The sequence below is a fragment of the Pagrus major genome, chromosome 17, assembly GCF_040436345.1.
Source record: "Pagrus major chromosome 17, Pma_NU_1.0".
NCBI lineage: Eukaryota > Metazoa > Chordata > Actinopteri > Spariformes > Sparidae > Pagrus > Pagrus major.
Genome location: NC_133231.1, coordinates 2,205,209 through 2,459,686, shown reverse-complemented (window position 1 = coordinate 2,459,686; position 254,478 = coordinate 2,205,209). Strand labels below are relative to the sequence as shown.

At 42.2% G+C, this 254,478-nt stretch overlaps 6 protein-coding genes across 10 annotated transcripts in view; 2 read left to right on the top strand and 4 right to left on the bottom strand.

Annotated features, from left to right (window-relative positions):
* Positions 1-6,263, bottom strand: part of kpna5 (karyopherin alpha 5 (importin alpha 6)) — a 12,568-nt gene extending 6,305 nt beyond the window's left edge. Inside the window, exons 1-5 of the mRNA XM_073485397.1 lie at positions 6,247-6,263; positions 4,617-4,750; positions 2,151-2,252; positions 1,136-1,235; positions 513-607 (exon numbers count right to left, since the gene is read on the bottom strand). Of these exons, the coding sequence (XP_073341498.1) occupies positions 513-607; positions 1,136-1,235; positions 2,151-2,252; positions 4,617-4,745 (426 nt within the window). The 5' untranslated portion in view covers positions 4,746-4,750; positions 6,247-6,263. The remainder of the gene's footprint in view (positions 1-512; positions 608-1,135; positions 1,236-2,150; positions 2,253-4,616; positions 4,751-6,246) is intronic.
* Positions 6,264-11,743: 5,480 nt separating this feature from the next.
* On the bottom strand, positions 11,744-84,128 carry zufsp (zinc finger containing ubiquitin peptidase 1). Of its 3 annotated transcripts, none has more exons than XM_073485879.1 (11): positions 83,893-84,127; positions 52,901-53,452; positions 45,899-46,000; positions 42,337-42,447; positions 42,001-42,110; positions 39,537-39,705; positions 29,034-29,222; positions 24,263-24,428; positions 21,985-22,145; positions 13,713-13,933; positions 11,744-11,871 (listed from the first exon to the last, which is right to left on the bottom strand). In XM_073485879.1, exons 1-11 carry the CDS (start codon positions 83,984-83,986, stop codon positions 11,824-11,826), a joined length of 1,923 nt encoding a protein of 640 aa, XP_073341980.1. In that variant the 5' UTR covers positions 83,987-84,127; the 3' UTR covers positions 11,744-11,823. The 3 variants fall into 3 exon arrangements, with proteins under 3 accessions (XP_073341980.1, XP_073341981.1, XP_073341982.1); XM_073485880.1 differs by having other exon boundaries at positions 52,901-53,483; positions 83,893-83,932; XM_073485881.1 differs by lacking the exon at positions 42,337-42,447 and having other exon boundaries at positions 83,893-84,128.
* A 9,903-nt stretch (positions 84,129-94,031) lies between these two features.
* LOC141012104 (amine sulfotransferase-like) lies at positions 94,032-99,784 on the top strand. Its single transcript, XM_073485500.1, has 7 exons — positions 94,032-94,328; positions 94,799-94,960; positions 95,269-95,486; positions 96,292-96,418; positions 96,533-96,627; positions 96,755-96,935; positions 98,063-99,784. Exons 1-7 carry the CDS (start codon positions 94,259-94,261, stop codon positions 98,212-98,214), a joined length of 1,005 nt encoding a protein of 334 aa, XP_073341601.1. The 5' UTR covers positions 94,032-94,258; the 3' UTR covers positions 98,215-99,784.
* A 1,192-nt stretch (positions 99,785-100,976) lies between these two features.
* Positions 100,977-106,990, bottom strand: rwdd1 (RWD domain containing 1). The gene is made up of 7 exons (XM_073485501.1): positions 106,685-106,990; positions 105,795-105,860; positions 105,416-105,546; positions 102,521-102,664; positions 102,032-102,164; positions 101,409-101,471; positions 100,977-101,310 (listed from the first exon to the last, which is right to left on the bottom strand). The coding sequence occupies exons 1-7, from the start codon at positions 106,755-106,757 to the stop codon at positions 101,198-101,200; spliced, it is 723 nt and encodes a 240-aa protein (XP_073341602.1). The 5' UTR covers positions 106,758-106,990; the 3' UTR covers positions 100,977-101,197.
* A 2,099-nt stretch (positions 106,991-109,089) lies between these two features.
* cnot10 (CCR4-NOT transcription complex, subunit 10) lies at positions 109,090-139,671 on the top strand. Of its 2 annotated transcripts, none has more exons than XM_073484790.1 (19): positions 109,090-109,286; positions 112,501-112,592; positions 116,435-116,596; positions 116,684-116,834; positions 117,658-117,797; positions 117,894-117,977; positions 118,060-118,143; positions 129,442-129,559; positions 129,762-129,911; positions 131,264-131,466; positions 131,589-131,710; positions 132,123-132,302; positions 134,052-134,132; positions 135,380-135,493; positions 135,614-135,744; positions 135,826-135,858; positions 136,126-136,253; positions 138,548-138,623; positions 139,179-139,671. In XM_073484790.1, the coding sequence occupies exons 1-19, from the start codon at positions 109,271-109,273 to the stop codon at positions 139,337-139,339; spliced, it is 2,226 nt and encodes a 741-aa protein (XP_073340891.1). In that variant the 5' UTR covers positions 109,090-109,270; the 3' UTR covers positions 139,340-139,671. The 2 variants fall into 2 exon arrangements, with proteins under 2 accessions (XP_073340891.1, XP_073340892.1); XM_073484791.1 differs by having other exon boundaries at positions 109,112-109,286; positions 117,661-117,797; positions 139,179-139,370.
* Positions 139,672-141,497: 1,826 nt separating this feature from the next.
* Positions 141,498-171,408, bottom strand: tcaim (T cell activation inhibitor, mitochondrial). 2 transcript variants are annotated; one of them, XM_073484793.1, is made up of 11 exons: positions 171,241-171,408; positions 170,691-170,773; positions 169,304-169,436; positions 168,911-169,061; positions 168,577-168,832; positions 165,084-165,206; positions 164,665-164,762; positions 145,849-145,940; positions 145,530-145,762; positions 144,949-145,080; positions 141,498-144,144 (listed from the first exon to the last, which is right to left on the bottom strand). In XM_073484793.1, the coding sequence occupies exons 2-11, from the start codon at positions 170,744-170,746 to the stop codon at positions 143,919-143,921; spliced, it is 1,500 nt and encodes a 499-aa protein (XP_073340894.1). In that variant the 5' UTR covers positions 170,747-170,773; positions 171,241-171,408; the 3' UTR covers positions 141,498-143,918. The 2 variants fall into 2 exon arrangements, with proteins under 2 accessions (XP_073340894.1, XP_073340893.1); XM_073484792.1 differs by lacking the exon at positions 171,241-171,408 and adding an exon at positions 171,076-171,234.
* Positions 171,409-254,478: the final 83,070 nt, after the last annotated feature.

Genomic DNA, 254,478 nt, shown 5'->3' with positions numbered 1-254,478 from the left:
TCAGCACCGACTGAACAATGTTCAAGACCTGCTTGAAAAGAGACGAATGGAAAGATATTAATGAACCAGCAGCATGGGAGAGTAAATGAGAGCGTTCACCCGGGAGTTGACATCAGACCTGTCAGGAGCTGGAGGCGATAAATACCCGTGACCCGCGAGTAAGAGCCCATTGAACACATTCACATTGAAGACCAAAGCCACATGTTGGCGGGTGTAGATAAAAAACCTTCTATGAAATAAAAACACTGAATGTAACATTACAGCCAGTAAAAAGCACAATTAAAAAAAAGATATTTTCAAAATGTTATAAATGATGGAGTAATATAACATCTTTTTTTAGATGTCTGCAATAAATATCTACAATTTCACGTCAAAAAGGTTTTAAGGAAATTAAAATAATCCTTATGAAAATCTGAAGTCAACCCTACGTTTAGCAGGATCTGTGTGACTCCACCATTTGTCCAGGACCAGATAACTTGTAGATGTGACAGACACTAGTAGAAATCTCTCACCTGCAGTGTGCAGTTTTCACTTCGCTTCAGGAACTCCACAAAACGATTCACAACACCAGGAGTGGAAATAACCTCATCTATGGGCGGGTTCGGCTCTGTGCAGAAGAACAGAGCATAACTCATCTCTCTTTGAATGTAACCTGGTTCAAAGCATGACAGAGATCTAAAGGTTCTGATCAACTAATAAGCACACTGACATCAGGAGCCAGTTTACCTTTGTGTTCATTAGATAGTGTAATAAAACTAACTTGTAACTGACTCAAACTGTTACAGTAAAGTGATTCCACCTGCTCATCCAGGTGAACCTTCCTTAACAGTGTCCAATCAAATGCACCCAAACTGTGTGTGTTCCTCAAATCAAGCAATCCTGTTTTTATTTTGTTTTTTATGACTTTAATGAACAGTTCAATCTTGAGTGGTGTTTTTATAGAAACCATTTGTCTAGCGGTCTACAGATGTGACGTAGTACAAGTTTCAGAAGTTGGTTAAATTGCTATCGGGTCATTTCATGCCAGCTTTTATGCATTTTCTTGGATATAAATCATAAAAAGAGCGAAATTAATTCTTAAGTTCTGATCCAATAACTCATGTAAATATTTGAATTCCCAGGATGCAACACAAACCTTTGGAGAGTAATTTCCTAAACTTCTGTGTAGCAATGAGCTGCTGGTCTGGGTCTTCAGAGAAGATCATCTGAATCATGTCTGGGGTTATGACCCCATCCTGCACAAATGTCAACATTAGAAAAAATATGTAAAATTATAATAATCATGTTCAGATCCTAGCCAGTCATATTCATAGAAAACATGTGACCTTAGACAGATATGTGAGCAGTACCAGAGGGGTGTACTACAAAGTGAGATTAGTGTATCAGGGAGGTGTTTTGAGTCTAAAGACAGAGTTTTCTGTGTCATAAACGCGGATCCCTTTTGCTGCTGTTGATGTTGCAGTAGTCAAGTTAGAAATAAGCGGTTTGTACTGAGAGTGCACCGAGTGGTAAAATAACCTAAATATATTAACTATACACAATTAGTTATTTTCTGGGGGCATTCCTCCCTTATTTGCAGCGATAGTGTTGCTTTTTGATGCACCAAACACTCCTTTTAATGGGAGCGCACACAGTCTGAAGAAGAAAGTCTCGGTTAACAAAGCAGGGTGATAACCACTATCGTGGTGCTCGTTATCTCTGTCTGGGGTTTTAGGTTTGGTTGAGCCAACTCGCACAAAGAGAGTCTGGCTGTGTCGAACTCACTTTATAGTACAGAGCTCTAGCCAGATAAGTACATCGAAAGTGACAGTTCATCCTCTTACCTAAAGGTTGATATCAATGAAATCAAACAATGAAATGGCTTTGACATTGCTTGCAGTCAAAATAAAAATAAAAATATTTCTGAAAAAAAACATTGCTGTTGAGTTTTTCAGAAGTATTTTCTGATGCTTTGAGCACCACAAGACAAGTCCCATCTCGTTCCATTATTTTTTATCTCTACAGCTGATCTCTCTAGAAATTGGCAACCTATACTAAAACAATCTAGATGGATAAATAGCACTAGAGGTAAGAGGAAAAAGTTTTAATGTTTTGATTCTGGGATGAAATGTCCCTTTAATGAATGAGCAAAAGAGTAAACCAACACTTACACCTGCAACAGGTACTGTGGAGCTGATGTCTGGATCCTGGATTGGACATTCCAGCATTGATTCATCGCTTGAAGGTACACACACGTTTCTCCTCTTGAACAGCTGTGGGCACAGAGGTCACGTGATTTACCTGTTCTTTATATTTTTAACACTGAACTGATTATGGAAGCCAACATACCAGCACATGTGACAAAAACACAGGTTTTACAGTAACTGAGAGCATTTAAAGGAACTTGGTGCAGGATTTTTGAAAAGATAAACATGCATTTTAAGTTTTTTAATGCTAATGGGTGATGAAGCCTTCAAAACCAAAAAGAATGAGCCCACCCACGTATCTCTCCATTGCCTTGAACAGGCTGTGTGCTGCATAATGTACTGCAACTTGTGGTCCGAATTTCCCGCGCAGTCCTGCGGACATGACGTCCGATGATGCTGAATGCGCGTCCTTGGATACGGGAAGAAGATAAGCGCAGTGGACCCAAGCTAATGTTTGGGTAGTAATGGATTCTGCTACGGCCAGCAAACGACCCACCACCACACAAAGTCCACTAAGAAGTCATACTAAGAAGAAAACAAAGGTTTTATCAGTGGCATGTCGTGAGTCGAAACGAAATTACGACCAAAGCCGGGCTGGCACCCGAATACACATCGGATATGGGTTCGACTCATGGAGGCAGCTTCAACTTAAATTGGGACTGAAAACAGATGCTAACATGGCTCATTTCCTAGTAACCAGGTAAGAAAACATTACAGGTCATGTTTAGAGCTTGATTTGAAAATCATATGAGATCACGAGGAGTCGGAGTGACCTAACGTGCAAAGTAGCATTAGCTGCAAACATGTAACTAAGTCCACCGCTGTGTAACACTGAATAGTTACAGACTTCGCATTTTCCACGGTCCTTTAGTCTGACACTGAATAGTTAGAAATATGTCCCTTTATATACGGGATCGAAAGCCCAACCTGTTATCCGGGAGGTGACGTTAGCAGCTGGCTGTAGCCACAGGCTAACGGTTTGTTTGTGTCTGTGTAGCAACATTAGCCGCTTACACACAGCAATCCCGTATCCGAGACGATATGTCTGTGCCCCAATATGCTATCTTTGCTTTCGCCTGTACCTTTCAGACCGTAATGGTAAATCGTGTGCTTGTGTGTCGCTACACACAGCGAGCCGGCTTCCCAGCTGCTTCGTGTGTGTAGGGGATAAGGCATCAGCTGCACTGCTGTGAAGGGTTCATGCGCGCTCTTGCAACGGCTTGGCTGATGGCTGCAGTTACCCTAACGGCCGTAGTATCACTATTGAGTCTTATTTCTTGATACTGGAAACAGCAGATACTTAAGATTTACTCCTAATATAGAGGGAAGAGACAGTCCTAAGGTTTTTTAATGGTTCTTCGGTTGCCTCAAAGTGCCTCAAATAAGGTCTGTGGTAATACACAAGCTAAAGAAGTGTTCATTTCCTTTTTTTAACTTAAAATACTGTACCGTCAGTAAATACCCCACGTTTGAATTACAATGCCCTTACATGTGTTAAAAACGGTGGTTGCTAACAAGTGTTAGTCCTTCTTTACAGGCCCACTTTAGTTACAAACTATTCTAATTCTGACTTTACAATTTGTACATTGATCAGTTTATAGAAAACCTTTATAGTAATTGTGTAGTAAGACGCTTAGTGGTGGTGACATTTAAGTCATGTGACCATGATGTCATCTGTTTGTAGGATAACATTAGCTTTTTACTGCTACACATTTAATTTACGCTTCAAACATCACAAAGTTGAGTTCATCTGTGAAGATTATCTGGATGAACAGAACCTGGAAGGATCATAAACTTGTGTTTGATACACAGATTATTTTCTGTAATAATCCAGAATGTAGTTCAATAATCCCACAGAGGAACCAGAGCCATGCTAACCACAGGGTTAGCTACTGTCTTACAAATCTTCCTTACACCACTCTATTGCAGGAACCCAAATGTTCCAACTCTGAAATGTCCCACTGTTGATGTTGTGAGACACTTGTGTAAATGGTGTCAAGTTTCTAAACACCAACAGTAAACTGGGGGGAAAATAGAAAGCTGAAGTTACGCCCCTCCTGGTTTGGAAGAAGTCTGTATGGTAGTGAACGGAGTGAGACAAATAAACGTTTGATCCTGTTTGAGTTGTGTCATGAATCTCACATATTATGCTCGTTTTTAAAAGATAATTTCCAAGTCAATAAAGTGTCAGTTTGTTGTAATTAAAGTAAAATGTCATGTAGTTTTGTGTTAAAGCGCTCAGTGAACTACATCGTCTCAGTCAACACACAGGGGGGGGGGGGGGGGGGGGGGGGGAATTTCAGCTCTCTATATGGGTGTTTTATGGATTCAATAACAAAAGCAGAAATTTTATCTGACATGGTAACCACTGTTTTATCTTTATTCATTTCATTTAATATAAAAGGATTTTAATCCAGAGAAAGTGTTTACCTGCTCCTCTCTCTTCTGTTTGCGGAGCTGAATTCCTTCCTCCTCTCTCCTTCGACGCATCTCCTGAGGATTCAACGCTTTGTTCTTATAGCTCTTCATCCTGTAGTTGTCTTTCCCCGGACTCGCCATCGTGTCTGAAAAGTCCAAGTGAAGGACGGGCAGTGCAAACATCATTAACTGTTGAGGATCTGTGACTATGACCCAGCACAGTACTGTTTACCACTGCACCAACAATAAACTGTGCAACAAGCACACAGAGAACAGTGAACAGGGAACACACCGGGCTGCATTCAGGTATGTGGCAATTATTGAAAATAGTCTCAACAGGGATATAAATGTTGGGACTTGTAAGTGCAGATCATTTGATTTTTATCATCAAAATATTATTATTATATTTGTTTGTCAGGAACCAATTACGACAATCTCAGACAGGAGAATCTCATCTGCAGTCTTTGAGTAGCACATCACAATCACCACAAAATATACTGAAAACAAATAGAAACTACGAAACCAACTGTGATGTACAACAAGTCACATATCATCACACCTAACGACATTACATGCAGCCATTAAAAGCCATATTCTCTACAGCACGGCTAAACAGGGTCTGTCAAACATCAGCCAATCATTGGACCCAGTCTACAGGACAATCAGATCTGTAGAGAGGCAAAGATGGCGACTTGTGACAACTGACTTGTAGGTGAACAGCACATTTGTGTGTCAGATCATACACAGACTGGGATGGTGGATAATAAGAGATATTGCATTGTGACAGTACGACACCATCAGTGTTTTTACTAAATGATGTGCAAACTAACGATGCTGTTCTTATTAATATTTTATTTCTAACAAAATCACATTACAATCAGAACAGAATAGAGCACAATAGGGTGTATTATCTAATTAAATGAACAACAGGACTGGGCTCAGGATGGACCCCTGTGGCACTCCTTTAGTCCCGGGCCCATTTTTGGGACCAGTTAAAGCTTACTGATGATCATCAAGAACCACACAAGGACTTTAATCAATCTCACAGTAAGGAGTGTTTTATATTCTCTAAATCAGCAAATAATCCACTAAAACAGAGCTAAGAGCAGATGTAATCCACTGCTCGATTCTGTCCGCACTAACGTCAGTATGGCGGGTTCTGGTTCTGACCACCAGCACAGCTTGAGACTGTCCGACAGATAATGAAGTCAATCCCTCTGTGCTGTGAGCAGTTGTTCGGGTTGTAGATGACGACAGACAGCTAAATGTGTGGACTGTGTGGAGCAGCCTGACAGCAGCCGTCTCTGTGTTCACGGCTCAAACTAACCCGAGCTAACCCTCTCTGTTCCGGCTAACACTGAGCTCATCATCAACAACACATACACCAGGATCACAGCCCGCCTGCTCAGCTCACACGTTCAAACACAGCCTCGGGCTTAACTCTCCAGATGAAGACTGAACGCACTCAGCTGACAGATAATCCACCAACAGCTCGAGTTTAAACAGAACCTCTGAATGTGTTCGAGCTATTCCTGCTCACTAGCTTCACGGCTAGCTCCGTCCTAACGCGGGGACATGTCGGGTATCTGAGCTGTATTCGGTTACAAAGACAACATCCTCCGTCCAAATGAATCATCCTCACATCACTGACTGTCCCCACCGAGGCTCAGCCGGGTCGTACCTCAAAATGCGCACGGCTGCAACCTTTGCTGCTGTCCCTCTTTCAGTCAAAATGGCGTCCTATAGAAACTTTCTCCCAAGCCGGAAACCCTTCACGTCAACATCTGACGTCACTTCCTTCGACTGTGTCCTCCTCCTCCTCCTCCTCCTGCTCCTTCTCCGCCTCCACCCATGGATGTATTAGATCCATGCCTCCACCACATGGATCTATTTGCTCCACCACCTCCTTCTGTACCCGCTTCATCCACTTCTTCTTCCCTTCACGATTTACTGGCGGATCGTAAACATCTGTATGGTGCATACCGCCCCCTAGTGTCCAACAGTGTGTATCAACCTGTCACTTTAGCCCACCCATCACCTCGTGTCTTTCAAAGGTGTCCCGTGTAGTTTGGGAAAATAAATTCAAATTCAGAGAGGGAATGTTTACAATATTAATAACTTAATAATACAAACTTTTAAGTGTTTATTTATTTCCATAACTTAATAAACAAGAATCCTTGGGAGAATAAGGAGGCCAGAACATTGTAAGAAAGATCCTGCAACTGCAAACAAAGTCAAATTATGAAAACATTGTGTTGTCCTTTGAGGACAGTTTGTTTATTCAGACATTAACTGCATCAATGAAGATTTTCCTTCAGATAAAAATTCCATCCTGAAAACAGATCACTTTTATTTATACAGCCCAAAATCACAATCACAGCCTCAATGAGCTTTACAATCTGTACAGTGAGCAACATCTTCTGTCCTCAAACCCTCGATTCAAGTGAGGAAAAACTTCACATATTGAGAAAAAAAACCTTCTAACAGGGAGAGAAAAGAAAAGATGGAAGAAACCTGAGGAAGAGCACCTTTAAGAGAGTAAATGTTTCCTTCTTGATCTTCTCTCCTTCTGTCTCCAGTGTCCCTGTTAGAGTCCACTTATGTCTCGCCTCATGCAACCTTTTCTTTCCACTTCATACATGCTGCAATTTATATATGTTTGTTTCTTTAACTTCACAGTTCCCACACCCGTCACTGCTGATTGGATCACACAGTGTCATTTAGTCCTGTGTGATCTGATCTGAGTCATGTCATGACAACTTCTTCACTTCTCTTCTTTATAGTTCATGACACCCTCTTTATTTCTAATCTTCCTCCCACCTTTTCTGCCACATCTCCATCCCTTGCTTCTTAACTGCTCTTCCTCCTTCTTCGTAATTTGATTGTTTATTAATATTAATATTCGAATATATTCGAATATTTGACGGGCATAGGGAAGGCCTTGTGAAGGAGATAGCATGGAGTCGATTCTGGTCTGCCTCGCGAGTCGCCCCCGATCCCCCCTCCTCCTCTTCCAGCTTGCCGGGATGTAGTGTTGACAGGTGGACTCTCAAGTTGCTGGTTGTCGCGTGGTATGTGAGTTTGGTCTTACACATTTTACATATCACTTTTTCCTTACTCATTATTTTTCCTTGTTTCTTTGGGAACCCAAAGTAGCGCCACACGTTGCTTTTCAAATTCTCAGGAGTAAAGATTTCGAAGTCCTCGTCAGGCGTGGTTGTTGTAGGCGTTGGCGGGGCCATTGTTTTGGTAAATACTAAAGGCACGCACCAGGACGCTAACATCACCTACAGGAGCCCAGATGACCAATAATACCCTTGCTAATGAGCTCGCGATTCACAACTTCACCAGGCGTGAAAAAGCCTCGGAATCTGAATTGAAAACAACGTTTACAAGCAAACACATTTACAAAAAATAATGCCCATAACAGGTTCGAATATTAAGGGCTGCCTAATATTCGTTCGAATATCATTGATTTTTTAGATATTCGAATTATATTCGAATAACGAAGTTCGGAGTTAAAGCCCTAGTGGTCAGACATTTTAAACTACTCACACACTACACACACACACACTCCTACCTGTTCTCTTCTGAGATAACAGAGATCATCATTCCTCAGGTAAACACTTGTTTTAATCCCACTTCATTGATTTGTCTTTGTTGCTCATGACTGAACAGCTCCTACACACACACACAAACACAAACACACACACACACACATTCACTTATAGTCTATTGTGACCTCATGATCACCCTGTAAATGTCAGTGAAAGAGTGTTTATCAGCTCAAAACACATTTTGTTTGCAGGTGTTTGATGAACTTTGTATGTACTGTGTGTATGATGCTGTGTGTATGTACTGTGTGTATGATGCTGTGTGTATGTACTGTGTATGATGCTGTGTGTATGTACTGTGTGTATGATGCTGTGTGTATGTACAGTGTGTATGATGCTGTGTGTATGTACTGTGTGTACGTACAGTGTGTATGATGCTGTGTGTATGTACTGTGTATGATGCTGTATGTACTGTGTGTATGTACTGTGTATGATGCTGTATGTACTGTGTGTATGATGTTGTGTGTTGTATCCACTTCCACCATCTGCACACAGAGCTGACCTGATGCCATTCATCATAATAATGAACAATATTGCGTTGACTGCACTCACCTGGGGAAAACCCTTTTACTATTTCACAATCCTTCAATCCGTCTGCTCCCACCTTGACTTTAAATGTCATGACTGTTAAAGGAGTATTATGTAGTTCTGGTGAAGAAATGTTAATGAGAAGAAAAATCTTCATATGCTGATTTTTTTCTGCCTAAACAAACTAAATAAACAAAAAAACAATACACATTTCTGAGTGTAGGAGATACACTAATAATAAATGTAATTTATTAATCACTGGCGATTAATAAAGCACTCATAAATGGGGCACCACCTCAATTGTTTTATCTATTTGAATAATCCGGAGGTAATTAATCAAATTCGACTGGACAAGGTTAACTTGTAACAATTCTTATCAATTTCAGATCAATTTATTCAATCTCATAGCTGAAGTAGTGATTTCTACACAGTTTCCATCGGTTCTCCACATTAAAAACAAACCTGCACAGACAACGACATACGGTTAAATATGTTTAATAACTAGATAAATCAGGGTAAATAAATGAAACGGTAATTTAAACAAACAACAAAAGATAACAGAAAAATTGGAGACTGAAATGATTAAGGTAATAGGATTATATGAACATGTGCGATGAAAAAATTGCGGGTCGGGTGAAACATTCAAATATCACAAGAGTAATTTTAATACTGTCGAGACCCTAACCAAATTTCTCTTAAGCTAAAAAGATATGTATCAGAGCCATAGACCCCAACTCTTGTTTCATGTGTGAATCCAGCTGTTATGAGTGATGGAGAGCCTACTTTCTTAGCAGAGTTGTGGAGTCAGCGGCGGCGGGTTTCTCTCCAGTAATTTGCGACTCTAGCTGGCAGTCCTGATCCAATGGCCGAGTGTCGCTGCTCGTCCGGTATCCACCGGTTGGCAACCTCGGTCCGATGTCGTAGGAAGACCGCAGCTCGTCCAGTACCGAGCCGGTGACGATCTTGGCTCAATGCCCAGCGCTAGCGAGCGTTGGGGGCAGAGCCGGTCTGGCTTGTCAAAGAGTCTGTCTTTCGTTGGAAACCGCTTGCACATGATTTTAATAAAGATGTTCTTCTCGAAGCGTGTTTCAAAGTAAAAGTAAAGAGCGGAAAAATTAAAAGAAGAGAGTAAGTTTTAAGAGTTTTCGAGAGAGAGCGTTAAGAGTAAGAGTAGAGAGAAGTGATGTCTCTGTTTTTTTTGTCTCCAAATGGCGGGCGTGCCTGGGGGCAGGGCTGCGGGCTTTTTGTCTCCAAGTAGATAGTAGAAAGTGAAAATTCACAGGAATTCATTAAACTAAACTATAGTTTTAAACGCTTCAAAACCGTGCTTCACCTTCCCCAGAATGTCACCATGGCCTAATATGTGGACTTTGTCTAACACAAAATCATGTCATTATTAAAACCACTTTATCATTCAAAAAGGAATTAAAACTGGATCAAAACATCTAAACACTCTTGATTATACAGTAGAACTAACCATTCATGTATTTCTTTTATTTCTAGCCTAATACTTATTAAACAGGGCATATCAAAGACATTCACTGGTAATAATCCAAAAACGTATTAACAAGATGATTGAAAAGTTATTCCCAATCGTACCAGGAATCATCCTTAGAGGGTACTGTGGTTCCACGGAACACAGGACATTTTACATGTTACATTTTATCTCAGTCAATCTTAATCGTAGAGAAATGTAAGAAAAATCAGATTTAATAACTTTTCTTTCTGTTTAATGATCTGTTAGAATTAAGAAGGTGAAGTTCTGGCTTACTAGCTATTTAGAACCTTGTTGAAATCTGGAGAAGTGTAGGGAACTTCACAGTGGAATGCAATCGATGAGAAAAACAAGATTGTAAATTTCTGAGCTGTCGACCCAGATCAGTAACGAAGAGGGGGGGTTTTACCAGACCTTCACTCTGGGAATGTGTGTGTGTATGTTAGATCCCGTTTTACGGCCCCCTAGAGATGGGTGTAGATACCAGGGAGGATCTCTGAGAATCGTCTATTTGACGGTTTTATTGTAAACAAAACAAGTCCTCCTTGTCAGGTGAAGAGGTGAGAGGCTCCAAGGGCCTCTTTCCTGACAACAGTCAGCTTGCAGATGAAAGGATTAATTAATGCAAGAAACAGAACCTCAAATGAAATGCAGAGACGATGGACATGTGTTCCTACACTGAGTTTGTATTATTACCTCATCAATACTGTAATTATCAAAATTCTGACTGTGAATTTCTTCTCAAAAACTACCATCAAGTCTTCATTTCCACCTCGTCACTTACTCTAACTGGAGTATCTACTGCGGCTCATCCTTTTCTGAATCCACTCTGGATGTTGCTCAGTGACCCTCTCAGTTCCAGAACATGCAGCAGCCTACAAACTGTTATCATCTCCATCCATTTGCAAAGGTGAGACATCAGTGCTACGGGCCTTAAGTTACCAGGATTAGCTGGGTCCTCCCCTGGCCTGTTGAATGGTCCATCAAGTCCATCCCTCCAGATTCTATCAACAAGTCTTAGCACCAACACTCAATGATTCTTATGGTCTGATCTGTCCGAGGAAGTGAAATACTGATACTTCTGATCTGAAAACAAACTGCACACAGTGCTTTGCACGACACATGGCCAGAATCATGGAAAAGGTGATGACTTCAGTCCGAGGGAAGGTGATACTGGACAGTATTTTGGACAACAGATGAACATCAGCCGCTGCCATTTGTAAATCCTTTTTGCCAATAGGCTGATGCAGAGACTATCTGTCAATAACCATGTTAAGGCCAACAAATCAGTGCATCCCTATAGATTCATTATGCAATCAAATATTTGATGGCTTGCATTTTGAATTACTTGAAGTCAAATTAACGATGTGGTTCCTGTGGACATGGCATTTTTCCAGGTAAATGGCGTGTTCCTCTGACACCCCGCTCCACTTCTCCTCTCACACATTAGAACTTCTACCTGCTAAGTGTAAGTAACTGGACACCATGGAGAGCAGTACTGGTCGTTTTTTGAACAAAAACTTTATTAAATAGCTCCTGATGTGAGTTCACAGTAAAAACAAGCAGAGGGAAACAGAAGTGTTCATGGGATCCTTTCAGCACGTAATGTCCTGGAGTTCATGATGCTGTTCTGTAAAAATCAAATGACAAAGTCAGCTGGTCACAGATGGAGAGCAGTTTGTTCACAGTCTGCACGCTTCACACTTCAAACAATGTCTTCAGTCAATAAGCCAGCAGGGTGTTTGTCTGGTTAGTGGGATAGTTTCACAGTGAGGAACACATTCAGTCAAAATTAACTTAAACTGGAAGACCTCTGTCTCCTCTGTTTCACTATCTCCTTATACAGTGGCAAGAAAAAGTATGTGAACCTTTTGGAATTTCATGGTTTTCTGAACAAATTTGTCATAACATGTGATCTGATCTTCATCTAAGTCAAGGGTATTGACAAATATAATGTGTCTAAAATAATAACACAACATTTTTTTGATCTTTCATGTCTTTATTGAGAACAACCAAAAAAAACCTCATAGTGCTTGTGGAAAAAGTATGTGAACCCTTGAGTTAATGACCTCAAAAAAGCTAATTGGAGTCAGGTATTAGCACACCTGGAGTCTCGTTAAGATAATAAGTTTGGAGGTGTGGACTACAGCTACTTTGTCTGATAAAAACCCCTCAAACTTTTGGAGTTTGCTCTGCACAAGAAGAACACGCTTATGTGAGCCATGCCTCGCCAAAAAGAGCTTTCAGAGGATCTACGATCAAGAATTGTTGATTTACATAAAGCTGGCAAGGGTTACAAAGTTATTTCAAAGACTTGAGAAATTCACCAGTCTACAGTTAGGCAAACAGTCTACAAATGGAGACACTTTGGGACTATTGCTACTCTACCAAGAAGTGGGCACCCAGTCAAAATGACAGCAAGAGCACAACAAAGACTCATCAATGAGGTAAAGAAACAACCCCAAATGACAGCCAAAGATTTGAAGGCATCATTGGAGAGGGCCATACACATGAGACGTCCAAAGAACATGACAGAGCTAAAGCAGTTCTGCCAGGAAGAATGGGCTAAAATTCCTCCTCAACGATGTGCAGGTCTGATCCACAGCTACAAGAAGTGCATGGTTGAGGGTATTGCTGCCGAGGGGGGGTGTCAACCCGTTATTAATTCTAAGGGTTCACTTACTTTTTCCACTGCCATTTTGAATGTTGAATGAGTGTGTTCAATAAAGACATGAAAGATCAGAATTTTTTTGTTTTATTATTTTAGACACATTATGTTTGTCAATACCCTTGACTTAGATGGAGATCAGATCACATTTTATGACAATTTATTCAGAAAACAATGAAATTCCAAAAGGTTCACATACTTTTTCTTGCCACTGTATCTGTACTTCTGTCAAATGTGATGCCTCTTTACTCTGATCTTTTCTGTTTTACTGTTAATTATCTTGTGTGTCCTCTTCCAGGTCACCACAGTGACAGGAGGTCTTGTGGCTCAGGCTCCATTTGGTGATGTCTTGTCCTGCTCAGTCGTCTCCTTGATCCACACACTTTACATATATTATATAATATTGTATCAGATATTCTGTCAATGCAACTTGTAAATTGTGATTTTGTTGTTCTTTTCTGTACATGTGACATCTATTACATGTCTGTCCGTCCTGGGAGAGGATCCTCCTCTGTGGCTCTTCATGAGGTTTTTAACATCTTTTTTTTTTTTGTCCCTGTTAAAAGGGTTTTTTTCTCAATATGTGAAGTTTTTCCTCACTCAGTTTGAGGGTCTAAGAACAGAGGACGTTGTTCACTGTACAGATTGTAAAACCCACTGAGGCGATGTGATTGTGCTTTTGGGCTGTATTAATAAAATTGATTTGATCTGACCTCAAAGGCTGGAGCTGACTCTTGATCAGTCCACAGAGTAAAGCAAAGAATCTGTTCAGGCCACACACGTCTGTGTTCAGGCCGGCTCACCTGTTTCTCCTGGGCAGACAGCACACCATGTACCACCACCACCTGGTACTGTTTGTGCTTCAGGCTGCCAGGGAACTTCCTGATGTGGCGGACGGCTGTGGAGACGGTGTCCCTGCTCAGCAGCTTCCTGGTGTCTGACACTGAAGAGCCAGGGTCCAGAAGCAGGAGACACAGGCTCCCGTTCTTCTTCTGCTCTAAGCCCACTATAGAGCTGCTGTGACCTGCAGGAGCACACAGAGCAAGCAGCACTGGACAATAATGCTCCAACAGAACGCTTCAAGGTGGGATAACAAAATTATGGAAGAGTATTAGGGCCAGGGGTGAGAAAAAAATGAGAGGAGGAGGTTTTTCTTTCATCATGCACTCCGAGATAACAGTTGAAGTGTCGGTTCTTGAGAAGTCGACATTTCAAGGTTAAAGTCGACCTTTTGAGACGACATCAAACAGCTGCCTCAACAAAATGCCTTGTGTAGAAGAACAGGTGAAACTGTTCTTCAGAACCAGCTTTAGTAGCAAAGACATGTTTTCTGTTTTAGCTCATTAACACAGTGTAGCTGTCAGTATGAGGACTTTGTTACAGCACACACACAACATTACACTCCAACGATGTAGTAATGGCAGAGACCTGGGGCTCAAGCAGCTCGCACAGCTGTCGGTTGCTCCCCTCACTGGACCTGATGGACCAGAAGAGTTTACTTTCTTCTTATTCTCCACATTTGGACTTTATTCACGAAACTGGACAATTCAGCTTATTTTTTTCTGTAAGTACACAATGAAAAAAAAAACTTCCTCCTCTCATTTTTTCCCTCACCCCTGGCCCTCACACTTGTCCATACAAAATGGCAGTCAAAGAGAGGGGGAGGCTGTGATATTGTTGGTTGCATCCTCATCTTCTGTCATAAATACACCACATTCCTCACTAAGTTGGTTCCTCTCTCCTTCTTCTCCTTCTAGTCACCTCAAGGGTTAGAGTCTGGTTCGGTCAGAACGGGCTACTTGAATTTGTCAATATATCTATCTTGTGTTTCAGAACATGTAATCATTTTGATATTTTCAAACTCAAACTCTGCTCGAAAATCTGCTAATTTACAGGATTCCACTCTGCTATCTGATGACTTTTAATAATAACTTTTAACACAATGATATAAAGAAATGCTCCTCAAACATGCTGAGTCTGACTGGCTACAGGAGCATCAGGCAGATTGAACACAGATTTGGCTCTCTAGACAATCAGAGGAGAAATCTGGGCGGAGAGCTGGGTCGGTCCTGAAAGTCGGCCCAGATTATCTGTTAATGTGAGGGGTGTACTGATCCAACCTTTAACCTCCTGAACTGATCTGGACTCATCTGGGCCACTACGATAAATATTAAATGTGTGTTTGATGTCCAGGATTCAAAATCTGGACAGCCGCAATTGTCATTATGTCTTTCACAACAGCCAATGAGAGAGATAACACGGAGAAGCTGTGGTGGTAAACAACCTGAGCCCTTGAGCCTAATGTTAGCTAGCATACTACTGTTGACAGGTCATAAAATCTCATTGAAGAATAGACAGCCAGACATTTTATCATGAGACTTATGTCTTCTGTTTACATCTGACACCACATGAGCTGCTGCCTTGCTCCCTCTGGACCATAATCTGATAATACCCTGATGTGTGGACGTGTGGACTTGTGGACGTGTAGACATGTAGTCGTGTAGTGTACATGTGTAGACGTGTAGTGTAGATGTGTAGACGTATACTGAAGATGTGTAGATGTGTTGTGTAGATGTGTAGACGTGTAGTGTAGATGTGTAGACCTGTAGTGTAGATGTGTAGTGTGGATGTGTAGACGTGTACTGTAGATGTGTAGACGTGTAGTGTACATGTGTAGATGTGTAGACATGTTGTGTAGACGTTTAGATGTGTAGATGTGTAGACGTGTAGTGTGGATGTGTAGTGTAGATGTGTAGACGTGTGGTGTAGACATGTAGTGTAGATGTGTAGACGTATAGTGTAGATGTGTAGACGTGTAGTGTAGATGTGTAGCGTAGATGTGTAGACATGTAGTGTAGATGTGTAGACGTATAGTGTAGATGTGTAGACGTGTAGTGTAGATGTGTAGCGTAGATGTGTAGACATGTAGACGTGTAGTGTAGATGTGTAGACATGTAGACGTGTAGTGTAGATGTGTAGACATGTAGACGTGTAGTGTAGATGTGTAGACGTGTAGTGTAGACGTGTAGTGTAGATGTGTAGACATGTAGACGTGTAGTGTAGATGTGTAGACGTGAAGTGTAGATGTGTAGACGTAGACATGTAGACGTATGGACATGTAGTGTAGTGTAGACGTATAGCGAATAGATGTGTAGTGTAGTGTAGACGTGTAGTGTAGACGTGTAGACGTGTAGTGTAGATGTGTAGATGTGTAGACATGTAGACGTGTAGTGTAGATGTGTAGACGTGAAGTGTAGATGTGTAGACGTAGACATGTAGACGTATGGACATGTAGTGTAGTGTAGACGTATAGCGAATAGATGTGTAGTGTAGTGTAGACGTGTAGTGTAGATGTGTAGATGTGTAGTGCAGACGTGTAGACATGTAGTGTAGATGTGTAGACGTGTAGTGTAGACGTGTAGACGTGTAGTGTAGATGTGTAGATGTGTAGTGCAGACGTGTAGACATGTAGTGTAGATGTGTAGACGTGTAGTGTAGATGTGTAGTGTAGATGTGTAGACATGTAGACGTGTAGTGTAGATGTGTAGACGTGCAGTATAGACGTGTAGTGTAGATGTGTAGACATGTAGACGCGAGTGTAGATGTGCAGATGTGTAGTGTAGATGTGTAGATGTGTAGCAGTGTAGTGTAGATGTGTAGATGTGCAGATGTGTAGTGTAGATGTGTAGACGTGTAGACGTGTAGTGTAGATGTGTAGATGTGCAGATGTGTAGTGTAGATGTGTAGACGTGTAGTGTAGACATGTAGACGTGTAGTGTAGATGTGTAGACGTGTAGTGTAGACATGTAGACGTGTAGTGTAGATGTGTAGATGTGCAGATGTGTAGTGTAGATGTGTAGACGTGTAGTGTAGACATGTAGACGCGTAGTGTAGATGTGTAGACATGTAGACGTGTAGTGTAGATGTGTAGACGTGTAGTGTAGATGTGTAGACATGTAGTGTAGATATGTAGTGTAGATGTGTAGACATGTAGTGTAGATGTGTAGACTTGCAGTGTAGACGTGTAGTGTAGATGTGTAGACATGTAGACGTGTAGTGTAGATGTGCAGATGTGTAGTGTAGATGTGTAGATGTGTAGACGTGTAGTGAAGATGTGTAGATGTGCAGATGTGTAGTGTAGATGTGTAGACGTGTAGTGTAGACATGTAGACGTGTAGTGTAGATGTGTAGACGTGTAGTGTAGATGTGTAGACGTGTAGATGTGTAGACGTGTAGTGTAGATGTGTAGACGTGTAGTCATGTAGTGTAGATGTGTAGACGTGTAGTGTAGATGTGTAGACGTGTAGTGTAGACGTGTAATGTAAATGTGTAGATGTGAAGTGTAGATGTGTAGACATAGACATGTAGACGTATAGACATGTAGTGTAGTGTAGACGTATAGCGAATAGACGTGTAGTGTAGATGTATAGATGTGTAAACGTGTAGTGTAGATGTATAGACGTGTAGTGTAGATGTGTAGATGTGTAGTGTAGATGTGTAGATGTGTAGACGTGTAGTGTAGATGTGTAGACGTGAAGTGTAGATGTGTAGACGTATAGACATGTAGTCTAGACGTGTAGTGTAGATGTATAGATGTGTAGATTTGTAGACATGTAGATGTGTAGTGTACAGTAGATGTGTAGATGTGTAGACGTGTAGTGTAGATGTGTAGACATGTAGTCATGTAGTGTAGATGTATAGTGTAGACGTGTAGACATGTAGTGTAGATGTATAGTGTAGATGTGTAGATGTGTAGACGTGTAGTGTAGACGTGTAGTGTAGATGTGTAGACATGTAGTGTAGATGTGTAGTGTAGATGTGTAGACGTGTAGTGTAGATGTGTAGATGTGTAGTGTAGATGTGTAGACGTGTAGTCATGTAGTGTAGATGTATAGTGTAGATGTGTAGACATGTAGTGTAGATGTATAGTGTAGATGTGTAGACGTGTAGTGTACACAGTGTAGATGTGTAGACGTGTAGTGTAGACGTGTAGTGTAGATGTGTAGATGTATAGTGTAGATGTGTAGTGTAGATGTGTAGTGTAGATGTGTAGACATGTAGATGTGTAGTGTAGACGTGTTGTGTAGATGTGTAGACGTGTAGTGTAGATGCGTAGACATGTAGTGTAGACGTGTAGATGTGTAGTGTAGACGTGCAGATGTGTTGACGTGAAGTGTAGACGTGCAGTGTAGATGGTATGGGGTTCCATTTTATGGGGTTCCATTTGTGCCAAAAATATGTCGCCATGCGCACTGTCTATGTGTACTGAACATGTGAGAAGACATTTGTCTATGTCTATTAAACGTTGAACTGTCCTTGTGTCACTTAACTTTGTCAGTACACTGTGTCGTTATGATGTGTCATTTGACAAAGTGTCATTTTGATGTGTGTCATGGTGTGTTGTCTTGATGTGTAGTTTGGCAATGTCGTTATAACGTGTTGTTTGACAGTGTCTTTACATTGTTACTACGTGTCGTTACTACGTGTCGTTACTACGTGTCGTTACTACGTGTCGTTACTACGTGTCGTCTTGATGTGTCGTTGCTATGCATCATTACTACGTGTCATTACTACGTGTCGTTACTACGTGTCGTTACTACGTGTCTTTACTACGTGTTGTTACTACGTGTCGTTACTACGCGTCTTTACTACGCGTCGTTACTACGCGTCGTTACTACGCGTCGTTACTACGCGTCGTTACTACGCGTCGTTACTACGTGTCGTTACTACGTGTCGTTACTACGTGTCGTTTAACAACGTTGTTGCTATGCGTCGTCTGACAACGTCGTTATGCCTGGCTATCGCGGTGGCACCGGGCGCCCCTTTCCCGGCTTACCTTTTGCAGTCGGCGGAGGGAACCTCCCAGCAGAGCTGTACCACTTCAGTATTGTCCCCTAACACTAATTTATTTTTCATGCATCATAGCCTACTTAACAAGAACAATCTGAATAAAAGTCAAAATATATAGTATATACTTTATATAAAAGTATTATATAAACAATAATAACAATAAAGATTAGTCAGAGTGATCAGAATTTATTTAAATGTTACAATACAGTAATGCAGTAAAATAGTAATCAAGGGGCATAATTGTTAAAGTCTGTGTAAAGCAAATTCAGCCATTTTCTTCTAAACACATTAAATAGGTCATAAATGTATTTCCTTAAAACATGTAAAAAGCCATTCAACCATTTAGAATTTAATTGTGGAGCTAGGCTTCCAAACTGTGTTTCAAAATTTCTGTGTTCAGGATTTAATGGGCAGGTCAGAAATCATAGCCGTGTTAATTAGCATAAACCCCGCCCTGCTGCAGAAGCGGTATAAATACGTTCAGTGCATTAGCATCGCTTACGATAGTTTGCAGCTAGCTAACCAGTCAACCAGTCAGCTAACCAGTCATGTCTCCTCCACGTCGCTCGTGCATCTTTCCTGGATGCCACAGTGTGCAGTGTAACGGCTCAGTTGGCTTATTTAAGTTTTCTACCGACGACAACGTAAGGAAACGGTGGTTCAATTTGTCAAGAGGAGCTACTGTGGAGAGTTCACAATCACCACCAACACCCGTCTCTGCAGTGTCCACTTTACCCCCGGTAGTTACAGTAACTATCACCAGGTAAAGTCTGGATTTCTGAAGAGTCCGTTGATGCTGGTCAGTGGGGCCGAACCGATCCTTTCCGTCCCCGGCTTGCATCCTCCCGTCCCGCCGACAGCAAGTGCCACCATGACGGCCACCGGCATTATGTGCCCGCCACCGACCCTCTCCATCCCGCCGACAGCGGCTGCCACCATCACAGCCGCCGGCATTATGTGGCCGCCACCGACCCTCTCCGTCCCGCCGACAGCGGCTGCCACCATCACAGCTAGCTTAGGCGAAGTCAATATTTGTGAGTTATCATTTTCTGTGCGCATGCAGCATACATGATTCAGTTATTTCAAAACTAAAGCTACTCCACCGCTGGTATTATCCCTCACAACTGATGAAAATAACTATCAGAAATGTAACTGTATGAAAGAAGTATGGAAAGTAAGAGTACTCATTGCTGTAAAATGTTAGCGTTTCAATATTATATAGATGGTGTTTTGGATTACTATCACTGTTGCATGAATCTGCCCATTTTTAACAACAACATGCTTTTGTATAGTTAAATCAATAGTAATGCATCGTATTCTAGAAGATGATATATGTTTGGCACCTTTCTGTTCTGTGAGAACCACGTATCTATAAAAGGTCTACTCGTGATGTCAGCTCAGTAGGCTACGTCCTTGTGCAGTACACAGAGGTGGCTCCCCTCCCGCGTGTGGGCGTGGTTCCAGCGCCTCTAACTGACACGCCTCCAGCGTTTCACCGCAGAGAGAAGTGCTTGTTTTTCCATGATTTTGAGACCTAATTTTATATACTTAGCGATTTTTTTAATCTTTCAAATTTGGCTCAGTGGTCAATGATATATGTTACTGTGGTGTGACAAACTCGTAACACAAATTTTTTGCTGCTTTACACGCACTTTAATCACTGCTTTCACACAAAATTACACAGGGCCAAACTTTCACCAGTGTCCATTGCAACAATGCCCTCCAAGAAAAGTCCCAATTCTGGCAATAAACACAGTTTGTGGCTTGTTGCATTAAGGAGTGTCCACTGAACTTCAAAGTTTACTGAGCACCTAAATGTAGTTGGGTTTAAAGATACCATTTCATTTCAAAAGTAATACAAATAACAAAAATATTGATTAGACTGAAAGCAGTGATTAACAATTATGCCCCTTGATTATTATTTTACTGCATTACTGTATTGTAACATTTAAATAAATTCTGATCACTCAGACTAATCTTTATTGGTATTATTGTTTATATAATACTTTTATATAAAGTATATACTTCTATATTTTGACTTTTATTCAGATTGTTCTTGTTAGTAGGCTATGATGCATGAAAAATAAATTAGTGTTAGGGGACAATACTGAAGTGGTACAGCTCTGCTGGGAGGTTCCCTCCGCCGACCGCAAAGGGTAAGCCGGGAAAGGGGCGCCCGGTGCTACCGCGGTAGCCAGGCATAACGACGTTGTTAGACGACGCATAGCAACGACGTTGTCAAACGACACATCAAGACGACACGTAGTAACGACACATAGTAAAGACGCATAGCAACGATGTTGTCAAACGACACATAGTAACGACACATCAAGACGAAACATAGCAACGACACATCAAGACGACACGTAGTAGCGACACGTAGTAACGACACGTAGTAACGACACGTAGTAACGACACGTAGTAACGACACGTAGTAACGACACGTAATAACGACACGTAGTAACGACACGTAGTAACGACGTAAAGACACTGTCAAACAATACGTTATAACGACATTGCCAAACTACACATCAAGACAACACACCATGACACACATCATAATGACACTGTCAAACAACACATCATAACACACATCATAACAACACTTTGTCAAATGACACATCATGACGACACGATGTAATGACAAAGTCAAATGACACAAGGACAGTTCAACGTTTAATAGACATAGACGAATGTCTTCTCACACGTTCAGTAGACATAGACAGTGCACATGGCGACATATTTTTGGCACAAATGGAACCCCATAGTGGGATTCTCCTGATGTGTGTGATTCAACACACAGTCACAGAGTCAGTCAGGATTTCAAAAGGTCCTGTAGTGTGAGCGTAGCCTTATATCATTAATGACATAAGAGTGTGAAGTGGCAGCATTACTCAGTCATGTAATAACATTCCCTGTATTTAGACTTCAAAAGTCTTTAATAGTTCGGTAATGAGAGGACTGGGCTGTCTTCTGAGCTTCATGTTAGTCTGCAGGGACGGCTTGTTCCAGTCTCCACACTGTTGTACAAAACGAAACTACACTGAGATGACCAGGCCTGTGAAAGAGGCTGCAGATCTGTTCCTATCCAATTAGATGTGTGAACAGTTCAGCTCAGGCCTGAAGCAGTCCTCCAGTAAAAGAAACTCCTGGCTCATTGGTTCTGTACAGCAGCAGCTACATCATGTGTATTGAAGTAACACGGCAGGTGGTGTTGCTATGTACCTTGGTGCTGCAGGTACAGCGGGGGCAGTTGGGTGTGGATCAGTCTGGGGGGCACCCTGCTACTCCTGTTGGACTGACAGAAGTACTGCTTCACCCAGTCAAAGAGCCGCGGGTGGGTGTCACCTGGGCCCGTCGGCTGGTGGAAGTCAATGATGCGGGCGCTGAAAACACAAACAGGACGAGCCTTACTCAGTGTGACCACTAAGATGAGACCAGCATGAGATGAATATCCATAAAGAAAAGTGGCCCCCATTTCTCTTGAGTTGAGTTTAAAGATCTCAGACTTTCTTTGTGCGCATAAAACAATATTTCTCTCAGATTTTAAGCACAAATGTTTTCTGATCAAGATGCTGACTGAACAGCAGGATTAGTGCACAGATGTGTGTTGATAAAAGGCTGTTTGAACACACAACACAATGACACAGGTGTAGACTGAGTTCATTTTATTTAATAGGGACTTTGCAGTTAAACACAGTTACAGATAATGCAACCAGTGTGCTGCACAGAGACTTTATAGTTGTTGTTTATTTTCCATGAACAGCCTGATTAAAACTTGCAGCTTTTGAGGGAGCGTGCAGTGGTCATGATGGCTGCAGGACACTTTCACCTCTGTAAACCATCTCCAGTGTTGTTTGGGGGACCGACATCCAACTGGCCTCACAGAGACCACATGTGGAACTGCACACAAGATAAGTGCTCACTGACAGAGTTCAACTGAAGGATAACCTTTGTGTACAGAGAAAGTCTCAGATAATCTACTTGGAGCCAAAACAAAAATGTTTTAACATTAATAATTTTGTTGAGTCTATACTGAAAAAGAATGACCGACTATGTTTTGTACTTATTTTTGCATTTCCAATATTTCATTGCTCTTTAGCTCTCCATATTCAAAATATTTTGTACTTTTTCCAACAGAGTCTCATTTATTCATTTTATTTCCAGTGGCAGAAAAAAGTATTGCATTGAAACTGATCCAGGCTCCAAAGACTAAAAAAACTCAACTAAAGAGAAATACAGTAAATACTCACGATTGAGAGGCTGTAAATACGAAATATTTGAAAAACGACTGCAAAGATATGACAATATGATATCAAAATAGTTGCAAATAAATTGAACCGACTGGGCTGTAAGCAATTCATATTAAGACTTAGAAAGGACACTTGTTATCAGCAGTGTAACAGTGTTGATTGTGACCTGTGCTGCCCCACCATTCAGTACAAATGTGAAATGCAGATAAGTTGCGAAATACAGTCTGTTATTGTTTAAAGTCATAATTCAATCTAAAACTACATGTGGCTGCAGAGTTGCAGGGAAGAAACAGACAGATGACTGAATGAAAGCCCATTGGCTGTGGCTTCGAGCATTTTTAATGGTGTCACTGGGAACCTGAGTATGCTTGTCATCAGAGAGGTACATCATGAGGTTAATGTGATCCATATCTGCTGCCTTCCCTTAAACACAGTTCAACACACAGTTCAATACACAGCTCCACTCCCAGCTGCAGTGTCTCTGTGCTCAGTGGCTGTCAGTGCAGTTTGACTCAAATGTGTGACATGTAATCAGAAGCGCTGTGGGTGGGACGTTGAGCCAGACATTACATTAAATATAAACACTTCTAATACATCTCTGGCAGTGAGTACAGACAGGCAGAGAGAAACAGCTTTATCAGAGCCAAAGAAGCACATTGTAAAATTAATTTAACCTTTTTTTCTTTTTGCTGCTCAGAAAAATGATCTGATCCATGACCCAAAACTGTGAGCGTGTGTGATCTGTTTCAGCCTGATCCGTCACAAACGAATAATCGATCAGTTAAAGAAAACCTGTGGTTCTTTGAACACTAGTGGCACAATGGTGCAATATCCTAAAGTGGCTCCCTCTACAAAACACATCCCTGCAGCTGGTTTCACACTGGAGCTAGTGCGATAAATGTAGCAATGTGCGAACAAAAGGTAAAGAAGAGGGAGACTGCTAACACTGCAGGGCTCAAACTAATAAAAAATGGCTTTGCAAATGCACAAAAACACTGAGAACACTTATCAAGTCTGAAAATAGACGTTGGCTGCAGCCCTCATTCAGAGGTGCTTTAGAAAATGCTTTGGTAAACTTTGATTGTTGAATGTTGGATGACAGATAAATAAGACAGAAAACAAGTCTGAAACTGAGTGAACCCCTCGTATGATGAGTCATGTCAATGATTCTTATTGTTTGACTCATCATGTTACATGAAGCCCGACACTGTGTGCTGTGGCACCGGAATAAAACAAAGTACAGCGCTCACCTGATTCCCAGAGAGGTGAGGAGGGTGAAGATCTCTGTGGCTCCGATCCAGGCCCGTGTTCCTTGTAGCCGCTGGTTGAAGTGAGATGCACCTTGCGGATCCAGTCCTTCTTTCCAAGCCCCCTCGATCATACTCTGCATCTGAGTGATGTTAGGCACTGCCTTCTCTGGAGGAGATGGAGAGCGTCAAGTCAATGGAACTAAGTGAATTATGCACATGTGCAGGTCATTCTGTGTCAAATCAGACTTTGGTTTGTGTTTACATTTTACGCTATGTATATCCTCTTTGACTTAAATAAAAAGAGGTTAAAAAATCTACTCATTGTTTTTATTGGCTGCTGCTGTCAGTATTGGAACTGATGTATTGATGTATCTAATCCATGTCTCATGAGCCTGTTGTCTGTCGGCAGGGCTCCTCTCTCAGAGACCCTGCTCTGATCATGGTGTGGTCAAAGGTCTGGAGTCTAAACTTCTCTAGAGTCAGTGCAGACACGGTCTCTGCCACAAGTCCAACAGGTTTTTAAGACGTATGAGCAGAAACATATAGTGAGAGTGCATCACATTCATACACAGAGAGCCAGGCTCATCTCTCATTTCCTCAGGCTGGCCGATGACATGTATGCTAGCAGCTCACACACAGTTAACTATACAGACATGGGTTAATGATTAAAAGTGGCCATTGTATGGATATTAGTATGGTGCTTTCATAAATTCAGTCAGTACCGGTGGCTCAGTCAGAGCACTCAGAACATCCTCTGTATGGAAGAAGTCCAATAAGAAGATTAAAAGAGATACAATTTAAAAGATTCTTATTTTATGACACTACTACAAATAATCAGGCTGCAATTAAACTTAAAGAAAGGAACATTTAAATGTTTAAATTTAAATGTTAATATGAAGTTACTGCTAATGGCTGATGGCTTCACTGTTCTATATTCATGACATTGTGCATTTAAATTGGTTCCTTATAAACCTCGATATCACTGTAAAATGATCAGATCTCCAATGTGTCCTCAATGCATCTTAGAGGTGTTCACTTGTGATCATTTCAGTCAGGACGGATGTTAATATCAGGTCTGAACAACCTCTTGGCAAGGGATACAGACCATCACGGGCTATAAACCACCACCACAGACCTCTGACAGCTCCAATCTCTCTGCTGAACGAGCTGAATGACTTCTTCGCTCATTTTGAGACATACAGCAGCACTCCTGCACAGAAGACCCCACCCCCTCCCGGCGACCAGGTGCTGACACTGTCCCCGGTCAGCGTGAGGATATCCCTCAGCTGGATCAATGCACGCAAAGCTCCGGGTCCAGACAACATCCCTAGTCGCGTGCTGAGAGACTGCGGAGGAACTCACAGATGTCTGCACAGACATCTTCAACACCTCACTGAGTCAGGCTGTTGTCCCCACGTGCCTCAAAGCCGCCACCATCATTCCAGTCCCGAAGAAGTCGACTCCCTCCTGCTTCAATGACTACAGTCCGGTCACACTCACTCCCATCCTCATGAAGTGCTTCGAATGGCTAGTCATGCAGCATATCAAGTCTGCTCTTCCCCCTTCCTTGGACCCGTTCCAGTTTGCACATCAGTCAAATCGCTCGACCGATGATGCCACCTCAACTGCCCTCCACCCATCCCTCACTCATCTGGAGACTAGGAACGCATATGTCAGAATGCTGTTCATAGTCTTCAGCTCAGCATTCAATACAATCATCCCCCAGCAGCTGATTTACAAACTGGACCAGCTGGGGATTAACACCTCGCTGTGCAACTGGTTGCTGGACTTCCTGACAGGAAGGCCTCAGGCAGTACGAGCTGGCAGCAACATCTCCAGCACCATCACTCTAAACACAGGGGCCCCCCAAGGATGTGTGCTGAGCCCCCTTCTCTTCACTCTGCTAACCCACGACTGCACTCCATCACACAGCTCCAACCTCTTCATCAAGTTTGCGGACGACACGACTGTAGTGGGTCTCATCAGCAATGATGATGAGACAACCTACAGGAGCGAGGTGAGCCGCCTGGCCATGTGGTGCAAGGACAACAATCTCTCTCTGAATGTGGAGAAGACAAAGGAGATTGTTGTGGACTTCAGGAGAGCGCACACCCAGCACACTCCGCTGACCATCAACCGGGCTGCTGTGGAGAGGGTGAGCAGCACCGGGTTCCTGGGTGTGCACATCTCAGAAGACCTCTCTTGGACCAATAACACCGCATCACTGGCCAGTAAAGCCCAACAGTGCCTCTACTTCCTCCGCAAGCTGAGAAGAGCCAGAGCCCCAGCCCCCATCCTGTGCACATTCTACAGAGGCACCATTGAGAGCATTCTGACAAGCTGCATCACTGTGTGGTACGGCACCTGCACCGTGTCCCACCGCGAGAAACTACAGCTTGTAGTGTGAGCAGCTGAGAGGATTGTTGGTGTCTCTCTCCCCTCCCTCCAGGATATCTACAACACCCGCCTCAGCCGCAAAGCCCTCCGTATTGTAGGCGATCCCACCCACCCGTCTCACAGCCTCTTCAGTCTGCTGCCATCTGGAAGGAGACTGCGGAGCCTCCAGGCCAGGACCAGCTGACTGAAAGACAGCTTCATCCATCAGGCTGTCAGGAAGCTGAACTCTCTCCCTGCACTGCCCCCCCTCCTCCTCCCCCCCCCCGCACACACGAACTCTGGTCTCTGACCTCCTCCATCTCCCCCTCAAACATCTTGAACCCACCCCCTGACGCCACTCACACACATACACACCGAACCCTGTCATTCCCAGGAACTGTCAAACAACACACACTACCAACTCAGGGCCGCACTAGCCACGTTGTAGAAAGCCCTCTGCATTGTAGGTGATCCCACCCACCTGTCTCACAGCCTCTTCAGTCTGCTGCCATTCGGAAGGAGACTGTGGAGCCTCCAGGCCAGGACCAGCAGACTGAAAGACAGCTTCATCCATCAGGCTGTCAGGAAGCTGAACTCTCTCCCTGCACTGCCCCCCCTCCTCCTCCCACCCCCCGCACACACGAACTCTGGTCTCTGACCTCCTCCATCTCCCCCTCAAACATCTTGAACCCACACCCTGAAGCCACTCACACACATACACACCGAACCCTGTTATTCCCAGGAACTGTCAAACAACACACACTACCAACTCAGGGCCGCACTAGCCACCTTGTAGAACTGGACTCTTGCACTTGCACTTTTACCTTTTTACCATTTACCACCACAACCAGCCTGCAGCTATTGTACTGACATTGTATTGTATTGTTTTGTATAGTATTGTCCATTGTACTATATACAAAAATCAGCATTTTTAATTATTTATTCCCCTTTTTTTCTTTTTATTATTATTATATTAATGTTACACCATGGGCCTTAGAGAGCACTGCAATTTCAACTCCTGTGTACTGTACATATGGTTTTGACAATTAAGCTGACGCTGACTTTGACGTTGAATTTGATACATATTAGATTTTGATGAGTAATATCATCCAGACATATAATATAATAAATATATCAGCCCACCAGAGGTCCATTCAACCTGCTGCCGTCTGACAACAGACACAGAAGTATCCGCTGTCGTAGCACCAGACTACAGAGCAACTTCACTCCTCAGGCTGAGAGACTGAGAGGCTGTTTTGTATGTGTTTCTCTTCTGGAGCTTAAAAAGGACTTCAGCTCAGTTTATTTTTGCAACTTTGTCTTTAACCTTTGACCTTTTATGATTCAACAGGACCAACTCATCTTTAAAGTAAATTCAGTAACTGGCCCAGTGTTGATGTAGCGAGGACACTCCTGTGTGCCTGTGTTGACCAACATAGAGGATATTAGATGAAAATGAAATTTAAAATGGGTAAAAATCAACAGCTCTTCCTGCTTCCCAGCTCTACATACTGCTCCGTCCACAATCATCAACAATGGCATTTTACCAAAAATCAAAAACATTACAGCAAAACCACAAAAGAACCTCCGCTGCACAGAAAACCAGCAGTTTATATGAAAGAAGCTCATATTAGAGAGCAGAGATGGGGACTCGAGTTTGCGACTCGGACACGAGTCGCACTTAAGTTGCACACACAGAGACTTGAGACTTGACTTGGACTCGTGACCAAAGACTTGAGACTTGACCAAGTCTCACCCCACAAAGACTTGAAACTTGACTTGGACTCGTGACCAAAGACTTCAGACTTGACTTGGACTTGCAAAAAAAGACGTGTGAACATCTCTGTTAGAGAGAGAGCTTTTCATTTCTAGTATACTTCAGCAACACTTCAGTAAGAAGCTTCACTTTTTGAGATCTGTTACATCCACCAAGAGGTCATGTTTTCTCTGTGTCCGTTTGTAGTTGATTAGTTGGTTGTTTTGTTGGTTTTTCTGCAGGATTACACAAAAACTACTGAACAGATTTCTGCCAAACCTAAATAGAGGACGGATCTCAGCCAAGAATAAACCACATTCATTTTTGGAGCAATAACATTTTTTTTTTCACTTTCTACAACATTGTTTTTTGACATTATTGTAAATTTCTCAGGGACTAATGCATGGATCATATTTAGGTGTCTAGAATCTTTGAGAGAGAACAATTTAATGTTTTTGATTTGATGCAACAATTTGTAGCAATTTCCATGATCATGATAAAAATACTAATACAAAATTATGAATCCTGATAAACAATACAATTATTTTCTCTCAATTACCACTTTCAACGTTCACAAAATGACTTCAGACTTATAAAACAAAGAGTGCTGATCACATGTTATGTAGTGTGAACGCACACCTTGCAGGATGGGAGCATATGTGTCTGTTCTGTGCAGGGATGAGAGGAGCATCTGGATGTTCCTGTATCCACAGCCCCAGCCTTTATCCCCCGCTGACGAACAGTAGTGGTCAGTATCAGCACTCAGCCACACATGGACACAGTCTCTGCGCTCGGTCTGGTAGTACTCGTACAAGGCTCTGACCACACCTACAAACAGAGGGGAACAGAGTGAGTCCAACAAGATGAGCAGCTCAGCAGTGTCACTCAGCTGAACACAGTTCAACCAGAACACATCACATTGGACCAGTTCTACTACCAACAGAGCAGGTAGCCATCAGGAAGGGGACAGGTCTCTGTTCTTTACACTGTCTCAGTGTCCCAACATGTCCGTCTTTCATTTGATTTGAATCTTCAATTTATTTTATTACATCCTCATCTCATGATCAGAAGAAACAGATCTAATATTTATGAGATGCTACACCGTAATTACAAAACACAAAAGTCATAATTAGCAGGCAATGCAGTGTGTCAGTGTAGTGTATACACAGTGGACAGAGATACTGAGGACACAGATCAAGACCACTGAGTGTAACTACCAGCTCAGATATTTATGCATCAATGAGCCATTTTGAAATACTTCTAAATATAATACTATCACTAGTATGAAAAAAATGGCAAGTGTATTTGACTACACTAAAATAAAAAAGACATAATAAAAGCGACCGAACTAAAAGGCTTTTGCCAGACCATGTTTTAAATCCTCATGTCCTGCCAGCTACATTAAAACTATCGTCCAGCCCGGTCCAGCACTAGTTCTGATTCAGCTGTATGTGTGGGAAACACTACTCAGTTCTGAGTCAATTCTGATATTGTGGTGGGCTGTCAAACATAAATTCATCTATGGGAAACTTGTCTACATACAGCAAACAAACAAACAAACAAACAAACAAACAAACAAACAAACAAACAGTCGGACAAACAAACAAACACAGAATACCACTCCAATGAACCAACAGTGCAATATTCAGGTCCAGTCCTAAAATATTATAAACTTTAGACACAATCACATATTCTTCCTTGACTCAGGCAGGCAGCTGAATAAAGCACACATACACACAGTGTGCTTTGGCAGCCTATCCCCACAACCAGACAATGATAATAGATTAACCAAAGAACATATTGTAAAAGTTGAGGGAATGTTGCAGAACTGGTTCAGGATAAAGACACGGACTGAAAATGAAGATTGACAAATGCTGAGAATCTGAGAGATGTGCAGGAACATGACTCTTCTATCTGTGAAATAACTCTGTGTCCTCAAGAGGACGATAATCAGTAATACACAGCAATACTTAAGAGTACTCATCATTGTCAGAGGCTGCAGAGTAGCTGAACATGATGCTTACTTAAAGAGAGCTCTTTAACTGGTGAGCGAGGTCTACCTCAAGTTAAATCTAAACATGTGCAGTTTTCCCCTGTAGGCCTCAACTTTACTAGCTCCTACAGGCTGACACCTTCACTGACATGCCAGACCCCACAGACTTCATGTTTGCCTGCACATAATTCAAGCGCTACATATACAGAAAGCCCAGAATTGTGTGGACTGACCACCAACCTCTGGTAACTATTCACACCGCCCTGCCCGACCACACGGTGATGGTGCAGAGCTACAACATCAGCTTGTTGTACAAAGAGGTTCAAACACAGCAGCCCCAATGAGCCCTGCCAGAACACTGAAGTCATGACAGTGAGCTCCATCTCTACAGTGAGCTCCATCTCTACAGTGAGCTCCATCTCTACAGAGAGCTCCATCTCTACAGAGAGCTCCATCTCTACAGAGAGCTCCATCTCTACAGTGAGCTACCTGTGAAGCGTGGGATAAGGCAGGGTTGTCCCATCTCGGGCCAGCTGTACAGCCTAGCTATCGAGCCTCTACTGTGCAGGCTGAGAGATCGACTCAGTGGTCTCTCACTGACCAGTACTTTCAAGCCTGAGCGTGGTTTTCCTGCCCTTTCTGCCTATGCAGACGATCTTAATATATTTGTCTCCAACCAGGGTGATGTTCAGGTTTTGAACGACACCCTGTCACTATATGAAAACGCATCGTCTGCACAGGTGAATTGGGCAAAAAGCAAAGCTTTGTTGGTCGGTCACGGTGACCATCAGGCAGTGCCAGGTCTGCCTGGAGGACTCGAATGGGGGAAAGAGGGATTGAAGGTGTTGGGAGTCTTTTTGGGCACAGAGGGCTTCCAGAAAAAGAATTGTGAGGGAGTGAAGGAGAAAGTGTGTGCTTGGTTGTCTAAATGGAAATGGTTGCTACCCCAGTTGTCATATAGGAGAAGAGTTCTGGTTGCCAATAACTTGGTTGCCTCGACCCTCTGGCATAAATTAAAAGCACTGACACCACCTAGAGGCCTGATAGAGGACATCCAAAGAGCCATCCTGGACTTTTTTTGGTCTGGGAAACACTGGATCTGTGCTTCGGCCCTCTACCTACCTGTGGCTGAAGGGGGACAGGGACTGATCAGCGTCCAGTCTAAGATCGCCTCTTTTCGACTCAGAGCAGCACAAAAACTTCTTTTTTTTTTGTCATTAAAGTTTTTATTTATTCATACACATACAAACATACAATCAAACTTGAAAACAAGCACTAATACCAGCATCAACAGACAGTATATCCATCATACAACCATATGTACAAAGGCCTGCAAATCGATATTTTCTTTTTGAAACAACCAAAATATACATTCAGCACCATGTCCGCAAATTTTTCCATATGTCCTACCTACAAAAAATACGTTCCCAGGCTCTCCTAAAATCTTCCTCTTCATTGTTTATTCTAGCCAACATGCGTTCATATGATGCAACTTCTGACATCATTTCCATCCATTTTTTAACATCTGGGGCAACTGTACTCTTCCATACTCTGAGAATTGTTCGAGCAGCTGTGACCATCCCAACTTTTAAAACTCCCCGTTCATATTTAGATATATTTGGAATTTCTGTTTGATCCCCTAACAAACACAGTCTTGGTGATACAGGTACCGGCACACCTAGCCATTTACTCAGATGTTCCATTACTTTCTCCCAAAATGGGTTCACTCATTTACATCCCCATATTACATGTAAAAATGTCCCTATATCACTCTGACATTTCCAACATAAATTATTTCCTATTAAGCCCATTCTATGTAGTTTTGAAGGGGTGAAATAAAATCTATGGATTATCTTATACTGAATAAACTTCCCCTTCGCCTCTCTCAAGTGTTTCCCTGTATTTGATAAAATATTTAACCAGTCTTCCTCACTCAAATCACACCCTAGGTCTTTCTGCCAAATGATCCTCAGATTTTTACACTTGTCTTCTCGTATACCATTAAATGTCTTGTAAAACAAGGCTGCTCTGTGTGTTATACTGGGTAGTTCCAGAACTTCCATCAATGCATTCTTGTTGGGACTAAATTTACCCTTTGTGATACAGTCTCTTATTTGTAAATATTTCCAAAAATTGCCTTTATATTCCAGATCATATTTTTGCATAATGTCAGCAAACGACATGAACACTCCGTCCACATACAGGTCACTTATATTGTGTATCCCTCCTACAAGCCATTGATTCCAATAAACAGATTTCTTCCCAATTCGTATGGCTGGGTTGTGCCATAGAGAGGCATAAGGTTGTCTTAAGTGCGATATACCATACATCTTATGAATCTCCCTCCAGACTGCTTTAGAATAAGACAGCACTGGGTTTGAAAAATAATCATGTTCAGAAGTTGTTACACCATGTGAGAGAACATCAAGAGGTTCAAATGGGCTAGTTAAGTCCCGCTCAATTTTGATCCAGCCCAGCTCATGATCTATCCCCTTCCAATGTTTTATCAGTCTAGACATTTCAAATGATAGATTATATAATCTTACATTAGGTAGACCCATACCTCCTGTTTCCCTCGATGACCACATCTTCTTTATATTAATCCTTGGTCTCTTTTTATCCCATAAAAAATCTTAAATAATTCTTTCATAATGTTTAAACAGCTGTGGTGCTATATTAACTGGCAACATCATGGAAACATAATTGAATTGTGGTGCAACCACCATTTTAATTACATTAACTTTTCCCCATAGTGTGAGCTTCAATTTTCCCCATTTATCCAGGTTCATTTTTATTTTCTGGAGGAGTGGTTCCATATTTGAGAGCATTATTTCATCCAGATTTGAATTCAGTTGAATACCTAGATATTTCATACCAGATGGTAGGAAGCCATATGAAGTGATAGCCCCAGAGTGACATGTATGCGATATTGGCATACATTCAGATTTATGCCAGTTTATTTTATAACCTGATAGTCTCGAATATGACTCAATACAATCAAGTAACACTGGCAGGGAGTCCCCAGGATCCGCTAACACTGCTAGGATATCATCGGCATACATAAATAGCTGGTGCTCTCTACCCCCTGCCTGCACACCTTTAATCCTCACATCAGCTCTAATTGCTACAGCTAACGGTTCAAGAACCATAGTAAACAGCAATGGGGAGAGAGCACATCCCTGTCTTGTCCCCCTGGAGAGACAGAAAAGATCAGATATCAGCCCATTTGTTAACACAGCTGCTCTTGGGTTAGAGTAGAGTATCTTCACCCAGTTACAAAAACCAGGACTCAACCCAAATTTCGAGAGAGTCGACATGAGGAACTCCCACTCCACCCGGTCAAAAGCCTTTTCAGAATCAAGTGAAAAAGCTGCCACTGGTACCGGATTAGAGCGATTCATATGCATCAGATGTATGAGCCTTCGCATGTTATCAACTGAGGACCTTTTTTTTAATAAAACCTACTTGATCTCCATGTATAATGTCTGGCAGTATCTTCTCTAAACGTGACGCCAAAGTCTTTGTCAAAATCTTACAGTCCACCCCAAGAAGGCTCACAGGTCTGAAATTAGACGGGTCTGAGGTATCTCTGTCCTTTTTAGGTATAAGAGAGATTAAAGCATCATTAAACGTGCCAGGCAGGGAGCCCTTCTCAAATGCCTCCATGTACACCTTATGCAATATGGGGGCCAAGATATCAATATATTTCTTGTAATATTCAATCGGGAAGCCATCCAAACCAGGTGACTTCCCGGTTTTCATGGATGAGATAGTAGCCCTAATCTCTTCCTCTGTTATTGGGGCATCCAGCATGTCTTTTTGGTCATTAGATACAGTAGGTAGATGAAGACCTGAGAAAAATGACTCTGTGTCTTCTTGATTAGATGTGCAGGAGGATAAAGATTTTTATAAAAAATTTTATAAACCTGATTAATTTCTTTTGAAGAGGTTACTACCCCATTATCCTTCTTAATCATTGGAATGTTGTTGGAATTATCCTGTTGCCTCAATTGTCTCGCTAACAGTCTGCCATTCTTTTCACCCCCTTCATAGAAATTAGTTTTTAGCCTAAATAAGGCATACTCAGCCTTTTTATTATATATATCATGTAGTTGATATTTCATCTTACAAATTGTTTTATATAAATTATCTGAATAGTGATTTGCCAATTCTTTCTCTAATTTACGGATCTCTTTGTCTAATATATTTTCTTTCTTCACATTCGCCTTCTTCATTTTTGAGTTATGGGCAATAATTTTCCCCCTTATATAAGCCTTAGATGCTTCCCAAACCGAGGAGATTGTTTCTGTAGAGCCAATATTAATTTAAAAAAAAGATTTAAGATCCTCTGATAACATATTACTAAATGACACATCCTGTAGCCACACAGTGTTAAGCCTCCAACGTCCTCTTTTCACATTATCTGTGTTGAGGTCAACTTTTAACTTCACCGTGGCGTGATCACTAAGGGCAATAGCTCCTATCTCACAGTCCACTACTGAGTCTATTAATGAGTTTGATATCAGAAAAAAATCAATCCTTGAATGAGATTTGTGACAGTGGGAGTAAAAGGTGTATTCCCTCTCACGTGGGCTCACCAATCTCCATATGTCTACCAAGCTCAAGTCCTCTGTCAGCATATGAATTGCAGCTCTGTCCCTGGGTGAAGATTTAGCACTGGGCTTACTCCTATCAATTATCCCGTCCATTACCTGGTTGAAATCCCCCGCCAGTATCACCTGGCCCTGCATGTTTCCTATCACTCTGTTAACCTCATGAAAGAAGTCAAGTTCCTCCTTGTTTGGGGTGTATATATTACATAGTACTGTCTGGATTCCATTGATCAAGGCTTCAATACAAATAATTCTGCCATCCTTATCATGGTGTTTTATCATAACAAAACTCAGATTTTTATTAATAAGTATCATCACCCCATTCTGTTTACTAGAGTATGAGCTATGGAAAACCTACCCTACCCAGCCTCTTTTAAATTTCCCTGCCTCTTCATCCCCCATCATATGAGACTCCTGAATAAATGCTATGTCTGCATTCTTGGATTTCAAATATGTCAGAACCTTCCTCCTTTTAATGGGGTTCCCACATCCATTTATGTTCCATGATATTATATTAATATACCTGTTAGCCATCATTTCTAGACCTGTAAATACTCTTTGACCTCAGTTCTCTCACCATGGTTTCAATAATAACTAAACACATATTCAATAGGTTGTTCAAAACGTTAGGCCTTCTCAGATCTACTGTCTTAGTGCAAAGATAAAACATGAAAAACACAAACATAACCCCAGTTAAAGCAACCCAGAACTCGGTGCTTCTAACTAACCCCCCTCCCGCCCCCCGATTAACCTGAACTAAATTAACCGTGTCCGTGAGGCACATCCTGTCAGCTCGCGACAGCACAGCTCTTCTTGCCTCCCACAAACCATCATCAAAGTTACCTCATTCACATACACTTCGTCTGGTTTCCATAAAGTCCCGCGGTCCTCTATTCAGCATCTCGCACAAACTTCTCCGCTTCTTTGCTGTCTCGAAAAGTTTTCTTCTGTCCTTTCCATGTGAAGATGAGCGTTGCAGGATAGACCAGCCTGTGTCTCACATTCAGCTCATGCAGACGTCTCTTCACTGGAGTAAATGCCTTCCTTTTCTCCGCCAGCTCTCTGGTCACATCCTCATAGAAGGACAGCTTACCGTCCTCCCAGTCGATCCCACGTCTCTCCTTCGCCACCTGCAGCACCTTGTCTCGGGCCGATGAGCGTAGGAAGCGTATCAGTATGGTCCTGGGTGGCTGATTCGGGCCCGGTACGGGCACCAAAGAGCGGTGGGCACAACAGTTCAACTTCAAACTAGCTGCCGGAGAGCCCGAGCCCCTGAGAGAGGATCTTTTTCCACATACTGAATAACTTTGCCCGTCTCCTCCTTGCCCTCTTTCAGTCCCACCACTCTTACATTATTTCTCCTGCTGCGGTTTTCCAGATCTTCCACGCGCATCCACAGTGTTTCCAGCCACTTGTCACACTTCTCCATGTTTTCCTCTGAAAACGAAGTGTATGTCTCCAAATTTACATAATTAACTGATGGTCATGAGGAGCTCTCCTACTGTGCTGCCATCTTCCCTGCGGTCCCACGTGACCCCCGCACAAAAACTTCTTTATGACTGTGTCCCAAGCTGGTGCGACACGGCTTGCTGGCTGCTGAGAAGAGCTGGACGACTGGACTATGATAAACACCTGTTCCTCTTAAAACCTGAAGAAATGGACCTAAGTGGATTGGCTCCTTTTTACACCTCGGTTCTGCAGGTTTGGCAGATGTTTAAGATCAGGCGTGACACTGAGGAGACTCTGGGGCTGTGGCTGTTTGAGGAACCTCTGTTCTTCAACAGCTTTATCAGCACTAGGACTCTGCAGTCTGCCAGCCTGCGAACCAATCTGAGAGGAGCTGGCTGCACCAAACTGGGCCATTTAATGAGGATGACGGTGACATCTGTGGACAATCTGAGGAACAACAGCAACATCACCTCTATCAGGCTGATCAAAAAAGTAGTGGAGGAGGTCTGTGTTGCCCTGCCTCAACACCTGAGAGAGACTGCAGAAGACCGCACGCTGCGTGATCAGTGGGGTGAGGCGTGCAAATACAGCTTCCCCTGTCTGTTCATCACCACAGCTCTGGGGGAGTGGGAGGAGGGAGGAGGTCAGCTGCTGTCGTTCGAAACCCCTCACCTGGACAAGTTTCAGGCTGTGGGAAAGAAGGCACTGTGTCACATCAGCGTCAAGACCCTAAACGTGCAGTCTCTGGCAGGGATGGAGGAGTGGAGGTGGACTCGGTTTTTTGGCCCAGATGTTTCCCCAAAAGGCAGCTGGCGGTCCCTGTACAAGCCGCCCGTTGAAAAACGGACAGCAGACCTCCAGTGGAGGATTGTGCATGGTGCAATAGCTACAAACAGATACAGAGCGCACCTTGATCCTGAGCTGGGGGAGGGGTGTGGTTTCTGCACACAAACAGAAACGCTTGGGCATTTGTTTGTTGAGTGTCCTCGACTTACTGGAATGTTCCAGTGTTTCAAAAGGTGGATTGAGGGACTGGGGGAGGTTTTCAGTTTTGTTTTGTTTATCTTTGACCCAAAGTATTTTGCAAAAAGAAAGACTGTGCACACCCTGGTGAACTTTCTGAGTGCATCTGCTAAGTTAGCCATCTGGCTGACTCGCAGGAACCTCGCTCGGGGCATCGGCAGTGTGGAGCTGCTGCCGGTCTTGAAGGGATTGGTGAAGACCCGACTGCATGTCGAACATGCTTATTTTAAAATGGTGGACAATACTCTGGCTTTCAGTCAGACCTGGGCTGTGGGCGGAGTTCTCTGCTCTGTGGGGCTCTGTTGTAGCCTCAAATGATGAGGTGACAGTGATATGTTTCTCCTGAAAACTGTAAATAAAGGCACACCGAAAACCTCAAACCTCTCTACAGTGAGCTCCATCTCTACAGAGAGCTCCATCTCTACAAAGAGCTCCATCTCTACAGAGAACTCCATCTCTACAAAGAGCTCCATCTCTACAGTGAGCTCCATCTCTACAGTGAGCTCCATCTCTACAGAGCCCATCTCTACAAAGAGCTCCATCGCTACAGAGAGCCCCATCGCTACAGAGCCCCATCTCTACAGTGAGCTCCATCTCTACAGTGAGCTCCATCTCTACAGAGAGCTCCATCTCTACAGTGAGCTGCATCTCTACAGTGAGCTGCATCTCTACAGAGCTCCATCTCTACAGTGAGCTCCATCTCTACAAAGAGCTCTATCTCTACAGTGAGCTCCATCTCTACAGTGAGCTCTATCTCTACAGAGAGCTCCATCTCTACAGAGAGCTCCATCTCTACAGTGAGCGCCATCTCTACAGTGAGCTCCATCTCTACAAAGAGCTCTATCTCTACAGAGAGCTCCATCTCGACAGAGAGCTCCATCTCTACAGTGAGCGCCATCTCTACAGTGAGCTCCATCTCTACAAAGAGCTCCATCTCTACAGTCAGCTCCATCTCTACAGTGAGCTCCATCTCTACAGTGAGCGCCATCTCTACAGTGAGCGCCATCTCTACAGAGCTCCATCTCTACAGAGAGCTCCATCTCTACAGTGAGCTCCATCTCTACAGTGAGCTCCATCTCTACAGTGAGCAGGGCTGGACCCAGTACTCCACTGTCTGGATCTTTGTTTGTTGAGTAGGTATTCAATTTTCAATTCTGGGATTCAGATATTCATTCAGTTTGCTTAATTTTGATTTGTACTAAATGTGGGCCATCTATAAAAGGCAACTGCAAACAACAGCTGTTATCATGTCACATAAAGCACAGATCAACAGATACAACAGGGTTTCCTATACATTCTTCTGAAGCAGCCACCACATACTGATTCTCTGCTTATGGAGCTGCACGTGTCTCTTTCTGTCTCTCTCTGTCTCTGTTTCTTTCTGTCTGTCTCTCTGTCTCTTTCTGTTTCTTTCTGTCTCTCTCTGTCTCTCTCTGTCTCTCTCTCCATCTCTTTCTGTCTCTGTCTGTCTCTCTCTCTGTCCGTCTCTTTCTGTCTCTGTCTGTCTCTGTCTGTCTCTGTCTCCATCTGTCTCTGTCTGTCTCTGTCTCCCTCTGTCTCACTGCTGATGAAAGCAGAACCCGTTGGTGACAGAGAGAAAACAAAAAGCAGAGGACAATCAAAGCATCACTATGTAGAGTGAGAGTAAATGAGCGTGGTCACTCAGGTGTTCACATCACAGCTGATCTGAGGTGAAGGTGAAGGGTTAGTAAACACCGGTGAGTGACTACTGCAGGGTTAATTGAGCCGGGAGTAATTCCTGACTGTACACATTCACACCGAAGATGAAAGCCAGATGTGAGCAGATGTTAGTGTGTTTGTTGGTCAGTGTGAAAGAGGTGTTAGTCTTAATCAGCTGCAGAGTGGCAGGTGTGGTCCCTTACACTGACACCTGGATAGCAGAAGGTTTGGCCACTGCACACACAGTGCAGGACCAGAGAGGTGGCAACAACAAGCATGGGGGGGGGGGCAAGAGGAAGACGGGGCTGAGATGGATCACTGTGTAGACTAAACCTACAGACTCTTTCTTGTACGTGTTGCAGTGTAGGACATGCACAAACATACCCTGAGTTCTGGTTCTGCCATCATCAACTCCTGAGGCCACAGACTCCATCATCTCAGCCCTCCTGCTATGAAACTCTGCGGGGGCCATGAGGCCCCGGGCCACAGCTTTCTCCATAGTCCTCTCCATCTGTCTGCAGTAGCCTCCACCACCATCCAGACCAAACTGCCTCTGCACAGACCACAGACCACACAGGTCAGCTGAGATGTGCTGCTGCATCACATACACACAGACACAAACCCAAGACTTCAAACAGCACAGACACAAACCACAGACTCCACACAGTAAAGACAAACCCCAGACTTCACACAGTACAGACACAAACCCCAGACTTCACACAGTACAGACACAAACCCCAGACTTCACACAGTACAGACACAAACCACAGACTTCACACAGTACAGACACACAAACCACAGACTTCATTCACACAGTTCACACACAACAGGAAAAGAATCATCAGAACATACAGTTTGACTCTGACTACATCTACTTTTAGTTTGACATGGTGACCTCAGCTCCACTGCGTCTGTGTTGTAGACAGACTTACTCAACATGTTTCCTACAGTGAGCTGACTCAGACTGTCCTTCATGCTCCGACACTGCGTCTCTAGGATGAATGATCCAGGATGCACACTAGTGTAGGAGTAGAGATGAACTCAGTGTCCCATGACAACAAAAGGACAAACAAAAAGAGAAGTTCCCCATTTGAATTATCTCTCTTATGCCTCAGTCTATCCATATCCACTCTGTGGGGATCAATTCAGGTCAGTTGGCTGGCCAACCTCCACACTGTATGGGAGATGGTGGTTTCCTTTTCCAGCAGGACTAGTAACTGGTGTACTGACCATGGCATTACCATGCTTGACTGGCCAGACAACTGGCCCGACCTGAACCCCATAGAGAGACTATGTGGTATTGTCAAGAGGAAGATGAGAGACACCAGACCAACAATACAGACGAGCTGAAGGTAGCTGTCAAAGCAACCTGGACTTCCATCACACCTCAACAGTGCCACAGCTGATCACCTCCATGCCACGCCGCATTGATGCAGTCATTCATGCAAAAGGAGCCTTGACCAAGTGTTGAGTGCATAAATAAACACACTTTTCAGAAGGTCGACTTTTTGATTGGTCTTATGTAATATTCTTATATTTTAAGGTTCTGGGATTTTGATTTTCATGAGCTGTAAGATGTAATCATCAAAAATTAAACAAAAAAAGGCTTGAAATATTTCATTTTATGTGTAATGAATCTAGAACATATGAAAGTTTCACTTTTTGAATTAAATAACAGAAAAAAATGACTTTTTCATGATATTCTAATTCTTTGAGATGCAGCTGTATATGTTCTTTACAAGTGGATGTAAACTTTTGATCACGACTGTGTTTCACACTGAACCTACTGGATCTGCAGAAGCCTTTGAATTGTCGCCCACTTCAGGTCGAATCCAGTCCTAGTCTTTTTCTCTCACTCTTTGTTATATTTTTTCCCCATATTTTGCCCACTATTAATATTAACTGAGGTAATGGCGCCATTAACTTCTGTGAACTATCACCTGTGTTCATGTTGTGTATGGGGAAGGGGAGGGGTGGAGGGAACCAGGCTGTAGATGGATCCTACAATATGACCAGAAAGGCATGTTCACTTCATCGGATGGGAGACTGGAGATATGGGAACAAGCCCAAAGAAGCAACTACACTTTAGAAACAAAGCCCAAAAAAACCTTTCAGCCTGCGATTACCAATATTCAATAGCCACTTCAAAGAAAAACAAGCCCAACATTGCTTATAATAAGCAGACATGGCTTCCTGACAGCGACCTCAAAGGGTCAAACTCAAAACTCCCAGTGCGTTTAAAAACAGGGCTAACTGGAGACACTATGCCAGGAGAGGGCAGCACAAATCCAGAATACAACTGATGTTTCTATTTGGTTTATTCTCATATTGGACAGTGTTGGTCCGTCGGTCTGCTTGTGTCGGACCAACACACCATTTTACTGCAATAAACATGAATGAAGTGAGATGAATAGACTGAAAACTTTATCAGGTGTTCAGAGCTCTGATGGCGTGGAGGATGAAACTGTTTGCACTGCAACCTTTTCCCTGATGAAAGCAGGGAGAAGAGGCTGTAGGGAGGGCTGGGAAGATATATCACTGGAGGCTGGAGGCTTTCTTTACCAAACCAGACCGTGATGCACGGTCATCTCGATGGTTCCCTGTGTAGAAGGTGGACATGCTGGGTGGGGAACACTTGCTTTCTTCAGCCTCCGTAGGAAATACAGGTGTTGTTAGGAACAAAGACATGCTGGTGACACACACAGAAGCAGCTGCTTGTACTCACCAGATACAAAGACACTGTTGGCAGTTTACCTTTATAGTCACTGATTTATATCAAACCAACAACATGTAACTATATATTCACTATGGTTTGTCCAGTAGGTGTTGTGCAGTGTAAAATCCAGACCTGCAGCTTCTTGAACTCCTCTCTCTCCTGCTGGGCCTCCTCCTGCCACCTCCTCTGCTCCTCCTCCGTCTGAAGTCGTTTGGCTAGCTTCAGGTCTGCTCCAGGGCTACCTGTACCAGTAAACCAGAGGCTCAGGAAGGTGTACATGTACAGTCACGGTCAAAAGTTTCCACCCACTCATAAAGAACATGTATATCATGTCAGTCTTCAGTTCGAATGATATTAGATATAAACTTTTGAGCATGACTGTAGGTGTACATTACATCAGACAGATACAGAAGGAAACCTCTGGATGTGTGGTAGAGGTCACTGAGTGAATTATGAATATATGCCCACCTGCAGAACTCACAGCTGCTCCATGATCTAAATGCACTTCCACATGTTCCTGCAGAGAAAAGCTGTTGCTGCACACCACAGAGCACAGAGGACACTCAAACCTCAGCTCTCCTACAAAACACAGGAAACTCCATTCAGGTCCAGTTGTTACAAACTGATTTCATATGAGGGTTATCTGAGACTAATGGGATTTTCTCTGGTCCACTTGGTGCCAACCACTGAGAGCTCGGTTTGATTGTGTTAGCAAAAAGTATTTAATCCTCAGAGGATATTCCACTGACAGCCCACATGAAACATCCAGTTTTCATGCAGTTTACATGCACTTGTAAAGAGGTTTGTATAATGGTTAATAGAACACATGCTGTTGTGTACAGTTAACACTGAAGAACATGCTGATTTCTTTTTTCATAGACTCTGACCAAAATTATCTGTTGATTCTACCATCAGGGTCATTCATGTGACTCATTTTCTGTTCTGTCTAATTCCTGTTTTTATCCATCCAGATGAAGTGGAAAAACTGAGAGGCTCAGTAATCCACCACGCAAACAACAGACTGTCCTGTTCAACTAAGCACTGCCCACTAGCACTCAGTTAGCATGTACTGTATGTCAGTGAACAAAGGTCTGCACCTTGTGCTTAAAAAAGCAGGACACTACAATCACGGTGAAAAGTTTGTATCCACTCATAAATAGTTTATATCCCCTGCTCCCTCTCCGTCTGAAGCCTCAGGTCTAAAGAACATGTTCATCATGTCAGTCTTCAGCTCCAATGATTTCTAAAGCTCTCATGTTTCTGTGATGAATGAGTGGAACACAAACTACTTTGTCACAAAAACATTCATCAAGTTTGGTTCAATAATGAATTTAATTGAAGCTTGTGGATGTTATCAGAAAACACCTCACTGAAGTGAAAATGGCAGAGAGACATTTAACCAAATGGATGGAAACTTTTGATCACGACTGTTCATACTAAAAAAAAATCCTGATTGATGTCTTCCAATCAGGATTTCGACCACATCACAGCACTGAGACTGCTCTAGTCAAGGTCAATGACATTCATTTAAACACAGACAGTGGCAATAAATTCAGTCTTAGTGTTACTCGATCTCAGTGCTGCGTTTGACACCACAAACCACAATATACTACTGGACCGACTGGAAAACTGGGTGGGACTCTCTGGTACAGCACTAAACTGGTTTAAATCCTATCTAAATGATAGAGACTACTTTGTGTCTATTGGTAATTATGCAAGTGGAGTACCCCAGGGCTCCATTCTGGGGCCTCTACTATTCAACATTTACGTGCTTTCTCTAGCTCAGATAATGGAAAACAACAAAATATGTTACCATAGTTATGCAGATGACACACAAGTTTACATAACCATATCACCAGGGGACTATAATCCCATACAAATGCTGAGTAGATGTGTTGAACAAATCAGTGATTGGATGTGTCAGAGTTTTCTTCAGTTAAACAAAGATAGGACTGAAATAATTGTTTTTGGAGCCAAGGAAGAACGTCTCTGCTCAGCTTCAATCTGTAATGTTGAAAACTACAAACCAAGCCAAAAACCTCGGTGTAATCATGGACTCAGACCTGAATTTCAGGAGCCACACTAAGACAATTACAAAGTCAGCCTACTATCACCATAAGAATATATCAAGGATTAAAGGACTTATGTCTCGGCAGGATTTGGAAAAACTTGTCCATGCATTTATCTTCAGCAGACTCGACTACTGTAACGGTGTCTTTACAGGACTCTCTAAAAAGTCCATCAGACAGCTGCAGCTGATTCAGAATGCTGCTGCTCAAGTCCTAACAAGAACCAAAAAAGTAGATCACATCACTCCAGTTCTTAGATCTTTACACTGGCTTCCTGTCAGTCAAAGAATAGGTTTCAAAATCCTGCTGTTGATTTATAAAGCACTGAATGGTTTCCGATCCATCCAGACCTCTGAGGTCGTCAGGTACAGGTCTGCTTTCAGTCCCTAGTGTCAAAACTAAACATGGAGAAGCAGCGTTCAGTTATTATGCTTCACATATCTGGAACAAACTCTCAGAAAACTGCAGGTCTGCTCCAACTCTCGCCTCTTTTAAATCAAGGCTGAAGACCTTTCTGTTTGCCACTGCCTTTCACTGAAGCAATTTTAAGGCTTTGAACTGCACTGTGACTTTTATTTTCTAGTCTTGTCTCTTTTAAACTTATTCTATTTTAGCCTACTTTCCTATTTCTTAACTTGTTTTAATGTTTTGTTTCTTGATGTCTTCCTACTTGTTTTTAATGTATTTTAAATGCAATTTTTAATTTCTTTTAATGTCATTTTTATGCCCCTGTAAAGCACTTTGAGTTGCCTTGTGTCTGAATTGTGCTATACAAATAAACTTGCCTTGCCTTAAAAATACCCAGACTGGTTTGTAGGGTTGAGTTTACAACAATATGCTAAATTTTAAGATTCTTGCCAAACTAAGATGAACAGTTAGGATTACATACAGCCAGCTTTTCTTATAGCTTGTTTGTAAAAATATCAAGAGAATGCTGTACTGCCGAGAAAGCTGACAAAACCATCACCTTGCTACTTTTTACTTGAGCTGTCATCAACAAGTAAAACATTCCCTTCACATCACCGGGTTCACTCTCTCCACTGCAGCCTCTCTGCTCACCACGGTCTGTTCTATTCATGTGGCTCAGGCATTGAAAAAAAACACTGAGGCGCTGCGCGGAAGTGTTATAATGGAAGGAATGGTGTGTTCACAGAATAACTTCCTAACGTTAGCTGCTGTGGAAGATTTAGAAAATAGACTGTAGGACTTGTTAGAAAGATTTGACCCTCAGTCAAACTCCAAACTCTTCCCCTAACAGGTGAAGACCCTGCTGAGGATGACGAGCACACAGGTGAGCTTCTCTGAGAAGTTCTCTGACAATAATACCCCAACTGTTCCATCAGCTGTGTGAATGTTTGCTCTCAGACCATCTAAAGGGGTTAAGAGGAGGACTGTTGAGGTCCTGGGCTGACGTGGTTACACCTGGTCTGCACAGGTCAGATGAACATTCAGTTAACAGCTCTGGATGTGTCAGACTGGCATCACCTCCCAGAGAGCCACACAGCTAGCACGACTAAAATGTATATACAGAAAAGCACTGCATCATCAGTGAGCTGATGAGAGTTTTCTGCAGTTTCATGTTGTGTCTTTCTGTACAAAGTAAGAAACAAAAAACATGTTGTTGTTCTACATACTCCACAGCTGAACCACTGCTCCATGTGAGCTGAACGTCCTGTCAGGGGAGACCAGCAGACACACTGACAGACTGCTGGCTGATGCTGATGTCATCGCTGGTAAACACACCTCCACCAAGTACTTCAGTAAGGATACATCATGTACATGTGGGTGAGAGTGTCCTAGTTTTAAGAGGTAATAAACTCTTCCATCTCTTTAAACTCAGATGACTGAGTTGGTATTTGTGGAACTTGTTTGTGCCACTGGAGAGATGATTAGATGCTACAGATTAACTGTGTGCTGACAACAGTGGCTGAGTGACTAAACACAGTGTTCTGACGTGTTACCTTCAGCTGAGGGCTCATCCTGCAGGTGCAACTCAACATGCTCCTGCAAGACGAAGCTGCTGCTGCAGACCAGGGCACACATGGGGCAGGAGAAGAGCTTCTCTGTGAAAAGTAAAGGACAATTCAACTCAATGGTGATGTTACAGTTTGAAATAAATAGAGATGCATGATATACACTCCCCAGACAAGAAAAAAAAAAGTCAGACACTCTGAACCTGGACCTGACCAACTGAATCAACCCCAGATCATAACACTGCCCCCACAGGCTTGTACTTTAGGCACTAGGCATGATGGGTACATCATTTCATCTGCCTCTCTTCTTACCCAGATGGGCCCATCACTCTGGAACAGGGTAAATCTGGACTCATCAGAACCACATGACCTTTTTCCATTGATCCAGAGTCCAATCTTTATGCTCCCTAACAAACTGAAGCCTTTTTTTCTCCAATCAGCCTCACTGATAAGTGGTTTTCTTAAGGCTACACAGCTGTTTAGTCCCAATCCCTTGAGTTTCCTTCACATTTTGAGACTGGAAATGCTCTTTCACTATTAAACAGCTGTGATAGTCTTTCTTTAACTATTAAACATAGCCGTGAGTTCTACTGGTGATTTTTTACGATTTGATTTCACCAAACATTTAAATGATCTACGATCACGATCATTCTAGATTTTTCTATGGCCACATTTCTTCCTGGAAGATGATGGTTCACTTCTGTCCTTCCAGGTTTTAATAATGCGTTTGACAGTTCTTAACGCAATTTCAGTAGTTTCTATTATCCTGATATTAAATGATTCAGAATATTGGGGGGAGGTCACGTGACCCGACGAAGATGGCAGCTTAGAAGAGAGGCTCTGATCAACCCTGCACAAAAATCTTTTTATTCCCCGGACAGTGGCTTGGAATTCAGATTTTCCACTCAGCGTCAACTATGTCGACATCTCATGCGAGTAAGGAATGTGACATTTTTACCAGAGCTCGAAAACCGACCGCTCAAAACAAGAAAGGGGCCTCACCCGAGCAAGCAGATGCTAGTAGCATGGCCGACATAGCAGATGTGCTAAGAGAGCTAAAGTCGCTCCGATCCGAGTTCGGACTAAAACTAGATGGCATTAATAACCGCCTCGGAGAGGTGACCAGTGCTATAACTGCATTAGAAGGCAAAGTGGCTGAAGTTAAACAGGACGTGTCGGAGCACACTAAACGCATCGGAGAAGCGGAGAACCGAGTGATGGCGGCAGAGGAGGAACTTGAGGGTGTACGCGTGGAGTTGGCTTCAACTGTAAAACGGCTAACACATTTGGAGATGAAGACCGACGACTTGGAGAACCGAAGCAGGAGGAAGAACCTGCGTATGTTTGGTCTCAAAGAAGGCGCCGAAGGTGCGCGACCTTTGCTGGATTTTATCCGAGAAATGCTGCCGCGGTGGCTGGGGCTGAGCGCGGATCAGACCCCGGTGTTGGAGCGGGTACATCGCACCTTAGCGCCGGCAAAGCCTAACCAACACAGAGCCGTTCTTATACGCTTCTGGAAATTTCAGGATAGAGAGACTGTTTATCGTCTTTCATCACAGAAAAATATCCTACACGATGGAGCTAAGATCACTTTGGTGCAGGACTTTTCAGCAGAAACGATGCGGAAGCGTCGGGAATTCAACACGGCCAGAAAGCTGTTTGGTGAGATGGGGAAATTTCGGGGATTCCAGCTAAATCCCTGCAAGATGAGAGTGGTCCATGACGGGAAGGTGGTCCTCTTCTCTTCACCGCGTGAAGCAGAGGAATTTCACCGTAAAATTCAACCTAAAGATTAACTCTTCTCATCACAGTCAGCCTCTGATGACAGGTAACCGCTGTAAAAGGTACAGTAACAGTGAGGTGGACTGATGGGACTGGCAATACTAATGTTATAAATGACCCGGCACACTTACGTTTTGTTTTTTGTTTTTTGTTTGTTTTTGGTTTACTAAGAAGATATAAGTTTATTGCATACTGTTTATAATGAACAATCCGAACGGAGTGTGAACCGGAAATGGTCTATTTGAGCTCCCTACCCCTGTTTTTTTTTTGTTTTTTTTAGCTTAAAATTGAAAGTCATTAACATTATGACAAAGTACTTTTTTTTCTCTTACTTTATTATTGAAGCTCATTTACGCAAAGTGATGACTGGAAACGGGGTGGGTTAGGGAGTAAATTTAATTTCAATTTATTATAATTTCATTTTTTTATAGACAAATCCGTCCCATTTTGAATATCTAGGGAAAAACTATGTTGATTGTTGTAAGTGTAGTGCACGGTTGGTGATGGGTTCAAGACTCACGTTGACTAATTAACTGCTCCTCATGTAAATGTGGATCAGTGCTCCTCATTCATTTAGCGAAAGATGGGGAACGACGGGAGCAATGTTCAGTGTTCAGGTCGTAAAACACTTCAGTTGGGGAAGTGTGGGGGGTGGGAAGGGGGCTATCTGGCAGTTTGTTTGTTTTTTGTTTTTTTTGTTTGTTTGTTTTTTCTCTTACATGTCATCAAGGCTTCTATCAGCAGTGTCTTTGTTTACTTATATGGTCTATCTGGCAGGACAGAGCTGCATCTTGCTCACAAGACTAAAACACCAATATGTCTAAAATAAAAATCACTAGTTGGAATGTTAGGGGGCTGAGAGAAATAGCCAAATTAAAGCAAGTTTTAAACAGAATCAAACAACTTAAGTCCCAAATAGTTTTCTTGCAGGAGATACATTTAAGACCAACAGAAATTGACAGATTGCAAAAGAGATGGCCAGGTCAGGTCTTGTGTGCTCCATACAGCAATCATGCTAGGGGTGTGCTTATATTTATACATAAATCTTTACCGTTCCAAACCACTAATGTTATTTGTGATCAATATGGTAGGTACATCATTATTCAAGGTAACATATCCACATGTCGACTAAATCTGGTTTGCATCTATGGTCCAAATGATGATAATCCAACATTTTTTCAGAATCTCTTCCTCACTCTGTCCACCTTGCAAGGTATGTACATTATCGGTGGTGATTTTAATTGCGCTTTAGTCCCCACAAAAGACCGTTCTACTAACCTTGATTCTACTCCTATACAAACAAGGAAAATACTATTGCAGTCCTGTAAAGATTTGAATTTGGTTGAAGTATGGAGGGAACTACACCCAGATAAAGTTGAATACTCCTGTTATTCGAGTACACATGGCACCCACTCGCGAATTGACTATTTTTTGATCTCATTTGGACTTCTTTCAAAAATTAAAGAATGCTGGTATGATAGCATTGTCATTAGTGATCATGTGGCTGTATCATTAAATTTACATATAGATACATTTATTCATAACCCTAAGAGATGGAGATTTCCTGTTGAGTTACTGCAGGATGCAAAGTTTATAAAATTTGCTGAAGAACGCATTGACAATTACTTTGAAATCAATCGTGACCAGACTGATGCTTGTGTTAGATGGGAGGCATTCAAAGCATATATCAGGGGGGAAATTATTAGCTTTACGAAATCTAAAGCGAAACAACAACGTATGGAAATGGAGACAATTGAAAACCAAATTAGAATGTTGGAACATGAATTGTATGATAATTACAGTCCACAAAGAGCAAAGAATTTACAAATTATGAGAGCCAAATATAACAAATTATCTATAGAAAAAGTCGCAAAAAATTTAATGTGGCTAAAACAGTCCTACTTTGATCAAGGAGAAAAATGTGGTAAACTGCTGGCTTGGCGACTTAAGAAAAAGCAATTAGACAGAGCAATCAACAGCATTAAGACACCTGCAGGCAATATGACTTCAGAACCAGTGGAGATCAATAACGTTTTTAGTGATTTCTATGAGGCCTTGTATACGTCAGAGCGTTTAGATGATTTACACAGTCAAAATTCTTTTCTAGATCAATTGAGGTTTCAGACTTTGTCAGAAAATGAGCGAAAGGAATTGGATTGCAGTCTAACAACGAAGGAATTAGCAGAAGCCATTCAAAGTATGCAGAGCGGAAAAGCACCAGGGCCGGACAGCTTTCCAATTGAATTTTACAAGAGATTTGGGGAGAAACTTTTGGTCCCATTATTGGACATGTATAAGGAATCCTATATAAAGGGAATACTCCCTCCATCCTTGAGACTTGCGATAATAACTTTAATCCTGAAACCAAACAAACCACCAAACGAATGCTCCTCTTTCAGGCCTATTAGTCTGATGGGGTGTGACATTAAAATACTCTGCAAGGCCTTGGCCAGAAGACTGGAGTCGTATCTTCCCCATCTTGTTGACAAGGATCAAAATGGCTTTGTCAAAAATAGACATGGATTTCATAATATTCGGCGTGTTCTGAACATATTGTATGAAAAACACAACTCTAGAGATACAGCTGTGTTATCCTTAGACGCGCGTCAAGCTTTTGACAGGATCGAGTGGGGTTTCCTTTTTAACGTACTCCCGCGGTTTGGAATTGGTGCAAATTTTTTAAGATGGATAAAGCTCTTGTATACAAACCCAACTGCTGAAATATTGACCAATAATAATGTCTCTAAACCATTTACTCTCCACCGATCAACGAGACAAGGGTGTCCGCTATCGCCTTTGCTATTTGTGTTGGCTATTGAGCCCTTGGCCATGGCCACAAGAGCTCATAAAGACATCACGGGTATAACTATTGGAGGATATGAGCATCGCATAGCTTTATACGCGGATGACATAATTATTTTTTTAACAAACTTAAAAGATAGTATTCCCCAATTAACGAATTTAATAGACACATTTGGAAACATATCAGGGTATGAAATAAATAATTCCAAATCTGCACTAATGTTTTTGGATGAAAATGAAAGACTGCAGCCTATTGTAGATACACCATTCACAGCCACTAAAGAAGGCTTTACATATTTGGGGGTTAAAATCAGTCCTGATGTGAAACAAATAGCTTCTTTAAATTATGACCCTCTGGTGGACGGGGTGAGGGAGATGCTAAATCGATGGACCAGGATGCCTATATCTATGATTGGTCGCATAAACATAATTAAAATGTTGGTCTTACCAAAGTTTCTATATCTATTTCAATCACTTCCGCTTCCTTTACCTGAAATCTTTTTTCATAACATTAATAATATATTGAACCAATTCATCTGGAATGACAAAAAGGCCAGGCTACAACTAAAATTATTATATTTACCATATGAAAGAGGAGGGCTTCAGCTCCCCAATCTAAAACTGTATTACTGGGCCGCCCAGCTAAGGACAGCAATGTATTACTTTCCAGTAACTTCTCCTCCTGCTTGGGTGACTATAGAGGAGACGTCAACACTAGGGCTTCCTCTCAAGCTTTATTTATATTCAGCAAGTGTCAAGAGACTGGTTAAACAAACAAAAAATCCCTTTCTTCGAAATACCATTTCAGTGTGGTACTCTGCACACCAACAGGTCGGAGACACACCAGCATTATCACAGTTTACCCCTATATGGGGCAATAATTGTTTTATACCGGGGAGAGCAGATGGTGGATTTAGGATGTGGTTTAACAAAGGTGCTGCAAAAATTTTGGATTTATATGCAGAAGGTAGCTTGATGTCATATAATCAACTGTGTGAGAAATATGATATTCCAAGAAGACACTTCTTTAAATACCTCCAACTGAAACATTTTATTTTGTCCACGCATAAACAACTGTCTGTACCTCCACTATCTAAAATTGAAAAATTGACTCTATCCCACATGGATGGCAGAGGACAATTTTCACTGTTCTATTATTTACTGTTACAACATTCAAAAGAGTCATCTTCCAAAAAGATGGAGGCATGGATAACTGATTTAAGGGAGGATATCCAGGAAGCTGACTGGGAAAGGGCTTGTTTTAAGGCTCAGACCCAGTCGGTTAATACCAAATATAAGCTGCTACAATATAAGTGGTTAATGCGCACTTATCTTACACCTTGCAGATTGAATCACATATACCCCAATGTACCTGATATTTGTGTGAAATGTAGAGAAGAAAAGGGTACATTAATTCATTGTTTATGGGAATGTTTAAAGATACACCAATTCTGGAAAAGTGTATTACATTGTATCGGGCTCATAGTTGGAATGGAAGTTCCATTGAAAGCCAAAATATGTTTACTAGGAATATATCCAGAAAACTTTGTTGTATCTCAGCAGCATTCACTGCTCATTGACTTTGGACTCTTACAAGCCAGGAGGATAATCGCACTATTGTGGAAAAATATGGACGCACCTTCTATTGGAATGTGGACAAAAGAACTGATGTCCTGTCTCGCTTTGGAGAGACTAACATATATTGTAAAAAAGAAAAAGAATTTTGCTAGTTTATGGAGACCTTATATAGACTTTCTGGAAACTCACAACCTTGAATTGTGATTAATTGTACAAGTTCTGTAACTTATGCACTGCTGTGATCCTATTGGAATTTATTATTGTTTTATTTAATTATTATTCATCTACATTATTATTACCATTATTATTATTATTGTTATTATTATTTATTTTTATTTATTTATTTATTTATTTTGCCAGACCGGGGTATAATGTGTTAAAATGTCCATGTTTGAATGTCAATGTTTAAATCAATGAGAAAATCACAATAAAAAAATGTGTTAAAAAAAAAAAAATGATTCAGAATATTTGCTATTTATGGTATCTGTGAAGTTCTAGCTGATAAATAGAGCTGATGTTATGAAGCCAGGTTGCTTTCATTTACAAACTGTGATACTGCTGCTTGGCAGCCCCACAGTGTAGACCATAGAGACAAACGTGTTGTCGCTGATGTCAACGTTTCTTGTCTTACATGTTTCGTGTCTTTCTCACCCTCAGGTGAGCACAAACCACAGGTTAGGAACTTCTTTTTAAAGTGCAAAAATGTGAAATGAGCAGTTATCTTATCGCTGTGGCTATGAGAAGCAGGTAATTTTTAGCTATTGCTATCGGCTGAAAAAAATCTATGTCGTGCATTCCTAGAAAAAAAGTTTGAAAAAGTTGAATCACCTTTTCTTGGAGAAGAGAGACGCTTCTGTTTGGCTTTGCTATGCTCAGATTTCATCCCATTATTGTCCTGATCACAGAGCCGGACTGACTCCAGTCTTGTTTTAGCGCTCTGTGTTATCAGTGTTGAAGTGGTGGGTAATGTCTCTCCAGGTGATGAACCTCCACTCTCAGGTGTTCTACTCAGTGTATCTGGCACTGCGTCTGTGGTGACACCAGAGGCAGCGGTGGGTGTTACTGCACCAGCTCCATCACAGGTGTCCCCAGCTGTGCAGGACTGAGTTAACAGTAGCTGTGGGGCTGTACGGCCCTCCTCACTCTCCATTACAGCGCTGTGTGTTTCAGCAGAGCAGCCTGACGCCGATGTCAGGCAAGCCTGATCCTGTTCGTCTGGATGTGCAGAGCTGATGTGGAAGCAGAGTTCATCGTAGGACACTCCAGACAGTGAACAGAGCGGACAATGCATGTCATTTTCCAGGTGGCTCAGAAGGAGATGTGTCTTCATGTCCTCCTCAAACATGATGTCCTCACCACAGATGTCACAGGTCAACATGGCTGCAGGCACAGAGACAGTCACTTTACTTTCCTGCATATCAACAGAACAGTGGCAGAGGAACAAAGTACAGAAAAGTGTCAGGGACAGAAAGTTGTCACCAAATGTTTCTTCAGCCTTTGCCTCATGACAATGAGTCACACATGACCAGTTTAAATCAGTACTTCAGTTCATTGTGTCATGTACTTTACACAATCAAGGCAGCTGAGGCGCTGCATTTGAGTTTGTGTGCAATCAATCAGCTCTCTGTGGGTTCACAGCTGGGAATCATTAGAAGCACAGAAGAATATGAGAAGCTGTCAGGTGTGTGTGTCCTCACCAGTGGTGCATGTTACTGCGTCTCTGTGGGATCGTGAAGTGAGGGTGGAGTTTCCATTTTTCCCCTCATAAATGCTACGTTTGCAGTAACCAGGGTATATGCTTCAAATGCAAATGTTTCTGAGGAAATGTGTTAATAATGGCAGATTACTGACAGTGTGAGGAGGGTCATGTGTTTACTTAAAATGAATTCTTATCAGCATATAAGATTCCTGCACTCCGACAGCTGCTACAGTCTTTGGTTCCGTCAGGTATTAAAACTCCGCTGTCATCTGCAAGCAGGGACATTATTAACACTAACCCTAACTACACAATCAGACATTATTCAGAACCTTTCATTGGTACAAAAACTGATCATAAACATAGAAGGGAAATGGTCCAAAGGGGCACAATAAGTAAACCTTCTTCATTTGCTTTTGGAATCATTTATATAGTGATATAGATGTTGGGGGACACACTGAATTCATTTGGCCTTTTTGCTGGTAAAATGTTGGTCAAGTAAATGTATGTTATTGATCTTATTTCTTTTTACAGTCTTCAAATCCTTCTTGAAGTCCGACCTGGACACACGAAAATACACTGAACAAAGCCTCAGGCTGTGAACACTAGAGCCTTATGTGATGGACGTAATCCGTAATTATATCATCTTTTGTTTTTATGTATTATGATCTCTGAACTGCCTGCAGCACACCTGGCTCCTGTCCAATGATACCTGATGTAAGATGCATTGTGTAGAGCTGGACCGATGTGATGATGATTTTTGAAACTGAGACTAAAGAAGGGAAAAATCCAACGACTGCTGATATACAGAGTGTTTAAGCTAAAATGAAAAAAGACCTTTTCTATGTGGATGTGCACTGATCTGAAAAGTAACCAGAAGCTGAGAAATAAATGCAGGAGTAAAAAGTACAATATTTCCCTCTGAAGTGTAGTAGAGTGGCAAGAGTAGCAGAAAATTCCACTGAAATACTCAAGTAATGTACAAGTACCTGCACATTGTACTAAAGTACAGTAGTTGAGTAAATGTACTTAGTTACATTCCACCACTGCTCTCTACTAACCCATTAATTCTCTAACAAGCTGGCTGTAAGTATCATGCTGCAGCTTTATTCAACTTTTGAACCGTTTCAATGAATTTAGCTCCAATCAGAAAAGATCTTTTTTTTTTGTGATCAAATGTTTTATTAGAATTTGAAAAGCATCTTTATACATTCAACAGCACAGTAGCAGTCAAAAATGTTAGAACACTAAACAACACAAAAGGTCAGCAGAATATAGGAAGGATAACCAGCCTCTAAAAAGAGTGCACATGAAGTAAATTAAAAATATATTCAACATTTACCAGAAGGAGTATGTACATACTTTCCCACATAACTTAGGCGACACATATAATAATACACACAGACATATATAGGCCTACATACAAACAAGTAGTTACAGTAAGGGATATTGAATGAGGCGACAAATAAAATATAAATGGAAAAAATAAAAATAAAAATATATATATATATATATATTATATATATATAGTAATAATAATAATATAAAATAATAATAATAAATAAAAATATAAAATAAGAATAAAATAATTATATAATTAATTAAACATAAAAATGAACATTAAAATAAATACAAGTAAAAGGGAAATAAATCAGGCAAAATTCTACGTAAGCAAAGAGATAAAGTGCTACTGATGTTGAAAGTCTTACAACCTAGCTAAATTTACCAAACTGTTAGATGCCATTAATAATTTGTAAAGGACATCATACGAAACCCAACAGGGAACATTAACCAAAGAAAACAGGACCAGAGGGGGAGGGGGATGAAGAGGGGCCTCATATCAAAAGGCCTTTGAGATCCTCCACTGTCTGAGCACAGCACATTATCACTTCCTCCTTTGCCCCATGGATGCGTGCTGTAGATAGTTCCAGATGCGCAACATCTATGAAAATAGGCAGCCACTGACGCCGAGTTAGTGTATGAGGAGGTTTCCACCTGGTTGCAACCATCTTTTTAGCTGCTGTCAGGCCAGCCAGAAACACACGCTTTTGGGATTTTTGTAGTTTCAGCTGAGAGAGATCATTTAAAAAGTAAAACTGCAAGCAGTGATGAACGGGCGCTCGCAGTCCACACCTGTCGGGGCATGCTGCTGTCGGGGCTTGTCGCTTATCCGGCACCATTAGCCGATTGTTGTGTATGCGTGTCTTAACTGTCCGTGTGTTAATCAGACTGTATTTTGTCAAGATATGCAAGACTGTCTGTTTGACCACAATGTGCAGGAAATTGTTATTTTATATTTTCGGCATTTTTTGGACTATCAAAATTGTTTTGATAACTTTTTGTCAGGAGCATCCACAGATGCTGTGTGCAAAATTTCGTGAAAATCGGAGAAATTGCCTGGGAGGAGTTTGAAAAAGTAGGTTTGCAACATTTCGTGAATTTGCGAATGGAAATTTAGCGCAAAAGTGGGCGTGGCCTACATCACACAATTCAGCTTTATGCAGGGAACACGTAGATCTAAGGTTTAAAACTGTGCTCCATATTATGTGGGAGTTATAAGCCAAAAGCGGTTTTGTGTTGATAATAGCGCCACCTGCTGGTCATTTTTGGTGTGTGAGTTACAGGGGCCAGTCTATACTCACCCTATCAATTTCATATCCATAAGTGTTATGGTGTGGGCACAGTGGCAAATATTAAATAACACTGCCACCAGACCGCCACCTAGTGGCGGATCGGTAAAACCTTGAACAGATATCCTCAGGAGGGCATTGACAATAATTCTACCAAGTTTTGTGTTAATCCGACCAACCGATGTGGAGATATAAAATACTTCAATTTAAAGAGCACCACCTAGTGGTCATTGCCCAAAATTTTACACAGAGCCTTAGGGGCACATGGGGAAGTAATAACCTGAGTTTCATGTCATTCAGACAAACCAATGTGCAGATATGCATCACTTCCTGTTTTGATGCAAATCTACAGGAAGTTGCTATTCAATAACTTGAGTATTCTTTGGAATATGAAAATTCTTTTAATAACTTTTTGTCAGGAGGGTTCACAGATGCTGTGTGCCAGTTTGGTGCAAATTGGTGAAATTGCCTGGGAGGAGTTCTAAAAGTAGGTTTGCCACATTTTTGCGATTTGCAAAAAAAAAAAACAGTACACGGAAATGGGCGTGGCCTGTATTGGGAGATTCAGCAGACTTCACTGAATGCGTGGATATAAGGTTTTTGAATGTGCGACAAAGTATATGGGAGTTATTAGCCAAAACGCACTTTCCTTGATTATAGCGCCACAACAAAATTCACAACGACAACAGATTTTAAAAATTTTTGCCAGGTGTGACGTATATTCCAAGGTTTGTGAGTTTTGTGGTATGTTGCAGCCGCCAAAGAGCCACCGAAAGTCGCGGAAGAAAAAGAATTCCGCCTACAGATACAATAGGGCCTCGCACTCTCAGTGCTCGGGCCCTAATAATCATTCGAAAAACAATAGGGACCTCGCAGGTTTCCTGCTCGGGCCCTAATAAAATGGGGACAGTGGGACAGGGATGGACATCAACGAGGACAGTCCTCCCTGTACCATTTTCAAAAAATTAGCAAAACCTGGGCATTCCCAAATCATGTGGAAAAAGGTACCTACTGTGCTCGGAAAACATAGTGTAAAGTTTGGGTTATCTTTAAGTTTCATACTGTAAAGTTTACAAGGCGTCATGTATGTTCGGTGAATGAAATTTAAATGGATCTGTTGGTGGTTGGGATTTCTGGATGACTGTTTAACTGTATCCCAGACACCATCCCAGCTGAAGTAAGGGTTCAGGTCAGGGATATCTGCCCGCCAAGACGCATCCACTGGCAGAGCAACATATGAATTTTCCAGGAAATAGCGATACAATTTAGACACAGTTTTTCTTGATTCCCGGGCCTGACGTAAAACCTTGATCAAAGAGTGCTCCTCCAGTGGACCTTGCCATGGTACCCCATATGTTTTCATGGCTGTTCTTAGCTGCAGGTAGAAATAAAAAGTGGAATGTTGTAAATTAAACCGGAATGTGAGTTCTTCAAAGGAGTATAGGCCCCTGTCTCCAAATATGTCACCAAGGGAATGAATCCCCTTGTCATACCACTGGCGACATTAACCAAACTTAACTGGGGATTTACCAATCAACAAACGATCATTATAAAGGATAGGTAAATAAGGGTTCCAATTAGATGAAATGCCACACATTTTTTCTGCCGCCCTCCAGACTGCTAATAAGTGAGACACAAAGGGCCCAAAGCGGACTTGAGATTTTCTTATGGGAATATAAGGGAATAAGATTTCATTCAGTTTCAATGGAAGAACCATATTCTCTTCCAGTGCACGCCATGAAGACTCCATTCTCTTGTCGAAGCAGCTGATCAAAGGGCGCAGAGTGAAGGCCCAGTGATATAGCTTAGGGTTAGGCAGTGACAGTCCCCCGTCAGCTCCATTTCTCTGTGCTGTGGATAATCCGAGACGAGGGCACTTACCGTTCCAGACAAAGTTAGACATTATCTGCTGGACCTTGTCCCAAAAACGCGGGGGAGGTGGTAAAGGCAGCATTGCACTCACAAAGTTAATCCGGGGAAGCACATTCATTTTAATAATAGATATACGAGACCTAAGAGAGTTTGGCAGCGCAGACCATTTATCAAGATCACGGGTAATGTTGGGCAAGATTTCTTCATAGTTGGTTTTGACAATGGTCTGTAATGATGAGCCAATCTTAATGCCCAGATACTTAAACTGGTTGACTACTGGTATATTCGCAGGTAAAGCTATGTTTCTCATTTTGTCATTCAGAGGTAAGAAAGCTGACTTCGTCCAATTTATTCTATACCCAGATATATCACTGACACATTGGAAAATATACAGAACATTTGGTAGGGACTGCTAAGCATTCCCTAAAAACAAGAGGATATCATCCGCATACAAAGATATGTAATGTTTGGTCCCACACATAGTGATTGATACCTTTAGCCATTCGAATTGTCTGAGCCAGAGGCTCCAGAGAGAGAGCAAACAGAAGTGGACTCAAAGGGCATCCCTATCTGGAACCTAGGGCTGGGCGATATCTCGGTATTTTAATATATATCGATATTTTTCTAAATGAGATATAACACGGGACAATATCGCTTGTATCGATATAGTTCATTTTGCGTTAAAATGACAATACATGGGCCGCAAGTTCGCACCTATTTCTCCTCTCCCTCTCCCTGTGTCCCAACACACACACACACACAACATTTCTGCTCCGCCTCCCTCACTCTGTGACCACAAGCCCTCCCCCCCTCCACTCTCACCTACACTCAGCGACAACATGGAGACAGAGTGCGCCACACAAGAGGAGTTGGTCAGTAAACGAAAGAACAATGGCTCGATAATTTGGAGATGGTTTGGTTTTAAAGTGTCAGATGACCAGCAGCAAAATGTTTTCTGTAAAGAATGTTGAAAACCTGTTGCAACTAAAGGTTCAAGCTCAAAACTCTTCCACCACTTACAACAGCGCCATAAAGTGCAGTACGAGGAGTGTGTCAAAATACGTGCTGCGACTCAGGCCACAAAGCCTCCCCAGCCTTCTGCCCCAAAACAAACCCTGATGCAAGCTTCATTCACCCTTGGTGTGCCTTACGAAAGAACAAGTGACAAGTGTCTCACCACACGCTGACCACCGACATGTGGTACAGCAGGACCTGCGAACCTTTCATGAGTGTGACGGTGTACTTCATGGAGGACTGGGAGATGAAAAGTGCATGTCTTCAGACCAGCTACTTTTCGCAAGATCATACAGGGGGGCATATTGCCGAAGCCCTGCAGGAGGCCCTAAAAAGCGGGAATCTCAACCCAACGGGACTAGTTGCTGTGACGACGGACAACGGGAGTAATGTTGTCAAAGCGCTGCAACTGACAAAGTGGCCAAGGATGCAATGTTTTGGTCACAGACTTCATCTGGCCATTGGTAAGTGCAATATTGAATTAAATGATTGAAATACGAAAATATATGACAGGCAAAATGCTCAGTAAAACACTGTGTGTGTGTGTGTGTGTGTGTGTGTGTGTGTATGTGTGTCAATTATAGTCATGGTAACAGTGTTGTTTATGTATTCTGTATGTCACTTTGGATAATAGTATCTAATAAATTCCATCACTGTGTAATCATACACAAATAATTCATAATTAATGATAATAATTAATAACTGTACAGCACTTTGGTTGGTTTGGTTGACTGTTTTTAAGATGTGCTTTACAACTAAACTTTGACTTGACTTATAAATAAATAATTATTGATTTTAAAAGGTGTTTTTCAATTGTGTGTGTTATTTAGGACACAGTATGGATGATGCCCTCGTCACACGAGTCATTTCTCTCTGTAAGAGAGTTGTCAGCAGCTTCTCTTACAGCTGGAAGAAGAACTTTGTGTTGTATTATTTACAGAACTGAATTAATTACTGTATATTTTTGTCATGCAGGAAAGGGATTTGTTTTATTTTATTCAAGGAGCATTTTTACTTCATATATGAGACAGTTTTTTTGTTCAATTTGTTTTATACATTTTGATATTGTGCAGAGTGACCTCTGTTAATAAAGGTGCCTGTGTGACATCTGGCATGTGGCTTAAACTTATAACTGACTGTTTGTTTGTTTTTTGAAGGGTTTGCCTCTGGAAAAAAATGAATCTAATATGCTATAATCCTTTGGGGGAAACCCCAATTACATCACAGAAAAAATATCGATATCGAGTATCGCCATTCAGCTAAAAAATATCGAGATATGACTTTTAGTCCATATCACCCAGCCCTACTGGAACCCCTTGCAATGTTAAACAAGGAGGAACAAGTTCTACCTGTCAGTACCATAGCTGTTGGATTGGTATATAAAACTCTTATCATATGTATGAAATGAGGCCCCAACTCAAAAACCTCCAGTACTGAACAGAGATACTGCCACTCCAAACGGTCAAATGCTTTCATAGCATCTAATGAGAAGACAGCTGAAGGTAGTGGTAATGAGGAGGCCCTGTGTATGATATGTATTAATCTCCTCACATTATCTGATGGCTGCCCGGATCTAATGAATCCTGTTTGGTCACAATTAATAAGTTTTGTCATAAAAGGTTGGAGCCTACGTGCAAGGAGCTTAGCAAAAAAATTTATATCAGCATTTAAAAAGGGATAAAGGTCTATAATTGGCACATTCAGAAGGGTCTTTACCTTTTTTTAGCAACAGTGAAATGACAGCTATATTCACATCTCTGGAAACGGAGCCTTTCTCCAAGGAGGCCTGTATCATATCAAGAAGTAAGGGGCCCAGACTATGCCAGAAAGTTGTGTAAAATTCTTGGGGGATCCCATCCAGACCAGGTGATTTAACCCTGTGCATATCATCAACTGTTGCCTTAAGCTCCATTAAAGTAATAGGGGCGTTTAAACTTTGGGAACCATCGTCTGTCATTCTGGGTAATTGGATGAACTCAAGAATTTGTTGCATGCATCTTTATTTTGAGAAACCTCTGAGCTATATAAGTCAGCATAGAAACTACGGAAAGAAGCATTAATTTCGGAGGGTTCTGTTAACATATGACCGTCATCTGCTCTAATGGAGGTGATGTCAGAGAAATGTTCATTAGCCTTCAGCCTTAGTGAGAGTAAATGACTGGGTCTGGCTCCATTAAAATAATATGTTTGGCGTGTTCTATGTATGAAGAACTCGGCGCGGCGTTTGAGAATAGCGTTAATGTCTTTTTTCACCTAGTCATACTGTAATGCAACCTGATCATCAAAATTTTGTTGTAATAAGTTATCCAATGTTGAGAGTTTGCGCTCCAGCTCAGACAATCTGGATGAACGGGCCTTCCTTAGATTAGATGCATACAGTGTAGCATTATTTCAAATAAAACCTTTTACAGCGTCCCAGAGTATTCTTGGGTCAGTAACTGAGCCCTTGTTTATATTAATGAATTCACTAAGTTGGGCCATAAACTGAGTTCTAAATGACTCGTCACGGAGTAAGGTAGTATTAAAACGCCATTTAGGCGCCCGCAATGGGGTGGAGCGGATCAAGGCAAGAGCAACCACTGCCTTATGATCAGAAAGAGTAACTGGCAAAAAAGTAACCTCCATAATTTTCTGAAACACACCTCTAGAGGCAAAAATAAAATCAATTTGCGAAAAGGACTTGTGCCTTGCTGATAGATGAGTAAAATCTCTGGAGGTAGGATTTACCATACGCCACAAATCCACCACACCAATGTTATTTGACCAAGAGCGTAAGACTTCAGAGCTCTGTTTTTGTTCTTTGTTTTCAGATTGTCCAGATCTATCAAGAGAGTGGTCCACTACAGCGTTGAAATCAGCACCTATGTTGAACTTAAAGTCTGAGAGATCTAACAGAATTTTAGTTATCTGTTCATAGAAATGTGAGTCAAAGGTATTAGGAGCATAGAGCGATACAAGTGCAATGTCTGTATTTTCTATATGAATTTTGGCGATAGCTATTCTGCCTTTATTGTCAGACCACGTATCCAGCAATTTAAAGCGCAAATTACACCGGCAAATAATTGCTACTCCTTTGGTTTTATTAGTGGCAGAAGAATGAGCAAGTATCCGGAAAAATCTGTTAGATAAACGATTCACATCACGTCTGACAATATGAGTTTCTTGTAGCATAGCAATATGGGCTCCTTGTTTACGAAGGAAGTCTAAAATAGCAACTCTTTTCACTGGATTATTTAAACCCCTTGCATTGAGACTCGGGACTTTCAACTGGAGACGATCAGCCATTACAATATAAAAATTGAGGCAAAAGGAGGGCAGAGGAATTGAAGGCTATGGAGATAAATCTCGGACTGGGGAAGGGGAGGGGGAAAGGAAAGCCTCTGGACCTGCAACAACTAAGGAACAACACAAATAGAAACACAAAACAAGGAGAAGACAAGAACACCCATGTCTGTAACTCCCATAGAGAGGAAAATAAACTAGCTTTAACTATCACTTCTAAAACACAAGGAGGTGGCAAAAAACACTTCTTAAAACTAGCTTGAAAAAGAAAAGACTTACTTAATTAATCAAATAATCACCAAAAGGTGGCCATCTCCGCCCGCTCAGAAGGCTAACTAAAGTGCAGTCTTAAGTCATGGAAAACAATAAACCAGAATCAATAATAAATAATAAAAATAACAGCAAATGAACAAAGGTACCTGAAAATATGTGCAAATGTAAAATAAATGAATAAATAAATAAACGTGGTGTGTGGGGAGCAGGGCACTACAGTTAAATGTCTGACTCACCAGCTGCCAGCAGTTCAAAGATAAGCAGATAACAGGACAAATCACATGTCACTATCCATAAATGTCTTTGCGTCCTCTGGGTCTTTGAATGACTTCTGTACACCGTTTACGTTGAATGACAGCACCGCAGGAAAGTTCATCTGGAAAACGAATGTTTCGCTTAATAAGCTCGGTGCAGACAGGGTTGAAAGCTCTACGAGCAGACCGGACCAACGGAGGGATGTCAGGAGCTAAGCGGATAGACTGGCCGTCATGCTAGATGGTCCCTTTGCGTCTTGCTGCAGACATTATCATGGTGACATCTCTGGAACGATGGATCCTGACAATGACAGGGCGAGGACGACCCTCCAAAGGTGGCCCGAGACTTCGATGTGCGCGGTCAATAGAGATGGATTGGACCGGTAGCTCCAGCACCCTGGGAATGAATCCTTCATAGAAACCAACCGGATCACTTCCTTCGATCGACTCCTTGATATTCAAGATTCTAATATTGTCTCGCCTGGAGCGACCCTCCAAATCTGTAACTTTGGCTGTCAGTTCGGCATTTACTTTCTCCATCGCAGTCAGTTTCCTCTTCAGCGCAGTAACGTCGTCTTCCAAGGCGGAGACACGGGACTCATATTCGGTCTGACGTGCAGCGAGGGAGTCGGTAGACGCCGCAATCTCGTCAATGTGCTTCACCATACCGTCAACTTTTTCCTGCAGTCTGGATTCAAAGCTGGTGAAGACTTGCTGGAGCATTGTTTGTGTCCGTCTGTCTTCTTCGGCAACGACGGTGGCAATGTGTTTAAGCAGCGCTTCAGATGAAAGTTCAGGTGACACGCTTTTAGCGTTAGCAGCATGCCCGACGATAGCGTTAGCTTCACTCAAGTCAACAGGATCTTCTGCCATATCCCGAGGCTGGTCAAGTTTGTGCTGTTTTGCAGGCTTCGGCATTGCGAAGTGAAGTTAAGAAAACAATTTGAGAGGACTTCCGGGAACATGGCGGAGAGTGTAGATGCCGAGTTAACAAGCTCACCCAAGGCGGTTAAAAAAATCCACAAATAAATGTAACTCGACAGACGAAAGCAAGGCATGAGTGGAGGAAGCACACGAAGAAGCCGAAGAAACATTGAAAAGTCAAACAAAGCTGAAAAACAACTCGTAATGGAAGAAATCTCCGAGCGCGTAGCTAGTGCTGCTAGAGCTAGCGAACATGAGGAAGGTGCAGCGGAGAAAACTGACGGTCAAGACCAGGCAGAGACGCTCCGGACTGGACTCGCCACAATCAGTAAGGACATAAGAGAGCTTAAACAAGAGTTACGACAAGAGCTAACTACACTTAAAGTCAAACTGAAACAAGAGGTGAAGGAAGAAATCCGTAGCCTCCGACAGGAAATTGACAGCAAGCTAAACGAGACCAGCAGCGAACTACAGGCACAAAAGACTGACATCGCCGAGGCCCAGACGCGCATTGCGGAGCTGGAAGAGTGGAAGGCGGACGCGAAGGATGTACTCGCGGAGATGTGGGAGCAGACAGACCGGTTGAGAGAGAAAGTGACGGATCTTGAAGGGAGATTAAGGAGAAACAATATCCAAGTTTTCGGCATACCAGAGGGCAGGGAAGGGAGCTCCGCTGCCAAATACCTGGACCAACTGCTAAACACCGAACTCCAGCCATCTTCAGATTCAAAGAGCACACAGAGCCCTCGCCCCAAAACTGTGACCGGTATGGGAGCGCCAGAGAAGCCGCATGAGACATGGAGGAAAGAGGCTACATCGTGGATATGCCAGGCAAGGACACCGAACCTGCAGCGGGCGGGAGGGTGCGAGGAGTGCCGGAGTGGCAGCAAGTAACGAGGCAAGGACGGAGCCGGGATACAGCACACCGAGTGAGACAAAAACTAGAAGATTTTCAATGGAGATCTTAAAGAGGCTTTGCTGGGGAAAGGAAAATGAATAAATAAGAGGTAATACCGAGGACTTGAGACAATACAGGTATGGACAATGACAAACAACACGATTATGGGACTTTGTCCACATCTTGGATTAAAATGACTGATTCAGAGAAATGGATCCACAGTGGGAATATCTGATCAGGCTTATTTATTTATTTTTATTTAAAGCTATTAAGAACCGACTGGGAGTGGTCAGGTTATTTGAGTTGGACTTCTAGACACTATGGAACACCGTGAGCCGGGTTTAGTTCTAGGTCTAGGAAGGGGCCCTTTCTTAGAGATGAGGACTTCCCATTCGCCCACCAACGGGGACTAGGGGAGGAAGGAGCGATTTCTTCAAATCCTTATTTGACATCATAGCTGTTGAAGCAGAGGGAATCTTAATATGTGGGGAAGATTTTAATGTTGTTATGAATCATAATATGGACACGACGAGTCTAAAAGGAATAAAGGGCAGTTAACGAGATTTATAAACATATCACTGGAAGAGATGGGGATGGCAGACATATGGAGATACCTACATCCTCTGGATAAGGACTTCACACACTACTCAGCTGCACATAAAGTTCATTCACGGATAGATTATTTCCTTGTGAATCAGAAGGACAGCTTCAGAATGAAGGAATGTGAGATCGGGGGGGCAGATGTGTCAGACCATAACCCTCTCTACCTGAAAATTAACATAAACAACAGGAAAAGACACACAGTATGGAGACTCAATTTAGGAATATTGAATAATGAACAAAGAAAAGAGAAAGTAAAAGCAGAAATAAAAAGATATATTGAGGAAAATAACAATGGAGAGGTGGACCCGACAATATTATGGGATGCCATGAAGGCTGTCATTAGGGGAAAACTGATGGCTGAAACAGCACATGTAAAAGAGTTCAATTAGAGGCCTACAAAAAATAGACAGATAATCTGAGGGAATCGGAACAGGAATATCAGAATACAAATGATACAAAAACCTATCAACAGATCAAGACATTGAAAACAAAGATAAATGACTTGCTATTGGAAAAAGTTGAAAAAAAGAATACGTTTCTGAAACAGAACTACTATGAAGCAGGCTCGAAGGCTACTAAATTGCTGGCGAAACGAATACGAAAACAACAAGTGCTAAGCAACATATGTAAAGTTAGAGATCCAAATACAAGTGAGTTAACCCACAACCCAGAGGAGATAGAGAAAATCTTTCAGAGATACTAAAAGCAGTAGGTGATTTGAGGGGGGATGAGGGGGGATGCTGTCCCCCTTGTTAGCAAAATTACCTAAAAGCATCCCCCTTGTTAACCTGCCATCACTCTCCATCCCCTAGTAGCAGAAAGCGTATTACAAATCACAAGCGGCCGCGATTGACGGCGCACAGTGGAGTCCAGCCAAGCACAGCTGCTTTGCGTTCCGGCTGCCTGGTCGATTTTTGATGGAAGCCGCAACAAGCTGCACAGAGCATTTCTCAGGAAATGAGAGTGTTTCTAAATTCATTAGACCTGCCATCGAACGGTAATATTCAAAATGATAGGCTAACGGCTGATATTACAAAGGAAGAGGTAAATGATGCAATAAGTGCATTAAAAAACAGTAAATCTCCGGGCTGTGATGGCTACCCCGCAGAGTGGTATAAAATGTTCAAAGATGAGCTCATACCACTGCTCTTGGCTTCTTTTAATTGGACACTTCAAAACAATAGAATACCACCATCTTGGACTAAAGCAATTATTACAATCATCCACAACAAGGAAGAGACAAAGAGCACTGTGGGAATTACAGACCAATCTCGTTGCTAAACGTGGATTATAAAATATACACAACAATAATTTCAAAACGATTGAATACTTTCATAACAGAAATTATAGAGGAAATTCAAACAGGATTTATAAGCGGACGGCAAACGCAGGACAATATCAAAAGAACTTAGCATATCGCAGATGAAGCACAACAGGAAAAACAAAGCACTGTATTAGTAAGCATCAACATGGAGAAAGCATTTGATTGTGTAAATTGGAGATTTTTGTATCAAGTGTTAGAACGATCAATAAATCAGTACAATGCATAAAGACTCTATATCAACAGCCCACCGCCAGAATTAAAATAAATGGAAGTCTGACTGATAAAATTAATTTACAGAGGTCTATTAGACAGGGTTGTTGCCTATCACCCACCTTGTTCGCTCTTTTTGTAGAACCATTGGCACAAGCAGTTGAAGAACTGGAGGGAGTAATGGTGAACGGAACAGAACATAAAATAGGACTTTTTGCTGATGACATCATAGCCTTCTTAGAACAACCGAACAAATCACTCCCTGTACTGATGAAACTTTTAGAAATGTTCAGACACCTCTCAGGATATAAAATCAATATTTCGAAAACACAGATACTACCACTTAACTACACCCCATCAAAAGAGATTCAAGATTCATATCATCTTAATTGGAACCTCATCTCATCTCATTTTCTTAACTGCTTTGTCCGTGAGGGTCGCGGGGATGTTACTGCTTTATCCCCCCCTTTCAGGGGGTTGCGGGGGTTACTGGAGTCAATCCCAGTTTTCATATGGGCAGAGGCCAGGGTATATCCCTGGACGAGTCGCCAGCTCGTCGCAGGGCCCTTTCTGATGGCAGAGGCTGCCACACAAGGTGCCAACTGCGCGTCAGGAGCAATTTCGGGGTTCAGTATCTTGCTCAAGGATACTTCGGCATGTAGCTCAGTTCCGCCCAGGGGAGCCGGGGTTCGAGTCACCTGCTCTACCCACTGAGCTACAGCCGCCCCCTAATTGGAACCTAAAGAAAATAAAATATCTGGGGGTCTCCATCACTAAAGAATTATCTAAACTATATAAAGAAAACTACGACAAAATAAGCCAAGAGATACAAAAAGACATTGGAAGATGGGCCACTCTGCCGCTAGATTTTAACTTGAGAATTGAAATAATCAAAATTAATGTGCTACCTAGGCTCCTCTATTTATTTAATTCTCTACCAGTGGAGGTCCCTCAAACCCAGTTTGTGAATTGGAACAGAACAATATCAAGGTTTATTTGGGCAGGTAAAAAACCTAGAATTAGGTTTGAAACTCTCCAGCTGCCAAAAGACAGAGGGGGAATGGGTCTGCCAAGACTGAAAGAATACTACTTTGCAGCCCAGCTGAGATATTTACTCTGCTTGTGTAAGACGAGCCAGACTACACAGCAAAGTGGAAAGAAATGGAGAAAGAGTTTGGAGGATGCCCAATTCAGAATGTGATCGGAGACAAAGAAACATACAATAAAATTAAAATTAAAATTGACTCAATTACACTGTTCACTCTGGAATTATGGTATAGAATTATTAAAAAATATGGGATAAATAAGGACATTCATTTGTTAAAGTGAGTTGCATCTGACAGTAATTTCAAGCCTGCCAGGTATGACAAGGGATTCAAACAGTGGGAAATTAAGGGAATTACAGCATGGTGCACTCTAGAGAACGATGGGGTGCTGGAGAGTTTTCAGAACAGGAGAGACAAATATGATCTGGGTGAACACAAATTCTACAGGTACTTACAACTAAGAGATTATTACAGGAAAGAAATCAAGATGGTTCCTTTCATGGAAGTGAATGGTGTGATACAAACAATAATTAGCATTTACAAGGACACCAAAATTAGAATAATATCAGCACTGTACCAAAAATTGAAAATAAACAAGAATACAACTAATTATATAAAAGAAAAGTGGGAGTCAGAGCTCAACATAAAAATTTTGGACAATGATTGGCTAAATATGTGGAAAATACATCAAACATCCACCAATTCGCGGATATGGAGGGAGTTCTCTTGGAAAAATTTGATCAAATTCTTTATCACGCCCAAGGTCAAGAGTAAATATCTGAATGAGAATCTATCATGCTGGAGAGATTGTGGAGCATTAAGCTCAGATCATGCACATGTATTTTGGAAATGTGATAAGGTGCAACTGTTTTGGAAGACGGTACATAAAACTCTGCAAGAGGTGTTGAGATATGAGATCCCTATGTGCTGTAAGGTACTCTACTTATGTAATCTCACAGAGGAAAATGTACATGCAGGGGATAGGTACCTGGTAAAAATACTGTTAATAGCTGACAAAAAAGCTATCACAAGGAAATGGGGTAGAGTGGATCCTCTGACTCGGGAACAATGGATGGAGATATTAGAGGAAATCTATGTAATGGAAAAATTGACACATCGCTTAAGATTGCAAGAAACACAGCTGGAGGACAAATGGCTGAAATGGACATTTTTCAGGACCTTGAACAGCGACAAAGACTATTGAAAGAACATTAGTCACAGAGGACAAAATTGAGAGAACTAATGAATGAACAAGAAGGAATACAACTCCAGACAGGACTGATTCTTGCTTTTGTTTTTTGTTTTCTAGTGTGGTTTTGTTTGGTTTCTGTATTGTCTGATGTGGTGTGTATGTGTGTCGGTGGATGCACATACAAAATGTGAAAAATTAATAAAAACTAAAGTGGAAAAAAAAGAATAAGAAAACAATTTGATAGGTTTTTATGCTGGTTCAGCTGGTGAAGGACAAGTTAAATTGCTCCGAGCAGAGGAGAGACCACGCCACGCAGCTTCACGCTACCACGCCATACCTCAGAAAAGATATTTTATTGATTATCAATACATGTCCTCTCTAGCAATATTTCAACGTTTAGCATTAACGAGTATGATCAGTTCGTTGTCATGCAGAGTAAAAGAGGGGCACATTGCTTACTTCATTTCCAGCATGGCCTCTCACAAATGGGCTAATGAACGGAGCATGAAGTGAACACTTAACAGAACCAAACCTTCACCACAGCGTCTGCTGCTCAGCTCAATGTTCAATGTGCTCCGTTACTGACTGACCTGAAGGGTATAGCTGGCTAGCTACTGTAGCTACCTCGCTAACATTAGCCAGCAGATGTCATATAGACCACGACAGGACGGTTGTCAGGAACAGGGTTAATGTTATATTAGTGATATTGAAAAGGAGTTATTGTTTATTACCTTATTACAGTATGTGTTTCACTCACACACCAGTTAGCAGCTTAAAAAACATACATGTCTGTAACAGGCCTGTCTACAGCCATAAATCAGTCAGCCAATCAGAATACTGTATTGCTCATCACTGTTCAGGACACAGATTAATCAATGACCGTTATTACTAATTGTAGATGTCAGTGATTTCACAGGGGGCATCACAGTCACAGAACACAAAAGCCAAGCCTGCTGATCCAGTGGAACCGTGCTTGATGAGTCTTTCTTGCAAAAATAAAGAAGTAAATAAAATGAGCTTTTTTGCCCCTACAAAAAACAACATTGATTTTCTCTTGGTATAATCACTTAATCTCCTATAATTAATAAATACAAGAAGTATAAACATTCATCATGCATGTGAACCAGCAGCCGCTAGTACAGAGTCCAAAGTCCAACTCTCTGTAATTGAATATAGGAAGATAGATGACATCCCTTCAGTACCAACTACTTCTACTGAACCATGTTGATCTGTGGTTTGGACCTCAGCTGTGCACTCTTTGATTCCTGCAGCTTTGAACTGGCTTGCCTGAGCTGTGCTGGGTAACATGATGGATGGATGGATGGATCTTTCTTGGTGAGAAAGCTCCTTTTCTTTTGGGGCTCTTGGTGTAAAGTTCCATCTTAGCAGCATTACCGTGACAGTCAGTTCCTGCATCGCAGCGGGTTGTTGCAACATGATTAAAAAAAAAAAAAAAAACTTCACCAAAATATTCCTACGCCGGATTTCCGGCACCGTGCTAGAGGTCTTCAAGCCCTGTGTGACCGTGATGTTGTCTGTTTGTAGCCAAACATTAGCTTTTTACTGCTACACATTTAAATCTAAGCTTCAAACATGGCTTCTGGATGTGACTGGGATCAAGATGGCGGCGTAGCCTGAAAGCTCCACACAGCCGAACACAAACTTTAGAAAAACCCCACAAATGCACCGATCATTTTCGAGCAAACAGAGCGGCTCTGGATGTGTCAGAACCATCCGAATCGAAACACTACGAAATTCTCACCAGAGCACGCAAGGCAAGTATCGTTGAGACAACTTCTCCGGCGACGATGGTGGCTAATGAAGCTAGCAGCATGGCTAATATAGCTGACGTGCTAGCAGAGTTGAAGTCCCTCCGCTTGGACTTTGGATCAAAACTGGACAACATTGATAACCGTTTGTCGGATGTGGCAAACTCAATTGTGGCGATTGAAAGCAAACTTTCAGACGTGGAACAAGACGTGGTTGCAAATACAACACGTATCGGAGAGGCAGAAACACGTATAGCAACAACAGAAGACAAGCTGCAGCACACTCAAGAGGCACTAGCATCAGCCACTAAACGAATTGCCTATCTTGAATCAAGAACAGAAGATTTGGAAAATTGAGGCAGAGAAAAGAATCTGCGGCTTTTTGGTCTACGTGAACGAGCTGAAGGAAATAAGCCACTCTTCGACTTTGTAAACGACATGCTACCGCAATGGCTCGACTGTCCTGATAAAACTTTCACTCTGGAGCGAGTTCATCGCACACTGGCACCGCCCAAACCTAACCAGAACCGAGCAGTTCTTGTCCGCTTTTTGAAGTTTCAGGAGAAGGAATTTGTGTATCGCGAAGCAAGGAAGCGAGAAATCATGCACGACGACGGCAAGCTTTCTTTCTCTCAGGATCTGTCTGCAGAAACGGTCCGTATTCGGCGAGAATTTGTCCCAGTTGTGAAGCAGTTTGTGGCCATGGGAAACTTTCAAGGATTTCAACATAATCCTTGTAAATTGAGAGTGCTTCACAATGGAAGAATTCATCTCTTTTCAACACTGCAAGAAGCCAAGAGGTTCCACCAAGGCATAACACGACCTGCATAAAGACTGTACAGGCCATACGGACGTGTTACACAGTTCCTGAAGTTATGACAGACATTGAACGCACCAAGAAGAAAAACAACAGTTGAGTCAGGTATCATAAACAATATACAGCGACTAAGAAAGACTGTTTCTTTGTGATAGTGTTGCTAAATGTTATACTGAAAAGATAAGGAATGGTTCAAACTTTTAGATGGGGTAAGAAATTCAAATAAGGGAACATGATAAAAATCAGGATCATTTTGCTAAATTATTTTATTGTATTATTTATACCAACGTTATTTCTGGTACAGCATTGTTTAATGCAATCTCTTTTTTTTTCACGAACAGAGTTGGCTTTAACTGAGAACAGAGAAAGGAGTTAATGTTAAAATAGGAGACATTGAGTCTTTGTTTAAAAAGAGGGTGGGGGGACTTCCGGGTCACTGATGGAGTAGACGTGCTTTCCTCGAGCTCCCGCTTAACCTTGCATATAAATCGGTTCCAGAACCTCATTCGCTCACCCAATCGATCTGAACCAAACAATTAATGCACAGAGAACATATTTTTTCTAAAAAACACAAAAATGGCTGCGAAATCCAACAAAAAATCTGCCCCGGTCCCGGCCTCGCCAGCTCCGACTCCCACCCAAGACATCATGGCCAACATGACGAGGGTCCTCAAGCAACATAAAGACGACCTCTCGCTTGAATTTAAATCGGCTATAACACCACTGGAACAGAAACTGGACTTTGTTCAAGCCACGGTCACCGACCACGAGCATCGCCTGTCCTCACTCGAGGAGAACGCTAACCAACTTAGCGACCAAGTCGGGATGCTACAGGCTAAGTACGAGACTATGGAAGAGAGCTACGCTAAGCTAAAGGCTAAAACCATCGATCTTGAGTCCCGTTGCCGCCGCAATAATATAAGAATAGTCGGCCTACCGGAATCTATTGAAGGCACGCAGCCCACTACCTTTTTCTCCAAGTTGCTGGTGGATATTCTCGGTGAAGGGATCCTCCACGCTCCCCCAGAGCTCGATTGTGCCCACAGAGCCCTCACAGCAAAACCAGCCCCGGGATCCAGGCCCAGAGCGGTAATCGCCCGCGTCCACCATTACAAAACCAAGGAAGCGATCATCCAGGAGGCCAGACGAAGACGAGGTGAGCTGTCTTATAAGGGAAAACCGGTGGCGATATTTGAGGACTACTGCCCCGAGGTCGTCGAGCAGCGCGCGGCGTACCGGGGGGTGATGTCGAAGCTGTACCAACAAGGTCTGAAGCCATCACTGTTGTACCCAGCTAGGCTCCGGATCACAACTAAAGACGGGAGGAAAAAAATGTTCACATCGGTGGAGGATGCCGAGGCTTTCGTGACATGCAGCAATGATGTACCACACTCACCAACCGGGGAAAAGCGGTAACTCACTCAGGGTGGCCGATGCTATAGCAATGCTGCTATCTATATATTAGCATGACAAGCTAATGTTTACAACGAACGTTGGGTTCGCTTTCTCTGTTTACACCTAGTAGGCCTTTTTATAGCACTTTGAATACAACCTAAACGTATGTTCCACGTTGGACTGTCTTTATAATGATGCTTTTGGACATTCGGCTGCCCTGCGGGAGGTCAACTACCTTCTTGTTTTGTTTTTTTTTCTCTTCTCTCTCTCTCTCTCGCAACAAGCTGCGACAATAACATTTCCACATGGCTACTACGGGGGCCGCCATATTGTTATTCATACGGAGACTGTTTCACACTGTTGCGTAGCAACAGAGACATGTGCCTGTGAACTCAGCCACCATACACTGCTCTTGGCTGAGGCTCCCCACAACTCCAGAAAGGAAGCTTCTATTTACTTGTGGCACCTCAAATCTTTTCTTCTGCTTACTTATTATTTTGACTATTATAATTGGTGCTACTTTTAATTTATTTTACTTTACCACTATTACTACAGTATCTGTATCGCTTCATCCACCTTAGTTGGTGGCATTTGACAGCCGAGTGTACGACAGCTTTTATTTATTTACATTATTTGGCCTACTACCACTGTGACTATTATCATCGGTTCTATTTCTTTGTTTATTCTTCTATTGTTTTAGTTCTGTATCTGTTCCTGTTCATCCACCACAGTGTCATTTGATGGAAGAGTATTCAAAAGATCTGAGGTTTCTCTGAGGTTCCTGTTGTCATATGGGATTGAGGTAATTCCACAGGAAGTATATGTGTAGTTCTGTAAAAGTTAGGAAGAGCTTGCAACTAGCTGTTGCAGTTGCTGTCTGGGATTTACATGGCATTCTTATTTTGTTTTTGTTTCTGGGTTTTTTGGGGATTTTTTGTAGTCTCTCTGGGACAGAGACTGAGGGATGTGTTACTGTGCTCCAAACTAGGCACACTACAGTGTTTTCTCAGGGAGGCTGCGGTGGTGCTACCTCACGGAGGCTGCTTCATTTGGAAACTTCTCACTTACATTTTGTACAAGACTCATGGGTAGCCCCCTTAATTTTGTGAGTTGGAATGTCAAGGGCCTGAACCACCCAGTAAAAAGGAAAAAAATATTCACTCATCTCAAACAACTTAAAACAGATATTGTCTTCCTACAGGAAACACATGTGCGCTCCTCTGATAACTCCAGACTTATGGCGTGCTGGGCGGGGCAGCATTTTCACTCCACCTTCCAGGCAAAGGCAAGGGGGGTCTCCATCCTGGTAGCCAATCACATATTATTCGAACCAAACAGCATCACAGCAGATAAAAATGGAAGATTTGTAATTGTCTCTGGGAAGCTATTTAACACAAAAGTTATCCTTGCCAATGTAAACGCTCCAAATGTAGATGATGTCAGCTTTCTTGACCGTGTCTTCTCTCTCCTTCATGACCTCGACTCGCATTTCCTAATACTCGGAGGAGACTTCAACTGTTGGTTGGACCCAACTTTAGATCGCTCTTCTAGCAGACCGGGGGCAGTGAGTAAATCGGCTTTGTGTATTCAGTCTTTTCTCTCAGAGTTCGGGGTATCAGATATATGGCGGTTTCTCCACCCTAGATAGACAATACTCCTTTTTCTCCAGCGTCCATCACTCGTACTCAAGAATAGATTACATCTTTATTGACAATAGATTGATCCCCCAAGTTCACTCTTGTACATACCACAGTATTGTCATATCTGACCACGCCCCTGTAGCAATGGCACTGTCTCTTCCTAATGCACCACAACCCATGAGGCAGTGGCGCTTTAATTCAAGCCTACTCTCTGATACAGAGTTTGTCAAATTTATTGAACAAAAAATTATCTTCTTTTTTGAAACTAACATCACTTCTGATGTGTCTGCTCTCGTGATCTGGGATACACTTAAGGCCTACTTAAGAGGGGAAATCATAGCATTCACCGCAAATAAGAAAAGACTCTCTCAAAAAGACCAACTAGACTTGATATCCAAAATTAGAGAGGTTGATCAACAATATGCGCATACTCAGACCCCCGAACTATACAACAAACGTTTGGAACTAAAAACTAAGTTTGACCTTCTTACCACCTACCAAACACAGAACATACTGTTAAAAAACAAGAGTAACTACTATGAACACGGCGAGAAATGCGGAAAGCTCTTGGCTAGCCAACTAAAAGGGCAAAGGGCTCATAAAAAATATTAACACTAAAAGTGGAGAGGTCACTGTAGATCACACTAAAATAAATGACACCTTCAAGGATTTCTACTCTGAACTGTACACCTCCCAATGCGATGATGCTGCTGCACCAATTAAGGCATTTCTTGACCCACTGCCCATACCAACAATTTCCCCTGAGGTGGCGGGGGGATTGGAGGCGCCTCTTACCCAAACAGAAATAGCTCAAGCAATAGCGTCAATGCAATCTGGGAAATCGCCAGGCCCGGACGGCTTTCCGGCCGAATTTTTCAAGAAGTTCTCAACACTTCTATCTCCATTCTTGACAACGGTCCTAACTGAATCACTTGAGCAGGGATCACTTCCCCCATCAATGAACGAGGCTCGTATAGTTCTTATAGCAAAGAAAGGAAAGGACCCTGCTCACTGCGCCTCATACAGGCCGATTTCTCTCCTGAACACGGACGCGAAAATCTTTGCTAAGGCGTTAGCACATAGACTGGATGACGTGACCCGCTCAATAATAACACAAGATCAGACGGGTTTTATTAAGAACCGCCATTCATTCTTTAATGTCCGACGTTTATTTAACATTCTGTACCCCACCTCAAACAACACACCTGAGTGTGTTGTATCCTTAGATGCCGAAAAGGCTTTCGATCGGGTGGAGTGGGTGTACTTATTCAAGGTTTTGGAGAAGTTTGGATTTGGACAATCATTTATAGCCTATATCAAGTTACTTTATACCTCTCCCATTGCTAAAGTTCAGACAAACAGTATAATATCTCAATCTTTCACCCTAAGTCGTGGAACCCGTCAGGGCTGCCCACTGAGCCCGATCCTTTTCGACCTAGCAATCGAACCACTCGCTGTGGCCCTCCGAAATAATTTGAATATCCCTGGCATCTTGAGAGCAGACACCGAACATAAAGTATCGCTATATGCAGATGATCTCTTATTATATTTGTCAGATCCGATTGCATCTTTACCCACAGTGCTCGCCTTGCTTAAACAGTTTGGATCCATATCTGGATATAAGGTTAACATGCATAAGAGTCAGCTATTTCCAATCAACAATGAGGCACTTGGCCTTGATTATAGCAATATACCATTTCAAATTGAAAGGAAACAATTTATTTATCTGGGAGTAGTAGTCACAAGACAATTCAAAAACCTTCTGAGAGAAAACTTTCTTGCCTTGCTAAATCAGGTAAAGACTTTGCTCACACAGTGGTCCCCCCTCCATCTATCACTTGCCGGACGAATAAACTCCATAAAAATGAATGTCCTCCCGAAATTCACATATCTATTCCAGTGCATCCCAATATTTATTCCCAATTCATTTTTTATGTCACTCAATTCAATAATCTCTTCATATATATGGCAGGGTAAGAGGCCTAGGCTTAACAAAACCTTGCTTCAAAGGCCAAGGAGGGATGGAGGTATGGGGCTCCCTGACTTCCGCCACTACTATTGGGCTGCTAACATTCGCTGCATAGCCTTCTGGACCCACCCTCATCTGCGGTCTAAGGGTCCAGATTGGACCCTTTTGGAGATCAACTCATGCAAAGATGTCTCTCTCGAGGCACTCTTAGGTTCACCCCTTGATGGCTCTTCCCCAAAACCTCTAGACAATCCCGTGGTGCGCCACACCTTTAAGATATGGGCCCAGTTTCGAAAGTTCTTTGGCTTAAAACGCCTTTCCCTCCTGAGCCCAATTGCCTCTAACCACCTTTTCATTCCCTCGTGCTCCGACCCAACTTTTAAGACATGGCACAGGAATGGTATCAAACGTTTTGCAGACCTGTTTATGGGCGGATATTTTGCCTCCTTCAACCAATTGTCTGTGAAATACAACCTGCAAAAAAACGACTTTTTCCGATACTTACAGATTAGACAGTACATTCGCTCCCACCTACCTAGCTTTCCCTCAAAACCAGACATTAACCCGATAGATTCCTGGCATTGCCACTGGTGGCAACCCCCAACTGACACTTAGCGAGCAACATATGGTCGGTTTTGCCCTGCTTCTGGCCAGACGCGCAATTCTGCTTAGGTGGAGGGATGCTGCCTCGCCCACGCTGAGCCAATGGCTCCAAGACATAATGACCTGTCTCAAGTTGGAAATGCTGCGATTCTCTATCGGCGGCTCAGAGAAAAAGTTCTATAAAACATGGGATCCTTTTTTAGTATACTTTCATAATACCCAAACAACATAAATATGCTCAGCTTTGGCCCTTGACATAAACATTCGCAGCCTGCCCCCCGTGAGGGGGATACACCACAAGCTAATGTTTGTAACTGTGCCTTAAAAATGCTCTCAATACTGTAAAGGGAGGGGGAGGGGGGTTGTTACGTGCGGGATTGTTGATTGTACTTGTTAAACCCTGCACTTGTTGTTTGTTAAAATAAGGATCTACTGTCTTCTCTGTGTTCAACTTGAATATGTGTCTGAAAAATCCAAATAAAAATATTTGAAATTAAAATAGGAGACATTATGGTTGTTTGGACTTATGGCTGTTCTGTCCAGGGTCAAGGGCACGCGGACTAGCTGCTCCTCAGCATTAGTGGATCAGCATCCTCCAGAGCTGGTTTATTAAAGGGGGTGTGGGAAAGCATTTCAGTGGAAATGCCAGGGGGTGGGATTGGATTTTTTCTCGTTTTGGTTATCACTGTTCTAGCTGTTCTTGCGGTTTTTCTTTTCCCCTCCAGTGTGTGTTATATTTTTGTGTATGGTTTTGGCAGAATCAGCAACATTTATAACCTCATCAGGATATCAGAAGATGTTATCGATGGCAAAAAACTATGTCTGTGAATAATTCCGAGATTAAGATCACTAGTTGGAATGTTAGGGGGCTTAGAAAATTGACTAAATTGAAACAAGTTATAAATAGGTTGAAACATCTCAGGTCTAAAATTGTTTTCTTACAAGAAACCCATTTGATGGCCTCTGACATACCTTGTCTGAAAAAAAGATGGTCAGGCCAAGTGATTTATTCTTCTTATAATAATTATGCTTGAGGTGTTGCTATCCTCATACACAAGTCAGTTCCATTCCAAATTACTCAAACTATTCAAGATCCAACTGGTAGATATGTGATTGCACAAGGAAACATTATGTCACGTAAAGTTAACCTAATTAATATTTATGGTCCTAACGAGGACATTCCGTCTTTCTTTGAAAAATTACTGTTGACTGTGTCCACCTTAGAAGGTCTCTATATTTTTGGGGGGGACTTTAATTGTACGTTAGACCCAGTAATGGATCGACTTACTGGAACTGATACCTCGCACCTACAGACAAGGAAAAAGCTGACTGAATTCATAAAAGATCTAAGACTAGTCGATGTATGGAGGGAAAAAAATCCAAACAAAAAAGAATTTTCCTGTCACTCTTCTACTTATAAAACGTATTCACGTATTGATTATTTCCTAATATCTGTTGAGGTTCCAGGTATATTGGTTACAAGATCCATCCTTTCTTAAATTCATAGGAGCCTGCATAGATAACCATTTCCTACTAAACACGGATGAAACAACCGCCAATGTAAGGTGGGAAGCATTCAAAGCATATATAAGGGGAGAAATAATTAAATATACAAGCTCAAAGACTAAACAGTACAAAAAGGAAAAACAAACATTGGAAAGACAGATTAAAACACTAGAATTAGATCTTTATGAGAATAATGATGAGGACAAACAGCAACAATTAACAGTAATGAGAGCTGAATACAATAAACTAACAACTGACAAAGTTGCTAAAAACCTCTTATGGACCAAGCAAGCATACTATGATCAGGGTGAAAAGCCAAGCAAATTACTGGCTTGGCGGGTTAAGAAAATGCAAGCCGAAAGAACAATTAATAGTATAAAGACAATGTCAGGTGATATAACAACAGACCCAATTGAAATTAATGCTACCTTCAGAAACTTTTATGAACTATTATACAAATCAAAATATGCAGGAGCTACACAACAACAAGCATTTCTCGATCAGCTACAGTTCCAGAGCTTATCTGAAGATGAAAAGGAAGCACTGGACGGGGTATTAACAGTTGAGGATCTTTATGACGCCATGAGCAGTATGAACAGTGGGAAAGCACCTGGTTCCGACGGGATACCTATAGAATTTTATAAGAAGTTTAAAAAGGAACTTGCGCAACCTTTATTAGATATGTTTAACGAATCATATAAAACAGGAACTCTTCCACCATCGTTAAGATTAGCTAAGATAACTGTGATATTAAAACCTGACAAATCGCCAACCAGTTGTTCATCTTTCAGGCCCATTAGTTTAATGGGATGCGATACAAGAATATTATGCAAAGCTCTCTCTAAAAGATTAGAACAATATCTTCCTCAATTGGTCAGCAATGATCAGAATGGTTTTGTATTACAACAGCAAGGCTTCCATAACATCAGGAGAGTTTTAAATGTACTGTTTGAGAAAAATAATGCCAAAGACACTGCAATGTTGTCAGTTGATGCTAGCCAAGCATTCGATAGAATAGAATGGAAATACCTTTTTTATCTGCTGCCTAGATATGGTCTAGGAGAAAAATTTCTCAAATGGATTAAATTACTGTACACAAACCCAACAGCAGAAATATTGACTAATAATATCATTTCTAAACCTTTCAGTTTACAACGCTCAACCAGGCAAGGCTGCCCTTTGTCTCCTCTGCTTTTCACTTTAGCAATAGAACCTCTCGCGATCGCAGTAAGGACACGTAGGAATATATCCAGCATCAGGATTTGGGACATAGAGCATCATATAGCATTATATGCTGATGATATAATTTTTTTCTTAACAAACCTGAGGAATAGTATTCCAAATTTGATTACTTTACTCGAAAACTTTGGCGAGTTTTCTGGATACAGAATAAACAAATCTAAGTCAGTATTGTTATTTCTAAATGAAGAAGAAAGATGCAATCCCAAAATAAATACACCATTTATGGCCACGCAAGATGGATTTAAATATCTTGGTATTAAGATTGCCCCAAAACTTGGCGACATTGTCCCTATAAACTATAACCCTCTGGTAGACGAAGTGACAGAAAAGTTGGACCGGTGGTCTAAATTGCCGATATCAATGATTGGTCGTATAAATCTTATTAAAATGTCTATTATACCCAAATTTATATATCTTTTCCAAGCACTCCCGCTTCCATTACCAAGTAACTTCTATAAAAAAATGATAGTATATTTAGCCAGTTCATTTGGAACAATAGAAAGGGTAGACTCCGGCTCAAGTTATTATTTTTACCCTATGAAAGGGGAGGACTTCGGGTCCCAAACCTGAAATGGTATTATTGGGCTACCCAATTAAGTTCTGCAATGTACTATTTTTCTTCATCCACACCACCTGCTTGGGTAAATATTGAACAAAAATCAGTGTCAGATCTGCCCATAAAGCAGTATTTATATTCCTCAGATATCAAGACACTGAAAAAACAGACAAGAAACCCTTTTGTAAAAAATACAATATCAGTATGGTATGCAGCACATAACTTTGTTGATGAAACAATAACTTTGTCACAATTTACTCCTATCTGGGGCAACAGACAATTCAAACCTGGTAGATTGGATGGGGGATTCAAATTATGGGCAGAGAAAGGAATTGGGACAGTTTCGGACCTTTATTGTGAAGGTACCCTTCTCAGATTTGAACAAATTTGTCATAAGTACGGCGTTCCTCAAAAACATTTTTTCAAATATTGGCAATTAAGAAGTTTTATAGCATCAAAACACCCCCGCTATCGATTATTGAGGAAACAGTGATTAATAATTTGAATGGTAAAAAACACATCAAATCAAATCAAATCAACTTTATTTATATGGCACTTTTCATACAGCTTTGTAGCACAAAGTGCCTCACAGAGGGTAAAAACAAACAAACAGAGCAAGACAAAACATCATAAAAACCCCAAGCCTCCCACACCCATAAACATACACACAGATACACAGTTACATACACACTCACGTACATACATAGACATACTGACATACATACACCCCCACACACACAAACATACACACACCCACACACATACACTGGTTATTGCTAAGGAGACATGGCTCGGCACAAAGATCAGAGGTGAGGAACAGCTACCTTTGGGGGCCGTGCACACCGAGAGGAATCAAGGTCCACGACTGCAGGGGCGCCACCAAAAGGACCGTCCCAGCCCAGGTAGGCAGGAGGCTCCACACCAAGGTGTAAAGCTCTCCCGCCACTCCGGCCAGGGCCGTCCTCGGGACAGCACCCCCAACGGTGGACCAGAAGCAACTCCCGGTGTGGTAGGCCCCCAGGAGGACACTGGAGAATCGAGGGGCTAAAACAGTAAAATAGGATAAAAGGTATAGAAGCTAAAACTGAGGGAATAGAACAATGTAATGTATAAAATAGACCATAAATAACGACTAAAACATTGAAATAAAACATTGAGATAAAACAAGTAAGTAATAAAGCAGGATAGGCTTAACTAAGAATTAATATAAAATAGAATAATAATAATAATAAATAAATAAATAAATAAATAAATAATAAAAAATGTCGGTAATTAGAAAGAGTTAAATGAGCTCAATTAAATGCCTGATTAAAAAGATGGGTCTTGAGCCTCTTTTTAAAAACATCAACATTCTCTATCTAGATTCTATAACCTTTTAGCGGAGTACTCAACAGAATCAGCATCAGATCAATTAGATGCTTGGAGAATAGACACACAAGAAGATATTAGTGAAGAAGATTGGGGAAGAGCATGTTTAAAAGCGCAAAAGAATTCAATTAACACAAGATTAAAATTGATTCAGTATAAGTGGTTAATGAGGGTTTATATAACCCCTGTAAAACTTCACCATATCTCCCCTAACATCCCTGATGTTTGTGTTAAATGTCTGACTGAAAAGGGAACTTTGATTCACTGCCTATGGGAATGCTCTAAGATTTTGGTATTTTGGGAAAATGTAGTTAAATGTTTATCACGGATGGTTAAGTGTAACATTCCTTTGACATCAACAATCTGTATACTTGGAATATACCCCAAGGACTCCATCAGAACAACAAAGCAATCGAAAATGATTGACTTTGGACTTCTCCATGCAAGGAGAGTGATTGCACTATATTGGAAAAATGCAGAACCACCATCACTGGCAATATGGAAGAAGGAGTTGTCTTGGACTGGAGAGATTGACATACATTGTTAAAGGTAAACAAGAGGAGTTTGCTTGTATTTGGGAATCATTTATTTCATTCCTGACCAATGAAAAGGATAACACTGACTGAATAACAGGTTATGAAATGATCCTGCCTTTTATTTTATTTTATTTTATTTATTTTGTTCCATCTTATTCTTATTTATTTATTTTACTCCATTAGTTTGATGTCTGTTGTCACTGTCCATTTTATTTATTCTTTTTCTTTGTCTGTGTGAATGAGTGGCTGTTTGAGGGGATATAAATGAAAATGTTTGTACATTCGACATAAAGTTTGATATGCACTTGAAACTTCAATAAAAAATATTGTTAAAAAAAAAAAAGCTTCAAACATCACAAAGTGGAGTTCATCTGTGAAGATTATCTGGATGAACAGAACCTGGAAGGATCATAAACTTGTGTTTGACACACAGATTATTTTCTGTCATAATCCAGAATACAGTTCAATAATCTCACAGAGGAACCAGAGCCATGCCAACTTCAGGGTTAGCCTCAAGGACCCTTAAAAAGAAGTAAAAGGTCGTGAGGTCAGTGAATCTCACTCTGGTGCCAGACTGTGGTGTCAGCTGTATTGAAGTCAATGGGAGACAGAGGTGTGTCCTTTCATATTGTAGAGGCATTTCTTCATCAGAAGTCATACGATGTAGATATGTTGGTTTTACTGTGTTTCTCCATCATCTCCCATAGACTTCAATACAGCTGACAGCACAGTCTGGCACCAGAGTGAGATTCACTGACGTCATGACCCTTGTTTTAAGGATCCTTGGGAAGCTTTCTACCTACCAGAGAGTCCAGAGAGTCTCCAGTGCTGCGCTCTGATTGGATGAAGTTGTTGTTGACTGATAAACAGGATCATCATGTTATCATGAAGCATCTTAATTAACTTAAGCAGCTTAATATGACCGTAACCAGGACACATCCAAACGTGTTGGACGAGCAGGCGGAGCACCGTTAGCAGATCTTCAGGACGAACATGATGGAGACATATTTTCACCTGGCTCAAAGTCAGGCAGCATGTTTCACAAAAACTTTGTTTTAGAGAGCTGGACTTCTTTCAGACCTGTTCAAACAATGGAGTCACACACCCACCCACAAACACACACACACACACACACACACACACACACACACACACACACACACACACACACACACACACACACACACAGTGTGCAGCTCACCTGGGCTCGTTGTCCACTCTCTGTTGCTCGGTGTCCACTCTCTGCTGCTCGGTGTCCACTCTGCTGGGTGTCCACTCTGCTTTCGTTTCTTCATGAATCAGTCTCGTGGCGGATGACTGTGGCACTTCCGCTCCGAACTTTCACAATAAAATAATCGTCAATCATAAAAACATTCATGGGGAATATGTGGCGGACCCTGCCACCTTTCTGGCTTCAAACAGTGTTCCGGGCAGATGCGGATTAATGCACAGGCTTCCCTAGGCTGCAGCCTAGGGGCTCCACGTGTGGAGGGGCAGTGGCGTCACAGCCGTGGGGGACTGTTAAAACAAGGCGATTTCATCCCCCCGACCTTCTCCTAAGGTATTAAACCGTTTGCCCGCCCTCGCGGTGTACCAGCGTACTAAAATGGAGCGCACCTCAGTCCGATACATGAAAACCCATTGGCCAAGTTAGATTGATTGACAGCCATCAAGCCAATCACAGCCATTTGACCAAACCCACTAGTCCCGGCCCCCCGGCAAAGTAAACACGCACATGCTAACACGGAACTGCCGTCACTCGCTGCCGCAGACAGCGAACAGAGCAGAGGTATGAAACGGTTATTTAACTAGTTAATAATGTAGAATTTTGTCTGTAAATAACTAAACTATGTCTTGCTTTGTGGCATGTCCGCTAATATTAAGCAAGCCAGGTGGCAAACAAAGTTAATGCAAGCCAGGTAAAGTTAATGGTAACTGACAGATAGTTTTCTAGAGACATCCACTGATTTTGATATTATTCAACATTATCATTATTCTTTTTGTTAGGAATGACAAACAGGAAGAGGCAGCAGAAGACTGACTTCTTTTTCAAGTCAAGTTGTCATTTAATTGGAGTTATGTGACAGGAGGGAAACAGAAAGCTAGCTTTCAATCCATAAATGCACTAATTCAATTTTATGGAAGTACATTCATATTCTTGCATTAATGCCATGTAGGTGTTCATTTACGGAACTTAAAGCTATTTGTTGGAGCTTAAAACCTTCTTTTCAATGAAGAAAATCTCCTACATCAACTCATCCCTGTTACTGCTCTCAGAAACTAGAAAAGAATAGAAATGAAGACAATGAAATGCAATAAAACTATTAAAATCTTAAATAATAAGAGGAATAAAATAATATAGAGTACAATAAAGGCTAGGATGAAAGATCAGTTAAAACAGATTAGAACAACAAAATATATGTAAAATAATTAATAAAAAGCAGATAAAAGAACAACAAAAGAATTGAATGTTTCCTAATCAAAATCAAGACTGTTTGTTCTAAGTTTACATAAAATATTTCAACACTTCCATGTTCAGGAATATTAACATTGAGTTCTTTATGTAGGATGTTTCTGAGAAAGGGAAGTTCAGGAGTCAGGACAAAGGAGAGCATGGAGAAGATGAGGGAGAGAACAGGAGAGAAGTTGGAGAGAAGACAAGAGGGGGAGAACACAGGAGAAGAGAGGGAGAACACAAAAGAAGGAGAAGGGGAGAACATGAGAGAAGGAGAGGGAGATAACACAAGAGAAGAGGGAGGAACACAGTGTTCTTGCCAATTTCACTCACTCACACTTGTTCTTTAATAAGACATATACATTAATTTCTTAATACCATGGTATGTGATTGCTTGTGAATATATAATATCTTAGGTTAAAGAGCGTTGTGCTATAATGTACATTTTGAATGCAATATTATTGGCATATCCTAGTGAAGAAAATCTAGAAATGCATCACATTAGTTTTGGAGACTGAAACAGGGGCCAAAGGTGGTTGCGGTGCTCATGTGCTACCCCAGAACCCCCCCACATTTAAAATTGCTGCTCCACCCCTGTGGAGAGGTTCTTGAATTGGTCAGATTATTTTTTAGAAATTTAAATACACTTGTATGATTATGGTACTTGTACAATAATGGAAAAAATCATTGGCCTCTATTGGTCCATGGGGTAATAAACAAACAAAACAGCACTGATTGGGCAGACACGGGTCACCTCATCCAATCAAGCTCATCGATTCGATTTGACCTACCTGTGTGCTAACTGGAGTGTGTGTGGATCATGTTTGCCAAATATTCTCCTGCACTGTTACACATGGTGCAAAATTAATTTTTTTCTGGGAGAGCATGATGCATAAGGGGGGCCCACATAAAAAATAGCATAGGGGCCCATGACTACCTTAATCCTCCTCTGGTTCCGGGACCTTATTTTCCTCTGAGAACAGCTTGTTTATTCACTCATGGAAACCGTTTGTATTATTACCTCATTAATATTGTACACAGAGCTCCCTGACGCGACAGTATCAGTGATGTGATGTCCTCCAGGGTGCTGAACCTGACCAAACCTCAGAGACTCAGCTGATAATCATGAGGCTCACTGCAGATGAGCTGCACCTCTCCTGGAGAGCAGACAGGTCAGATGGGTCAGCAGGCAGAGACAGGAAGCTGCACAGGAAGTCACAGAAACATTCTCATCCTGTTACAACTGATTCTGATTATTAAAATATTGTCTGCCTTTTAATGATCTGGTGATCTGTGATTTCTGTTCCTGGTTCAACCTCCATTTTACATGAATTCTCCTGTATGAATGAATGAATTAATATTTTGTTTTTCGTTTGGTCATATACATGAGCCATTCTTCATGGCATCATTCAAACACACCAACTAACAACAAATCAAACACTCCAGCATGCACCCGTAAATCTGTTGTACAGGCCTATGAATCAGACACGTCCATCTGAGAGTACATACATACATTACAAACATTTATAGTCAAACACAGAAACACCAGCTGTCATAATTTATCTGTCAGATATTTAGACTGTCAAGACTTCACATCTGGACAGATGTGTTTAAGAATCCTCACATCCCACTAACCACAAGTGTTTGTGTTGCTAAATTAGCTTATGTTCTGTAATATGTATATAATATAGTCTTAAGTGTCTCTAAATGTCACCATCAGCCACACAACATGTTTTCTGTTAACAGAATAAAGCTTCAGAATCTGAGAAATAAAATCAAAATCTCTCCAATTCAACAAAAATTAAAAGTTTCTATAAAACATAATTTTGTTGAGTCAACATCTAAATCAATCAGCTGTTAGAACAGAGGAGAGCCAGGTGTTTCCCATCATTCTATGACTCAGGGCTGAACCGTGAACAGGTATCACAGACTGCCTGTAAAGTATTTTAATAGGTCTTAATGAAAACGTGTGCAGACTGTGTACAGACTGATGGGTGGTGATCTATGATCTATGACCCCATCTTTTCTGACTCAAAACAGAGTTGAACCCAGGCTGGTACTGCCTGTTCCAGTACCATAACTATACTTTGTTCACAAGACCGATAACACAGCATTCAGCAGTTTTAAGGCACTGCCAGTGCCTGAGAGCTCAGTGACTGGACCCTGGCAGCACCTTTCTTCTCCTCTTCCTCAGACCGCTGCTGCAAAACCCCATCATATTCTGTACTGTGACATCCCAGATGTTAACATGGTCTGTGGTGTGGTCACAGTCCCTCACAGTCCTCCCACAAACATCACATACAGCTGTGCTGAAAACGCAGTGGTGGTCAGAGAAGCCAGCTTGTGATTGGAGGGTTGCCGATTCAAATCCCCAGACCGGCAGGTTAGATCTGGGTGGGGAAAGTGAAAGGCAGCACTTGCTCCTCCCTCATAACCACCACTGAGGTGCTCTTGACCAAGGCCCTTAACCCTAACTGCTTCACTGGAGACACTCAGTGGTCCCATAGCTACCAGGTGTGAATGTGATCACAGAGAGCAGTGCTCAGGGTGAAGCCTCCCTGAATAAAAAACGGTTAAAATAAACTGTGTTTGTGGTTCGCCATCATCAATGACAACTCTGTGATGTGTAGAGCCATAGTTCACGTGACTATGACAGGCAGAAGAAGTAGTTCTTATCAACCTGGTATCATTTAGACTAGATCCTGGTGGTAATCTGACTACCTTCTGTGTCACTGTTAATGATGAAATACACATTTATCACTTTTGATATGAGAATCGATCCTAGAACAGAAACGTTTGGGATCACCACCACAACTGATCCATCTGATAACATTTTAATAAATCAGAAGACAAGAGTACAAGAGTGTTTCTGTGTCTTCCTGTACAGACTGAAGGCCATGGATGTTATATCAAACCTGGACAAAGTGTTCATTCCTATGAAAGCTGCTCAGTGGCGTTTTGAAGCCAAAACAGCTCCAGGTATGAAAATACCGAGCTGCATTAGAGACTTCCATCCACCGAGCCGGCTAACTTCCTGTTTAGCGCCCTGCTAACTTGAATATGTATGAAATAATTTCATCGTGTGAGCCACTAAACTTTCCAAATGTTATTGGACCGAATGGCTCAAATTCTGACAGTGAGACAAGTCATTTGTTGTTGGGTTGTGACGCTCAAAATTGTTTTCTTCTTCCGCAATGTAAGCTTATGGGAAAAAGTCTTTAGGGGTCGCAGTGCAACATGTAATGTAAATACACAGTTTGGCCAAAACTGGCTTCAAAGCCTGGCGCTCTTCCAGGGCTACTGGAAATCTATCCAACTTGACAGCAGCATTTTGTCTGTGCCCCTTGCTGCTGCTGCCTGATCCCATCAAGCAAGGCACAGTTAATCTCCAATGAGCCCAAAACAAGCCGCTGACAGACAGGCCTAACCACTACAATAACAACATGCCACTATAGCCTACATCTCTACATGTTTCTGTGTCTTGATATTAGTTCTAACCCATGTGATTCAAGTCATTTTTAAATTAAGTCATTGTTTTCAATAGTCATGTTAAGTTATTTTTGTTTTTTGTTTTTTTCTTCTGAACTGAATGAAATATGAGTGTAAACCTACAGTGATGTCACACATTGGTTTGTGGACTTGTGGAACTTGGAAACACATGCATCGCTATACCTCTATCCTGTGTCCCCTACTGCCCCCCTACTGGCCATTAGATGGGATTCAGGTCTAAGGCACCTCCTTGTTGGCTTCACTTTCCCCTACCTGATACCCCCACCAAAATTCTGGCCAACTCATGAAATCAAAAGATGAAGAGGAGGTATCTATCATACTTGCCGCTGTCACCAACCTCTTAGTTATGTGTGCCACAAGAGATTCATGTGCAGATGAAGATCAACTCTGCCATAATTGCAGAAGTGGCGAAAAGTGCTCTTGAGCTCAACACTCAAGAAATGGAAGACTGTAAATCCATAACGAGAGAGTACAAAAATCAGACAGAGAAATGCCAATCTGAGAGAGACACGGTCCTGGGAAGAAAATGAAAACACCAGAAAGGTGTGACAGATCTGGTCATGATCATTCCACAAGAGATTGACATGATCGACAGCATTGATGACTCTGTAGATTGGCTGCACATCACCATGATGAGGCGCTTCAGAGATCTGGCATCTGACCAAAGGCTCTGCAGTGTACAAGGAGCTGAGTGTTTGAAGTAAGGCCACATATCAAGCAGGCCAGAGAAGCAGGTCAGTGAGTGCAGAGGTCTGGCTGGATACATATAATTAATAAAGAATAGTGGTTCCCTCATTAGGTCACCTGTGTTCATATTCTAAAGCAGTCTGTTTCTTTTTTTTCGTTTTTAAGGTTTGCAGTTCCCTTACAGAAAAAACACATGCATTTCACATGTGCAGAATCACATGTGGTCACATGTGGATTATGTATGATTTAGCTTTGCACATGTGAAACATGTACTTTTCACATGGGAAATGTGTGGTTTTGGAACATTTTTGTGGCATAATATGTAAAGCCCATTTTAATTCCCATGTGAAACCTATGACACCACATGTGAAAGTGTGAAAGTATGGATTACATGGGAAGTCTGTGGATTACATGTGAAACCTATGAGATTACATATGAAGTCTATTGATTACATGTGAAGTCTATGGGATTGCATGTGAAATCTATGGATTACATGTGAAGTCTATGGGATAACATGTGAAGTCTATGGATTACATGTGAAGTCTGGATTACATGTGAAATCTATGGATTACATGTGAAGTCTATGGGATTACATGTGAAGTCTATGGGATAACATGTGAAATCCATGCGAAACACATCAAAACACGTCAACCAGGTTTCACTGATACTGTACAAAAACACAAACGTATAACTTTATTCACTGATATGGGTGAGACAGGATCATATTTTAAGGATAAATGTTTTCTGGTTTTCCCTCTTATGTCCTCTGGCTACTCCAAGACCCAAGACCAAATGCAGCCAGTTTGACTGCAGGGAATCCAGTAAGGAGGTGGTTTACAGAGTAAAGCTGCTGTTAGACAGTGTTACAACATGGCTCGGAAGCTCATACAAACATCACCTTGATGAGCTTTTATTTTGCTCAAACTACAAATGAAGAAAATGTAGATATCAGTGGTGTCAGGAGTGTACTGTATGTGTGAGTGCATCATGAAGTGCGTGTAAAGTAAGAATTAGCAGATAATATACATGTGTAAAGCTGAATGTCCATGGGTCTGACATGATGAAGGAGACAGAAGCAGAGCATGGTCTGTAGCCAGCTTTAATACAGGTCAGCCAGGAGGTACAGGTGTAACGAGCCTGACAAGTCCCTCCCTACCCAACGATCTTTGCAGGAAATATCCGCCCTTCATTTGATGGGGATTTAAAAGTATAATATGTAAGAATGCTGCATTAAAATGTTGACCATTGTTCTTTATGTTGTTGAGTTGTGTTCTTACATTATCCCATTTTTTTTCCAACAATGTTCAAACCAGAGAAATCCACAAGTTTACTCAAAGTAACAGTGTGTTTCATTTGTTCACTGTTGCTGCTTCCAGCATAGAGAAGTCAGCGAGCAAGAGTGAATTTAAGGTGAATCAAACTTTAAAACATGATCTGTGAACATCTGAGCATGATTCACATCAGATAGACTTTTGTCAGCAGTGGTGGTTGTTTAAAGGTGTGTACATCAAGAGTGAAGCCAGTTTGACAGCAGGAACACAACATTGTGTTTGTGTCTGCCCGAACAGCCACATTACTTTACTGTACACTGTGTGTGTGTGTGTGTGTGTGTGTGTGTCTGTGTGGTTAAACTCAGATAGTAGCCTTCTCATCAGAGGCTCTGCTCCTCTCTCTTTAACCCTCTCCTCTCTGTAACGTTATGTTGTTAGTATGTTAGATTAACATGTGGGTGTACACCAAAGGTCTTAGTACTGACATTGTCTATGAAACATTTTAACCAATTAGACACAAATCTAAACCAGGACTGCCAGCAGCCATGGTAGATGGTTCAATGTTTTACATTTCACATGTAATCCCACAGATTCTACATGGGACCTTTGTATGGGTTCAATGGGTGGTTACATGGTGCTACCACATGTTGTGACTCGTGGTACCATAATTTCCACATGTACTCCATATGACACAACATATGATCAAATATTTTATACATTCCCACATGTTGCATCATGTGGTAACGTGTAAAACATGTGTAGCACATTTTCTTTTCCACAAAAGCAAGAAACCACACTGTGTTTTATTACAAGAGGCCTGTTTTATTGAAACTGATGTGATGTTCTGGGCCAAGTACTGGGGTGATAAGATTTTATTCTGTCATGGAAACAATTGCTCTGCAGGTACCGCAAGTCCAGATGGACACGAGATGTCTTTTTTCAATTGAGCGCTTCTTTATTGTTTTGGGGAATAGTTATGGACACAATAATATACACCAGAAAGAGAGTTTACTATCTGAAATCGATCATTTAATCTTTAAAAAGATAATTAGGGATCTGAAAATACCTAAGGATGGGACAATATTCTTGTGTAGGGCTTTTGTACAGTATTGTGGCGTAGGGCAATATTTTGGATATAGGGTGTCTGTGTAATCTTATCTAATCACTCATCGCCCATTAGGTTTTTTCCTCACCATCAATATAATCCTCATTTAGTCACTCTTTGTTGAAGTTACAGTCTGACTGACCCAAGGCTCAGTGTACAGAACTCTGTTGTCTTCAGCCAGGAGGTTCAGTTAGGTCTGGATTGATTTGGGCTTGATTTCTTTATACATGAACGTATTGCTGACTGTTGCACTGTTCCCTTATCCAAGCACTATTTTATGAGTTTTACTTTTAACTGTACTGATGCTTACAAACTATGATGCTAGAACAGTGATGGTAAACCCTCACTTTGAAAATAACTGTGTCACTGAAACAAAACCTGAAGTGAAACAGGAAACTTTGGCATTGAAACATCTGGATTTGAAAAAGTTGCACTGGCACTGACACAAATATTTTGCACTGAAAATAAGTTCTGCTGAAAAATAAAACACAGACATTAAAGAAGATTAAAAGATTTCTTCTTCAGATTTTTTTCATGAGTATGCAGATATATATCAATATATCATCTTTGCCCTCTGAGTCAAAATGGTGATAGAAAGTTGGAACTAAAAACCAGTGACACTGAATAAATAGTGCCAGCTGCTCTGTGGCCCGGTGCTCTACTGCACAGCCTCAGACACCATGAAACACTAACAGCCCCCCTTACAAAACACAAGTCTACTCCAAGTTAATTTTATTTTTAGAATCTGGTGATTATTCTGTACGTTGTTTGGCACCTTTTAACTCCTGCATGCCTCCAGCTTTAACTGCAAGTAATCTTGCTGGACTTGACTCCATACGTGAGCCGCATGCTCTACCAAGTGAGCTGTCAGGGGGGCACCTTCATACACATACGTTTTATTTTGTACTGCAACTCTACTGTGAACTCCACTACAGGTGAACAGTCATGGCTGTAACATCAAGTAAACCTTCAGTGAACTTCCTGTACTACTCAAGTTTTTTGCTTCGACGCACCACGATGAAGTAAATGTTGATTGCACAATGTAGCGGTCACCTGAGAGAAGGGAGGTGGACCTGGTCATCCCATCCTGTCATAGACTAAATGATTGAATACACTCATGTTTGGTCTGTTTGTGTTGTTATTTGTGACTCTGAGGAAAATGGAAACGAGCCAGTTGCCTTTGCAACAGCGGGGCCAACAATAATACCACCTGGAAATACTAAGGGTGCATGCAGTGCGGCGAAATGCACAGAGTTGTGTGGCGATGTGGGAGTGTCACTCCATGGTCCATGTGTGTGACGTGATGTGAACTTTATCCGCCACTGATCAGTTATGCTGAAGCTATGTTGTTATGCTTCTAGCATGCTGGTCCTACCTGTGATCATTTGTCCTCATCCACAGATTAAAGATACAGCTGACAACCAGGATGGGGCAGATCATTACTGTGTTTTAAACTGGAGCACAAGACCAAACCGACTGATCACAAGTGAAACATACTGTAGCTCTGCACAAAGAAATGTGTGTGTGTGAATGGGACAACCTGCGTTTCTGCCACAGCGCCTGATTCGGTGTGAATCCAGCCTCAGGGGAAAAGTTGTATGTTGCCACTTAAAGACTTACAGTCAACTTACTTACTATATATTATGTTTGTATTTTAAAGTATACTATTAGGAAACTATTGAGGTATCATTTTTATATTTGGAATGTACCTTTAAGTGTACTTAAGGTGGACTTGATGTTAACTCATATATACATTCACATGACATTGTCAGGATTAAGGACATATTTGTTTTCTTTTTAAACTAATATTGTATTGGATACCAAACTATAAGAACGGAACAAGGACAAGTCAAACTGACGTCCCAGTTCAAAACACAAACTAACAAATACCCAGTATGAACATAGTCTTCAGGCTGGGAAACGCTCTGTAAGGAAACTATACTTAATTATACTTGAGTCTTAAGTCTGAAGTATATCTGGAGTACAAGATAAATATACTTAGACTTCTCTCTGTATTTGTCAGTATACACCTTAATTATAACTTTGTTACAGGATTACTGTGTAGGTCTGGAGAAGAGAAATTCAGTTTATTCAGTCATGAAAACAGAGTTTGTTTAGTTTGTTTAGGCAGAAAAAAAAATCAGCCAATGAATCTTTCTCTGCTCATTAACATTTCTAACACAGAACTGCAGACTGCTCCTTTAATGAGAAGTTTATTTATCTCAGACGTGTGTTGGTCGGGCTCTTCTGGATGCTGCAGTCCAGTCTGTGTGTCGTCCGGACTTCATTACGCAGCCTCACGTGTTGCAGCGCCTCGCTCTGGTGGTGACATCGCAGAGGCAGTTTGTCTGTTTCCTGTAGTGTATCAGTGTAAGACCGAAGGGACAACTCACCTGCTGACTCACCTGCTGAAGGTCCTCCCTCCTCACCTCCTCCAGCGGTCAAAGCGCACTAAGATGTCAGGAATGAGGAGGTGAGGAGGTGGGTCCTCTGAAACGTATTTATAGCGATAAACTGGATTCACTCCAAGTGTTTCGTGATGGTGGAGCGAGCGGATCATCCAGCGCACTGTGTCTCTATTCTTCTGTTCAGCGCGCACAGAGCGACAGGTTGGTGTGTGTGTGTGTGTGTGTTCAGTGTACAGGCTGGTGTGTGTGTGTCCAGTGTACAGGCTGGTATGTGTGTGTGTGTGTGTGTGTGTGTGTTCAGTGTACAGGCTGGTGTGTGTGTGTCCAGTGTACAGGCTGGTGTGTGTGTGTGTGTGTGTGTGTGTGTGTGTGTGTGTGTGTGTGTGTGTGTGTGTCCAGTGTACAGGCTTGGTGTGTGTGTGTGTGTGAGAGAGAGACAGAGCCTCACACTATCTGTGTGTTGATTTCTGTCCTTTGGTCATTCAGCTGCTGGTTCTACCTGAGTCCTGTGACTCTGGATTGTTTCCTGGTGATATAGGTAATTAAGCGATAACATGTTCAAGGTTCAGTTCTGTGTGGGTTTAAATGAAACCCAACAGCCTGCCGCTCTCTCTCAACCCTGTGAATGAACAGGTGGAGCACTGTGTGAACTCAGTGTCATCTTCCTCCAGCCGTCATGGATGTTAATGATGTGGAGCCTCAGCAGCATGAACTGGTGACACACAGAGGCTTCAAGCTGATCCACGGGACTCATGATCCAGAGGATGTGGACCAGATTTATAACCTGGAGATCAGAGACTCGGACGTGTTTGTTGTCACATACCCAAAATCAGGTGAGAGCAAGGTAAAGATGGCATCTGGAGGCCTGCTGCTGGTGTCATGCAGGCTGCTGTGTGTCCTGTTCTGTGCTGGACTCAGCACAGAGGAAGGAACAGGGCTAATTAGTGTGAACAGCAGTTCCAGATGAATGTCCCAGTCTTTTGTGATTTGAGTGGAGAGAATGGTGTCAAATGATCTGCTGCAGTGTGTATTGTAAAAACAGTCAAAGAGAAATGAGGACAAAGGTGGCAGAGAGAGGAGGAGACATGTCCTCATTGTACAGTGTGGGACACAGACCTGAGGCCTGTGCTCTGCTCCACAGGAACCATCTGGATGCAGCAGATACTGCTGCTCTTTGAGGCGAAAGGAGACGTGACGGCCGTCAGTGAGCTCAACAACCAATGCAACGCTGACCTCATCCCCTGGATTGAGTTGAAAGGCAGCAGGCAGGCATTCATCATGGCCCCCTCACCCAGGCTGAGGGTCACCCATCTGCAGTACCAGTTCATGCCTGCTGCTCTGAGCCAGAGGATGGGAAAGGTGAGCTCTCTAACCCCGCGTCTCCTCTGTGCTCTGACAGTAACACTGTACTAACAATCAGTCACAGCATACAAACACTGAAGAACTGATTTATAACACAGTCATGTTGTGTGCAGCTATAAGGACATCTTAATGTGTTTATTGATGAGCAATAGTTGTCAACAATACAAAGCTCCCCTCGAGGACACGTTATATTATAGCAGCTGTGTGATTCTGTATTGCCTCCTGTCCACTGCAGCAGCAGGAGTTGAAAACTAAAGTCGGCCTTAAATCAGTAATACTAAAACTGACTGTGACTCTGACTGTGTCCAGATGTGGCACATTAACATCAGCAGCTGAATTAAGGAAATCCCTCCAGTAGTTGTGTTGTTACTGTTGTGGCAGCGCTGCACGGTGTTTGACAGAGTGCCATTCACAGGCCTCGCTGCTACAGTGACCACACAAAGAAACTGTGCTGTGCGTCTGGTGGAGGTTGTGTTCTCGCTCTCTTCACCCTGCATTCCTCTGTTGTTTGTTGCAGTTGGCCATGTGACTTCCTCCCTGTAGCTGTGGGAAATGGCACACAGCCAAATCATCCCATTAACACTCAGAGGTCAATTTTAGGCCGCAGAAGGAATTTGGCATGAACATTACAATTACAGACTGACACACTGATAAAGCAGGACTTACTGTGTGTATTGTGATGAGCTATTGTAGCTTTAAAATCTAATAAGGCAATTATAAAGTCAGTCCGTCCCCAGCAGAGTTAGGATAGAGTGCAGGATGAAGTGGTATGTTGTTGATACACAGACCTTAACTTTTTTAGGTGATCTACGTGGCGAGAAATCCCAAAGATGTCCTTGTGTCTTACTTCTACTTCCATAAGCTCGCAAACATGTTGGAAACTCCAAAGGATTTTGATGATTTCTTTGAGAAGTTCATGAGAGGAGAAGGTAAGAGCAGCTCTCTCCTGTCACTCACAATGATGTCTGCACAGAGAACGTTGCTTGTAGCTCATGATGATTGTCGACATTTGTGGTGGTGATATTGTGCATTGTTCGTTGCAGTGTTTGGCAGCAGCTGGTTTGAGCACATTAAGACTTGGTACTCACACAAGGATGATATGAACATGCTGTTCATCACTTATGAAGAAATGATTCAAGTAGGGTCTCAAAACATTTGAATCTGTAAATGCATACTGTGTTGTAGGCTCTTGTTGGGGTATCAGAGGGTAAAATGGTTTTAAGAAGAGATCTTTAGTACATTTATGCTGCTGTACTTTGGTTCAGGACCTGCAGTCAGCAGTGGAGAGGATCTCCTCGTTCCTGGGAAAAGAGCTGACTGGTGATCAGCTGGCAAATGTGGTGAGACACAGCACCTTCAACAACATGAAGAAGATCCCTCAGGCCAACTATGAGCAGGTGTCAGGTGACCTGCTCAACCACCACCAGGGAACATTCATGAGGAAAGGTGAGAGTATTTACTGCTTCAGTTTAACAAAGGGACTCAACACTTTGCTTAAAAACCTCTTAAGTACTCAACAATCGACCCAAAGAATGGTTTTGGTTCACTATACTGAAAGACAGCATAGTGAAACGTTTGAACTAATAACAGACCGGCACAGGACGGCTGAGCTGAGGGTCTGTGGATACACTGGAAAGCTGGGTTTAGACAGAAGTTGTAAGATTCCAGGAGATGAAAGTGACACATTTAGTGGGTCTAATAATGTAATATTTAAGCACCTATGTATAGAATTTAAATGGTATCTTGTGGCCACATGGAGGCAGCAGAAAGGAGCTGTAAACACTGACATGTCAGTGTTGAAGTTAAAGCTCGTCAGCACACAGCTGCCTCCTCATTCATCCAGCAGACCCAGAGCAACAGCAGCATTCGTTAGGAGTCCTGTTTGTGTCCACATGATGGATGTGAGTCCATCATTCACTGTCTGCTAGCTGCTTTTGGTCTGCACCAACTCCTGAGCAAAATAAGTTGCTCTTTAGCTCGTAAATGCTCCAATGTGTTCACCAGCTGGTCTCAGACCGCGTTCACCAGCTGGTCTCAGACTGTGTTCACCAGCTGGACTGTGTCTGTCTGCTGGTTGTTGTGATGTGTCCAGTTGATTTCTAGAGCTCTTTCACTGACCAAAACAATAAGCCGAAAGATACGAACAAGCTCTAGTGAGTTGATGATCGAGTTCATCCCGACATCATTCACATGCAACACTGTGTGCTCACTGTTAATATGAAAATATGGATCAGCTGTGAGGTGATGGTTTGGGTACACATGAGTGAGCAGGACTCTATAAGACTTGTGGGTGTCTACAAACATCTGTGTTCCTTTTTATTTGATTGTTTTTTGTGACTACTGGTAACAAGATAAATTTATGATGTCCCAACTATAGGCAGTTATACTTAACAACATTCTAGGACTTACAGGAAATCACTAAATCGAACAGATGTAGTCGTGATTGGTTGAAGTGAAACAGTCAGGCACTAAAATGAAAAGAAAATAAATCATTGAAAATCTAATGATCTGTGTCAGAGTGAGGATGGATGACCACAACCTTTCCTTCTCCTTTCATGCCCCATGGACATCAGGCACCATTGGCGACTGGAAGAATCACTTCACTGTGGCCCAAAACGAGCGCTTTGACGAAGTCTTCCACAGAGAGATGGAGGACCTGGCTCTGACTTTCATCTGGGACATCAGAGACATTGAGTTCAGCCAAAGTCACAGTGCAGCTTCATGAACACCATCTATATCTATTTTCTATACAGAAGTAACATTATTCATTCCAGCCTCTACTGCCTCCTGCCCCACAGTGTCTGTGATACTTCCACACTGTAGTTCTTCCTTCCGTCCATCTTCCTTTGGTTTCCATTCATTTTAATATACTTTGAAAATCTATGCAAAGCTATGTTACAGATGAGCTACTGCAGGCGAGCAGACTTCAGCAGTGTACTAACACTTGTTTTCTGGTGCTCATTGAAAACACAACTCCAACAGACGTCTGACTGTTAGCTTCTACCTGGAGAGAATGAACAGCTGCTTGAGTCACTCTCTCATGTCTGTTTCTGTCACAGCTACATTATTGTTGTTGAGTAATGCAGTGCACACACTTTCAATCAGTCTTCACCTGCAGCAGTGTTAACACAGAACTGGTATGGGGCTATGAAGACTATCCTGTTTAGTTTCATGCTGTAGTGAAAAGTAAGACTTAGTAAAGTTGATGTGATTTGTAGTAAAACAGTTGAGATTTTCTATGAATGCTGAATCTACTATAGTCTATATTGATAGTCACATAAATCAGGTGTGAAACATGACAATAATGGTGGAAGCATGTCTGAGTGTGTGCCAGGGAGAAGTTCTGTATTTATGTCAACTTCCATAGAAACAGCTACTAAACTGCTGAGGAGGGGACTCAAGTCACATGACTTCAGACCTCATTCACCAATGGACTCATAATCAATTTCAATCTTCAGTATGACTTCAGGAAACACATGTATAAGTAGCGTAGTTATTTTAAAACCTTAGTTGACGCCAAAATGATCTTATCTCGAAGCAAAGTCTACCCTGCTCTTTATGTGCTGGTATTGAACTTCATGAACTCTGTGCAGCACCGACACGCTCAAACTTCTTGTTTGTTTTGTTTATTTAATGGTAGATTAGAGATTTATAGATCACAGGTGCTGAAGATACTGACGGGAACAAGGTTTTTAATGCTTGGCATCTTATATGAATCCACCTTAAATGATGTTGAGACTTAGTTCAAGTATTAATCTAAGCACATTTTCATAATTGAGGCCTGAGGAGTGTTTGTCAGTGCAGACAGCAGACAGACAGACAGACAGCTCAGACAGACAAATTAGTGAAGGGAGCATGATGACTTGTTTATAATTAGAAACACAAAGATTTACCGGATCGACTTGAACGTACTGGACTTTATCCCCTGCTGCAACTTCTTTTAACTGTATAACTCTTAAGAAACATTCATTAACACTGCGTATTCATGTATACTGAACATAGTAATGATTGCTTTAATATACTCACAGAATACATTGAACTGAATCTGTTGTGGTGCAGCAGCATCACATGGGGATGATACTGTATGCCAGGTGTAAGATGAAGGCTTGGAATGAAAAGGAAAATTCTGTGTAGGTAGTTACTGAAACCGTCACGCACTGAGCCCTACGTACTTATTCTATGCTCATGTTTCCAGAGGTAAATTATATATTTTTTTATATGACACTGTGTTTGATTCAGGCGAACTTCTTGTTTTGTTACTGCTTGACATTAAACACTGATGCATTACAGAAATTAGTCTAATTTTGTTTCGTCTGTGAGCTCATTCATCCTTGTTTGTACTGATTCTTCCATGTGACAACCCTCCACAGTTTACTTTAAATGCATACATTTTATAATTAACTTTGTGTTGACAGTAACTGGTTTAGACACAGGTTTTACAGGCTCTGTTGACACACTGTATGTTATGTTGTATGTAAGAACACTAGTATTTGTAGCCATACAGCCCAAACAGTTGAGTGAAAACACTTACTCAACATCACTGGTACCCATCTACAGAACATCTGTGACATCAGTGGCAACAGGAAGTGCTCAACCTGTATGTGCTCCTCCTCGACCTGATCCATCTGAAATGTGTAAGGCTGTGATGATGGCGTATGGTGAGTATTGTGACTTGTCATTGGATGCTGTTGCTGTGGCAATGCGTTAGTTGCCATGAAACAGGAAGTTGTTGTCACCTGAGTGTACATTGACCAATCCCACAACGCAGTGTGGCTCCCAGCACCAGCGGTGGTGGGAACCATATTGAAATTGCTCCGGCTTTTTTGGACCCGAGCTGCCCACCATACATCGAGGCTCTGCAGAGTTTCAAGTGCCGCAGCCACTAGGGAACGGCAACAATACTTTCATCTCCTAATACCACATGGATCCATTGGAAATTCAGTGTGCACGATTTAGGGTCATGTCTCAGTGGATTCTTAGATTTAGTTAGGATTGATTAAAGTGGATGTGGCTTATAACAGCCCCCCCCCCCCTTTCTTACAGGGATACAGGCTAAGAAGAGGATTTACTTGTTCTTTTTGTCTGTTTATTATCATATTTATAAGTCCATTAATAGATATCTCGTGTTTGATCATAGTGCCGGCCAGAACACTAATACATGCAAATTAGGAGGTATACTCATTGTGCCACCTACTGGCAACAGGAAGTAAGCCTTTTGTGACAATCATCATTTGATTTACATAAAATGTATAAGGTGTGGTCGACACTTTCTATACTTGAACCTAACATTTGTTCTCTCGTGACACAGTTTCGATCGGTCCAAGTCAACATGACTGAGCTGTGGCTGCACTGCACCCCGACGTGCACGGCTACTGTAGCTACACCTTCTATTCTCTAGTCATTTTTGATATTTTACGGCCCTCTTCTGGCCAAACACAAGCCTGTTGTTGGGACACTATGCATGTCAAACAGCACCAGAGCCAAGTCCAACATTTATCTGGGAAATTTAATTGTTCAGGCATAAAAATCAGATCTGATGGGTGTATATGTTTATACTGTATTCATGAAGTGTGAAATGCTATGAGAGTCTTTAAAAAATAAATGCAGATGCTGATCTTCTCAATGTGTCAGATGATCATATTCCAGTGAGGAGCAGGTCTGGTCCTGTCGGTCCTCAGCAGGGTCCAGTACTCTGTACTACTCTTGTCTTAATCCTCATCACTGCCCATCTCTAAAGGGTCAAAGTCTGGGTCGTCCTCATCCAAGTCCAAGTCCTCAATCTCCTGGAACAGTGACTCGTCCACTTCAACGTTGTTTCCAGCTGCAGAAGAAAAAAGACAGGTGTTAGTCAGAATAAAAGTTCTCCAACAGATCCACTCTGATCTAAATATGGACAAAACACTGAAAATCGCTTGTTACCGTCTTCCAGGAACTGAATATCAGATGTGTCCAAGTTGTGGTCCGTCTCAAACAGCTGTTTACCTGGTGATGGAGAGGTTACATTCTTATACTTCATATAATTAATTACAGTATTCAGGTTCAGAAGTGTACAAATACTATTACCTCATTGTTAAAGTAAAGGTCCATCTGTGTTTATTTGTTTTTTTTGTAAATCTAAAAATGTCTCAGCAAACTGTTCACAGAATCACCATCAGTAAACAGCAGACCCTGTCTGGCTCTCACTCTCGGAGAGGGAGGCCGTTTACCGGTCAGAAGGGTTAGCTGACCATCACAGTGACTTTTCCTCATTCAATTTGGTGATTTCTTTCCCCGTATTAGTTGCCAGAGACAGTAACACAACGCTGCCAGCTTACCCTTACACACAGACACCGTTGCGGCTCTGTTACGGTTCTGTTACGGCTCTGTTACGGCTCTGTTACTACCTCAACTGGAGGATCAGAGGTAGAAGAAAACTGTCTACCCATTGCACCCTTGTAACTTTCAAACAGACGGCGAGATGGAATAAGAGAGCAATATTCCCGCCTTGAACAGGCAGTGTGAGAGAGGCTTGTGAGAGGGGCTTGTGTGGCAGCAGAGTTTACCAGTGAGTTTGGGTTTTCCTGCCTGCTCCTCCTCCTTCTGTTTTCTCCTCCTCAGCTCAGCCACCTCCAGCTCAAACTTGGCTTTCCACAGCAGGAAATTTTCAATGGTTACCACTGTGCCCTGGAACGCTACCTGTCCAACACACACACACACACACACACACACACACACACACACACATTCTTATATTACCATCCTGAGACTGAAACATTTATTCTTTAAAGGAAGAGGCCAGGAGAGAGGTCACAGCGGAAATAAAGAGGGCCAAGTTCCAATATGAAAATAAGCTCGAGGAAAATCTAGAAAGTAACAATTTGAGGGCAGTGTGGGATAGAATGAAGACTGCCTTTAACATACTGTATAGTAGCATTACATCCTGAAACTAAAGCTGAGAAATATGACTGAAGTTAATGATATACTGTTTAATCACATTTTTTATCATTTCATACAGTATTTAATAAATTTAACAGAACTTTTTCAGTTCCTACCTTCTCCGCTTCCTCTGCCTCTCGCTCTTTCCGCAGCTTCTCCTCTTCTCGTCTGTTTTTCATCACATCCACGATTTCATTGAGTTTCTCCTGCACGGCTGTCACCAGAGTGAAAATCATCACCATGCCCAGGTTTTCTTCTGCCTGCAGGGGAACCACATACACTCAGTGTTCATGCTGAGCACACAGGCACCAGACAGATCAGGAGAGACTGTATACTGACATATGAAGCCGTTAATAATGTTCTATGAATATTATCATCAGATAGCAGCTAGTCAGTGTTCTCAATTTAATATATGGCCATAACAGATTATTACTGAGTTAATTCATACTCCACTGGTTGTCTACGGGAAGAGAGATTTTGTTGGATTTAGCAGGACTATAATAAACTATCTCAAGTTTGTGTCTGACTTTAATGGAGAGGATTGGTCTGGTTATCGCTGGGCCATCTGATTCTTTTGGATCATGATGGATCTCAAAGGCCACCACAATCTACAGAGACTGTGGTATTAATGTCTTCTTACTGTTTCCAAACTTCAAAACTTCAAAACCACTACTTCAACATACCATTAGAGTGATGTGGCCAACTATATGGCTGTGCTGACTGGACTTTATTTTATATTCTATTTTTTACTTCAAATGGCTCTCGTCTTTAACGCAATACTGTGTTTTAATGGTTGAAATTAAGAAATGTATAGGCTTTCTACAGTCTGGACCTAGATCACCTGGTAATTGCAATGTTATGGATTGTGATATTGTTTTTTGGCCAACCCCTAGGACTAATGTAGTCTCAGTGTAGAGCAGTGGTGTAGTCTATGTGATACGCAGGTATACGCCGTATACCCTCTAAGAAAGCTCCAGGATTTCCGTATACCCACTTAAAAATGTGCAAAGATCCATAACAATATAGTTTTGTGACAGAACTTTAACTTCAGTGATTTTGTTTGTCAAATACCGGGTAAATAACTGCAATAAAATAAATTTTGCAAGGGAATGCGTCTCCTCTTTTCACTTCCATTCATAAAATTGACCCTGTGCGCTCTTTGTCTGTGGCTTGAGTTTGGCCGTGAGTCCGTGATCTATACCTGACGCCACCTACCCATGAACACAGTTGCTTGATGGTCATTTCCCCGGCTAGACAGTAGCTCTCAGCGTTGCGAGTTTAAAATTAGCTAACATAATGTAGAATCACTTTTCTATATTATTGTAGCATATACCACCAAAGGAGATATGAAACGAAAGCAAACTACACTGCCACTTCGGATGACACTGCAGAAACTAACGTTACAGAAAAGGAGCCTGATGCTAACGTTACACCTGGTACGTGAAAGTCACATACAAGTTAGCAGATATTATTGTAACAGCAGGGGATTGTTGGTGCGCGTATTGAATTATATTTACTGCTGTGCCAAATCTAGTGTAACTGAAGTTAGCTAGCTGCGAATGATGTTCTTAATGTTGGTCAGTGTTTAATAGTTTTACCGTGAAATCTAACTAACTCACTAGCACTGTACTAAATTACAATTTTGAGGTACTTGTTGTTTATTTGAGTATTTACATTTTATGCTACTTTATACTTCTACTCCACTACATTTCAGAGGGAAATATTGTACTTTTTAGTCCACTACATTGATTTAACAGCTTTCGTTACTATTTACTTCTCAGATTAAGATTTTATATAGAAAACATGTGATCAGTTTAATGGCTCCACCTTGACAAACTACAATAGTAAAATGCTACTTACACATTAATGCATCAGAATTAATAATCCAATTATATGATGCATAATGATGTAACACTCACAGTGGCAATGTTTCTGCAATATGAGTACTTTTACTTTTAATACTGTGAGTATATTTAGATGATAATACTTATGTACTGTTACTTGAGTAAGTTTTTGAATGCAGGATTTTTACTTGTAATGGAGTATTTTTCCATTGAAGATAAGATAAGTGAATATACTGTTTTAATTCCTCTCCTAATTGTGGTCTGGATGAGAGTGAGAAAAAAAATACAAAGAGGACTGTATTTTTTTCTCACTCTCATCCAGACCACGATTAAAAAGCCCAAAGATCTGTGATGAACCCCCATGTGAAGCGTACCACTGACTGTCAAAGCAGTGACTGACTGTCTCCTCCAGCCATGCGAAATCACCAGGGATGGTGATTAACACTAAAACAGTAGAAAATCGGTCCAAAGCATTTAAATCTCTCCAGCTGTAAATGTCATATGCTGTTAAAGTCTTGTGTTGCTTATAATAAATTGTTGATAATGCATACCCAGTCTTTCAGAATGCTTTCAATTATGTGTGGATGCATGTAGCCTACTGTATGCATTAGTGAGTGCGGTGGTGCTTATGGGGTGTGTATGAGGCTGGGAGGGAATCATCACAGTATACCCACTGCAATAAACTAGACTACACCACTGGTGTAGAGACTGAGTGCTTGTTCATGAAGTGTCTTGGACCTATCTCTATCTGGTCTTGACTACAGCCCGGCCCAAGATGGTTAATTATGTTTTAGTCATGCTCCCTGACAAAAGTTAAATTAAGTGGGGTAAATGTGCTGAAACCGAGTCGCTAATTATCCGTCTAGTCTACAAACTAATGGTAGTCTGCACTTTTTCGGGTTCTTTTTGGTTTTTTAACAAAGGAGAACACATCATGTGATTACAGAGTAGATATTTGTGCTGGAGCAGACAGAAAAAGTCATGACATTTAGCTTCAGCTGGACTTCACTGTACGTATTGGTTTTCTCCTTTGGCAGTTAAAATCCATAAATATCTGCAAAAGTGACACATTGCACAAATCCTGGACACATGATAGGCTCACAGACAGGTAGTGGACAGGGGACCGGTATAAATCAAGGAGATCATGTTCAGTCCAGATGGACAGACCTGTTGCTGCAGTAGGGTGAGGATGTCCTCCACGTCACTGTCCTCCAGGTTCTCTTGGGAGTTGATCTCCCACAGGGGAGGCTCATCTGGGTATTTCTCTACATATGTAAACTTAAATGTTGCTTCCACAGCTGCAAGAAAACAAAGCTCATATATCACAGTTGCTATGATATTACTTTTCAGCTTAGTTTTTGTGAGGCGTTTACTAAACAGCTAACACAACTCATACAAACCCTGTCATGTTAGTCATCACTCACTTTTTCTCACTATATATTTGAATCACTGTCTTTCTCATCATGGCCAACAGCTCCTGTAACATCACTTCAAAGTATCATGACGACCAAGGTGACATGTATACCACACACATCAGTGTACTCACTTTCACAGTTTTCCCCTGCATCTGACGTCACAGTGATGGTGAAGCTGGTGGGATCATCTGACAGCACTACAAACAGACGGGATTAGTTTCATCATATGTGCCGCTATTTGAAAAAAGCTTTATCTTGTTTCTCTGTGTGCCAATAAAAACATCTGATGGCCGAGAGCAAGCTGCCTGTCCAACATCACACACTTACAGTTAATGCTGTTAAGACACTCACAGGGTATATAATGTTATTCCCAGGGCATTTACTCGACCTGGACCAGGGGACTAGAAACACATGGACGAGCAGTCTTCCCTCTACTCATTTCTATGGCTACACAGTTATTGAAATGCAAGGCTGGACTGTGAGGACACTGAGGATGCTCCAAATAGATGATGTAAGGCTATTGTTGTTTATGTCTATGTAAAGTGCTTTTAATCTGTCTATATGTCCTGTGCTCTACTACTAATCATCTCTCAGAGGACATTAAAGTTTGTCCAAGTCTTACTTACTTAGAGGACAAAAACACCTTTTTATAATCTAAATGTGGTAATTTGGTACATAAACACTCACTGCCCTGCAGCTGCAGTGTAATACATATATTTAATATGGTGTCCTTCAGTGTGGAACGAATCATACAGGTTCGATGGATCCTGACGTATGTTTCTCTCCATATGAAACAGCATCAAGGCCCGGTGTCACAGCGAGCCTCTCACCGCTGCACGGTTCATTTAGCTGGAGTAAAGTTAAAGTTAGATTAAAGATGATCTGACGTGAAGCCACTGCGTGCAAGAGTCAGCAGCAAAATACTGATGTTTGTTTGATTCGTCCTGTTAATACTAGCGTCTCTGCTAGCCGGTGAGCTAGCTAGCAGTCAGCGCTTTTGTCTACAGTAATGAGTTCAAACCTGTGAAAGAGTCTGGGTAGATGGACTCGATAGCTTCAAGCTCATTCCTTTGCTCCTCTGCGTAGTCTGTCATTTTGTTGTGGCTGCAGGTTATCTGGAGGTTAGAAAACACATCACCACTACATGTATGTTCACGCTGACACACCGGCGCCGCTGCCTGTTCCACCTGCCCAGTGGGGATCGATGATATCGAGGTTCGGACTCTTTGGTCTGATGCCTGTTTAGCTCTGTACCTGTGACCGTTCTCATTATAGGAGATACGACTGTTTGAACATGTGCTCAGTGTACATGGTCGCTACATGGACATGTAGCTGTAGCTACTGAGCTACTTCTGCTTCATTTAGCAGCTCCTCACTAACTTCACTGTGACGGTAACAACGTCACGTCTGAATTCGACTTGTTTGGCCTGCAAGCATGCGCAGACAGCACAGACACGTTCGAATCACGTGATCGCGTACTTTTTAAAAATACTTTATTGTACAATATATTTGTGAACAATAGCACGGTATTAAAGAAAGCTGCACATGCGCTGAGGCGGAAAACACAAACAAAACAAATGAAACGAAACACAATTAAACGAATACAACTAGGCAATTAAATACAAAATATAAATAATAAATACACAAAAATGAATTAATAAATTAAGTACATAAACGGTCTTCAATGTGAATGAAATGTTATTACATTCAGGGTCTATTTATTTGTAAAACTGCGCACATTCAGCAGTTCTTCAAACAGCCCACAGTGTGACGTCGTTATGAAAGCATTGGAAATGGTTTTCATTCATTCGGCTTTGTGTGTGTAATATTTTGCCATTATAAGAAATGTCTTTTCACATGATTTAAATTCAAAAGATCCATTTTTTAGTTTGAACCATTCTTCCAGTTGTTTCCACAATAGTTGTTTCATGGTGGGCAGTTTCAATATCTACATTGGAAAATAAACAGACATTACTTTCAAACTGGAATCTTAATCTAAGGAATCTGCTGTAAGTATATATCAGAAATATCAAATGACTTTTCTTAGCTTTGGGTTATTTGGGATCATGTAAGAATTCTGCTTTTAATCTTGTTACTTTGGCAAAATCCATGTCTCTAAAACCAAGCACTCTGTTGAATTGGTTTGGATATCAGTCATTAGTCAATGTATGTCTAATCAGACTGTTTGACATTTTTTATCAAGGAATTGGAGTTCTCCAATATACAGATTTGGCTTTGTCAATACTAAATTGGTATGCACTCTCCATTCCTTGAGCCAACAAGAATGTTTTTTGGTTTTGTCTGCATACTGGCTAATGATTTATTCATTTTTAAAGAAACACGATACCATGAAGATTCTGACTTTTTTTTTGTTAGTGCATTTCTGCTGCCAAATTACATAGACCAGGACTAATTGAATTGTGCCTTTGTTTAAATGAAATCGGCGTTCAGCAAAAGGCTAGGCAACTGTACCAGCTCAGTCTGGGTCTATGAATGAGAGATCAATTCATGACTACATACGTTACAGCTTATGTTATATATTCTAGACTTTGAGGATTTTATAGAAGATGATGGTGACATTATATCTCTAGACTTTAAGAAAGCAGTTGACGTGATAGAACATCTGTTCATAACCCTGTTGCTACAACATTATGGATATGGGCCAGAATTAATAGATATAATACACACTTTCTATAATATAACTACAGTAGCCTTTTGCTACGAGTCGATTTAATTTAAACAAAGTACAATTCAATTAGTCCTGGTCTATTTATTTTGGCAGCAGAAATGCTATTTCACTAAAAAGCTGTCAGAATCTTCATGGTATGGAGCCCTAATGCTCGGGGAAGTGTTGTTTTAATCTCAAAGCAAAAATATGTACAGCTTCTAAGAACACCTGAAACAAAACTTTTCTTAAATCAAATCCAGAAATACTCGACATTATTAAAGCAGCCCCTGAGGTTAACGATTCTTTAAGCTTTCCACTGTGATTCCATAAATCATAAACAAAAAGGGAAACAGAAAAACATAATACACAAGAATTTTAAATCTAAATATACACAGTACGCTTACTTACAGGGTTAAGCTTCTCACAGGTAAGTAGAGGTAGGTATCAAATGATGCCAATTAAAACACCACGGTCTGGTGAGAAGGCAAACACTCATTCAAATATTGGATGCATGCAGAAATGACTTAAAAGATATAAACAGTAAAACATCTGGATGCAAGAGAACGGAACTTTTTGGATATAATAATAACATCAGGAAACAAACTGTCAGAATAAGTTCAAACAAGCTTGCTGTGTGGTAGCATGGCCTCACACAAAGGATCTTCACACCGAGCTGACATGACCCCATGTCCATGACATGCCAGCAGGGGGCGGCAGGGCGCCACAGCGAGCTGGTGACAAACCGTCAGTAGGCAGCGAAGAAGAATCTGTTTGGAGCGGACAGGACAGATTGGTGCTAGCCATCTTCTGTGTGAAACACTGGATGTTGACTATTTACGCATTAATTTAAAACTATTTGCGCTGGTTAGCGGAATTTAATCTGATCTAATCTTAACTGCGAAGACAGGATTTCTAACCGTCCTTAAAACGGTCCCAGAAATGGCAGAAAATACAGGTGAGTGTCAGCTAAAGGTAGCTGGATAGCTAACTGTAGTTATGGCCAGTTTGAGCTAGCTTGAATTCCTTCAGCAGAAACACTTTTAAACCTAAATGGTGACATGAAGAACTGTGTTGTACTCCGAGGTGAGTCGCTCATGTAACCCTCAGTTGATGGTTTGGTTGTGCGGTGCTCGGTCCACCAGAGGAAAGCCTCTCGGGGCGCCTGTCCCGGTGAACGATAGCCTAGCCGTGATGCATGTTGCCCGAAGACGAGCTCTGAGAAACTTCAGTCACAAATGTAGTTCTGGAGCTCCTTCCTCACCGAGCCCAACATCAACGAATCAAACATGCCTACAGACTCTTGTCGGTATCGTCCGGAGTTCTTCTAGTTAATTATCGACACACACACACACACACACACACACACACACACACCGAGCAGTAACACTGTCTGACGCTAGCGTTAACCCCACGCGCTCCTGCCCACAGTAACAGTAACGGTGATTTAATGCATGTTGAGGTGAACAGGGTAGTAAAGAGCGACACCAGAGCGGGAACATCACAGGTCAGAGTTTTAATGAGGTTTTCCATTTAAAGTCACTGTCAGCTCATCTACTGTCACACAGGAGAGCTGTGAGTCTTCACTGGACTCACGATTCAGTTATGAATCAGCTGTCAACGATTCTCGATGCATCTTAGTGTACGTCATCCTCAGTGATCTATATCACTGCACATGGCTACATTTTCATCATTCAAATTCCCCTTTTATTCAGAAAGTCCTTCCAACAATCAGACTACAGCAGTCTACAAAATAAAAGCTGCATCAATAAATAAACATTACAAAAACAAAACATGTATTCATCTGCAGTGTCTTACACATTAGTTGTATCTACAATAATATTGTTTTCACATGGCAGCTTTAAGATAAGGCATCTATTGACTCTGCTGCACACACCTCTCTCAGAGCTGGACGGTGAAGTTGACAGTTCTTGGCTGATTAGCTGGGCTGCTGTAACAGTTATTTTTTATGGCTGCAGACCTTAGCTTCAGGTCAAAATGGGTAATGTGATTAGTAATTGTTGTGAGTCTTGTCCAGTTCATGCTTCCCAGCAAGTTCATAAAATCCGATATGTGCCCTGAGATGTCCGTTTAAAAAAAAAATGCAGGCTTTAAAAAAAAAAAAGTATTATCACTGGCAGATGATCTCTGCCTCCCTCTCACATCCTTCCTACGTACCGTTAGCCTAATGTCAGCCCACAATTCAAAGGATGGGAGCAACGCTGCGACATAACTTTGTTGTCCAGCTGAGGCTGGACAATCAACAATTAGCATGAGCTGCAGACTCTTGATTAAGCTCTTTCTCTTCATCATGCAGGGTCTTCCACATCTGCATTGCAATGCATCTTATAATTGAGAAATGTCCACACCTCTAGCACACAGGGCACACTTTATTAATGTAAATGTCTCAAAACTAAGCCAATCGTGTGGCAGTCAGTAAATGCTTAGAAGCACCCAGACATGGTCCAGAGCTTCAGTTACTGTTCATAGCAAACATCAGAATTGGGATAAAATGTGATGTAAGTGACTTTGACTGTGGAATGATTGTTAAAGCTCTCCTGAGATTTCACCACAGCAGTCTGGTGTTCACACAGTGTCGCCAAACACAAAAAACAGCCTGCAAGCTGTAGAAAATACCTTGTACTGCTTCAAGCTGACTGGAGGGAGTCACTTACACCAAGGGCATCTCTAAACTGACATGTGAATCCTGAAAGGCATGTAAACACATGTTGCTGTGGTAAAGTGGTGGAGGTCAGTCCAGCAACATGTGTCTACATGCCTTGGAGAGATGCTGCATATGTGAAAAGGTAGTAGAAAGCCTGTACTGGCTCCAGAGGAAGCTGTGTGTTGTTTGATAAATTGCCTCCAGTGAATTCACTCTGGCTAACTTGCATTGTGGGTAATGTAGTGTATAACAGTGTTGTAGTCGTGCAATGTTAGACTAGTGGACAGCTTTTTAAAACCAGGTGCCGACATTACCCACAATGCAACTTAGCCACAGTGTGACATCACTACAGGCAATTTATCAGATTACATGCAGCTTCCCCTGGAGACATAACAGGCATTATACTACTTTACTCACATGTGCAGCATCTCTCTCTGAGGCATGTTAACACGCTTTGATGTGGAAAACTGGTGGAATGGTTTCAGAGGAGAGACTGAGGCTGCAGTGGGCTCAGGCTCACACAGCTTGACAGGACCAGAGTGAATAAACATCTCCTGCTCTAATGAATCTCATTTCTGCTGCCACTTGCAGATGGGAGGCTGGATCCACCCTGCTTTGTGCCAACAGTTCAGGCTGCTGGTGCTGGTGTTGGTGGTGCTGGTGCTGGTGTGGGTGGTGGTGTGGGGAATATTTAATGGCACAAATTAAGCCCCATAATTAAGCATTTCCCAGACTGGAAAAAGTAATACAAACAAAGATATTAAAGGGAGAACTCCACCGAATATGTTGATGTGAATCAGGTCTGATTGTCTCACACAATCATACAAACTGTAAACATGCAAAATTTGATCTCTGTCCTTGCCCAGAATTGACCTTTAGGCCTCCTTGCTGTGAGGTGACGGTGCTGACCACTGAGCCACTGTACTGCCCCGTTGTTTACACCGCTGGTGCATTGCAGAATCTGTGACAGTTGACTATCTTGTCACAGTATGTAGATTGTCATATCACCAAACTCCATCAGTGGAATATGATTACATATTTGAAATGCTACTGCTTATCTGAGTGTTGCTGCTGACCTTTTGCTCCTGTTTATGGCCACAGTCTATCTGTCTTCTTATGTCTGTCTTCTTTCAGCTGTGTATCAGACCAAGTCACAGCACAGGTGGTTCTATCAACATGAATGAGTTTATTGAAGTCCAGTGGCCTTCATGGTCACCAGGTCTCAGACCATTAGAGCACCTTTGGGATGTGGTGGAACAGGGGTGTCACAGCAGGAATGTGCAGCTGACACATCTGTAATGTTCTGGTGCCATCATGGAACAGAATCTCTGAGGAACCGTGTTGAGTCCATGAATTCAGGCTTTTCTGGGGGTAAAGGCGTAGTATTGGAAAGGTTTACCTAATAAAGTGGCCTCTGAGTGCAACTCATCCCCATTGCACTTTTAGCCTAGGCTGGAGACCAATGTTATGTAAGATTGACTTTTCTTGTCTTTTTCATTTTGAACAGAACAAAATGAGGCAAAACACGACAACTCATCGTCTCCTGGAATGACGGACCAAGAGAAAGAAGTGGCAGCCAGTGCATATGAATCGTTTTCGGTATATCATACTCTTTCTTTCCTAACATACTCAGAAAGCCAGTCCAGCAGCTTTGGCAGTTCTCTGCTGTAACACCTTAACACCCATGAAAAGAGGCCCACGGTCTGTTCCGCTTAGCTGCTGTAGATTTAGCACTTGCAAAGTAAGAGATAGGGTCACACAGGCTTAATATCAAAATGTGACACTTTCCAACCTTAATGGAAATGGTATAAAGCCTATACTAACACAGACACAGACACGCTGGCACAGACAGTGACACAGACAGATACACAGACAGAGACACGCTGGCACAGACAGTGGCACAGACAGTGACACAGACAGAGACACCCCGGCACAGACAGTGACACAGACAGATACACAGACAGAGACACGCTGGCACAGACAGATACACAGACAGAGACACGCTGGCACAGACAGTGACACAGACACAGACAGTGACACAGACACAGGGTACTTCTCATCTCTCTTATTTGTTGTTTGTTCGCTCCTCACTTGAACTGGAAGTTGTTCCTGTCAGCCATCTTGCAGCCATCCCAATTCTCTTCTTTGTGCTTTTATAGTTTAATATACGTGGGCGGCCCGCCAAAGTAAAGTGTATATGTAGGTGAGAGAGAGAGAGAAAATAGATATGTAGTACATCCATGACTGTAGCTATTGTTAGCTTGTTAGCTCAGTTAGCCCTGCAGCTAGCTGGACTACCCTCTGTACCTGACATTCCGTTGATAATATTAGTTTTCTTTTTTTAGTGTCTTGAACTTAAATCTAAAAAAACCTGAAAAACTGTTAACGGCTGTTTTGAGATAATTAACTGATCTCTGAATTGTCCTTTCATTGATATCTTGTCGGATCATTTTTTTGATTTTCTTTTCAATTTATTTGCATTTCAAATTCTTAATTTCAAAAATACCCTGACATCACATATTCCTAAAAGTAAAAATTAGAAACACATTGAACACTCAAACTCTCTGTATGGGGCGTGGTTAACTTCAGTAACTGTAACTTAAGTTATGCCTATCCTATGGAGAGCTCAGTGAATTAGTATCTACAATGTCTGGCCAAAAACAAGTCACCACCTGGATTTAACTAAGCAAATAGGTAAGAGCCTTCCATTGGATAATTACTGCAGTGATTAATATGTTTCAGCTGGCAGCAAGTTATTTAACCCTAACTGATGCAGTGAGGAGCTTCTCATTTCTTAAACAACCATGTGGGAAGACATATCCTGTGGTCGTGGAAAAGATGTTACTCAGTTTCAGAAGGGTCAAATTATTGGCCTGCAGCAAAGAAAACAACTGAGGAGATGCTGAAACTATTAAAACTAGGTGAAGAACTGTCAAATGCATCATTAAAACCTGGAAGGACAGAGGTGAACCATCGTCTTCCAGGAACAAATGTGGCTGGAGAAAAATCTTGAATGATCGTAGATCATTTAAACGTTAAGTGATGTCAAACATGGATTAAAGTTCTCCGTCGCTACGACGGATTTCCGTCATTCAAATTTAACAGAGGCGACTTGTGAGATCAATGTAGATCGGAGGAGAACTGTTGGCTGATTTTTATTGACAGATTGTCGTACTCTACAGCCAATTGTATCGTTAACAGCGTGTGCGCGCCTGACCAATGACAGTGTAGTGACCCACACAGGGCAGGATCTCAACACGGAGCGGCGCTAAAGTTTAGCTGCTTAGCTATCAAGGACTCGTCGCGCTGCTACGTTATCAATTAGTTTTTGAGTTTAGTCAGCACGTGAGAACTCGTCTGACACGGAGAGTCTCCTGTTGTGTGCTACATGTGTGAAATAACAACTATAGTCTGGACTTTGTCTGCAGTGTATCTGTGTAAATGGCTTCATTCAGCGTCTCTCCCTCCCCTCTGGCACCGTGAGTTACCATGGTTACAGGAACGCCCTGAAACTTTATAATGATGATCAATAAGAAGTTTTTGGTTAGTTTGACTGTACAGAATCATGAATGTAGCCTGATTGTAGCTCAATGCTGAAATCTTGTATTATAACATATAGAACAAAGCCTCAGAGCTTCTTTGATTACTAACAGTATGTTAGTGATGACAGAAAGGTGATAACTCGCCATCAGACTGACAAGGCTGCAAAAGTTGCTGCTTGTATGATGTATTTTTCTGTTAAACGATAAGAGGCTCACTTTAAACAATATTATCAATAATAATTGATGATAATGATGATGAGAAGAAGAAGTAGAAAAATAGCGTACTGAAAAGTTCTGTAGATGGTTGATTATTTGAAAGAGTAAAACTTGAGAGAAGCTTGGCAAAAAAAAGGCACAGATTGATTTCATAGATTAAAAATCACATTGAAAAGACAAAAAACATTTTAAGTGTGAATAGAACAGCTGTTCAGATCATCCTCCTGTAAAACACTGTTGGTCAAATATTTAAACTTGATGTCTGCATTAGAGAACATGGTGTGGGGTGAGGCTGTAAATCTTATCTTATTTTTTTAGCACGTGTCAAGTAAAATGCCCTGTAATATGTTTCACAAATTACAAATTGGGAATATGACTTGGCTACAGCTCGAAAAAACATTTCAGTCAAAAGATTTTTTTTTTGCTTTAATCCATGCATCAAATGGTTAAAAAAATCAACAGTGGATCTCACATGATTAATAGTGAAACTAAGAACATTTCCACACTCACAATGTAAAGAGAACTCAAGGGATTGGGAATAAACAGCTGTGTAGCCTTAAGAAAACCACTTATCAGTGAGGCTGATTGGGGAAAAAAAAGGCTTCAGTTTGTTAGGGAGCATAAAGATTGTACTCTGGATCAATGGAAGAAGGTCATGTGGTTCTGATGGGTCCAGATTAACCCTTTTCCAGAGTGATGGGCCCATCTGGGTAAGAAGAGAGGCGGATGAAGTGATGTACCCATCATGCCTAGTGCCTACTGTACAAGCCTGTGGGGGCACTTTTTCTAATGAAAAATTAAGTAGTTCATGTCCCAGACTGCAGAAGTCTATTTGTGTCCAGCAGGCCAGCACAGAATTAAATAAAGAATTTAAATTTAAATAATAATAATAAAAACTTGTCTACACATGTATTACATGTATACATATTAAAAGCCTACATTAAAATATCTATCTGGCATGACATAATTTTCTTAGATGTCAATATTGACATTGGTATTGTTCTATAAATAGTAGTTTAAGACTGCAGCAGCACATTTATGACAAGCACAGAATTAAATACAGAATTTAAACAAAGAGTACTGAGACAACGCTGTGTTTAAGAGCTGCTTGTCTTTCTGGACAAGAGACACCTGTGTAGGGTCAGAGAAAGATCACGGTTCTGGTTAAAATGATCACTCTCACAAGATCTTTTGCAGATCGTGGGTTTGCTTCTAGATCACTGGCATGCAGCCAGTCATTAGTTATGTGTGTTGCTAACCCCAAAAATACTCTTAGTTCATTAAATAAAATGTAACCAGGCTGTTTAAGCACAGGAAGTTTATGGGAATCAAATTTACAACCTACTTCTGAGATTAAATGGGTGCATTGTTTTATTCCTGCACTTTTGTAAATATATTTCTTTTTCAATTGCAAAAACTAATAAAGTTCTTTGTTTAACTGGTCAGACATTGGGAATGTAAAATTTCGGCCTCTTAGCACTTCTAAAAAAGTCCTGCTATAAACCATCATTGGGATAATATCTGAATCATCATTATTAAAAGTCAGGAGGATGATCAGTGATTAATCTATAGAGCTCATATAAGTATGGACCTTGTTATGGTTAGTGACACATTTTAAGATTTACACAAGAAGAATGACTGATTTGTCAAATGTGGTGTAATGAGCGTCTGTGTTCCTCACAGGCTGGGAAGTACGATGAGTCTCTCAAACACCTTGAAGCCCTGCAGGAGCTCAACAAAGAGGACTACAAGATCGCCATGAACAAAGCTGTTGTAAAGTTTTACAAAAGTGGTCAGACGACCACAGGGACTCTGAAGCAGTCTCTCATGGCAATGAAGAACCAGGTAACTGTTGAAACGTGTGTCGTGTTATTGTCATGCTTTCAGATTAAAATACAACACGTCATTACACATCCTCTCCTTATTTTTCAGGTTCACACATCAGCAGAGGACGTTGATGGGTTGGACGATGTTGAAAACAGCTTGCTGTACTATAATCAAGCCATCATCCACTATCATATGCGACAGTTCTCTGAAGCCATCTCCATAGGAGAGAGGCTATACCAGTTTCTTGAACCATTTGGTATGTCGGAGTTCTTTACATGGCTCTAGTAAAGTCTAACTATAATCTAATAATTTAATTAGATTATCAGTCAGTTGATCAACAGATGATTCATCCATTGCAGTTTTGATTGGCATTTTAAATCTTTTATCAAGAACTAAAATACATAATATTTAGTGATTGTGTGAGCAGGTGCTCAGATATTTTTTTCATAAAGTGATTCTTCACACTCTCCACACTACTTACCAGTGTGGCGTTTCTTCTTCCAAATAATCCAGCCACGTCACTATCCATCCATTCATGAAATGAAATCACACACTTTAGGATCCTCCTTACCCCGGGAATATGCACGAACATAAATGGTTTGTAAGAGTGGCATTTAACAATGTAACGGGACAGAACAGAAGTAATTCTGGCCAATTCAGCCACAGAACAGCTCATCGTCATTGTAAATAGAACAGATTACAACGATGTAATCCACTAAATCACACGTTTCAGATCTTGTCTTGATATCAAACAGACAGCTACTGCTAGCTTTTCAACTCAAATTAAAGACTGTGTCCTACACATCTCTAAAGTTACTCTATTTTACTAACGTTACAAAGCCCCAGTTTTTTTTTTTTTTAATATTAGCCGATTAATCAGCTATCAGCTTTTTCCTTCTCCCAACTATCGTTATTATAATGGCATTTATAAAAATCCACTATCAGTCGACCTTTAGTCTCGACCACGGTCCTATTTCTTAGTATCAGTCCCCAGTTATTGTGACTTTGCTGAATAAGTTTTATAAGATCCATGTAGTAACCTTGAGTTTGACATAGACTCATCGTGGTGTTTGTCCTAGAAGAGAAGTTTGCTCAGGCCGTGTGCTTCCTGCTGGTGGATCTGTACCTGCTCACCTTCCAACCAGAGAAGGCCCTTCATCTGCTGGCTGTGCTGGACAAACTGTCTGTACAAGGAAGCAACAAGAACGGCAAGGGAGAGGTAGGAGATGTTCTCTATCAAAACAAAAGTGAAATCACTCAGATTAGCATCCACACATGGATCTTACTGGTGTTTGTGTGCTGTGCTGGATTCCAGAACAACAGTTCAAACAAAGATGGAGTGAACCAGAAAGCAGAGTTCACAGCCATGATCGAGGCGGCAAAATCAAAGATGCATCAGGCAAGTTGCTTCTAGATTTTAACATGTACTGTTTGTTTCAGTCTCCATCCTGTTGTCTGTGACTGACTTTTGTCTTTTACAGTACAAAGTGAGAGCCTACATTCAGATGAAATCCTCCAAGGCCTGTAAAAGGGAGATCAAATCCGTAATGAACACAGCGGGGAATGTGAGTCTCAGTCTCTCTTAATGCTATTTCATTATCTTGTTCCAACCAGCATGTGATGTCTCAGTGTTTTTACAATGATCATGGTCCCTCCTCCCCCGAGTGGCAAACATACTACATTCAAACTACTAGAATGACACAGAGCCGTGGTGTTACGGACTGCACAGACTGTAGAAGAATCAACTCAAGCTTAGCAAAGTGAAGCTGTGCTGTTGCATGTGTTTTGTTCTGTTAAGTGTTATAGCACCTCCCATAGGTCATTAAGAGGAATGCAGCTTTTTCACAGCATTTTAGATGTTCGCATTCTCATTGGTTGTTCAGGTCACATGATTTCAGTCACAAGATCAGGTCACATGATTAGTAGTGGAAAAAACTAGAGGACCGCATGGGTTAACCCCCTAGGCGCCAAAGTCGCATTATTGCGACAGGCAACATTGCTGAATAAAACAGCCCATATCTTTAAATCTACTGCCTTGTGCTATTACTGCTTGCTACCACTATATGGCCACTAGATTCAGCTTCAATCCTGACGTCATTTGTTGGTGTGTTTCTATGCAAAATATCTGAGAAAAAAAAGTTTGAAACCCGACACCAGCTGTCAGAGCGGCATTGGCTGAGCGGGAGAGGAGAGAGCAGCGGAGCGGTGGCATGAGCGTGCTGGACAGATAGAGAGACAGATAGCGATTTTTGTAATAAAAAACAAAATGCCCAGAGGACTTTACAGTGCGCACACTGTCACACAAGCAACACACACTGATCACGGCGAGAGTTTTCTCTGCCGCGGTCGTGGGAGAAATTGGGCGAGGAGGCGACGTGGGGGCGGCAGAGGGGGTCATCAAAATAGGGCTGTAATTGATGATGATGGCTGGGAATATTTGAGAAGTGAGGAGGTGTTCCATAAATGGATCAGGGACTTTGATGAGCCTGTGGGGTATCGTGGAGACAAGGATCTCACAGATGCTAGTGCATGTGATTTCCTGTCTCTGTTTTTGGATGAGGATTTCTGTAACCTCATCACAAATGAAACCAACAGATATGCTCACCAGTACCTTGACACACACCAACTTCAGCCAAACTCCAGATTTCATGGCTGGTATGATGTCACCATCCCTGAGATGAAGGCCTTTATCTCACTTCATTTGTGCATGGGGCTTGTTGAAAAACCTGAGATTGAGGACTACTGGGCAGGATTTTGGCCAAGTTACACACCTGGCTTTGGCAAAGTGATGACAAGGAACAGATTTGAGATTATCCTTTCTTTCCTCCACTTTGCAAATAATGATGAGCAAGTTGAGAGGGGCCAGGCTATGACAAATTATTCAAAGTGCGTCCAGTACTTGATATGGTCATCCCCCGTTTTTCAGCCATGTATGGTCCACTCAAGGAACTTTCCCTGGATGAAATGACCATCCCATTCAAGGGGAGGTCAACCTTGAAACTGTACAATCCAAAAAAAACAGATAAATATGGCTACAAGGCATTTGTATTGAGTGAAGCTAGCTCAGGCTATGTTTTACAGTGGTCCATATACACAGGACACACAGCAGATGAGGATGATCATCTCGGTGCGACCCATTGTATTGTCCGTCAGCTGATGGCTCCATACATTGGAAAAGGGCATGAGGTATATATGGATAGCTACTACACATCACCAGCCTTAGCTAATGAGTTAGTAGCTAACGGAACTGGACTGTGTGGGACAGTGAACTGCAACAGGCGAGGGATGCCACAGGGCCTGAAACCAGCTCAGTTGCCTTCGAAAAGGGGAGATGAGCCTGTGTTCCTGCGGCATGGCAAATTGCTGGCTTGTGCATGGCATGACACAAAGCGTCTCACCATGCTGACATCAGTTCACGGGAACACATGCGTTCAGAAACGTATTCCTTCAAAGGCAAATGCGACTGGTTTTCGCGACATCAAGAAACCAGAGTGCGTTGACAGTTACAACTCCTTTATGGGGGGAGTTGATACAGCTGATCAGTGCATGAAAACATACCTCTTTCCACACCGATCCAGGAAATGGTACAACCGCATTATCAACGCGGTTTTTAGTATCAGTGTGGTCAATACCCACATCATCTACAGTCGGTGTAGTCCTGGCCCACACAAACCACTGAAGGCCTTCATCCAGGACATTGTAACTGCTTTACTTGAGGGTTACTCCAAGAAGGAAGAAGGATGGCAAGAAGGGAGGACGGCCTTCAATGGAAGGGGGATATGGAGCTAAATCAGGGTCAAATGTTTTGTACTTGAAAAAGTAAAATTTGAAACTGAAATTTCAAGTTTTGATCTTGAATTTTGAAAAATACATCAACGTATTCAAAATAAAAATAAATGTACAAAAAGTTTTTTCAAGTTAAAAATAATTATGATCAACTCTGGTAATTCTTTTGAATAAATCATTTATTTTCATTTTTCACTTTCATATGTTTTGATATTTGGGATCCTAATTCTTTCAGTTGCATGTTTTTTCTTTTCAGATTCCGATCTTAGTTTTTTTTCAGTTTCAAATCTTTTTCAGTTTCAGATATTTCTTTTTCAGTTTCAAATCTTTTTTTTTCAGTTTCAGACTTTTGACCCTGATCTAGCGTGGGGGGCGTGGCATCAACTGAGAGGGGTGTGGAATCATGACAGACAGCTTAACCAAAAGGCTACAGACCTTCCCCTATCATGTTGCCTTCAGGGAACGTAGGATCTAAAACGATTCGGCTACGCCACATGATTGGCAGTGAAAAAACTACTGTCAGTGACAAACTTCCATTTGCACACCATGCACGAATATCCTGCACAGCTAAAACTGTTTTAATTTCCAAGGCTGTTTAGATGAGAGATGTGGAAGCTGTTTTAGACAGTACTGAGGACCAATTGTAGTACAGGAGCGACAAAATCACGCCAGATTGTGCACAGACACCCACACTTTAAGTACTGAAATGTCCGATTTCCACATAGCACTGTGAATGCCTCGCAGTGTCCGCTGGCCATGGCGTCCGGTTCTGTTGGCTCACCTGCTGGACCCAGCACACAGGTGAGAAAAGTAAGGTTGGGAAATCGTGATAAATATCAAAATGAGAGGTCGTTTTGTAACAACATACAATGTTTCTGACATCTTTTAAGTGGTGAATTATCAAAGCTAGAGGTTAAGCATAGGGCCAACGTTAGCATCGAGTGGCTGCTAACGCAGTTGTAGGCAGTAATGTTAGCCTATGTATTGCGTGAAAAATACTGATACTGCTGTTAATTTGATTAAAGGTAGTGCTGTTTTGTGGTTGCAGGAATGCATGGGGTGCTGAAAAAAACACAAAACGACCTCTCATTTTGATATTTATCACGATTTCCCAACCTTACTTTTCTCACCTGTGTGCTGGGTCCAGTGCTACGTGTCGGACATTTCAGTACTTAAAGTGTGGGTGTCTGTGCACAATCTGGCGTGATTTTGTCGCTCCTGTACTACAATTGGTCCTCAGTACTGTCTAAAACAGCTTCCACATCTCACATCTAAACAGCCTTGGAAATTAAAACAGTTTTAGCTGTGCAGGATATCCGTGCATGGTGTGCAAATGGAAGTTTGTCACTGACAGTAGTTTTTTCACTGTCAATCATGTGGCGTAGCCGAATCGTTTTAGATCCTACGTTCCCTGAAGGCAACATGATAGGGGAAGGTCTGTAGCCTTTTGGTTAAGCTGTCTGTCATGATGCCACACCCCTCTCAGTTGATGCCACGCCCCCCACGCTAGATCAGGGTCAAAAGTCTGAAACTGAAAAAAAGATTTGAAACTGAAAAAAAAGGATCTGAAACTGAAAAAAAGATTTGAAACTGAAAAAGAAAGATCTGAAACTGAAAAGATAAAACATGCAACTGAAAGAAATAGGATCCCAAATATCAAAACATATGAAAGTGAAAAATGAAAATAAATGATTTATTCAAAAGAATTACCAGAGTTGATCATAATTATTTTTAACCTGAAAAAAACTTTTTGTACATTTATTTTTATTTTGAATACGTTGATGTATTTTTCAAAATTCAAGATCAAAACTTGAAATTTCAGTTTCAAATTTTACTTTTTCAAGTACAAAACATTTGACCCTGATTTAGCTCCATAGGGGGAGAAATGCCACAGCGCCTCACTGAACGCCACTGGCTCCTCAATACTGATGATTGTCCAGATTGCGTAGTTTGCTCAGATCGCACCCGTCCTAAGGGGTGACGCCAGGCACAGTTCAGGAGCAGTCAGTGTGGAGTAGGTCTGTGTGCCGTGCCTTGCAACAAGAGATACCACACACTGAAAAACCGTGCCCGTGCAACCTTTGTTCAGAAAGAAAATGAACTATTAATAGAAAAGGCTAAGATGCAGGCTGCTCTTGCTACATTAAAGCTAGACAAAAGGATTGCAGCTGCAGAAGCAGAAGCCAAAGCTCTTGAGTCTACAGCAGCAGATTTAAAGAACAACATCGGGTCCCTTCCTCCTCAATCCCCCCAAGAAAGAACCAGTGAGTATGTTGAGCGTCATTCACAGGAAGGCGCCAAGCCTACACTCACTGAACCACCACAGAGTCAGCCTCAACGATACAATCCCGCCATCTTGAACAGTGCCACTCCGAACCTCTCTCATTGTTGCGCAGACGCTAGACCACGTATTCCAACCACTCACCTACCGAAGCCAGATGCTGATGCTAACCCTCATAGCTTCTACCCCATGAGGTCACAACAGCCATTTACACCCACTCTCAACAAGCACGCTCCTCACACTCCCTTTGCTGACCGTACAGGGTTTGGTGATATTGCTAGATTCCTCGTTCGTCAGGAACTGCTCAGCTCCAGTCTTAACAAATTCAACGATCGACCTGAAAGTTACTGGGCATGGAAGTCGAGCTTCCTAAACTCCATTGAAGGAACATAACTTTCCCCAAGTGAAGAGCTCGACCTGTTATCCAAGTGGCTGGGTCCACAGTCTTCAGCACATGTGAAGAGGATTAGAGCTGTACACATCAGTGACCCAGCTCAAGGCTTGAGAATGGTGTGGTCTCGTCTTAATGAGTGTTATGGATCCCCAGAGATGATAGAGAAAGCTCTCTTTGACAGACTGGAGAAATTTCCCAAGGTCACCAATAAAGATCCTCAAAAGCTCCGAGAGCTGGGCGACCTGCTACAAGAGCTAGCATCAGCACAACGTGAAGGGAATCTACCTGGACTAGCTTGCCTGGATACTGCTAGAGGCCTGATACCCATAGTAGAGAAGTTGCCATTCAGTCTCCAGGAAAAATGGATCTCTCATGGTAGTAATTACAAGGCACATTACCAGGTACATTTCCCACCATTCGCCTACTTTGTGGAGTTCGTCTGCAGAGAGGCCCACATCCGCAACAACCCAAGTTTCTCTCTGTCCTCTTTAGCAGACACAATAATGAAGCCAAACAATACAGTAAAGAAGATGAGTAGCTCTAGAAGCTTCATCTCCTCACACAAGACAGAGGTCTCTTCTATGCTCCAATTCGACGATACAGGGACCCCTAGTGCTAGGCCAGATGTCAGTAGGCAATGGCCTATTCATAAAAAGCCTCACCCCCTTAAACACTGCAGAGGCTTTAGAACCAAAACAATCAAAGAACGCAAGGCGTATCTTAAAGAGGCTGGCATATGTTTTAGATGTTGTTCTTCAAGCAAACATTATGCCAAAGATTGCAAAATCGCAGTACAGTGCAAAGAGTGCAGCAGCGACAAGCATGTAGCGGCTCTTCATCCTGGACCAGCTCCATGACTTAGCCAGACCCCTGAATCGGAGAACGGCGGGGAGGAGAAGGGTGATCAGTCTCCTACTGTGAACTCGAAGTGTACAGAGGTCTGTGGAGAGGGTAATGGCCCGCGCTCCTGCTCAAAAATTTGCCTTATCACAGTTCATCCTAAGGGTCAACAAGACAGGTCAGTGAAACTCTACACTATTCTTGATGATCAGAGCAACAGATCGCTCACTAGATCGGAGTTCTTTGACCTCTTTGGACTGGAAGGCACAAAGTCACTCTACACACTTAGGACATGTGCTGGCCTTACTGAGATGTCAGGGAGGAGAGCCACAAACTTCATTGCAAAAACTTTGGATGGAAGCTTCAGCATAAATCTTCCAACTCTCATAGAGTGTAACTACATCCCTGAGGACAGGTCGGAGATACCTACTCCTGAAATAGCCAAGTATCACACTCACCTCAACTCTGTTGCTAAGCACATTCCTCTACTTGATCCAGAGGCTCAGATCCTCCTTCTCCTTGGGTGTGATGTTCTACAGGTCCACAAGGTGAGAGAACAGCGCAACGGGCCTAAGAGTGCACCATACGCCCAACGCTTGGATCTCGGTTGGGTCATCATCGGGGAAGCCTGTTTAGGCACGGCTCACAAACCCAAAGAGGCAAACGTGTTCCGTACTCACATTCTTGAGAATGGACACCATTCTCATTTCACGCCCTGCCCAAACCATCTCACTCTGAAGGAGAAGCCCACTGTGAGCAGTCTGAAGTCTCACAGTCCTCATAATCTGCAAGGCTCACCACTTGCTCGTATGCCAGTTCAACGTACTGAAGGTGACTCTTTGGGAAGAAAGGTCTTCCAGCACACAGAGGATGACAACGAGATTGCCCCCTCTATTGAAGACAAACAGTTCATTGAACTAATGGATAAGGAGATGTTCATCGATGAAGGAAACAACTGGGTAGCCCCACTCCCATTCCGCCCTTCAAGATTACGTCTACCTAACAACAGGGAGCAAGCTCTGAGTTGCTTTAAATCTCTCTGTCGCACTCTTGATAGAAGGGCAGAGATGAAGCAACACGTCGTCGCCTTCATGCAACGGATCTTCGATCAGCATCATGCGGAGCTGGCTCCACCATTAGCGGAGGGAGAAGAGTGCTGGTACCTCCCTACATTTGGAGTGTACCACCCATGCAAGCCTGGTAACATCAGAGTCGTGTTCGGACTTCAGCGCCAAACATCTCGGGGTGTCTCTTAATGATGTGTTATTGACCGGGCCAGACCTGACCAATAGTTTATTGGGGATTCTGATGCGTTTTTGACGTGAACAGATTGCTGTCACCACAGACATCGAACAGATGTTTCATAGTTTTCTCGTGAGGGAAGATCACAGGAACTTTCTTCGATTCATGTGGTTCAAGAATAATGACCCTACAGATGAGGTTGTCGAGTACCGGATGCGGGTTCACGTATTTGGCAACAGCCGCTCTCCGGCGGTGGCAACCTACGGCCTCAGACAAGCTGCACTATACGGAGAACCGGTGTTTGGCCCTGCAGCAAAAGAGTTCATACATAGAGAATTCTATGTAGACGATAGCCTCACATCTCTGCCATCAGAAGATGAAGCTGTCAGCTTACTCAAAGCGGCACGAGGTATGCTGGGTATGTCTAACCTACGCCTCCACAAGATTGCATCCAACTGTCCCACAGTCATGCAAGCATTTCCGGCCTCCGAGTACGCCAAGAACTTGAAGGAGCTCGATCCAGATAGTGATTCTCTTCCAATGCAGTGCAGTTTAGGACTGGACTGGGACCTGCGCAAAGACAAATTCACCTTCTGGGTCTCCAGCACTGAAAGACCTTTCACACGGAGAGGTGTGCTTGCTACGGTGAATAGTTTATTCGATCTGCTCGGCCTAGTAGCACCAATCTCCATTCAAGGAAAGTTCTGCTGAAAGAGAACTAACCCAAGACACCACCGACTGGGATGAGCCCCTCCCAGCAGATAAGGAAGGAGAGTGGATCACTTGGAGAGACTCATTACAAACTCTTGAACACTTTCAGACTCCTCGTTGTTACATAAGTACATCTATTTCTAACGCCCAGTGTGTAGAGCTGCATATCTTTTCGGATGCTTCTGTAAAAGCCATCGCTGCAGTGGCCTATTTGAAGGTGTTGGACAGCAACGGCATGGACCACGTAGGATTTGTCATTGGGAAGGCTAAATTAGCTCTTTTGCCAGTCCATACGGTCCCACGGCTTGAGCTGGGAGCTGCGGTCCTCGCTGTTGAGATTGCAGAGCTGGTGTCAAGAGAATTGGATGTCAAGATTGATGACATGAAGTTTTACACTGACAGCAAAGTTGTGCTGGGTTATATTCACAACGTTACCCGCAGATTTTACGTGTATGTCAGTAACAGGGTAGAGCGCATCAGGAAGTTCTCGAGCCCCGAATAGTGGCACTACGTGCCCACCAGTCAGAATCCAGCAGATGTAGCAACTAGGTCAGTACTTGCGGTGCTTCTGTTAAACACCAGCTGGCTCACCGGGCCCAAGTTCCTGCTGCTACCCATGAAGGAAGATGCGCCTGTGGAGACATCTTACGACCTCGTGAACCCAGACTCTGATGCAGAAGTGCGCTCTCACCTTACGGCATGCACCGACACAAATCTGGGCTCTCAGCGATTTGAAATGTTCTCAACCTGGCAGTCTCTCATCAGAGCCATAGCCACTCTGATCCACATCGCTGAGACCACGAGAGCCAAGAGTACAAAAGGAAAAACAGAATGTAAAGGTCGGCATCAATGTTCAAAGGTCCACACATCTGACAATCTGCTAAAAGCGAGACAGGTCATCATTAGATGTATCCAGAGTGAAGCATATTAGACTGAGATGTCTTGTCTGAAGCAAGGACTGGACATCCCGAAGAGCAGTCCATTGAGAAAGTTGGATCCTATCCTCGATAGTGATGGACTCTTGAAAACTGGGGGCCGACTTCGTCACTCGACTCTCAAGGCAGAAGAAACGCACCCTCTCATTGTCCCTGGTCGCAGCCAGATCGGTGGTCTACTACTACTACTATCATGTGAGAGTTAAGCACCAAGGCCGGATCTTTACAGAGGGAGCGATACATGCTGATGGCATTTGGATGGTTGGCGTCAAGAGATGCATTGCAAGACATTTGTACAAGTGTGTGACATGTAACAAGCTCAGAGGAAGGACAGCCGAGCAAAAGATGGCCGAGTACTGAGCCACCATTCACCAACGTAGGCATTGATGTATTTGGGCCTTGGAGTATCTATACTTGATGCACACGTGGAGGTGCCGCTAACAGCAAGAGGTGGGCAGTGATCTTTACCTGTCTCAGTGTGCGTGCTGTTCATATAGAGCTGATCGAGGCCATGGACACATCGAGCTTCATAAACGCTCTTCATCGATTTTTTGCCGTCCGGGGTCCCGTGAAGCTGATACGCTCCGATTGTGGCACAAATTTCAAGGGGGCATGCAAGGAGCTGAAAATACTCCTTCAAGATGACAAGGAGCCTAACGTCTTCCGGTTCCTCAGCAAAGAAGGCTGTACATGGATCTTTAATCCGCCCCATTCCTCCCACATGGGTGGCGTGTGGGAGAGGATGATTGGGGTCTCCAGGAGGATTCTGGATTCCATGTTGTCCCAGATTCAGCCATCTCACCTTTCTCACGAGGTTCTGTCTACAGTCATGGCAGAAGTGTCCGCCATAATTAATGCCAGACCTCTGACAACCATCTCTACAGATGTGAGTGCTCCATCGCTCCTTACTCCAGCTATGATCCTTACTCAGAAAGTTTGTAGTTCCTCCTCCTCCAGGGTGCTTCGTCAATGCAGATCTACACCGCCAGCAGTGGAGAAAAGTCCAGCACTTGGCCAGCACCTTTTGGGAGAGGTTGAGGCGCGAGTATCTCCCTATACTTCGGTAGTTGGTCCAAGAGGCAGAAGAGCCGCCCCAACATCAATGAAGGAGATTTAGTGCTTCTTCATGATCCCCAGGTGGAGAGGAACCACTGACCCATGGCGCTGGTCACAAAAACCTTCCCTTCAAGCGATGGTGAGGTCAGGAAAGTGGAGCTCAAGGTCACATGATTTCAGTCACAAGATCAGGTCACTTGATTAGTAGTGGGAAAAAACTAGAGGACCGCATGGGTTAAGATTTCCTTTTTTTATCCAGTTTCATCTGCCTGTGTAGAGCTTGGAGCAGCTTTGTGTGTGAGTAGGTTAATTAATCTGTGATTGTGATTATGAAAATATTTATTTTTCATATTTCATTGTATTGCATAATATTTATTTACATTATTTCATAGCTTTTTTGTGTTGGTTTATTTACAGTTTCACATGATTATTAACAGCTTGACATGAAACGCTGTATCTTCAATAAATGGAGTTAACCTCGACAACTCACGTCCTGCCTACTCATCATTGAAGCTACCTAGCCACTTCAGTCAAGTTAAAGTGTTTATCTGTCTGGTGATGTGTGCCTCACCACGTGCTCAGGTGCCAGAACAGAATCCATACTTTGTAAAGTTTTCTTATGCTTGCTGTCTACCAAAGGTGACATCGATGCTCTTAACAGGTCTTTTATACTGACAGTGCATGTGCAACATTGTGGAGTGCAACACTGTTATTTTTAATGAAAATGTCTTATCTTTAGACGTTTCACCTCCTACCTCAGCCAGGCAGGAGGTGGTACAGCCCCTGCTGTCTGAATGCCAGCATACTTACTGCACACACCGACGTGAAGTGTCAGAGACACAGTTTCTGGCTGGATGTCCTTATCCACAGGCCAATAGTGTTGTACAGGTTGTACAGTTGTACAGGTGCTTTTTGGTTCCAGTCTCACAGCAGTCACGTGTTGGTTTTTCATGTTTGTTAGTACAGTCTCCATTCAGAACGAGCTGATTGCTTGAGGCTGGTGTTGCTGCTCACTACCCAACACCTGACACTGACTGAAGGGTTATCAACGTGTTAACACTAAAACTCAAATTAGCCAACGGCTAACCTCCATAGGTATAATCAGTGCCGTTGAGAGAGGGGGTTAACCTAACCTTGTATTTAATCATTTCCTCGTCATTATCTAATTTCGTTTAGCAACATGTCTGCACTCCTGTTGGCTCGTTAAACTGCCTGTTTTTTGTCCTGTGTGCACTCACTGTTTTCTCCCTGAGCGGGATGCAGTCAGTCAGAGCCCTGAAGCCGCACCCTGCTGTGATGTGATGCGATGTGATGTGATGGTATTTTATTAAGCAGCCCCTGCTGCACTGCGCACCAAACTGTCTGTTTGTTTATTGGAAGTTCATTAAACGTGTTGTGTGTCTAAACAACTTGACACTCGACACTGCACTTTCTCTGGTCCTCAGCAACACACCTAGTGTGGAGTAGATCTGATTAATGGTTCATGACTTTAGCAAAGAACAGACAGAGAATCCTGGCTTTATAGTTGGATGTTCAGGTAACCATGTGGATACGTGACATCCGTGCATCTCCTCTCCTGGTTCTCTCTCTGACCTGTGTTTCTTGTCCCATCCATCAGTCTGCACCCTCACTCTTCCTCAAGAGTAACTTTGAGTACCTGAGAGGAAACTACCGGAAAGCAGTGAAGCTGCTGAACAGCTCCAACATTGCAGAGCACCCTGGACCCATCAAGACAGGTGACAACTACTGCACCTCTCAAGAATGATGGCTTCCTCTGATAAGCCTGGTGTCACAAAGCCACACAGCTAGTGTTTTAATTTACCATGGTTTGTACTGTTAATGTAGAACTGGCTAAATGGTGCTGTCTTCACTGAAGATGTAACGGTCACATCTGATGCTTTTTGTGCCACTTAATAGATTGTTTTCTGTCTCGTTCAGGTGAATGTGTTCGATGTATGTTCTGGAACAATCTGGGCTGCATTCACTTTGCGATGGGGAAACATAACCTCGGCATTTTCTACTTCAAGAAGGCACTGCAAGAGAACGACCACACATGCGCACAGCTAGGAGACGGAAGCAACGGGCAATGTGGGTCACAGCAAGTACTATTTTCTGACTGAACCTAATAAGCGATACTAAATGATCTTAGCAAGTACTCAGATCCTGTAGGCTGGAAAAGTTCACCTTTATAGAAGACGGTACCTCAGTTCATGGTGGATTAACAGAGGTTACACTGGTTTCTAGCTTCACCTAGCTTTGTATCAAAGCATCTGAAAGAAGCATTCATTGTTCAGCATCTCATCACAAAGCTTTTGTGATAAGAACTACTTTGCACAGCAGCATTTAAGAAAATATAAATATATATTTTTGGTGGATAATGATCTCAGAGACGGATATCCACTTACAAAATGAAAACCATCTGTGGGGAGAGATCCCACTAACGGAAAGTCAGAAAATATTATTTTGTCTTTGTGTGAAGTGGCTTTTCAAGTCTATGAGGTCATATTTCAAACCCACAGGAGCAGAATTTGTTTTGAGTACTGCTTTGTAAGGAGGAATATGTACATGTCCCCTGTTGGGGGATTTTTGTTTAAGTGTTATAAGATGATCATATAAGATGGTGATGATGATGATGATACTAATAAGTATTGATAATGTAGAATTAAGGGCCATCCATACAATCATTGTAATAGTGACTACATAACAGTTATAACAGTAACTTCAGTCCACACCACAACAATAACGACAGTGGTGAACGATATCGTTGGATCACTTTCAGAGTGATTAGATGAACGACAGAAACACAGCCAGCCAGTGAGAATCCATCTGAGTTAGCAGGCCATTGTATGATTTCAATGATAATGTTAAATAATGTTGCAGGAGTGATTGTAATACTGGTGTCTGAGTCTGTGGCTGACCTCTTATGTGAGATAATTGCTGGCATTTAGGAAACACTTTTTAGATGGTCTACTATAGTAACCCCGTCTTGGTTATTTATACAAGTTATGAAACGCTCAAATGATCTGACCAAACGGTCACTGGTGCTGATGGGGTCACATAAGTATTTTATATATCGATCATAAGGATAACTGCCATGACTTGGCCAAAAGTACGAAAAGAATTTGCCTTTAAAAGATGACAACTCTTCAACTCCTCATCTGTGAAGATTTCATAAAACCATATCCTTCTGGGTGTTTTCTCTGTTTGTTTCTCTGTGCAGCACACAGCAGTAACAGGTCATCAGTATCCATGTTTCCCAGCTTCCACAGCTGGAGTGAGCAGTGCGTGCTCATTGTTCAGCGTGGACGCTCACATAGCTCTCTTTGTAGTTATAAGTGAACACACTCGCTGTTTCATTGTGTAAAGTGTTGTTGATTGTTAACATGTGTGTTCTGGAGAGTAACAAGTCCCTCTCGTCTGTTGTTACTTTTAATATCCAGCTAAGACGTTCACTGGTATCCCCATGTGTGCTCTACTAGCCAACAAGCGCTATGAGCTGCTGTATAACTGTGGTATTCAGCTGCTGCACATCGGCAGGCCTCTGGCAGCGTTTGAGTGCCTGATGGAGGCTGTGCAGGTTTACCATTCCAACCCTCGACTGTGGCTGCGGCTCGCAGAGTGCTGCATCTCTGCAAACAAAGGGGTATGACTTCACTGATGTAGAGCCTTATCTGAGTTTAACATTATGCCTTGTTGGATTTTTCTTTTAGCTTATTTAAAGATGAGCTTTTTTTAATTTCGTATTCTCTGTTTTTATGTTTTCAGGGGTCGGAGCAGGAGAGCAAAGGTTTACCTTGTAAGAAAGGTATAGTTCAGTCTATTGTCGGGCAGGGCTACCATCGCAAGATCGTCCTGGCATCCCAGTCTACCCAGAATACTATCTACAGGTCAGTAGTAGTCAAAATACACCTACTGTACTGTCACTTCACTGATTATGACTGCCATTTTACTGGGCTTCACTCTCTGTAACTATATGATTTTCACTTTGATGACACAACTTGAGCAAATTTCCAGAGTCTGCTAATTGAGTTTCATGTAATTGCAAACCTATGGACGTGTGTAAAGGGCTGGTAACATACTGTACATCCAAAGATCTCAAACTGCACAGAGGCTTTGAGTTTTTATATAATGTCTGCACCATTTTATTGACTGAAATATTTGACATGCGTTGTGCATCATTCCATACATTTATATATATCTATAGTAACACTGACTAACTGTGTCTAATCAGTAAATCATCCTGCTGATGCTCCTCTTGCCCAGAATCACCCCAAGCCGTGTGTTTTTGTGTTTGGACAGTGAGGGCCAGTCGGCAGCGATCCCTGTTGCCAGTATGGAGTTTGCAGCCATCTGCCTGAGGAACGCTTTGCTGCTGCTGCCTGAACATCAGCAGCAGGACACCAAGACAGAAACAGGCTCCAAGACCTCCAGTCAGTCAGGAAGCACAGAGAGTGGCAGCGAGAACAGTGATGCCTGCAGGTCTCTGTCTCTCTCTCTCTCTCACACTCTCACACACACACACACACACACACACACACACACACACACACACACACACACACACACACAAAAAAAAAAACATGTTTCCAGTTGCTGTAGCAGGGAATCAAGTGCCAAAGAGAAATGTGAGCATTTACTGAGCTAACAGAGGAGAGAATAACATCAGAAACTCCACACTGTGGATGATTTGGTTAAAGAGACAGTAAAATATGACTGATAGCACGTTGAAGTGCTATTGAAGTGAACAAACTTCTGAGATTACTAGTTGTAGATGCTTCATGTTGAGTACATTCATCAGAACAACTCAGAACTCCAGCTGGTTACTATCAACAGACATAAAAGGTTTGTTATTGACGTGATTGATTTGTAAGAACTGGAACATTGTTTCTGTTCCACGTGTCAGTTTCACAAAGGGAGGTTTGGAGGGTTCGATCGAATCACTGTGACATCGTGCTGACAACAGTTGTCACTTCCAGGTAGACATTGCGAGGATATCTGTTGTCATTTTCAAGCCGTGACTGAAACGTTCATATAGTTAAACATTGAGGTCCAACCTGTCTGGTGTTTCTGCCCTGCTTCTTTTATATATGGTGCTGTTTCTCTGGTGTCATTGATAAACCTAATATACCTGACATCGTCATCTCACCAAAGGTTCGACTAACTGTAGGTTTGGGTAAACTCAAGCTGTCATTTTCTTAAATTCTCATATTTTCTTAAAGGTGGATTAAGTCTCAAAGCTAACATGAGTGAAAGGCTTGTTGTTATATGAAAACAGATGAATGAGATGTAAACACACTGAAGTAACATGATGAAAAAACACCATTAAATAGTATGTAAGCTCAGTGACGCAGGGTTTTCTACCTGGAAATTCTACCTCTTACCTTGTTAGTTACACGTGACGGCCCAATAGTGCTTCAAATCCAACAAGACTCAATGATCTTGATGAACTGACACAGTTGAAGATGCAGTGGGACATTACAGTGTACAGTGTACAGTGATCAGCCACAACATTAAAACCACTGACAGACAAACTACGTAACGTTTGATCATCTCGTTACAATGTATCGCTCTGCTGGCTTCATGTGGATGCCACTGGGTCCACAATGGTGTTTGGATGGGTGGTGTGTGTCAAGTTCACCCCCTCATGGCAGCGGCACTCCCTGATGGCATTGGCCCCCCCCCAGCAGAACAATGAGCCCTGACACACCACAGAACCTGCTCAGGAACACAACAAAGAGCCCACGGTGTTGATCGAGCCTCCAAACTCCCCAGATCCCAGTCTGATGGAGCATCTGTGGGATGTGCTGGAACAAGTGTGATCCATGGAGGCCCCACCCCCCAACATACAGCACCAAAAGGATCCACTACAAACGTCCCGCTGCCAGACACCACAGGACACCCTCAGAGGTCTTATGACCACGTGTTGACAGGTACAAGGGGAACCTGCACTGTATTAAGTAGGTGGTTTTAATGTTGTGGCTGATGGGTGTATAACTCATTAATGAACCAGTGCGCAGCACATGTTGAAATATGTATGTTTCTACTGTATACAGATGTTCAACGGTAAATACAAAAGCTGAGTGGGTCTCCAAAGACTTGAATATATTACACAACTTAGAATAGCTCAGCTTGTCCATCATGTAACCAATCATAACGACCACAGAGGAGTTTGTCCTGCATATCGCTGCTGTGTTGATGAATGAGTGTTTGGCTTTGTGTGTTTTGCAGTGGGAAAGGGCAGGAGGCTGATAAGTTCTTATCTGCAGCTCCATCGTCTCCTCTCAGAAAACAGGAGGTAGAAAACCTCAGGTAATGACACTGCTCATCTCTACTGACACCAGTCATTATTCAGGAACATTAACCGACCTGTAAAACCCAGAGGGCTGTACAGTCAGGATTCACGGCCAGGTCTTTTTTTCCACCACGTAAGCTTGTGACAGTGTCGGTGTGTGCCTGATAACACCGTGTCGAGGGTTGTATCACTGCTATTACTGCTAATGTGCATTGATATAATGTGCTGCAGCGTCACACTGGTGAAACTCGAGTTGACTTTTATTTTGTAGTAGTCACAGGAAATTCAATGTGTTTGTCGGTGAGTTTTGTAATCTCTGCTTTCGTTCATTAAAGATGTGCCTATAGAGGAAGCAGTGGTCATTTCGAGCTTTAGGGGGGTGGTCCACTTTAACAGATAGGTTTGACTCGTGACATGACAGCTACAGCCGAGACACGCTGTACAAGAAGTTTAAGCTTTTCTGCTCCACCATTTAAGAACACGTTTGATGTTTCCCGTCTTATTTCCATTTTCAGTGTCATCGTCACCGTTTATGCTGTCAGTTTGAGCATTTCCATTTAAAGGTGCAATATATAAGAAATGTCCACCTATTGAACACACTCCAAACAAATACAGGCAGTGTATCACCACAGTAGCTAACTGCTGCTAACAGTGTTCTGTTTATGACTGTAGTTACTGTTAGCTTGTTAGCTCAGTTATTCTTATGCTAGCCAGAGTTGGTGTTTATACCTCTGGCACAGGACCAACTGGCCACTGGGAGAAAGAGGTTCTCAGGCCTGGGGCTAGCCAGTTAGCATACTAACTTCAGTAGATATCTCTGCCACACAATACATAGACATCTTAAGTTAATTCCTCACCTTCTGTTTATAATTGTACTTAAATCTAAAATGTTTTAAACTAGAATTCTTACATATTGCACCTTTTTAAGCTTTTGTATTTTAAATGTCACTTCTTTCATTGACTCACTGTACATTTTATTATTTCCCTTTTCTCTGTTGTTAAATTACAATCTTACTGTCGCTCTTAGTGAAATAACATAATAATCTTTTAATTGTATCTCCTTTAATTTTCATTTCTACATGGACTTTTAATTTTAATTATGACCCAATATATCTTCCTTACAGAGGATGCTATGCGCATTTCTGACTGAATTTATGAACGCACCATATTTAAAGTTAAACCCTGTGCACTGTGTAACAGCAGTAACACAAGCTACCATGGCAAGCCAACTGTACAGTCTTCTTGTCAACTGTCTGATCTGTAGGTGCTCCATCCTGGCCTGTAGTGCCTATGTGGCGTTAGCACTGGGAGACAACCTGATGGCTCTAAACCACGCTGAGAAACTACTCCATCAAACTAAGGTGTCTGGTTCCCTCAAGTAAGTGCTGAGTTTGTTTCTCAAACTGTTGTTGGTCTTGTCCAAAGGCCAAAGAGCTGAGTGCACTGACCATCCTCTACCCGTCTGCTTTGTCCTTCTCCTCCTCTGCTTTGATTTCAGGTTCCTGGGTCACCTGTACGCTGCTGAAGCCCTCATCTCATTGGACAGAATCTCAGACGCTATTGCTCACCTTAACCCAGAGAATGTCAGTGACGTTTCAATGGGAGTGCTGACCAGCGAGCAAGACCAAGGTCTGTGAGTTTAACACATCACTCTACAAAACAAGGGATTTCATCTTGTGTCCTAAATGCTCGGTTTGTTTCCCTCAACAGGGTCTGAGAAAGGAGACGAGCCTGTCGAGTCTCGTAAGTCGACCTCGTTCAAACATTAAAGCCTGATTTTTACTTCCAAAATCCAAAATCTCACCATTAGTGTCTGTGTCTGTGTGTGTGCGTGAGTGTGTCTGTGTCTCTGTGTCTCTGTGTCTCTGTGTCTGTGTGTGTGTGTGTGTGTGTGTGTGTGTCTTGTCTGTCTGTCTGTGTCTGTGTCTGTGTCTGTGTCTGTGTCTGTGTGTGTGTGTGTGTGTGTGTGTGTGTGTGTGTGTGTGTGTGTGTGTGTGTGTGTGTTTGCAGCAGGGAAGCAGACTCCCATGTGTTACCCCAGCAGTGTGACATCAGCTCGGGCCATGATGCTCTTCAACCTGGGGAGCGCCTACTGCTTGAGGAGCGAGTATGAGAAGGCCCGCAAGTGCCTCCATCAGGTAACCATGACAACAGCTCCATGAGCTCAGCAGGTCCTGAAAGTGTCACACTGAACACTGATGATATTAGCATGTATGTGTGGGTGAACCTGCTAAAAACAGCCAATTAACTCCTTTCACACTGGCAGCCGACCAGTTTGCCTTTATGTTTTTGAGCCTGAGCGCCTCACATCATTATCATGAACGTGGCAGATACACAGGGAACAACATCCAGAAGACGTTAAAACGGAAGTCTAACAGTCTGAATTGGACACAGCAGTTTTTCTGGAACTGATAACAGAAGCTGCTAAGGAGTGAGACATCTCGCTGCTTTTATGATCTCTGTTGAGCGTTGCACATGTACTGGACCGACCCGGCAAGGCTCGCTTATCAGTGACATGGAGGCCACAAACAGCGATGCTGATTAGTATATTTTACATACGTCTCTCTTTCTAACTCAGCGCTGACTGAGAGATGTTCAAGTTGCTCGGCGGCGACAGATGGAAAATTATAACAAGCCAGCATCCTCAGCTTCAACATACGTCACAGCAGTACCACTGCGTTCCCATCACAGCCAATTGAAGGTGGAGAGAATAAATACCTGTGGCGCGGGACTACATTTCCATTGTACACATTTACATTGAAGAGAAAAACCAGGTGTTAGCGGGTGATGGCAGGTGTTAACGGATGTTAGCGGGTGTTAGTGGGTGTTAGCAGGTGTTACTGGGTGTTTTACGGAGTGAAAGGGGTAAAAAAAAAAAGCCCAGTGCAGTACAACACCTTGTGGTGTTGAAGCAGAGCAGTGATTTCTGGCACAGCTTCATTTACATTTAAGGTGCATGTTGGTGGAGGAGGAGGAAAAGTCTAAGGTCAAAATACTTACAGGATGAAGAACAGCTTTATTGTTAGACCAACGTGTCTCAGCTTGTGGCCTTCGTCAGCTTCATCCACACAACATGTTACAAAGAACATTTCAGTAGGATGGTATGAAGCAAAACACTTCAAAAAGGTAAAAAAAACTAGACTCTATTATAACTACAGTACAGGAGACAAACAAACATCACCAGAAATCAGAAGGAGTTTCTCAGAAAGACGAGATGAACACACCATCTGTTACAGTTTAACAACCTCACTAACCAATGACATCTTTCCAAGTAGTGTAAAGACCCAAAACCCTCCAAGCTTTCTAGGGACGACCCAGACAGGACCTCTGAGGACACAAACATGAGATGAGCACAGTGCCTCCTCCGCAGCAGGGTTAATAAGAGAATAGGACGGAGCACCAGAGTGAATCAATGATAAGTTCCACAGCCAGCCAGTCATTTAAATATACATACATATAAGCACCAGTGGGACACCAACATACGGATCTTTTCCAATCATGTGCTGACTTGGTTTGACACGGTGCTTCAGCCCAGCGCAGCAGGGATTTGCGTCACAGTGACAGTCCTCTGTGATTTTAGCTGCAAGTGTTTTTCCATCACACAATACGCCAGGTAAAACAATCTGTTTGCTTGTTGGAGTTGAACACAACAGCCCTGCCTGTCACCATCAGTAAGAAACACTGCTCAGCAAAGTATCTGGAACTACAAGGGGTTTAAAGATCTAGTCTGAAGTCTCCTGAGCTGCTCACAGACTCATCCGGCCGCCTGTTGATATCAATCATGTTTAATGTTTACGATTTAAAAATCTGGATCGGTACTTATGTTGGTTCATTCTGAGCCGGACCGCAACAACCAATGAGAGAGGCATCCTGGAGCAGCTCACGGTGCTGCCAAGCAACAGTAAACTTTCTGGCCCTGAGGCTAATGTTAGCTAGCACGCTACTGTTGACAGAACCTGCAGCTCTCTCTGAAGAACAAACGACCTGTGTGGACTCATCCAGACTGGTTTAACACTCTGCTTTTGTTTTTTGGTGACTACAGCACCATGATAACCTCCATGTTTTTAAACGTCTGCTTCCCCATCAGTCAAGATTTGACCAGATGAAGACTTAATGTTGAAAATGGACCTACTGGCCTGTTTACCCCACAGCTGCCTAGCCAACAGTTTGCCTGGCTTGTCATTCATTTCCTCCGTCAGTTTCATGAGTCTCCTCACGCTGCCAGGATTGTTGATGACTTTTCAGACCCTGTGATTTGGTCTTTATATTTGTTTTTACTAAATATTGAAGCGTCTGATGTGTTCACCATGTTGCATTCAGATTCATGAAAAACAAAGTTTCACTAAAGTGTGAATGTTCCACTGAACAATCATTTTACAGTGCAGTAATAATTTATAACTCACCCAGTTGATGTTTGTGTCGTCTTCATCAGGCTGCGTCGATGGTGAACACCAAGGAGATTCCACCGGAGGCCATCCTGCTGGGAGTCTACTTAGAGCTACAGAACGGTCAGAGCTCCACCACACACTCACTAACACACTCCATGTAGACACTTTGAGACAATATCAAGTTGTTGAGCATCTTCTCATGTCGGTTCCCCTCGTGGTGTGTGGATAAAAAAAAAACTTTTACACAATAACCATCAGGCGGCAGTCTTAATGCTCTTTAATACACAAGTTCAAATGTTCCAACAGAAACAGTGCTGTGAAAGCTGGACGATCGATGTTCTGACTTCCTGCTGTCAGTAACAGAACGTTGTTCATTAAATTGCGTCTTTTGATTGAAAGCCTTGTTTTGTTAATTTGATACAGATTTTTCCTTCTGACAAATGTCTTCATGAGGCATTTGTGTAAAGTGGACACTGAAGACTTGGTTTGGTTTAATGTGCAGATCAGCAAAGTGGAGTATAATTTGGATCAGTACCAAGGCTGGTATCTGAATACTAAAGCAGTCATCATCTTGGTCTAGTCTGAATGACGTGGTGTATTACCTGATGTTTGTTCTGTCAGTGAGCGAGGGTTTAAAGTCCGGAGATAATCCTGTTGTGTGTCGTGTGTCCTCAGGAAACACTCAGCTGGCCCTGCAGATCATCAAACGGAACCAGCTGCTGCCCTCTGCGGTCCAGAGGGTCTCCCCAGACTCCCGCAAGAAACCCATCCAGCCCTACCAGTCAGTCCAGCCCATCCAGCTGCCTTCATCTTTTACACAAGTTCAACGCAAATGAGCCTCCACAGCGCCCCCCCCCCCCCACCACCACCACCACCACCACCACCACCACCACCACCACCACCACCACCACCACCACACACACACACACACACACACACACAAACAAACACACACACACACACACACACACACACACACACACACACACACACACACACACACCACACAGTCCTGAGGAGCCTTGATATTTATAAAGCTGCTTCCCCTCAGCGTCAGGAGCCGAAGAAATGCAGGCGTGGCTGCTGACTGATGAGTGACTTTTTATTTCCATTTGACTGAGGAATCTGTGTGTTGTCTCAACAATGAAAATAAATTTTATTTACTGTATGACATGACACCTCATTTATACCCACAGTATTATTTTGTGAAAGCACTCGGGACATTTGGCAATAATCAACAGAAAAATCACACTTTCAATCTAAACGATATGAATGGACCTGAACTTTCATTCATATATTTCAGGTCTACAGACACTAAGCACCTACGATTAATGTACAAGCAGGAAGTACTGAGCCTCTATAATAATCACTTCTAAAGCACCTTCCAAGATAAAGTGACTTAAAAGAGATTTACAGAAAATGAGTGAATACAGTGATTCTAATATTTGGTTAAATGTCTCTCTGCCATGTTCACCTCAGTTAGCTGCTTCTGATCTCCATCCACAAGCTTCTGGTCATCCTCTGAATATTTAACCTCTCCTCTTGACAGAATCAGTGAAGTTCAACTAAATTTGTTGGCTTCCTGGCACTGACTTGTTTCTTCAGCACAGTCCACATGTTCTGATGAGGTTCAAGTCAGGACTTTGGGAAGTCTGTTCAAAACCTCAGTTCTGGCCTGATTGATCCGTTCATTTACCACTTCTGATGTGTGTTTGGATGATTGTCCTGTTGAGCACCCAGCTGCACCCAAAATCTTCTGCTGATGATTTTAGGTTTTCCTGAAGAATTTGGAGATACTCCTCCTTCTTCATTATTCCATTTACATTCTTTAGAACAGCAGATCCACTGGCAGCAGAACCGCCCCCAAGCAGAACACTACCAGCACCATGCTTGACAGTAGGTTTGGTGTTCTTGGCCTTGTCTGAATCAAGGGCTTCTTTCTTCCACAGCAGCCTCTAAGCTCATGTTGATGTAAAACACACTTGACTGTGGACACGGACACCTGTCTTCCAGCAGCTTCTAATTCATCATAGACTTGCTTTTTGGTGGTTTTTGGTTGTCTCTTGACCATCCTGACCAGTTTTCTCTTGGCAGCAGGTGATAGTTTGTGTTTTCTGATGGTGGCAGTGACACAACTGTGCCATGCACTTTATACTTACAAACAGTTGTTTGTACAGTTGATCTTGGGACCTGTAACTGCTTTGAAATGGCTCCAAGTGACTTTCCTGACTTGTTCAAATCAATAATGTGCTCTTCCAGATCAATGCTGAGCTCCTTAGATTTCCCCATTGTAGTGTTTGTGGCTGAGTCTAATGTCTGTATAAGACAAGCATTATTAAAATGGGTCCAGAAAAGTCACCAGCTGGTATCAATCAGAATCACTCAGAAGAGGTTAAGATGCTACACAGAACATTTGATTCACACAGCTTTCTATAATCACCTAAATTGATCATTAAAATTACTGTATGTATATTTATGATCACATGTTCAGAAGACCTATAACAAATTCATTGCTGAACCAAACTTCATGAATGTTTTTGTGACAAAGTAGTTTCTTCTTTCTTTCCAGTTTCAGTACATAAACCTCAATCTGACATAATGTTCCCTGGAGTGGATGAGGTGGATTATACACCATGATGTAGATCTAGATATTAAATACAGACTGGACCTTTGAGAATGTGTTGTGTATACAGTATTCATGTAGTCATATCTATACAATATATCAGTGTCAGGATTTATAGATGGTGATACATACACGAGAGCACAGTCTGTATGTTAAACTATAAACTTGTAGATTTTGGAAGTTAGTGGGTGTTCTAGTGTTTACCGGTGATGGACGTGTTCACTGGTGATGGCCTGTGGACACAAACTGTGTCCAGGTGTTGTGTAGCACCTGGCAGAAAGCAGCAGCTGGACCAGGCTGTGATGGGTCTGCAGTGTTGTGTTGTCATATGCTCTTGCTACAACTTATGATGCCACACAGATTACATAATAAACAGTGGAGCCCGAAACGACCATGTTTATTTGAGGAACCTTCTGTTTCACAGTGAGCTCAAACACAGATCATAAGGGTTCTCCACCTCCCCTGTGTGTAACATTAACAGTGTTTCAAATAACTGAGACATAATATAAGAAGTAACCAAAGCCATATGAGCTCTACACTGTACACCAGCATCTAACATGTCACACACACGCAGCCCAGCCATCAGCACACATGCTGGATCACACTGGTGACGATACACTGCACACAGTCTCTGTTACTGTTCAAGGGTTGTCTGGTGAAGTGACAAGCCTCAGCCCAGCTCTGTTTCTGATCACATAAATTACACTTATATTCACATGTAGAAAATTAAACCTTGAATTCTATAGGAAAAATCAGCATTTCATACTACTACAGTAGCAATATTGATACGTTAGGGGCATCAGTATGCTTCAAACAAAGTGCTTGTTGGACCTTTTAACAGGTTGTGAACACAGTCACTGGTCAGCTTTGTGGAGGTGAGACAGCAGCTGGGTTTGAACAGCACATACACCTCAGTGAGGTGAGATGGAAAACAGCTGCAGGGCTAATGTATTGTTTGATTTAACTGGTTTGATATGAAGCCAAATACAAGACTGGTAATAACAAATTAAACCACTAGGTGTTGCACACAGTTTAACCTCCAAATATTAAACTAAAGACTTCACATTACATTAACAGGGCCCGTGGAGCAGATAAGTTCTACAGTATTGTAGTTCTGCAGTAACACAGACTGCAGAACCTCAGCCAACCTGCACCAACTATCACAACTATAATAATATAATATATATAATAATACTTTAGAAGTTATGAATTCTTGAAGTTTGGCCCTGTGATCTAAATTTCAGTATTTTAGTGATTCTGTGTACATGTATTGTAAGCCTCACCAAGCATCATCTTTCACTGGACTGGGTTGAAATTTGTCTTGAACATCCAACAGACCCCAAGTTTCACGGAAATTAAAATAATCCTCCAATCTACAGTCAAAATAACCCAAAGAGCTCTGAATCTATTTAACAAGATCTATGGCACTACATTAATACTACACAGAAATAGTGAAGACTAGTGGAGATATGAATTTTCATTCAGCAACAACTATCTAAATGAAAACATGTTGCCAGGTTTCCTCGGGGTCTGTGACAGGAATAATTTCAGGAACTCTTATGAAAATACATTTCAACCCCATGTGAGTCAAAATGGTGTTGAAATGTGAAAGTTTGTGATCTGACACAAAGGTGCTCTGGGCAAAGAATAAGTGATTGGTGCCGTTCAGAATCCACAGAATCACTAACATACTTAAGTTTAGCTCAGAGGACCAAACTTCAAAAATTCATAACTTTAATAAAAGTTTTTGGAGCAAAGCTTTAGGATTTTTCTATGTGTCATGAATGAAGTTTCAACATGATTTTTTTTTTAAGAATTGGTCCTGATATGAACTGGGAAGTCCTGGATCAAGTTAGATTAGAAGTTTCAACATTATATTTCTAATTATTTACATTATCATTATAATATTATCTTATTTTATATTAAGCTGGTGGACCCCTCCTGACTGTAATTCAGAGTGATAACAGGTTTTAACTCTGTGTTGTGAGTTTTGGTTTGGTGACTGTTTAAGGTCACAGATTGTGCCTTTAACTCAACTCCACACAGCAACAAATGACTCAAACTGTGCACATGTCGAGGATTAACCCCGTCTGAAATAAGCTTCGGTCATTATGCACCTCTTCTCAAAAGTCACTGATGATTTCTTAGTGAATGCAGACTAAAGCTCTGCCTCTGACACAACAGTTTATTGGGAGTTTATTTTATGGTTAGCCTCATGGGTCAATTCTCGGATCAATGTAGTTCTCCTGTGTGTGCTCCCTGTGTGAGGTGATGTCATCTGCAGACGTGGTGTTTCTGTTATTTAGTTATGCAGCTGACTCACAGCTGTTCCTGCCTGTCAAGCCTGCAGTTGTCGGCGTTGAGTTATTTGGTTCTCAGACAGTTTCTTTTCTTGTTTTTTTCCTTTCTTTTATCTGAGAAAATTAAAAAATAACCTCATTTTCTGCAGCAGAATATTTTTTATTTCTTCCCTTTTCCTCACCCCCTGCCTGGGAACCACTGAGCACCACTGGCCGGACAGTTTTTCTATTTGGCATTTCCAGTGAGAGGATAAAGTGCTTCATATTGGATGAACCCACACTGGTCAGCTTGAATGAACCACTCATGATTTTAGTCTCCAAAGGTTTAACATGAGAACTACAGACATTAAATCTGTTGTGATCAACTGCTATCTAACAGGTGATCCTGTCTAACACGCCTATTTGCTGCCTGAATGACATTAAACTGCCAAAAATACTTCTTCCAACACTTGGACTGTGTGAACCCTGCAGCTGGGGACCATGTCCCTCAGCTCAGCTCTTCCAGTCCCAGGGGACACACATGTCTCCATCCTGCATGACAGAGTAGAAATGAGACACACAGATGTGGAGGCCCTGCATGAGGGGGTAACGCTGCTGCACCAGTCGTTTACAGCACTGGACCATCTGACTGGAGCTGACACTGGGCTCCTTGGACAGGCTCCTCAAAGACAGGTTTTGGAGACACAGCTTCATCACAGCCACCTCCTCCGCCTGCAGTCTGGACACACACACACAAAGTATGAATCATAACAAAGCTGATGAACCAGGATGAGGTGTGGTGCATTACCAAACAAATGTAGGGGCGCCACAGATCTGTGATGAGCAGCAGTGATCAGTGACCAGCCAAGGAGAGTGTGTGAGTGTGTGTTTGTAGATGGGTGTGGTCTCGTGTAGTAGTGATGGGTCATGTGGTCATGAGTCGTTTCTGGAGGGTGGAGTGTGCTCATCTTCCAGCAGCAGGGGGCACTCTGCTCTCTCAGTTCATGTTCATACTTCAACACAAACAGGCACATGCTTCTGTTCATACTGCAGAGGATTGACAATACTTATGTAGAGTGCATCAAAAAGGCCTCCAGGTCACCAAGGAACTGACTGTTGATTTTAGAAAAACTGAGGCAAAAACACCACCCAGTCTACATCGGTGGAGCTGAGGTGGAGCAGGTGAACAGTTATAGGTTCCTGAGAGTCAACATTGCTGAGAACCTGTTATGGTCATCTCACATCACCACCCTGCTAAAGAAAGCTAAAAAAAACCAACACTGTAGCATGTATGCTAGCACACCACAGAATGTCTTGCCTCAGTCAAATACTGTAGTTGGCAGCGATGGAGGTTCCACCAGACTCCAGCACTGTGCTGCCTTCCGTTTCCACTATGTCTCTCTACATCAGTTAGTTTCGTGGTAAAGTCATTTTGAAACAAGTCTGGGTTTGTAAAGTTCACAGCCCATCATACTTTTACTCCTGCCTTGCTCTGTTTACAGTGAAGCAGCTGACAAAATGTTAGGGGGTTTGTTTGACTCACTGTATTTTGTGTTGGGTGCGCTGTCTGGCCTCAGGGGCGTGGCTCTGGAGGAAGACCTGCAGCTTTGGAGTGTCACAGTTGGTGGGGATTATGAAGTGCCCCAACTCATGAAGACTGGGGTTAGAGCGGTCACTGGGATTAACACAAACAACACATTATGTCTAACTTCATGAAAGTACACAGCAGTGTGTCAAGTGTTTGAGGCATTTAGGTCCCGTGTCCACATAGCGTTTATTTCAGGCAGAAAGGTGCTGGTGGTGCGTTCAGGAGCGGTTGTGCACGGAGAGAAAAAACGTGCGTTTTGTCTCTATGACAACAGTATGTCAACATATGTTGATTGACGCTGCCTCTTCGAGGTTTACTATCCGTTTATTTTTTATTTGACATTGGGACATCAGAGCGAGGATGATGTGGGTAGTACTCAGGGAAAAAAGACGCTAACGGCTGCGCCTTCTCTTGGGCCGCTGCCTGCTGCAGCAGACACTCGCTCCTCATTGGGAATAACTAAAGAAAAAAAAGCTGCCGCTCAGATTAAAATTTGATGTGGACACTGGCCCTTACATGGTGACGAGACAGCTTACTTCTCCAACAACATAGTGGTCCCCTGCAGGCTCCTGGGGTGCAGGCGAAGGGGGCTGGACATGAGGCTCCTGTAGAACGTGCTCAGGGTGCTGTAGTGCTCGGCAATGGGCCTGACTGGTCCCAGCCTCTCCACGTGGATTACCTGAGTTCCACCTAGGAGAAGGCTGATCCTCTCCTTCAGCCAGTCTGTCTGCTGCTGCAGGCTGCGATAGCTGGACAGCTGCTCAAACAACTGGAGGCATACAGGCACAGGAGGGTTCAGAAAACAGAGAGGAACACAGGGAACATGTGAGAGCAGGACCGCTGCGGCTACATTACTTTGGTCCACTGATGATGAACGTCCATGGTTCCTAGCATGACATGTCCAGAGGCGTTCATCCCTGACTGGTCAGCAAACACAACGGTGTGCCCTGGATGGAGGGAAGACAAGCAGATTAAAGTAGTTCACCAGTTTTACACATCTACATCAGTCCGTTCTGCTGGTTCTGGGCAGCAGAGCCAAATAAGGGAAAACGGCCATTTTAAAAGTTAGTAAAAATGACTTAGGAACTAAGTAAATGTTGTGGAGGGACAAAAGTTTGGATCAGAAAGCCTAAAGGTGAGGTCACATTGGCCAACACTGCATGTGATTAATATAATGTTGACACTGAAGCCAAAGAAGGAGGCAAGAGCTGGGGGGATATGTGACCAGTATTTGTTAACAACCTCGCTGCTGCATTTTGGACGTCTCTGACAGTTTGTGCAGAAATTCTTTGTTTTTTAAAAAAACCCAACTTTTCCATCAGCTGTGTGAGCGTCTGCTCTCAGACGATCTGAAGGGCTAAAGAGGAAGACTGTTGAGGTCCAGGTCCAGACGTGATTACACCTGGTCTGCGCAGGTCAAATGAACATTCAGTTTACAGCTCTGGATGACATTCCTGCAGTCAGCATGCCAGCTGCACGCTCCTGACCCAACATCATTTTATCACAATATGGAGTATGAACAGCTGTGTGATTGTTCACTTGAGAGGAATCAGTCCCACTGTATTTTAATGACAGTGGTATTTCTTGCCTGGCTGGAGGGAAGAGAACCAGTGACAGTCTTGCTGCACCTCATATTGAAGACTATTCTGTTTATTTGTAATTCATTTCTTTGCACTGAAGTTCTTGCTTAAAAGAACTAATTTAATATTATTTTGTTATTTAAAAGTGTTGCTCCAAATGAAGCAGGAAAGAGGAAGCATATCAACGTCTCAGTCAACTTATTTATACAATTCATACTTACAATCAGCATAAAATACAAATAAAATAAACAATAATACTGTCTATCGTGATGTTTGGGTGGGGCAATATTGTAAGAATCGCCGAATATATATAAATATTGCTTAGATTATACCAAAGCATCTACTACGTACTCCGATACAGTAGGTGGCAGCATGCTCCTCTGAATCTGGTTATTTTGTACAGCAGCCTGGTGTCAAACTGCTGCAGCCTGGTGTCTCACTGCTGCAGCCTGGTGTCTCACTGCTGCAGCCTGGTGTCAAACTGCTGCAGACTGGTGTCACACTGCTGCAGCCTGGTGTCAAACTGTTGCAGCCTGGTGTCTCACTGCTGCAGCCTGGTGTCTCACTGCTGCAGCCTGGTGTCATGCTGCTGTAGCCTGGTGTCACACTGCTGCAGACTGGTGTCACACTGCTGCAGCATGGTGTCTCACCGCTGCAGCATGGTGTCACACTGCAGCAGCCTGGTGTCACACTGCAGCAGCCTGGTGTCAAATTGCTGCAGCCTGGTGTCACACTGCAGCAGCCTGGTGTCAAATTGCTGCAGCCTGGTGTCACACTGCAGCAGCCTGGTGTCACACTGCTGCAGCTGGGTAGAGCCGCTCCATGTAGAGCAGAGAGCAAAACAGTGGAGATTCATCCAGCTCTCCTCACTACATCAGAGCCTTCCTCACCCTCAGCTGTGAATACATTAGGTTAATGTGAGATTATCTGTTATATTATCTGTATCAGGCATGAGAAGCAGGTAATTATCAGTTATCGGTATCGGTGGTATCTACATATGTCATGTCTCTGATGTGATGTTCAGCACAATAAACTCTGCAGTGTTTTCAGTTCTTGTCCTGAGGAGTTTATCTCAACCTGACACTGTGTTCACATCAGCAGCACAGCCTTCAGTCTACACAGGTGTAGGAACACATGTCCCTCGTCTCTGCTATCGATTGAGGCCTTGTTCCTTGCCTTAATTTTTCCTTTGATCTGTAAGCTGACCTTGTTTTCCCCAAAAAGGCGCCTTTGCAGTCTCTCCCACCTCCATCTGGCAAGAAGAACTTTATTTTCTTTTGTAATAAAGCCGTCAAATAGACGATTCACAGAAGATCCCCCCTGGTATTTACACCCATCTCCAGAGGGTCGTAAATGGGATCTAACATCGGCTGTCCTGCCCCCTGGAGACAGTTACACTCTTTTCTTTCTAGGTCAAGCGAGGTTCATTTGATCACAAGTGAATCCACGCTCTCCAAACATCAGAGGACCAGAGGACTTCCTTGTGACAATTATATGTGATAATTGAATGTCTTTGCAATTGTAAATAAGACTAACAAGCTGCTGACATTCTGTTCTCTCCTAATCTAATTAACACACACACACACACACACACACACACACACACACACACACGTGTCCAGAGTGAAGGTACTCCCCCCCTTTTGTTTACCTAATCCTCAGCTGACACCCAGTTCTTTACGACCATGCTTTTCTCTTATCTGTGACATTCCAATCTGTAGAGGCTTCTGCACTACTCCAGATTTCAACAAAGTTTTAAATAACCATTAAGCCAGAACCTCATTTTCTTAATTTTAACAAATTATGAAACAGGAAAAGAAGTTCATAAAACTGATTTTTCCCACGTTTCTCTGCAGTGAAATTTGGCTGAGATCAAGTTTTCTGTGTGAAAATGTCCTGTGTTCGGTGGAGCCACAGCACCTCCTGATGGTGAGTCCTGGTATGATTGGGACAAACTTTCAGAGGATCTTTTCTTTAATACGTTTTTGATTATTACCAGTAAATGTGTCTGATATGCCCTGTTTAATAAGTATTAGGCTAGAACTAAAAGAAATGTGTATAAGTGATTAATTCTACTGTATAATCAAGTGTGCTTAGATGTTTTGATCAAGTTTTAATTATTTTTTTAATGTTAAAAGGGACATGGGCCAGGATCAAGAAATAAGACTCAATTGTGACACGACGGCCGTTAGGGTAACTGCAGCCATCAGCCAAGCCGGCGCGGGAGCGCGCATGAACTCTTCACAGCAGTGCAGCTGATGCCTTATCCCCTACACACATGAAGCAGCCGCGAAGCCGGCTTGCTGTGTGTAGCAACACACAAGCACGGCGATTTACCGTTACGGTTGATGCAGTCTGAAAGGCACAGGCGAAAGCAAAGACGGCATATTGGGGGACAGAAATATAGTCTCTGATACAGGATTGCTGTTTGTAAGCGGCTAATGTTACTACACAGACACAAACAAACCGTTAGCCTGTGGCTACAGCCAGCTGCTAACGTCACCTCCCAGATAACAGGTTGGGCTTTCGGTCCCATATATAAAAGGGACATATTTCTAACTATTCGGCTTCAGACTAAAGGACCGTGGAAAATGTGCAGTCTGTAACTATTCAGTGTTACACAGCGGTGGACTAAGTTACATATTTGCAGCTAATGCTACTTTGCACGTTAGGTCACTCCGAGTCCTCGGTGATCTCATATGATTTTCAAATCAAGCTCTAAACATGACCTGTAATGTTTTCTTACCTGGTTACTAGGAAATGAGCCATGTCAGCATCTGTTTTCAGTCCCAATTCAAGTTGAAGCTGCCTCCATGAGTCGAATGCGTTTGTTCGGGTGCCAGCCCGGCTTTGGTCATAATTTCGTTTCGACTCACAACATGCCACTGATAAAACCTTTGTTTTCTTCTTAGTATCACTTTTTAGTGGACTTTGTGTGGTGGTGGGTCGTTTGCTGGCCGTAGCAGAATCCATTACTACCCAAACACTAGTTTGGGTCCACCGCGCTTGTCTTCTTCCCGTATCCAAGTCGAAAGCTGTCGAGGACGTGCATTCAGTGTCATCTAATGTCATGTCCGCAGGACTGCGCGGGAAATTCGGACCACGAATTGCAGTACATTATGCAGCACACAGCCTGTTCAAGGCAATAGAGAGATACGTGGGTGGGCTCATTCTTTTTGGTTTTGAACGCTTCATCACCCATTAGCATTAAAAAACTTAAAATGCATGTTTATTTTTCACAAATCCTGCCCCATGTCCCTTTAAATGATTTTAATAATGCCACATGATTTTGTGTGAGACAAAGTCCACATATTAAGCCATGGTGAAATTCTGGGAAAGGTGAAACACGATTTTGAAACATTTAAAATGATAGTTTAGTTTAGTTAAGTTTCTGTGAGTTTAGACTTATAATCTTGTCTAAAACGTGAATGCTGGCAGCCCGCCCACTTGGGTCACGCCTGCCATCAGTGATAACAAAACTGAGAGACATTGCTCTCTCTCGCTCTCTTCTTTAATTTTCTGCTCTCTACTTACTTTTGCGTCACGCTCGCTTCAAGACAGCGATCGCCGCAGAATTGCTCACACGTTGATTTTTCTCAATTTTTTTATAATTTTCGCTATATTGAGCGGTTTTCCAACGAAAGAAAGACTTTGTGCCAAGCCAAACCAGCTCTGCCCCCAACGCTCACGAGTGGTGCCATCCCGCTGGGCATTGGACCAAGATCATCACCGGCTGGGTACTGGACGAGCTGTGCTCCTCCTCCGACATCAGACCGAGGTCGTCAACCGCCGGGCACCGGACAAGCTGCGACATCCCTCCGGCTATTGGACTGAGACTGCCAGCCCGCAGTTGAGCTACAAAACACCGGAGACGAAACCGCAGCCCGCTGGCTTCACAACTCTTCAAATAAAGTAGGCTAACCATCACTCATCCTGCTGGATTCACACATGAAATACGAGTTGGTGTCTTTGGCTTTGATTCAGATCTTTTGAGCTGAAGAGAAATTCGGTCAGGGCTGCGTTAGCATTAAATTATTCTCGTAATATTTAAATGCTTTCACCCAACCCGTAATTTCACCATCCGCACATATTTCACTCATAATCCCATTACTTTAGTCATTACAGACTCAGCATCTTTCTGATACCATTTGTTTAATTTGCCATTTCATTTATTTACTCTGAATTATTTAGTCAATAAACATATTTAACCGTATGTCACTGTCTGTACAGGTTTGTGCAGAACCGATGGAAACTGCGTAGAAGTCACTGCTTCAGTTATGAGATTGAATAAATTGATCTGAAATTGATTAGAATTGATCCAAGTTAACCTTGTCCAGTCGAATTTGATTAATTCCCTCCGGATTAGTCAAAGAGATAAAAGAACGGAGGTGGTGCCCCATTTACGAGTGCTTTATTAATCACAAGTGATTAATAAATTATATTTATTAGTAATGTATCTCCTACACAGGACGCATTCATATTCACACTATCAGGTCACCCTGAGGTTCGGTATCCGTGTTCTTTCATTTTTTCGTTTCAAAACCAAATTAAAAAAACGGAAAAACAAGTTTGTTTTTCTGTTTTTCTCTTTTAAACCCAGAACGAAAAAACAGGAAAAACAGAATAACACAAAACCACATTTAGTGCCTGTTATTCTGTTTTAAAACAAAAACAGAATAACGTGAAAATGAAGTTTTTGATTTGTATTGTTTTGTTATTTTGATATTCTGAAAATTCGGGGAATGCTGGGAGATTTTTGCGGAGTCAGAGGCGCAGGAAGTGAGCCGGAACGTGGTCTGAAGATAGAGCGTCTCTGCACTGGCAAGCTTTGTCTTTTTCCGGGGGAGTCGCCGGCTCAGCCTAAGGGCTGAATGCTGATCATATTTACTGATTAAAACACATAATACTGAACAGTTACAAGGAGGAAAACAACAGAGGCTAAATAAAAAAGACGAGGAGGAAAGGTCCGATTCGTTACCTAGCAACCAGAAGATTCTTTGTACCAACTTAACGTCTGCTACACTAACGGAAGACAACACAACACATTTCTATTTCACAATAAAAGCATTTGTTATTATAACCTATTACTATAATTATTAATCTATTGTCAGAGAAAAATATTTACAACAATATGTAGGCTAATGTTTTCATACTGTCACATTTATTTTTACCTGTATAGGCCTACCGGTATGTGAATCGGGCGTGATCGCGCGCGTGCGTGTGAGCGAGCGAGTGAGCGAGTGAGCGAGTGAAAGAGAGAAAGAAAGGAGACGGCGTTTACCAGCAAAAACTGAACGGTTAGAAATGAAAAGAGGGAAATCACAGAACACAGAATATGTCCAGGAGACTCCTCAGGAGGATCTGTCAGCTGCACTGTCAGCAGGTGTAGCCTACACCATGCAGACATTTCTCAAACTTTATTTTGGAGGCTCAGGACAGACTAGATCAATGCTCCCCAATACTCATTATGGAGCATTGCGAGGCACCTTTGCGCTGCAGGACATCTCTGATCTCCGAGTGTCTTCCCACTCTCAAAAAGTTCGCAGATTAGATCTGCATAAGGCTGAAGTGCGGCCATTCTACTTGGAGAGTCTGCGATTTCAACTTTCCGGCTCACTTCCTGCGCCTATGACTCCGCAAAAATCTCCCAGCATTCCCCGAATTTTCAGAATATCAAAATAACAAAACAATACAAATCAAAATACTTCATTTTCACGTTATTCTGTTTTTGTTTTAAAACAGAATAACAGGCACTAAATGTGGTTTTGTGTTATTCTGTTTTTTCGTTCTGGGTTTAAAAGAGAAAAACAGAAAAACAAACTTGTTTTTCCGTTTTTTTAATTTGGTTTTGAAACGAAAAAACGAAAGAACGTTGGGTACACGGATTGTTCGACAGCGCTCTAAGCCCACCACACAGTGACTCTGGTTCCATGTAAAACAAAAGAAAATGGACTTCAAGTGAAAAAATACACTTTAGGTTGTGTTACGTAGATACGTCTCAAGTGACTCCTGATGTGTCACACTGCCTTCACAGCTGTATTAGTAAGAATCTGTTCTGTCACACACAAAGGAGACAGACATCTGAAAACCTCGACTAAAACATAGTTGTAACATACAGTTTATGTCTGTGAGATTCCTCTTTACAATGTGTGCCATGTTTGTCACCACAGAGAGCTGAAGTCCCCCCTCTTCAGTTTCCCTCATGGGACCTTATTTCAGAAAAACATTGTCTGGTAGTGAACGGAGAGAGACAAATCATTTATTGATCCTGTTTGAATTGTGCCATGAATCACACAGATGATGTTTGTCAAACTAACTGTGAAAATACGTCATTATAAAGACGACACAGCCAACAGTGTCATTAGTGACTTTGTCTCCTAACTTAAACATTGTAGAGCTGCTCCTGTATATCAGCAGCTCACAGAACTGAACCAGAACCAACTCTCCTTTCACAGAACTGCAGTTGTCAATATGAGCAGATTTATTGTGATGTTCATCTTTTTTACGACCTTTTCTGAGCCCAGTTGGTTCCATGTTGGTGTTGGTGATGTGTGTTGACTGAGACGATGTAGTTCACTGAGTGCTTTAACACAAAACTACATGACATTTTACTTTAAATTACAACAAACTGACACTTTATTGACTTGACAAACATCATATGTGTGATTCATGGCACAACTCAAACAGGATTATAAATGTACTTTTTTCTTCCCATTGACTACATATTTGTAGTCATGTACATATTTTTTCTGAAATAAGGTCCCCCAGTCAAAGCTACTGGCTTTGGCTCTCTATAGTAACCAGTGTCATGTGACCTTATGTTCAGTGCTAAATGGACTTTTCTAGTGATCACTCAAATCTTAACACAAGTCAGCATTCAACCATTAACACATACTGCATACTGTATCATCACCTGCAGCCCACTCTGCTCTCCCAAACTGAACTGATACACCTTCCTTCATAACCACCATCGTTCATCATCATAGACCATCTGCAGCACATTGACCACACCCATCTGCTGCCAATCATTATAACCTAATTCAAGTCACCCTACAACCTCTGCCACCTCCTGCTTCTAGCTGTAACCCTGTAAATATTGGTCTTTTAAATATCAGATCCATCAACAACAAATCCTTTTTATGCCATGATTTTATAACTCTTAATAATCTAGACTTTTTTATCCTTACAGAGACATGGCTGTCTCAGGGAGATTTTAGTCCTCTTATCGAAGCACCCCCCCCTGATTTTACACACCTCCACCAACCTTGGCTGTCAGGCAGGGGAGGGGGGGGTGCTGTAATTTACAGAAAAGATTTTAAATGCACGCCTATTTTACAAAATAGTTTTACTTCTTTTGAACACCTTGGTTTTATGGTACACAACAAAGTTCCAGTAATAATTTTAGTAATCTACAGACCGCCCAAACCAAACTCAGCTTTTATGAGTTTGCAGAGCTTCGATCTCATTTTATGTCAAAATGCGACAAAATTCTTATTTTAGGTGATTTTAACATACATGTTTGTTGCCTTCCTCAATCTTTTACCAGACTTTATGGATATTTTGAAATCTTTTAACCTCACTCAGGCAGTACAACAGCCCACACACTCAAAGGGTCACATCCTTGACCTGGTTCTGTTCAGTGGCCTCAGCCCAGATAACTTCTCTACCAAGCATATTTGTGTGTCGGATCACAAAGCTGTTTTATTAGGGCCCGAGCAGGGAACCTGCGAGGTCCCTATTGTTTTTCGAATGATTATTAGGGCCCGAGCAGTGAAACTGCGAGGACCCTATTGTTTTTGTAATGATTATTAGGGCCCGAGCAGGGAAACCTGCGAGGTCCCTATTGTAATCGTATCGATTCTTATTATTATTATTATTATTATTTTTCTGACGAAATGATCGCATTTTTCACTGCCTGAACATACCCCAAAACTCATCAAACTTGGAATATAGATCAGACCTGGCGAAAAATTTTATAATCTGTTGTCATTGTGAATTTTCAGCACTAGGTGGCGCTATAATCAAGGAAAGTGTGTTTTGGCTAATAACTCCCACATACTTTGTCGCACATTCAAAAACCTTATATCCACGCGTTCAGTGAATCTTGCTGAATCTCATGATATAGGCCACGCCCATTTCCGCCAACCGTTTTTTTTCGCTAGCTCGCGAAATGTCGAAAACCTACTTTTTCGAACTCCTCCCAGCCAATTTCACCGATTTGCACCAAACTTTGCCCACAGCATCTGTGGACGCTCCTGACAAAAAGTTATTAAAAGAATTTTGCTATTCCAAACAATACTCAAGTTATTAAATAACAACTTCCTGTGGATTCGGGTCACAACAGGAAGTGTTGCATATCTCCACATTGGTGTGTCCGAATGACGTGAAACTCAGGACACTACTTCCCCATGAGCCCCTAAGGCTCTGTGCAAAATCTTGGCCCATGACCACTAGGTGGCGCTATTTAAATTGAAGTATTTTAGATCTCAACATCGGTTGGTCGGATTAACACAAAACTTGGTACACTCATTGCCAATGCCCTCCTGAGGACAGCTGACAAAGGGGTTACCGATCTGACACTAGGTGGCGCTCTGGTGGCAGTTTCATTTTATATTTGGCACTGTGCCCACACCATAACACTTATGGATATGAAATTCATAGGGGTGGTATAGACTGGCCCCTGTAACTCACACACCAAAAATGACCAGCAGGTGGCGCTATTATCAAGAAAAAATGTTTTTTGCTAATTACTCCCACATAATATGGTGCACATCGTTAAACATTATATCTATATGTTCCCTGAATACAGCCGAACCGTGTGATGTAGGCCACGCCCACGTTCGCACTGAATTTCCATTCGCAAATTCGCCAAATGTCGCAAACCTACTTTTTCGAACTCCTCCCAGGCAATTTTTCCAATTTGCACCAAACTTTGCACACAGCATCTGTGGACTCTCCTGACAAAAAGTTATTAAAAGAATTGTGATAGCCTAAAGAACGACCAAAATATAAAACAACAGTTTCCTGCACGTTGTGGTAAACCACACAGTCTTGCATATCTTGATGAAATACAGTCCGATTAACACAAAACTTTTTTGATTTGTCTTCCATGCCCACATGAGGGTTTGTGCCAAATTCGGTGCATATCCACCAATAGGTGGCGCTTTTATTGCTAAATGACGAAATGACAGCTTGACTGCCTTCACTTTCATTTCCTCAGTGGAAGTTGTTGCAAGTAGAAGCCCCGACAGCAGCATGTCACGACAGCAGCATGCCCCAACAGCAGCATGCCCCGACAGCAGCACGCCCGACAGCAGCACGCCCCGACCCGCGTGGACTGCGAGGGCCCGTTCATCGCTGCTTGCAGCTTTAATTATTATTATTATTATTATTATTATTTTTCTTTGTCCGTAATGATCGCATTTTTCACTGCCTGAACATACCCCAAAAGTCACCAAACTTGGAATATAGATCAGACCTGGCGAAAAATTTTATAATCTGTTGTCGTTGTGGACTTTCACCACTAGGTGGCGCTATAATCAAGAAAAGTGTGTTTTGGCTCATAACTCCCACATACTTTGTCGCACATTCAAAAACCTTACATCCACGCGTTCAGTGAATTGTGCTGAATCTCCTGATATAGGCCACGCCCATTTCTGCCCACCATTTTTTTTCGCTAGCTCGCCAAATGTCGTAAACCTACTTTTTCGAACTCCTCCCAGGCAATTTCACCAATTAGCACCAAACTTTGCACACAGCATCTGTGGAGTCTTCTGACAAAAAGTTATTAAAAGAATTTAGAAATGCCAAAGAATACTCAAGTTATTAAATAACAACTTCCTGCAGATTTCGTTCCAAACAGGAAGTGTTGCATATCTCCACATTGGTTTGTCCAAATGACGTGAAACTCAAGATACTACTTCCCCATGAGCCCCTAAGGCTCTGTGCTAAATCTTGGCCCATCACCACTAGGTGGCGCTATTTAAATAGAAGTATTTTATATCTCGACATTGGTTGGTCGGATTGAGACAAAACTTGGTACACTGATTGCCAATGGCCTCCTGAGGACAGCTGACAAAGGTGTTACCGATCTGACACTAGGTGGCGCTCTGGTGGCAGTTTCATTTTATAATTGGCACTGTGCCCACACCATAACACTTATGGACATGAAACTGATTGGGGTGGTATAGACTGGCATCTGTAACTCACACACCAAAAATCACCAGCAGGTGGCGCTATTATCAACACAAAACCATTTTTGGCTATCAGTTAAGACATGCGCGCACAATAACGGGGCAATGGGTCCGGGTAAGGAGCACGCCCCGACAGCAGCACGCCCCGACCCGCGTGGACTGCGAGGGCCCGTTCATCGCTGCTTGCAGCTTTAATTAGGGCCCGAGCAGTGAAACTGCGAGGACCCTATTGTTTTTGTAGTGATTATTATTCTTTTTTTTAGTTATTTTTCTTTGTCGCAAATGATCGCATTTTTCACTGCCTGAACATACCCCAAAACTCACCAAACTTGGAATATAGATCAGACCTGGCGAAAAATTTTATAATCTGTTGTCGTTGTGAATTTTCACCACTAGGTGGCGCTACAGTCAAGGAAAGTGCTTTTTGGCTAATAACTCCCACATACTTTGTCACACATTCAAAAACCTTATATCCACGCGTTCAGTGAATTGTGCTGAATCTCCTGATATAGGCCACGCCCATTTCCGCCTACCGTTTTTTTCCGCTAGCTCGCGAAATGTCGAAAACCTACTTTTTCGAACTCCTCCCAGGCAATTTCACCGATTTGCACCAAACTTTGCCCACAGCATCTGTGGACCCTCCTGACAAAAAGTTATTAAAAGAATTTTGATACGCCAAAGAACACTCAAGTTATTAAATAACAACTTCCTGTGGATTTGGGTCACAACAGGAAGTGTTGCATATCTCCACATTGGTGTGTCCGAATGACGTGAAACTCAGGACACTACTTCCCCATGAGCCCCTAAGGCTCTGTGCAAAATCTTGGCCCATGACCACTAGGTGGCGCTATTTAAATTGAAGTATTTTATATCTCGACATCGGTTGGTCGGATTAACACAAAACTTGGTACACTGATTGCCAATGTCCTCCTGAGGAAAGCTGACAAAGGAGTTACCGATCTGACACTAGGTGGCGCTCTGGTGGCAGTTTCTTTTTATATTTGGCACTGTGCCCACACCATAACACTTATGGATATGAAATTCATAGGGGTGGTATAGACTGGCCCCTGTAACTCACACACCAAAAATGACCAGCAGGTGGCGCTATTATCAAGAAAAAACGTTTTTTGCTAATTACTCCCACATAATATGGTGCACATCGTTAAACATTATATCTATATGTTCCCTGAATACAGCCGAACCGTGTGATGTAGGCCACGCCCACGTTCGCACTGAATTTCCATTCGCAAATTCGCCAAATGTCGCACACCTACTTTTTCGAACTCCTCCCAGGCAATTTCACCGATTTGCACAAAACTTTGCACACAGCATCTGTGGACGCTCCTGACAAAAAGTTATTAAAAGAAATGTGCTAGTCCACAGAACGGCCAAAATATAAAACAACAATTTCCTGCGCATTGAGGTCAAACAGACATTCTTGTGTATCTTGATGAAATACAGTCCGATTAACACAAAACTTTTGGAATTTGTGTTCCATGGCACGATGAGCATTTCTACAAAATTTCGTGCAAATCGACCAATAGGTGGCGCTATTATCAAGAAAAAACGTTTTTTGCTAATTACTCCCACATAATATGGTGCACATCGTTAAACATTATATCTATATGTTCCCTGAATACAGCCGAACCGTGTGATGTAGGCCACGCCCACGTTCGCACTGAATTCCCATTCGCAAATTCGCCGAAAGTCGCAAACCTACTTTTTCGAACTCCTCCCAGGCAATATTTACGATTTGCACCAAACTTTGCACACAGCATCTGTGGACTCTCCTGACAAAAAGTTATTAAAAGAATTGTGATAGTCTAAAGAACGACCAAAATATAAAACAACAATTTCCTGCACGTTGTGGTAAACCACACAGTCTTGCAAATCTTGATGAAATACAGTCGGATTAACACAAAACTTTTTTGATTTGTCTTCCATGCCCACATGAGGGTTTGTGCCAAATTCGGTGCTTATCCACCAATAGGTGGCGCTTTTATTCCTAAATGACGAAATGACAGCTTGACTGCCTTCACTTTCATTTCCTCAATGGAAGTTGTTGCATGTAGAAGCCCCGACAGCAGCATGTCACGACAGCAGCACGCCCCGACAGCAGCACGCCCCGACCCGCGTGGACTGCGAGGGCCCGTTCATCGCTGCTTGCAGCTTTAATTATTTTATTTTTTCTGCCAAAATGATCGCATTTTTCACTGCCTGAACGTGTATGAAAACGCGATTTTATTTGGCAAACACATTAGGCCTGCCGAAAAATTTTATAATCTGGTGTCGTTGTGAATTTTCAGCACTAGGTGGCGCTATAATCAAGGAAAGTGCGTTTTGGCTAATAACTCCCACATACATTGTCGCACATTCAAAAACCTTATATCCATGCGTTCAGTGAATCCTGCTGAATCTTCTGATATAGGCCACGCCCATTTCCGCCTACCGTTTTTTTTTCGCTAGCTCGCAAAATGTCGCAAACCTACTTTTTCGAACTCCTCCCAGGCAATTTCACCGATTTGCACCAAACTTTGCACACAGCATCTGTGGACGCTCCTGAGAAAAAGTTATTAAAAGAATTTTGCTATTCCAAACAATACTCAAGTTATTAAATAACAACTTCCTGTGGAATTGGGTCACAACAGGAAGTGTTGCATATCTCCACATTGGTGCGTCCAAATGACGTGAAACTCAGGATACTACTTCCCCATGAGCCCCTAAGGCTCTGTGCAAAATCTTGGCCCATGACCACTAGGTGGCGCTATTTAAATTGAACTATTTTATATCTCAACATCGGTTGGTCGGATGAACACAAAACTTGGTACACTCATTGCCACTGCTCTCCTGAGGAAAGCTGACAAAGGAGTTACCGATCTGACACTAGGTGGCGCTCTGGTGGCACTTTCTTTTTATATTTGGCACTGTGCCCACACCATAACACTTATGGATATGAAATTCATAGGGGTGGTATAGACTGGCCCCTGTAACTCACACACCAAAAATGACCAGCAGGTGGCGCTATTATCAAGAAAAAACGTTTTTTGCTAATTACTCCCACATAATATGGTGCACATTGTTAAACATTATATCTATATGTTCCCTGAATACAGCAGAATTGTGTGATATAGGCCACGCCCACGTTCGCACTGAATTTCCATTCGCAAATTCACCAAATGTCGCAAACCTACTTTTTCGAACTCCTCCCAGGCAATTTCAGCGATTTGCTCCAAATTTTGCACACAGCATCTGTGGACCCTCCTGACAAAAAGTTATTAAAAGAAATGTGCTAGTCCACAGAACGCCCAAAATATAAAACAACAATTTCCTGCACATTGTGGTCAAACAGACATTCTTGTGTATCTTGATGAAATACAGTCTGATTAACACAAAACTTTTCCCAGTTGTGTTCCATGGCCACATGACGATTTCTGACAAATTTGGTGCAAATCGGCCAATAGGGGGCGCTTTTATTGTTAAATGACTAAATAACAGCTTGACTGCCTTCACTTTTGATTCCTCAACGGAAGTTGATGCATTAACAAGCCCCGACAGCAGCATGTAACGACAGCAGCATGCCCCGACAACAGCATGTCACGACAGCAGCACGCCCCGACGCACGTGGACTGCGAGGGCCCGTTCATCGCTGCTTGCAGCTTTAATTTATTTTTTGTTATTTGTTTTTTTTTGTCGCAAATGATCGCATTTTTCACTGCCTGAACATACCCCAAAAGTCACCAAACTTGGAATATAGATCAGACCTGGCGAAAAATTTTATAATCTGTTGTCGTTGTGAATTTTCACCGCTAGGTGGCGCTATAGTCAAGGAAAGTGCGTTTTGGCCAATAACTCCCACATACTTTGTCGCACATTCAAAAACCTTATATCCACGCCTTCAGTGAATTGTGCTGAATCTCCTGATATAGGCCACGCCCATTTCCGCCTACCATTTTTTTTCAAAAATTCGCGAAATGTCGCAAACCTACTTTTTCGAACTCCTCCCAGGCAATTTCACCGATTTGCACCAAACTTTGCACACACTATCTGGGGACCATTCTGACAAAAAGTTATTAAAAGAATTTTGATACGCCCAAGAATACTCAACTTATTAAATAACAACTTCCTGCAGATTTCATTCCAAACAGGAAGTGTTGTATATCTCCACAATGCTGTCTCCAAATGACAAGAAACTCAGTATACTACTTCCCCATGAGCCCCTAAGGCTCTGTGCAAAATTTTGGCGGATGACTCCTGGCGGGTGGCGCTCTTTAAATGTAAGTATTTTATATCTCCACATCGGTTGGTCGGATTAACACAAAACTTGGTACACTCATTGCCAATGCCATTCTGAGGACAGCTGATGAAGGTGTTACCGATCCGACACTAGGTGGCGCTCTGGTGGCAGTTTCATTTAATATTTGGCACTGTGCCCACACCATAACACTTATGGATATGAAATTCATAGGGGTGGTATAGACTGGCCCCTGTAACTCACACACCAAAAATGACCAGCAGGTGGCACTATTATCAACACAAAACCGTTTTTGGCTAGTAACTCCCACATAATATTCCGCACATTGTTAAACCTCATATATACGTGTTCCCTGCATATAGCTGATTTGTGTGCTGTAGGCCCCGCCCACTTTCAAGCTAGAATTCCATTCGCAAATTCGCAAAATGTCGCAAACCTACTTTTTCGAACTCCTCCCAGGCAATTTCTCCGATTTGCACCAAACTTTGCACACAGCATCTGTGGACCCTCCTGACAAAAAGTTATTAAAAGAATTGTGATAGTCTAAAGAACGCCCAAAATATAAAACAACAATTTCCTGCAAATTGTGGTCAAACAGACAGTCTTGCATATCTTGATGAAATACAGTCCCATTACCACAAAACTTTTGCTCATTGTCTTCCATCACTCGGTGACGGCTTCTGCAAAATTTGGTGCCAATCGGACAATAGGTGGCGCTTTTATTGCTAAATGACAAAAGGACGGCTTCACTGCCTTCACTTTTCATTGTAAATTCAGGCTTTCTCCAACAGATGGCAGTGCTGCCTTCCTAATGGATACAAACCTCTGTTTAACAGTCTGTAGGGTCATGCAGTGTAGTTGTCTCATTATTTGTTCTTCATGTACATTGGAGGGAGTTCTTCGAACTTCAGCGTACATTATTTACTACCGGTAGGAGCAGCCGACCCAAACACGGACAGTTAAGACATGCGTGCACAATAATTGGGCAATGGGGCCGGGTAAGAAGCACGGCCCGACGCGCGTGGACTGCGAGGGCCCGTTCATCGCTGCTTGCAGCTTTAATTGAATATGATTTTATCCCAAACACCTTTTAATCACAGTGCACCAGTCCGTGGCCGAGTTTTTAACACCAATTCTGCAAACAAGTTTTCTGAGTTTTTTACTGCTTCTTTAACTGCTTTTAATTCCAATTCTAACACAGAGGAGCTGGTCTCCCTTTTTAACCACACCTGTCAGTCTGTCCTGGACTCCATCGCCCCCTACAAAGATAAAAAAACAAATAGAGCACTGCAGCCCTGGCTAAATAACTCCACCCAATCGTTGAAAAGAGACTGCAGGAGAAATGAAAGGAAATGGAAAAAGACAGGCTTACACGTGTTTTATGAGACCTGGAAAGATGCCATGCTAAACTACCAAAACGCAGTTAAGGAAGCAAGAACAACCTTCTTCTCCAACTTAATTTTAGCAAATCACTCCAACCCCAGAATTTTATTTAAAGTCATAGAGTCAGTAACCACCCCCTCCTCCCCTCCTCTTATTGATGCCTCTCAAGAAAGGTGTGAGGACTTTTTAAACTATTTTAGAAACAGAGTCAACAATATTAGGCAAAACATTACCCCCCCCGGACCGAATTTTACAGACCAGTAGGGACATCCATAGTTATTTTAGCTGTTTTGAACTGGTTTTAATGCCCTTTTTAACTAAACTCATATCACACATGAAACCAACTACTTGCAGCCTTGATTTTATCCCTACCAAGTTTCTTAAAGAGGTTATTGACACTGTTGGACCCAGTATTTTATTAATTATTAACAGCTCCCTAAAAAGTGGCATTTTCCCACACTCCTACATGCTGTGGTCCAACCCCTTTTAAAGAAACCAAACCTTGACCCTTGGTTCTTAACAATTTTAGGCCAATTTCTAAGCTGCCATTTTTATCCAAGGTTTTAGAGAAAGTAGTTTCTACTCAACTTTTAGCTTTTATGTCCCACAACAATATCTTTGAGAAGTTCCAGTCTGGTTTTAGAGCTCTACACAGCACAGAAACTGCCCTCCTCAAGGTCACAAACAACCTTCTTTTAGCAGCCGACAGGGGAGAGAGCGTAATTTTAATCCTTTTAGATTTAAGCGCAGCTTTTGACACTGTTGATCATGCCATTTTACTAGACCGCCTGAAAACCTGGCTTGGCATCAAGGGTACTGCTTTTAGTTGGTTTTATTCTTACCTTTTAGACAGAACCTTCTCGGTGACCACAGGTAATTACTCTTCAACTACAATGCCCATTACCTGTGGTGTACCGCAAGGTTCTATTTTAGGTCCGGTTTTATTTTCTATTTATATGCTCCCACTCAGCCAGATTATCGAACACCATAATGTTTCGTTCCACTGCTATGCAGACGACACACAAATATACCTTCCACTGAGGCCCGGTGACCCAGGAAGCCTAGCTGCTGTCTCAGACTGTCATACAGATATCAAACATTGGATGGCTCTAAATTTCCTACAACTCAATAGCTCAAAAACTGAAATCATACTGTTCAGCCCCCCAAACCATATCAGCCTCTTTCAGCAAGCCCTTGGTCCCCTGTCCGTCAACATAAAACCCACTGCACGAAACCTTGGTGTCCAATTTGATTCAGATTTGATTCAATTTGACTCACTTTCATCCCTCACGTCAGCAAACTGGTCCAGTCCTGTTTTTACCAACTAAGATCCATTTCAAAAATCAAACATATGCTCTCACCCCCCAACCTGGAAAAAAATAATTCATGCCTTCATCTTTTCCAGAATAGATTACTGTAAATCCCCTCTCTCCGGTATCAACCAAAAATCACTCTCTCACCTCCAACTGGTACAAAATTCAGCAGCTAGGCTTCTAACGGCTTTTAACAGACGACATCACATTACCCCAGTCCTAGCTTCCCTTCATTGGCTCCCCGTCCGTTTTAGAATTGATTTTAAGATTTTACTGATCACTTTTAAAGCACTTGTAGGGCTGGCTCCGACCTCTATATAACAGACATTTTAATTCCCTATGAGCCAGCTTGCAGCCGTAGATCCTCAGGCGGGGCCCTTCTAACCGTTCCAAAGTCGAGGTTACAAACCAAAGGTGATTGTGCCTTCGCCATCAGGGCCCCTCGGCTTTTGAGGAGATGAGGCTCGCAGGATTGGTAACTTCTTTTAAAGCACTTCTTAAAACCCATTTTTATAGACTTGCCTTTATGTAATGTCGTCCTTTTGCTTTTGCTTTTGCTCCTACCATTTGAGTTGACTATATTAATTTATTTGTTTTGTTTATTTTACCCATTTTGATTTATTTCCATTTCTCTATTTTATTTCATTTTATAATTTTTTTCCTTTACTTCTGTTCTTCAATTATTTCTTTCAAATTGCTTAATTGTAAATGCCATTTACTTCGTTTTATCCTCTACAATTTTGCTTTGTTTTTTTTGTCAAAGCACTTTGTAAAACTCTGTTTTTAAGAAGTGCTATATAAATAAAGTTTATAATTATCATTATTATTATTATTATTATTATTACTACAACACACACATACATACACACAGTGGTGGCAGGGGCCAGGGATCGAACCACCAACCTTCCCATAGTGACCAACCGCTCTACCAACTGAGCCACAGAATTTACCTTGCAGGTGGATCAGGGCCTCAGGGTTCTGCTGAGATAGTCGGCTTAGACTCTGAAGCTGACAGCACCTGTGGGCCACTCCCCAGCTTCGCTGCCACCTGCACCACACAACTGATGTCAGCATCATAAGAACACATACACAACCTCTTACTAGCTCATGTGTAGCCTTGAATAAAAACACAACAGGCCCAGGCCCCAGAGGACATGTTCAGAAGACCTGTGCCACTACCTTTATTGTTCTGTAACGTACACCATGTTCTTCAGTGACTTACCATGAAGTGAACCCAGCGTCAGAGTTAACTTACTGACTGACTGAAGTAATTCTCTCCTCTGATAACTTTGCCAAGAACAAGGCTCATCAGCCTGTTCAGACAGGTGAGCAGACATGATCAGGTGGACTGCAGTGTTGTTGAGTGTACCTGATATCATCCAGATCAAATTTGTGACACAGCTCCTTCTTCAGTCTGTCCAGCTCTTCTCTCCGAGGAAGACTTGCACCGTGCTTCTTCGTCGCCTCAGGCTCGTTGTTTCTCAGCCACAAGCTGACAGAGAAAAGGAAACATGAAACCACTCTGAGACGACTCTTAGAGAATACGTTCTATAAAGTCTATAATTCATGGTGACAAACCCACACTGAATTATCACCAACCAGAGATGGGGACTCGAGTTTGCGACTTGGACTCGAGTCGCACTTAAGTCGCACACACAGAGACTTCAGACTTGACTTGGACTCATGCTCAAAAGACTTCAGACTCGACTCGGACTCGTGTTTTGGGACTCGTGAACAATCATTATGTTTTCTTTTTTGGCGTATTAATATTGAGGAAACTCTGAAAGTCTGACGAGCTTAAGTGATTCCTTCCTTTTTTTCATGGTAACCATGGTAACTATAACATAGTGGATCAGCATTTGTCAAAGGAGGACCCAGGGCTTCAGTAATAGGTTTCTTGTGGCTTTAATCAAACATTTCAGGCAGCACAGACATAACATAACACAGGCCACCAGGGGGCCTCTACATATACCTTTCCTGGCAGGTAACTTCCTGCCAGGTAACACACACTTGGATTCCCAAGAGCTCCCTCTAGGGTAATACCAACTATTAGCAATCTCAGGATATTACAGTAACCATATTATGCATCGTGTGCGCGCCTCGCGGCCTCACGCACGAGTGCCTCGGATGACGACTATGGCGACCGGCGGCACACCTGCAGCTGCTGCTGTACCATTTGTGATTACATTTGGTTATAAAAACTTCAAACAGGACGGCACCAACAAAAGGAGTGCTGACTTCCCCATTGTAGTGTAGGGATGTAACGATTACCGGTGTCACGGTAAACCACGGTAAAATTCCCGACGGTGAAGGTTACCGTTTAAGTTTTAATTACCATGGTAACCGCCGCGGTCGATAACCACGGTGTGGAAAACTCGCGAGATACTTTATCCAAGTCTCCCTACGCAGGCGCAGCGTGCAACGTGCGCTTGTTATGAAGTGAAGACGACATGGCGGAGGGAGGACGTGATAGTAGCGGCCCTCAAGGCATTTTTCCGCCTTCAAAGAGAACCAAATCTGAAGTCTGGGCATATTTTGGTTATTTGGTTTGATGACAGCCCTATCTGCAGGAGCTGCAAGAAGAAAGTTGTTGCGAGGGGCGGCAACACATCCAATTTACTTACTAATTTGCGCAACCATCGCCCTCAACTGTTCAGCAAATGCAAGGTAAATTAACCTTAAGCTCAGGTGAATGATGTGTGTATGTCGAGTTTTCTCTGTCTAATTTGCTGTTGTCACTAATGTAAACTGACCAGATAGTGGTATAACTGAACGAAGTTGATCCGTGATTTGGCACGTTATCTGAACCGCTTATTAATTGTAGATTTCACTTTTTAAAGTCGACCTAATAATTCCCCAAATATTGATGCAGAGCTGCAGGGAAGAGGATTTGAGACAAACACGTACTGGGTGGACTAAGTTAGTGAATGCAAACTGACTGCGATGACTGATTTTCATCTCAGCTCCGTTCACCGGAGCAGCGTCTACCTGTGGCTCAGCAGCCATTTGACCAATCAGATTGACCGAGTCCATTGTCAACAGACGAGCAAGCAGACAGAGAGACAGACAGCCAATATATATAAGTAATATCAGAAATATATAATACGTGTGGATTATTTGTAGAATAGACTATATATAAAGAATAATATAAAATGGTGAATATAACAAGTGTCTAGATAGAGATAAGAGCCAAAATAGAGTATTCATAATTCATTTAACAATAATCCTTTTTGTTTTGATCTAAAAGATTATCCAACCTGTTTCTCACAAAAGTGATATGATCTAGATTGTGAGTTTTGTGATCTGTTGGTTGCACCCTTAGTATTAAGTAACAATGACAGTAATAATTAATAATGACATTTTCTATTCATTTTTTTCACAGAGAGGGTCTGCTGGCCAATCGAGTGCTACTGCCAGTACATCTCATTCTACCTCTGTAACGCAGACATTACAGGACGTGTTTCAAAAACAGGCTGCTTATACCTTAACCCTTTTAATATATTTAATTTAATAAATTTATTTAAATATAAATCTCGGTGAAATTATTTCAATTTATCAGTGTATCAGTGTTTTTTCAACATTTTGAAGACATTTTAAAAATACCGCGGTATACCGATAACCGTGATACTTTTGGTCACTATTACCGTGGTGTGAAATTTTCATACCGTTACATCCCTATTGTAGTGTTTGTGGCTGAGTCTAATGTCTGTATCAGACAAGCCCTATTAAAATGGGTCCAGAAAAGTCACCAGCTGGTATCAATCAGAATCACTCAGAAGAGGTTAAGATGCTACACAGAACATTTGATTCACACAGCTTCCTATAATTACCTAAATTGATCATTAAAGTTACTGTATGTATATTTATGATTACATGTTCATAAGACCTATAATAAATTCATTGCTGAACCAAACTTCATGAATGTTGTTGTGACAAAGTAGTTTGTGTTCCACTCATTCATCACAGAAACATGAGAGCTGTAGAAATCATTGGAGCTGAAGACTGACATGATGAACATGTTCTTTATGAGTGGATGGAAACTTTTCACTGTGATTGTATATGGTTGGTTGTCTTTTATATTTTTTACCCTCAGAAATGTTTCCTGCTTCATACCTACCCTATTTAAATTATGTGTTTAATGTGTTTTAATGATGATGGCTATGAGCTGGAAGAATTCCACTGGATGCATGAGCTTTGCAGAACGACTCGGTTTAGGTTTTGCTCCGTGCTACTTCATCCATCAACACCCACTGGCTGCGTTTTGAGTGCAGCATGAAGCAGCACTGCCGGACAGCTGGAGTGGTGAGACCGAGGAGTAACTACAGAATGAGGCACGATTGCAATTATACATGTATGTGTTATAAACGCAACAACAAACAGCCGAAGTATTAGGAGAAGGGTGGACTTGCTCAGATTTGTCGCTTTTTTGAGATTTTTGTGCTGTTGTCACCACAGAGTGTTTTTTTCTGAAAATTAACTGGATGTTTTGATGTTGTTTTTGTGTCTGACTTCCTGTCTGCTCTGTGCTGAATTTAGCTGAATTGATGCTGAAGCCTTCGTATCTATTACTGAAGGGTCCAGACTGCCGGAGATGCAAACGAGTAGATACAGAACACAGTGGAGCCAGTGGAAGGGAGATGGACCGAACACGGTTCTAATGGAATTTGGAGGTTAGCCTGTCTCTGTCCAAATTTCAACAGAACAGAAATGTATTAAACAACAGTTTGTGGTACTGAACCGTTTCTTATGATTAATGATAATAATTTATGATTGTGGTCTGTCTCAAAAAAGTTATTTGTTAACAAGCTCTACTTTAAGCACTGTCCAGCTGTAATACAGAGCAGAGGTCCACTGTCACTGACCTGAGTGTAGGCTCCACTCTCCTGGCCTGCTGCAGCTCCTCCTCAGGGTCTCTGAAGCCCGTGAAGGTGTAGTAACTCTTATCCCATTTGATAGGTCTGTAAAAAGGCACCCCGGCCTCAAGTGGACTTCCAGATGTCTTTGCACTGGCTTTCATTCCCCTCATGTGCTCCATGGGCAGGCTGCAGGACTTCAAGACATTCATCACTGTGCTCAAGACATCATTTGTGTGCAGGGTGAAACTCACTGAGCGGAACTCTGAAAACCAGGGGGAAGTTTAGATTTATAAAAGATAGAAGTTGCAAATATTAGGAGCAGTATTAAAAGAAAGTGTACCTGAGGTGAGGACGTCTGGCTGCACTTCGCTGCTGTCCTTTGTGTCCCTGACATAAAAGGTGAGCGTCATTGGCTGAACTGAGCGTGAGCCGGGCTTCTGCAGGTTGTCCAGATAGCCATTAAGCCTCTTTAATGAATTCTCATTCACTTCCTGTAGAGCACAACATGAAACGGTGTGCTGAAGCCACCTCTTCAACAAACTCAAAACAATTAGGACAATGTTCTGACCCACAGCCGCCAGCCAACAAATCACTACAACTGTATACCCACACACAGCAAAGCCCATCCACCAATAACATCATAGTCACAGTTCAATCACCTCAGATTTGTTTGATTAACAATGTAACAATTATTAGGATTTATGAATTGATCCAGGATGAATAAGAGACCTACCCGCTCCCTGGGATATTGACCGAAGAAGTCAGGATGGACTGCAAAATAAAAAGGTCTGAGTGCGTTGACAGCATCAGCCCCTGACAGCGCTCTCTGCTGGACTAACTGTGTGGCAACATGTTTCCTCTCCAACCTACAAAGAAAACAATACAGAAGATAAGTATTTGTTCTGTTTCGTCCTGTGCGGACGGACACACAGAACAGAGATAGCACTTCAAGTAATTATATTTTTGATTATCGATCAATCAATGAACTTCAGTTCCTGGCAGTGCGCAAACTACTGAACAGATTTTTTTTTATCAAACTTGGATGGATCTCTGCCCAGAACCGACCACATTAACTTCTGGTGCAGGTCTGAATAAATGGAGGATTCCAGGATGTTCTCACTTTCTCTGACCCTGTGAGGGAGTTTTCCCAACATTTGTGAATTTCTCAGGGAATAATTCATGGATCTGGATGAAAAACATCATGTGTATTTATGTGGCTGGTGTCTATGAGTGAGAACATTTTGATGCAAATAAAATAAAAACCAGATGTTGCAGATTTAAATATGTTTTCTTTAATATTGAATTAGGCTTGACTGAATTAAATGGGACTGTCTGGCCTTGGCGGAGGTATGCACTCTACTGAGAGCCATTCTTGTTACATACTTGTATTACATTCCTGTCCTTATCCTTGTAACAGTTTGAGAGAGAACAGCTGAAATAAATGCAAAAATGTTTGGCATGTTTATTTGATAAATGACTGAAAGTGAAGAATATATCAATACAATTATTTTCTGTAATCATTTTTGCAGTAATGTTTAATACATAAACTCTTACTCATCAACCTTCTGTTAGTAAAAGAGATGCAGGTGAATACAAGGTGTCTGTTCACGGCGCTAGCAGAACTGCCCCAGAACCCACTGAGCAGAAACATCTCTTTCATCAGGTCAATTAATCGTCAATAAAACATGGTCTTTAATAAAGCTGGTGAGTAGCTCTCCTGGTAAAGAGCATGCCTCATGCAGCTGCTGAGGTCGAGGCTCGGGGTTCAAATCCACCCTGTAGTTTTTGCTGCATGAAGTAAAATTTGGCCATTATAAAAACTTTTTTAATTTTGAACCACAATCAGAATAACATTGTAAAAACTTTAATTTTGAACCCTGTACGGTGTCACTTGGACATCATCAGTGAATGTTAATGTTTCATTGTGGCTCTCCACTAGAAGTCTTTTCAACGACAGCAAAGACGTTGAATTGACGTCTTTTGGAGATGTTGCTCAGATGTTGCTGTCACCAGTGGACCTCAGGCAGTGGACAAAGAGGCTGTTGGGTCGTTCAGACACCAGTGTGTTCACCTCAGCAGCACATATTGGACTTGATTGGTCACCAACATGTTAAAGTTACCTGATGGAGTGTCTCAGGAGGAACTTGACAGACATCGCTGGTGCTGCTCGTCTCATGTCCTCTGCAGCCGGTCCATCATCAGCCTGGTGTCGAAGTACAGTCTGTCATCAGCAAAGTGACGTCACAGCTCTCAGCTGTCTTTACTAAGTCAAGGTTACTGTGATGACGACACTTTATATTTTAACCTCAGAGGAAAGTCATTGATGACGTTCACCTGTTAGCGACTCATAAATACATTAAAACCCAAATGGTGAACAAGCAGCTGACGTCAACTTGTGTTTAGCTGTAGCAGTGAGGCTAACAACAAACATCACATGAGGCCGAAGGAACAGTTATTTCAGACAGAAAGAGCTTCAAGATGTTCACTGTCTGACTGCTAACTGACCTGACTCAATGACAGCAACTGAACAGGACAGTAACTAAACATGGCTCCAGTCTGCTGCTGTAGCTAGCATACACAGTGTCGCAGTGTGGGAGTGTTAGCTGTTAGCTGTGACTGTCCAGCTGAAATAAGAAGCAGTGCTGCTTCAGTGGTCTCGTCTGTCCTCACCGTACAGTCACTGAGCTCAATGACTCGCTTCTTCTTCTTCTTCTTCTTCTTCTTCTACTACTACTTCTTCTTCTTCTTCTCCTTCTCCTCCTCCTCCTCCGCCTTCGTTTTCTTCATCTTCTGTTACGTTTCCGGCACACTAGACGCAGCCGGGGCGTGTTGCTGCCCTCCACAGGTCATTAACAGAAGTTATTTTCAGATCCTTACATACGGCACAGTCCCATGGAGACATTGGCTGTGTCCAAATTCAGGGGCTGCAGCCTTCAAGGACGCGGCCTTTGCGGCCCACGAGGGCCGGGTCCTTCGGAGAGACCTTGAAGGCCACATCCACCGTTGTTAAATGGGACGGTCTAGCCTTCGGAGTATTTCCTGGTTGCGTCACCAGGTGTTCATGCATTAAAGTCTGTTTTGGTTCAAATCTATCAAACGTGTACATTTATTTGTGTGTGTACAATGTGTCAAATCTGAATTGAATTATCAACATTACAAAATAAACATTAACCCATTGGTGAATAACAACTATATTTACCATAGCAGTACCAGCGTCACGCATTTTAACTGAAAGTTAAACTTTGGAGGTTTTATAGTCCCTTGAAGTTTAACATATCTGGCGTTGGATGTTCAAATGAGTAAAAACCGAGTATAAACCCATTACTTAAATTTAAATGTCATGTCTGCGCCACTTGATGTCGCCATTTTCTCTTGCTTCCTCTTCTGTTTCGGGACTGAGCAGCGGTGCGCAAAGGATCTTGGGATATGTGAGGCCGCGAAGGATAGTAGCGGTGCGTCCTCCTAAACGAGGGTGGGGAAGGCTGCATTTGTGGGCTGCATGTGGAGCAGCCTTCGAATTTGGACAGCCTTCGCGCAGCGTTGTGACGTAATTGGCCTTCAAATGCGCCCTTCGTGGGCTGCAGCCCCTGAATTTGGACACAGCCAATTACGTCACAACGCTGGCTCTCCCTGCAGACAGGGAGAGCCAGCATGCGAGCTACCTGCTATCGATCTGTGAGGAAGCATGAGAAACCTCACAACATTAGAGTAGGATGGAAGACAGTTCGTCTGATCCATGGATCTATTATAAGACCTGGATATGGCACCGCCTCTCAGCAGACACGCCGATTTTTCCCAGTGGCCACTCATGGTATTGCAACAAAAAATCCCATGGGGCCCAGAAATAGGCCTGGGCGATAAACCGAAAATTTACCGATACCGAAATTTACGACGATAACCGACGTCATTTTGCCCCTGTCGGTATATTCGGTGTTTAAAAAAAAAAAAGAAAAGTCGTTTTTGTCTTGTTTGGCTGTGTGTGTAGGTAGGCTACCGGTATGTTCATGTCCCTTTAAGATGTTCGGCTGTACTACGTATACAGCGTGTGTAGTCACGTGACTCCACGCCATCCAGTCTGTTACAAGAAGGGAAAGAGACGGTGAGACGGAGAAAATGGAGCACGCCGGTTCAAAAGATGAAGCGGCTGCGGTAGTCGAATCTCTTTATAAGAGACTGTATTTTTAATACTTTGTGTTTGAAGGAAATTTAAGTTATTTTATACTTTTAACATGGATTAAAGTTCTCCGTCGCTACGACGGATTTCCGTCATTCAAACTTCACAGAGGCGACTTGTGAGATCAATGTAGATCGGAGGAGAACTGTTGGCTGATTTTTATTGACAGATTGTCACACTCTACAGCCAATGGTATCGTTAACAGCGTGTGCGCGCCTGACCAATGACAGTGTAGTGACCCACACAGGGCGGGATCTCAACACGGAGCGGCGCTAAAGTTTAGCTGCTTAGCTAGCAAGGACTCGTCGCGCTGCTACGTTATCAATTGAGTTTAGTCAGCACGTGAGAACTCGTCTGACACGGAGAGTCTACTGTTGTTTGCTACATGTGTGAAATAACAACTATAGTCTAGACTTTGTCTGCAGTGTATCTGTGTAAACGGCTTCATTCAGCGTCTCTCCCTCCCCTCTGGCACCGCGAGTTACCATGGTTACAGGAACGCCCTGAAACTTTATAATGATGATCAATAAGAAGTTTTTGGTTAGTTTGACTGTACAAAATCATGAATGTAGCCTGATTGTAGCTCAATGCTGAAATCTTGTATTATAACATATAGAACAAAGCCTCAGAGCTTCTTTGATTATTAACAGCATGTTAGTGATGACAGAAAGGTGATAACTCGCCATCAGACTGACAAGGCTGCAAAAGTTGCTGCTTGTATGATGTATTTTTCTGTTAAACGATAAGAGGCCCACTTTAAACAATATTAATAATAATAATAATAATAATTAATGATAATGATGATGAGAAGAAGAAGTAGAAAAATAGCGTACTGAAAAGCTCTGTAGATGGTTGATTATTTGAAAGAGTAAAACTTGAGAGAAGCTTGGCAAAAAAAGAGGTTGATTTCATAGATTGAAAATTACATTGAAAAGACAAAAAACATTTTAAGTGTGAATAGAACAGCTGTTCAGATCATCCTCCTGTAAAACACTGTTGGTCAAATATTTAAACTTGATGTCTGCATTAGAGAACATGGTGTGGGGTGAGGCTGTAAATCTTACCTTATTTTTTTAGCACGTGTCAAGTAAAATGCCCTGTAACATGTTTCACAAATTACAAATTGGGAATATGACTTGGCTACAGCTCGAAAAAACATTTCAGTCAAAAGATTTTTTTTTGCTTTAATCCATGACTTTTAAACTTGTTCAGTTGTTGTCATTTCAAGTAATCTGTGCTTTTCAGCTGTTCAATCGTGTGCTTATCAGTTGTTCTTAACTACTAAATAAATAATATACATCTCAACTACAGTGTAGTTTTACAGTCCTTTAAAGTGGCATTTAAAGTGTGTGTGTGTGTGTGTGTGGGGGGGGGGGGGGGTGGGTTACTTATCGTTCATTTATCATTATCGAGGTGAGTTGCTCAATATATCGTGATATTGATTTGAGGCCATATCGCCCAGCCCTACCCAGAAAGCATTTTTTCCCATAGACCGCAATAGTAAAAGAGAAGCCTGTAAAACTGTTCTCAGGACACCTCCAGCTGTAACCACTGTTAATTGCTAATCTTTGTATTCCATATTTTTAAGTCATGGACTTTTAAACCGTCAAAAAGTTTTCTAAAGGCCAGAATAGTGGAGCGGCTAAGAGCTGATTTTAGGCAGAATCGTGCATTTGGTAATACAAGCATGAAAATTGGCATGAGCAGTCTCCATGGGTCACTTGACTAGAAAATTGTCCCAGCCACTTGAAATTTCAAGTTGGCAGCCATTTTTCAAGATGGCCGCCACCTTGGTGGAACAATTAAGTGATGTTATTGTTTGGTTGGTGATATAGGCATGAAAATTGGCATGGGCAGTCTCCATGGGTCACTTGACAAGAAAATTGTCCCAGCCACTTGAAATTTCAAGATGGCGGCCATTTTTCAAGATGGCCGCCACCTTGGTGGAACAATTAAGTGATGTTATTGTTTGGTTGGTGATATAGGCATGAAAATTGGCATGGGCAGTCTCCATGGGTCACTTGACAAGAAAATTGTCCCAGCTAGGCCTGTAACGATAACAAATTTTGCTGGACGATAAATTGTCCTAGAAATTATTGCGATAAACGATAATATTGTCGCTTTGAGACCATTTTTCAACTAATATAATGATAATGGCATAATAATGCAAGTACACCCTTTCAAAGATCAATAAACCTTTATTTCTAAAGAATATTTAACATTGGAATGTGAAAAAGACATTTTAAATATCCAAAATAAATAAAGATGGAGGCTGTGGCCAAAGCAATTGAGCCATGGCCAGCCACGGTTCCTTATTGCAGCAACAATGTTAGCACCATTGTCTGTAGTGATGCGGAGGCGTGACGGTCCACGTGATGATGATGACGTATGTGTTTTTTTTCAAGGTGTTTCCCCGGTGTCCTCCTGTTAATCTAAACATGTACCAGCTGTCTGTTTATAATCATATGGATGCTGTTATAATGTGTTGTAATTGAGATCCTGACACACCATACATCCTGGAAAGTGACAAAGTTACGTTTTTCTATAATTTACATAATTACATAATCGCCATCAGTAAACTGGACGCTGTCTGACTATTTCACTCTCGGGGTTCACTAAGTTCACTGAGTCTTGTCGGGAGGGTTGACCGTCACCATGACAACAGTAACTGACCGTCGCACGACAAACACTTGGTGAGTTAAAGTTTTTTGCCGGGGACAGACGCTGTTTTTTGGGCAGAAATGTGACGAAGAGTCGGTCAGACCGACAGGCTGACAGACACTTCTCCACGAATAACTGCGGTATTTTTTTCCTCACATAAGTTGCCAAAGACACGACCAGTTACTACGTTCCTGTTGTTTGGTCCTGTAACGTTGCTTTGTGGGACATTTATTTTTATTTTGTTGAGTGAAGGATCTGTAGAGTTATCAGACACCAACACCATCAGATCAAGACGCCCTCGCTCCGCGCCGCCGGCTCGGTTCGCCTCTGATACTACCTCCGGAGGCGCAGCGAAATTTCACCCCTCACCGCATCTGAAACTTTCACACAAAGGCGGATGCGGAGAATTGGCACAGTATCCCTGCATGCAAACGGCTGCGTGAATGGGGCTAGTGACTGACAAGAGGGTTCTAGTGAGAGACACGAGGAAAACAAACAAGCATGCAAATGGAAATTATTGAGGCCGGCAAAATTATCGAGCTCATTTTAATTTATCGTATGATTAATTGATTTATTGATTATCGTGACAGGCCTAGTCCCAGCCACTTGAAATTTCAAGATGGCGGCCATTTTTCAAGATGGCTGCCACCTTAGTAGAGCAGTTAAGTGATGTAATCATTCAGTTGGTGATACACACATGAAAATTGGCATGCGCAGTGTACATTGGTCACTTGACCAGAAACTGCTCACAGCCAATTGAGATGTCAAGATGGCAGCTATTCTTTCAGATTGCCACCAGGATCTTTAAATAATATATTTTCTCATGTTAATTTGAGTTCCTAAAAAGGCAGAGAGTGTTTTTTTGACTGTGTTTTGTCTAACTCCTCACCCTTGACCTGTCCAATGTGGTAAAACCTGCCAGGAGTTGCCTCCTAACGGCATAGCTCTCAGGGTTCAGTGAAGTACACAAGCTCCCTTACCACGACAAGGTAACAGTCACAAGGGAGGTTTTTTTTTTTAAGCAAACAGACAGTTACGTTGTCAAATACATACTAAAAGATGGGAAAACAAAAAGGAAGATTAGTAAAATAGCACAGCTGTGGTGCTGAATGGACAGCGCTCCAAAAAATAATTGAGCAATTAGAACTGAATGGCAATATAGGCAGATCCAGAGGCAACAGCAGCTCTGACTGACACAGCCATAGAACCATAACAAACTGAAAATATCTCTCACAAATAAAAGGTAGAGGTGCTGACAAAGTAACTCCTCAACTAAAAATATCTCTCACTGGTAATTAGCCATGTGGAAAACAATACTAAAGAACTAAACTAAAAATGTGATTCACTGTTAGAACTGAAAACACACTGATGTGGCAATGGGGAGCCGAGCCATAGGTCTACACCAGAAAACACAGGTGGCCAAGGGGGAGTAACCCTGGCAAAAAGAATACGCACATAGGGTCTAGCAGGGGCAACTACACAGACATGTGCAAGTGAGTCCATATCTGAAGCACTTACACCTTCCAGTACATGCCTTGGTGCACCCACATTTGGTCAACTCCCAACAACTCTCTGCAATAGGTGGAAGAGGACTCCAAAAGATTTTCCACTCCTCATTTTGTTTCATCCATCCCCAGTCGGATGGGCTTGGCATTTCTGGTTGTTGCTTTAATGCCTGTCCCCACACGCATCAAGCCTCATAAGATGCACGTTTGGCATGCTCCTTGAGTGCTGCTTGAGTTGGTGGGATCAGGTCATATTGTCTTTGTTTTCTGGCAAAGAGATCAAGCCTCGCCTCATTCACAGTTGTGACATCGCTGGATCTGTCATTAGGGATGTAACGGTATGAAAATTTCACACCACGGTAATAGTGACCAAAAGTATCACGGTTATCGGTATACCGCGGTATTTTTAAAATGTCTTCAAAATGTTGAAAAAACACTGATACACCGATAAATTGAAATAATTTCACCGAGATTTATATTTAAATACATTTATTAAATTAAATATATTAAAAGGGTTAAGGTATAAGCAGCCTGTTTTTGAAACACGTCCTGTAGTGTCTGCGTTACAGAGGTAGAATGAGATGTACTGGCAGTAGCACTCGATTGGCCAGCAGACCCTCTCTGTGAAAAAAATGAATAGAAAATGTCATTATTAATTATTACTGTCATTGTCACTTAATACTAAGGTTGCAACCAACAGATCACAAAACTCACAATCTAGATCATATCACTTTTGTGAGAAACAGGTTGGATAATCTTTTAGATCAAAACAAAAAGGATTATTGTTAAATGAATTATGAATACTCTATTTTGGCTCTTATCTCTATCTAGACACTTGTTATATTCACCATTTTATATTATTCTTTATATATAGTCTATTCTACAAATAATCCACACGTATTATATATTTCTGATATTACTTATATATATTGGCTGTCTGTCTCTCTGTCTGCTTGCTCGTCTGTTGTCAATGGACTCGGTCAATCTGATTGGTCAAATGGCTGCTGAGCCACAGGTAGACGCTGCTCCGGTGAACGGAGCTGAGATGAAAATCAGTCATCTCAGTCAGTTTGCATTCACTAACTCAGTCCACCCAGTACGTGTTTGTCTCAAATCCTCTTCCCTGCAGCTCTGCATCAATATTTGGGGAATTATTAGGTCGACTTTAAAAAGTGAAATCTACAATTAATAAGCGGTTCAGATAACGTGCCAAATCACGGATCAACTTCGTTCAGTTATACCACTATCTGGTCAGTTTACATTTGTGACAACAGCAAATTAGACAGAGGAAACTCGACATACACACATCATTCACCTGAGCTTAAGGTTAATTTACCTTGCATTCGCTGAACAGTTGAGGGCGATGGTTGCGCAAATTAGTAAGTAAATTGGATGTGTTGCCGCCCCTCGCAACATTTTTCTTCTTGCAGCTCCTGCAGATAGGGCTGTCATCAAACCAAATAACCAAAATATGCCCAGACTTCAGATTTGGTTCTCTTTGAAGGCGGAAAAATGCCTTGAGGGCCGCTACTATCACGTCCTCCCTCCGCCATGTCTTCTTCACTTCATAACAAGCGCACGTTGCACGCTGCGCCTGCGTAGGGAGACTTGGATAAAGTATCTTGCGAGTTTTCCACACCGTGGTTATCGACCGTGGCGGTTACCATGGTAATTAAAACTTAAACGGTAACCTTCACCGTCGGGAATTTTACCGTGGTTTACCGTGACACCGGTAATCGTTACATCCCTATCTGTCATACATTAGCACAACAAATCTCTCCAAAGCTTGCAGGTCGCTGTCATCCACTGCAGAGGGGCATTCACTGAGTTTTGCAAATGTGTTTGAGACCTCAGCACACACGTCCCATGTTTTCCAGGCCGACTTCTTTGATTTTCCATGGAAGGCTGACACAACATCACAACCACTAAAGGCATGGAAGAAGAGGATACCACGTGTTTTCTCTGGTCCTATGGCTGAAACAACCTCATGTATTGGAATCCATCTCGTCTTCTCTCCTTTGCCGAAAGTCACCCACATTTTCTCAAGGCCAAGTTGCATCAAAGAGGGCATAACAGAAGTGGCTATGACTACAATATCTGTGTCATTGGCATTGATCATCACAGATTTGTATCCTTCATTCACTGCATGCTGGACATGTAGGAAAATACGTGTGTCTGCCTCTTCATGACTACATGGGGCTACTGCATCCAGGTTAGCAGCTTGATTGCTAACAGCATGGTCCCCCTTTGTTACAATGACTATATTGGTTGTTTTCATGTCTCTAACTTTATCAGCTATAAAATGAAACAGTTCCTGCTTGTTGTTTTCATCCCGTAGGAAGCTTTGCCAGTTTGATGGAGTTTTGCCTGTGCCTGTTACTCTTGTTCTGATTGCTTTTCCCCGTTTTGACCTTGCCTCAGACTTCAGACTGAACTGCCAGTATACATCAAACACAATGTCCGTTCGCTTGTATACATGGCTGTATGTCTCTATTCTTGGAAGTATGTTAGTCCTTGCATACTCATCAAATGTCTTGGGTGAACGTGGTGGCAGTGTGTTCACCATAGCCGATCCATCCACTATGAGGACATCTGATTCTGGCTTTTTTTCCGGCAATGCCACTTTTGCTTGTAGGATATCAGACAGGTATGATTTGGTGCATGTGCGGAGTTTCCCTTGATCACTGAGAGAGGCAGGAGCTGATTGGTTCTCATGCATGAAAAACTCTTTCAAGTCACACTGCCGGTTCTGGCAAGAGATAAATAGTCTGGAGAAAAGTTGGTAGTCATCCTTAAGGACCTTCATCTTGGCATTAGTTCCACTGCGAGCTGGCTCATGCTTGAAGAAAGATGTCATATTCTTTCTGATGGGCTGGTAGAAAGAGCACTGATCGCCAACACACTGTAGATTCGTCATGAAAGACTTAAACTGTTCTCTGCCTTGTTCGAGATGTACTTTGATCATCTCAGCTGAACTGGCATCAGCAATGTCTTTTGTGTCCAACACAAGCAGATCATCTGAGTCTTCCATGAAAGGGTTGCCCATTTCCCCCATCACTGATGTGAGCCGTTTCACTTTCTCGAAAAATGCTTTTTGAGCAGCCTCGGTTTGTTCATGGTGACGATTTCCTTTCGTCACATCTTTAGCTCCTGACACTGCTTCATAGTTTGCAACTAGACGGCTCACCTCTGGACCTGCTAACATCCATCTTCTCAGTGCCGATGGGTTCTCTGTCAGCCCAACTGCTCCCCCATCACCTTTGATGACAGCATTGTTTTGTTCATGGGCCTGATCAATTGCAACTGCAGAGAATGCTCTGTCTGATTTGTGTACCACAAAGTTCCCATTGTGAAACTCTCTTGCTACTTCTGGATGCTGCTCGTCAATGCGCATCATGTCTCGGAGGTGTACTGGAATCCATCGGGCATAGTGAACATTGTTGTTAGCAAAAAAGTACAGTACGAGTTCAAGCAGGGACTCACGATACAGTCTGAAGTCATCTTCTCGAAATGATCGGATAAGGATAAGAAAAGTCAGCTCCATCCTATAAATGAGAAACCAGAACTTGAATTGTGGGCTCTTCTGCTCTGTGCACCACACTTCAAAACTGGTGTTAGTGTTGTCAGGTGTCTCTTCTCTGTAGGCATTGTATGCATCCTTCATGAGCTGGTACAGACGGCATACTGTTATCTGATGTGCTTGGCGTGTTCGAGTTACACTTGATGCTGAAAGAAATGAATCTGCTGTACCAGGTGAAGCTACCCCAGCTTCAACAAGGGCACTAGTCCATCCGCTGTCTTTGAGTAGTGTGCCGATCGATTTCAACGCTGTCATTTCAATATGCAGACCTCCAAACATGATCACGAATTTGTCCTCTCCATATTGTTCTGGCCAGTGCCACTGAATCTGTTTTGCAAGAGCATAGAGTGGCTGGTCAGCAGTTATGACAGGCGTCTGTCCTGGATTCAGGAATGCCACTGTATCACTAACTTTGTCCATGACATGCTTTACTGTTGCGACAGAGTGGGCTTGGTCTCGGAGGAGGGGAAGCAGTGATGTAATGCTGACTTTAAAATCCAGGCTCCTCCGTTTGGATGCATGGTGGGCTGACCATGTTATACTGGCAGAAGCATCGAAAGCTTGGGTTAGGCTAACTTTCTCCAGCCAGTCAAACTCGGGTGCCAAGTTTCTGTTGAATACAGTGAGATCTGGTAAAGGTAGGTTGGCTACAGGATGGGGCTCTGGGTTTTTCTTTTTGAAGAAAGCTGGTTGTATGTTCGAGAAGGATTCAGGAATCTCAGGAACTTTGCTTGGTCTGTCATCTGAAAGTTGGAGTGGTGGCCTTATCTCACCCTCATTGTTAAGACCTGGATGTTGGAACATGGAAATACTTGTACCATGAAAGGATGTATTTGCTGTTGTTGCTGTGGGATTATGGTCAATGTTGTCCATAGCAGATGTGGTGAAGAGTCCCTTTCGCAGAATCGGTGGGCAGACAACCCCATCTACCACATACTGGTTCACCACAGATTCTCCTAGCAGTGCGGAAACCTCCAACACCCTGTCATAGGAGATGCATATCCCATTCTCATGAAGTAGGTCAATGAGTTGTCGCTTTCGTGTCTTCGCATACACTGCCATTCCGATGTAGACAGCAAATGGAGTTTCACGGTCTCTCGAGTGCCTATGGGTTGCTGCACCATCTTTGCACTTAGTTTTGCAATTGTATTGCAATAACTGTGCTATTGCAATGTCTGATTTGAATACCACACACCATATCCACACCATGTTCGATATTGCAGATGAACTGAAGAAGGGTTGGTGGAATGGATTGTTCAACAAATCCCTCATGGAACTTGTTGTCAAACTTCGTCTTGTGATTGAGCATCTCTCTTCGTATGATGTTGGCAGCCTTAGCTAGGTGAAGGGCTTCAGCGTCATTGTATTTGCTTGTCTCAGACAAACCAGAGCTGATGTCCTTCTTGAATGAAAGCAGCACATCACGCCCTGCCTTGTGTTGTTCAAGTTTAGGTATTTCTCGAAAGCAGCTGCTCCTTCAGTCTAGTTGAATGCACGACTGGCAATTCAACATCTAGTTGCTGTAGTCTTTGCCTGTAAAGAGAGACTAGATCTGAAAGCTTGAATATAACTGGATCAGTGCCATCACTTGTAAACCTCATTTCTGTGATGTAGATGACAAGTTCTGAAAAAGCTGAATGTTACCGGTTATTGCTAGCAGAAGTTCTGAGGTTCTGCTCATGCTTGAGGGCATTGAGGTGGGCTCGCTCTCTGTTGTACAGTGCAACTAGACAGGCACAATGGTATTTAAACTCCTGTGCAACAACATCACCTGCACTAAGTTTTGCAAGGAGCTTCATGTCACCTAGATTCCTGGCACATTCGTTAGGCCTTTCATTAACCTGCATTGTCATCGCTTCTCTTAAGGAGGATGTTGCACTGTCATCTTCACAGATGAAGCACAAAGCTTGTGATGTCTGGGATCTTCTTGGTCTCTTGACATTATCTTGGGTATCTTGTTTGTCTTTAGCAGCAGTAGAAGCTGCTCTCTTTTGGGCCCTATCCAACTTTGTGTTGTTGAACAAGAACTTACAGCTTTGATGATACTTTGCCTTGTTTCTAGTCAACGTGCTTTCAATGCCATCACCCTCATCTAGTCGGGCTGGATTGAGTCCGGGCAGAGCATTGATCTCAGCAAACAATGGAACATTTCTTGCAATGTTAACATAACCAATCCGATCAAGTTCTCTGTTGAATAAAGTCGGCTGAACAAGTTTTTCCTTTGTGTCCTGCTGGCAAATACAACATCTGTCCCAGTTGGTTTTCTGAACTGTTATGATAACCTCTGCCATGTCTGCAGCAAATGTATAGGCAAAGGCCGAGGGTTCATCCTTTTACCACCTTTTACCAAGCACATTCTTGTATGGGATACAGCTAGGTTCATGCTTTCGCCCTACACCTAGTCCGATCATTCATCCAATGCCGTTTAAATCCCATGCGATCTGTACACCATCCGGTTAACTAAAACCCCGTTAACCTTGGCTCGGCTCTCCCGCGCTGGCACAACCTGTCAATTCAGGTGCGGCTATCTAACTGATTTGGGGTAAATTAGATAACATTTGGGATACTAACTTTCAATTAGCTGACATTGAACCCCACTCTGAGTTTAACAGCAGTGATGTATCACCAGTGTGCCCTGGTAGTGCAGATATTCACTCTAGTCTAAATTACCTGTAATCACCAAATCAACACAAGTGTATTTTTATGCATCAGTGCTAGAGGTCATAAAATGACTCTAAATCCTCTTTACTAAAACAACAATATTTATATGAGAAAATGGACCTTTTGAAGATCCATTAGGCGGTTCACGCCAGTTTCCGTGCTTGTATTAGCCTAAATGCTCCAATAAGGTGGCAGCCATCTTGAAAAATGTCCGCCATCTCGAAATCTCAATTGGCTGTGAGCATTTTCTGGTCAAGTGACCCATGTACACTGCGCATGCAAATTTTCATGTGTGTATCACCAACTGAATGATTACATCACTTGACTGCTCTACTAAGGTGGCGGCCATCTTGAAAAATGGCCGCCATCTTGAAATTTCAAGTGGCTGGGACAATTTTCTTGTCAAGTGACCCATGGAGACTGCCCATGCCAATTTTCATGCCTATATCACCAACCAAACAATAACATCACTTAATTGTTTGACCAAGGTGGTGGCCATCTTGAAAAATGGACTGCTCATGCCAATTTTCATGCTTGTATCACCAAATGCACGATTATGTGACTTATCTGCTCCACAAGAAAAGCCCCCCCAAAGTCTCATTTTCCATGGTGACGTCACAGCTGTGTGCGTGCACTCCCAAGCGCGGTCGTGCTGTGTCTCGGGAGCGAGGACGCCTGTTGGCTTAATGACAGCTCTAAACGGGGCTAAACGTGGTCGGAAAAGTGAATTAAACGACTCCAGGGTGAGTCAGAGTTTTCGAGACAGAGTTGTGATACAAGTTTCATATTTTAATGGCATGTATTTTTAAATGCAATTCTAAAGGTATTTTGGCGTTAAATTACCCGCTTAATGACCGCATTTTCACTTACTGCCAGTGCCGTGTAAAAGTCGAAAAGTTATTTACCATGCATGTGATAGTTTCAGTGATGCGTGTCACCAGGGTCTCGGTCTCACCTTGACTGATATATATCCTTTTCATTCTATCATAACGACCTTTTATTACGGTTTGAACCATCTCAGTCTGATGGCCTGTAATTATGCAATCTGCAACAGAGCATACTGATGATGATGCAAGTATAAACTACAACGCAATAAATAATAAAGATGAATAATAAAATAGAAAAATATAAGGTAAAATTAAAGCTGCAAGCAGCGATGAACGGGCCCTCGCAGTCCACGCGCGTCGGGCCGTGCTTCTTACCCGGCCCCATTGCCCAATTATTGTGCACGCATGTCTTAACTGTCCGTGTTTGGGTCGGCTGCTCCTACCGGTAGTAAATAATGTACGCTGAAGTTCGAAGAACTCCCTCCAATGTACATGAAGAACAAATAATGAGACAACTACACTGCATGACCCTACAGACTGTTAAACAGAGGTTTGTATCCATTAGGAAGGCAGCACTGCCATCTGTTGGAGAAAGCCTGAATTTACAATGAAAAGTGAAGGCAGTGAAGCCGTCCTTTTGTCATTTAGCAATAAAAGCGCCACCTATTGTCCGATTGGCACCAAATTTTGCAGAAGCCGTCACCGAGTGATGGAAGACAATGAGCAAAAGTTTTGTGGTAATGGGACTGTATTTCATCAAGATATGCAAGACTGTCTGTTTGACCACAATTTGCAGGAAATTGTTGTTTTATATTTTGGGCGTTCTTTAGACTATCACAATTCTTTTAATAACTTTTTGTCAGGAGGGTCCACAGATGCTGTGTGCAAAGTTTGGTGCAAATCGGAGAAATTGCCTGGGAGGAGTTCGAAAAAGTAGGTTTGCGACATTTTGCGAATTTGCGAATGGAATTCTAGCTTGAAAGTGGGCGGGGCCTACAGCACACAAATCAGCTATATGCAGGGAACACGTATATATGAGGTTTAACAATGTGCGGAATATTATGTGGGAGTTACTAGCCAAAAACGGTTTTGTGTTGATAATAGTGCCACCTGCTGGTCATTTTTGGTGTGTGAGTTACAGGGGCCAGTCTATACCACCCCTATGAATTTCATATCCATAAGTGTTATGGTGTGGGCACAGTGCCAAATATTAAATGAAACTGCCACCAGAGCGCCACCTAGTGTCGGATCGGTAACACCTTCATCAGCTGTCCTCAGAATGGCATTGGCAATGAGTGTACCAAGTTTTGTGTTAATCCGACCAACCGATGTGGAGATATAAAATACTTACATTTAAAGAGCGCCACCCGCCAGGAGTCATCCGCCAAAATTTTGCACAGAGCCTTAGGGGCTCATGGGGAAGTAGTATACTGAGTTTCTTGTCATTTGGAGACAGCATTGTGGAGATATACAACACTTCCTGTTTGGAATGAAATCTGCAGGAAGTTGTTATTTAATAAGTTGAGTATTCTTGGGCGTATCAAAATTCTTTTAATAACTTTTTGTCAGAATGGTCCCCAGATAGTGTGTGCAAAGTTTGGTGCAAATCGGTGAAATTGCCTGGGAGGAGTTCGAAAAAGTAGGTTTGCGACATTTCGCGAATTTTTGAAAAAAAATGGTAGGCGGAAATGGGCGTGGCCTATATCAGGAGATTCAGCACAATTCACTGAAGGCGTGGATATAAGGTTTTTGAATGTGCGACAAAGTATGTGGGAGTTATTGGCCAAAACGCACTTTCCTTGACTATAGCGCCACCTAGCGGTGAAAATTCACAACGACAACAGATTATAAAATTTTTCGCCAGGTCTGATCTATATTCCAAGTTTGGTGACTTTTGGGGTATGTTCAGGCAGTGAAAAATGCGATCATTTGCGACAAAAAAAAACAAATAACAAAAAATAAATTAAAGCTGCAAGCAGCGATGAACGGGCCCTCGCAGTCCACGCGCGTCGGGGCGTGCTGCTGTCGGGGCATGCTGCTGTCGTTACATGCTGCTGTCGTGACATGCTGCTGTCGGGGCTTGTACTTGCAACAACTTCCATTGAGGAAATGAAAGTGAAGGCAGTGAAGCTGTCATTTCGTCATTTAGCAATCAAAGCGCCACCTATTGGTCGATTTGCACGAAATTTTGTAGAAATGCTCATCGTGCCATGGAACACAATTGCCAAAAGTTTTGTGTTCATCGGACTGTATTTCATCAAGATACACAAGAATGTCTGTTTGACCACAATGCGCAGGAAATTGTTGTTTTATATTTTGGGCGTTCTGTGGACTAGCACATTTCTTTAAATAACTTTTTGTCAGGAGGGTCCAGAGATGCTGCGTGCAAAGTTTGGTGCAAATTGGAAAAATTGCCTGGGAGGAGTTCGAAAAAGTAGGTTTGCGACATTTGGCGAATTTGCAAATGGAAATTCAGTGCGAACGTGGGCGTGGCCTACATGACACTGTTCGGATGTATTCAGGGAACACGTAGATATAATGTTTAACAATGTGCACCATATTATGTGGGAGTAATTAGCAAAAAACGTTTTTTCTTGATAATAGCGCCACCTGTTGGTCATTTTTGGTGTGTGAGTTACAGAGGCCAGTCTATACCACCCCTATGAATTTCATATCCATAAGTGTTATGGTGTGGGCACAGTGCCAATTATAAAATGAAAGTGCCACCAGAGCGCCACCTAGTGTCAGATCTGTAACCCCTTTATCAGCTGTCCTCAGGAGAGCATTGGCAATGACTGTACCAAGTTTCGTGTTAATTCGACCCACCGATGTCGAGATATAAAATACTTCAATTAAAAGAGCGCCACCTAGTTGTCATGGGCCAAGATTTTGCACAGAGCCTTAGGGGTTCATGGGGAAGTAGTATCCTGAGTTTCACGTCATTCGGACACACCAATGTGGAGATATGCAACACTTCCTGTTTGGAACGAAATCTGCAGGAAGTTTTTATGTAATAACTTGAGTATTCTTTGGAATATCAAAATTCTTTTAATAACTTTTTGTCAGGAGCGTCCACAGATGCTGTGTGCAAAGTTTGGTGCAAATCGGTGAAATTGCCTGGGAGGAGTTCGAAAAAGTAGGTTTTCGACATTTTGCGAGCTAGCGAAAAAAAACGGTAGGCGGAAATGGGCGTAGCCTATATCAGAAGATTCAGCACAATTCACTGAACGCGTGGATATAAGGTTTTTGAATGTGCGACAAAGTATGTGGGAGTCATTAGCCAAAACGCACTTTCCATGATTGTAGCGCCACCTAGTGCTGAAAATTCACAATGACAACAGATTATAAAATTTTTCGCCAGGTCTGATCTATATTCCAAGTTTGATGAGTTTTGGGGTATGTTCAGGCAGTGAAAAATGCGATCATTTTGGCAGAAGAAAAAAAATAAAAATTAAAGCTGCAAGCAGCGATGAACGGGCCCTCGCAGGCCACGCGGGTCGGGGCGTGCTGCCGTCGGGGCGTGCTCCTTACCCGGACCCATTGCCCCGTTATTGTGCGCGCATGTCTTAACTGATAGCCAAAAACGGTATTGTGTTGATAATAGCGCCACCTGCTGGTGATTTTTGGTGTGTGAGTTACAGATGCCAGTCTATACCACCCCAATCAGTTTCATATCCATAAGTGTTATGGTGTGGGCACAGTGCCAATTATAAAATGAAATTGCCACCAGAGCGCCACCTATTGTCAGATCGGTAACACCTTCGTCAGCTGTCCTCAGGAGGCCATTGGCAATCAGTGTACCAAGTTTTATGTTAATCCGACCAACCAATGTCGAGATATAAAATACTTCAATTTAAATAGCGCCACCTAGTGGTCATGGGCCAAGATTTTGCACAGAGTCTTAGGGGCTCATGGGGAAGTACTGTCCTGAGTTTCACGTCATTTGGACACACCAATGTGGATATATGCAACACTTCCTCTTTTGACTGTAATCTACAGGAAGTTGTTATTTAATAACTTGAGTATTCTTTGGAATATCAAAATTCTTTTAATAACTTTTTGTCAGGAGGGTCCACAGGTGCTGTGTGCAAAGTTTGGTGCAAATCAGAGAAATTGTCTGGGAGGAGTTCGAAAATGTAGGTTTGTGACATTTTGCGCATTTGCGAATGGAAATTTAGCGCAAACGTGAGCGTGGCCTACATCATATAATTCAGCTGAATTCAGGGAACACGTAGATATAAGGTTTAACAATGTCTGACAAATTATGTGGGAGTTATTGGTCAAAAACTGCTTTGTGTTGATAATAGCGCCACCTGTTGGTCATCTTTGGTGTGTGAGTTACAGGGGCCAGTCTTTACCACCCCTATGAATTTCATATCCATAAGTGTTATGGTGTGGGCACAGTACCAAATCTAAAAATAAACTGCCACCAGAGCGCCACCTAGTGTCAGATCAATAACACCTTCGTCAGCTGTCCTCAGAAGGGCAGTGGCAAGAATTGTACCAAGTTTTGTGTTAATCCGACCCACCAATGTCGAGATATAAAATACTTCAATTTAAAGAGCGCCACCTAGTGGTCGTCCACCACAATTTCGCACAGAGCCTTATGGGCTCATGGGAAAGTGGTATCCTCAGTTTCATGTCATTTCGACAAAGCAATGTGAAGATATGCAACACTTCCTGTTTTGACCCGATTTTATAGGAAGTTGTTATTTAATAACTTGAGTATTGTTTGGAATTCCAAAATTCTTTTAATAACTTTTTGTCATGAGGGTCCCCTGATGCTGTGTGCAAAGTTTCGTGCAAATCGGTGAAATTGCCTGGGAGGAGTTCGAAAAAGTAGGTTTGCGACATTTTGCGAGCTAGCATAAAAAACCGTAGGCGGAAATGGGCGTGGCCTATATCAAGAGATTCAGCCCGATTCACTGAACGCGTGGATATAAGGTTTTTGAATGTGCGACAAAGTATGTGGGAGTTATTAGCCAAAACGCACTTTCCTTGATTGTAGCGCCACCAAGTGGTGAAAAATCACAACGACAACAGATTATAAAATTTTTCGCCAAGCCTAATGTGTTTGCCAAATAAAATTGACTTTTCATTCACATTCAGGCAGTGAAAAATGCGATCATTTTGGACAAAGAAAAAAAACTAAAAATAAAAATAATAATAATAATCATTGCAATTACAATAGGGACCTCGCAGGTTCCCTGCTCGGGCCCTAATTAAAGCTGCAAGCAGCGATGAACGGGCCCTCGCAGTCCACGCGCGTCGGGCCGTGCTTCTTACCCGGCCCCATTGCCCAATTATTGTGCACGCATGTCTTAACTGTCCGTGTTTGGGTCGGCTGCTCCTACCGGTAGTAAATAATGTACGCTGAAGTTCGAAGAACTCCCTCCAATGTACATGAAGAACAAATAATGAGACAACTACACTGCATGACCCTACAGACTGTTAAACAGAGGTTTGTATCCATTAGGAAGGCAGCACTGCCATCTGTTGGAGAAAGCCTGAATTTACAATGAAAAGTGAAGGCAGTGAAGCCGTTCTTTTGTCATTTAGCAATAAAAGCGCCACCTATTGTCCGATTGGCACCAAATTTTGCAGAAGCCGTCACCGAGTGATGGAAGACAATGAGCAAAAGTTTTGTGGTAATGGGACTGTATTTCATCAAGATATGCAAGACTGTCTGTTTGACCACAATTTGCAGGAAATTGTTGTTTTATATTTTGGGCGTTCTTTAGACTATCACAATTCTTTTAATAACTTTTTGTCAGGAGGGTCCACAGATGCTGTGTGCAAAGTTTGGTGCAAATCGGAGAAATTGCCTGGGAGGAGTTCGAAAAAGTAGGTTTGCGACATTTTGCGAATTTGCGAATGGAATTCTAGCTTGAAAGTGGGCGGGGCCTACAGCACACAAATCAGCTATATGCAGGGAACACGTATATATGAGGTTTAACAATGTGCGGAATATTATGTGGGAGTTACTAGCCAAAAACGGTTTTGTGTTGATAATAGTGCCACCTGCTGGTCATTTTTGGTGTGTGAGTTACAGGGGCCAGTCTATACCACCCCTATGAATTTCATATCCATAAGTGTTATGGTGTGGGCACAGTGCCAAATATTAAATGAAACTGCCACCAGAGCGCCACCTAGTGTCGGATCGGTAACACCTTCATCAGCTGTCCTCAGAATGGCATTGGCAATGAGTGTACCAAGTTTTGTGTTAATCCGACCAACCGATGTGGAGATATAAAATACTTACATTTAAAGAGCGCCACCCGCCAGGAGTCATCCGCCAAAATTTTGCACAGAGCCTTAGGGGCTCATGGGGAAGTAGTATACTGAGTTTCTTGTCATTTGGAGACAGCATTGTGGAGATATACAACACTTCCTGTTTGGAATGAAATCTGCAGGAAGTTGTTATTTAATAAGTTGAGTATTCTTGGGCGTATCAAAATTCTTTTAATAACTTTTTGTCAGAATGGTCCCCAGATGGTGTGTGCAAAGTTTGGTGCAAATCGGTGAAATTGCCTGGGAGGAGTTCGAAAAAGTAGGTTTGCGACATTTCGCGAATTTTTGAAAAAAAAATGGTAGGCGGAAATGGGCGTGGCCTATATCAAGAGATTCAGCACAATTCACTGAAGGCGTGGATATAAGGTTTTTGAATGTGCGACAAAGTATGTGGGAGTTATTGGCCAAAACGCACTTTCCTTGACTATAGCGCCACCTAGCGGTGAAAATTCACAACGACAACAGATTATAAAATTTTTCGCCAGGTCTGATCTATATTCCAAGTTTGGTGACTTTTGGGGTATGTTCAGGCAGTGAAAAATGCGATCATTTGCGACAAAAAAAAACAAATAACAAAAAATAAATAATCATTCGAAAAACAATAGGGACCTCGCAGGTTCCCTGCTCGGGCCCTAATAATCATTCGAAAAACAATAGGGACCTCGCAGGTTCCCTGCTCGGGCCCTAATAATCATTCGAAAAACAATAGGGACCTCGCAGGTTCCCTGCTCGGGCCCTAATTAATTAATTAAGAAATGCACATTTTACTTACGTAATGTCAAAGCATTCTCTATTTAAAGAAAGTAAGAAACAACAGTCAACATGCAGTTACATATGTTATACTCTCACTTGGCTCTTACAAACTATTTTTCTCAGTTTTGCAGACTGTGATCACAAATAAAACAATTTTTACTTGGGACAGATTTGTTTGAGCCTTGGAAATATTTTACAATTATTTTTTATACATATATGCACAATCAACTTAACAATGCACATGAATAATGGCACTTGCACTTCGGTAGAGATATTTGCACTTTATTGGATTCACACTCAACATTGTTTACACATCACACCAGCTCCGCCTGAAAGGGAGATAGTCAGGATCCTGAATAGAGGGAGACTGGACATGGTGTATCACTTTGTTAGTATTTGGTGGAACATGTTCCCTAATTACTGTGGCTTACATGTGTAGAATATAGTGCCATAAGTGTGTGCATTTAGCTGAGTCATTGTGTACAGTATGAAACACTAAACTGTCCTCTGTGCTCCAGGGTTTTTGGCCAGAAGGCTTCCCCGGGGGCCAGACACCTCTTTATAGTTCCAGGAGGGACTATATCGGTGAGAGATGTCTTGTGTAGATGGTGGAAAGCTTAATCTTTGTTTGGAGTAAGAGTGGGTGTATTAAAATATTGCATGGGGGTTAGGAGTTAGCAGTGTGTTAAAGGTTAATTATGGAGAGTGAACAGAAAAAACACCACCTATTGACCAGAGATAGGAGTTACAACAACAGATAAAGTAATTCCTGCAGTCGGTTGCCAGACCCATTGCTAAGGACGCCACTCTGATCAGAGTAGCACAGAGAAGAACTATGCAGGGTATTTACCTTGTGTTTCATTTTTACCTTCATTAAACAGCTTCAGACTAATTGTGATGGTAGATAAATGACTTGTAACTTGTTACAGGGAGAGTGGAGGCTCCTTCCATATCGTGGCTAAAACCCAAACCTGCGACCAGGGCCTTGGAACTGGCCGGTGTCACAGACAGTCGCTCTGGCCACAGGCTCAGCTCTCTCGTCTTGGTGAAAAAAAATCCCATCTCTGTGGCACCGTGAGTCTGCGACACAAAGGCGCCCCGTAACATGTAATCTGTTGTTTATGACAGATCAGACTACACAAATACACACAACATAACATGTATATGATAATCCATCGATCCACCGATTGACTTCGCTGAAAACAAATGCATACGACCGGGAGGAGGGTTAGGAAAACAGCGGAGAAGTGAGCCACAATGGCGGCTGCTGTCTGGTAGGATGTGAACAGGAAGTCATTGTCAAGCCCGTCAAAATTTCTAAATTAATTAATTCAGACTACATATAATTTTTTCTGGAAAAACAATGCTTTTATTCTGCACCCCTCTAAACGCACTGTGGACGTATTATTTTTGAAAAAATATAGCATTCTCCATATTCAACCTTTAAGTTTTGTAAATATTTAAGAAATTATTGTACTATATAATAAGTTGGGGATTAAAGGGTGACTTGACAAACATTTGTATGATCCTGAAAAGCCTTTGTTGTTGTTTAAAGTGATAAACTTTAAAACACATTTAATGCAACATGTTCCATAAATAATTAAGTGGTTTCTCTCAAAAGGCAGAGGTGGGGGGGAGAGGGACATCACTCCAGGGAGAAGACTGAACTGGCTGGCAATGCTTTCAGGGCTCATCAGTGGAATAACATCTTGTAATCCATCCATCAATCCTGTGTGGCATGTAGCTGTGGAGGATGGAGAAAACAGAAGTTTAATTAATGATAGAACAGTAAAATGTCATTTCAAATGAATTATTCAGTATAATTTAGTGAGTCATCATTTGCATACTACCAATGCCTTTAGTGCCCACACACTTACACACAACATAAACAGCCTGTCTTAGTTAAAAAGCCCACTCACCACGGCAAGGTGCAGGCCAAGAGTGGGAACACAAGACCAAAGACAGACAAGACAAACCCTGACAAGACCACAAAAAGAATAAAGACACCGACCCTCAGTTTGATTAGACTTTATTTATTTATTTATTATTATTATTATTGTTATTATTATTATTATTATTATTATTATGTCATAAAAGAAAACAACATGAACTTCGATAATTTATCAAATAAAGAACCACTTTTTTTGTTCTGCCTAAACTATTGGCAGTTTTACTAATGAGAATAGTGAAAATAACAATTTGAAAAATAGTTTATTACACAGTAATATTTTCATAGCTCTAACAACATCTTACAGTACATTTTTAATTAACAATCAAAAACACAACCATTTGTATAAACATTTTATTTATTATTATTGTTATTATTATGTCATAAAAGAAAACAACATGAACTTCGATAGTTTATCAAATAAAGAACCACTTTTTTTTGTTCTGCCTAAACTATTGGCAGTTTTACTAATGAGAATAGTGAAAATAACAATTTGAAAAATAGTTTATTACACAGTAATATTTTCATAGCTCTAACAACATCTTACAGTACATTTTTAATTAACAATCAAAAACACAACCATTTGTATAAACATTTTATTTATTTATTTGTTATTATTATTATTTATTTATTTTTACAATTTTATTAAATTTTTTTATGACAAGACAAATTTCCAAACATCTAAGGCGTGGAACATTTTTTTGCCTGTTTGAACAGATTTCCTTTTGGGAAATTACTTAAGCTATTTAACAGTGAACATGTTAACTGAACTGTTTATGTAACAAATGAAACAAAACAAATCCCCTTTGTGTGAGTGTGTGTGGCCTACAGGTCTTGGAAATGTATATTATTTATGGTACCTATATGTCCAGGTAAAGACTTGTGCTCCGTAATGCAAGCTCCAAGTTTTACCATGAACATAGCATTTTTTGTTTTCGATACAACTCAGAAGACTACTTTTTCCAAGTAAAGACTTGTGCTCTGTAATGCAAGCTCCAAGTTTTACTATGAACATTGCGTTTCTATTTTTCTATAGAACTCAGAAGACTACTTTGTCCAAGTAAAGACTTGTGCTCCCTAATGCAAGCTCCGAGTTTTACTTTGAACATTGTGTTTCTATTTCTATAGAGCAGAAAGCTTAATCACATCAGAATTGGAAATTATACATTTGGTGGAGCCATGTCGAAGTTGTTTTACACCACTGAGGACAAATGATTGCTCAAACAAAACACACACATATATATATATATATATATATACATATATATATATATATATATATAAATATATATATACACACACACATATATATATATACATACATATGTGACAGGTCACAGCTATCAGTGAAATGCAGCTCCATAATACTGTCGCTTCTACAGACCACAGACGACGACCAGGAGGATTATGGGATGTTTATTACACACAATTCCCTCCTGCAACACAGCATACAGCACAGCAATGGCGTGTGAAAATTATCATCAGTCTCAGGATCACAGTGAAGTCCTCTTTTCTCTGAGCGGCTCAATAAACAATAAAATAAAATACACAAATCTTTTCATATAAAATTGAAACAAAAATTACATCCTTGTGTGATCGTATAGTGTATATTGTTATTCACAAACATAAGTAAAAATCCCCACATAATCCATTATGTGACATAACATTGATTTTAAGAACACTTTCAACATTTACCATGAGGTAAGTATAAAAATACACTAAATTCAGAGCTAGATGAATGAATGTGAGCCTTTTAGCTGAACAAGTGGCAGCTCACACCGACAAAACAACACATAAATACACACACACACACACACACACACACATATATGTATATATATATATATATATATATATATATATATATTTATATACAGTATCTCACAGAAGTGAGTACACCCCTCACATTTTTGTAAATATTTTATTATATCTTTTCATGGGACAACACTGAAGAAATTACACTTTGCTACAATGTAAAGTAGTCAGTGTACAGCTTGTATAACAGTGTAAATTTACTGTCCCCTCAAAATAACTCAACACACAGCCATTAATGTCTGAACTGCTGGCAACAAAAGTGAGTACACCCCTAAGTGAAAATGTCCAAATTGGACCCAATTAGCCATTTTCCCTCCCCGGTGTCATGTGACTCGTTAGTGTTACAAGGTCTCAGGTGTGAATGGGGAGCGGGTGTGTTAAATTTGGTGTTATCACTCTCACTCTCTCCTACTGGTCACTGTAAGTTCAACATGGCACCTCATGGCAAAGAGCTCTCTGAGGATCTGAAAAAAAAAATTGTTGCTCTACATAAAGATGGCCTAGGCTATAAGAAGATTGCCAACACCCTGAAACTGAGCTGCAGCACGGTGGCCAAGACCATACAGTGGTTTAACAGGACAGGTTCCACTCAGAACAGGCCTCGCCATGGTCGACCAAAGAAGTTGAGTGTACATGCTCAGCGTCATATCCAGAGGTTGTCTTTGGAAAATAGATGTATGAGTGCTGCCAGCATTGCTGCAGAGGTTGAAGGGGTGGTTGGTCAGCCTGTCAGTGCTCAGACCATACGCCGCACACTGCATCAAATTGGTCTGCAGGGTTGTCGTCCCAGAAGGAAGCCCCTTCTAAAGATGATGCACAAGAAAGCCCGCAAACAGTTTGCTGAAGACAAGCAGACTAAGGACATGGATTACTGGAACCATGTCCTGTGGTCTGATGAGAACAAGATAAATTTATTTGGTTCAGATGGTGTCAAGCGTGTGTGGCAGCAGCCAGGTGAGGAGTACAAAGACAAATGTGTCTTGCCTACAGTCAAGCATGGTGGTGGGAGTGTCATGGTCTGGGGCATGAGTGCATGAGTGCTGCCGGCACTGGGGAGCTACAGTTCATTGAGGGAACCATGAATGCCAACATGTACTGTGACATACTGAAGCAGAGCATGATCCCCTCCCTTCGGAAACTGGGCCGCAGGGCAGTATTCCAACATGATAACAACCCCAAACACACCTCCAAGACGACCACTGCCTTGTTAAAGAAGCTGAGGGTAAAGGTGATGGACTGGCCAAGCACGTCTCCAGACCTAAACCCTATTGAGCATCTGTGGGGCATCCTCAAACAGAAGGTGAAGGAGTGCAAGGTCTCTAACATCCACCAGCTCCGTGATATCATCATGGAGGAGTGGAAGAGGATGCCAGTTGCAACCTGTGAAGCTCTGGTGAACTCCATGCCCAAGAGGGTTAAGGCAGTGCTGGAAAATGGTGGCCACACAAAATGGTGGCCACACAAAATATTGACACTTTGGGCACAATTTGGACATTTTCACTTAGGGGTGTACTCACTTTTGTTGCCAGCGGTTCAGACATTAATGGCTGTGTGTTGAGTTATTTTGAGGGGACAGTAAATTTACACTGTTATACAAGCTGTACACTGACTACTTTACATTGTAGCAAAGTGTCATTTCTTCAGTGTTGTCCCATGAAAAGATATAATAAAATATTTACAAAAATGTGAGGGGTGTACTCACTTCTGTGAGATACTGTATATATATATACACACACACCCACACACACACACACACACAAATGGACCCACATACATACACATACACAGAGCACATAGACAGCTATATACACTGCAGTCCTAATTCATGTACACTACTGATGGTGAAAATGGACCAGTTTGGTGAAATTTAACAAAATCTTTTTTTAATTTTTCAGTCTCTCGCTTCACCAAATGGTGCATTCTAATGGTGCAGTAAATGGAGGATGCCATTTTCGCCAAGTAGTGCACATGGTTGTCATCAACAGTGGTTTAAAACATGTAGTTATGCAGCCCTGGAAACAGAGTTTTGTCAGCACTGTAAATTAGCACTTCCTTCGTAACAGCTGATGCTAAGCCACGTCCCTGGGGAAGCCTGTTAGAAGTTGTTCTCAAAATTCTCTGAAAACAACGCTCTGACTCTGTGCAGACAGCAATAATGCCCGTCGATGGCTTCTGCAAACCTCCTCGATTCTTCAAGAGAAGGAAGGGATGGACGGCGGAGTCAGTGGTTAGGGCATCGTTGCAAGGAATGCAGTGGTGTTTTTCCTTGATCTTTTTCACCACAAAGCCCGCAATGTAACTGATAGCAGCGTCTTTGTATTCAGAGACTGCTTCAACATTTGGGCAGAGTGGGTAATCGTGGTCAGACTGGGGTGGTTCAACAGGTTTCAGGTCAAACCTACGCATGGTGTTTACTGATGCAGGTGTTGCCCCCAAGTTGTTAGTGTCATCCATAAGGAGACAGTTTCCTGGTCCAGTTTTGACTTGATGCTTAACCAGAAGACACTTGTAAGCAGAAGTGAATTGTGTGGATCCAGAAGCAGTTTTTCTGCTTTCAGCAGGATTTTTTCTGTGCGCTCTTTGTTTGTTGTCCTCATTGGGGCTTTGTATCCCTTACCCAGAGGGTTCCTGCTGTTGACAACATCAAAAGCAGCATCAATGGTTCTCAAGAAGTCCACTGTTTCTTCACATCCTCTGAACTGTGGCAAATGCAGGTGTTTGTTGCAGTACTCCAGAGCATCAGCTACACTGCTGCTGAAAACTTGAGTTGCAAGTTTTACCTTCATCTTCTGTCTCTCCCACCGTATATGTGCCATCTTCAGCTTGTTACTTAATCTCAGTCCTTCTGCCTCTTGAAGTTTGTTTAGCTCCACAATGTACTGCCACTTGATTTTACCTGATGGCGTTTGTAGTGAAGCTGCATCAGCCAGTGTCTTCCTGAGCAGCTCCATCATGTGGCACACATCCAAAACCACATGGACAACTTGCAAGGTATCAGCAGAATTAGGAAAGGAGGGCCTCATTGAATTAACATCTAAATTAGCGCCTAGTGCTCTCAACATGACAAAATGGCAAGATGGTCCGTCGCATGTCAAAGACACTGTACGAACCCCAGCAATGTGAAGTCGTTGGAGGCATTCGCTGATGATGTTTGCGCGCTCCTCCCCAGTCAGTGCATCGACAAGGAAATATGCCACAGGGATTTTCCAGGATTGATCAACAGCAACAGCCATGATAAACAATGCATCTCTTGCTGGTGGCAAGCTGTCATCAACTGTGCCACAGCCAAGATCTACATATCCGTGAAATTTCCCTGCAGAATATTCCACATGCTTTCTGATGGCCATTTCATCCATCATCAAGGCACAAATTGTTTCTTTGCCCTCTTTTTTCCTGTACTGTACATGCGCCTGTAATGCACAAAACGATGCTTTGGTAAATCCAGGGTCTGCAGAGATGTTGCTGTACCAGGTCCATATGGTATCTGGATGGGGCAAAGCGAGGTCAAAACATTCACGCACATAAGCATACGCTTTGGCAGAATAGAAGTGCAGAGTCATTGCAAATGATCGCAATTCATCTGATACTTTGGACCTCTTTCCATGCTCCACTCTGGTGAGGATTTCCTTAGGAACTCCACTAAAGGAATTCTCTAACATCTCTGCACATCCAGAAGAAATCAGGCTTTTCTGCTTCAGGACGCTGATGACCTCTGCCAGGGAATCTACTCTTTGCTTGAGTCTTTTTTTTTTTTCTTTTTCCAATTTCAATTTTTTTCGACAACTTTCTAATTTTCCTCCATTGAAAACAATAGAGTCTCTAATTGACGTTTTAGTGATTTTGGGGATTCCCTCACACTATAGTTGTGCTCTGTGGTTGTTGTTTCCACTGACACACTTGTGTCTTGAATTTGTTCTTCTATTTCCTCTGTGATACTTTCTACTGGTTTTGCAGTGTAATTGTGATGCAGAACATCAGACACAATATGGTTTTCAGATGAATCCTGTATCACAATGACACTGTCTTTATCCAAGGCCTCTGCCACAGTTTGTGTGTGTTTTTTTGCGTAACAGTGATCAGTGACGTGTGTCTGTGTTAAAGTGTCTGTGTGATAAACACTTACCTTGTGGGGGCCTGACAATCTCTTACCTTCCAGGGAGTAGTCAAAGATTGTGGGGACAGCTGTTGAAGTGAGGCACTTTCCTCCACCGCTCAAAATGAAGCACTCCTCTTCAAAGTGCAGAGCACACAGCCTGGAGTTTTCATTGGGTGTCCAAGACTTCCGCCTCACGTTGTCCACCCAGTGTCGCAGCCTCTTAACGTCACCCAAAGGAAATTTGTAAAACCAGAAAATGCTATTAAGTGTGTGTAAATGTCATGGTTTGTCTCTAGTTACTTTTTTTATTTTGAAGTTCCTGTGTCTTGTCTTCCTATGCATTCCCTCCTGTGATTACCTCATGTGTCTCACTTTTGTCTTCATTGTTTTCCCCAAGCCCTTTGTTGGTTTGTCAGCATTCATCCCCTGTGGTCCCGTGCTTGTGTTGTTGATTGATTTGTTGATTGGTTTCATGCATGTATGTGTAACCGGGTCAACCTGTGTGTTGCATCAAATGTGTATATAATTACACAAAATCTGTTACTGCCTGACAAGAAAATGCCTCCAAATCCTGTATGTGTAGACTGTGCGTGTAGGTCGGAGCTCCTCCTCTTTGATTTCTTCTTCTGTGGTCCCCACTATAAATGTTTTCTGGGTCCCCCACCTCTGCCCTTTGTACAAATCTCCTGTGGGAGAGGTGGGTGTCATTGTTTAATTCAGTTGATAATCATAAACCATCCTAATGTTTTTCTGTGTTTATTATATGCATTTATGGTCTCTATGTTATTGTTATGTCTGTTCCTACCTAACAATATGTACATGCCAACAGAGTTGCATTTGAAAATAGTAGTTTTAACAGTTGAAAGTCACTAGCTTGAAGTTATGACAAACCAAACTTCCGGTTTGTCGATATCTTTATCTTCATTTTATTTGTATAGGAGCTGGAGTGGACAGTTGTATTTACATGGAGGTTCTGCTTGTTACCCGTTCTGTCAGGTATGTTTTGCTGAATATGTAGATTATTAACTGTAAAATGTTTTTACTACGTACTGGCCCTTTGTACAATTCTCCTGTGGGAGAGGAGCTGGAGTGGACAGTTGTATTTACATGGAGGTTCTGCTTGTTACCCGTTCTATCAGGTATGTTTTGCTGAATATGTAGATTATTAACTGTAAAATGTTTTTACTACGTACTGGCCCTTTGTACAATTCTCCTGTGGGAGAGGAGCTTGAGTGGACAGTTGTATTTACATGGAGGTTCTGCTTGTTACCCGTTCTGTCAGAGAATAAACGGGGATCATCTCCAAAGAGGTCCTGGTGTCACAGCATCATTCAAACCAACACAACGCAGAAGCTCACCGGTCACATATGTATATATCTTTATTTACAGACTCCAGGTTCAATGATAAAAAAAAAACTGACAACAGGTTACTAACAGACAAACAAAAAAACAGACTGTGTGTGTGTGTGTGTGTATATATAGCTATATATGTGTGTGTGAGAGATATGCTGTAGTTATACAGTTAATATTTTTGTTTTCAAGTTGTTTTTAAAAGGAATTCTGTGTATAAGCATAAAAGTGATATTCTCATGTTACCAGTTGAAAAAAAATAAAAGGATAAAAATTAATTAAATGGCATTCATCATGTGTTCTATTGAACTTTATTTACTGTATCTGTATCTAGGTTTCTTTTATAAAATAAGATATTACTTTAGAGCTGTTATAGATAGGCTTTGTGTGTGATTCCTTTTGTCAGCCCTGTGATAACATGGTGACCTAAGTGGACCCAGCCTGGGCATTGCTTTGCCCACAGAGCCGCAGCGGGGCTGACTCACACGCAGACAGGGGGAGAGCATGCAAGCTCCACCCAGGAAGGTCGCAGGCCCGGGGAACGAACCCCCATTTCACGGTTAAACCACCACTTCACCCTGCTGGTCCACCACTCCATCAATCAAATGTATAAATGAATCAAAATTACTGACTCCAGATAGGCCTATTGTAGAACACCCCGTATGTGCTAGCTAGCGTTTGTCTGATGGCTACCAGGGATATGTTATATGGACAGATATTTAATTATACGGACTGAAAAAATTGTTTGTTTGAAAATATCATACCTAAACAACTGTTGTCCTTTGCAATCTGATCGATTGATGCAGTTGATGGCAGCACAGGATGGCATTTTGTCGTTGTTCAGGTCGATCACACGTTCACCGGTCCAGATGTATGGGGAAAAAGGAATGTGTCAGGTTTGTGCATCTTTTTAAATTTGATTCAGCTGTCAATCAAGCGCCCCTCCCCCACACTGTCCAAAACTGTCACTACACAGTACTGTACAGTGACAGAAGCGCGGGATTTTTTGAGAGGTAGGCTATGCTTTTCATCTTTAATTTGATCGATTTTCGATATCATCATTTATATAAACATCTCAGCACGAACTATGCAATGGATAAAATATATAATAAAAATTAATATGGTCATCAAAGGGAAAAATAAAATACATTTCATGTCATTTTGATCTTTCAGTGTCTTTTAAACGAATAGTGACAGACAGCCAGTGACAATATGGAGCCACAAGAAGAACAGTCCAGTAAGAGAGCAACAATCTGTGATTAAAGCATTAACTTTTTTATTTGGTCAATTTGTTTATAAATCTTCCATATGGGTCCAACACAAGAAAACGATCCTTTGTTCCACAGAGAAAACTGTGTGGATACTAGGGGACAGCTATGTCCGGAGAGGAGAGAGAAGAGCCAGGGAAACAGTGGGCTCCAACCTCGGCCTGGACAAAGCCCGTGTCCACTGGTTTGGGTCGGGTGGCCTGAGGTGGCACAGCCTGCGCACCATGTTCATGACATACTTGAGGGGCAGGGCGGCCCCCGATGTCCTGGTCGTTGCTTGCGGCAACAACGACCTGGGGAAGGCCAAGGGAGTCCAACTCGTGGGGGACATAAAGAGGGACCTGGAGGACCTCCACCACAATTGCCCTGGGATGACTGTGCTCTGGTCCGAGATTGTGGAGAGGCGCCGGTGGAGATGCGCCAAACTGGCCAGACTTAACAAGGCTAGGAAATGGGTGAACAGTGTGGTAAAGTCCTTTGTTAATGAGTATGGTGAGTTTTCTGTGTGCCACCCTCACATCAAATTTAACAGCCCTGGTCTGTTTTTGCGCGAGTTCATTTTTCCACTTTGGGAAATGATTTTTTTTTAAAAAACATTTCTGAAGCCCTTAAAACCCACTATCAGGTACGGTAAAACTTTTAAAATGGGTCAGGTTTTTTTTTTGTTTGTTTTTTTTGGAGCAAGCAGTTTTCCTAACCTGATAGTGGGTTTTATTGTTTTTTTCTAAATATATTTAAGCCCACGAATAGACCAGGGAAAGTGAGGGTGGCCTTTTTTTTTTAACTTGTTGCTTTTTGGTTGCCTTTTTTTCATCACACTGTTCACCCACTCTATCACAAGTCTGTTGTTTTTGTTTTGTTATGTTATGTTCGTTATATTGTAAATAGTTCATGTTCAGTAAAACCATCTAATTACTTTGAAAAGTGTTGAACTGTTTCATTATTAAGCCTTGCATAGGAACAACAAATTATGTTAAATACACCACACAACGGAAATTTGTAATTATAAGAATGATAATGGTTTGTGAAAAAATGAAATGAAAAAAAGTTGTTTGTTTTTTTAAATTCAGTAGCATGTGGCGAAGTATAGGTTCTGACATCTCAATACAGGAGAAAACAGTGTTTTAGGGTCGACTATAAAAAGATATCAGGCTAGGAATAACACTTAATGTCCAGGAGCTCCTTCCATGACTCAGGTAATATCCAAACTATATCACGTAGCTGTAAAAGAAACAGAGAAAATGCAAAGTTAATTAGGCCTAAAATTGGGACTGCACAACGCTTAATAACGAAAGACTTGCCTGTTTGAATGTGCCGATATAGCCTATAAAACGATAAGAACTTTAAACTTAATCTGACAAGAAGTCGTAGGCTATATCACATACGGGATCATTAATAGACAAAACAGATTTACCTACCGGCATTTGGTTGATAAATATGACAGCTTGTATTATTGTGGGGAATCCCATATTTTTTATTTTTTCATTTGTTAGATTAACCTTAATAAAAATGACTTGTTTTATCCTTACTTAAAAAAAATAAAACAACACAAATTAACCACGTATAATCTATAACCATGACTTTGAGAACATCATCGGTTGATGTGCCCTATAAATCCATCATTTGATTGTGTAGATCAGTCATTACCGGTCAAACTCATCCACAAGCACTCATGAGCGCGATTTGCTCGTTCTCATTGCCCCAGGGCATGATGGGAGGCCCCAGAGCATCATGGGGGGTGACTCAACTGCGCATGCTCTATGGGCCCCATAACGCGGAAGTAAACCCGGAAGTCAGAAACTTTTTCGGCGTATGCGCCAGGCGAGCAACTCCATTGAAATCAACGGATGCCATTTTCCGGTCCGGTATCCAGATAATATAATACATCCATGGTCTGATCAAACCAGTTATGTTCCCGTTATGTTCTGGGGCTTCGATGTGGCAATGATAGGTTAAACTACCAAACTATATAACTACTATAACTAAACTACATTTGAACATATGTTTTTTAGTAGACCTATCAAGCCTCCATGAACCCATTTAGGCAAGATTTTCCATGTGTTACTTTCAACCACCTCTGTTATGCTTTTTCATTTTACCTTTATCATTGATAGGGTGTGAAGCCAGGCCATGTGAGTGACATGGTGGTGCTGTCTGCCAAGCCCAAACAGAGGACGGTAGCAAATGGTGTCAGGTATGTATGTCTTGTTCATTTGGGTTTGCCTGATCCTGATGTTCTGAAAGTGGCAGAAGCTTATGAAGGCTTTCCATTGGACATAGCATCTCTCATTACCACAATGTCCATCAGTGCAGATGTCCCGCTGGTCGAGTCAGCATTGGGCAAAGTTCAGGAGGTCAGCCCAACCTCGTACCAGCAGCCAGTACCAGTCAGCCGCATTGTCCTTCTACACACCGGTGCTCCTCCACCCCCACCTCTGCCTTTGGATGGCTACAAACTGGAGCCCACTAGTTGCCAATTCATGTGCAGTTTCCACCAGCAGCTGCATCTGCTCTCCCTACAGACCTCCCTGGATATGGCAAGAAAAATCAAAGAAGCCACGAGGGAGCAGAGTATGTCCGCAGAGTGGCACCGAGTCAGAAGAATGAGAATAACATCATCTCACTTCAGAGAGGTATGTCATATCCGTGGTCAGACTTCAGCTGAACATCTTGCTCAAAGAATGCTTAGAGGTGTGGCACAAACAGCATTGATGAAACGAGGTCTGGCATTGGAGCCAGCTGTATGGAAGAATTATCCTATCTTTATTCAAGAGCGTAGATTTTCAGTTTGAGAGCATGATTTCATTCCTTTTCAGTGACACAGCTCCTTCTCGTGCTCAGATTTATTCTCCTCATGCTCACATTTTGTGCTCGCACTGAGATGTTTGCCGCTATCTTTCAAAATGTGTGCTTGAACTCAAAAATCACATGCTTGTGCTCCCACAACTTCTTCTTGCACACAAAAATTTTGCTCGCATTCAAATATGTCCTGTGCTCGTTCAGATCTAAAGTCTGCGCGCTCAGATTTAAAGTCTGCGCGCTCAAACCTAATGTGCACGCACTCAGAACAAGCACCTCCTCTCCAGTTGAGGAGTCTGCTCAGACTCAAGGCTGTCCCTCCCTGCGCTCAAAATATTGTGTTTCACCAACCAATAGGGGACAGCTAGAGTGTGGACCAATCAAATGACGGATGCCGCCTTGGGTGCGTTCCTTCACACTTTTTTTGAGCGTTCCGTAGGGGCGGGCATATGGTCTGTTTGTAAAACTGCTCGTCTCAAAATACACCAATTTACCATATTAACCAGCTATTTGAATCGTCACCTATTTAAGACGCCAGCATATTTATGTATAATTAATCTTAAGTAATCCTAAAAAGAGTTATCGTAGTTTAGATTTTTTTTCAATTTAATATTAGCGGATATATGTTATATAGTATAAATACTCACAACAGCATGGGAATGTTATGATAGTCAAGTGGTTGAGTACAATTTAGATGTTGCATTTTAAACCATGGGACGCCGGTTCGCATCCCGGCCGCCGCACTAGCCCTTTTCACATTCCCGTTTGCATGTGGGGATCCTGAGCCAATTCTCCGCATCCGCCTCTGTGTGAAAATTTCAGATGCGGTGAGGGGTGAAATTTCGCTGCGCCGAATACGGAGGTATTATCAGTGGTAGTATCAGAGATAGTATCAGAGGCACAGTATTGGCGAACCGAACCAGTGTGAACGGATAAGCCGGCGGCGCGGAGTGAGGATGTGTCGATCTGATGCTGTTCACTGTCTGATAACTGAACAGGTCCATCACTCAACAAAATATAGAGAAATGTCACGGTGTAAAAAATCACCACGACGGTCAGCCCTCCCGACCGAGACTTCAGTGAACTTTCCCCCCAGAAAACAGCCTCCCTCCCCGTGAGTGAAAGAGTCAGACAGTCTCCTGTTTACTGATGGTGATTATGTAATTATGTAACTCAGAGAAAAACGTAGGATGTTTGGTGGGTCAGGATCTCAATCACAACACATTATAACAGCATCCATATGATTATAAACAGTCAGCAGGTACATGTTTAGATTAACAGGAGGACACCGGGGGAACCCGTTGAAAAAAACACACACGTCATCTTCATGACGTGTAGCCTACCGCCATGCCGGCGCCGGCTTTCTGTGTGAATTACTCTGGTTCGTCTTTTACGCCGGAGCTGCTCGGCTCTGTGTGAACAACCAACGGCGGAGAATTGGCGAACCTCCGCTGCGGCGATAATGCGGCGTCTCTGTGTGGTTTAAAATGCAATACCTGGCAGTGCACTTAACCACTGGACTATCATAACACTCCTACACTGTTGTGAGTATTTATACTATATAACATATATCCGCTAATATTAAATTGAAAAAAATCTAAACTACGATAACTCTTTTTAGGATTACTTAAGATTAATTATACATACATATGCTGGCGTCTTAAATAGGTGACGATTCAAATAGCTGGCTAATATGGTAAATTGGTGTATTTTGAGACAAGCAGTTTTACAAACAGACCATATACCCGCCCCTACGGAGCACTCAAAAAAAGTGTGAAGGAACGCACCCAAGGCGGCATCCGTCATTTGATTGGTCCACACTCTAGCTGTCCCCTATTGGCTGGTGAAACACAATATTTTGAGTGCAGGGAGGGACAGCCTTGAGTCTGAGCAGACTCCTCAACTGGAGAGGAGGTGCTTGTTCTGAGTGCGTGCACATTAGGTTTGAGTGCGCAGACTCTAGATCTGAGCGTGCAGACTTTAGATCTGAACGAGCACAGGACATATTTGAATGCGAGCGAAATTTTTGTGTGCAAGAAGAAGATGTGTGAGCACAAGCATGTGATTTTTGAGTTCAAGCGCACATTTTGAAAGAAAGCGGCAAACATCTCAATGCGAGCACAAAATGTGAGCATGAGGAGAATAAATCTGAGCACGAGAAGGAGCTGTGTCACTGAAAAGGAATGAAATCATGCTCTCAAACTGAAAATCTACGCTCTTGAATAAAGATAGGATAATTCTCCCATACAGCTGCCATTCAGGCGTACTGCAAAGCTAAGAACACCAACTATTGGCCATGTGGCTTCATCATACACCCTGATGCCCCCTGGTTAGGGTCTTGAGGTGTCTGCTGTTCGATGCAGCATATTTATACAAATGGTATGTATTAGGAGAATATATTGGAATGTTAGTTGCTGTTTGGGCCTCTCTGACTTAGAGGTTATTTGGTCAGGGGTACCAGGATATTGACATGATGGTGTTGTTGTCAAAGTTAATACATATACCAGATGTGGATTAGCAGAGGCATGGAGGCCCTAGGTCAGAGGTGGATGCACCCAAATTGAGGGGCCTCTCCTGTTTTTCTGTCTCTCTCTCATAACATGAACCATATGTTAAAAACAGGTTTTTGACCAAAACAAGCTCGGTATATAAGGAGCTGTCTGCATATTGTCGTCAGAGTTTCATTATTCGGCTGGAGACTCTCCAAGTAACGTGTTACTTGTTTTCGATACTGAACTTATTGTAATAAATTTGTTATACAACTAAGACAGTGTCGGCGGAGTTTTTCTTCAAACATCTTCGACTGCATCCCCACTGAAGATACAACAGTCTTCACCTGATGGGGTTGTTTTCGACCCTACAGACAACCCACCCTTTGGCCTGCTGGAGGTGAAATGCCCGAACATCAAAAGTTATGTTGACTGCAAATACCTGAAGCTCCACAATGACACCATGAAACTGAAAAAACAACATAGTTACTACTGGCAGGTCCAAGGACAACTCTTGCTGACAGGTATGGACTGGTGTGACTTTGTTGTTTTTGCAGAGGAGGACATGGTCATTCAAAGGATCTACAGGGACCCAGAGGTTGCTGCAGTCATCAGGGAGAAGGGAGATTATTTCTTTTTCTATTTTTACTTATCATGTTCCATGTAAATTTGAAATCACCCCACCCCCTAAAACATGTTTTTGTGTGAAATTCAATTTTATAGTACCCATTACAAAACTGCACATGCACGTGTCTGTATATAGTTAAATGTTTATGCATATAGTTATCATTACAAACCTATACTGGGTGCCTTTCATGTATTTGTGTTTTCCTGGCCCAATCACAGTGTCACAGAGACAATAAAAGGCAAATGTAAACATTGTTAACATTGCAGATAATTTACTTAAAGGTTAAGCGTTTTCAGTCTGTGTGAATTTAGTAGGTGATAGGTGAGATGACACTGCCGAACTGCTGCATCTATGTTTTGTTTGTTTCACATAAACCACTGCAATAAGGAAAGAGTTACATAGAAGTTTTAATGAATAGTTGATCAGCCTTGACACAGTTGCTCTATTACCCTGAGAGCAGACGCAAAAACGTCGGCTGTTTGGTTTTTATGCTGTATATAAACTGTTAATACATCCTGAATGTTCAACCAGGAGCCCACCACCATGCAGCGACCCCAGTCACCAACTTTTTCTCTCACACATTAAAGCTCATGGCCATGAGGAGGGCTCATGGTTTTGAAACCGTGTGCATTTATTGTAAGAAAAGCGTGTTTGTGCAGACTGATATATGTGAGTGAGGTTTTGTAAAAGTAATACATCTAATTTCAATAAAATTGGTCAGTATTCATTATTTGATCACTGTGTTCAGGGTTTTGATATTGTGATGAATGTGTGAGGACTATACAGGACTTTTGAAACTCAATAGTGGATCAATAAGAATAGAATAGATGTTTTTTTTTTATTGTCATTGTTTCAAAAAAACAACGAAACCTGGATGGCAGCTCTTTTTTTTGACAGATAAATACAAAATATAAACAAAATTAAAAAAAAAGATAAAAATAGTATTATTAAAATATATACAACAAGATAAATAACACGGTTCAGGTGGATATTTACACAGGTATTTACAAATAAGAGTTGGTCTGAGACAGTGTCACAGAGACAGTAAATCACAGTGTCACAGAGACAATAAAAGGCAAATGTAAACATTGTTAACATTGCAGATAATTTACTGAAAGGTTTGTCACAGGTTACAGAAAACAAACAGTACCATTAACAGAATAATACACAACATGAAAATTACAAAGAGAACAGTCCAGTCAGTGCCAGTGCAGGCTTTTTTGAGGCGAGTACAGACTTATCACTGTTGAGTTGCCCATGCCTTGACAAGGGGTCCATTCTGATAGTTTACCAAGAAGCAAGCCACACTGAACAACTGATCAATACTTCCACACACAGATAGAGGAATAAGTTTATGAAATAGTTTGTTCTCCTTAACTCTCCGGATACACCTTTCAACATGAACCCGCAAACGGGCGATGGATTGTGTTTGTTCATCATTTTGTCTACTCATTTGAGTAGACAATATTCTTTGACAGAAAAGCAGGTCGATAAACTTTGCAGGGTACAAGAGTGTCCACAAGAAACCCCTTGTCCACCATAATGGCCATGTCAGCTGTGAGGAATTTTGTAATCCCTGACATTTTAAAAAATTTCCCTATCGCTCATAGAGCCTGCATACAGTGGAGAAACAAACGTGATGGGACCATGGGGGGCGATGCCAATCATGGCCTTGAAGGTGGTGTGCGACTTGTAATGGGAGAACACCTCACTTTGCAGAACAAGAGACAAGGGTGTTTGACAAAAGATTTCAGTACAGTCCAGCACCACTTGTGTATCTGCGTATGGGGAAAACTCTGGTGGTAAGTAAATTTTTACGGCTTCTTTTGGTAGCCACAGACGGATGAAACCAAGAAGGTGGTACAGACAGTGCGTCCAGGTGGTTATGATCCTGCTGACTGTGGTGCGGTGGATACAAAAACGGTTGGCGAGATCACGGAGAGGCAGACCCACGGAGAGGTGCATTAAAAACAGAAGCAACTCGTCTATGGGTGCAAGTTTCTGGTAAAGACGTACAAAAGAAAATGAAAAAAGATTAGGCAAGATACTGCATATGTATAATTATATTTTACTGTGTATATAACAGTATAGAACCTACATAACATAGTTAAAGATGGAACTGAAATGGTGTGGGACCAAGTTAGATAATTAATTACAGCCTTTGTGATTACGTTTGCATTAATTCAAATTGCAGTTAAGATTAAGCACAAATAGGCTAACCTTTCAGACTAAAGTAATATTTGGTATAGTAAATATACATGCATCTATGAGACCCTGCTAACATAGCTTACTGTTGATCTGTGTAGAGTTGAGGCTGCACCAGCTGCACTGGCGGTGTGGTAAGAGAATCCCAACTGTATCCATTTGCAGCCTGCAAGAGAGGGGCGTTACCTGTAGTGGGCGGAACGTGTAGGGGGCGTAACGTAGTTACGTCCACTATAGTCGCTTCTTAAAGGGATATGAGCCAAATGGGTACTAATACAGTTTGACCACGGTCCAGCTGCACAAACGTCAATGTTTTTGCTTACGCATTCTTTGCCCTATAATAAATGTATTCAAAAGCGTACAAATATTATTATCATTATTCTTTTTTTTAAGTGGTAAACGAGTAAAAAGGCAGGATATTATGAAATTGAAAGTAGCAAAATACAAAAGCTGACATTACTTTAGACTCAGACTCAGAAAACTATTGTCCATCCATCTTACATGAGATGGAAAATTTTCTTTGGCTCTGCACAAGAAACAACAAACAATAAAAACGCCACACTCAAGACACTGACAGAGACAAGAATTCATGAGTAAATAGATAAAATAAATAAATATCAATGTCAATGCTTGTGTGGGTGTGAGTAAGATAGCTAAACATTCCTGTATGTGTTAATTAAAATCGTATATGTGTTAAGCATGTGTGTGTAAATTTATTTGAACAGTTCCTTATTGAAGAGGGCGACAGCTGATGGTATGAATGACTTTTTGTAGCCATTCTTCTTAGCAGTGCTGGCCCTGACCAATTTGGTGCCCTAGGCAAGATTTTGGCTGGCGCCCCCTTGCATCGCAGTCAATTCCACAATCAGTTTTCATACACTCACACAGAAACTACATGTATGTATTCAAGATTTTATTTCTTCAAAAATAGAAATTTCGTCAAAAATATCACACCAAATAAAAACTGAAGAAAGAAACAAGTGATAAATTAAAAATACAATATAAAAAAGGTATTGCACAAACATATTAAGACAACTTAAAATTGTACCCGTCTTAGCAGAGTAGCTTAAGGCCTGTAGGCCCTGACCTACAAGTGAACACTAAACAGAAAGTCTCCTCCCCACATAACTGCAGACCAAGTGATCTACATTCTCTTCAAATTTTTGTTCAGGAATAGAATCTGATCGACGTGCTCTGGGAGAAGTGCACTTCTCTGAGCAGTGATGATATCTCCGGCGGTGGAGAAGACCCTCTCCAAGGAGACAATAGTGCCAGGGATGCAGAGGTACCTTTTAGCAAGGTGTGACAAGAGTGGATACTCATACTGGTGCTCCTTCCACCAGACCAGTGGATCTTCTTTCACTTCCAGGAGATCTGCCTCCTTGTAGCGGGTCATCTGCTCCTTGGCCTCGTCCTCCTTGGGTATTTGTTTTGGGTCGTGCTGCACCACCACCATATCGTTCACCAAGAAGGGCAGCCAGTGGACAAGACGGCCTTGGATTCCTGGGTGGAGGGTGCTGACCTTCAAATAAATAAACAATAAAAACAAAAACACATTATTTATAGTTAAGCACATTCCATAATTCCTACACAGAGGTTCAGACAACACAGTGCGCTTCACTGGATAACAATGGGTGATACTGACCTTGACTGCTCTCTCCTTCCTTGAATAGCTCTCCATCATCTACAGCCTCTTCTTCGGATGCCATCCCCTCATCATCAGCGCTAGCATTTGCTGTCCCCTCTTCATCCACACTCCAAAGTGACAACTAAATTAAATAGGTCAACATGAAATGAGATTCATGAGCTTTTACTGTAATAAATGTTTTAATTACTATATTAAATATCTATGCCTTTAAACCTGTTAACATTATAGTATTTATGCTTTTTAAACTATTTAATATTTGTCCATTTTAAACTGTACACGTAGTAGGATTTGCCTTTTAAACTTTGAACAATGTATTATTTAGGCCTATGCTTACTCTCGCCAGGAGATGGCGGATAGGATACAAGACCAAGGGTTAAACCTAGCAGTACCATCATTGCGTTACCTCTGATGGCTGCATGCTCAGTCTTGCAGCCTCTGCAATCAGTCCATCATAAACTTCCTGTCTTTCATTCTCAGTCAGAAAGGGAAGACTTTTGAATCTTGGATCCATCGCTGAACATGCATGGAAAGTTGCCTTGAGGTCGATGTACCTCTTCTGAAGATCCCCAGCCATGGCAACCTTCATCTCTTTTATGACTGCAGATTTGCCTTCGATCAGTTTCAGTCCGTTGATCAGTGTGTCCTGGAGGGGTGTGACGACTGACAGTGTGGGGGTCTTCTCCTTGGACATGTATTGTGTAGCCTCCTTCATGGGCTTCAGCGCACTGACTACTTCTTCAGCTGTTGTCACGTCTGACTCGGATCAGTGTGCACAGATCCTTCTCTGTCTTCCTGACCTCACTCGAGAGCAGGGCTGCGCAGGTGGCTGGTTGTTGCTCGAGGAATCTTTTCAACATGTCGTGCGCACTGTTCCACCTGTAGTTAAATAAAAGTAAGAAACTTTATTTATAGACTTATAGCGCCCTTCACAGCATGGATGCACAGAATGCTGCTTTACATTAATGACAAAATAAATTAGTAATAAAAACAAAATAAACTATTGAAAAGTAACACACACGAACCTGGTAACCACGTCCGTCATCAGCTTGTGCTCTGGTAGTCATAGAAGCCTCTGTTTCTCTTTCAGCATGTGGTTGGCTGTGGTGCTTCGTCTGAAGAAATTCACAATGCGTCTCACTCTTCCCAACAGGCGTGCGACTGCTGTGAATTTGAGGGCACGTTGTGCAGCCAGATTTAGGGTGTGAGCATAGCATTTGACATGAAGTGTGAACGCTGCCTCCTCAGCTGCGATTGTCATATTTGACGCATTGTCAGTGACAATTACTGGATCCTTTTCTGTGATTCCCCACTCAGCGAGGACCTTTCTCAGATGTTCTGCCAGGTTGTGTCCGGTGTGGCTCTCGGGCATGTCCCTGGTTTGTAAGACATATGTAACAAGCTCCCATTCCTCGTTGATAAAGTGGGCCGTGATAGTGACATATGCTTCAGTTGTTCGCAGGGCAACTCTCTCCGCGCTGGCCATGGAGGCTTTGATGTGTGCCTTTGTCTGAGAGTACAGCCTGGGAACGCAAACCTTGGTGAGGTGTTCGCGGGTTGGAATAGGATAGCGGGGCTCCATCGCATTCACCATGCGCCTAAAGCCTGCGTTTTCCACCACAGAATAAGGTCTCAAATCCTGACAAATAAAGTAGGCAATGGACTCTGTAATCTTCTGCGACCTTGGTGAAGTAGATGGGAACTTGTGGGAACAACCGCCATCGCTATCCAGCATGGTTTGTTTTGGGTCACGCCGCAGCTTCTTGGGTTCCTCAGTTAGCATTACCTTGTCCGGTTGGTGATGTTTTAGGTGGGCTTGTAGGTTGGTGGTATTTCCAGAGTATTTCACGTTTGTGAGACACAACTTGCAAACCGCCAGACTTTTATCTAAATCGTCGCTTTCCTTCTTCTTTTTAAACCCGAAGTGCTCCCACATGTCTGCTTTTAAGCATGAAGGTGCTGGATTTATATTCGCTGCCATTCTCTTGAATCTCCTCGCTCTGACTGCGTAAACAGATAGAGGAAGACGTCGGCGTCTGTGTAAAGAGAGTATCTAGATGGGTAACTTGCTAGAAATGCTCTACAGCGACATTAGCGGCTGGCTGACCTAATCGCTCTTCCTGCAAAGCAAACGGGGGGAAATGGGCAGTGAGCAGAGTGCCAGGCGGAACATGGAGGATTTGAATGGGACTTAATGTATCAATACTAGCGGCTGAAAAATCGATACTTTCTGGGGAAACAAAATATCGATATATATCACAGGATCGATAAAATTGCTCAGCCTTACAGGTGAGTGGGCAGTCTGCAACAGGAGGCAGTGTGTGTGAGGATGATCAGGGGGAGCATGCAGAGGCTCTGGAGGAGGATGGATGGACTGAGGTTGAAGGTAGAACGAAGAGGAAAAGAACCACATGGGTGCCTGGGGTGCCACCTGCACTGGGGAGAAGGCAGGCTGGGGTCCAGAGAGGCAGACTGGTGGTCAGCAGGAAGTCAGCAGGCCGGCTGAGGAGTCTGAAGGAGAGTGGGATGAGATGGAAATGTCTCAGGGGGATGTAGAGGTTGAGTTGTCAGGCAGTCAGGCAGGTGAAGATGAAGTTTACTCGTCTGAGGAAATTTTCTGATGAGAACCAAGAATATGAAGAACATCGATTTGGCTGAATATTTTCAGGGCTCGCAGAAGTTTCTCAGATCTGTGAGAAACGTGCTCGGGGGTAGGAGGGTGGCCTCAGGTGCTGGGGTGACTCCAAGAACGAGGTTTAGGCTGAAGAAATGGGCTACAACTGTTAGGAGGAATCTTGGATCACTAGATATATGATGAGTGTGTCTGGTTTGTCACGGGGGTCTATTGTCCTGCTGGTTCTGTCTCTTTCTCTGTTTCTCATCTCCTCTTTTCTTATGGAGGTTTTAAAAATCGGGTCACTTAATATAAATGGCGCCAGAGACCAGGGGAAAAGGGGCGTGTTGATGGAATATGTAAAAGACAAAAATGTTAATGTAATCTTTTTACAAGAAACACATACAGCTCTGGAGGGGCACTCACATCCTAAGCCATGGTACAAACAGGAGTGCAGGGGTTGCAATGTTATTCACACCAGAGCTGGCGGTTGTTGTGATTTCACAGAAGGAAGTTTGTAAAGGCAGGCTGTTGGTAGTGAGGGTAACAATTCAGGGGCTGGTGTTTGTGTTTATAAATGTGTATGCACATAATACAAGCAGGGAAAGGGTGGTGCTGTTTGAGGCTCTGAAACAGGAATTATCTCAGGTTGAGCAGGACGACATCTTAGTACTGGGGGGGGGGGGGGGGGGGGGATTTTAACTGTACTGTTGATCTGCATCTAGACAGGAGGGGTGAAGAGCCACATGTGGGTTCAGCCAGTGTTTTGGGCGGGATTTTAACAGATTATGATCTGGTGGATACATGGAAGGTTAAACACCCGGACAAGAGAGCTTCACATGGGTGAAAGCAGGGCCCGATAGGGTTAGTGCAGCTAGGTTGGACAGGATATATATTTTCAGTAGACACAACAATAGACTGGTTAGGACACAGTTGTCCCCTGCAGTATTTTCAGACCACCGGATGGTCCAGTGGCACCTGAATATTTCCTCAGGATGTAGGCACTCTGTATATTGGAAATTCAATGTGAGGCTTTTGCAAGATGCCCTTTTTGCCCTTCTTTTAAAGAATTTTGGGTGGTGTGGAGAGAAAGGAAGGAGGAGTTTAATTCACTCAGCTTATGGTGGGATGTGGGGAAGTGCCAAATTAAACACTTTTGTCAACAGTATACAGCATCTGCTACTGCGGAGATAAAAAGAGCTATTGGGAGGATGGAGAGCAGCATAAAGGAGGTCGAGGAGAGGATTATGGAGCAGAACACTGCAGAGCAGAGACAAAACCTGGCTGAACTTAGGAGAAGTTTGGGCTCCGTTCTCCAGGACAGAGCAAGAGGGGCTCTTGTAAGGGCTCGGTTTTCAATGTCAAATGAAATGGATGCACCTACCCCTCTTTGGGCTGGAAAAACGACAGGGGCAGGATGGACTCATGCACTGCTTGTGTCTGCCTGACGGGCGGGTGACATGTGAGCAGTCTGAAATGAGGGAGGGGGCTGTGGACTTTTATAAGACACTGTACGCAGCAGAGAACTGTGATCCAGCTTGTGTTGGGGAAATATTGGAGGGTTTACCGCAGCTCTCCTCAACCCAAATGAGTGAATTGGACTCCCCTGTCAACTTCCAGGAGTTGAGTGAGGCAGTGGCACAGATGGTGTCTGGTCGTTCCCCAGGTGTGGACGGTCTGCCAGCTGACTTCTACAAAAGCTTCTGGTCAGTTTTGGGCCCAGACTGGTATGAGGTGGTGATGGAGTGCCTTCGTGTAGGGGAGCTACCACTCAGCTGTCGTAGAGCAGTCCTTATTCTGCTACCAAAAAGGGGGATCTCAGTGACTTGAGGAAGTCTGGCAAACCGGCTGAAGGGACACTTGGAGACAATAATACACCATAACCAGACTTAGTGTAGGAAGGTTTAGGGTGGAGTGGAGCTAGAATTGGGGTTTAAGGCCCCTATTGTAGTATCAGCCTATGCAGACGATGTGTCAGTGCTGGTCAAAAATGACCAAGATCTGCAGGCAGTAATGCATGCACTTCATGTGTATCAAAGGGCCTCGTCTCAACAGTGGGGGAAGAGTGGTGCGTTGGGGTTGGAAGCAGTCAGAGGTCCCACAGCTACCAGGAGGTATGGGGTGGAACAGGGAGGGGTTGAAGGTTTTAGGGGTGTACCTGGGCTCGGAGGGCTGGGTCAGTAGGAATTGGGAGGGGACCTTGTCAGCCATAACCACCAGGCTGGCAAAGTGGAGGTGGATCCTCTTTCAGGTCTCCTACAGAGGTCGCACACTTATAATTAACAATTTGGTGGCTTCTTCACTGTGGCACAAGCTGCCGGTTCTTAATCCACCTGCCGGCCTGTTGGAGAGGCGACAGAGGACTCTGGTGGATTTCTTCTGGTCCGGTCATCACTGTCGCAGAGCTGCGGCACTGTATCTGCCGGTACATGAGGGTGGCCAAGGGCTGGTGGAAAGCGGAGTGGCAGCTTTCAGGCTGCAAGCAGCCCAAAGGTTGCTGTACTGTGCAGATATCTGCTGGGTCAACCCAGCACAGGCGCTGTTGCAAAGGGCTAGTGGCACTGGGCTGGACCGACAGGTCTTCCTTTTGAATCCAGGGGCTGTGGACATCATGGGGCTGCTGCCATTCTACGGTGCGGTCCTAAAGAGCTGGTGGATGCTAAGGCATGTTCGAGAAGGGGGAGTGGGGCCAGGACCGTGGGTAGGGGAGGAGCCCATCTTCCACAACCCTTTCATCCAACTTGGCGGCACCTACTCTGGGACCCTGCGGAGCTGTTTCGTGAGGGCTGGAATTGTGACACTGGGCCACCTAAGATGGATGGACGGGCTGGACTGGAAGACACCGCAGCAGCTGTCAGAGGAGTCAGGTGTTAAATCTCTGAGACTTCTGGAGAGGCTGAGAGGGCAGGTGCTGGGCTCAATGTCTCCATCAGCAGTGAACTCCTTCAGTCAGGCGAGGGGGGAGGAGCCTCCACTTTTCCCGTTGCCGCGGTTGGTGACAGGTCCAGAAGGTTGGCAGGAAGACAGAAAGTTGCTGCCTCTCCGAGCCTGGGGTGTTTTGAGGGTGTGAAGGGGAAAGGGATGTATGCAGCGTTAGTGAAGGTTAGGAAGTTTGCTGTATTGAAAGAGGTCAGGGAACATCAGTGGCAGCGCTACCTTGACGGACAGACGATGGCAGGGTTGAGGTGGAGGGTGCTGTATAAGCTCCCTCTACCTAAGAGATCAGGGGATCTGCAGTGGAGGGTGTTACATGGGGCCCTGGCAACAAATGTGTTTCAGTCTAAAGTGGATCGTAATGTGGGGGAGGGCTGTGTGTTCTGTAAGGTGCCTGAGTCTGTACATTCTGCTAATTCATAATCTCTTTTTAGGGCTAGATAACATTCTATCTACTTTGGCTTTTAGTTTCTTCTTTCCAATGTTCCTGGTAGGTTTCTTTACATTGTGTTATAATTTGCTTTACTCTGATTGGTGTTTGGAGAGCAGTGTTGTTGTGAGGCTGGTCAGACTGTGTCTGAGAGGGGGCGGTTAGCCTCAGTACCAACTGACATAGGGGACTCTTTTCTGGGCTCAGCTCTTGAGTTTGGAGGGCTTTGGAGTGGAGGGTGTCTCGGGGGCTGGATTTCAGGTGGTTTAAAAAGTTGAGCGTTCTCTTTTGAATGTTAATTATCAGTGGGTATCTGCCTAATTCTGCATGTAAAGACTCTGTTGGATGTTTGTCCCAACGGGTATAGCTCTGATGACTGAGTGGACCCCATACTTCACTACCGTACAGCGCAATGGGCTGGATGACACTATCAAATATTTTAAGCCAGATTTTGACTGGAATTTGGAAATTATAAAATTTTCTCTTAATTGCATGTAGGGCTCTTCAAGCTTTTTCTTTTAGTGCATTCACTGCCATGTTGAAACTCCCTGATGCTGTAATGGTTATACCAAGGTAGGTATAACTCATGCTATGTTCAATGGTATGATTATTTATGGTAAATTGGTGTTTGTTCTCCTGACATCTGGGGCATTTTTGTTCTCTATCTATCTATCTATCTATCTATAATGTGGAACTATAATGTGTAATTTGCACTGGAGAAGTCAAAAAACATGACTCTCACAGTGCTTGCCGGCTTGTCCAGGTGGGCGTAGACACGGTTAAGCAGGTATATGATGGCATCCTCAACTCCAAGTTTGGGCTGATAGGCGAACTGTAGGGGGTCCAAGAGTGGTTTGACGAAGGGCTGGAGCTGGAGTCCAACGGCAAACAGTTCAATGTCCGGGCAACAGACGCGCTCTTTGACGATAATATGAGCAGGACTGCACCACCTGTTGTTAACTAGAACGGCAAGCCCCCCTCCTTTATGCCTCCCAGTGCAGTCCCTGTCGGCCCGTACAGTCTCATAGCCCTCGATGGAAACGTTGTCAGGAATGTCCTGGTGTATGGAGCTAAATCAGGGTCAAATGTTTTGTACTTGAAAAAGTAAAATTTGAAACTGAAATTTCTTGAATTTTGAAAAATACATCAACATATTCAAAATAAAAATAAATGTGCAAAAAGTTTTTTCAGGTTAAAAATAATTATGATCAACTCTGGTAATTCTTTTGAATAAATCATTTATTTTCATTTTTCACTTTCATATGTTTTGATTTTTGGGATCCTATTTCTTTCAATTGCATGTTTTATCTTTTCAGATTCAGATCTTAGTTTTTTTTCAGTTTCAGATCTTTCTTTTTCAGTTTCAAATCTTTTTTTTTTCAGTTTCAAATCTTTTTTTCAGTTTCAGACTTTTGACCCTGATCTAGCATGGGGGGCGTGGCATCAACTGAGAGGGGTGTGGCATCATGACAGACAGCTTAACCAAAAGGCTTACAGACCTTCCCCTATCATGTTGCCTTCAGGGAACGTAGGATCTAAAACGATTCGGCAACGCCACATGATTGGCAGTGAAAAAACTGCTGTCAGTGACAAACTTCCATTTGCACACCATGCACGAATATCCTGCACGGCTAAAACTGTTTTAATTTCCAAGGCTGTTTAGATGTGAGATGTGGAAGCTGTTTTAGACAGTACTGAGGACCAATTGTAGTACAGGAGCGACAAAATCATGCCAGATTGTGCACAGACACCCACACTTTAAGTACTGAAATGTCCGACACGTAGCACTGGACCCAGCACACAGTTGAGAAAAGTAAGGTTGGGAAATCGTGATAAATATCAAAATGAGAGGTCGTTTTGTGTTTTTTTCAGCACCTCATGCATTCCTGCAACCACAAAACAGCACTACCTTTATTCAAATTAACAGCATTATCTGTTTTTCACGCAGTACATAGGCTAACGTTACTACCTACTACTGCGTTAGCAGCTACGCAATGCTAACATTAGCCCTATGCTTAACCTCTAGCTTTGACAATTCACCACTTAAAAGATGCCAGAAACATTGTATGTTGTTACAAAACGACCTCTCATTTTGATATTTATCACGATTTCCCAACCTTACTTTTCTCACCTGTGTGCTGGTTCCAGCAGGTGAGCCAGCAGAACCGGACGCCATGGCCAGCGGACACTGCGAGGCATTCACAATGCTACGTGGAAATCGGACATTTCAGTACTTAAAGTGTGGGTGTCTGTGCACAATCTGGCGTGATTTTGTCGCTCATGTACTACAATTGGTCCTCAGTACTGTCTAAAACAGCTTCCACATCTCACATCTAAACAGCCTTGGAAATTAAAACAGTTTTGGCTGTGCAGGATATTCGTGCATGGTGTGCAAATGGAAGTTTGTCACTGACAGCAGTTTTTTCACCGAATCGAATTAGCCGAATCGTTTTAGATCCTACGTTCCCTGAAGGCAACGTGATAGGGGAAAGTCTGTAGCCTTTTGGTTAAGCTGTCTGTCATGATGCCACACCCCTCTCAGTTGATGCCACGCCCCCACGCTAGATCAGGGTCAAAAGTCTGAAACTGAAAAAGCAAGATCTGAAACTGAAAAAGAAAGATCTGAAACTGAAAAAAAGATTTGAAACTGTAAAAAAACTAAGATCTGAATCTGAAAAGATAAAACATGCAACTGAAAGAAATAGGATCCCAAATATCAAAACATATGAAAGTGAAAAATGAAAATAAATGATTTATTCAAAAGAATTACCAGAGTTGATCATAATTATTTTTAACTTGAAAAAACTTTTTGTACATTTATTTTTATTTTGAATACGTTGATGTATTTTTCAAAATTCAAGATCAAAACTTGAAATTTCAGTTTCAAATTTTACTTTTTCAAGTACAAAACATTTGACCCTGATTTAGCTCCATACTGGTGCAGCCATGTCTCCGTAAAGCACAGGGGGACACTCGGCTTAAATCTTCTCTTCTCCGAATGCCTCCGTTGTCTCGATCTTGCTCTTAGATTGTGCTGCTTTATTCCTCCCCTGCAGCCTCTGTGTGTCCTTCTCCATATCTCTTTGGGGATGTCTGTTGATCTGGACACCATGCCGGCCAGCTTCATAGCGAACAGCTGATCCCTCATGTAAACAATACGACCATGTAGTTGATTAAATAAATATAAGATATTTATTTTTAATAAATACAATAAATATTATTTATAAATAATAAATAAGCGTCTTTTTGCACTGGGAGGTGGATTGAGCTTTATTTCCCTAAAAAAGTTTTTCAAGGAAGTTTCCTACCCAGGAATGGTTGAAGTTGGATTAATATTATGACAAACATGGTTTCACTTGTTCTTTAATTCATTTATGGTGAAAACTCGCTTGTGTCACTTTTGAGCATTTCAGAGCGAGAGAAGTGTCTTTTTGCACTGTGAAGTAGATTAAGCTGTATTTCACTGAAAAAAGTTTTTTCAAGGAAGTTTCCTACCCAGGAATGGTTGAATTTCGATTAATATTATGGCAAACATGATTTCAGTTGTTCTTTCATTCATTTTCGGTCAAAACTCGATAATGGCAAAATTAAGCTTTTCTCAGTGAAATAAGTGTCTTTTTGCACTGGGAAGTGGATTGAGCTGTATTTCCCTAAAAAAGGTTTTTCAAGGAAGTTTCCCACCCAGGAATGGTTGAAGTTGGATTAATATTATGGCAAACATGGTTTCACTTGTTCTTTAATTCATTTATGATGAAAACTCGCTTATGTCAATTTTGAGCGTTTCAGAGTGAGAGAAGCGTCTTTTTGCACTGTGAAGTAGATTAAGCTGTATTTCACTGAAAAAAGGTTTTTCAAGGAAGTTTCCTACTGTGGAATGGTTCTAGTTGGATAAATATTATGGCAAACAATTTCAGTTGTTCTTTAATTCCTTTTTGGTCAACACTCACTTATGGCAAATTTAAGCTTTTCAAACAATATCCTAATTGAATGTTGACATATATAACATATGTCAACATTCAATTAGGATATTGTTTTGAAACTATTTTTGATAATAAATAACGGATGTCACACTTGTTGTTCTTCCACGTGAAAATTGTATGCATGTTTTGTGTCAAAATCATTTTTGGCTTCTCTCTCCAAAAAAAGCACCTTTTTGCACCTTATTACAAATTAACACTCATGTTGTCTTCCCGTCGACCGTGAGACTTTTGTCCTCCCGAATCAAAATTTATCTAGTCTGGGTTGACTGTTTTTAAAATAGGAAATAAAAATGATCACCAACTAACTACACCTTTTTAGTCAACTTTTTTACAACTCATTACCACAACTTTTACACTTCTTATTGGAATTCATGGTCAAAAGACCTCAGTTACATAAGATTATACCTAATTTTTCAGTTTTTCAGTTATTTTTCAAACTTTATTTTCAACTGTCAAAAACTTTTCAGAACAATTTCAGTTAATTTGGAATACATCTTCAAAAATACAGATTTTGTGTGTGTGTGTGTGTGTGTGTGTGTCCGTGTGCGCGTGTACCTGATGCTCGCTTTGCCATCACTCTTGCCATGGGTCAGGAGGTACATCCCAAACTCATCCAGAAACAGCTTCCTCCTGTGGCACTTCCCCTGGTTTCAGGTTGGGTCGATCTCAGTCCACAGTACAAACGAGTTTTAGGCAGAGACATCAAGCATGTTGTTGAAGACCACGAGGGGCCAACGGGCTGTGATTCGTTTACATGTGTTAACACTGGTAACCTGCAACAAAAGACAAAAAATGAATCATTTAAAAAAATTGATATTTATTTTCCTCTAGAAAATGCAATGCATTTTTGCATGAATGACATTATTACATATTACAAGAAAAAAAAACAGTGCAGTACTACTACTACAATGATACTGTCAGCTCCCCCTTTGTTCTGATTGTAGTCCATGGTGGTTTGGGGCTTTTTGTCTTCTTTGGTGCTCACAGCAACATCCTAATGAAGAGTGCTCATCAGAAGTACGTTTTTTTTTTTTTTTTGGACACTAACACACAAGAGCATGTCTTTCAGTGAAGGCAAATTTCGATGAGAATCGAGCCCTGTCTCTTGCCACCAGCAATGCAGGGGGATGCTCAGGTTTGTTTTTCCTCACTGTTCCCACCATGGTCAGCATTTTCTTCAGCAGCTCCTGGCCAAGGGCACAGACTTAAAGAAGTTGTCTCATGCAATTGATAGTATGCACTCTGAGACCTTCTGTCATTTCAAACTTCACAGGCTGGCCCTGATTTCTTTCAGGCTGTCCATCCGCAGGTTTGTCTGTGTATATTTGCATATCCCAGATTTTTATTCCATATTAGCCCGGCTTGCTCAGAATGAACTGCTTAAAAGCACAGTGACCTCTGAATGGGACCAGGCCCTCATCAATGCTCATTTGCACCTGGATTGTACATCAGCTGTTGGCGACACACCCACTGGTCCCATACATCTCTAACTGCAGTTCGCTAGTTTTTCTTGCACTCGGCGCACTTGTCTTGTGTTAAGATCCGTTGATCGTAACACAAGACCAGTTTCACATCATCTCAAGAGTGATTAGATCTAATCACTCTTGAGATGATGTGAAACATCTTCAGAGGCATAGTAGCTCGAAAAACTGCTCTGCCAGACTGGGCATGCTATAAACTGCCTATATGTTTGTTCTGTCCATCTCACTCCACTTGTTACCATACACACGTCACCCCTCGTGGTTTGTCATGTCAAGCACCATCTTTCAATTGGCTCTGGCAGAAACAACTCAAAAGTGGACATTATGTTATCTGCACAAGACAGTACCTTGTTGACTTTTTGGGCTCCTCTCCCAATCTGCTCCCAACACGTGTCATCTGTCACTTGGAGGAATCAAAGGCCAGAGCAATTTTCCTTCCTTTGACTCAAAACCATCTTCCATTTTAGTGGTTTCCCCTTCCTCATCAGTCGATTCTTCCTCTTCATCAGTAGAAGCATAGTCTGTATCATGTATTTATTCAGTATTGTCCTCTATCCATAACACTTCCTCTTCTACTTGTGCAGGTTTTCCCTGGTGTCAGCCTTTGTCAACAAGGCTCCAAACGAAATCAAGAGCCTCCACTGCAGGATAGCGCCTACTCATTTGGAGTCTCAGAGTGAAATGTGAAAAACCCCCCAAAGCTTTGAGCTTTTTTTTTTGTTGTTATGTCTGCTCCTACTGTGGATCAAAGTTATGTTAAAATAAGGTTTACACAGGTGCAGCTTTGAAGTTTGCATGTGTGTGGAGGTTGATGAGGGGGAGGTATGAATGTGTGTTAATCTGCTGGAACGCACAGTAGTTTGACCGATTGCAGCAATGCACCACCGGGTCATATTGGACATAGGAAGACAACAGAGGCCTTGCATTTCATTGAAACATGCACAATTTAGTGGAAGTATTTTCATTCTATTTGTAAAAAACGCAGTATAGTACCATCCATGTCATTTTTTTTGCCAAAAAGATCAAAGGAACCCCCATGTCTGACTTAAAACATTTGAAAACGGTTCAAAATTGACCAGAAGTCAACAGAAGGGTTCCTCTCTGTACAAGCGCATTTTGCCCCTCATTATAAATGATGTTGCATGTCAGTAATTACATTTTTTTCAAGCAGGTTACTGCCAAGAGAAGTATAAAGTTATGAAGCTCAGCTCAATTTCAATCAGGAAGACTATCTTTTCATGGGCGATAGGGATTCTCAATCTCTTGCTCATCTTCTTGTTCACTCAAGGAAATTATGAGTCTCTCCTGATTGAAATATATAATGCAAAAATATGAGTTCAATTGAGTTCCACTTCATATTTTGTGTACAAGTCAGGAGTGTCCATTTTTTAAATTTATTTCTCTGCAGATGATTCAAACCCTTTATTATTAATTCAGCTGTAGACAAAAGCAAATTTCCAGCAAAAAAACCTGTCAATTTGTAAAACTATTATGACAAACATGGTTTCAATTAAGTTCCAGTTCATGTGTCGTGAAGTCATGTCAATTTTGACAAGTGTTTTTGCACAGTAAACTAAATTAAACTATATTTCAGTGAACAAAAGTAATTCAAGCAAGTTTCCTACCCAGGAATGGTTGGATTTGGATTAATATTATGGCAAACATGGTTTCAGGTGTTCTTTAATTCATTTTCGGTCAAAACTCGCTTATGGCAAAATTAAGCTTTTCTCAGTGAAATAAGCATCTTTTTGCACTGGGAAGTGGATTAAGCTGTATTTAACTGAAAAAAGTTTTTTCAAGGAAGTTTCACGGAAAAAAGGTTTTTCAAGGAAGTTTCCAACCCAGGAATGGTTGAAGTTGGATTAATATTATGGCAAACATGGTTTCACTTGTTCTTTAATTCATTTATGGTGAAAACTCACTTATGGCAAAATTAAGCTTTTCTCAGTGAAATAAGCATCTTTTTGCATTGGGAACTAGATTAAGCTGTATTTCACTGAAAAAAGGTATTTCAAGGAAGTTTCCTACCCAGGAATGGTTGAATTTGGATTAATATTATGTAATTATTATGTATGTTGAAATACAGTTTAATCTATTTCCCAGTGCAAAAAGACGGTTATTTCACTGCCTGTGGGAAGAAACTGTTCTTCAGTCTGTTTGTTCTAGATCTGATAGATCTATATCTCTTTCCAGAGGGCAGGGGGGAGAACAGGTAATGTCTGGGGTGAGTGGGGTCCTTAACAATACAGCTAGCCTTCTTTTGGAGTCGGCCAGTGTAAATGTCTGTGAGAGGGGGTAGTGTCGTCCCGATGACACGTTCCGCTGCCCTCACCACCCGCTGCAGCTCCTTCCTGTCCTGTGTTGTGCAGCTGGAGAACCACACCGTGCAGCAGTAGGTCAGGAGGCTTTCTATTGCTGACCGATAGAAGTTGGTCAGCAGGTGGTGAGGGAGGTGAGCGTGCTTTAGCTTCCTGAGGAAGTAAAGTCTCTGTTGGGCCTTCCCCACCTGATGAGAGATGTGAGGTGAGGTCGGCCGAGATGTGAACCCCAAGGAACTTAAAGCTCTCTGCCCTCTCTACCTCCTCCCCGTGCATGTAGAGGGCAGAGAGCACTGTGCGTTTGGATTTCCCGAAATCCACAATCAGTTCCTTGGTTTTTGAGGTGTTTAAGTCCAGGTTATTGTCTGAACACCATTCTGTCAGATGCCCAATCTCCTCCCTGTAGGCTGACTCATTGTTATTTGTTATCAGTGCTACTATGGTCGTGTCATCAGCAAATTTGATGATGGTGTTGGTGGGGTGGATGGGGGAGCTGTCATGTGTGAAGAGGGAGTAGAGGAGGGGGCTGAGGACACACCCCTGTGGTATGCCAGTGTTCAGGATGAGAATGGATGATGTGCGGCCTCCCATCCTGACGTGTTGTGGTCTGTTGCTGAGAAAGTCCAGTATCCATGTGCACAGTGAACTGCCTAAGCCCAGGTTGCTCAGTTTGCGGTTTAGTTTGTGGGGGATGACCGTTTTGAATGCTGGGCTGAAGTCCACAAACACAGCACTCTTACATACGTCTTGGGCTGATCCAGGTGTGTAAGGGCTGTTTTGAGTGCTGTGTTGACAGTATCCTCTGTTGACCTGTTCGCTTGATAGGCAAACTGGTGTTGGTCCAGGTCAGCAGGGATGGCAGATTTGATGTGAGAGAGGATGAGTCTCTCAAAACATTTGGTGATTATGGGGGTGAGAGCAACTGGGTGATAGTCTTTAAGGCAGCTCACTGTACCTTTCTTTGGGACTGGGATGATGGTTGCTGACTTCAGGTAGGTGGGGACTGCAGGCTATAGTAGCAAGAGGTTGAAGATGGTGGTGAATACCTCTGCTAGCTGGTCTGCGCAGGCCTTGAGAATCTTGCCGGTGACTCCATCTGGACCAGCTGCTTTCCTCGTGTTGACTCTGCGCAGGGTGGATCTGACCTGATGATGGTCCAGCTGAATGGCGTTTACCTTCCCTGGTAGTGCCGGATGTGTGTCAGCAGCAATCCGGCGGTCGAAGCGAGAAAAGAAGTGGTTGAGGGAGTCTGGCAGTGTGTGGTCTGTGAGGTTAGTGGCTGTGTAGCTGTCCTTATAGCTGGTCAGAGTCTTTATCCCCTGCCACATGCTTCTGGAGTTGTTGCTGTTGAAGTGCTCCTCTATGCGCTGCTTGTACCTGCGTTTGGCCTCATTGATGCCTCTCCTCAGGCTTCGCCATGCTTGTTTGTAGGCCTGCAGGTCCCCAGACTTAAACACAGAATCCTGTGTCCTGAGCAGGGTCCTCACCTTGCTGTCAAACCACGGTTTCTGGTTGGGCAGCACTTTATCAGTTTTATGTCTCTTATTTCACTGCCATAAGCGAGTTTTCACAATAAATGAATTAAAGAACAACTGAAACCAAGTTTGCCATAATATTAATCCAACTTCAACCATTCCTGGGTAGGAAACTTCCTTGAAAAACCTTTTTTCAGTGAAATACAGCTCAATCCACTTCCCAGTGCAAAAAGACGCTTATTTCACTGATAAAAGCTTAATTTTGCCATAAGCGAGTTTTCACCATAAATGAAATAAAGAACAACTGAAACCATGTTTGCCATAACATTAATCCAACTTCAACCATTCCACGGTAGGAAACTTGATTTGATTCATCCCCGAAAAGTGCCTTCGGTCCAGCCTGTAGCCTAACCTGATGTCATCACTTCAATCCAAATGTTATAGCTGGATGGACATTTGGGAGTTTGGCTGGAAAAAAATACATTTAACAGCTTTTATATGAAATTAGAAAAAAACATGCCTTTGGGTATATATGACACAAACAGTTTGGCATTCATAATGTTCTGTCATAAGGTGTTCTCCACAGTTATCCCTCCAGGTGCCTAGAGAAAAATACAGGTATCTGTATCTGTGCTGCTGCTCAGTGCACAAAACAGACTCCAGCTGACAGGGCAGTGTGGTTATACTGAATAGATAAGATCAGAATTCATAATCTAAACAAAATGATGTGTTTTTTTCATCTAACCATTATGTTAAAAAAAATCCATCTACTACATGATAAAATAGATTTCTAACCTGTTCCCAGTTGGGATTCTACATTCTAACCCAGGTAGCTGGAAATGATGCATATCAATGTTCATTCATCAAGCGTACAACACAAGAAAGTTATTATCTAACTATTGTGTAAGAAAATGTGAAATAATGGAGTAATATTTATCGTAGACAAAACCGATGTAAGGGGGCAGTGGTGACTGAAGGGGTTAGCGAAGCAAGCTTGTGACCGGAGGGTCGCCGGTTCAAATTCCTGGACCGGTAGGATAAGCGTGGGTAGGGAAAGTGAATCTCCCTCCCTCGGTACCACCACTGAGGTGCTCTTGAGTAAAGCCCTTAACCCCATCTGCTCCAGTGGAGCTGCTCAGTGGCTAACAGATCAGACTGTGGTTGTACTGGGAAGCTTCCAGGTTTGAATGTGTAACTGTGTGAATGTGATCAGGGTGTACCTGAAAAAGAGAACATTGCTGATGATTTTACATGATCTTCATCTGCAGACGGGAGTAACAGATTGTTAAAACAAAGAAGATGGACATACAGTGAATATAGCTTTTCGAACAACCATTTTGTCTCAAACTCTAAGATTAATAATCACTTTTTAATAAAAAATTATTACTTTAATTAATATCAAACAAAGTAAAATCACGTGTGTGTATGTATATACAGTATATATATATGTATGTGTGTGTGTGTGTGTGTATAATGTGTTTATTCAGGAAGTGTTCCCCGAGCAATGCTCTCTTTTTCAGGAACGCCCTAATCACATTCACAACCACAGTCTGATTTGTTGGCCACTGAGCAGCTCCACTGGAGCAGTTGAGGTTTCAGGGCCTTCCTCAAGGGCACCTCAGTGGTGGTTCAAGAAGTTCGAGTCCAGTTGCCAACACTAAAGCAATTAGAACTCAGTGGTGGTAATGACGGTTAAACGACTTTCTGGGTTTAGAAGTTTGCCAGATTTATCAACAAACTCGAGACCTTCAATGATCCTGTGGTCAAAAATAGGTTCTCCAAGTGTATGGAACTCTACTGAAGTGAAGTGTCCTACCTCCTTTGGTGTTTTGATGATGGGTAATGTCAAACATGTTGCTCCAAAATCACCCATAGGTGTTGAGTTGGACTATAGTATCTAATTCACATAATTTTCATACTCATCAAACCATCCAGTGAGTTTTTGTGACCTGTGTGGAAGCAACTGCCTTCATTTTGTTTTTTAAATTTACTCAGGATATTCCTGCGTACATCTAGTCATGCAAGCTTTGATGAGCAACTTTTATTAATTTTTAATCTTCAATACCTCACAAATTACCACAAGGTGGTGTTAGAGGCCTGCAGAAGGGAGTTGGTCTTCAGCAACAATTATGTAGAGACAGACAATGATCCAGTAGGAGGAAAGGGAAAATGTGCAGATCAATTAAAGCTTCTCTTATCGGCTAACATGCTCCTGACATAGACTGGCCAATTAACTATCATTTTATTAGCTCACAGATCAAAATGATGCTTGACTTTCTTTGGTAATCAAGACACCTGTAGAGTGCATTCAGAGGCTGCGTCTCATCATCTTGGTGGATCGACTCCGGTGCCGACCCGTACCGGCTGCCTTAAATGTGTTTGCATTCATTTTATCCATTTTTTGTATTGCTCATTTACACGTTAAGTCTATTATGTCATGTTGCCATGTGGGGAGTGAGTGGCTGGGCGCCCTCTGTTTTGTAAAGGTGCATCTGCTTGCTGCTGAGAAAGTCTCATATACAGGTTGTGGAAGAAGGGGAAGGGGGGGGGGGGATTCATGTAATAGTGCACAGCTAATGCAATTAGTAGGCTAAAGTCAATCACATCACGAATTGCTTCCAAATAAAGCACATTTCAGTCATAATAAGATTGATAGATAGGTAGATGATAGATGCAGTATTTACAGCAATAATAATTTAAAGTGCATTATTTGTGTGTTTTGGAGTGGGCGTTATAAAGTCTGATGGCACCAGGTAGGAATGATTTCCTGTGCTGTTCCTTTAGGCAGTGGGGTTGAATGAGTCTGTTGCTGAAGCTGCTCTTAAGCTTGGTCAGAGTTTTGTGGAGGAGGTGAGAGACATTGCCCCATGATTGCCAGCAGTTTTGTTTCTGAAGGTGAAGTCCGCCCAGGGCTCAATGCAAGCTAGGACCGCCACTGGCTGCGTCTGTTGAATATAGCACATCGAACAAAGACAGAATTCAGTACCTTTAGAAAACATAATTCTTTGAAAGTTCCCAGATCACTTTGATAATACCTCTGCTGAATACAAGCTGATTTGAGGTCTATTATCTTTGAATAACACATTTGTGAACAGCTGCTTCTTCACTAATTTCTTTATAATGTCTTGACTATCAATCTAGAGCTCAGGTATCTTACAAAGATTTTTGTCTTGTTTGTTATTTTGCATATTTTGTCTGTTCAAACTTGAGCTCACACTGTGTTCACTTTCATACCAATTCCCTTCTGGATTCTTCACTGCTACATCTTATTCCCTCACTCCCCTGTCTTGCTTTAATTAATTCTCCTCATTACGTTCCTCAGTAGGGCATCAACTGTCTTTTTAAAAGTCTGTTTAGCCAATTTCTAATTGTGGATTTTCAATAGAAAGTTAATAGATTGTGTTTAAAATCTGTAGCACTCAGGAACAGCAGGTGCTCAACACAGCAGGGGAAATACTGAGACACCATTTTCAGGTGCAAAAAAAACATCTTAGAGAATGTTTGGTGAAATGAAGTATGATGGCAGAAAGACTGAGGATTGTTCTGGATCCAGAGCTCTCATTCAGGTTGAGGTACACAGGATGCACCTGCATGACCCATGAGTCTGTCAGACACAAGATTACGATCCAGTGAACAATCCAACTAAGTTTCCAAATACCAGATACTTGGAAACTACCACCTGTAAAGGAGTGCTTGAGACTGTTCCCTGATTTGAGTCGTAGACATCTTCTTTACCAGGACAAGAAGTTATCAGCCATCCCACACCAAAGCCCAATGAAGCTCTCTCTGATCGAAGGCTCTCCACATGCGGAATCCATCATCTTTCTGGAACCACTTCCTTTAAAGTTTTCTTTTAAAGATTAAATATTTCAGGATCGGGGATGGAAAGAAGGAAGGATGGCCATGGCTGTCCTGTTTAAAAGGTTCTGAGAAAGTTGGTTAAAATTCAGCCTTCTTTAACCTTATTCTGACTCACTGCTTTTATTCAGACATATTATGTAACTTTTAAGCAATTTAACTATGTCCCTGGAGCCTGTAAATTTAACTTGATTTGTATTGTCAACATGGGTTCCAAGTTTAAGTGTGTGCAAATAACAAATCTTAACAATGAAATCACTGATTTGCATCAACGAAAAAATGCAAAGAGTCAGAGTACTGTTCTAACATTCTGCTTCACTGAGCCCTTCATGCAGGAGCAGTCAGAGTTAAAGGAACCACTGTTGACTGCCAGTAAGAAACAGGGAATTAAAAAAAGGGGAATATTTTTTTTCACTTTAATTCCGAGTAACACAATAAGAGAATTTATGAATATTTTATCTATCCACGGGACAAAAATGGTCTAATTTGTATCAGTTTAGGATTACTTAAGGTGAAAAAGTTTGAGAACCACTGTTATAAAGCTCTTTTAAGCTGAGTGGAACTGCAGCTTAACATTTTCCCTGAGAGTTCATCAATATTAGTGACCCTTTTCATATTGTCATTTGATATATGTTAAAATATTGGGTTGGATTTGTAATTATTATAGATATTTGGATTTTTGGAGGGTTTAAGGCTTGAAGGTGTTGTTTAATGTACAGATTGTGAAGTCACTTTAGGCAAATTTGTGATTTGTGATACTGGGCTATAACTGGCAAATAAAGTTCACCAGAGTTAACACTCTGCTCTGTAACAACTATATGTTTTAGCATAGAATCCTTCAGGCTCATTGTTGTTCATACAACAGAAGATTTTTGCTTGAAAAACATCAAATTGTGTGTGTGTTTGTATGTGTGTGGGTGTGTGTGTGTGTGTGTGTGTCTGGAGCATGTGGTGCTAGTTTGCTGAGGTCAGTAAAGGGGTGTAATAGAGGAACAGAAGCTTGATAATGGTTAAGCCCAAGACCTCCAGAGTCTGCAGCATATTCCCAAGTCCACATTCATCAGCATGCACACCACGTGACACCTCCCTCTCTCTCAATCTTTCTCCCGCTCCTCCTCCTCCTTTTTTTCCTCCCTCCTCTCCTGCTGTGTGTTTCCCTCTCTCTACTTCTCCTCTGGCTCAGTGGTGTGTTTCCAAGAGATAAGACCCTTGCTCATTTCACACATGAGCAGAGTGGAGTTGGGTAAGGCTGTGTGTGTGTTGTGTGTGTGTGTGTGTGTGTGTGTGTATACCTGTGTTTGTGTCTGCATGTGTGTGTGGGTGTGCGTATGAGTTTGCAAGCTTATGTATGCGTTGAAGGTTAGAGAAAAAGAGAGCAAGTACAGACTCTGACTCCAAGTTTTCTCCACTTGCTGCTTTTTACTTCAGCTTTTTGAGGTGTTGATTCGTCTATCCCCTAGAACTGTCTGACAGAGGGTGAAAGTTACATTCATTTCACTGTTAAATTCTCAGTTTTCACTTCAGTAAGTTTAGAATGGCTGACCAAATCATAGACCACAATTTCTTTACTGAAACAGACATACATAACATAACTTATCAAATATGTTGTTTTGAGGAAAATACCATGTAGAGTAAGTCTTTAGGCCAACACAGCCTACAAAAACAATGTCAATCTAAGCGCACATTTTAACCTTTACCTTAACATACTTGCAACATGCAAGTTAGCTAATTAGCTCCAAAAGTGTAATAGCTTTTGCATTTGCATGGTTCATATTTTATATCTTCATGCTTAAATGTTCAAAAAACACATTTTTTAATACTGTCCATTACTGCAGCGCCTCAATTCACCCTCTGTCTGAATGCTCACTTTAAGTGCCTGTCTCTTGAAGGTCCCCCTCCTGAAAAGCCCAGTCTGCTCTGATTGGTCAGCGCTCAGAGGCCTGAGCCGGCACAGCCCACTGTCTGAGGTGTCTGAGGTGCTGTCTGAGCTCTGCCAGTGTTCCTGACATGCTTCAGACGTGGCTAAGGATGGTAACTGTATAGTTGTATCACAACCTTACAGAAGGTAAGTGAGTTGTTTATACCATGGTCGCAAAGATGTCAGTTGGTCTATCACTTTGGTCCTGCCTGAAATATCTCAATAACTACTGGATGTGTTGTCATGACATTTTGTACAGATAGTTAAGGTTCCCACAAGATGAATCCGAATGACTTCAGTGATCCCTGACTTGTCTTCTATTGCCACCAGGATGTCCTGGTTTTCACTTATCAAGGGACATACAGTATCTCAGCATCCATTTAATGGATTCAAACACAATTTGGTACAAAAATTCACTGTAGTGGATGAATACTATGCCTTTGGTGTCAGTGAAAAAAAGGAGGAGTCAGAGACAGCAAACCAGGCCCTGAAACTGTGTTAGCTGCGCCGCCATCTAGTTCCTAAACATGGGCAATAGAGATTTTGAAAACAAGCTATGAGAGTGTCTGAGCTGTAAGAAAGCAATTCAATCACTGTCACTGGGAGAGAAAACAGCAAGGCTGTGAGGGTGTCCTACTGACTAGCAGAGCTGATTGTTAAAACCGGGAAGCCACACACCATAGAGGAGAATTTGATTTTACCTGCTTCCAAAGAGATAGTTGGGGTGATGGTTGGTGAGAAAGCAACGAAACAACTTAACATGATTTCTTTGATAACATAGTTAAGTGTTGTATTGATGATATGGCTGAAGATGAGTTAAAGCAGCACTAGCAGAATACAAGCAAGCTGCTCTTATGCTCTTTAGATTGACAATTTGACAGACATTGCAAGCTTGTCAAATTTTCTTGCTTTTGTTGGATATGAATATAACAGAGAAATACATGAAGATTTTCTGTTTTGCAAACCTTTACCATCACACACTACACACTGTGTTGTGATATTGCTTTAAAACTCATTTTCACACAGAAGCACTTGATACATTTCTAAATGCATGTTGACCAGGAATATATTGATCTGTCTAATGAGGCATTGATGTTTCTGATGCCTTTTGCTATCACTTATCTGTGTGAAACCAAACTTTCAGTACTTGTGGCTTTAAAAACAAAGTACCAGAATACACTAGATATGGAACCTGATCTCTGCCTGAAGCTGACATCCATTCAGACAGACATCAAGACTTTGACAGTTGCTATGCAGCAACATCAGCCTTCTCATTACGTGAGTTGCAAGTGACACGATGAAACATTACCTTACGTGTCATTCATACCCACTGTATCAAGATTTACTGTATGCGGGTGGTCTCAGAGACTGGGGTAAATCTCATCAATTTGTGGGCTTGTGAGAGTGAGCTTGTTTTGTGCCTTTAAATGCCTTAAATATAACATGGCAATGAGTCAAGATGTGATGGATTGTAATAATAGCAACAGAATGCATGTGTTGAAAGATAAACAAGTGTTGGACTGATTTAATTTTCAATCTCACTGTTTTTTTCTTTGGATAGATGGATATTGTGAAATTGCAGGCCTATGTATAAGCCTTTTCTAACCAGCTTAAAAGCCACTTTTTGCACTTAATTTCTTACGTTTGTCACTTTACAAAGTGCTACATATATGTGGCATCAGAATGCATGTCCAGAAAAATATAAGTTATAAGTTTTGACCTGATTCAATGTTCAAACGATATTCAGGGCCCGAGCACAAACAGTGCAAAGGCCCTCTTTCCCGTTTGTTTTTCCCATGTTGATATTGGGTCAGACAAACAGCCAGGATAAGGCTTAAAAGTTCACTATTTGCACAAAATTTCTTACATTTGTCACTTTACAAATTGTTACGTGTATGTTGATGGATTATCATGGACATGCATGGACTTGTGATAGTGAGCATGTTTAGTGCCGTTTAAGTCCTCAAAGACTGCATGGTAAACGTCCCAGCAGATTGTAATAACTGCATGTGTTGAAAGATATGCAAGTTTACAATTTTTTATGTAGGCGGATTATCAATATACACTGCATTCAACCGGCCCATGTTCACAATGATTGGTTCTGTTTCTGAAATAAATTCTTTCAGGGTACATACTTCAGTCTAAGGTTTTGATCAGTGTCATGGTTTAAAGTTTGGATGGGAGCCAGAAGATTTCCTTATTTTGAAGGGGGCCGCGCCATTCGTGAGTTTGGGAATATCTGTCCTAAAGTTTCATCTAGCACCATCATGATGTCAGAATTTCAATTTGTCCAATTGGTTCATGACAAAATACCCGCAAATTGCCGTCCTTCCTCAGCTGCAAATGATAGCATGTTAACATGCTAAACTAAGATGATGAACATGTTAAAAATGACATCTGCTTAAAAGTAGCCAGTTAGCATTGTAATTTTGAACATTTTAGCAAGGTGACGCTAGCATTTAATAATTAATTAAAACTGCAAGCAGTGATGAACGGGCCCTTGACCCATGTACGTCAAAATGGCCAACTTCTTGTTTGACTGAGGGTATGGGTCCAAGAGGCTTTTTTGCATGTCTGGTCATGATGCATATGCATACCGAATTTGGTTAATGTATGTGCATGTAGGAGGCTGGGCTGATTCCAGGGGGCGCTATAGAGTCGCCTGGCCACACCCACACCCAATAATGTCGAATTATGAACATTTTCGCCAGATGTGATTTTTATTGTGAGTTTGGTGAGTTTTGGGGTATGTTCAGGCCTCCAAAACTGTGTTTAAAGTCGCGGAACTATAATAATAACCCTTACAGATTCAACAGGGCCTCGTGCTGGTCAGTGCTCGGGCCCTAAAAAATAACAGACAGCAGCTAAAAACAACACAAATGAAGAGCAACAGTTACTAAGAAGCTACAAAACACAGCTAAAGGATTCTAAAACACTGTAGGATAAAAAAGCCGAGTAAAACAGTTCTCTATCAAAACAAAACAAGTGTGCAGAGTGTGGAGGGCTGGGCAGAACAGGGGCAAGAGCTGCTGCTCAGCTGATAGACCAGGCTTGAGATTCTGGATTAGTGCCAGACACAACATTAGAGACCTTCACAAGGGCTGTTTTCGTACTATAGCGTGTTCTAAAACCAGACTGAAAACTCATTAATATGTTGTTTATGGTCATCAAATGGATTACCTGGGTTCAAATAACTTACTTCAGCACCTTGGATAAAAAGGACAATTTTGAAATTAGTCTGTCATTATGTATTGATAAAAGATTTGAGATTTGTGTTTTTTCAGAATTGGTTGGATAATTGCATGTGTATTTGGAAAATTGCCAGAGATCAGAGAGCTGTTAATAATCATCAAAATAAAATGACAGATAGTAGGGAAAACTTGTTTTAAAAACTTGATTTGGATAATATCTAAGACACAAGTGGAGGATTTCATTTGATAAATTAATTTACAGAGTGTGATGTCAATAGTTTGAATCTGAGTGAGGATGGCCGGATAATTGTTAATGATGGGTAGATGTCGTAGATCAGGTTCAAATTCAATCAACTTGGAGATCTGTGCTAGGTGGACCATCCAGATCTGAGTCGATTACCTTGAGTAGAATTCTGTGGTTATGATTATTTCTTGATATGATGTCTGAGGCTGATTTTGCGTCTTTACTGCTTTCTGGAAGGTTTTCATATGTTCTTTGAGGGTATTGCGGATTGCTACACTGAAAAAAATGAAACATTGGCTCAACTTAAAAAAATTGAAGTAATCTGTCACACCTAATATTATAGCATTGACATGAATGTAAATAATTAATTTAGTTTGACCTGAAATAATTAACTTCATGTAAACCACTTTCTGAAGGTGAAGCAAACCAATTATTTCAAGTTTTCCTAAATTAAAATACTTACATTGGTTTTATTACTTAATGTAAATAATCCACGTCATTAAACCTGAATATTTTAACTTCATGTAAACGACTTTTGAATGTGGGAGCAAACTTTTTTTTTAAAGGTCCCATATTATGAAAAACACGTTTTCTCTGGTCTCTACATATATAAACTGGTCCTCCCTGAGCCTACCAACTCCCAGAATGAGGAAAGCAAACCAGTCCTGCATCGTCTCTGCAGCCCACCCACTGGTAAAACGGGGCTCCTACAGGCTGTTCAGATTCAGCTCCTTTCGTTATGTAACGAAAGGAGTGATTTGCATAGGCCGGTCTCCTCTGCGCGAAAACACTCCCCCCTCTTCCAGAGATATCCAAGAGGGGGGGTTCATCCCCGAGGTGAAGTTTGGTGTGTCCAGCGGTAAGATAGCAGTGTTTCGCAATGTCGTCACTCAGAGCTAGACACGCAAATTGCTCTGTTGTTGGTTGTAAAAATCAACATAAGTGCCTATATTCTGTCCCTGTCACAACTTCAGCCAGGCTTTAGTTTTTCATTTGTCTGTTTCCTGTTTTGCCACACTAACTCTCATGTCATTTCAGACTCTGCCACTCCCTTCTGCTTTGCATTACCTGCTGGTTTGATTTACCTGGCCTGCCCCACCCCCATACTCACCTGCTCCTCATCAGCTAATCAGCCCCTCAGTATTTGTACAGATCCTTTTCCCTCAGTTCTTTGCCAGATTGTCTAGTGTGTTCGCCTAGATCTCCAGCATTCTGTTCCTGTTCCAGTCTGATCCTGCCTGTTCCAGTTTTGACCTGCCCTTTTGGACTTTGGACTTTCCCTTTTGCCTGCTCCTTTTGGATTTGTTTGCTACGCTGATTGATCACCTGGTTTGACCTTCTGCTTCATATTAAACCCTGTTTCTGCACCTGAACTGTTTTCTGTGTCGTGCTATTGGGTTCTTGCCTGCCACTTTGTGAAACTTGACAGTACAATCTGGCCAAAAATGAACCCAGCCGACACGGAGAACATAAAGCAAGAACTGGCAACACAAGCTGCTGCTCTACACCATCAGGAGAAACGCTTCTCAAGGACGAGCTGGCGGCTCGGGACCCTCCGACAGATTTAGACGCTCTCATCGCCACGGCCATCCGCATCGACGGACGTTTCCAGGAGAGGAGACGATAGAGAGCGCTGACCAGTACTCCCCGGAGTCTTCCTCGTCCTCCATCATCACCTCCCCCTTCAATGTCTTCTCCTCCCGCTGGTGCCCCTAGCGACCCGGTGGAGCCCATGCAACTTGGCAGGACCAGGCTGTCAGCTGCTGAACGACAGCAGTGCCAAAGGGAGAACTACTGCATGTACTGTGGGCAGGGAGGTCATTACGTGTCTTCCTGTCCAGTAAAAGACAGGGCTCATCAGGAATCCAGAGGGCGCTGGTGAGCCGCATCATGAACTCTGAAATGCTCTCTCGGTCACTACTTCACGCCCAGCTCAACTGTAATGGACAATCACACACTGTCTCTGTCCTCATTGACTCCGGGGCCGACACTAACCTTCTGGATCGTGGTCTTGCCATGCAGCTGGGGATTAATCAGAAACCCTTGGTCGAGCCTATCAAGGCAACTGCTCTGGGTGGGCGCCTCCTCTGCACAGTAACCCACCGCACTGTTCCTCTTCATCTGGACATATCAGGTAACCACACTGAATCACATACCTTTCACCTGATAAATGCCCCTCAGCAGCCAGTTATCCTAGGGTTTCCTTGGTTAATAAAACATAATCCACACATTGACTGAAAGACTGGTTTCATTCTACAATGGAGTGAACATTGTCCTGCGGTCTGTCTGAAATCTGCTTCGTTACCTGCCTTCAACACCTCTTCCTCTAATGAGTTCCCAGATCTCTCGGGTGTCCCATCCGAGTACTATGACTTAACCCTCTAGGCGCCAGAGTTTATTTAGAAAAATATTCCGTTTGGATTTTAAGATTTCAAAAGGCTGTAGCTTGGAAGTGGTGAGAGATAAATCCATAGTGTAAATGAGAAAAATATTCATTATGACCTAAAGTTTGTGATGGGAGTAAATTTACTCATCTAATTTGCATATTGTGACGTCACCAGGTGGCAGCAATATTGGATTACGTAACCTTCAGTAAAACTGATTTTTGAACATATTTAAATCGTCCCCTTCTGAATCGCAATCAGCAAAGATCTGTGCAAGCACCTCATCCACACTGTAAAGTCCTCTGGGCATTTTGTTTTTTATTACAAAAATCGCTATCTGGCTCTCTATCTGTCCAGCACGCTGCTGCCAGCGCTCCGCTGCTCTCTCCTCTCCCACTCTGCCGCTCAGCTGCTGCCGCTCTGACAGCTGGTGTCGGGTTTCAAACTTTTTTTTCTCAGATATTTTTCATAGAAATACACCCACAAATGACATCAGGATTGAAGCTGAATCTAGTGGCCATCTAGTGGTAGCAAGCAGTAACAGCACAAGGCAGTAGATTTAAAGATATGGGCTGTTTTATTCAACAATGTTGCCTGTCGCAATAATGCAACTTTGGCGCCTAGAGGGTTAAAGGAGGTGTTTAACAAAGTACGGGCCACCTCGCTTCCCCCACACCGCCCGTATGATTGTGCCATTGACCTCCTCCCTGGCTCATCACCGCCAAGGGGGAGACTCTTCTCTCTGTCAGCTCCTGAAACCAAGGCCATGGACGAATACATTAACAACTCACTGGCAGCAGGTATCATCCGTCCCTCTTCGTCTCCTGCTGGAGCTGGATTTTTCTTCGTGGACAAGAGGGACAAATCTCTCTGGCCCTGCATCGATTACCGCGGTCTGAATGATGTCACCATTAAAAACAGGTACCCCCTCCCACTCATCTCTTCTGCATTTGAACTGTTGCAAGGGGCTTCTGTGTTTACCAAGCTTGATCTCAGGAATGCCTATCACCTTGTGCGCATTCAGGAGGGGGATGAGTGGAAAACGGTGTTCAATACCCCGAGGGGCCACTACGAGTACCTGGTTATGCCTTTCGGACTCACTAATGCTCCTGCAGCATTCCAAACCTTAGTGAATGATGTGCTCCGGGATTTTCTCAATGTATTTGTGTTGGTATATCTTGACGATATTCTCATCTTCTCAAAGTCTAAACAGGAACATGCGCAGCATGTACGTAGTGTTCTCCAGAGACTCCTAGAGAACCAGCTGTTCGTGAAGGCGGAGAAATGTGAGTTCCATGCCACTGAGGTGTTGTTCCTGGGATACATCATTTTGGTTGGACGTATTCACATGGATCCCACCAAAGTTAAAGCGGTGGTGGATTGGCCGGTTCCCACCACTCGGAAGAAGCTTCAACAGTTCCTGGGGTTTGCCAATTTCTATCGTAGGTTTATCCACAACTATAGTTCTGTGGCAGCTCCCCTGACAGCCCTCACCTCCCAGAAGGTAGCCTTTCTATGGTCCCCTGCTGCAGAAAGGGGGTTCAGGGAGTTAAGATCACAGTTCTCTTCTGCTCCCATTCTCATCCTTCCAGATCCAGAATACCAGTTTGTTGTAGAAGTGGATGCGTCAGACTCCAGGGTGGGGGCAGTCCTGTCTCAGCGGTCAGCAGAGGACCAAATGTTACATCCATGTGCCTTTTTCTCCCGCAAATTGTCCCCAGCAGAAAGGAATTATGATGTTGGAAATCGGGAGCTATTGACTGTCAAGATGGCTCTCGAGGAGTGGAGGCACTGGTTGGAGGGGGCAAAGCATCCGTTTGTGGTGTGGACAGACCACAAAAACCTGGAGTGCATCCGGTCAGCCAAACGGTTGAACTCCCGTCAGGCCAGGTGGGCATTATTCTTTAATCGTTTTGATTTCACCCTGTCTTATCGCCCAGGTTCGAGGAACGTCAAACCTGATGCCCTGTCCCGTGAGTTCCAGTCTGACAACTGTCCCACACAATCTGAGAGTATCCTCCCCACTAAGGTGGTCATCGGCGCAGTTACCTGGGACATTGTGGACAAGGTAAAACAGTCTCAGGCCGACCACCTGGCTCCCAGTGCTTGCCCTGATAATCGTCTGTATGTGCCTGTGAATTTTCGCTCTCAGGTCCTCCAGTGGGGACATTCGTCTCGCCTTGCCTGTCACCCGGGGGTCAGGCGCACCCTAGCTCTGCTGAAGCAACGTTTCTGGTGGGCTTCCATGGAAGAGGACACCAAGGAGTTTATCGCTGCCTGCCAGATTTGCTCTCAGCACAAGACCGCTCGCCATGCCCCTTCCGGCCTTCTTCAGCCACTGCCTATTCCTCATCGTCCATGGTCCCACGTCTCACTGGACTTTGTCACTGGACTGCCTCCGTCAGAGGGTAACACCACCATTCTTACTATTGTGGACAGATTTTCTAAATCTGCACAGTTTGTTCCATTGCCCAAATTACCATCTGCCAAAGAAACAGCTGAACTTATGTTGCATCATGTTTTCCGTCTGCACGGCCTCCCCTGTGACATGGTCTCAGACCGGGGGCCACAGTTCACTTCTCGTTTCTGGACAGAGTTTTGCCAGCTGTTTGGGGCCACGGTCAGTCTATCCTCTGGTTTCCATCCTCAATCCAACGGACAGACTGAATGGATGAACCAGGAAATGGAGACTGCCTTGCGTTGCATCACGTCCCAGAACCCGTCCTCCTGGTCCAAGCAGCTTCTGTGGGTTGAGTATGCTCACAATACACTTCCAAGCTTGGCAACGGGGCTTTCTCCTTTCCAGTGCTCTCGGGGATATCAACCTCCACTGCTCCCTGAGCAGGAGCAAGAAGCCAGTGTCCCATCTGTCCAGGCATTCATCCAGCGTTGTCGGCGCTCCAGGTTGCGGGCCCGTTCTGCTCTCCTCCTCCTTCCTCGCTCTATGAGGATTCATCCCACCTTCCATGTCTCCAAGGTCAAACCTGTTAAGGAGAGCCAGCTTGGATTTGTTTGCTACGCTGATTGATCACCTGGTTTGACCTTCTGCTTCGTATTAAACCCTGTTTCTGCACCTGAACTGTTTTCTGTGTCATGCTATTGGGTTCTTGCCTGCCACTTTGTGAAACCTGACAGTCCCAGTTACAGAAGAACAGAAGAGACAGTGGTTGCCTTTCATTTTTAACGACAACGTGCCGGCTACGGTTCCTGTAAGTTTGTTTGTGTGTGCTAACCACTTCACATCGGACTGCTTCAGTAACGAGGGTCAGTACAAAGCTGGCTTTGCCTCGACACTGACCCTCGTAAAAGGATCAGTCCCAACTATACGGGACCCAGCAACTGCACCCGAGCCACAAGTAAGTGTCGCCACGTTTTGATAGTATTTACAGTTGCCTACAGGTATGGTGAAGTCAGCTTGAAATTGGCTAACTAGTTAGCTCCGCTTCGGTCCACTATGCAATGGCGTTTGAAGCGAGTTTAATGTTAATAATATCATGAGAGAGCTTGGTTGTCACAGTAAAAAGTCTGGAAACGTGCAGATTGGAGACAGAGACTATGCGAACAGTGTCCAAGAGTTTGGAGACTGTGTTGGAGACAAACACAGCTTTCGCGAGGTGTTTTTGTAGATGTTACCTGTTGCAGGTCAGTGGGGGATGGGAGCCGGGTGGTTGTGTTGGGGAGTGGGGAGTCTCTCATGTAATGGTGGACCTTCTGGGTCCGATTCTGGGTCAAACTGGTATGGTTGAACGACAGCATCTCGGCGAGCCATAGCAATATGTCCACTGTAAACATTAGCGCTTGCTACCGCTAGCGTAAGCGGCATCCTCTCCCTGAGAGGGGCGTGTAGCAGGCAAGGCAGGCGCTGACAGATGGAGCTCATTAGCATTTAAAGGTGCAGGCACAGAAACAGCCTGCTCTCAGTAGAGCTCACTTGAGCGACTTTTAGACAGCTGAAATTCAGGACCACGGATTGGTTTGGGGCAATACATTTCAAATACAGTGTTGTTGGACCTCTGACAGCTGTGTGAAATTGATGAAAAACAGTATAATATGGGACCTTTAAGTTGTCTCAATTAAAAAATGTTGTCAATACTGCAGTGGAAATGCAGTCATGCAAGTGCAAACTCCGAACACCAACCTCATATAAAAGGGTACAAAGTCTTGGTTGTAGAAACATTATAAATTTTTCTCAACAATGGGAAAACAAAATCAGGCGAGTCAGTGGAATTCAACTCTGCCTACTCCGGGCTGTAAAGCTGGGTGGTCAGCCTATGACCTTTTGGGTACATCTTTTTTCCACCAAGCTCCATCAGGACTTTTTGCACAAATTCAATGGTGTACTGCAGATTTTTCGGATATTTTAGGTTGAGTGCGTAGGTGACCCCGAAGAACATTGCAACAGCCGTTGCAATCGTGGGCACCTCTTTCAGGACCACTATTCCATTGACGACTATTTTAATGTCCTCTTTTCCACTGACAACAATAGCCATCGTTGCCTGCTCCAGTTCGTCAGCCTCATTTTCCTGCATATCCTGCACACACACAAAAAACAACAAATGAGGACAACTAGAAAGAGCATTTCCTGAAGACAATGCGTGTGGATGCTGAGGGCTGAACACCATTGTTGAAGCAATGCTGAATCCACTGAAGAAACTGCTGAACAGTGCCGGCCCTGACCAATTTGGTGCCCTAGGCAAGATTTTGGCTGGCGCCCCCTTGCATCGCAGTCAATTCCACAATCAGTTTTCATACACTCACACAGAAACTACATGTATGTATTCAAGATTTTATTTCTTCAAAAATAGAAATTTCGTCAAAAATATCACACCAAATAAAAACTGAAGAAAGAAACAAGTGATAAATTAAAAATACAATATAAAAAAGGTATTGCACAAACATATTAAAGAATATTATATTTACATACAAAATAAAAACAGTCTGTATTCTTTGGGAGGAAACCTTTTGCAGCAGAAGCAGTGCAAGCTATCATTCTTTTTTGAGTACATCAGCCAGCTTCTTTTGATTTTTTCCCCACTGACTAAGACTCTGGTAAAAAAAAAGTCATGTGGACACTTTCTCCCATCTTTGTTTTTGGGAAATATGTAACTGTTTTTTATTTGAAATGGTCCTCTGTGAACTAACTCCTTTCTTACTTTGTCAGTTAGAAGAGATGGCCAGTCAGCAGGGTCTATTGGTGCAGCCTTTAGTCCTGATGCTGTGTCACTCTGGTGTGCTGAGGTAGAGGGGACAGAAGCACCTGATGCTGTGTCACTGGCGGTGGTGGTGAAATATTTTAAAAGTGCATCTGAAGAGAGAAGAGAAGTATATGTGACCACTGGATGTTACATTTTAATAAAAAACAGATGCTTGGTGTGTGCTATACATAAGAGTAATATAGACTACTAATGAAAATACGATGAGATTCATTCAACTTTATCTTCATTGCAATGCAATTCAGTCTAACCAGTCTAACCACACACACACACACATATATATACATATATATATATATATATATCTATGTCTATATATATATATATATATATATATATATATATATATATATATATATATATATATATATACATATATGTACATATATAGCCTATAAATGATATGGGAAAGCTAAGGTCATAAACTGTGACACAATAAACCAAAGGCTTACAACTACCCTGTTACTTATAAAGTGGATGGAAAACTAATAGCATTTTAACTGAAATACAAGCAGGAAAACACAGCCAACAGGTTATAATAGCACCTGAACAGACCTGACGTTAACTTTCCAAATGTCCCTGATGAATTTAAGGTGGGAGAAATATTAACTTACGTCGACTCAGCTATTTACTGATTATTAAACAATGCTACTATCGTCCGAAGTAAGCTAGCAAGTTAACACTCTGCTCCAACAACGGTAACTATAATACATTAAACTATTAGTTTCATTCACTTCATCACATTGACGTTACTGTACCTCTTTCTTTTTCACGTGTTTCTTCCTCTTCTTTCCTTCTTTTCCTTCCCTGGGCACCGGATGGTTTCAGTCTTTTGGACATTGTGGTTCTGCTACAGTATCAATAAATGTCTCTCTTGGGTCACGGTCCGGTCAGATTCAGGCAGCTCGCCTCTCGACCCCGCCCCCCACCCTCACAGAGGGCAGGTACAGTGCAACGAGTCAGCCAGGAACCCAGATAAAAGGCCTCTCCATTATTTAATAGGCTTTGCTATGAAGTTATGTTGCTGTGGGCTTATATAATATTTCAGAATAATAGTAGTAATAGCACTGGTAAAAAATATTATTATTATTATTATTATTATTTTTTCTGGATGACGGCGCCCTTAGTATTCGCCTATACTGCCTATGCCCAGGGTCTGCCCTGCTGCTGAAGCAAACTTGAAAAGGCTGATGCTATAGCTGAAAAGTATAACTTGTAAGCTGAGAGATGAATGGTTTTCAAAGTGCTCAAAGCAGCTGAAATGTTGAAAAGGCATGTTTAAGTGTGACAGTTCAAGATTTTGAAGAATTCAAATCTGCTGTTATACACTGGAAACTGGAAACAGCTAAAGAAAATGGCTGAAGTAATTTTAACATAGCAGAAGCAATAGCTGATAAAAATAGATTTAAAGGACGTTGAATGACATGAAATGATTTAAAAAATGCCTGAAGTGGTGGAGATTAGTGTAAAAGATGAATGACAATATAAACAAAGAAAAGAAATGTGTAATGTGAAGATTGAAAGTCCTGAAATGGTTGAGAAAAGGGCTCAAACTAAATCATGACAAAACATTTTTTTGGGCACTACCCACGCGTTTAGCTCTGTTGCTCATTCCATGAATGCACAATCTCTACAAGTTGTACCTCATTGTAAAGGTGACAAATCAGGCTTTCCAACAATATAAAATACAACACCAATTGGTGATATCAATTCAAACTTTTTGAGAAGTTTATTATGAAATAGATTAATAATAACAATAATGTCAAGAAGAAGCGGCACGTTTTTATATATAGTCGGTTTGTCTCCTAACTTTCTTAAACACTGGACAATTTACTGGATAAATGACAGAAGCAAGAGTTTTTAGTTTAGACAGATGATGGTGCTACAATAAAGGTCAAGGATTAAAAATTACAAACTTTCCCCCCCACTTGGGGCTGTTTTTATAGCAATTTGGCCATAAAATTTAAATAGTCACAAATCAAAGGAATGTTTATTACCAGGAAAAAATATACAGTGCTATGTTGCATCTCAACAAAAATGGGTGTGTGGATGTTGTCTGTGTTAGCGAGAGAGATGCCCTTACCTGGTATTCTTTGATAAGGCGATGAACAGGTTCACCCAGGTAGATCATCAAAGATTTAAGGACGCACTCTCTTCTTATTGTGATGTTCACAGTCTGAGTAAGAACAGTTACTACTTATTAAAAGCACACACACACCCCAACTATTCAACTATGGATCCCACTGATAACCAACTAATACATAGATACCTCATCTAAAACCTGCAAGGTCCTCTGGGTCTGCTCTATCACACATCCTCCCTTGCTCCTGATGACATCCAGCAGTTTGGGCGTGTGCTTGTCCAACTGCGCCAAGAACTTTGTCTCCAAGGAAACTGTTGTAACTCGCATAAACTCAGCGTTGATCTGGAAAAGAAAAACAGAGCATCTATCAAATATGTATTGAATAAAGAACAAATGATCTTCCGAAAATAACTAAGGTTTGATCAAACTGCTCGAAAATCAGTTTTTATGAATGTCTAATTAATGACATTAAAAAATATATAAGTCCCTCTCCTCTCAAAAATGTGTTTTCTTTTTTGTTCTCGTTCCTACAGTTGTACATGAATGAGTGAGTGATGTTTGAGTGACTATTCTACGGTGGCCCTGAAGTGCAAATCACAACGGCAAATCAAAAAACACAACAGCAAATCAGAAAACACAACGGTAAATCAAAAAGCACAATGGCAAATCAAAAAGCACAATGGCAAATCAGAAAACACAACAGCAAATCAGAAAACACAACAACAAATCAAAAAACACAACGGCAAATTAGAAAACACAACAGCAAATCAGAAAACACAACGGCAAATCAGAAAACACAACAACAAATCAAAAAACACAACAACAAATCAGAAAACACAATGGCAAATCAGAAAACACAGCAACAAATCAGAAAACACAACAACAAATCAGAAAACACAACGGCAAATCAGAAAACACAACAACAAATCAGAAAACACAACAACAAAACAGAAAACACAACGACATTAACCAAACCGGAAAAGGTAGGTACCCTTGGGTGACATGAATCGTCGCTGATTGGACTGGTCCGTCCTTTGAACCGGAAGGACATGGTTTTCAAAACAAGAGCGCCGCCAGTGACAACGTACACGCTGCTATTACAGTTTTTGCCGAATGCTTAAACACTAAAAGTGGTTGCTATGCCCAAAGCATCACAACCTCTAACTTTGGTGACCATGCCCTAAACAAAAGCACCAACCCTGCAAACACAATATATGCTTTGCACTGTGTTTGAAATTCTCCAACACACTTCTTGCAAAACACTACACACTGTTTTTTACATAAGACACATTGTTCAAAAAGGAAATCTCATGCAATCTTTCGGAAAACACATCTATTTAAAATACAAAACACAACTAAAATTGTGTTTTTCATGTGCACATGAAAACATTTAAAATCTAATTGTAGACCAATCAGTCTAAGCCATAGCACTACAAATACACCTGATGTGAGCTCAGCTCCTTTGTGCCAACTTTGGAAACATGGAGGCAGAAAGAGGAAGAGGGAGAGTAAGAATAGTAGCAGGACAAGGAAAGAGGACAAAGAAGGGGAGCAGGCAACAGAAGGAGACAAATATCTGATGACATGAGGGCCACTTTGGTGGACCATGTAATAAATCATGGCCTTACAATGAGGGAGGCTGGGCAGAGAGTCCAGCCGAACCTAAGTTGCTACTCAGTTGCCTCAATTATTAGAACTTTCAGACTGGAAAACAGGTATGTTTTGAAGTTTCCACACTGTACCAAAGAAATTACAGTATTGCACATTGTTCAAACGCACAGTACAATACATTGCTGTATTACTGAAGGTTGTAGTGTCTGAGTGTCTCTTATACCTCCTGAGCCCTGAGTGACAGGACAGGATGGGACAGGACCAGATGCTTCCCTTTAAGTATATGGGAAGGGGACAACGTAGAGGTCTCATGTCCAGGATAACAACATATTAGCCCTGTAGTGTGCGTCAGAGAATAGCTAAAGGAAGATGCCCCACACCAGGACTGACTAGTTCAGAGGTTCAATGTATACATTTCCATCTAAGGATAGAGAGAGGTTCAGGGTTGATTCAATGTATACATTTCCATCTAAGTATAGAGAGACTAACATCAACATAGTCACGCACACACATCCACGTACACATATTCCCTTGAGAGAGAGTTGTTATGCAGACCCATCCTTTTCCAACAGGATAGAGGGGCCCTCAGTTCCAAACAGGCAGGCATGAGCGAATGGACTCTAAAAAGGACCCGCACACCAGAGAACGGGGGGTGAATTTGGTTGATCTCCTAAGACTGAGGGTCCGAGAGGAGTTCTGATAGAGCAGAGGGCAAAGCATTTTGGGCATCACTTTGCCGAGATTTGAGAATACCAGGGAGTGGCCACACTGTGGTTCGGACGCTGGCTTGAGATCTGTTTCAATAAAGATTGCTCTATTATATCCCACCAGCCTTGCCTCCGCAGAATTTCTTTTATCAACATACTACACACCAACACCTTTGGAGGACAACAGCCCATACACTTCAGGTGGCGTTGTCGGCAGGATCAGCAGTTTACAGCTTGGGCACACGACAGGGGTCCAGAGACTGACCTTCACCCCAGCGCAAACAAAGGTGAGCTTCTTCGCTCTAGGGGTCAAACTCATGCCCTGGACGGGACTGTGTGTGTGTTTTCCATTGCTTGTCAAGCTGAAAATTACCAAAATGGGGGGAAAATGGGTAAAAGGTGCTTAGTGTGTTGACACGGTTCTGTCTAAATTTGTAAATTAAGGAAATTAAGAGAAAAAGGAGAGACTTGAGCGGTAGAGATTAGTGGACTAATCGGAAATACGGTGCTGATAGTGGCAGGCATGGTACCAAGCCTACATTCTCATAAGTCATGCGTGAGATTGGTCACTATTTCCTACGCGCTAAGTTGTCTCAAATAGAGAAGTGAAGAAGAGAAGAATGTCAGGATAATATATAGAGAAGAAAAGAGATCGCTGACAAAAGAGAAACAAGAGAAAAAAGAGAATGTAGGAGATACACTAATAATAAATGTAATTTATTAATCACTGGCGATTAATAAAACACTCGTTAATGGGGCACCACCTCCGTTGTTTTGTCTATTTGAATAATCCGGAGGTAATTAATCAAATTCGACTGGACAAGTTGAACTTGTATCAATTCTAATCAATTTCAGACCATTTTATCTAATCTCATTAATGAAGTAGTGAATTCTACACAGATCCATCGGTTCTCCACATTAAACAAACCTGCACAGACAACGACATACGGTTAAATATGTTTATTGACTAATTAATTCAGATTAAATAAATGAAATGGTAATTTAAATGAATAACAACAGGTAACAGGAAATATGGAATAACTAAGTAATGGGTTACTAGTGGAAATATGGGCTGATGGTGAGATCACGAGTTAGGTTGAAGCATTTAAATATTACGGGAGTAATTTTAATACTAACTAGACCCTAACCGAATTTCTCTTAAGTTAACCCTCTAGGCGCCAGAGTTTATTTAGGAAAATATTCCGTTTGGATTTTAAGATTTCAAAAGGCTGTAGCTTGGAAGTGGTGAGAGATAAATCCATAGTGTAAATGAGAAAAATATTCATAATGACCTAAAGTTTGTGATGGGAGTAAATTTAATCATCTAATTTGCATATTGTGACGTCACCAGGTGACTGAAAGTCCACTTTCGCACCACTTTCAGTAAAACTGATTTTTGAACATATTTACACAGAAAAAAAATATATTGTCATCTCATCCTCAAAATAAAGGAACAGGAGTTTGATTGGAGTAAATTTACTAATCTAATTTGTATGTCACCAGGTACAATTCAGTAAAACGGAATTCTGAACATATTTACACAGTAGATTTTTTTTCATTTCATTTCATTTTTTCATAGATTTTTTTCATCCTCTCATCCTCAGAGTAAATGAACAGGAATCTGATAGGAGTAAATTTCCTAATCTAACTTGTAAAAAGAAAAGAAAACTCGCTGTGATCAGTGTGTGTTGCTTGTGTGACAGTGTGTGCAGCTGCAGCATCGTCAGTCACTCGTCTCTGACGAGCGATCGTCATCAGAGGGCAAATCGTCCCCTTCTGAATCGCGATCAGCAAAGATCTGTGCAAGCACCTCATCCGCACTGTAAAGTCTTTTGGGCATTTTGTTTTTTATTACAAAAATCGCTATCTGTCTCTCGATCTGTCCAGCATACTTCTGCCACCGCTCCGCGGCTCTCTCCTCTCCCACTCTGCTGTTTAGCCGCTGCCGCTCCGACAGCTGGTGTCGGGTTTCAAACTTTTTTTTCTCAGGTATTTTGCATAGAAACACACCCCCAAATGATGTCAGGATTGAAGCTGAATCTATTGGCCATCTAGTGGTAGCAAGCAGTAACAGCACAAGGCAGTAGATTTACATTTACATTGCTGTTTTATTCAGCAATGTTGCCTGTCGCAATAATGCGACTTTGGCGCTTAGAGGGTTAAAAGATCAGAATCAGAGCCATAGACACCATCTCATGTATCATGTGTGATTCCAGCTGTTGTGAGTGATGGAGAGCCTACTTTCTTAGCAGAGTTGCGGAGTCCGCGGCGGCGGGTTCCCTCGGGTGATTTGCAGCTCTAGCTGGCAGTCCCGGTCCAATGGCCGGGGGTCAGCTCGTTCGGTGTCAGTCGGTTGGGCACCTCGGTCCGCTGTCTTAGGAAGAGGGCAGCTGGTCCCGTACCGACCCAGTGAGATCTTGGCTCAGTGCCCAGCGGGATGGTACCGCTAGCGAGCGTTGGGGGCTTGTCAAAGAGTCTGTCTTTCGTTGGAAAACCGCTTGCACGGTCTCGGACACAGCAAGTTGCTGTAGTGTCGTGATGATGATTGATAAAGATGTTCTTCTTCGTTTCTTCGAGTGGTTCTCAGGCTCTGACTTTGTAAACTAAATCTAACTTCTTGAATAAAATAACTGAGGATGATACGTTGATCAGGCGGATCTTCCGTTGTTAGTTAATGCAAGATAATCTAAATTAAGTTCACTTCTTCAAAAGCAGGTTACGATACTTAACGGTATAAAACAAATTAAAACAGAACTTCGTTCTGGTACAAACTTAATAAAAGAAGCTAATCAATACTGCGAAAAATATAAAAGTGAGAAAAATCAACGCGTGAGCACTTCTGCTGAGATCGCTGTCTTGGAGCGTGTTTCAAAGTAAAGAGCTTCAAAAATAAGTTACAAAAGAAAACTTAAAATTAAACAATAACTGAAACTAAAAAAAACTCAAACTGGACTAAAAACTTAAAAACTCTAAAAACTGGACTCGAGAGACGTGATCTCTCCGTTTTATTATTTACAAATCGAGGCGTGTCTGGGCGGGGCTTACCGGCTTTTGTCTCCAAGATTTAGTGGAGGTGTGAAGATTTAGAGAAACTCACTAAACTAAACCGTGCTTCACCTTTCACAGACTCTCACCATGGCTCAATAGATGTACTTTGTCTATCATGAAAAGGATTATGACGTGATTAAAATCACGTATAAATATTTCTCCTAGTTCTAGCTTAATACTTGTTAAAACAAAGACATATCAGAGACATTTACTGGTTATAACCATGAACATATTAAACAGAATATTTCTCGTCCAACTGTACCAGGACTCACCATCAGGAGGTGCTGTGGTTCCACCGAACACAGTACAGATTAAACATTAAAACTTGATCTCAGACAATCTTAATCGTAGAGAAATGGGAAAAAGATCAGTTTTATGAACTTATTTTACTGTTTCTTAATGTGTTAGAACTAAGAATGTGAGATACTTACTTAATGGTTAATTAGAAATGGTCTGAAATCTGGAAGAATACAGAGGCCATTTGAATGGAATGTCCCACAGATAGTGAGACCAGATGTGTCGTAAATAACAGAAGACAGAGTGAGAGCATAGAACAAACACCAGAAGGTGTCTGGTGTCCACTCTGGAGAGTGTGTTTGTGAATCAGAAGTCAGAGAGACAAATAGGGAGAGAGAGAGAGAGAGAGAGAGGCATCAGACGTGTTACTTAATTTCCAAATGTAAAGACATTACTATTAACACAGTCTCTGATGACCAGATAGCTCCGGTCCCTCCTGATGTGGAGAGAGTAGGTAACTCCATGTTTCCTCAGACTGACCTGTAAAGGAAGAATTTATCTGTTTGGAGGGGAGAGAAAGTTCATTCACAGTTTAGGTTGTAAATTAATTAAAACTGTCCTCATTTGAAGTCTTTATGGTCCAGGAAAACACTGTCCTCTCTGCCAGGAGATAAGGTGGCAGGCTGAAAGGCTGTAAATCGTCTTCATCCATATGAAAGGAGTTAACAAGAACAACAGGGCCTCAATGTAATGCAGAGGCGATGGACATGTGTTCCTACAAGAAGAAGAGAAATATGAGAAGCTGCTGTGGCAGCAGTGACTGAACTGATTGAGAATACGAAGCAGACAATGACAGGCATGGCGCCAAGCCTACATTGTCATGAGACTTGCGTAAAATCAGTCTTCATTAGCTGCATGGTTTAGTTGTCTCAAAGAGTAGAAAAGAGTATGAAAGCCTGGCCAGGTAGAAAGAGAGAAGAGATGAAGACCACAAAAGAAAAAGTGAGAGACTCAGTCAAATCAGATTTCTGGTTGTGACAGGAGAAAATTCGTCAAGTCCGTTAAGAGAAGGGTGCATGTGACACCAGCGGACTCTAAAAAAAATGTGGTAGAGCACTTGGTGGGCTGTTAGAGGCGGTTTCCCGTATTCTGAGTCCAACAGACCAAGTTGCAGAGGATGAGTGCTGTGTGAGTTGTGGTGAAAGCTAGCTGAGGGTTAAAGGATGTGTGTTGGGGCCCCGTTGTGTGAAGTGTTCAGTGTTTATTGTGCTTAAAGCGTCTTCTCAAGCTGTGAGGGGATGGTGAGATTCAGTTAAAGTTGATGTGAAAGCTGATTGTTTGTCCAAAGAATAAATTATGAGTAATTTAGATATGAAATGCGCATTCCTAGAATATAATAGATACAATGCATAGGCTTTGTAATTGATAAAGTGATATACAAAAGAGCTAATAATAAATGAATAACCTATAGGAATGTATTAATGAGGAGCTTTTATTCTTTTTCGGCCAAATGGGTTATTGGTTTGCCTTAAGCGACGATTCGAGTCCTGTTGAAGCCACAGAGAAAAAAATGTAGATAAGTAAGTAGTTATTAATACTATTCCTTGTTTCCGGTTTAAATTGATTACTATGGTTTTTACCCTTGCTAAGCTTGTTCTTGTAAAATCAAGTTTAGGTCCCAAAAGACCTGCCCAATAAAATATAGGGGAGATAAAAGAAAATATGTAGAGTTATACAGGGTTTCATATGAAGGATTATTAATTGGCATGAATTGGCTGTATGTTAAAGGAAGTGACCAAAATGAAATTGACTATTAAGAAAGCGATAACCAATATGTACAAAGGGCACTGTTAATGATATAAGAAAGAAAAATTATGATAAAGATAATAATGAGAAGCTGAGGGGATATTAGGTGGAGAGAAGGTGAAGAAAAGAGCTTGTTCAGGGAAAGAGCAGGCGGGGGAAATATGATAGAAGTTGATTAAGTAGATTAAATATTTATGTGAGATGAGCGCTAAACTGTATCTTTGTGGGATTTTGAGAAAAGGGATCCAACTTAGCGTTCTGGGTCGCTGGTGAGCGGTGTATGAGTAATTGTCCGGGGATATCTGTTGATTTGTTGTAATGTGGAGAGGTTCAATGAATACGCTAAGTGGGCATTTGTTGACGTACGGACAATTGTTTATTTAGTCTATTGTTACAGCTGGTCGAAGTATGAAATTGTTCTTTTAGATATTGCAACTTCCACAGACTAGAGTGGGAAGCTCTGATGTGGTGTATAGGAAGGTAGTTTCATTAGAGAAATCAATGTTTTAAGGCAAAAATATCTGTAAGAGAGATTCGACGCCAAATTTGGACATATAAATTAATACAGATCTGAAGGCACGAGATAAGTTAAATGCATGATTGGAGTAGCATGATTAACACGTGACTAAAGTACTAACATGATTGGGTATTAGAATATTGGGACGTTTGGGGTATTGAAAAGTTGTCTTGTTAGACATATATGCAGTAGAGCGCGGATGTTTTCTCATAGAGCTCAAGGGTCTGAATTTGTTGTTGAAAAAGCTGAAGTAGTACCTCAGCCTGCTTCAGCACAGCTTGCTGAATTAGTGGGTCTAACTGAGGCGTGTTTGTTGGCAGAGGGCAAACGAGTGACAATCTATACAGACTCTGCTTATGCGCACAGTGTTTGTCATCTGTTTGGATCGGTTTGGAAGAACCGGGGATTTAGGAAAGCAGACGGTTCTCCCATACAACACCATGAGCAGATATTGAAATTGTTGCATGCTATGATGAAACCCGCGGAAATAGCAATAGCTAAATGTGCGGCGCATAGATCAGATATGTCTCGAGTTACACAAGGAAACAAGGCCGTGGATGAAGCTGCGAAAGCAGTTACAGGAGCTAATACTTTAGGTAAGGTTCTTTTGGTCACACATGAGGTGGACTTAGAAGACAAAATTACGATCAGACAAGTGATTTCTATGCAAGACGCAGTTCAGGCCATAGATAAACAACTATGGATGGACAGAGGTGCGAGCCAGGATGCTACTGGTCTGTGGAGAAATCATGAGGGGTTGATGGTGATGCCCCCAGATCTCTTGGGTCTGCTGATTCAGGAGGCACATGGGCAAGCCCATGCTGCAAGGGGGGAGGTCAAGAGAAAAATCCTAAAGGAGTATGGTTTTTGGGCACCATATTTGCTTGAACAAATTGATCATGTCATAGGCAGATGTACAATTTGTCTGAAAAATAATGTCAGGAGAGGAGTGATGGTCCCTCCTGGTTACATTCCAACTCCGAGAGGCCCCATGCGTGAGCTAGTTATGGATTTCGTTGACATGATAAAACCAATTGGTGGTAAGAGATACATACTAGTAGTGGTAGACAGATTTTCACGATGGCCTGAGGCCTGTCCTACCAAGCGGAAGGACGCTCAGTCTGTTGCCAAGTTCTTATGTCGGGAGGTCATAAGTCGATGGGG

Excerpts from the sequence above, each read along its gene's own strand:
- zufsp (XM_073485879.1), bottom strand. The coding sequence starts at position 83,986 with ATGAAGAAACGAAAGCAGAGTGGACACCCAGCAGAGTGGACACCGAGC. Across the intron at positions 53,453-83,892 it reads AGAGTGGACAACGAGCCCAG|CCATGTTGACCTGTGACATC; the intron begins GTGAGCTGCACA and ends CTGTGCCTGCAG. Across the intron at positions 24,429-29,033 it reads ATATGCTCCCATCCTGCAAG|AGAAGGCAGTGCCTAACATC; the intron begins GTGTGCGTTCAC and ends CATCTCCTCCAG.
- LOC141012104 (XM_073485500.1), top strand. The coding sequence starts at position 94,259 with ATGGTGGAGCGAGCGGATCATCCAGCGCACTGTGTCTCTATTCTTCTG. Across the intron at positions 95,487-96,291 it reads TGAGCCAGAGGATGGGAAAG|GTGATCTACGTGGCGAGAAA; the intron begins GTGAGCTCTCTA and ends TAACTTTTTTAG. Across the intron at positions 96,936-98,062 it reads GGGAACATTCATGAGGAAAG|GCACCATTGGCGACTGGAAG; the intron begins GTGAGAGTATTT and ends CATGGACATCAG.
- rwdd1 (XM_073485501.1), bottom strand. The coding sequence starts at position 106,757 with ATGACAGACTACGCAGAGGAGCAAAGGAATGAGCTTGAAGCTATCGAG. Across the intron at positions 102,165-102,520 it reads AGGCAGAGGAAGCGGAGAAG|GTAGCGTTCCAGGGCACAGT; the intron begins GTAGGAACTGAA and ends TGTGTTGGACAG. Across the intron at positions 101,472-102,031 it reads AGGAAAACCCAAACTCACTG|GTAAACAGCTGTTTGAGACG; the intron begins GTAAACTCTGCT and ends CTCCATCACCAG.
- cnot10 (XM_073484790.1), top strand. Across the intron at positions 117,798-117,893 it reads ACAAGAACGGCAAGGGAGAG|AACAACAGTTCAAACAAAGA; the intron begins GTAGGAGATGTT and ends GCTGGATTCCAG. Across the intron at positions 129,912-131,263 it reads AGACGGAAGCAACGGGCAAT|CTAAGACGTTCACTGGTATC; the intron begins GTGGGTCACAGC and ends TTTAATATCCAG.
- tcaim (XM_073484792.1), bottom strand. The coding sequence starts at position 171,117 with ATGTTTAGTTACTGTCCTGTTCAGTTGCTGTCATTGAGTCAG. Across the intron at positions 168,833-168,910 it reads GCCAGACGTCCTCACCTCAG|AGTTCCGCTCAGTGAGTTTC; the intron begins GTACACTTTCTT and ends CCTGGTTTTCAG. Across the intron at positions 145,763-145,848 it reads TTCATCATCAGTGGACCAAA|TTGTTTGAGCAGCTGTCCAG; the intron begins GTAATGTAGCCG and ends GTATGCCTCCAG.